The following is a 269,531-nucleotide window of genomic DNA, read 5'->3' as shown; positions in this document are numbered from 1 at the left end:
CCAGCTTTGGAAACTTCAACAGGGATGATAAGACATGACTTGAAATTTTGCGTGGTTTTAAACTAACTAGATAAAAATTGATATACCAAACGGATGTTTTTTGCTATAGAATAACTTTAATATATAAAAAACAAGTTAGCTTGAAGCTCAAAGAATCATCCACTTTTGTATTGTTTTCTCAGCCTTGGCCTTTACCAGTAAAATTTTACAACTAAATTTAAGCAACACTGTTTCTCCTCCTTTTCTCCTTTATGATTTATGATCTATGTCGACAGCAACGTGAGCAACCTGGGAAATCTTTTAAGGGTTACTTCTAGAGTGTTTTCTGGAAAGTTTACGTTCCTGTACGATCTCTTTCCGAAAAAAAAGTCCTGAACTTTTCTGGTATAAAATATGTAATTAGTTTATTTGAGGTTATAACTTTGTATTGATTGATTGGCATGCTACGAAATTGACACGCAAATTATTCAAACAGAAGAGTAATTTATTTTAATTTTTGTATTTTTCTTGCTCTCTTATCCTACTATCTCGCTTTCGCTTATCTTAATATATGTTAGTCGAATGACAATTTTAAAGTGATGTAAAAATCATTCTCCGCATGCTGAGAACCCCAATATTTGCGATATTTGGGATACCTCGCAGGTGCATGAGGGGAGTGCAATGCGTTGCACTCACGGTGAATTAATAGTCAGAGGCCCGAAAACCACCACCAGTCCTAAAATTCTCTCTAGTTACTTTCTTATCGCTTCTTCATTCACTATACGCATTTTTAAATTATTTCCAGTTAAAGTTGAATTCAGCTCAAGTGCAACCAGCCACCGAAACTATTTAAGTAGGATATTTCTCTAGAAATACTGGTATTTATATAACGTAAAAATTGTGACAACGTCGTCTGCGTCTGCATCGATTGGCATTATACCAACATAATTAAAATCTTTCATTCGATCTCCACCGACGCGGTTTGTGTCATAAAACACTGCCCAAAAATAATTAACAAAGGCAGTTTTAGTCCGGCAGGCATTGGAAATGACGGCGTCTCTCGGCGCAGTGCGAGTGTTGCCTCGAGTTAGGAGTATCGGCAAGGCCGTCAGTCGGGTCAAAATAATGAGATCAGCAGCCGGCCGCCGCGAGATGAATCCGGCCCTCGCTGTAACCGCAAAAAAAGCCTCCACCCACCGCAGGGGAAAGGCGGCTGGCTTAATATGCGAGAGGCACGCGTCGCAGCAGCCGCCGGTCCAGGCGCGCAGCTGCAACCCTTTGAGCAACCTGCCAGGTGCGGGCAGATTCCGAGAGGAAAGGTGTGCGACGGGCGCATCGGCGCAGCATCTGCGCGCAAGGTGTCGGCCGGTCGTTCGTTCCTTCGTTCGGTCCGTCCACTCGACCACTCGTCTGGATCGCTGGCTCCGTAAGCGGCGAACAAGTAAGAGCAGAGAATAGTTCCTTGACCTCAAATGGGTACAGAAGCGAGCGAGCGAGCGAGCGAGCGGTGCGCAGGAGGGATATGATCTGCTTGCTCCACAGAGAGCCTCCTACTACTATACGCCTGTGCCCGGCTGGCCGCGTCTACTCCTCCCTGCCGGGGGCCTCTACTTCGCGAGAGAGCGAGTTCGTTCAACGACCTTAGCTGCATGCGCGAAGACGAGGCCTCTACCTGCCGGTGACCGCGGGGAAAGTTGCCGAAGGTACCGACACACACATGCACGTAGGCAGGCAGCCTCCTGCTGACGTCACCAATGGCTAGAGATTCCTGCGAACATCCTCCTCGGCGCGCTCTGCTCCCCGCTGCGTGCAATTGCACTCGCGCAACCTGCCGCCTCTGCACTCGGTTCGGCGCGACCCTGACGTGAAAAAGCTGCGCGGCTCTTTCAATCGTGCATGTGTGACGCGCGCGCACCAGGCCTAGGGGAACAACTTCTCGTGTCTGCCGCACGCCGGCTGGACCTTTAAATTTTCGCTAATGATACGCTGTTGTGATAAGCTGGGAATAGCGTACATGAATGCAGGTCCCAGCGTGGGCAAGGTCACGCTTCTCGCGCGTTATCAGGCGATGTGTGTTGTCCACCTATTCGTGTATGTTTTCTGTATAAATTTATCCCGATAAATGTAATTCCAACTTTCAACTCAGAGCTTAAAACGATCCTTTTCAACTCATTTCTAGAATATGATATAGATTTTAACTGGATGGTTGATGTGAAGAAACCAATATAGGTTTAGGATAAGGCTATATCTTTACCTTGCTTTTGTTTTTAAGGTTTTTAAGAAGAAAGCAACAAAAAGAAACATATATTATTTTTTGTCATTTTTACAGACCTCAGAATTTCCACAATAATGAACAAATAAGTTATTGCTAAAAATCGCACAGACAAATAATCTCCCATAAATATTTTCACTGCTTCCCAAAAAAATTGCAGAGCAGAATTGCAATTCTATGTTAAATAATTTAATCGCTAGCTGTTGTTTATTTTGCATTATTTTTGTTGATTATTACGTAATTACAAATCAGGCAATCGAACAAATAAAAATTTAACTCTTACAGTCCTTCAAATTTTTAAATTTAGTCGAGAGAGATAATGAGTGCCTTTACTTAGTGCAGGCTGCAGTGGTGATAAGGTATGAACAATCAACGGCAGAGGCGAGTAAATAGCCTAAACAAACTTTCGAATCTAGCATAGCAGCGGCACAAGGCTACGGTTAAGAGAACGCCGCGGCCGCGTCACCGCGCCGCGATTCCCTCATGCGCAGTGGCTGCATTATAGCGGCACTGCGAGGCCGGCCAAGCACACCGCGCACTCGCTGTTTGTCCCCAAATCCACGCTCATCATCCATTTTTTATGCTCGTATTTTCCTGCTGGAATGCCCCTCCGCCGCCGCACTCGCGGCGTGCGAGCGAGCGATTTTGTTCCGTGGATCGGACCGACGACGGCCCGAGAGTGCAGTATCCTCCTACTTGTGTACACTGGCGTAAACGCTAACTCTGCGCTCTCGCTCTCGCGCGTGTGTTTCCCCGGCTCCTGATCGATAAATTTTTGTTATGAGGCTGGGGATGCCGGGTAATCTGCAGGACACCAGCGGCTTCGAGAAAGGCCGAAAGCTACGCGAAAAACGAAAATCACGGTCGGCCGGGGAACTCCCAAGGTTGTTTCCCAGCAGGTTGTAGCAGAACAAGATGCAATGGACGCGTGAACGACAAAGGTCATTCATCGCAATTCTGCTGGGTTTTGCCCTTATATGCCTTGATATAGGCAAAAGAAGTTAAAAAGATTTTCTAGTCGCCTTTGAAAAGAATGAAAAATAATTACAAAAATATAAATAAGAAAAATTGTGATGCTTTCCGTATTGAGTTTTGAACGCACTAAAAGTCATTGTCTCAGTTATAATTCCATCGAAAACCTGCTACTGTCTGTCATATGGACACAGTGATTTGGTTGTTTGAATTTTGCTTCTTAAATGTTTGTGGTTCTTTTGGGGAGAATTTACAAAGTAACACTTGGCTTTGCTGGATATACTGTGCCGAGAAAAGGGGTGGAAACATGGTCGGTTTCTAAACATATTGTCGCAGGCGGCCAGGCAGTCGAAGGTATTGTGAAATGTATCCCCCAACAAAGGCGCAGGTCACGTACATGGAATGCACTGAAAATCATGTAGGGGGAGTGAAAAAGGAACGTTAAGAAGTGAAGGAGGGATGTTACATGCATTTTGCAATCGTTACAACATTACAATGCGCCAGAAAGTGCAAGTTAGTCGCAAGTTTAATTTAAGTTTCAATTATGCATGCGTGCTGGCTATTAACCGTAGATAGATTTGCAGATAAGTGCCCAGACCACTGTTTAAGCGACAGGAAAGCTGTTAACGCTGCAAGCACTGCTTACAATAATTAAGATTTATGTTCCTCCTCTTATGCTCCAGAATGGTCTCGGAGAAATGAATTATGGAGCCCGGAAATGATAAATACCATAAATACGGCTATATTTTTAACTCGATCACATCGGTTTATCAACACAATGACTCTATAATAGTATATGCTCTGTGAAGATTTTACGGCTATGAGGGTTTTTTTCAAAACACGGATCCATAAAAGCAGAATTATCTGCAGTGGATTTAGTTTCACCGGCCGTTGAAAATAGAAAACGATTGACTGCACTCATATAGCCAAGCATAACCAAGAAGAGAGCAAGTGACGAAATTTGTTGAAACTCCCCTCTGGCACTTGGCCCCCCTGCGGCATAACGTCTTATTCTCTTACAAAAATACGCCAAACAATGAATTCGTCCTGGTCCCGGCAAAATTGCAAAACGTTCAACAAACACCCAAATTTTCATTGTCAAATTGATTGTTGACCTTTTCTTGCAACAAGGAAATTCGCGTTTGGTTGTTGAACGTTACGCAATTTTCCCGGGACCAGGACGAATTCTATCCTTCATCCTAAACTAAATCTAAGCGTGAGGTTCTGATTCCTTCATTTCACGAAAAATCTGGAGAAAATTTGTATTTTTCTTTTTGATGAAAACAAAAATCTAATTTTTAGTTTTGGACATTTTTTTTAAAAAGAGTTTCACATAAAAAATCAATTACAGTTTTTAAGAAATCGCTCGGAAGTTTGTGCGCATGAGTATCAGTGCATTTTTATGCTATTTAAATTATACTACATAATTATTTGTCTAGCTAATGTATATTATCACTCTTTGGATCTAAACCTCTCTTTAAATCCTTTTTTGCTGTTATAATTGATTGGCACTGCCTCAAATATGGTTGACCTGAAATAACTCTTCTTAAAACTGTAAAAAAACATATCTATTAGCAGATCCTTAAAGTAAGAGAGTAATTGATATTGAATATTTTTAAACGAAATCCATAAACACTAATCTAGTTTTAAGCAAATAAACCAGCTCTTTATTGATTAACTATTGTTTTTTTCTTTTCTAGAGACAGATCTATCGTTAAATAATATCCAGAGTCGCTCTCAGAGCAAAACAGTATTATCATTTCTCTCTCTCTCCCTCTCTCTGTGAAAAACAGATTCGGTGTATGCGCATAAATGTGCATTCTGGTGTGGTCGCGGTCGCGGCGCAAGCAAGCTCTTTAATGTAATCAATTGCACACACAGCGCTGCTCCGCTTCTGTGCTGCTCTTTTCATATAAGCACAAGGCCACACTCGAAGACTGAGTGCGCGCACGAAGAGAAAAATTATTTCAGCCGTCTGCACATATATATATATATTCATTATAATGTATGCGCACGCCATGCCCAGTCAGGGGAGTGTTACGCCAGCAATCGAAGACTGCAAGGAGCACAAGATGAGTGACGTCAAGCCTGATTTTATTACCTCGCGACAGATACGGCAGAGAAACCAATCAAGTGGTGTTTTCATTTGCTAAACGGCAGCTTGCTCCGAGCAAGCGAGCAATGGAAGCAAAAATAAAATAAGAAGTGCATGTTTGCGATTTTCGCCGCCGAGGTGGCAGCCACCGATGGCGTGGAGCGGTCGGCGGCATATTAATTTTAATAGCCGGAAAGAGACAGACTGCTGTGCGAATCGAGCAAAAGTGCATGGAGGTGGGAGCATTTTGCGTTTGAATAGAGTTGACAGCGCAAACGTATATATACCACACACGCCAGTCAAGTACACACTCGACAGGAAATTCCTGCTCTGCTTTTCTGCGAAGTGCCAGCACAACGAAAAATTCTGCTCGAATTATAGTCATTTACGATCCAATAGCATACCCTGCACAAAATTTATTAATTAATAGGATTTTTTCGTTTTCCTTGCAACAACATTGTTTTGAATCATAATATAAAAAGAAACAACAAAAGTAATTTTTATATTTATACAAATTAAATAAAATTGTTCTTTAATATAACATTATAAATGGATTGTCCTCACTTGCTGTAATGACTTGTTTCCTCCGTTAAACTATATTTATATATGTATGTTTAGCTGAAATATAAAAGAACAAACGATTGTTTAATTAAGCGATTATTAATTTTATGAGATTTGTTTCCCTATTCTGATTTATGGTTACTACAGTTACAAAATTTTAAGCACTTTCTTATCTGAGTAGATTGCTACTATGATTCTAATCATATTTTATTAAATTTACTGTTTCAACTGCATTTTTATGTTCAATTTCAGCGTGGGAATTTTAAGTACAACCAAACGTTCCATAAATAAGAATAGTTCTAATCAAATACTTTTTTGTAAGTTTCAAAAGAATATAGGAATTGCAATGAAATAAAACATGTAACAGGTCAGGTGAAGTTTTAAAAAGTAAAAGTTGAAGGAAAGTTTGTCTGATGAATATTCAAGATGATGCTATTTTTAGAGCAAGAAGCGGCAGTGACTGGTCCAGGATGATGTCTGTATTCGAAAATATTCCAATACGCACTCATCTCGTGCCCACAGACTTATTTTGAGAACAGGAAAGAGGGTTGGAACAAATACACACAAACATGCTGGTCGCCTTTATAACAGCAGCCGATCTCCCCTCACAAAAACTCACTCACGGAGTAGAGGACTCTTTCAAAATTTAAATTGCCAGAGAATTGAATAGACTCATAAAGTTTACACTTAAAATTAATTCTCTTTAATTTTTAACTCGTCCTTCGAGAATTTTTTCATTTTAAGAGTTACGCTTTTTCTACAGCCTCTGATGTGTCTGGAAGCTTTATAAGCAACTGCGTGGAAAAGCGGCGAAATAAAAATGCTCATTTGCGGCTTTTCAAAGTCCAATTTAGCGTTGCATCAGGCGGCGCGTTCACAACAAATCGTCTCTCGGGGAGAGAGCCGCCGCCGAAGAACAAAGCCGGGGCCTTCAGCTCCACTTTTCCTTGTCAATGGCACGCGTAATTAGTCCAATGTGCACCAAAACAAAGCAGTCCATCCGCGACCGAGGAGCAGTCTGGAGAGTTTCTCTTTTTGCAGACGCCTGTGAGAAAAGCCGACGCAACACGCACGGCGCGAGCGAAAGAAACCCAACATCCTGAAGGAACGGGGCTGCTGGTCACGTGATCGAAGACATTGGTGCATCTAGGCCGAGGAGTAGGTGTCAGGTTAATGGGTCATCCCCTCCACCTGGCGCGGCTGCGGCGCGCGCGGAGCTCGCACGTCGCCGCACTGCACCTTTCATTTTGCTGCTGCTCGGGCTTTTTGTTTGTTTCGACAGACGCTGCGATTTTTAATTAGCCGCAGCTACTATCGCGAATTCGCGACTAAATTCTTGCCCAACCTTCGCCGCGCGGCCCATCCTCCTCCGCTCTCGTTCCACGCTTTTCGGGCCCCTGCTCTGCGCTGCACACAAGCACATCGCCGCTCGCAACTCTGCTTCTGCTGTATAGCTGCGCATTATTGATTTCTGTGGAAGGCCAATGCGTTTATAAATCGAAGCGGAATAGCGAGAGCGCGAACAGCGAGCTTTGTTTTGTTAGCACTGGATTAGCTCTTAAACTGATTCCGCTGAGTTCAATGAAAATATGAACTTAAGCTGATTTTAAATTGTCTTATTATTAATTGAATATTCTTTTGGCTTGACTAAATTATCGTAAAATATCCAGAAGTGCTATAGAATTAGCAAAAAACAGTTTTTTAATCATGTGCAATTGACAGAAAATTTCAAACATGTTAATATTTACGCCTAAGGAATTTCTAAAGAGTTGGTGAAGTCGGTTCAAAAGAGTCCTCTAGGGTGGTTCGGAATTATAATCTTAATGCAGAAATTGAAATAAACTCATTTTTCAAATAAATTTCATTTTAATAGCGTGCAAAAACATACAAATATCATCGAAAAAGTTATTTGAAACCACCTACAATTTACAGTATCTTTGTTATATCAAAATTTAACATTCCGTTATAACGCTTGTTGGTATTGAAATAATAGGTGTTTTACATATTTTTACTAACACTTATTTTTTATCGTTTTGGTTTTGAAACCGATAGACAAACACTTTTTTCTCCTGGTAACTAGCTAAACAAATGAAATCCAACACTAAAAAAGGATAACAAACTCTCCAATAGTGAACAAATTACCGCGAAAATTCAGGTTGCATAATATACCTTTTGAATTTTATGACAAAAAAATTCAAAGCGTTGTCACTCATGGGAGAAAATCTTGAGAAACCTTAAAGGTTCTTTACCCTTAAAATTTTTGCTATTGCTATGTATATACAAAGCACTACCAAAATTTTCATTTTCTTGTTGTAGGGATTAGTCATATCATATTTATTTATAATCCATGTTTTAACAGATGAAAGTTAAAATTTACTAATGGCTAAACTCTGCGCGGAAATTATCCATTCGATAAATTTCAATTTCATAAATCTGATGTGTGTATATATATTTCTTTCTTTTCAGGATTTCAAGGATGTTGAAACATGCACATAAGCTACATCACGAACAAAGAAAAACATATATATTATTTTAATATAACATTATTCATACTTTCCATCGGCTTTTTTATTAGGATGTGAGAAGATATAGAGCAACGTTTCCTTGCAGATCCAAAATAAACGCATCTAATTGTAAATTATGAGCTGACCTTCAATGTTTCCTGTATTTTCAAAACGTATTCAGCTCGAAAATTTAATTTAACCTTTGCTCTTTACAAAGAATGACTGGGACTAGAATTTGTTCACACACAAATATTGCAACACGCAAAGAGCCGATCGGAGCACAAAGTTAGATATTCTTAGAAAACCTGATAATCGCACTCTTTTTCGTTTCCCATTAAAAGAGCTGCTTCAAGAAAAATTCGTACAACTGGAAATTGGGCTTGCAATATTACTTGTTGCCAAATTCCAAGCATCGGCGAAGAACCTTGGAGAAAACCCCAACAAACATTTGAGAAATGAAATCAAGCCGAGAAGTGAAGACGCGGCAGGCAGCATTGTTTGTGTGCCGCTAGAGCTGCTCGTCGTCACATCCGGCCCCTGCACAATCCTCTCGCAATGACACATCTTGCCGCGCGCAGAAAATACATACTCAACTCTTTCTCACAAATGTGTATCAAGAAAAAAACGTTTCAATGTGCAGGTGAGCAGTTTGAGCGCATCGTCAAATAGCAGCAAGAGAACGTGTGTGCCGGGTTTTCCTCCCTCTCCGCAGCGGCGGCGGCGGCGGCACAGGCGGCGCCCTGAATGTAGGACATCAGACGCTTTCTAAAATGCAGCGTAAGACTATAGCACTACAATGCAATGAGGACCATCGTGCGACGGGGGCTTTGAACTTTCTTTCATCCAGATTTTACTTTTCATTTCTCTAAACCAAAATAAGGCCTTCGGCCGACTGCGCAGTGCGCGGCGGCAGTCAACGCCTGTCATTCCAAATATTCTCGAATTCTATTATATTTTGGCCTGTTCATGAGTTCTGGGTATTATGAAAACTGCAGTTTCGTTTTGAGAGGCTGCTAGAGTTTTCGATTCCAATGCGTGACGGAACTCAAGTCTCCTTGAGAGTGTTTTGTTTAGGAGCAAGATACTAAAAACTTCAGCGGAAAAATATATAAGGAGCGTAAATCTTTCGATATCAACACTATACATCCTAAAATTTAACATTTCTTGGCAAACAGGATGTAACATAATTATTTGTTAGTTTCTTATTGTGATTAGATTTATCAAAAACTCATAATTAAACTCGATTGCATTTTATCTTTAGTGTCGAGCTTGATAAAAAAGTAATACCCACAGGAATGATTTTCAACAGAATATCAGAACATAAAGAAATTCAGAATCGATAGTTCACCGATAAATAATTCAGTAGTAGTTTCAGATGGAAAGTAAAAGCTGGCTTCAGATTTTAAAGTGGCTGCTGCTGAGCTCTGGATTATCTCTACTCATTGTCAGACGTGCATGGTCCTAGTCATCCTAGTGAAATGTGGAGATTAAAATATGGCATAATGATCTAAGCGTCGATTTTCCACTCGAGCCTGCGAGCAGGATTTATTTACTTTTTGGTTAGCAACAACCATTTGAAAAAATTACATTATTATTTATTCGGAAACAATAAATAATATTAAGAATAGATCTCAAAATTTACCGCAGAGTATATTTAGGTTGAAATGGAAAATGGTTTTTAAACGTTTACAACTATTCTTTAAAGTTTAAATTTGGTAATTTATTGTTCAACACACAAGGATTTCATAATATTTCAGTCAACATCAAATGCAACTTCCTTCGCGTGTAGCGAGCTGTTTTTTCCGTATTCCAACAGGAAGCTGCATTTAATTTCAGCTGAAAATTTGTATTAATTGATTTCATTGCTGTGATAAATACTGAGGGAAGAAAAGGCAGCAGCATTTAGCTCAAATTTTCATTGCTCCCGTGCCAATCAAGTTGGAGCAGAGAGCATTCATTTGAAATTTTTTAAGAAAACGTAAAGGCTGGATTATATCGTGAGTGCGCAGTGTGAGAAAGATACCGTTTGCATCGCGGCTGCAAGAGAGCCGAGCGAGCGGGTTTCGTTTCAACGGTTGAGCCTGGGACGGCGGCCTCGTCCTGCGACCAACAAGGCTATCGAATGTGACGTCACGGATCCTTCAGGTGGTTTTGTAACAAGCGGCGCGCGCCGCCGCTGCTTCATTTGTAAATGAACGTTCTAGCAATGCGAGGCCTGGCTTCAGCTTGGCACCTACCTATGTGTATTTTACACAGACCGGCAGCGCACTTTCACTAAAAAGCAGCAGCCTTTCTGCAGCCTGTCTGCTAGCTGCATTCGCCGCGATGAAGTAGATTTTTCATCCGACGGCGGAAACAAAGAGGATACGTCAGCACGAGAGGAAAACCGGGGAAGTGTCGCGCGCGCATCGCCGAGAGAAATTTGGGCTAAAATAAAATCCAGGGATTTCCATTCCGTCCGCCGGTCGTGAGAGGAGAAAGAGATTTGTGTGCACGCCGCGGATTTTGCAAGAAAAAAATCGTGCTGAAGAAATTGTGGCACACACGGCGTGGCTTGCGTCGAACTTGACTGCAATATAACCTGGATATTCGGCAATAAGTACTCATGCTACGGCCGACTCGAAAACGCCGATGAAAGTGAAATTGAAACTTGCGCCTTGAGCGAAAATGCCGAGCCAAGCGAGTAAAGATTAAATTCCCATCGCGAGCAGCTAAATTTCCAGTTGATTGCGTAAGAATGCAAAAAGGGTTCATCAGTCCAAACATATTTCTTCGATATAGACCTGTTTCGAGTAGAATGTTGCACCAGGCATTGAAACGAGCGATCTTTAATTTCCAAACCTGCTGTACCACGCCAACGAACGATCTCTCGCTCAGTACGTTTACCTGCGTCGCGCTGCTTGAAGAGCGAAAAGTGAGAGTTTAAATTGCACCCACGATCGCAATGAAATCTTTTTTCCTCCCACAGTGTCTGTCGCTTGGAAACTAGGCTGCAGCTCAACTTCATTCTGAGCCGAACCATAAACTTAAGTGAGCAGTGCACTTGATTTTTAAGAAGCCTGTTATTTGTATAGAAAAGCTGGTTTTCGACGAGGAAATGTGAACGTCCGGTTTATCTCTAAAACAAAAGTTCGTCTCTTTTCCTTTTAAAAGCGCTGCATTCGGAGAAGGCTTTGAGGCAAAGGCGTCGGGGAAAACATGGGCTGAGTGCGTGTGTAACGCCAGAGTGACACAAGACAGTCTCCTTTTCACGAGATTGCGTCACGCCACAATGGGGAACTTGTGTGTGTTTGTGTAATAACTGGTGTAAATTAAATTCAATTGCAAAGGCTGAAATAATAGTTGAAAATTAATGATCGATTTAATTCCAATAGAACTGGAGTAATTTAATTATTTTTGTGAGCTTTGATTTAATTTTTATATGGTTTGTTTTGGATGTGGGTAGGCTGGTTGTGGCATAGCTGCTATATTGGCCAATAAAAACAAACTTGAGCCTGAATCATTTTGTACACTACGCAAAAGATGAATTTTTACACGCGTTTGAGCCCTATAGTAAAGAAAAATTGGTCCAATAAAACAAATTATTTGTTTGGACTAAATAACTCTGCAAAATTTTAGGATAATAACCGTTTCACGCTAGTCATGATTTTATTTAATGACAATGATATAACTATATCGCTGAACAACCCGAAACAGAAACAATTCTGATTATAATTTTTTCCCGCGATATTTGCAGATAATGACGTCTGAAAAAGACGCGACTTTTTGCCGCCTTATCTTATTTCGCACATCGGCGAGGAAATCAACCGAAAAAGTGGCGAGAATGCCGGCGTGTGTGTTATGCGGATAGGCGGCGGCGGCGGTGGTGGCGGGCGGCGGCTCTCTCAAGGCCAAAAGGGGATCAAAAAGGTGCTACTGCGGGGCAGGTGTTGAGCCTGCTGGAGGGGGCAGCGCGCGCGCCGCGAATCGTATAGCCGTTTCGCCAGCCAGGCTCGGCTCACCTGTTCAAGGGCAAAAATAATTTTGCTGAAAAACTGCCCAATTGCTTTTCCTCCTCTCGCAGACTGCTCACTACTGAGGGAAGGGTGGTCAACTCAGCAGGGGGTTTTCCGGGAAAGGATTTGGGTGGCCCGGCCAGGCAGGCGCGGCAGAATGCTGTATGCGCTTCCTTTCAGTTCCGAGGGGAGGATGGAGCGGAAACAGTCGGCCGTCTGGGATTTTGGTTAAATACTCGCTTGCTCTCTATTGTGCTGAGGTGGAGGTGGATTCAAGATCGTCTCGCCTGGCCATCCTCTATGATTCACCGCTCAATTATGGAGAATTTAGCCTAAGCACCTCGTACCAGGCTAAAATTTACTTTTGAGTCTGAGAAATTAGGCGGGGAAAATTTGCTCTGAGCTCACACAGCACTCATTTCCTTCTAAACTCGCGTCAAGATATATTTTTATCGCAAAGATTTTTTTTTTAAATTTTACTGACGTTTTTGCCTTTCAACGCAGAGGGGAAACAAGCTAAACACGACAATGTTTATTTCCTGCCTAATATATTTTAAAAATTGGATCATTTTAGCTTAAAAAACGAGATTGATTCCAGTTAGTATGTAAAAAATAGAAACAACAACAGGTTTCCCCTCACACGCATTTTTGTTAAAAGTTGGTGTGTAAATAGGCTTTACAATCAATCTTTCTTCAATATTTAAATAATTCTCAGGCCAAACACCTAGTCAAATGAAATGCTCTTTCACGAACAAGATACTGTTTGGCTTCCTAATCCTAGGCCATCATCTTATATATATGGTATAATAGTTGTTGGTTTTGGTGGGAGGGGTTGGCTCAGTTAAAAATACATTGTTTAATAAATTCTAAATTTTCCGCAAATGAAATGGATATATACTCAATATCACAGTGTAAACATTTTCATATCGTGGTGGCGTATAGAAAGAGCGGTTTCCAAAATTTACAAGTTGTAAACACTAAGGAACAATATTAAATTGAAATACGTGAAATGAACGGGAGTAATTTTTGCTTGTTAAAAGTTGTTCTGGTAAAAGTAATCCTCATTCTTTTATCAAGTTTATCGTGATGTGAAATTGGCAAAACGACTCTCCCTTTCTTCCGTCTTGTCATACATATCCAGTCAGTGGCGATGAATGAAACTTGGCACTGAATCAAAAATTATCAGATGAGTAATCCCAGCATCGGCAGACGCAAAGACGACACACACAACCTGTTAGCTACTCGACGACCTGCATGTTGCAGATTTCAATCGCCTTTTTAAGACTTTATGATTTTATCAGCCGTGACTCATTTGGTCTATTTACAAACAACGCATCCTTCGTATTACGAGAGGTTGGTACACTACGTTATTCTGTCACACACATATACGCACACAGCATTTCCCTGGAAGTTGACGTGGTCGCCACCGCAAATATTTATGAAAATAACGTGTGACCTCGATTGTTACATCATGACTCTTGCTGCTCGTTACGATGATTTTTACAGTGTGCTATAAAACAAAAGCTTCCCCTTTGAATAAATCGGAAAAGCTTGGATATCAATCAAAATTGAAAATAATTAATAATTGTATTTATTTTTACTAACATCAATCCTATTGAAAATCTTAAATTTTCTTGTAAATTTAAAATTCCTTGTGGCTATACGTGCAATACGCGGCATTTTTCAACTGCAAGCCTCTATGCGCAAACCTTTCCTTGTTGACAATATGTAGTTTAAAAAACGGAGAGTTAAAATATTACAGCTCTGATTTTGAGCCCGGCATGAGAGCATCAACTTGTCTCACGATCTGAAAAAAAAATACAATTTGATCCGCAATTCGCACGTGCTGGGACTGAGAGCCTTTCAAAGGAGCTGGCAAAGCGACTTTTGTTGTAACTAGGCGCGATTATTTGGTGACGACGGCGCGAGATATGGTTAAGACGGCGGCGCGGCGAACGGATTCTTATCAAGTGCAAAGAGTCGGAACGTGACGTTGCTTTTGCATGGCCACACGAGAAACGTTATCTCTACTCGCCGCGAAGATTATTCAAACCAAGAGGGAAATCTGCTCGATTTAAACGAGTGAATTTTGCCTTTAATTTTGAATCCTCCCAAATAACAATAAAATCTTAAAACAACAGTTCTGTTGTTTGTGTTGTGTTTTATCAAATCAAAGTTATCAAACAGTATCTGAATCTGAAATGAGAAGAGTAATTTTACTTTTAGGTTTTTGTATGGTACAGCGACACATAAAATCTTTTGCCAGATTAGAATTGATTGTAATTGAATTTCAGAAAGTCAAAAATTTCAGTTGAATTGATGTTAATGTTCAAATTTTACCCGTTCTTGCCGGAGGTTTGGGAATTTTGCCTCCACCGTATAAGCAAATGGGAACCTTTTTCCACTCCCATCTTGGGAATTTTTCCAATTTTAAAATCTTTCATCAAAAATTTATATCAATTTATATCAATGAATGGATTATTTCACGCCTTTCAAGTGGTAGGTGGTTCTCTAAAATTCAAAATTATTAGTATTAAAAATTTACACAAAGTAGCTAGAAAAAAAGGATGCACCGTGACATCACAATAATATCTAGAACGACAAAAATCAATTGACCCCGACGTGACTCGAACACGCAGCCTTCGGAACTGGAGTCCGACGCGCTACCATTGCGCCACGGAGTCGCTGAAAACATTACAAGAACCAAAGCCGTTTTATACTCAAAGGCAGACGAGTTGAAAGACCCGTTGGTTCGATAGCGGGCTCGGAATAGAACGCAACGAGGGAAACGTCGAGAAATGAGAAAGTGAGCGCATCCAATGGATTGGATTGGAGCCACCGACCTGCATATATATACACTCAACTCGATTCCAAAGAGAAAATAAAACCATGCAGCCGCGAATGGCTATGAAATGAAGTTCATTGCCTTGAGCACAAACTTTGTTTCCCACAGGTTGAGGACAAAAATTATTCGAGGGTGAGTTTTACTCCGAAGAGGTGCTGAATAAATCAAACACATCAGGTTGTTAAAAAATGTTTTTTTAGTATGTTATAGAAATCAATTAATTTTCAAGAGGAACAATTTTTTAATTTAAAAATTCTACTTTTCTACAGGCACTTACAAAAATTTCACTGATTACGAAAGTTTAAACTTTTATTGAAATGCTGTTGTCTTTCACCTAATTTTTAAATTAGATTTAAAGGCTTTCCAAATTGTTGGTAGAAGAATCTGATTGCACCGTTGTTAGTCGAGACATAGAGATAAGATAACGAGCATAATACTGCGTATCTCGCGGTGTGTGTGGCGTTGGTTCAGAAAAATGTGGCGTGAAAGGAAATAATTAACGCGCGTGTGTAAAGCAAACCCTCCTAGCTTGGCGTATTTTCGCCCTCGGGTTGCGAGCGTGGCGGCGCGGCATCTTCTCTCTCTCTCTCTCTCTCTCTCTCTCTCTCTCTCTCTCTCTCTCTCTCGAATTATCGATTTACTGCAAGTGCCGGCGACCCTTTGCAAATAATATCATTCTATTATTACTTCCTCCGCCACCGCACACTCGGCATACAACACACGGAGCAAATCAATGCACATGACGCATCCGAATCGCGCACTAAACCCCATTGCTAAAGGGGTGCTGATGAGGCGGGTAGACAGAGCAAGAAAGCAAAAGCTAGGGGGTCCGCCAGGGGGCGAGCAACGCCGCGGAGCAGCGAGTGCACAAATTTCATTCACTCGATCGCGACAGCCTCTTTTCCACCCCTTATCCGGCAACGTCTGTTAATGTGCACTGTCTGACACCACTCCAAGTAATAATAATTATTGCTGTTTATTGACGCAGTAAAGCGACGATTTATCCCAAACGTATGGACTTGCTCAACGTTTTGCGTTCATAATCAATAATTTAAATATTTAAAATTTTATATCGAGAGTAAAACAATTTCTTTGATTTTAGTGACGATCTCCGAGGAACTAAAAACCTTTCTAAAAATTTCTTTTTGCTTCCCGGGTTTCCCACACGTTTTTTCCATTCTCTCTCTCTATCCCTCCCCCCTCTCTCAATTTTGTTGCATCATAATTTCATCAACAAGCTTTCTGGTTAGGAAACAAACATTTATTTGAGAATATGAAAAATTTCTCAGAATTGAAATATTAAAATGTCCCGATAGATTATTAATCCTGATTTTTTGCACTGCTGCAATGGTTGACCAGAACGAGCTCATTTTTCCACAACAGGCAGGATCACAATAATATCACACAGTTTCCTACATTTTAAATTTGTTCAGAAAGAAGAAAAGTTAGCGTCAAACGTTTGTAGCATTATTTTATTTCATCATTTTGCAAACTGTTGCAGTAAATATGTGAATTTAGATTCAAGTTCAGAAAAACAAAAAAGCGCTACTGGCCTAGCAAAAAATGGATTGGATTGGGAGCTAAACGGCGCGGTGTCGGCAGTCAAGTGGTTTCGGAAGGGTTGAACGGCGCTTGAAATAGCTTCAGCCAAGCGTCAGCAGCCAAGTTTAAAAGACTCAAAACAGAGTGTGATGCGCACCCACGTGGGTGTTTGGTGTGTAGGTTTGACGTCATCGCCGCGGAGAGAACGCGCGCGAGGTAGGACGCGGCTGTAAGGCTATATACACTACACACACCAAGTAGCCTACGACGCAAAAGCAGTTGCCGCGATTTGACGTCACTCTTAGGTCACAATCAACCCCATTCGTGGCGAAAAAAGAGCTCGACTCACGTCACAGCGGCTACCTCCGCGGAAAATGGCGAGCGAAAGGTTACGTTTGGCGGAACGCACGCGCCCACGCTCGAAAACTGCCAGCCCCAGCAGGCGGCATGAAGCGACAAGTGAATGGAGTTAATTTTTTATTGGGATGTTTCTGTTCAGTTAGGAAATTTGAAGCCCCGCAAAGGCACGCGAGATCGTCGTCGTCTGCCGAGGGAGGACGCAGGAAGCATAGAAGCACTGCTGCGCTTCATGCAGCCTTGGCAGTCTTATGTGACTCAAGGCTGCGATATTTATGCGGCCAAAGTGTTCAATTAAAGGGCCTTGTGCCCATTTGGAAATATGTGACAGATCAATACGAGACTGGAACAGCAAAATAAATTCGATATTGGTTTGAGTTTTACTCAAACACTTTATAATGCTAGATGGACTGGGAAGCAATTTTTTTAAATATATTTTTATTAAAATGTACTGCATTACTTATAAATCCTACACGGGAAATGCAATTTTTGCTAAATTTTCTCTTTGGAAAGAGGAATGATTGTAGATTGAATTGCAAATAGAAAAAAAACTTATTGTACGCAATTGTGAAATTAAAACATAAAATTACCCCCACCTTTACTACACTATGACATTTTTTGAAAATGTTTGAAATTTAATTTTTTGATGAATAAAGAAGTGTATATATTCCCTGAAAGTGCGTATAAAAGATAAATTTTTCCAGACTTTCCAGAATTATCCCAAATTTAAATTTAATTAAACAAATGTGGCTCTCAAAGTGTTCATGTTTTCCACATGGCCATTAAAGACAATTCAACTAACAATGAGCACTGTTCGTCTGTAGGTATTGCTGCAGGCAATTCAACATAATATAAATTTCATCATCAAAAATTTGATAATTTCAAGGAATAATTTTCATTTATGTTGTCTTGACTAGAATCTGGGTAGCATTAAAGAATGGTAGCAAAATTTAGCTGTTCCATAATATTTTTCTCTTAGTTGAACGAGTCTTGTTTAATTTAGAAATCGTTACTAAATGCGCCGTAGTCAGAGTCGAGTGATTTTTTGGGACACTCGACAAGGTCTTGAATATTATGCTACCCCACTCGAGAGCTCTCTGCGATATGCAAAAGTGATTGGAAATTAACGCATCGTCACAAGCGGGTATTTCGCGGGAGGGAAATCCCTCGGAGCCCACTTTCATTCCAGGCACCATCGCCTTCAGTCCGCGGCAGGTGATAACACACGCCAGCCATTCCCCATGAAAGTGATTGAGATTGATTAATGAGTGGAGGTCGTTTGATGGTTTTAATTGAAGGACCCAAAGTGCCGTGGAGTGGGTGTTAGAGTTGTATTTATGGAGCACATTGTAGGCCAACGAACTCTTCAGGGAACAAAGCACATGCAAGCGCCCCGACAGAGTCGCGCGCGCTTCCTGGTGTTCGGCTAACTGTCTCTTGAGAGTTTGGATTTCTCCTCCTACTGCTTGCTCGCGCTGCAGATCTAAATATTCCCACTCCACACCGCGGCGTATTTCAATGCTATTTGTGCCAAATGAGCAATGCTGCGTTTAATACCCATGGAAGTTTTTTCTCTGAATTTAAATAAAAATTAACTGTTTCTATGTGACAAATAACGAAGCAACTTTATTTTATAACACAATTAACTCAATTGGGCGGTGAAAATTATGATATTGGTCTCTTCATGATGTGCCATGTTTGGGTCTGAACAAAATGCAATCCTTGAAATCAGACGGGTCATGGCAATCTTGGTGGCATGCTACGAGGAGGTCCTCCTGGTCCCATTTTAAATTTGCTTTCCTTCAGCGACATGAGGGACCCAAAGAGAACGTGCTGAATGACAGGAAACTTAGCTAAAACCTGAAATGTATTTTATTTTCAAACCATAGTCAATCAAATGTTTTTATCCTACAATGAGCTATTTGATTATTCTTTAATGGGCTCATTCCATTTGCAACAAACAGAAAGTAGGCACGAGTCAATAGATTTGGATAAAACCTGTTGCCTAAACCTCCGAGTGTAGGTCCAAAATCCACCGCAGGTTAATATCTACCACCACAACCTTTGAAAAATCAAAGGGGATTAAGAACAATTATTTTTAGGGGAAAATCGGAAACTTTTAACAAATTTGAAGATAACTCCGTATAAAAAAGTGCAATTAGGGTTTGTCAATTTTTGCTGATAATGCTTAGTAGAATGGGGGAAAAGGAAAAGCAAATTTGCTTTATCAACGCGATAACAAATTGCGAACATTTTCCAAGTTAGTTCAAATGCGTAAAGTTATATGTATTTTGGGCTATCGCTGAAAGGCGGCGTTATTTAATTTTGATTCAAGTTTAGTGGCATTTCCGTGATTGCGGAATTTTTTCGCATCCCCGCATCAAAGCCTTTTATTGAAACATCAGACATTTATAAGGCCGCTGTAAAGGTGCTAAATCCAGCTAGTGGTGTTTTGGCGCAGGTACCCATCCCAGCCCATTGAGCTATTTAAGCATTTCAAGTTGCTTAATCTTTTATCACCTCTGACACTGGTCAGTGTGTATTCAACCCTTGAAACGCTTAAAAATCTCCCCTTTCCTTGACATTGCTAGCAAATTGATGTTGGTGTTATCTCATTTACACATCTTGAGGAGGAGATGTTTGATACATGAGATAGGCCATTTTTGGGGTCTCGAAAAATGAAATATTTAAGGCTGACCACCTAAAGAGGCTATGAACTTGCTAAGTGTCATCCAAATCCATTGACCCCTGATCCTGGTCATCTACCTGTTATTTACAAATGGGATGAGACTTGTTTCACCCAATTCACAAAAAATAAAACAGGCACGTTTTAGTGTTCAAGTGTACTGTATAGGGTTACATAAAATCATTTTTCTAGAGACTGTGAAAATTTTCTGAGACTGTGCAACTCTTCTTTCAAATTCATAGATCTCAAGAGTCCATAATAAAGTGAATATCAATTGCATTCAAGTCATTAAGATTAATATTTGATAATGAATATGCTTTAACTTCTCTGCATTGCAGATCACGCGTTCAATAAATGTTGGTGTGTTTCTACAGCAAGAAATAACTGGTTCAACTTACCTCCGCCTTGTACATTTTGATCAAGCCAGCATTCACTTTGCTCCAGGAACCAACTGCACTAATATTCCATAGTTGATTTGAATGCTCTGCAAACATTCCAGTTTTGACCTGAGGAAACAAATAAACATCGTAAGGTGACCATATGAATAAAAGTTATTTTCACACCTGCAAAATGAATTTGATGCATCCAAAAAACATATAATTGGTGTAATTATCGTCAACCACAGGCTCATTTGACAGAGCACTAGGCTCAATCCTTGGGTGACCTACAGTTTTTTTAATCAAAATAATTATTTTATGATCGTTCAACACTTGATATATCTTACCCATCAACTGAGAACTGCCCCAAATAAAGGGTACGAATTGGTAGTCATCTAGGCTCCACACACCATGACTTCCAGCAGGTTCCATTCTATAGGTGCGCTGCAACTTTCTAGAAATCTCCAAGTACCTAAAAAGTCAAAAAATTGAATCTTTGCTCCTAAGCTGATAAGACTTTTGAGCAATTAAATACCTTGAGAATATCTTACACGCTGCTGCTGCCTTGTCTGTCTGTTCAAGTGCTCCGATTTTGAATAGGCAGCACACAAAGAAGAGAAATGACATTTCATGACCTGTGCCATAGTCAATTCTGGTGTCATTTCCAAATCCTTCGATCAAGTATGGAGAAATTTCTACTATGGCATTGTGCTTGTTCTCAGGAAGCATAATTTTCAACTCCCGTTCAGCATTCTAGAAAAAATGCTTAAATTATTTTTTGCACTGATAAGACTGTCTGATTTTTTTAAATGATCACACTATAGAATTCTACAGAGTTTTTGTTTAATTTCAGCTAAGCTCACCTGCTTCAACTTTTGGTACCAAGTCTTATACGCTTTATTTCCAAACCGTTGAGGTTGATCAATCGGCGGAGTTTCATCGATCCATGTATTCAGAGTTTCCAAGAGCTCCAAGACTTTACCGACTTTGTCACTGCAAGGGTATTCAGATGTATTGCTTTTTCCTAAAAACGGTGATTTGGTTAATTTTTGGTAAAAAATATATTAGAAAAATAGTATGTATACCTTTGACGGAATCATTCAAGGCATAAATGAAACCCAAATATTCCTGCAACAATAAAAATATCATGTATGTTAAGAATTGAAGTTGCAGATAGTAATTAATGCGGTCTTATACATTATATGCCTCCGACTTGGTCCATGTTGCCATGTCACCGATGTTGAGTACCATCTTCTTTGGAGCAAAGTAAACATGATCGTCTGGAACTAGAATTAAAATAGCTTGAAGGTCTTACACTTTCCGACTATAAGTAGAACTCAAATTTCTGAGTTAGGGCAATAGCATTCATTCTTTCCATCAGACCGAGAATGAGTGTTAAGTGAGCGGAAAGCGTGAGTCCAGACAAAGACAAGCAAAAATACAAACAAAAGCTAAAAGCTGCTATATGTACATAATAGGGTGGGTCTGAGATAGGCTTGTCACCTCATAATTACCCCTCACTCTCATAAATATATATGTTCCAGCTTAAAATTGAACGGACAAACCTATCTGAGAAAGATAGACACCAATAGCAAATATGTATTTTAGTTTTTGACAGGATAAAACAGGGAAACTTTAAAGATGAAAGTACATAAATAGATAGATGCAAATCATACATACATAACTAAACAAAGTTTCTAAATTATGTATTTATAATATATTTCAATGTAGTTACTTGTCTCTCCCATTTCACCAGCAAGACCTCTCTCGGCAGTGGAAAATTCAGCAATTTGACTAAGACAAAACAATTTTCGTCAAGCTCTCGCTCGGCTGATTTCATAAAGTGCGCTCTTGCCGTCTAGCGCTCTCTCAGCTGACAAGTTAGCAATGTGACAACTTAACATAATAAAATTATACGAAAAAGCAATGATTTTTCATCGTTTATTATTATAAAAAAGATAAATTTATTAACCTATTTTTGAAATAGAGTAATAAAATATGATTTGTGTTAAAATTGTGTTGAATTTTCACAAACGCGATGAAGCGTAATATTACAACGTTGGTACTCTATGCAAACACTTAAAATGAAAACAAATCAAGCGAGCAGCAGCAGAGCAGCAGCCAGCAGCCAGGCATGGCCAGGCAGCAGCAGCAGTAGCACAAGCACAAGCAGACAATCACAAAACACACCAAACACCAAACATTGGCACTGACATCTGACAAACCGACATCGCTCGTCCTAAAATTGCTGCTCTTGTGCTTTTGGGTTTCACACTGAGTACATAACCAAGATTGCTAACGATTTTACCCTGCAAAATTCGAAAAATTGACAACATCAGAAGTACATAGATACATACAACTAACCAAAATATTGAAAAATGAGCCGTGGAACTGTGATTCATTGGTTTCGGAAAGGATTGCGACTTCACGATAACCCTGCGCTCCTGGAAGCTATTAGAGAGGTTTGATTTATGTTTTATATACATAAAAGAGTGAAAATCGTGGCCGAATCGATTTTTTTAATGATGTATCTAGATACCTGATGAACGTAATGATGAAATTGAAATTAAATTATCATTATCAAACATTGTGCACATGTTGTGCATGTCTACTCTTTTACCGATTCTTATATTACATACATGTACATACGTATACTACTATTATAAATCTATAAATTGTATCGTTTTTTATCCTCAAGTAGATTGTGGGTTACTCGGTTCGAGCCAAAAGGAAATGCATCTGGTTCCTTTGTAGACGTAGATTTAATCCATAATTAAGACTGTAAAGTTTTACATAATAAATATTCACAATAAAATCTCAAAGGAAAGTCAATATATAAACAATTAATTAACGCATCAATATGCGAGTCGAGAATAACAATAATTATCACAGTTAAATACAATGCTTACCCCGGTATTATCTTCGGGTCTATAAGTTATTACAAGCGTCATATATGCGCACGACATTATACTCCCGGCCGGAGAGGTAAATGCGACATGACCGTATGCGTGCGTAGGTGAGCGGTCAGTGAAGGTGTATTATACAGGGTAAATGAGAAAAGCTTATCATACAGTTACAAGTGACATCTAAAGGTTACAAACTAAGTTAACGCCAATAAGCGGGAACCGCTACAAGATAAACACATTAAAAATAAAGTGCCACATTTGTAAATTTTCATATTTTTATGATATCTAGTTAATATTTATTGAACTAAACCTGGGAGCTGAGAGGCGAGTGAGATTATTTGCTAATTTAATTTTGTATTTTGCATTTTACAGTGCGAGAAGCAACCAGAATTTATCAAGGAGCTCCGTCCCATTTTCATTCTCGACCCATTAATTTTGGATCATATGAGAGTTGGTCCCAACAGGTGGAGATTCCTCCAGCAAAGCTTGTCCAACCTCGATGACAGACTGAAAGCTCTGGGAAGTGCATTGCTAGTAATCAGAGGAAAGCCTGAAGAGGTGTTCCCCAAGTTGTTCAAAACTTGGAATGTGAAGTGTATCACGTTTGAAAATGACATCGAGCCTTACGCCAAGAAAAGAGATGAGCAGATCGAGGCTATGGCAAAAGACGCTGGCGTCAAAGTCATTCAGAAAGTGTCGCACACGCTGTACAGTCCAGCAAAGATTTTGAACGCTAACATGGGAAAGGTCCCACTTACTTACCAAAAGTTTGTTAGTGTTGCTGAAGGTCTGGGGCCACCTCCAGCTGCTGTTGATGCACCCAAAAAAGTGCCCCCAGGCTACAGCGAAATTCTGGAGAGTAGAGAGCTGAAAATCCCCAAAGAAGAAGACATTTTTGGAAATACAAATGTCCCCACCTTGGAGGAATTGGGGCTTGATGAAAGCAAGCTTGAGCCATGCCTCTATCCCGGTGGCGAAGCTGAGGCCCTGAAAAGAATGCAAATTTGTCTGGCAAAAAAGGTTTCTGTGGGCGTTAATATTGACTGCTTTTACTAATAATTTTGAATTGTTAGGCCTGGATTTGCGATTTTGAGAAGCCCAACACGTCACCAAATAGCTTGATACCTAGCACTACTGTACTCAGCCCTTATTTGAAATTTGGATGTCTCTCGCCAAGACTATTTTTCCATGAATTAAATAAGGTTCTCATCTCTCATCTACATAAAGAGTAACAAATAAACCAAAATATTTTTTTTTTCATTTCAGATCATTAAAGGGAGGAAGCACAGTAAACCTCCTGTATCCCTAGTAGGACAGATGTACTGGAGGGAATTTTACTATGTTGTTGGTTTTGCAACTCCTAACTATGACAGGATGGTTGGAAACTCGATTTGCTGTCAAATTCCTTGGGGGAACAACCAAGAGCACCTTAAAGCATGGACTGAGGTAAAGAGACTGTGTGAAAATTGAGTTTAAGCAGGTTCTTAATGCCAACACAGGGTCGCACTGGCTATCCTTTCATCGACGCAATCATGACGCAACTCAGAAAGGAGGGTTGGATCCACCACTTGGCCAGACACGCTGTTGCCTGCTTCCTCACAAGAGGCGACCTGTGGATATCTTGGGAAGAGGGCCAAAAGGTTCACCATTTAGGCATACCATAATTTTTGTCTCACTTTTGGATCAATGATGCCGTAATTTGGTATGTGTGCTGGCTTAGGAGAGGCTAATTGGCCAAATTTCATTCATATTTGTCTCAATTTGAATTTAGTTCTTGTTAAAATAGACTATCAAGCTTGATTTGTTATCCTGTCTGCAGGTATTCGAAGAGCTCCTTCTTGATGCTGATTGGGCCCTAAACGCAGGAAACTGGATGTGGTTGTCTGCATCAGCATTTTTCCATCAGTATTTCAGGGTTTACAGTCCTGTGGTGTTTGGAAAGAAAACAGACAAGTTTGGCGATTATATCAAGTAATTTAATAATCTTCTGGGTGATTCCTCTCATAACCATTATATTCGCAGGAAATATTTGCCAATTTTGAAGAAGTATCCGGTGGAGTACATATATGAGCCGTGGAACGCACCCTTGTCCGTGCAGAAGGCAGCTGGATGCATTATCGGAACTGACTATCCTCGACCAATAGTGAAGCATGAAGTGGTCTCAAAGGAAAATATTGCAAAAATGAACGCGGCCTACAAAGCCAATAAAGCCAAAAAAGGAGAAGCTGGTATGATATATAATATCATCACAAAATATGCGTTCATAATTATGTGTTCAAAGGAAAGAGCAAATCATCTGCAGCAGGTGGTGGGTCTTCAGCCAAACAAGCAAAAAAGAGGTGAACCCAATAGGGTTGGAAGATCTGTTATTAATTTGGGAACAATATTGTTCTCGTCAATTAACATTAAGTGGTACTTAAAATACGCTGCGCGCTCCTTTCAAGGCCCAAAGTGCCCAATTTCTTTATTTTATCCATTTTCTTTGTTGAGTCCTTGATGGACGTAAAAATCCTTAACAGTTTAACAGACATGCCTGCGTTCACTAATTTCATTTTCTTGCACTTTTGAATTATGTGATGTTAAAAGCAGGTCTTGAATAAATCTTTTTATTTTGAACTCAATGTGTGTTTAAGATGAGTATATTTATGTCTTCCTGAAAATATCGAATAAAAAATATTCCAAACAGTGGAATTTATCAATGAAAATAAAACTATTATTAGCTCATAATTAGGCGTCCAGAATCGTCTTGAATGGCTCATAGGTAGTGTAAGAGTAAGACCGATTTAAGAGTAAGCTTTAAATTAGCCTCTGTTTGAGTTTCCGCGCGCTTGCGACGCCCCCTCCGGACAAAATTGTTATTATTTCCGGTCTGCCATATTTAACTCGAAACCAGGGTATCGGGAGGTGTCATTAATTATTTGATATTTACACCCCTTTCCGCGGAGAAATCACCACGGGGCTCGTTTTGCAGCAGACCAAGTCATTGCCGAGTTGAACAACATATCATAAGAGGTAAATTCTATCTTCGGATTACAGGAATCGGGCCATCACTTGTCTTGTGTTTTTAATGACGTTTTAACAAGAAACTGTTTTGAGCAGAGGAATTTCGAGTGAATCATGCACACATGCATGCCCATATTTAATTGCCACTTGTGACGTGTTTATAGATTCAATAGACTTGTGTCACTAGCGTTTGATCCTGCCAAATTTTGGGTCAAATGGATTGAGAGCGGACTAATTAAATCATTGCTGCTTGAAGTCCGCGTTAGATAATTAGATCATATAAACATGTTTTGCTGTAGGAAAGCATCTGAAAAAAACAATCCACTTTATTGAAAACGCTATTTAAAATTAATACCCTCTTGCTAAAATCTGCTAGAGATTAACGCTTGTCTTCTTTTTTGCAGTTCAAGATGTCATCCGGGCCTTACAATTATTCTTATATTTTCAAATACATCATCATAGGAGACATGGGCGTAGGCAAGTCCTGCTTGCTGCACCAGTTCACCGAAAAGAAATGTGAGCAAATGAGCACTAAAAGATTATTTGAAATATTATGTTGAATGCCCTTCATCTGTTTTCAGTCATGGCAGACTGTCCACACACCATTGGTGTTGAGTTTGGCACGCGAATCATCGAGGTGTCAGGCCAGAAAATCAAGTTGCAGATCTGGGATACTGCAGGACAAGAGAGGTTTAGGGCTGTCACCAGATCGTATTACAGGGGCGCCGCTGGTGCTCTCATGGTCTATGACATCACTAGGCGGTCGACTTACAACCACCTCAGTAGTTGGCTCACGGATACTCGCAATCTCACAAATCCCAGTACTGTAAGTTCATTTCAGCGAAATAATTATAATTTAAAAAAAAAGTTGAAACTAGTGCACACTAAAAGCGCTTTACAATGTCGTCAGGGAAGCGTGAATTTTTATAACTGTTATCAATGGATCTAAAAATGATTTTTTTGCAGGTGATATTCCTGATTGGGAACAAGTGCGATCTTGATGCTCAGAGAGATGTCACATACGACGAGGCAAAGCAGTTTGCTGACGAAAATGGCCTCATGTTTGTTGAGGCTAGTGCAAAGACGTAAGTGATAAAACATCAGAAAATTTCCAATATCTGCAGGAATATGGCTTAATTAATGTTATTAATTTTCCAGTGGTGAAAATGTTGAGGAGGCCTTTTTAGAAACCGCAAAGAAAATTTTCCAGAGCATCCAAGATGGAAGGTATTGTTTTGAGTTTTATCTACCAAATGAGTTTCGGGACTAATTACTTTCAATTTTAAAGACTTGACTTGAACGCAGCTGAATCTGGAGTGCAACACAAACCCTCCCAGCCAGGCGGTCGCAACACCCTGGTTAACGATCAGCAGGCCCCTAAAGAAAACTGCTCATGCTAGGTGAGGATTATTTATATGCTACGAATTATCTCTTAAGTTAATATGTAATCATTCATTGCAATCTTATTAAGTAATCAATCAATCATGCATTATTTCGTCTAAAAATTATAATCCGAAGGAGAATGCTTCATTCTGAAAGATATATCAAAATAATGTGTTAATTATTTTCTATACAAGTCAAAATTATGCAGTTGAAAAAAAAACTAGAATATAATTAAGCCTTTAAACACAGTCATATAACAAAAATACTCAGGGAAATGTGGCAATAAAAGATTTCATAGCTATTTTTTAACGCTGTAATTATCAAAATTTAAGTAAAAATTAATTGAGTTATCTAAAGAACTGGCAAGTACATAATTATCTCGTCCTTGTTTAATCTGATGTAGTGATTGTTCTTATAATTCTGTCTTTTATTTAATGAGCAAATGGAAAACAAAATTCATTCAGCAATGCTGTGAAAAAATGCAATTAATTCCTGATTTGATTGTTTATACTTTATCATGGTCAATATTAATGTATAGTATAAAGACTCTCATTTCTCAGTCATTTCGTTTTTTCTTGGAACAAACTATTAATACTAAATTAGAGATATGTTCATCTCCATTCGGTTTATTTTGCCAAAGCAGATCATCATTAGATGCATATATATAAATTTTAATTTAAGTAAATCACGTTACAAGAAATTAGGCATTTGCTACTAGTGGCAAGTTATTATAAGATTTTCAAAAATACAAAATTTTAAAAACTGAATAAGAACATGCATATTTTAATAATTTTAACATAATTATACTAGACAGTGTGTTTTAAAGCTTGAGAGCTATGTTGAAGCCTCACGAGAGGAAAAGGTTTTCTTAATTATTCTATAGAGGCTATAGAGTAAGAAAATGCGAATAAAAATATACTATTTTAAGGACCTAAATTTTTTAGAAAGTGGAAATATCATCAGTTTAGCAATAAGGTCAATATTTTGTTCAAAATTGTGGATTTTTTCCGTTTTAAATAAAATTCATTTGAGAAATTAGAATTTCATTCAACAGAATGGCATTTTGTATGTTGCTGTTAACTTACCTTTGAAAAAATGGTTCATAGACTTTATCTACCCAGTCTTGCAATGATATTATGAAATGAGTTTCCATCAATAAGCAAAATCTTTTTTGTGTGTTCTCAGCAAATCAATATTACATTTTTGTTTTTGTCACATTTTTACATATAAAATGCAAACTGATGCCTTTTTAGTACTCTCCCTCATGACTTTACTTTTCTGTTTTGCAGGTAAACACGACAGACTTGCTCGCAACAATGACCAATACAAATTGTAAGAAGTGGAAGGGGGAGGCAACGCTACTGCTGGCCAGTTCACCTTCCTTGGATCTCAACCAAATCAGACACATCTAGCGCACCATTGAAAACGGCTGAAGAGGTCCACAGAAGCCAGGTTACTTTGTTAGCCGCCAAATTTGAACGCAACGCAAGACCAAAACTGAAGAATCTGTATGCAAGAGTCACTTCTGCATAAGCCTACTCCTATTGGCTGTACTTGATAACTAAGCGCGCAGGCTGTCCTAGCCTGCGGGCGACAGACTCAGTGAATTAGTGGAGTATTAATATTAACTGAATGCATCATTTTGTGGGAGAAGAGAGTTGTTTAAAAACCAATGCCTTTTGAGTGGTAAAAATATGTACACATATGTAAAACTCCTTTCCATTAGAGACTCAATTATGTATAATCCAGATCTTTTTGGGCTGGTGTCCATTAGGCGAGTTGATTGGTAGAAGCTTCACTTCTCTAGCATTTTAAAATTGTCTGGAGGTAATAATGTATTGTCGGTGTGAAGCCGCTCTATTAGTTTACAGTTTTGTAATGCCCCAACTTGAGCCAACTGAGAAAAAAAATCTCGAGAAGCCTTTGCAATCCTACTGTGCTTTTTCACATCAAACTGCAGCTTGGCATATTACTCCTCTCCTGTCTTTTTGTTGTGTTTTAAGGTGCATTCCATTGTAGACAATACTGAACTATTCATAATGCATGTTTCATCATTTCACTTAGAGCACTAAACTAACTTCTGTGGTGCTTCTTAAACTTTGTCTAATTCATCACACACATTCCACGTAGCTAAGGAGAAATTGTCCTTACCCATTTGTATCGGCAATTTGAGGCATGTTTGTCGAGTGAGTTTTGGTTATCGTCACACTGTAATTTATGATTTGTATAAAAGAGATCAAATAAAGGTAATATCGTGGTCACCGTGTTAACTACTGCTTTGTCACTTCTGATGCTGGTTGGAGGAAAAATGTCGGGTGACCGAAATGACCTGCTAGTAGCATTAAACATTGCTGTTTTAGACTGTACTATAGAAATATGTAATCTTCTATGTAATTTCATGGTCATTGGAAGCGAAAAAAATTTGTAACGCATATCTACTCTGCAAAAGTTTTATGTTGACATCTACTCTGCGAAGAAGATTTTATATTTGTTGATGCAATTTCTTCTGTGTGTTGTGTACATATTTGCAAGAGAATTTAATAATATATTAAATATGAAGTACCAAATAATATCGGAGGTCGTACACTGAGTTAGTTCAACGAGTCACTCCATTGATGAATTTTGAGATTTTTATTTGAAAGCGGTTGCTTTTCGTCAGATGCAAGTTAATCGAGGTGATGATCCCATCCAAAAACTTTGCTGTGAGATCCACAACATATTTGATTGCTCTTATTTTTCTCGGTTTTGCATTCTTTTAATTGTTAATCAATTGATAGACACTTCTTAATTATTAATGAAATAAACACTTGGAATATTCAAAAGCACGTCTCTTCCCTTGTTCAATATTCCCTCAGCCCTGGATTTTATTTCCGCCGGCAGAGCTGGGGCCGCTGGTTGATCGTGTGCTGATGCCACTCTGCCCGGGCCTTGAAACAAAAAATTGAACAAGCCCCAGGTGCTCTCACTCCCACGCAACAGAGATGAATCAATGCATTTGGTTATCTGTAGTGAATTATTTTACTAGCCCCCTCCCATTTTTTCCGTTGCAATTTAACTTGTCCTGGCATGATGCGTTATTCAATCCTGAAATATTCCTTTGTGATTTGTGCTCGCTCAAGGTATTTAAAAAAATCCCTAGAGTATAGGATGGTGTGGTTTATAATAGAAACTAACACCGGAAAAGCGTGGCAGTTTTTTAAGCAGACACATAAATTATATAGCTCTCTCGAAACCTTTTGTTGCGAATTAAAAGAAAAATAGCCACGTAAAGTGGAATGTTTATATGCACAGCAATATCCATTGTTTAATACAAATTGCCCAAATTGCATATTTATTGACCCTTGGAATTTTCGTCTGATCTGATAAATGTACTTGGGATAAAATGCTACTCAGATTTTCTGATGCTCGATTTGCTAACAAAAGCTCTTAGTGTCAGGTGACAGGTTGCGTTGTGCGTTGCAAATTCCAGCACTTACACACGGTGATATAGCAGGTATGGTGTGTGCGGTGAGTGGCAGGCATAAAGCAACGTGTACTTTTTGCAGGCGACATCTCATTAGGGGTAGAGACGAAGCAAAGTTCGCTCGGTGCGGGGGCTGCAATTATAAGCCATTTGAGCGCACGACTAGTCCGGCAGCAGCCAGCCAGTCAGCACCTCCTTCGCTACCCACACTGTTCATCGTGTTCACCTGCAGGGCTCCCCGGGCCGTAACCATGGCAACAAAAGCTGGAGCTCTCTCTCTTCTCGTTCTCTCTCTCATCTCTCTCTCTCCCTCTCTCTCTCTTGATTCCCTCGTCGTTTTCCCGGCTCGATATGCAACCTTGAACTCATCACGCCCGCCCGCCGACGTCGTTGCAACCCGCCGCCTCTGGTAGCAGCAAACGCTTCGTGTAATAATATCTCTGCCCACCCCAAAGGCCAATTTCTACTTTTTACGCGCGCCCATACTTTCCGAGTGAGTGGTCTTTAAATTTCGGTCTTCCCGGCCGTTTGTTTCGTCTCCGCAGCTCGTTAGGGTTGAATTAGGCCACGTGGCTGACTCTTGAACATGCTGATATTCGCACTTTCATCCCTTCTCTATTATAATGGCTAGAGATTATAGCAGGCGATTCTTTACCGAGAGGGATATTAAAAGTGCACGAGAAACAAGCAGGGTGCAAATATATCGACCACCTCCGTTTCTCCACGAGCGAAAACGTGCGGTGTGTGGCCAGAAAATGGATGGCTCATTAGGAGAGGATAATGGGAGAATCCTTCATGCCCCCTGCACCAATGATGGTTATGCAACTGTTTGGTCTCGCAGGTCACACGCGTTGCCTACACCGCTTCTCCTTGCAGGCGCTGTTGTTATTCTCGCTTATGTCATCCTAGCCACTACTGCTATCGTCACACGTTACGTGGGGGGAATTTATTTCAATATATACCGTTTTCCATTACCGACGACGTCCGACTCTCCTTCCATAAGAGGACATAATTTTTCATCTCGCTGGGAAAAGAAATGAAATATCAACTCCTTGCAGAGGGAGCAGATAGATACAGAGAGAGAGAGAGAGAGAGAGAGAGAGAGAGAGAGAGAGAGAGAGAGAGAGAGAGAGAGAGAGAGAGAGAGAGAGAGAGAGAGAGAGAGAGAGAGAGAGAGAGAGAGAGAGAGAAGGGGGGCGGAGGGAAAGAAAGATGAGAAAAGTTGCAAGAGCCTGTTTGAAGAGGCTTCCGCAGCAGTCCCATTGCTGGAGAGATTGGTCTCGAACCTCAAAAATGGACGAAGGACTCAATATATATGTTCGAGTTTTTGTTGAGAAATGTAATAATTTACCTTTTCTTAGAACTTTCCGCACGCAAGAAGAAACGGGTCTAGCGCATTATTTGCAGCCACGAATGCAATGATTTCTTCAGCATATGCCGCCGAGTTATTTCTGTAAAAATTCTTATTCTAGCTTTCTCTTCACAAAACTGAACAACATGACTGTGCATGGCAGGTGCGATAAGTTGGGTTTGCAATAATGGTCTGTAAGCGCAGTTCTGCTGATGAGTCCTGGAATTTTCCAAATAGCAAGACTGCACTGAATCTACAAAAATAAATCTGATCAGATTTATCTAAATCTAGTAGAGATAGTAACGAATTTTCCATTAATTCCAAATGTGTAGCAATGCCAACTTGCATACAATATCACAATTTGCTCATTCTCCCGTTATTCCCATCATTGTGGCAACTTCTTTCATTACTGCCTTTTCCTTTATAGTTTATATCCTTCAAGAAATTTCATATTAAAGAAATAAGATCAGTCATCTTGGATTATCTCTTTTAAATATGCATTTATGAAATTAATGATCGAGTTTCCTGACGGATTAAAGTGGATTTTAATGCCACGACATGTATATTGTTACTATTACATCTTTTTCAACTGCTGGAGGGTGGAGAAGACTTTCTGGTGTTGGAATATTTCCATTTCTGACCTTTTCAATTTGGCAAATCTGCAAGCACGCAGGAACTAGGAAGTTTAATTTATTTGCAACAACGAGAGAGAGAGAGAGAGAGAGAGAGAGAGAGAGAGAGAGAGAGAGAGAGAGAGAGACCGTCATCCTGCTGTAGAGTAATGCAAGATTCATTCGGGCAGTCCCGCGCAGTCTCCACCCCGTGTGGAGTGCTCCAGTGGCGGTAGCTGTATGTACATATCATCATCTTACACCACGCTTATTGCAGCATCCCAAAAAAGCTCCGGAGTGAGCCGCCATTTTGCCAATCGATGTTGTAGTACGCCATAAAAGTGGTCTCGTGGAGGAAAAACGCCGAGAGAGTGAGAGAGACCCCCGCCCGTCCGTCCACCACGGGCTCTTTCAGACCCTTTCTCTCCGTCCGTGCTCTCCGTTCCAAGAGAGCAGCTCTGCCCCCGAGAACAATGGCTATTTCGAGTCGTGTTTTGCCCCAGTTTGCAGTTCCTCTGGCCGATTTATGGTGCGCCTCCTCACGCTGGACACCCAATGAGCATAAAAAGGGCCGCTCCGGCGCGCTCATTGCGCCCCTTCCGCCCTTCCGCGCGCTACGGGGTTAACCCAGAAAGCAGGGCGCTGCGTACGCCCGGCCGGCGAGATTGCCTTGTTTTTGTTCGCGCGTCAGATTGTTTGGGCTGCTCGAATGATAGTCTTGTTTACTGTCTTTGCCTGAATTGTAGTCTCTATTTGCGCCAACTCAACTTCTAAGGGCCCAATATATCGGCGTGCTGGGCAAAAACCGTTTTCATTCCACCGCTCCACCACCAAAAAGACTGGGTGCAAATTGAAAATTGTATTATTCATAAAGCAAACTCTGTGATGTCGGCTGCTGCTCCTGAGAGTGAAAATCAATCAAACGCGCGGCAGGGGAGTCTGCAGCCTCCCTGCGCAAACGAGCAGATTAACTTTTATGCCGACAAATTTCACGTTTTGCTTTCTCTCTCTCTCTCTCTCTCTCTCTCTCTCTCTCTCTCTCTCTCTCTCTCTCTCTCTCTCTCTCTCTCTCTCTCTCTCTCTCTCTCTCTCTCTCTCTCTGCTCATTCCGCATTTGTTAATAAATAACGAGGCCTCGGTGATGGAAAGGAAAGAGAGAGAGGAGAGAGCTTTTAATTTCCAACCGCAGATGCATGCAGCTCACAATACTCGAGGAGGAGATGCTGCCGACTTCAATGAATTTTGTATAACAATAAGACGTGCGGGCGTCGAGAGCGAGCAAGATATGAAAATAGCGGCTGACGAGCTCTGAGAGTTACGAGAGACAGCGGGCGGACCTGATATTCGTCTGTCGAAACTCATCCGCAAATAATGCAAATTCGCGCTGCATATCAAAATACTCTGGTGGTTGTGGCCTTTGGCGTGAGTCGGAGAGCGCGTTGCTAATGAAACCGAGCAAGGGCAGAGAGAACTCGGCCGATATGCCGCCAGCAAATTTGATAAAACCAGTTTTTAATCCTATTTGCAATTCAAGTTGCGTGAACAGCGCTGAATAATTGAAGTTGAGAGAAAGAGCGTGGCAGTCGTGCCTAATTTCTGCTCCGCCGACAAAAGGGGTGCAGCGAAAGATTCGATTTCACTCCCTCAGCACCCCCGAGCGCTCAAAGAGTCGCTTTTTCATCAACCCTCGCTGCTGCTGCTGCTGCTGCTGCTGCACTTGTATTTAAATCCTAAAATGCATTGCAGTTACCCACACGTACATACACGAACCGCCGAGTTGCTCGGGTCCCTGCAGATCTCTCTCATTTCCCCGCGGAGATAAGAACGAGCTCAGCAGCAGCGGTGGCGGCAGCAGACACCCCCAGGCTCGCGAGGAACGCTCACGACAACCCCCTCGTCCAAAAGTTGCAGCGTCGCTCAGCTTGTCCTGGGATTTTTGGTGCAAAGCTCGGGCTTTGAGCGGCTCAAGTGATCTGCCTCGGCCCGCGCGCGATCCTTCTGTGGTCCTGACACTTTGCAAAAGGGTTTGCGTGTTTGAGCACAACTTTGACGAAAGTTAATTTTCGCTTTCAAGCTCCAATAATTCCACCCTGCACTAATCTAGAAGCTTGCTTGAGAGCACTGTTCAAATTAACTGGATCCTTCCTTGTACTTCTTTGTTTCTGCTCGAAATTAATCTAAAAGGTGACAGAATATTTACTCCGTGCTAGATCCAAACGAAAATTTTCCCAAATTTTATTCCGGCTTTGCGTATGATAACCCTTTTTTATGTATAAAATTCTTGCCAGAGTAATCAACAATTAATATTAAATTTATTTCAGGCACGCATTCAAATGTGCAGCGATGTGTATCGTCAATGCAATATGTTCATAAGAAATAGGGGAAAATATTTAAATGAGCTCCCTAGTAAAACTTGTATCTCAAATCTCTGCTACTGTCAAGTATATATTATTGTGCTACAAAAGTAGAGGGTGATTTTAATTTTTAATCTTTTATTTAAACATTGCGTTAAACACAACCATAGTTCTAATGTCTTGACAATCAGTCAAGTGCACTTTGTTTTTAATTATTAGCAAGATCAAAGCACTCTAGATTGGAAGGCGGAGGAGGACGCGAACAAACACAAGAGATACTGATCAAATGCACAAGAACTCGACATACTCTGTGGCTTGCGCTTTCGTTTTCCCAACATTAATTAAATTAATGAAAGGGGTGCGAGTGTCGCGAGCGTTCCTACCAGGATGCATTGTGCAACATTACGTACGCGGGGGGTGCATGTCATGTGTGTCCAGTTTTCATTATTAGCAACGGCGGTGCTGAGCCACGCGGAGGAGGGGGTGGTGGACGATCGGGGGGCCACGTCATCAGCAGAGATATTGTTGTATAACTAGACGGTATACGAAATGAGGTTCCACCCTCTCTTGCGATGATTATTTTGCGCTCTCGCCGGCTCTCTTTCTCTCTTGCAGCCAGCGGGGTCGTAAAATGCACGCAGTGGTGCGATAAAATGAAAAGTTATTAAAATACACCGCGCCGCTCACTTGTCATTAAACACACCGTGGCCGAGATCGCACATATGTCTACAAATTTTAATGGCATATTTATACGACATAAGCGGTGTGGCCCCGCATTTGTTTGCTCTTGTGCTGACGCCATGCTGTGCTCGTCGTGATTTATTTAATTGCACTGCTACCGCTGTGCACCGGAACAAAATAAAAAAGGCACGTTGGCGGTTTGCAGCGTGATTAAAAAGAAGAATGCGAGATGGTGGCCTGATGAAAAAGGTTTGCGTTTGTCATTTAGGAACACAGATTATAGTACGCGCTGACCGAAACCATTGCAAACAAATCAATGCAATTTCTTCCACAAGCAATACAATGTTTGTTTCCTGCGTTTTTCGGAAAGCCACTTTTCTAAAATATGTCCTAGAAAAGAAACGCACACAATTCGTTGTTATTGACGATCGAAACGGCGCTTGTTGAAATGATGGTGTCGAGGAAACAAAGGCAGTGGTTGTAAACAAAAAGAGGGAAATTTGGTGCAAACCGGCTCGTGCTGAATGTGGAGTGAGGGTGGCGCGAGAGTCCTTGCCAAAAACCTTCAGCTGTTAGCAATTTTACGTGACTTGAAGATCTGATGCGGCGGTAGAAATTGAGAGTTCTAAAAGACTCGTCAGCAGATCAATACAGTTTAAACGCAACAAGGCCGCGCGCTCTTTCATTTCAAAGAAAGAGAGAGCTATTTGGTTTGAACTTTTGCACGCGGAATTAATCTGCCAGCTCATGCAATTGGCCCTGGGAAACTTTTCCGAGTACTTTTATTTTTAAAGCTCTATCTGAAAAGATTAGCTTTAAAAAGAGAGCGGCGAAAGGCTTTTCAAACATGACAGAGAGCGCGGAAATTTTCATAAATCGGTCTGAAAAGTTCCTCCAGAAAGTTAGCAGGTTTAATTTTTCCAAATTGCGAGGATGTGAAAAAACCAAACCGACGTGGTTCTTTTGAATTTAAAACCGCAGGGGGGTGGAAATCATCCCGAAAAATAATCTAGAGCCCATAGCACTCAGCCAGAGTTCAAAAGGGGCGAAAGAAATTACAGCAGGCACTGCAGATTTTCCGCAGAGCAGAGCCGAAGAGGCGAGGAGCTGCTTTCCACGCACAAACGACGTCAAGGGTCTGATGGCCATTTTTTCTAAAGCATATTTAGCTAACGAGAACTTCTCAAAGGGCTGTTTTGCTTCTTTCAAAGGCCGGGCCGGAAGAAAGTGGGGTGCTGATGTTAATCTCGTGATGAGTTCATCTCCTTTCCAACTTTGATGCTCCTCAAACGACTGAAATTAAAATCGCCATCTATGCCACTGCTGCACGTTATTGTTGAGAGCTGACCTGGAAAAGCAAGCAACGTACGAAGGATGGGCTAAAATTTTCATTTTAGAACGTTCCACGAGAGCAGAGTGCCATACTCTCCTCGTGTGAGGACGTTAAACTTTTTAAGTTTTTAAGTGCGGCTGATAAGAAAGGCCATTTTTAGGTTATGGGGACATTTTTTCCTGCTAGAAGAATAACAGCCAATTTTGTGGAGGTAAACTATTCAATTTCTCCCATGCACAAGGAGATAAGAGTTGGTACGTTTCATGCAGACGCCTTTGAATACCAGATGGATTATATCAAAACTACAGAGTGGGCTATAAAATTTAAAGACGAAGCTCTGTAAAACTGGGGATGGAATTGTAAGACGGCGAAATTCCCCATGCAAAGCGTTTTAATCCTGCTTTTCGTAGCAACCGGAAGAAACAAAGGCGCTACGCCAGCGTTGACGCTCGACACGAGTTTTTCCCGCTTGTGTCATTTTGCATTGTTGCTAATAGTGTGTAGCTGCGCGAGTAAAGTGACGCAACAATAAAAATGATTGACGAGCCTCATAAAGCACGCGCGATGGAGCCTTGATGGTGGTGCGGTCGGGGGATGATGGCTCCTCATCACAGTGATCGTTTTATATTACTCTCAAGTAGGTGAGTCGCTGGTTGCCTAACTCGCACCGTTCCTCCTCGGTCGTCTGGTAGCCATGGTTACATCATGGAGCACTGAGAGCTAATGGGCTGGTCGATATTTCGGGTCTTTAACTTTGCAGTAGCTCAACGCACACACTCGCTACCCCCGTACGGAAAAAGAAGGAACGCTCTCTCTCTCTCTCTCTCTCTCTCTCTCTCTCTTGCTCCCTCTCTTTCTCTCCCATTCACTCAGCGACCAGTGCCAAAATGGAGGGAAGGCGACAGGGAAAAGGTAGGCTGACTGAGGTGACACGAACCCAATCTGGACCAGCTCATACGTCTCTCCTCCCTCGCGCCCTTTTAATGTTACTTTCTTATTTGCCCAGCTCTCTGCTCTTACCTGCCGTCGCATTTCCTCCTCCACTTTGTTGCTACGGACGTAAGTCGGGAAGGAAATTTGGCACGCCGCGCACTCATCTCGAAGATTGCCTCTGGGCGGTGCAATGAAGTGCCGGCCGAGGTTATTTTTCCCAACCTGTGCCATGAAATTTGTAAAATGGAATCGATGCCGCTGTTGCAAAGACACTGAGACTGTTGGTGACACCTGGAAAGTACTATTTTTCACCCTGGGTGGTCTGTTCGTGCGTGCTCCCATTTAGGTGCCTTTTTATTGCAGGGATAATGCAATGCCTTTCTCGTCTACTTTCCTCTACGTCAAATACAAAAATAAAACAAGATGCAGAGAAGGAGGCATTCCAGAACTTCGAATTACAAACAGGTGCGCTTCAAGTGAACAAACTATATGTCCGTGCTACTTTATTAGAAAAATTTAACAGTGGTACAAGCATAATATTCGATATATACATCACAAATCTCGTTCTTCTGATGAAAGTTAGCTCTCTCTTGGCATTCACCGCGTGCCTTATGTTTTGAATTGTGACACATGGCCAACAGTGAACACGAGGAGAAAAGCTCATCACGATGATCTGATAGGTTGCATGGCAGGGCGAGAGTCGGCTGACTGTTGATGAATCAATATCGCACGTCTTCATTGTACATATTTTTTCGGTGCGTCGCTCAGGCCGGTTATTGATGAGCATGGTGGATGGTGGTGACGCAATCGATTCCCATTATGCTCGGGGCAGGTGCCGACTTTCCTTTTCCCGCTTATTATATTTGTGGACTGCATCGTTACTATTTCTAGGGGGACATAAATTATTAATTGACAGGGGCAAACGCGTCACAATCACACGAATTAAAGACGCACAGCTCCACATAGTACTTTATATCTCGATCGTAAAAGTTGCCCGAGCAATGGCAAACATGTTAGCGAGCAGCAGGTGGTGCAGAAGTGTTCACAAGATTAAATTACCGGACAGACGGCTGCCGCGCCGAAATTGGAAAAGTTTGAAATGCAGGCTGATTAAGAAGGGCATTATTTGGGAAACAGTTTGTATTTTTAAGCTGGATCGATCGAACAAAAAGTCACTGAAGGGACGACGGGTATCAATCAAATGGCAGAATTTCCGTGGCTTGATTCTGCCTCACACGGAAGGGAGGCAAGCTTGCTAGTATACTGGCAAATCCCGTCACATGCACACACACACAACGAGACCGTGCGAAAAAACGGTAGATGCTAACAATACACACACACAACTCAGCCAGGCGAACACACACACACATACACACACATGAACTGCTTCTTGGTGACGTCACATGTGAGAGGGTCGCGTGCCTCAAAGGGAGCTGGTGCGGGGTATCGATCCCGAAACCACCACCCCCTTGTGAAGCCAGCTCCCTTGGAAAGATGAACACTCGTCGGTTTGTGCATGACAACTGCACTGTCAGTGCAAAACACAGAAAATATGTAATCCAGGCTCTGGATCGAGCGATTTTATCGCCGTATCGTTCGCCTCCACTGCATTTAATAGCCTGTCTGACATGCAATTAATTCATGCACGCTTGGAACACACCGTGCGTTGGATGGGAAATTTGCATCAAATGCGACGCGAATATGAAGGAGAAATAAAGGTGAATTAGCTGTTGGCCGGGCTGGCTAATTCGCGCTCGCCCGGTTTGCTTGCGGCGTTTAGCGGCGAAAATCGCATTTTCCCCCGTACCCCGACCGATCGGGTTGGCTAACCGGCTGAGAACTGTGCGGCCCCCGCTGGGTGCATCAATTTGGGTCAGACCAACTTTAGATTTTCCGCCTGTGCGAGTAATCTTGCCGGCTCTGTAGCAGCAAAAGAGCCATTAGGCCCGCAGGTGCACAGCAGCAGCAGCAGTTACGGCTTCCTAAGAATGCGTAGCCTTCGTGCCTTGTACGGTTTCAATTACGCCGGCGTAAATTGGACACCGCATTACAACAAACGAAAGCACTTTATCTCGCTAGCTCGCTCACTTAGCACGGCCGCGAATTCGCCCACGCGTTCGATCGGGCAAAAGGTCGAATCAAAATAATTTTGCTTGTTGCACTTTTTTAAGTCAAACAGCCGTCCGAAAGAGAAAGAGAGAGAGAGAGAGAGAGAGTCTCGGTCTGTTCGCTAAAGCTAGATTGTTCAACGCGACTCCTCTCGGCCGATAACAAGCTGGCGGATGAAAAATAGGGCAAAATAATTTATGGGCACGATAAAAAAAGCATTCAATTGGAGGGAAGAAGCGAATGCGACGAAACAACATTGTTTTCGGCCAGGCTAGCTGTCGTGATACAACCGCACCCATCGCTCGATAAAATACACTGCACTACAAAAGTCACGGCACTTATACATTTTTATTATTCCGCCCCACGGCAGCGCGCGCGCGGCTTCAACCACCTCCTTTCGGTTGCAACAATTGTGGAGGCGGAGGACGAAAACAGGACTGCGAGCGGCGGCGTCGCACTTTTCTTTTCAGGCCGTCAGCGAGAGAGAGAGAGAGAGAGAGAGAGAGAGAGAGAGAGAGAGAGAGAGAGAGAGAGAGAGAGAGAGAGAGAGAGAGAGAGAGAGAGAGAGTGTGTCATTAGCACGGGCCGCGAATTATTATTTAAGAGGCGGTGGGTGGAAAGATAGAGCACGCCTCACCTCCCCTCGCTTATTATTTTCTCACGGTCAGCGGGTGCATGCACGCGCGCGCGAGAGAGACTAGATTTGGCAGCTCGCCTCGGTGCAGAGCGAGCCAGCCAGACCGGATTTTGAATTAATAGCGTGGAAGATAATTCATCTGGTAAGTGGACTGGAATAAATTGATAGCGGCCTACCGAGCGCACCCCCGCCGGGCCAAAATGATTTAAAACTGCATCGGTCGTGTGTCTTTCTCTTAGCTCGTTTTTCAAATTAAATCTCCACGCGGCGTCGGTTTCATATTTACGAGTTATGTACGGGCCGAAATCAAGGTACGCAATTCGGTATGTGAACGAACGAAACAGCATCGATTGCGGCTTACTCATTAGCATCCAAATTGCCTTTCTTATCGTGGCGGCTGGCATGTGAGAAGCACTAGCCACTGTATGATGAATGCACTTCCTGCCGCTCGCCCCTGGCGTGTCACGTGCCTGCCTGCCTCTTCGGTTGCAGCCCAGGCGTGACTTTCTCTTACTTCTTTGCACTCGCGTGCGGAAACGGACGCGCGGCGGGGCCAGCGGCCGACGCCGGGGTTTGATATCGAATTCGAAAGGGGAAAGAAACGGAGAGCGAGCGAACGAGTAGAAAGAGAGAGAGAAAAGAAGTGACGCAACTTTTGAATATCCGCCATCGACATTATATCACACTGCATAATCTAATCACGTCTCTCGCCGGTGCCGCTATTATTATATATTATTTATTCGACCATGAGAAGAGATAAAATCGGAGTGTGTAACCTAGAGCCGCGTGGGCGAAGCTGCTCGGCGAGAGAAAAATTGTGTTTCGTAATTCCCGGCGGCAAAAGGTGGGAAACACACACACGACAAAAAGCAATTGCGGTGGGTGGGAAAAACTCAAGGGTACCAAGCGTGCGAGGCGCGGCAGCTGGAAAAGAAACAACAAACCATTAAAAGCACAAACAATAATGAGAACACCTCGGCCAACAATGAATGGAAGGGCCGATAAGGAGGGTGGTGTGCGTGTGCGAATGAAAGTCTCCTTAACGGGCCGCGCGCGAGAGCATTCGACGGTGCATTGCCCTTGTCGGCGCGAGTGAGTGTGCATTTAAAAGACCCTGGCCAACACACAAAGTAGCAAGGTCTTTGGGGAAGGCGCGGGGGTGGTGGGGCGACAAGGGGAGGCTATAATCACAGATCGATACGCCACTATCATCATCGGGAAGCAAGCCAGCCAGCGTCGCGGCTGGGTCCTTTTTAAATTTCGGCCCTTTTAAATGGCCGGACCGGCCTGCTGGCCACTCGCTCGCTAACTCGGCGACGCGTTTTGGGCAAACTACTGCGCAGTTGGAAGCGTGCCTGCTTTTCCGAGACGGGGCGAGGGTTCGCCGGAATAAATTGCTCTGGGATGTTACATTTGAATAAATCGATTTTCGTTGAGGATTTGAGCCAAAAGTGTTATGTGTGTGTTTCAGCGGGAAGAAAATGCACGAGGACCGGAATCTGGGAAAATTGAACGCGGAAAAATATAAATTTTCAAATGAGAACAACCGTGGAGTGAAAATGCAAAGCGTGGCCGTGGCGTTGGATATCCGAAAGAGCTCTCTCATCCCCCAGCGTCGACGAGCAACGGAAACCTGCAAGAGAAAGTTAAAGCCGGCGGGGGATGCAAAAATTTGCAAGCTGCAAAAAGATGCATCAGGTCTCACCAGTGGAGCTGCCTGACGCGGAGGCGACGGGTCGGAAGAGCGAGTGGCGGACGAGCGGCGGACACGCTAAAGAGTTGCATGAGACACGACGGCAGCAGGGGCACGTCCCATGGCTATTAGGTTCTGCAGCAGACTGAGTGAGGCCGAAACGAACCCCCGCTACATGGGGCTGGCGCTCAATCGATGCAGCAAACAGACAGGACGGAGCAGCAAGCGAGAGCAACCTTTCCGCGTACTAGGCAGGCGCGATGGCTGCCAGCCGGAATCCTAGCCTTTTGCACCCAGCTTTCGCCATGCAGGGGCTTTTTTAGTGTAAAAAAGCCGGCCCGGGGAGGAGGGGGTGGCGCATGCGAAGGTGGCTTCGCGGTGGTGGTGGTTGTGCTGCCGCCGCCGCCGCTGCTGCTGCTGCTGCCGCCGCCGCCGCTGCCGGAGAGTGAGTGAGCGAGCGAGCGTGCACGGGGCGCTCTCTTTGCCACCCTCTCCCGCCCGCCCCGGCCGCTCGCCTGCCTGCCTGCCTGCCCCGGCCGCCCACCCGACCAAAAACCGAAAACCTCCCCCCGCTGGCACGGCGCGCGTTTTGTATTTTGGATAATTTTTATTTCATTTCACCCTCTCGCTCGCTCGCTCTGTGATTCACAAATACATGACAGACAGCACATACCACCCCTGCCTGCGGTGCATGCATGCGTCCTCCCCCTCAGCCACCCCCTCCCACCTCTCGCACACAGTCAGAATGCGTGCATACATTTGAGTAATGCCACTCTCGAGAGTGTGTATGTGTGTGTGCACGAGTTTTTTCTCTCTTTTTCGACAACACACAAATACACACACTCTTCAGCGTGCTGTGGGGAAACGGTCGCGGGGCACACGTAACGTATTCGTACGTATTTGCACTTTCAGCTCCTTGCACAGGGATGGCGAGCGCAGGAGAGCAAGTGTTGCGAAAGGAGCAGCGTCTGCTTTGAATTGGAAATTGAGTGATGGCGCAATTTTTTCCTTTCAATTTTGATGTTTTCCGCGTTGGCGCGTTCGCAGGAGGGACGCGCTGAGTAAACGAAATAAAAATTTAGTAATATCAGCGTGAGAGGATTTCATTTCTGGCGTTACAACCTTTCCATAGATTTATCACGTACCACTAAACTCGTTGCAACATAAATCCTCGTTTAGGAAATGAAAAATGGGAGCGAGAGCGTTGGAGAGCATCTCTCGTCGAAAATCCCTCTGGCAAACAAGCAGTGTGTTTTTGCAGCAGTTTATGTATTTTGCATTCAGACGAGTAAACCGGCTCGCGCACTTATAATCGTGTAAAATATGGTGCATTAGTGGATTTGTCCGTCTCTGCTTGCCGCTATTGTTCGAATAAAAAACGGCCGCGTGTTCGAGTGGGTTAATAAATAAAGGAGGCTACGAGGTGCTTTCCCCGACTATATATATTATGTTGTCTTTGTGAAAATAAGAATAATGAGAAAAAACCGCTGGTGGAAATGCATTCAATGAGTGGCGTTTCTTGTTTGCAAAGAGGCCCAGGTAATTTTGTGAATGTAACAATGGCCCACCTTATGCCGGGCAGCCACTCGCTACCTGCTCCCCAGTTTTATTATTTAGAACGGGGAGCACAGTGGAAATACATATTGTAATTACGTGGCACCTGCTGACTTCTAAACGACACATTTCAAAAACGTGGTGTGTATTATGCCAGTTGAATTCCGCAAATAAAGTTCATGATATAATAGATATTATGTGTTCGGGACTCTATAAATGCAGGTTGTTTTAATCGATGTAACCAAAATCCAATAAAATAAATGCAAATCACGACAAAAATATTGACACAATATTTCATTTGAATAATTTGAAGAGAGGGAAAATCTAATCTAATCCTAAACTCTGCTGCAGTTTCGGCCTCTGACTAAACTTAAAATTAGAAAAATGAGCCAGGTTCAAATTCAATGATATATGCTATAGTGTTGAAAGTTCCAATAAAACAGTTAACTAAACATATTAACTTACAGTTTTCATGAGATGCAAGTGCAAGCTCCTAGAATTTTGAGTGCTCAAGATTTTACTCAGAAGTTTCTTTTTTGTTTAGCAATTTTGGTAATATACTCTTGAATAATTTATCACTTAATATTTTAAAAATTCGTTATAAACTTAACTCGTTTGGTATCTGAGTTATTTAATTACATTTTCAAAATCAAGGATATTACAATAATTTCCTCAAATTCCATTCTTATCCACAGGCTCTTTTCAATTTTCTAGATCTCCAACTGTATCCCAATGGAAACGAATGGTTGTGATATTGCGAGTGTTGTGCAAGTTTTGTCACGTTATCTAATATGTATTTTGTTCATTCAGTGTAATGTTTTATTGTTAAAATTTCACAAAAATAAATTTGAAATTATGTGTAGTTAAAATACCCATTGTTCGTGAAATAGTACCATGGCCAGCAGTCGAAACTGTGGTAATTCAATTAGAGATGACGTATTAAACGCTCTGAGTTTTCATATCTTCATGGCTAAAGCCGATTTTTCTTTCCAAAAAAAATTTGTTTTCAATGCAGAGGGAAAAAGCAACACAAGTCATCTTGGTCATTTTTAGATTTAAGGATGGTATATTCAAATAAGTAAAATTTAAACAAGTGTGAAAGAAGTAGCATTTTCCTCCTTGCGAGTCTCCGCTTAGAAAAAAACTGTCAGCTGTGCCGAGGTGAACACCTTTGGTTGACAAAAGAGCCCTATCTATCTCAGGCGATTTGACTGGAAGTAATGGCATCGTAAACCTCCATTTGCATACCCCTCGGCTCTCTCACCAGAGATAAATAGATTGGGATCTATTTCTCGCAAATGACTCTTTAGAAAAAGGGTCACGCTTGCCCAAGAAGAAGCTGCAGCTGGAAATTGAGCACACAGGCCGAGGCAGAGAGAATAATAATGGCTGGAAACGAAGCAAGCGTCGTTGTTACACAGTCACACGCCTCTACCCTTTCTGGTGAGCTATGTTCGAGGTTATGCAAGCCGTGCAACACATTTGCCCGGCGGACTGCATAACCGCTGTCGACGTGCTCGGCGCACGGTCGCCTCAAAAGGCGGGCGGACGGGCAAGACGAGCAAGATAATAATGTATACTGCATTATTGCACGCTGAAACGATGAAGGCGCGTTAATAATTTAGCACGGCCGCCCTCCAACTGAAAAATTAAACAGCTTTCGCTCTCTTTTTTCCATTGCAAATTAGACATGAAAGGAATCGCGCCCTCGCTCAAAAATCAATTTCACAGCCGCTGAACTTTTGGAAGAAAATTCGATTCTGTCATTGCCGCGAGTTGTTCAACCCCTGGCCGAACTTCCCCACAAAAAAATGAAATTGGCCTTTGACCCTGCGTCGGACGAGCTTTGTCAAGGGATGGCGGAGAGGAAGGGTTAAAATTTAATGACGAAATGGAATACACATTCCCCTTTGATGAGCGCACTTCACTCTCTACGCTCTCGCACGACTCGGTCAGAAAACAGAAAAGCACGAAATTGGCGTTTTGTTGTGAAAATTAAATTCAGTTTCTAGCAAAATTCAACAAAGGGGTCCGTTTCAGTCACCTGCGCTCGCGTGGAATTGAATTTTCGTATTTCAGAGGAACAAACGCCTTTGAAAGTGGAAATTAGCAAGGGAAAATAGCTTGGCGCACACGAAAACACTAGTTTCACATCCAACATTGCCAGGGATAAAAGAGAATAGCAACGAGGCCTGTTTAAAAAACACACCTCGACCGGTTGCAACGAGTTTTTCCCCACGTAGGCCGCATTAAAACTCTGCGCTCGCATTAATAAACATGCCGGACCGAAAAGTTTTCCCGGCCAGCGTAATTTGCGAACAGTCGGTCGTAATATATTCTAATAAGCCGCTTTTGTGAGCGCAGTGGCTGGAACAAAAGACTGCCCTGCTAATTTTGATGAATAGAAATTGTGAGATAAATTATCGCACGGAACGTTACGTTTGACGGAAGCGAACGATCATCCCTGCGTGTGCGTTCGCCGCCGTTCGCTCGAGCTCGCCTGGCCGCGCCGCGCCGCGTACAAACACACACATACACTCACTTGTCTAAATGGAGCCGCGCGCTCAAACAAAGGCAGCAAGCAGTCTGGTCGATGCGAGCGGATGCTGTGCTGCCCCTTGTTGCTAGGCTACCCCGACCAACAAAACTTTTCGCTCCCGCCCGCTCTTCTCGGCTGTGTAAATTTGTGATCCGCGAGCGGCCGCCGAAATAGCCGACTATGTTTGAATAGCTCAGGTCGGGCAGCTTATTTATTTAGCGCCCTGAGAGGCTGCTCTGTCTGCCCTCTGCGCACGGCACCTAGTTAGCCTCCGTTAAGATTCCACTTTCGCCCGTCTAATTAGGAAAAGTGTGCTGCGAATGATGATGACGCGCCGCCGGAACTGCGCCCGCTTCTTCGTGCCCCTTTGCCCGCGGTGAGAGAGGTCACGTCTCGAACCAGCAGGCCTTCAAGGGCAGCTGGAGCTGCAGCCAGCAGCCGAAGTGATTTCATTAAGGAGCTGAAAAGATGCTCGAGAACCTTGAAAGCTAATTGCGTTCCCGCCTGAAGCTTACTCAATCGGATAAAAACGGTGAGGAAATCATTTCAAGCAAAAAAAAGAGAGAATATTGCGATATTCTTGCTAGTAATTTTTTCTATTCATGGTTAAAGAGAATGAGTTTTGTCTGGATCACTCAACCAACATCGTTTAAAATAGATTTTGAAACTTCAGGGCTCCAACAGTTGGAAAATCAATCAACTCTCACACGATGAAATAATAATAATATATGTGGCCAAACAACCGCCACGCCACAGTGTGCCACGTTGATTGAAAATGGCTCATATTAATGATTATTGATGATGCTTAGATGTCATCATTCTCCATTGTACGCTTTACGAAATGAATTACGCTTGACAAACGTTATTATTTGACGAGAGGAAGAATATTTTTACTTTAATTCGTAATAAAATATAATTTTTATAAGAATAAAGGAATTTTCAATAAAACGCGCGTAGAAGATTCAAATTCCAGCCTGTGTACGTTTGGGTGATCTACGAACAATGCCAAGTCCCAGTCCCATCATCACACCCACCGCGAAATCACCTAGCGTTGTTGTGTGATGCAAACAATGCTAGTGGAGTGGCGCGCAGGTTTATTTGCCGCTCACCAGGATATGGAAATGGCAAAGGTGTAATTTATTTTTAATCCACCGCACGCCTGCATGCTTTGTGTACGTGTTTTGTTGGACCGTGATTATTATTATTTCATCATCATGCATTATAAAAGGAGCACGACGAGAATACTATCATCCGCCAAAGCTGCAAATCAATAGCGAAAAGAGTGACGTCATCTGGACCACGGGTAGTCGCCATGGCAACCAACGTGCTCTCTCTCTCTCTCTCTCTCTCTCTCTCTCTCTCTTCTCTCTCTCACTCACTTTTTATTTTTCTCTCCTTTCTATTACGCCAGCATCAGGTTCGAGTGCTGTTTCAAACAAAGTGAGAAAATTAATTTTTTTATGCCATCCGGCAGCAGAAATTCATGCAGATGAATCGCTCGTAAAACGCGAATCAGTTCTGTTCGCCCAACTGCTGTGAGTTTGAGGCGACACTGGGATGTCAGCCTCGTTAATACCACCAGAGTATTCCAACTTTTTTCAATAATGCAAAACAAGTGCTGCGTATTGGAATTCATTTTTCTATCGAAACATTAATTTGGCTGTTAATACACGCCGGTGCAGGCAGATATTTCAGTTATGCATTTAAAATTTTTTATTAATGACTTATTTACGTAAGTCAAAATTGCTTTAAATAAATGTTGAAATCAATAATTTTAAGCTAGGTATCAATTATTAAGTTCTCTTCATTAAAAATAGTATTTATGTCACTGAAAATTACTTGGTAATTTGTGGACAGGATATAAAAAAATCTGCCTTTAACATTAGTAACTAAAGACTATGTTTTTGTGAGCAGAAAAATTGAAAGAAAATATACACCCAGGAAATAACTGACCACCGCTAGCAATTAATAACTACACCCATATGCCGCCATCTGAATTGAATTTATTTATGTTCAAGTCTCTCTTTAACAAGAAACTCAAAGGTTAGGGAAGGGAACAAACCCCAGTCTTACGAAACGCTAATTAGATTTCCAAGTGTATTTGTATATTTGTCGGCAAGGACTAATAGATCTCGCCCTCAAGAGAAGAGGAGGAAGCAATGGAGTCCTCAGGGAGGTAGAAACAAAGAGAAGGCGAATCAAAAATTAATCACGCAGTTCGTAGCGCGCGCAAGAGCCCTTGCAGCTGCAAGCCGCGCGCGCGAATTAATGAAGTCTGCTAACGCTAATGAGCAAATTGGCACCATTCCCGCAATCCACTGCTGCAAAGACACTCTCAAAAGCGGCAAAAAGTCGGGCCAGCGCTGCAGCCAGGCCTGGATTGAATTACAAAATTAACATTTAATTAAACGATTTGCAGCAACCTGGGCCTGGGCGGCAATTTCCTGCTGCCTTTCCAAGAAATCCGCCTCGCAGGAATAACACACGGCCTGGCGAACCCGAGCGGCGGTCCAATTAAAATTCCCGCGAAGCCAGGCAAAAAGACGCGGCCCGTTGTGTCGTGATTGCCTCGTCATCACCGGCGTGTCGTGTGTTCGTACACCTTGCACGCGTGCGTTTCCATCTCGCAGCTTGGTCGGCGCGGCGGGTGCTGCTGCTGCTGCTGCCTCTGCTCCTGGCTGCCTCGGCCATGGTACATAACCGGGACTGATAATCGATAGAGCTACATAGCCGGCAATTATTACGTCTGTCGCTTGCATAATGACGGGACCTGAAATAACGGGCCGCTCTCACTGGCAGGCAGCGGCTATTTGTTGCCAATAAATTGATTCCTGCACGTTGCACGGCTCGCAATTAGCGCCGGTCGACCTCACCCGCCCGCCCGCCCGCCCGTTCTCGCAAATAATAATAACGCGGCCCGCTATCCGCTATGCATGCTTTACAACTCCCTGGCGGCGGAAGCGAATAATTTTTGATGTAATTTGATTATCAGGACACGGCAGGAAATGGAGTCTGGCAGCCCGGCCGACGGTGCGTGGCTTTTGCGGGCAGCCGGCGAAAGTTTTCGGTTTTTTTGAGACACCCCTGAGGCCATTTTCACTGCGGTTATGGCTCTGCAAAGCAGCGCTGTTTGTGCGTAATTGCCGTGAAATTTTCAATTTTCGCTCCGCCAACTGACGGACTTTGCTGCAGATGTATGCGAAATAAAGCTGTTGTGAGCACTGCGAAGGGTGCCGAATTTTAAAGAGCTCGATTACGTGTGAAAGTCGTGAACTGGAAATGTGGTATTCGTGGAATTAGATTGTGGAAAGGGGTGTCGAGTTAATCGCAAAAATTCCCAATCAAAGCCTCTAAAGCATGTAATGAAAACCTTTTCGAAAAACCACGCAGTCTTTTTCAAAGCAATAATTGTAATAAGACGGCTATTAAACTTATGCATTTCATTTTTTAAATCTAAGAACGGTCACTAAAATAAAATAATTGAAACTAATTATCTAAAGCGGGAATGCTATGTAGTCTGTAATTTTGTCAATTTTCTTGAAATATTTCAGTGCTTGATCATTTTTCATGCAGCGTTTCGATTCTTCTTAGCAAGATGGAGTTTGACAAGGAAACTTCTTTTGTTACAAAATAAATTGAAGCTCTAAAACTTTGCAGCCACCTGGGAATGTATTCGCTTTAACTCAAAACTCAAACTCCACGGTTTGGTTCGTGCAATGGTAACAAGGGTTTTTTCCGATCCTCTCAGTATAATTCGGCTCTGAATATTAACAAAAAAAGTTGACCACTAAACTTTGATGTCATACACGTGTAAATGTTACACCATCAAGAGACAACTTTTGTCTCGGAAAGTTGGTGCACGTTGTAAAAAAGCGGCGACCAATTTCGCCGTCTGCCGAATCGCCTTCCATTTGAGAAAAACGCACATTTATTGGAAAAGTGTAGCCATCCGGCTGGCATATTGTCTCGCGCTGTGTCAGAAATATCCACAAGTAAGTTCGCCGGCGGTGTCACAGCACAAGCAGGTCTCTCGCGTATTTATCTGGCTGTGTTGCATAAACAGCCACATGCCAATACCCAGGCGAGTATCATCTATCATCCTCAATTTAACACGCTATTGAATGTGGCCAAAGCAAAGTCGGGAAGTCGGCAGTGAGATATCGGGTCGAGGAAGCAGCCTCTTCACCAGCGTCTTGCTCTTTTAATGCAGACTTTTTATTTGTGCATGATAAAAAGCGCGTCCAGCAATTCCATCGGCTATAAAACGCAGAGCGTCTCGCTTGTTAACGGCTCTCAAAGTTTCATTTTTATCGCGTTGCTTTTTATTAAGGTTCACGGAGACGGGCTCCCGCAGGTTTAATTACGATTAAATTATTTTGCGGACGCACGAGCTCATTGAACTCTCTGGGCTCAAAGTTTAAAGGCGAAGCTTGTGAAACGGCACTCGCATTCGTTCGGTCGTAGACTCTGCCAACAAGTTTCCCGTTGACTATGCGTATGCTGAGCAGCCATAAATCATGCAAAAACGAGCGATTTCAACGCGCGCAATTACACGAGTCCCAGCCCGCCGGTGCTCATTCCGAATTCCACGCCCGGCAAAGCAGGCAAATCCCAGGCCGGGAACAAGGAAAGTTGAGGCGACTGCGACAATAAAAGCAACAAATCGAGGCAAAACCCGACGAAGCTCGACCCGGCGTGCGGCGAGCGGTGCAAGGACACCTCAAAGCATGCGAGTTTGGCGTAAGAAATTCAATATTTCTGTGTGTGACGGGCGGCAGGAATAAAGGGAGGAGAAAGAAAATCTCTCTCACTCGCTCGCTCGCTCGCCCGCGCGGCAGCAGTCTGCCTGCTTTATTTATACACATACATTATCTTGGCCTCGGCCAAGCTGAGAGCAAAAGCACCCCCGTTTTGTACGCTGAAATCGCTAGCCGGCCTGGCGAGAGCGGGCGGGCGGGCGGGTTGGAGGGCGGGCGGGCGGGCGGGCGAGTAAGACGGGTAGCTGCTGTGTGCCTGTATTGATCTTGCTCCATCCACGCAGCCTCCAGACCTCACCCCTGCCTGCCGGCTCCCCTCGCCTTCGCAGCCTCTCAACACTCGCTCGCTCGCTCTCTCGCACCACCCACCCCTTCATCCCCGTATGTAAGCCGCGAGTACATAAGTACGATGAACATATATATATGTGAATATGTATACTGTGTACGAGAGCGAATACGTGCATGGATCGGCTCTCTCGCGGGTGTCCTCCTAACCTTGTGTGTAGTGGCGGGCCTTCCTTGCAGAAGCTGCTGCCTGCCTCCTGGTGCGCCGTGTCCGGTCTACCGTGTAATCACCAGAATATTGCCAATAAAGCTTGCTGGCACCCAGCTGCAGCAACACCGATACACACTTAACCCCTTTTCAATCGCCCGCGCGCGCACCAGTCCTTATTATTTATGCCCCGAGGGGGTTTGCTTTGTCGGAATCCGATCGTTTTTTGGTGCTGCCTCTCTTTTTCTCTCCCTGTCCGCGGAAAAATGAAAAGTGCTATTTGTTCGAGCGACAAAATGGTACCAAGCGCCCCGGGATGCTCGGCTCGATACAACTTTTTCAGGACTCATCACAAGAAAAACGATTCCAATATGAGCTGGAAATAGAAAAAAGTCATTGTTTAAAAATTGAAAATATCGGCTGAATCGTGTAGCACCCAGAATAAATTCACAAGAGAAGCTGCGAATGTCATGTCTTGTTATGTAAATATGTTTATTCTTATGTATAATATCATGCCTTTCAAACGATATCATCATAAAATGATGACCCGTCGGAATGGCGGAAAAGTGAGGGAGGGCATCAAGTTCTGGAAAACAACGTGAAAATAGCTTACTCAAGTAAAGCAAAGGTGAAATGGGCCAAAATAGACACGTTAATAATGTTTTAAATTCCAACATTTTTAAAAATCATGAAATTCAAAATTATTTATTTAATCTGCACAGAATAAAGGTTACGAAATTCATGTTTATACTCTTTATAATAAAAAATTACTAATGAAAATCGTGCCTGCAAAAACATCACCTCTGACTCATAGAGTTCAAAAATTGAATTAATTAAATTCACTACTTTATTTGTGACTTATTTCAATGCAGAAGATTGATCAAATGTGTGACTTCTTTGGACAAAAACCAACTATCCTCCCCGCCCATAATGCCAACTGTATCACTGGCGCTTGCAGATATTTTTTTTTTTCGAATAAGTAGCATTCCAAGAGAGCTGACTTTTCCCAGCTCACTAGCGAATTTTGGCAAAGAACGACTAACATTCACGTCGAAAACAGAGCTGCCAGCAGATAGCTCTCCAGTGTCGGCTTGACCTGTGACATTTCGCCAAGCGCACACAACTTTATGTCCGAAAACAGCAGCGTTCGCAGATTTTTATTCGCTGCTCAAGCCCGGCAGCATGCATGCAGCTCAGCATATTGGTGCCTGGCCGCATACAACACGCACACATGATATAAAAAAGAGGGAATGCAGAAAATCATGAGCAGTGCGGCTCCAATCAAACTGGTGCAATTTTTGCGTGCGCTGCTGCTGCAGACTGGCCGGAGCAGACAGACAGCTCGGCGCGGCGCGGCCGAGAGCAGGCAGACGCAGATGGCTTTTATTAGTTTACCCGGCCGACGACTCTCGCGAATTATTGCTCGTGTGCAACTATTTTATTGCACGGCTTGCGGCCGATCTGTCAGACGTTAAAATTTCGTTGACTTGAGCTTACAGATTTTATGCGTGTCGGGCGGTGATCGTAAAGAGTGTACTCGCGGCGGTAGTGTATCAACTTTTTGTTCGCAAGCCAGCGAGGAATTCATTCTTTCGTCGAGCAAAACTTGTTTGACCCACAAGTTGCGATCGACGGTACGCGATAAAGTTTTATCTCGCTCCTACATGGAGTTCGGTGCTGCGATCGAGGTATAAATTCGCAGGAGCAGATTCGATTATCTTTGATTTATATGCACGGCCCGGATTTGCGTTTGTTTTTATCACTATTCAATGAGAGAGGGTGGTGCGGGGTTTAATGAAAGTTTAATTCAGTCTGCTCCGCAGGCGATTTGGCTCTCGTCCAGTTGTGGCACGTCTGTCCTTAATTATTTCCAGCGACTTTCATCGTGCCTTTTCGAATGGAGAATATTGTGCTTATTATCCAATATTAAACACACACATCTCTGCTGCAAATCGATTTTCCATTCTGCTTAATTAGCAGTCCGTCGAGGGCCTAAACTCGCGAATATACGCTTTTGCCGCAAGCCTGCAACCACGGCTGAAAAATTCGTCACGCCGGCGGTGGATTTTTCGGTGCGAGCAGAAATTGTGCATTGCGAGGGGGTCGATCGACATGAAATGGCGTCCCTCTCCATCACCAAGTGTTCATTAATTAGTGAGTTTTGGCATACAGCTTCCCCGCCTCCAACGGTCTCTCTCGCTCTCTGGCAGCATCAGAGGCAGCGAGCGGCGGCCGGGTTGAAATATGTACCCATACATAGTCGGCTGCTCATCATGCATATGCAAATACGAGAATGAAACACCCACAAGAATAATAATTCTCGTCGCAAACGCCAGATTTTCGGCGGACCGTTCGTCCATGTGCGTCCGCGGATACGCACATTTAAATTGCGCTCAGCCATGCGCTGCTTGCGTTGTGGAGAGAGCGAGCAGAAGAGGTCAAATATCGATTCAATCAAATGTCACGAGGGAATTTATCTAAATTTGGCATCCAGCGGACGGAGGCTGGAACCGTCATGCGGCGTGAATATGATTGAAATCAGCGAGTGGACCTTGAAACGGGTTGAGTGCTTTTTCGGCCATCCTGCGTTGTTTATGGCGAACGTGTTTGCATCACAATTACCATAGGCCATTCCAAATATATAGGACCTGTATGTTTGTTTAGCGACTTGTGCACGGATAAGTCAAATAATTGCACAAACCGTGCTTCGCAAGCAGCAGCATTTAATATTTATTTTTCATATTTGAACGTTGCTTGCTCACTCGCGCATCAGTGCTCCCTTTCGTTTTTTAAAACCCTTATCTCTGGCGTACGCGCTGCATCGGGGGGAGGGATTTAAAAGGGGGGTCTTTAATAATTATTTTAGCAGACGGCTTTTCCGAACACGGCGAGATTATGCACATATATATCCAAATGTGACGCGCCGAGAGCGAGCTGCACCCCTTGCAACCTCCCCCCGGCCAACTGTGGCCCCTTTGAAACGCGCTGCACCCCCCTGAGCCGCGTTCGCATCCCATCGCCACCCCATCTAACGAACCACCGACGCAACTCGGGTGCGAATACCGAGCATTTCGCACGTTTTCTTGAGACGCTGCACGCGTTCGCGACGAAATATTAACGAGGGAACGATCCAGAGTCGTGATTTGCCGCCAGCCGCGTGCTAACAAGTTGGCCGGGTCGAGGGTGGTTTACCCTCGCGCGGCACGGGGTCGGCCATCTAGCGGGATGCTGCGCAAGCCGCAGGAGCCATAGCTCGGCCGTCGACGCCGCTGATGCAGTGCTGAGGCTGTGATTTTGATAATCTCTGGGTAAGTTAATTAAATCACCGAGTCGCTAATTGATTTGCGAGCAGCGATCCGCACCCCAGGTAAAATGGGCCGATTGGCCAAAATCTTGATCGCGCTGCCGCTGACATTCCTAACATGCCGGCCGCGAGTGCGGTGAATTCCGGTGTGATTTGTGGCCAGGATCACTCTCGCATCTCTATTGATTATTATATTTTACGATCCTCTCGACGCGCTGCCGAGGGAGCGGGTAGGGAGAAAAACAATCATGGCTAATCCTCTGTGGTGGCTTTGCGGTTTTGCATAACGGGCCATTCCAACAAGCCACCTTGGTCGACGCTCGGTCCTCGCGCACTTCACTCTCGCTTTAATTTTTTAACAGTCCCACACGGTGCTTTGCGTGAAACACCGTCCGCCCGGTCGCCTGCGGTTTGCAGCGGTAGGCAATTTGCTGGGTAAGCTTGTCGTGCATGCTGCATACCTCGCGAATATTTTATGCTGCGCCAGTCGCGATCGCGACTGATGCGACGCTAAATCGGCATGACATGTCTCGCGGGAGTGCCGCAATCAACAGTTTTAAGTACTAATTCAATTATATAAATTAATCAGCCACACGTCAGTGATGTTTTCTAAAAAAATGGCAGCGCAAATTTGTAACTAGATTAAATATCGCGCGCATCAAGTCGTGAGAAACAAATCTACGGCCAAATTGAAACGAAAGTGCACTTTGCTGCCAAAGCCTGTATCTTTTATGCATGGTTGGTGGTTGGACAGCTGCCAAAACTACGAGAAATACGACCGATTTTGGCTGGCCTCAAGCGAAAATAATTTTTTTCGCGGTCTTATCTGCCTTTAAGGCACCTGAAAGTTAGTTTCTCTTCGCTGCGATCGACATTAATCAATTACCAACGGCAAAGTAGTTAATTAACTAAGGCTAATCGTATATTTCAGAATGCAAAATGGAGAACTTCCCCTTCCCTTCAAATGATCACTCGGCACTGCACCCCCCAAGCCACCTGCCCCCTGCCTCGCACGCAGATCCTGCTGCCGCCCAGCCAGGTCGCCGCACGCCCCTGAGCCCCGTGGGGTTCTTTTTCCCACCGGCCGGAGGCAGCTCTAGCCACCACCATGCCAACCCACAGCCGGCATCGGGCCTCCCGTACCACCTGGGGCCCAGCAGCAGCGGCACCTACCACCTGATGGCTGCCAGGCACCACGATGAGAACCACCAGCCGTCCTCAAACATTCCGTTCCGCCCAAACATGAACAACTCAAGCTCGTCGTCTTCATCACCCGCAAACTCGCCCCCACCCGTGCAAATGAGGAGAGGACCCCCGGGACCCGGGGGTGAGCCAAACAGTGAGTCACATTACTTTGCAATTAAATTTAAGCTAAATGATTTCATTTTACTTAATCTAGCAAAAACATTAAATTAAAAAAATTTAATATTTCAATAGAACAGCTTTAAAAAGAATCGTGTTTTTTAATTAACATTTTCACTTTTTCAGTGAAAAAGGGGCGCCAAGGTAAAGCCGTGCGCCTGAACATCAATGCCAGGGAAAGACGACGCATGCACGACCTGAACGACGCCCTGGATGAGCTCAGGGCAGTCATCCCTTACGCACACTCGCCAAGTGTCAGAAAGCTGTCCAAAATCGCCACCCTCCTACTCGCGAAAAACTACATATTGATGCAGGTGAGGTTTCATCCTAGTTTAAGTTTTGATTTTTGCTCTTAAAATTAGATTAGATAAATTTAAAAAGGGATGTTCTGATCAAAATAAACTTTGAGGCATTTTTCTCCTCAACTATGGCCAAAATTCCCACATCCTGACATTTTTAACCGGTGCAAAATGATTTCCAAAAGGGAAAATTTTTATTTCAGTGCAAAACACATTTAAAAAAATGTAAAATTGTGTATAAATTATTGGCATATTTTACGAGTGGCGTAAAAATTTATTTATTTTAATTCAAAATAATCAACCCGGATGATGAAAACTTATCCTTATAAAATTACAAAATATTTTGCAAATGATGCAGCACTTTCTGTTATCTTTTGTGCAAAAATTCGATTTGGTGCAAAATAATTTGGATAATTTGGACAGCCCATCACATCAGCCACGGGAATTCCCACAAATCCCGAATGAAAGTTAAAATCCACATAAATGTGTTTGACTTTTGAAGTATGGCCCTTAACCCTGTTTCAATAATTTTGGACATCAACATTTTCCTTTATTTGCAGGCGAACGCTCTTGAAGAGCTGCGCCGCCTGATCGCCTACCTTCAGCAGACGGCCACCCCTGCTCAAAGCTCCAGTTTCGAGTTGGCGGCTGCCGCCGCCATTGCTGCAGGCTTCGGCAATGCGGCCAGCAACACGTCCACTTCAGAAGCGCTGAGCCCGGCCGTCGACCCTCCACCCACCGAAGCCTCTCCGGCTCCCTCCGAGGAGCAGAGCCAGGCCGAGTGATTGTCTCTCTAGTCAGGGGAATAACTATACACATTTACGTAAATGGTTAGAAATTGTGTGAAGTTTATTGCCGAATTTGTGCATGTGAATTAATGATTTGCATTTTAGATTTAGTGAATCTATTAACATTACGTAAGCTAGGGGCGCTCTCAGTCGCTTCCTGTTTCAAAGGATAATATTTATTTCAAACCGTGCAAGTCCAAATATTGACTGATTATTCATAAAAAGCTGATTTTAGTATTTGAAAACTCATCGTCAGTCAACAGCAATATACTAGTCACGCCAGTAGAAAACAAAAATATTTGAAAACTGCAAATCAGCTTTTAAAATATTTGTTTGGTTCATCTAGTAAGGAAATTCTACCTCTCGAACACAAGCTGATAGCTTTTGCCTGTATTCTGCAGACTATCTTCATCTGAGCAGAGTATAAGTGGGTTTCTTGGATTTGTTTGAAGAGTTTTAGGATATTTACAACAGTTTGTATCTAGCCAATAACTAAGTTCAATTACACATTATACTACTGTATATGGCCTTACATGATATACCTATGAAAAACAAAAAAGCAACAGAAAATGATGTGATTGCCAGAAGAGGTAACAAATAAACAAAAAATTGCAAAAGAATAAAAATACTTGTTCTAAAATTTTATTCATCAGCTGAAATTTGTACGTTCTCTATTAATTCTTTTTGATGGCAATCTTCTTATTTCTGAATTTTGGAATCTCCACCTTGGTCTCTTTCTTGTACTTGAAGCTCGAATTGGGTTTCACCTCGTACTTGTTATCAGTGAGATCAACGTGCGGGTTGTCCATCAGCTTCCACATGGTGCCACCGCTGTGGTCAGGATTGATCCGGATGCCAAAACACTTGTTCGGGTCGTGTGGGGTGCCACTGCAATAAATTCGTATGAGTTCACTACCACTAGCAAGAGTTATTCATCAACAATCTAGAGAAGGCCCTGCCGAGCTCATGTTGGCTCTTTGGCTCCGTGCCCAGCCGCCCCTGCGAATCCAGAGTTTGTCCGGTCGTCCAGCCTGCAAAATTGAGGTTACGGAATGGAAGGCTGATATATTATATGTGTTTGCTTTCCTCACCTTTCCTGTACTTCATGCCAAAGGGCTGCTGGGAAGGCCAGGTCTCAGGTAAATGCGGTTCCTGCGCTCTACCCAGGAAATGCTTGTTGTTCTTAGGGCCCAAAACCATTTCGTCGCAGTAGCCATAAGGACCGTAAATAGTTTCTGACAGCTGGAAAAATTAAAAGTGCACATAGATCCGAGTTTAATTCAGTCTTGTCTCACCTCTGTCTTGTATCGGTTCACCCCGAGAGCGCACATTTCAGTTTTCTCCAGTTTCTTTTTCTGGTACGAGTCTTCGTAAGTGGAAAAGTCGCTTGTTGCCTGAGCATCAAGCAGTTTTTTCACGTTTAGAGGGTAGCTTGGGTAGGGCAGACCCGCCTGAGAAAGTATGTGAGGAAAAAGCGAGGTGAGTAAAGCAATTTAATAAATTTTCAATCAGACTTTTGCCAACACACGAAACTTGTGGCGTGCTTTTGAGCATGCAGGACGTGTGTGACAGAGATTAAATTAAAATATATAAGTTAAAATATAGGTTTTAAATATTTTGGATCAAGTGGAAAGAAAATAATAATACAGAAAATAAGCTGAATTTTTCAAAACAATGCGACAGCAGATCTTATTTTTTATGTTTTCTTGGATGGTTAGTTAATAGTGACATCATTTCTGTCAGTGTTAAAGATTGCAACTTACAGCGAGAAGATTAGGGTTTGCATCATGAAATTTGTCTGCGTTAGCCATTATTTCACTAACTAAATGAAGGAAAAGAGATGAAACTTGATATATGTGGACTTAAAAAGTAGATTTTGAGTAAACAATTGGTTATTCAACAATTGGAAAGTGTCTCCTACGATTATATTGTTTCAATAATTGACTAGAAAGGAATTTTCGATAATAAATAATAATAACTTTTTATAATACTGAATTAACTAGCTAATTGTTACTTTATAAATTCATACTACATACTCTACTTTTAATCGATTTAGCGAAATATTTACGGGGTGAAACATAGCACCAAAAACCTCAAATTCGTCATAAAAAACAAAACATATTAGTGACAAAAATAATCAAACTTGCCCCCGACTCGGAGCGCAAGTGTAAAGCATTTGTTATAAATGACAATTTCAAACAATTTTTTTTCGAAACAATTTTAACTACCTAAAAAAACTTTGTAATAAATGATGATGAGTGCTGCTAAATGTACAAAAAACTTACAAGCACAAATTTCAAATCAGCTTTCAAGATATTTTATTGATTTTAGCATAATATATTTTGCATTAATGTAGCACTGATCTGTATAAATTTATTTTGTACATTCTCTATTTTTTGGATTTTTTGATAAAACATTTTTTAATACACATAATATAATTCCTTTCGACAAATTTAATGAATTAATAGTTCATGATTTGACTAGGGTTAAAATGATATATTATGCTGCTGGTGCTGATAATTTTCACCCTCAACGCCCAAGCCACTCAACTCTTTTGAGTAGAAAAGAGCAGTAATATTTACGAGAGAAAAAAAGCAAGTTTAGTACATAAGTGACAATGACAATACCGCTGTGTGTATGAGCATGAGCATGTGGAATGGGGACAACGAGTGGCGCCGAACTGCGTTCGAAACAAAAGCACATCGTATATTTGCGGTGCGCGCGCACCGTGCGTAGACTGCATGCTCTGCGCTCCGCCTCCTTCGCGAGCGAGAATGTTTTGACGGATGACTTGTTTTGATTCTGCCGTCACCGTTCTTAATTGTCTAACTCAATTAGCGGGGGAAGCCTTTCGCGCGAACCGACGGCCGTGATGATGGACAGTGTGGCTGGCAGCAGGAGCACCCGCTTCATGATGGAGGGTGTCGGCGCCCGGGTGATCCGTGGCCCCGACTGGAAATGGGGCAAACAGGTTGGTTCCCTGCCGCTTCTCGGCGCAGTCCCGTCCAACGGACACCCGACACCCCTCGTGGACTCTTGCTAACCTTGCTCTTGACTCGCAGGACGGCGGCGAAGGTCACGTTGGCACTGTCCGCAATTTCGAATCTCCGGAGGAAGTGGTCGTCGTCTGGGACAATGGCACCGCCGCCAACTACCGCTGCTCCGGACCTTACGACCTCAGGGTGCTGGACAGCGCACCAACAGGTTGGTATTTGCACCGCACGTGAACTGGCAAGCACGTGGAAGACCTTTTCAGCATCTTTGTTATTGTGTGCAGAGACGAAAAAACAGAACCAGTCAAACCGCTGACCTTCCTCACTTTATATTTTAGTGCATCATTTTCCTATAATCAGAGTTTCCTTGTAATCATGTTATATTACTCTTAGAGACACAAAAGGTAATTTATTATATTTTTGAAGGTGTTAAACACGACGGGACGATGTGTGATACCTGTCGACAGCAACCAATTTTTGGCATTCGGCTCAAGTGCGCCGAGTGCAATAATTACGACCTGTGCTCAAACTGCTACCACAGCGATAAGCACAACTTGCGACACAGGTTTTACAGAATCTCTACCCCTGGAAGTGAAAGGTATTTCAAATCAAACTGCTAAAATATGAATAATTAATTAACTTATGAAATAATTATATAGAACATTTTTTTAACAGACGAAGAAATTATAATTAAAAAAATGTTTTGTACTGATTTGATGACATTACATGTTGAACTAAACTTGACCACATAGGACGCTATCATTTTCCAAAGCATAGCGCGGCATTGAAAACTTAATCCTTTAGCAGGCATTGCCTTGAGCTGTTCATGCAACAACATTCCTTTTCAATATAAGCATTTGAAAGGGTTTTCTGATAAATACACTCCCTATTGGTCCAGTCTGTGCGGAAAGCATTTCGGCTATTAATTTAAGTAAATTGTACTTGTGCGCGACTCTTTTTACAATTTAATGTGTCTGGAGCCATTCTTTTAATTATTATTAAATTATTTGTTGTAACTTATAGAAAAATGTTCTGGTTTTGCTGTACTATAACATTATATTTTTGTTAAGGGTCCTTCTTGACGCAAGACGCAAAAGCAAGAAAATCGCGGTGAGAGGAATATTCCCTGGTGCCAGAGTTGTGCGTGGTGTGGATTGGCAGTGGGAAGATCAGGATGGCGGTAACGGGCGCCGGGGAAAAGTTAATGATATTCAAGACTGGTCGGCAGCGAGCCCGAGATCCGCTGCCTACGTCGTTTGGGACAATGGTGCCAAAAACCTGTACCGGGTCGGATTTGAGGGAATGGTGAGACCTTTAAATCCGCTTCAGTGAATATTTGAGGCAAATTTGTTGCTTAGGCTGACCTCAAAGTTGTGAACGATGCCAAAGGCGGAACCGTGTACAGAGATCACCTGCCACTTTTGGGAGAACAGGGTGCTGGAAAGACTGGTCCACATGGACTTCAAATTGGTGATCAGGTAAGAAAGTGACCCAATGCACGCCCATTGGTATTAAAAAATTTAAATTTAGCTTTTAATGTAAAATATTACAAATATGTTTTTCTGGTGTTTGAATTTGAATGAATCAATGATGATCAACATTGTAAATTTAAAAATTGTCATGATTTATTTAAACTCTCACCTTTTTTAGTTTTTCAGTTATTGGAAAAATAAAAATGTAATTGGAAAAGAAATACTACTAGCTCACTATGTTCTTATTTAATTAACTTTGATGGTTTTGGTAACAAAATTTATACAAAAAAATGCACCCAAAATTTATAAATCTAGAATCTTTAAAACAAATAGGATTGATCGTTTATAATTTGGTTGTGCTTCTTTGTTATAGGTGAACGTCGATTTAGATCTGGAAATAGTGCAATCCCTTCAACACGGCCACGGAGGCTGGATTGATGGCATGTATGAGTGTCTCGGAACAACTGGCACAGTCATGGGCATCGATGAAGATCATGATATTGTAGTTTCGTATCCTAGTGGTCACCGGTAATCATGTTGATCTTGTATTCACAGCGGTTTAACTTTCCCTTTCACATTTAGATGGACATTCAATCCTGCGGTGTTGACTAAGGTCATAAATAAGCCGCCTGGACCATCTGCGTCCCACAGTGTCACAGAATCAACGACTCCTCAGTTTGTGGTTGGTGATCTGGTTCAAATATGCAATGACGTCGAGAGGATAAAAATTCTGCAAAGAGGTCACGGTGAATGGGCTGATGCTATGCTTCCTGTGAGTAAATCAAAGTTTTTAATTAGTCCCTTCATTAAAAATTGCATTTGGTTTTAGACGCTAGGAAAGGTTGGCCGCGTTCAGCAAATTTACCATGACAATGATCTGAAAGTGGAAGTGTGTGGTACTTCATGGACTTACAATCCACTGGCTGTTACCAAAGTAGCGTCTTCCGACACAAACATCCAAGGAGCAGCAAGTGGAGGTGAAAGACATAATTTTTATGCTTTCTAAAGAACGCTAACTGGAAAATGCAAGACTGGAGATGCTGCTTTTTTGTCAATTTCATCTCGTAGAGCTACATTATGATTTATTTTGTTAAAATAGTGACAGAAAATTGATGAGGCTATTGAGAAAAACCATATCAACTTTCAATATAAATATATAATAATTAATTTTTAGATAAGTTATTATTGATAACGCTCAGTGCGCTATTTATTTTGCGCTTTTCTATAACTTGATTAAAGTCAATTATGTGCTGCAAATTTCTGAAAAATGGTTTTTACTGTAACTTCTGAAAGCTCTCAACATGGCGAAACAGTCAAACGTTTCCCTGAGTGCTATCCAAGAAAATTGGATTACAATTTTGTATGAAAATCAAGTATCATGATTTTTCACTAGTAAGAAAATAAACCTCATCGTTACTGACAAGAAACCATATTTTTAAATGTATTGATCTAAATAAATTTCAACACCGCATAGCACAGTCAATTATGAAACAAAGTTAAAAGATTTGGTGCTCTCATCACATTGATAACAAAAGAAATTAAGTATGTATTATTTGTATTCTAAATAAGGACTGCAGTGCAATAAGCAAATTAGTTATTAAAAAAGTAAATATTTTGTATACAAAAGGGGTGCTGAAGTTCATCAAAAAAATTTGGTAATAATTTAATTTAGCAATGTAGGGTTGAAATTAATGTTAGATAGATTTTAAAATATATTTTTAACGCATCGCTTACTAGAGCAAGCAAATCAAAATTTAGTTCATTGTTGTCCAGTAAAGAATCTTATTTGATTGGAAAACAATAGAAAATTTCAGGCGAATAACAGCCAAATTGCAAATATGAACAAATGCTAACTATCCATATATCAGCATGCGTCAAGAATCTAGAACATCGCTTTCTGGCTGTTGGGTTTCTTGTTGGCTTCCTGTTGTTGCTCATGCTAGTTATATCAAACCATGGATCAATCAATCTCTTGTATTGGGTTAGCTGGAATACCATATAATTTTTTGGTTTCTACCATCCTTAATTTGAACTACTTTTAAAACTAATTGTTGCGATTTTACAGAACGTTTGAGTGCCCTTTTGAAGAAGTTGTTTGAAACACATGTGTCCGGAGATGTTAATGAGGAATTGGTCAAAATGGCTGCTAATGGAGATGCGCAAAAAGTGGAGGAGTGTCTAAAACGACCAGATGCGGATGTTAATGGAGTCTTTGCCAGCCATACTGCTTTGCAAGCAGCCAGCCAAAACGGCCACATTGAAGTTCTGAAAATCTTGCTTAGACACAATGCTGATGTTGAATTGGAGGTAAGAATACTTATACAAAGATTGGCTTTGTTAAAAAAAAACATTACTTCTGAATCTATCGATCAGAGAGCATTTGTTTTTATTCTCTTTAAATCGCAAAGAATGAGAGCCAAATGAAATAGATTAAAAAATGATTTCGATCAAATCAGCTTCCATGTTTATTTTAAGTGTGATACATTTTAATCAATAATTAAAAAAATAAATATAGCTCAGCATTTCATTCATGAAACTTGTAGGACAAAGATGGAGACCGAGCTGTCCACCATGCAGCTTTTGGAGACGAACCTGCTGTTGTTCAACTCTTGGCCCAAGCTGGGGCAGATTTGAATGCTCGAAATAGAAGGCGTCAAACAGCTCTACACATAGCTGTGAACAAAGACCACGTTGGAGTCGTCCGCTCTCTTCTAGAACTTGGATGCCATCCCAGCCTTCAGGTAGGGTTCTATATCTTCATACTCTACATTTATTCTAGTGGGATGGTAAATTTTGTAAAAGGATTGTTCAAATTTTGAAAAATATCATATATAGCGCCACTAAATTCTGCAGAAAAAATATATTCAAGGTGGGCACTCAAGGTTTTTTGCTGTGTAGATGGATATTGCTCTAGGCTTTTAACCATGAATTGATTCAAGTATAAACGTGTGATAACAAGATAAACTTATAATAAATCACTGCTGAAGTGATATAAAATCGTTTTACGCCATCACAATCAAATCTAAAATTTTGGAGGCGGTGCTTTTAAGTTCAAAGCAGAATTGCCTGTCCTCAAAAGCGTTGTGATTAATGGTGATGTTGTCATAGCAAAAGCAGGCGAGTTATAAATTATTATAAAATCAAACATGGCTCTGTATTTGTCTGCCCTCTCAGTGTGTGTGCAACACGGCCGACAAAAACAATCACGCTTAGAGCCACTATAGTTTGTTTAACATTAATACCGCTGTGTGTGCAAGAATTTGCGACAATTGATCCATCGGTAGTTGATTAATAGCTGATATTGCTGGGAGTGACTTTGATTGCACTGCGAGATGAATAGCAAGCAAGCAGAACAGCCGCGCTGCCCCCACTCCTGCATTACTATGAATGAACAAACAGATTCTTGTGTGCTAAGCGTGATTAAATCGATTAGACAAGCAGAAAATTAGTATGTAATGAAGATTGATTAAGTGAAATACACAGCTCGCGAGTCACATTGCGCTCATACTTCTTTCGCCAAGAGCGCTGATGAAAAGGACTGCGCTTCTTCTTTTTTACTGTACAGAAAAGGTTTTTTCCTTTTTACTGGCTCCTGATAATGGAGGCGATAAAATCAATATCGATTACTTTCTCCGCTACCGAACTTTGAAGTTGAAGCAGAAGCATTGAAAAAACAGGTCATGCGGGTTACAATGGTACTCGTCGCCGCCTTATTGTAACGGGGGAATTTCCGCTAGAGACACTCAAGACTGGAAATGAAAAGGTGGGAATTAGTTCGGTCTTCTAGATGAAGTACATATTGAAGTATAAGGTGAAAGTCACAAAATTTCTATTTAAATAAATTATTTTTATTTGCAATTGTAGCATAAGAGAGAGAAACTTGATAAACAATATTAATCAAATAGAGGGTTACAGACCCAAATTGTTACCAGCAAATATGTATTTTTTTAATAAATTCAGATGAACACAAGAACTCCTTACTGAGCTCTTTTTGTTAAAAAAAACTGACATTTTTCATATCGTGGTATGTTTTTTTACATTTTTATTTCGAATGCTTTCAACAACAAAGATTATTTTTAAGTATTTTTTTCATTCCCAATATTTTTACCACGATAGCATTCCGATATCCAGCTGATGCTGCTTCACAGGTAAAGTTTCGGAAGTTTTTTAACAGAGCTGCAGCAGTCGCTTGGCCAAGTATAATTAACGTGCCAGCCCGAGCCAGGACACAATTGCAAGTCACGTGGCCGGCTGGTGGCTCACGCTATCCCCCGCTCGTCGAGCTTGACGAGCGCCGAGATTTGAGGAGCCTCGCCCTTAGTCGGTCAATCGGGTGACAAAATTCAAGCGCGGCTCTCACACCTTGGTGCTTGATTTGCACCCGTTGGCCAAATTGAGACTTCTCCTTCGCCTACTCGACTGCTCGGATTTGTTGTCTCTTTTATGTACCTCGTCAGCAATATCTTGGCGGAAAAGGAGCGGGCGGGCGGTCTAGAAATAGAGAGAAGGGACAGAATCACGCAACTCACTCGGCCAAATTTAGCGGATTGAACGCAGGAAGGCGAATATAATACATCTCTAGGCCGCACTAAAAAGGGGCCAAAGCGTTTGCCAGTTTACTTTGCCCGCTCTCCGAGAAGCTTTGCGTTGTAAAATATGTTGCTGCAGACCTTTTTGTTGATTTGCTCTGGATGGACTGTTTCACTGTGTAGTGCTTACCAGCCAGCCAGAGATTTATGCCGCTACACGAGGCACTCATTGTTTTCCAATCTGATCGTTGGCAGAAGTTATCCCTTGTGGCACTGTTTGTACAATGTCAATGGAAGGATCTAAATCAAGTGACACCCCCCTTGGCAAGTGGTCTTCAGATTTTGATAAAATTCGGTGGAGATGTTGCCCTAGGGGACCTAAGTTGAACCCTAAAATATTAAGTGAAAATTCCAAAAATTGCCCATTTTACAGGGGTTTAAAATTTGAGATTTTTGAAAAAGGTGATGTTTTCGGCGATTTGTAACTTTGACTCTGTTTGTGGTAAACACAAAAATTTGGTATCCAAAATAATCTACGTTTAATGCCAAACAACTTCCCCACGACAACCAACTTCGTAGGTCAAAGGTCAAGGTCACTAAATTCGGGTCACATTTTTCAAAAAAATCCCACATACCCTAGTACATAAAATTTTGAAAATTCAAAATAGCCAAAATGTGCCTCATATTCATGGTAACAACATATAAAAAATTGGCGAGACTTATTTTTTTCTTTTTCGAGATATTTTGAATTGAGTGTTAAAAACCGGTGTTTTCCGGGTCTTCTGATCGCAAATAAAAACACGTTTTCCGCTTAATCTCAGCTTCTATGGGTCCGATTTAGAAAAACCGCACACCATTTGATACGTAATGACCTCCCCTAGGTAATGCAAGGGATCATAAGGGTGCCCACCCCCTTCGAACCCTTAACCACCCCCTGGAAATCCGAAAATTTTTTTTTCAAATATTTACTCTCTAACTCGATTAATTAAGCAAAATACTAATCAAAAATGTTTCAAAATAATTAAAATATAAAATATTTTCATTTACTTTGTACAAAAATAACTTTAAAAAAGTAAAATTGCTAATAATAGAATAATTCATGTTTATTTTAAATATATTATTATTTTGGGTTTTTGTTTATTCAAAATAGCTGATTTTTTATTTTTTTAAAGAATCTTAAAATATATTTTATATTTTACAGTGTTTCTTTATAAATATAAAGAAATGCAACCAATACCAATAATTTGTTCAACACACAATTTTTACCAAATGCTTATGGTTTAACAAATATTAATGGTTGCATTTATTTATAATAATAAAAGAACACTCTAGAATATAAAATATATTTTAAGATTCTTTAAAAAAATAAATAAATCAGCTATTTTGAATAAACAAAAACCGAAAATAATTATATATTAAAAATAAACATGAATTATTCTATTATTAGCAATTTTACTTTTTTAAAGTTATTTTTGTACAAAGTAAATGAAAATATTTTATATTTTAATTATTTTGAAACATTTTTGATTAGTATTTTGCTTAATTAATCGAGTTAAAGAGTAAATATTTGAAAAAAAATTTTTTTCGGATTTCCAGGGGGTGGTTAAGGGTTCGAAGGGGGTGGGCACCCTTATGATCCCTTGCATTACCTAGGGGAGGTCATTACGTATCAAATGGTGTGCGGTTTTTCTAAATCGGACCCATAGAAGCTGAGATTAAGCGGAAAACGTGTTTTTATTTGCGATCAGAAGACCCGGAAAACACCGGTTTTTAACACTCAATTCAAAATATCTCGAAAAAGAAAAAAATAAGTCTCGCCAATTTTTTATATGTTGTTACCATGAATATGAGGCACATTTTGGCTATTTTGAATTTTCAAAATTTTATGTACTAGGGTATGTGGGATTTTTTTGAAAAATGTGACCCGAATTTAGTGACCTTGACCTTTGACCTACGAAGTTGGTTGTCGTGGGGAAGTTGTTTGGCATTAAACGTAGATTATTTTGGATACCAAATTTTTGTGTTTACCACAAACAGAGTCAAAGTTACAAATCGCCGAAAACATCACCTTTTTCAAAAATCTCAAATTTTAAACCCCTGTAAAATGGGCAATTTTTGGAATTTTCACTTAATATTTTAGGGTTCAACTTAGGTCCCCTAGGGCAACATCTCCACCGAATTTTATCAAAATCTGAAGACCACTTGCCAAGGGGGGTGTCACTTGATTTAGATCCTTCCCAATAATCTAAGTATATAGAAATATGCAACTCTTTCCTGATTGTGAGTTTAATTCAGTTGAAAAAGCAGTAATTCAATACATCTGCAAAAATGTCTCAGATAGTTGAAAATACTTTGCTGCTTTCTAAGTAAGAGCTCGAACACGTTACGTTCAACAGTTTCATTTCCCATTCAAAACTGTTAAAATTCAGAACTTTATTCAAGCCCTCGCTATCGCATGGCTGAAAGCAAACTTTTGGTGATTAGCTTCGACGCACATTCTTTGTGCGCAGGCAGCGCACATTTACATCAGTGAATAATAATTTAAAATTCCGCTGCTTTGTTCTCGTCCAAAATTACCTCCATAAAAGCAATTAAAATGCATATTAGCGCAGGCAATAAAAGTGGCGGGCAAAACTGGGAACTGGGAAAGAAGAAGCAGCCGACACATATGCAAAACGACTTTTACAACTAGTTTAATCATGCAGCCGGGAGCACCACCCCTTTTTCCGGGGCGCAATAATAAAATGTAGAATTTCAATTATCCAAGTGACAAAGGCTGAGCAGAAAGGGTCGCATTAGAATCGCGCAGCATGTTTAAGCAGCGTCCCGCGCTGCCAAGAAGTGACGTTCTTGGAAGACGAGCTCAATGATATTCAGAGGAATGTTCAATTGTTCTTGATCATTTCACTTGAAGAGCTTCTGTTATTGCAATGCAGGAAATATATTTCTGAAAAACTGAAAATGTAACAAAATAGTTGACAAAATTATTAATTAACTTATTATAATTATTATTAATGATCAGTTCAATTCTGTTCACAGAAAAAATAAAATCCACATGATATTATCCAATTTTACATATTCACATTTTAGAAAATATTTACGACATATGTCAAACATACAAATTAAGTAGGTGGGTTGAGGAGCCGACTTTCCAGACTGCTTCTTCTGCACGATTAATTACATGGGAATTTTTAATGCACTAACTTTAGTCGCGTGTTTAAGCCTAACGTCGACGAAATATTTATGTCCCAGGAGGAGTGAACTTATTTGCTCGTTATTCACTTTTTATCTGCTCGCTTGTTAGTCCGCGGAGATATTCCGGGTGGCTAAAGGAAGGCGACGGCGGAGAAGCGTCTTTCTCCTACTTGCAGAGGCGAACCTTCTACCTTTTATTAAATTCTTTTGAACTGATGCCGCCCCAGCGAAGGAAATTCCCTCTCATGTGCCCAAAATACACAGGAAGATTAATTAGTGTGGCAAATTCCTCTTTGTGCCACTAGCAAAGAGAGAGGGAAGGCTTTGCGTTCGCTCGGCAGCAATTTGGATCCGCCGCCGCTGCCGCTCCATCTACATATGCATTGGCCTGTTTACCGCCGCGCGCGCTCAGCTCAAAGAAGGACCGTTTTAAATTATTTCCCAGGCAATTTGCCCAATCGGTTCAGGTGCGGCTAAGAAAGAGAGAAAGGATAAAGCCTCCAACCGTTTCATCGCGAAAGCACTTCGTTTGATATTGGTGGCTGCTCACGCTAGATTTTGTGCCGCGCGTGATAACGCTGCTTAAATTGGCAACTGGCTTTGCAAGGAGCAAAATTATTGTTAGGAGTGCAGTTAAATTTCACAACTTTGGTTGGAATCCGATTGAGATGGTCAGGAAATGTTAATTTTCTTATTATGCAGGTTTATTGAGTTAAAAAATGTAGCATATTAAACTAATTAATTATTGTGCCTTCGCTTGTTAAAAAGGCGCACTTTGTAATCCCTTTAGTCCTTTGAGGTAATTTAAATCCAGGAGCGAACGAAATCGGCTTCTCTTGTCCTACAAACTTTAAAATCCTCGTTGTATAGTATTACGGAAACGATTCGGATGTTGGCACAACTCTCCAGACAGAAAATACCCTTCCCAAAGCGTGTTGCAAAATTACCAGGCTGAGAATACTTGAGCTTGGCGATCAAAACGCCTCGACCTGAAAGTCTGAAGAGGCGCACCGGATTTGTTCTCTTGCGATTACGCACAACTGTCTTATTAATTTGGAGCTCAAGTTGCAAAAATCCTCGAGCCTTAACTTGCACACGCACACATGAGCGGGATAAGCGGCAGCAGCGCGGAGCAGGTCTTTGTCGCAGCGTTTCGCCCGTCTGCTGCTGGCTGGCTGCTTCAAGAGGGGCGTGTCGTCCTGGGCAAATATAAGCTTAAATCACCCTTTTGAATGAGGCAGGCAGTAAAAGGCAGTAAACCTGCTTTGCTCTTGCTCAAGACGTATTGTACGTAAGGGCGGCTTGCCCGTCCTCCCGCTCCAACGACGACGACGACAACGACGAGAGAGACACATAGCTTTGCTGTGCTGCGAGCACTTCTTGTCCCCGCTTTTTCCGTCTGTTGACCTCTGCGCTTGTACGACACGGAGATGGCGAATATAACACAATGTTAGCTCAAGATCGCTTTTTATTGTCGCCAGATCAAATGATATATACTACCAAGGACCCTTTTGCTCTCCGCTTGTTTCTCTCGGTATTTTGAATTTCTTTTGATTTTCCAGAAATTATGTAGCGACTTTACAAATTTTCATTTGATTACCTCGTTTTAATACCTTACTCTTGCAAAGGAATAAAATCGTATGATCATTGTATCCATGAAAAAGAAGAAAAATGTAAATAGCCAAGAAGTAACGGCGACACCTCAATTTGCAGCATCGCACCAGACGCAATTTATGAAATTTCGATTAGCACTATCTTCACGAGAACGGCCACCGGTGCCGTATAATGGAATGTGAAAGGTCCATGTGTGTGCGTATATATGTCGGTGCTTGGGACTTCTTTCTCGCTCGAGCCCGCCGTGCCTCTGCTGCAGTGCTGATTTTCCGGGATCAATACCCACAACTGACAACCGTTTTCGCCAAATTTGAATTTTGCAATACACGCGCCCTTGAAACAAATAAGGCGTCGGGCGGAATGGCAGCGAGGAAAAGAGCTCACGCCCGGCTGCTGCTCCATGCCCGCTAGCACGTTGTTAACCCAAAGCAGAGAATTATTGGAAAGCGCGCTGCTTCTTTTTCCCCCCGTTTCTCGCCCCGTCTCAAAGCCACGTCCTTCTGACGAGATTCATCAAAGTCACGAGCTTTGGCGCCAGTTAAATTACATTCGGCGCAAGTAGTTTATGGGAATCTCTTGCTCTTGTGTGGCTGTGGCTATCTCGGGCAAAGGGTAAATCCTTATTTGCATCTGAGGCTAACGGTCTGTCTATGCAAGTGTTCAAATTAATTGTAAATCATTTCGTAAAATATAAACATGGCTGCATTCGAACTAATTTTATTTTGTTCCGAAGAGCATGTTTTCTCAGTTTTTGCATTTCCAAATACCCCACAACTTCTCCCTTTAATTGACTACAATTCACAGCCATTCAGTAAGTGTTATCATAGGCATTGATTTAATACCCACCTCTGCGGCAGTAGCTCCCTTCGCAATATTTGCCTGGACTAACAACAACAGTAAGCTTGCAGCAATTCTGCAAACAAACACTGACAAAGCTTGCTCCGGCACCATCATTAATTTTGTGAATGAATCGTGAGTGCCTGGCTGGTTGCGGAAATTTATACCGAAACTACCGGGCTGAGAGCGACAGAGTGAAGGTGCTGTTTGAATGTTTAATGACAGGTTCGCGCTCGCATTGACTTGGCGCGTTAATTAAGCCAAGTGTGATGTAAGGCAATTTGGGGCTGCACGCAGACGCCCTCAACTTGAGCCGAGAGTCGTCGTCGTCGTCGTCGCTGACGTGAGACGGCTCGAGCGCGCGAAATCGGCTCCTGGCCGTATTTGCCATCCAGCTGCTGCTTATATTGTTTCCAGCGGCTGAACGGCTGCCGAGATACGGTTTTAATATCTGCAGCCGGCCAAGCACGTTTTTGTCCTTCTCCCTTTCTCGCTCACGCCCGCTCTCACATTATAATTGTTCTCACTTGATCCTTTACGGGCGCAGAGACACGTTTCCGCAAAAAGGGGATATTAGGGTCGCCACTTCTCTCCTCTGCGGCGAAAGGGCCGAGCGTTTCATTCGCACTTAGCGCAATAACAGTTAAAGGGCGGGCGCAAAGGGTTTCATTTTTACAGCGCCGCGTAATTTGCATGCTACATAATAAAGTAAATTATTATTATTGGAGATTGAATTTATGGCCAGTTGGAGCAGCACCACTCGTTTTTTACTGCCTGCTCCTTCCTCTCGCTCTCTCTCTCTCTCTCTCTCTCTCTCTCTCTCTCTCTCTCTCTCTCTCTCTCTCTCTCTCTCTCTCTCTCTCTCTCTCTCTCTCTCTCTTCTGCGAACCAGGCAGCCAGCGAGTCGGGCCGTAAAATATATATTTTTACTGGAGCTATTACTCTCTTTCAGGAAGAGGTCCCGCGCCGCACTCACTAATTTGGTGATAAAAAGGCGCGTTTTTCAAGGGAGAGGGCGACATCACCTGGGGAAATTGCGAGAGCTATGCGGCAAGTTTGTGGCGGGCGGGCGGGTTGCAAAGCGGCCAACTTCTGCGCCAAAAGTAGGCAAGCACCAACTCCGCCGGCGAGAATCCCTGAAATTTGTGGCGCCCGCGCGGCAAAATAATTTTCAAGCCAGCTTCGGAGATTGTGATGACAAAATTGATTCATCGCCTGCCGGCTTGTTTTTCTGCCTCGTTGCCAAAAGCTGTCATTTCGGGGCGATGTGATTTTTCGGCATGTTTGCTCTCGCTTTGGCAGCCGCGGCAGCAGTGGGTCAGCAGGTAACACACTTGTTTACCGCGAAGGCCTGCTCAGCTGGCCGAGTGGCCACTAGATCAGGTAGATTAGGCCAGTTCCGCCTTTGAAAAATGGCCTTTCAAGATTGAAAAATGTTAAGCTGCCACAAAAGAGCTCATTAGTCACTACAGGGGCGAAAACTTTCACCCTTTCAATTTCTCTAACCGTTTGGTATAATCGGGATCGGCACCAAGAGTGCCTAGGCTGAAAAAATATTGATATTCGCCGAATTAATTTTATCTGTGAAAATAAAAGGAAGCCTCGAAATTCCTCGGTGGTAAGCAATTTATTCGCCCAAGTAAACACGATTTGGCCTGTTATGGTGGCAGGGGAGGCAGCCGCCTCCGCCGCCGCCGGCATTCCGCAAATGCCATCGTCGCAATCAGCAGCCGTGTTCGCTCTCATTGTCTCCCAATCAGCGAGATTAGCGGAGGCACGCTGGAGCGGAGTGCGAAGACACTGGCGAAACAAGAGGCATTCATCTCCGGACCGCGCCAGCATTTATCCAGCTCGCAATCTTGACGCAGCTCGTCTGTCGTATACAACCCATTAGTGCCGAAAGCTGTCATTGGGCGGAGCCACCAGTCTCTTTGTGATTGAGTGCTGAAGCCAATGAACCATGGGAGGAAACTTTTTTATTATACAAGTTGTAATTTCGACCTGGAAATATCGAACCGCATGAAGTTCTTATATTTTTATGTCTGAAACGAAGAATGAAATATTTCATTACGCAAGGAATTTATGAGCAGATAACTTGCTGAATGTAAATAAAGAGTGAAAAAATCTCTTTGCAGAAATGCTGTATATAATTTCTGGTAAATGCGATATCTCAACAATAAGTAAAAATCCTCTTATTTTTTAATTTTACTGCACGTGCTGCATACTGTTTGTGGGCAAAATTTTCACTTTTGACAGGCAAGGGAACGGAATCTATGAAGAAAACAAAACAAGCAGATAAAGAGAAAGAGAGAGAGAGAGAGAGAGAGAGAGAGAGAGAGAGAGAGAGAGAATTACAAAGAAGGGAAGTGTGTGTTTGCTGAAAAAGTTTGGACGTTGACTTTGAATTTTGCAGCAAAAGAGCCTCTAATTAAATGTGCCCTATCTCTGTTTGTTGGTAAATCATTGTTTTCTTTTTATTTGCTGCTGCTATATGCTACTGCACTTTGTTGACAATTCTTTTGGAAACCATCTGAGTAGTGGCAATATTTGCGGTTAACGTCTGTTGAAACGCACGTCATAGAGCAAAACGCAAACAATCCTAGGAAGCGAGCGTCAATAGGGAAACACGGGAAATTTACGACATTCGTGACATTTCGCTGCGGCAACCAGTGCTATGTCCATTTTCTAAATGAACACCTCTTGCCTTCCGATTTCGACCGTGAGCTTTTCTACCTTTAGCTGCTTCCTTTCTATTTCTACGTGTGTGCGTGTGCATGCTGTCCATAGCCTCTTATTCTGGCGGTAAAGGGCGGGTCACCATCCCATTCAGTCGGCACTCCGCAGTTGTAAAATGGTCTCTCTCTCTCTCTCTCTCTCTCTCTCTCTCTCTCTCTCTCTCTCTCGCATATATGTATAAATGTTTGGCGTAATATCAATGTATGCGCGAGGCGCACGCTCAAGTGTAACACAAAAGAGGAATATAAATTTCGTTAACTCCTGGCCCGGATGGCCCCTGGATCCTCGGCGCACTCTGCACACACTCTTTCCTCTCCAAATAAATTTGGCCCCAATAAAAACAGGCCAGCCCAGTGGCCGGACCAACGTCCGTCCGGGTGGTGCTCATGAAGGCGCTCGAATTCCTCTGCCTTTCTTTCCCTCCTCTCTCCGTGTGCACCGTATTCCAGGGGTGTTTTTTTGCCTTTGAAAACATCCGTATAGCCAAGGAGGACTGCTGGGTGTGTGCCATTTGTCTCTCTGTAGTGCTTTTTGCCTTCAAAAACTGTAAATTTCCGCAGATATATTATAACCCAACCGCCTTTTGGTGATCTTGATGATTAATCAGAGGCTACTTATTATAAAACCAAATTCAAAGGAAAAATTACAAAAGAATTTGCAAGATGCGAGGATTTTTTTCTGCAATGCGCGGACTAATTTTGAATATAGCTATTGTTTTTTTATTATATTTTTTGTTTATTTTTCTATTTTGTCATCTTTCGGCCTTGTCATTTACAATTTTCCCCAAAATCCGGCTATTACAGATGACATAAACTTAAATTTAAATTGAACACAGACGATAACGGCGAGAATTCAAACCAAACAAAAGGGTATTGATAAAACTTTTGTTGTTTGCAGCTATATACTCTTAAAGATCAATAGTTAATTGGTAAATCGCATGCTCAAAGCTTCCATACACACTGAATAAAATTAATCGTTCGTTCATGAAGGTGGGTCATAAAATTTATGCCCCGCGAGGAACGCTTATAGAATGCTAGTCTGCTGGCGGAAATTAAACAATTAGTAAAAGTGTCTCGCGTGGATTAACTTTTACGCGTGCCGTCCTAATTGTTTTCCGCGCAGTAGCATATGATTATGATTTAATTGGTCGTCGGTTGTTAAGCGAGCAATTAATTTGACGGCCAAGCATCCCGGTGCCATTCTTTGGCCTCTCCGCCGCTCTTGGTCGTAATATCGAAATACGTTCGCACGTTTTACGCATCGGCGGGAATGTAGCGCCTCAAGGGGGGTTGGCTCTAATACGCGCTGCTCGCAGCCGATTGAAAAGACGGGTAGACGTCTTAGCAGTTTTATTATACGGGCCACGCCGCTGTGTGCGAAGGGCGGATAGAATTTCAAAGTTTGCTATAAAGAAAGTGTCACATCCACAAGGGCTCTGGCAAGCACAAGCACACGAGTAAAAAATTTTGCTGATTCGGAAGAAATAAAAGATGATACAGTCTATGAAGTTTCTGGCCCATATTATATAATGGAAAGAGTAGCAGCAGCAGCAGTAAGACGCCGCTGCTGAGTTTGTGCAGAAACTTTTTCTCTTTTCATTTCTCCCTATCTCTTTTATCAATTCGGTGCACCAGGGTGAGGCAAAAAGTTTGCCCAGCGTGCTCTGTGTGTTTGTTAGAGAGCGTTTTTACTCATTCTTTTGGATCACAGATCTGACCATTGTGGTAGAATTATCCCCTTCCATTCAACGGCTGGGGCTGCGCTTGGAATACATCTGAAAAGCGGCCCTTTTCAGCAGCGCACAAGGAGAAGTCTGCTGCCTTTATGGAAAAAGTTACGGCTCCAATTTAGATTTATTGTTGACCCGAATTCCAAAGGCTGGCAATATGCTCTCGGTTTTAAATGAAGGAGAGGGATGTCGAGGGATCTGTTGGGAAGAGACAGCACAAAATCGATGCTCCTTTCCCTGTTTCGATTCTATTAACTTGAGTGCCGACACTGTTGTTTGTCGAAAAATCATGCAAAGCTGCTGGCTAATCCAATTCGCAGGATGCTCGATTGTGTCAGTTAAATTCTGCTCGCTGCTGCTGAAAATAATATCGTTCCGTCTGTCACGATGAAAGGCTTGGAGGCTCGGTGGTGGCGGCGGAACTGGCTGTTTTGTCAAGCCCTCCGCTTTAATAAAAATCACTTCGCTCGCAGCGTCATCTCGCAAAGTGATGGGAGGACGGGTTGCCTGCCTACTTGGCTCGCTGGCTGGCTGGCTCGCCCCTGCGTGTTACACAGCGAAAAATCTCGCTGACAGCTACCAAATTAAAAAGAAACGCTGCTTTGAGCAAATTAGCTGCTTCTTGGAGAAGTTGAGGGTGAAATTTCCTTATGGCCGTGTCAGAGCTGACTGAGAGTGTGAGTAATTTGCGTGAACGCAAATCCTACGCTGAGGAGAAATTTTACAGTAAACACGAGCGTTTTGAAAATAAAGCATCAGCATATAGAACACAAATTTCTTGATTCCATTTAGAAAAATCAGTATCATGGGAGAAATAACTCGAATCATGATTATAAGCTTGAATTTTAAAGCACTATAAAATTGCTTCTGTATCATAACTGTTTTTGGAAATTTTAAACAATTTTTCTGCTTTTTGAAATATTTTACTATTGAAATCGAATTTTTTTTATAAGGTCTAAGAAGTTACGTTTTAATGCATGTTTAATTTTTAATGATAAATATTGAAAAGTATATAAATAATCAAACATTCTTGGGCTATATTGTAACATTATTGATTGATAAAATAATGGTAATGATAGTCACGTCTCAGCCAAGTTATACACGAGAATTTTTCAATATGTAAAGGATTTTTTACCTTTTCGTCTCAAGCATCCATTCACGCCGCGAATAAGCTACCATGCTCCAGAGCTCGTTCTCTCCCTTCACGCTCCTCGTGTATATTTAATAGTTCTCGACTTGTATTGGTTTTACAATGCCCGCTGCGCCGACGGCTGGTGTATAATATGCAAAATTAAATCATTTTGCTGCGGGTGATGCTGCTGCCGCCGCCGCTGCCGCGTGTGTACACACACTCTGCTGGCAGCGAGCGCAAGCAGAGAGTGAGCGAGAGGAAACATGCCTTCCACGTCAAGACTTTTCTCTCCAAGCGAACAATCTTTTCGACGTTCTTTTATTTATTTGTGACAGCTAGCACAAGAACACACGGAATATTCATGAGACAGCGAGAGGGTGCGGCAAGAAGAGCCGCAAAACGATAAAAAGTCTGTTCAGAGCTGTTTGAGACGTTTATCCACAATTTAAATCGCATTGTGATCCTGAAATTTGCCTGTGTTGCAAATTGGCCCTTTAGTTTGTTGGACATGCAATTTTTCTCTCTTCTGGGACGTCAAATAATTCGTTTCGAATTGGTCTTTATTGTGGTTTAGCAGGGCTATTTTGCTCCATACATTGTCAGATCCAAATATATGAATGCAAATAATTACTAAAAAGAAGATAATGGTTCTATAAATCTTGAAGAACCGTTCTTTTAAGACTTCTTGAAACGCACTTAAGTTTTCATTAGGACATATTTGGTGGGAGATTGTTCCAAAGGCGGTAACACTGAACTTGAAAGCAGTTTTTGGGCACTTCCACACCTACAAACGGGGCCAGCAGTTTTATTCTGTGCCCTCTCGTCCTGCCAAACAGGTTAACATCATGCATTGGGTTACTAAGGAGCTCAAATACGGTAGACTGTTTTTGTACCTAATTTTGTGTCTGCGCTGACACATGCTTATTTCTTCTATCCACCAATTCAATATATGACATTTTTTGTAAAGAGCAGAAAGTATTTATCCGCATTTAACATTATTGTAGATATAGCGGATCACTTTAATTAATATTGTCTTTGGTAACACGAGGCTGGGAAAATGCGGACAAAATAGTCGAGCATTACATTCCCTGAATTCGGAATTATCAGGACCGGGCCATTTGAACATTTTAACAAAATTAAAAACTGCCCTAGGAGTATTTTTCTTATGAATTTAATAAGCAATTTATTAATGTATTAGTTTCCATTGGAGAATATTATTTAGTAGACGATTCCAATGTCCAATGATCCTCCCAGTTCGTTTAAGTAAATATTTTATGAGAGAAACTCTTTCTCTGGTTTGTGCGCCATAAATCTTCCATTAGCAGGGACTAAATGCTCCACTTTTCTTTTCGTTTTTTCGCTCCGGCTGCTGCTGCTTCTACTGCGCGGTATCGGCCGGCTGTTGTGACTTCCGTTGATTAATTGCCAGCCGATATTTCATGCACTTGAAGCGATTTATCTCGACGCCGCGTCATAACTCATTCTCAAGATTCGCCATCGCTTTGTTGCTCATGCACACTTTCGAGAAGCGAATGATGCTCGCTGCTGCCGCGATTTTATCATCGAACGGAGTCTAGTTAGGTCATACGCCACTAAACTTTGATATGAAATTGCCCAATCCAGGGGCCTAATAGCCAAACAACCGTTATTCCATAGATTCTGAATGAGGTCATCGCGCAAAATGATGCAAATAGCTTAGAGGCAGATCAAACAGAAGTTGCGTCTTTATAAAAAAATGTGATGACCGTGAGAGGGTTAATTAAACGACCGCAGTCTGAGAGCTTTGCGAATTCCACACGCGTACGCCGATTCTGAGAGCGTATTATTATCCGGCTCAAATGGTGCATTCAAAGTGATTGCACAACAGAAGCCTTAAATATAAAGGAGAGCTCGCTTTCAGAATGAATAAGCAAGCCATCGCATTGAAAGGTCCGGCTTTAGGGCTGTTATCTTTTTGTATGTGTGTCGGCGGCTGTCGCCGGATCAGCCAAGCAGTTTGACTGCATTACAATGTATGTGTGTGCTGTTGACAGGACTCTGAAGGCGACACGCCCCTGCACGATGCCATCTCCAAGAAGCGAGATGACATGTTGACGCTGCTGCTGGACCACAACGCCGACATTATGTTGACAAACAACAACGGCTTCAACGCCCTGCACAATGCTGCCCTGCGTGGAAACCCAAGGTGAGTACAGCACCAGTTTCGTTTCTTCCCACAGGCTCCATTTATTGTGCGGCGCGCGCGTTGCGGACAAGCTGTAAGAAGGGAAAAGTCCACGAGCAGGGTTAAATGACTCCCAAGACCAAATATTTTGCCGCACACGTTTTTTTCTCGTTACGTCGGAGTGGCTTGTTAAGTCCCTCGCCGGCAAATTGTTATTCTTCTTTGTTGCCCGTGTGCGTGTGGTTGGCGACTGTCAATTTGACGTTTTTCTGGTCGGGCAGAATGCGACCAAATTGTGCTTCATCACGAGCCTTTGAAAAGGTTGCTTGACGTTTCGTTCGTTCTCTGCAGCAGCGACGCAGAGACAATTGGCAAATTGCTGTCGCCGCTTGCAGTCGATCTGTGAGTGGAAGTGGGAATTGTGCTCGCCGACGTGCTTTCAGGAGGAAAATCACGTTCTGCTCGTTGACTCCTTTTATAAATTTCTATCAAATACAAATTTATCAGAATACCCAGCCCTGAATCGTGCATATATTTATTATTTTACAATCCTTTATAGGGGTAGACTTTCGATTCATTTTATTTCCGACGCTAATGTATTAATTATATAGAAATTTAGAACGAGTTCTCTTCTCACTGATGCATATTAAGTGAAGAAATATTTTGCTTTTCAGTCGAAGTCATTTTTCACCTCGCCACCCTTATTTTCTAAATCCATCCCGCTTCCTCCCCGTCGTTGCCAGGCGGAAAAAGCGAAGCGCGGGCGTTGTTTATGCAGCGGCGTGCGAATTTTTTTTCTCGACTCGACAGGCAGCAATTAATTAGAGCGGAGCCAATTTCGCCGTGCCTACGCCGCGCCGTGCGCGCACGCCATTAATTGGGTAACCATAATTGATTGGCCGAATTTTTAATGCTGCCACCGTGACAAAGTACACGTGCGTATTCAATATTGATAGCTCATCAGCCGGCGTATCGCGCTAATTATGGAAAATGTGGCAGTGCGCGCGACCTCGCCGCCGGCCGTTGATTGCTCCGTCGACTCGCCACCGGCGCAATTAACAATTCGCACGCAGCTTGGCAATTGCGCGAAAGCTGATGTAGCGTGTGTGTCAGCTGATGTGAACGAAGGAGTCTTGCGGGAGCTGAAATATTTACGCCGGGGCGCGGGCAATTTCGCTTCGAGGCCGGCAGAAATTGCTCCAGCGCAATTCGCCGCGTCTAATTGAGCTGCAAGCGCTCGAAATATGCTGTAAAAGTCGGCGGCAGTCGAGTTATGCAACCTGCACGAGATATACGACGCGCGGGCTGCATACCGTAGTTCCGACAAATGCTCTCACGGGCGCACGCAACTGCTCCACCGCCACTGCTGGAGAGCTGTAAACCGTCATTCGCCGGCGTAAAAAGTTTGCGTCGTCGCGAGTGCTGTTGCAGAAGATTTAATTGCCTATTAAAGAGGACAAGGAAATTAAAAAAGGCTCTGCGAACAAATCACGCATTCCAGAAAACTCCTCTTTGTGCTTCGCAGGCCGTCTGCAGATTTTGAAGATTCGAGAAATCGTGAAATTCAATTACGCGCGTAGGAGAGAGTAAGAGAGAGAGAGAGAGAGAGAGAGAGAGAGAGAGAGAGAGAGAGAGAGAGAAAGAGTTAAACGCGCATGAGGCGTAAATCAAACTTTAAGCGGCGCATGAAAAATTAAAGGAGAGCCTGGTGGTACGTGAAGGCGGCTCGTAAACTCGACCAGCCCGGCGGTGCACTCTCGGCCGCCTTTTAAAATTTCATCGAGCCGCAGTAATAAAGATTTATTCGGCCGAATTTGCCCTGGCCGTCAGCACTGGAGCACCCAGCAAGCAGAGAGGCCTCCGGGGTCGTGCTCGGCAAGATTGAAATTCCTCCGCAGGATGCACAGTCCGCCGGCGTCATTTTCACGATTACACGAAGTTGTTGCGATTGACTTTGGGCGTCGCACACGTGTGAACACGTGGCATGCTCGGCCACCGGGTCCCCGGCGGACGTGGCCATGTACCGGTACACGGTCGCTGAGGGTGTGTGTGTATGTACCGACCGCGTGCGCATAATGCATGCAAATGCCGGTTCATAGACGACTACTATTCACTTTGCAGCGGCGGCGGTGGTAGAGTGCATGCGTTACGTGACGCTGCAGAGACGCCATTATGTCAGACGAGCGGCCCCACGGCGCGTGACAAATTTCCGTGTGGGGATCGGAAAATGGGGTTTGGGAAATGCCATCTTTTCTTACTATTTTCCAGGGAGCGGCTGCGATGGGCGTAGAAATTTTGATGAGCCTCTCCGCGATGCTTCACCATGCATTGCAAAGTAGCTGGTGTTGACAACTGTCGAAAATGGGAATGGAAGCGAAGGAGAAAGGGGGAAATGCTTTTTGTTCGGGGATATTGGTTTCCCTTCGATATTGTATATGTACTACAGTCGCGTATTGTGTTGTTCCGAACTATTTCGGACGTGGAATTTTGTATTTATTTCAAATCGACCGGAACGGACTCGTAACTTGTTGAGAAAAATGGAAAGAAAAACTGCCGCGTTCTGGAAACTTGAGCGAACTCTGTTCAGCTGACGCCCATTGGGTCCTTTTTATCTTTGCCGACTTCATCCTGTGTTTTTTTCGCCGGAGGAAAAGGTTTCGGTGTTTCACAGGCAACAAACTCCCCGGAGATTCGTGTGCAATCGTGAAAAAAGTACTGTCCGAATAAAAATGATAACCACTCTGTTAAATCCCGTCGTAAAAATAAACATTCCTTTCTCTCTTGTCTTGCGCACTTTAGCGGATAAAAAGAGATTTTCTTTATCATTTGCCGCTCAACTGCCGGACTTTGGGGTAGAGGGTGAGGGCCGCGCTCTGAGTGTAATTTATTTTTGGAGCACCGTGCTCGACCGAACGACATAAATCCGTGTCATATTAAAGTCGCATCTTCGTTGGGCCGCGTGATGCGCGAAAGTACAATAAATTAAGAGAGCGGCGCGGCAAAGGGAGAGGAGGAGAGAGCAGGCTTGTGTTTTTTGCAAAAGTTTTGATGCCCATGGCCGGCCGAGCGAACGGGGAAGAAGGAAAGAAAGAAGTAAGTTAGACCGGCACGAAAAGAAGGAAAGAAAAGGGGATTAGCCTCATTGGCAATTGAGCGGCTCGACGGCATCAGCGGATAACTTTTGACGTTAAATCAATTTACCTTCTCCACACACACGCACAAACTGCAGATGTTGCTGCTACTGCTTTTCCGACCCGAATCCAGAGAACTCTCGAGACAGCCTTTGCAGGAGGAAAGGAATGAAGGGCGGCCTCTTTGATTTTTCGTCCCCAGGATTTGTTCTACATTTTATTACATCCTGATGGAATTTTGCTCCTTCTGTTTGTGAATATTCTCAGTCTGTTTGCGAGCAGCGGCGACGGCCCCCAAAGGTTGCTTTTTCGCCGCAGCCAGCAGCAAGCAATTTTCGGCTGAAAAACGCACTCGCGCGCGCCGCATAACTCAATTATTAACAGAACCTTTGGCATTAAAATTCAAGCCTGGAGGCGTGTGTGCGCGCACAGGCGAACGCTCGCCTGCGTTATGCGCGGCCCACCGCATTAAATTCGGCAGGCGAGACCGCCCGGCTGCTTTGTGCTCAGCTGATAATAATAGTACATTCATTCACTTATCATGACGATCGGTGGGCTTGCGAGAAATTAGCCTTGATGTCGGGGGTTTTTATCATGCTTCACGGTTGGTCGCGCGCCCGCCCGCTCAGCACCCGCGAGCTGCAAATATAGCATTCACACGAATCGTTCTCCTTTTACTTTGTGCCGCGTCTTGGGTGTTAATTGGCTCGGCGGCTTATTTTCGGGCTTGCTGATTATTTGCATTTCAGCCGAGATCTTGTTGTGCCAGATTTTTCATCTTGCGCTTGAGCTCGGCTCGAGTCAGCCCTCCTGCCTCGTTATCGTCGGCCGACTCATGAATATGCATGCGACTCCGCGGGGAATTTTTTTATTTTTGTGGGGCTCGACGCTAAACGTAATTAATGCGTGACAAGTCGTTGAGATCTGATAAAATTTTTACACCGTGTTTTTGTGCTGCAGTAAGTCGGCTGGTTTGTTTGCTGCGCTTTTACACTCCCGCGGAGAGTGTGATTTTGATGAATGAGAGATGCTAAATAGTAAAAAAGCAACAAACTCTGAAAGCAGTGCCGCTGCTTTTTCCGCGAGTATAATGGAATCCTTTCAGCTTATTACAAATTTAGGAACAAAAAACCACAACCCAGCGGATTTGCTTCTAAAGCTCTCTCCTTGTTGCTACGTAAACTAATTGTACGTCTGGTAATCTTAATTAAGCACCCGTTCACCTACAGCACCAGCAACAGCAGCGGTGTACGCGGCTCAAAGCGTATTGTATCAGTGTCTGAGCAAGACAAGCCTGCAAACAGCCTTCCTGCGGACAGGACGAGATAAAATCCAACAGCGAATGCACTGCTGCAGAGAACAAGCTGTTCCGACCGGCGGATATGATCTCATTGTTCGGCAGTCAATTAGCCAAATATTGCGTATTCAAGCCGTTTGCGCGTATTGTTTGCCCAGGCACGAGGGGCCTATATACTCGTCTCATCAGCGAGAGCAAATGAATTTGCCGCTGCCGACGCAGGTAATGTGTAATGTAATCTACTCGTTCGCCGTGATTAGAAATGCAAATTCGCCGCGCCGAGATTCTCGTCGCCTCACCCACCCATCCACCAACTCAACCTTCCGCGTTGTTCGCAACTGACGATTGTTCCTGCGCGGCGGCGAATGCATCCAAGGCGCGCGAGATAATTTATTTAGATTGAAATTCACACCTCACCAGGTCGGCGTGAGCAAGGAACTCATTCGGCTGAGCCGACGCATCCAGCACAGCCGGCTGTTAAGATTTTAATAATTACTGCTCATATACGCGCTGCTGAGAGCGAGTTTTACATACACACGAATTTGAGCACATGCTCTCAAGGAGTTGAGGCTTGGATATGCACGGCTGCTGCTGCGGCTTTGCTTTGAATCTTGTGTATGCTGCAATATCGAGTTTGCTGCCGCCGCCACCGGCTCTCTCTCTCTCTCTCTCTCTCTCTCTCTCTCTCTCTCTCTCTCTCTCTCTCTCTCTCCCTCTCTAACGCACCGGGTGCCATCTTTACGGCCACAGAATCCGCCTCGGATGCTGTGAAATCCAATTAAAATTAGCACTAGTCACGCGAGATCGCAAACTTAGTTAGGATCGCGCGGTAGAATCCAAACCAAGTTAGCGGCGCAAAGTTGACTTTTAATCCCATTTGAAATTTATGCTATATTTAAGTCTGGAGGGAATTTATTTCGTAGCCTGTAGCTAACATTCCATGGAGACGTGGAGGAGCATTACTGAAGAAGTTATTGAAGATTCAACTCTGCCTACTGCATGAAAAAATAGGATCAACTTGTAAGCTGCAGCGTGTTTTCATCAGAGCATAATCGTTTGAAGGAGATCCTTGGAGAGGCGTTTATAATGAGGATAATCGGAGTTTTACTCGTTGAGAAGTTAAAGTAAAAAGGAGAAGTTGCCTCTCGTTAGCGCTCAGCATCTCTCTTGGCACTCTTCAGATTTGTTGATCCTCCAAGGAAAGTTATTTAAAAATATCTTTGCAATTTCACTCTCGTTGATGAGAGGAAAGAAATAAAAAGAAGAGCTTCATTTTCTGCTGTCATATTTCAAAGTCAACTTGCACACCTTTGCTCAAAAATTAGATTACCAAGGTCAAACACCTTGCTGGAAATTTGCAGCCGCTCTTCGCAGCCCCCTTGCCTGCACACAATGTTGGCAAATTAACATTTACATACGAAATTACCTTTTAGGCCGAAATGTGTGCGAGTTTTCTCCCCCCAGAAAAAGGAATGTCGAAATTTCATTAAGGCGACGACGCCGGCTAAAAAGGCGGCGACCTTAAATCAAGGAGGGAAGAAATCTGCCGTCTCCATCGTTGCAATTCCACATAATAAGGGGCAAAAAAATTCGTCCGCCGACATTGTTATGCACGCGCGCGCCTGAGAACGCTCCACGGACGGTAATGGTAACGTGAAGAGGAAATTACAGGCGACAGTGTGAAGAGAATCATCACAAGCGGTAGGCAATCTCGTAAAAAAGTCGTACTCGCGCGAGCGCCTTTATCAAGGCATGCACGCCCGCCGCTTTTTCTGCGCGAAAAAGGCAGCCTAACGAAAAAGCGCGCTCTGCTGCTGCTACTGCTGCTTGGCATATATACGGCAATAATTCTCGGCGCTCTCCGTGAAATAGGGGTCGTCGCGTAGGGAAAGAGAAGCCGCGCACTGTTGGTGCTATTGTTGTCCCAACAGCGGCCGCCCGCCCACGGCGTGTGTATGTGTGTGATACCTTGCCGCCGCGTTGCGAATGTGTTTTATTTTGTGACATTATCTGTCACGCTCTGCTTAATTTATGGCATGCCCGCCAAAATGCTGCGCCAAAGTGCAATTTTTCGCCCGACGCCACTGTGCATAAATTACGCTTTTTAATTATATCCACCGGTGCGGCAGTAATTAATTCTCGGCCCTAGTTACTTTGAGTCGTCGCCGACACTAATTGATGATAATTCCGGCCGTTCGCGCCGATTGCTCTGAAAACGCTCTTAATTTCCCTTGAGCTTCATCTGAGCTCGAGTGCTCCGGCGTCAGGCACAGGTAGCGGCCGGCCTCGCTCTGCTGAAGAGTCCTCGGCATAAATTTTTCGGGCCGATCAGGCAAAGTATGGGCAATTTCGTCGGTGATCACCCCATTCCGGCCAGGCGAATTGGCCGTCCAAATCCTAGATGATAAGGGTTGCAAAATTGGAACTGCATCAGTCCTATAGGCGGTAGGCCCTCAAGCCCTCTCCTATTTATTGATATTCGAGGCATGTAATATTGAGCAGGCACCATTGTGTGCTCCTGCGCCCGCACTAAATCTTGCCAGCTTCGCAGATGCAGAGGTCGATACTCTCAAATACGAATCAGCAATGGTTTTTCAACCGCGAAATCACGTTACGCCCGCTGCAATGGCGTAGTTTACTCTCCGTTATGCCGCCACCTATACATCTATACATGCACACATATATCGATCTTCGATTTGGCCCGATGGAGAAATACATACGCGATCAACTTGCCCCGCCGCGCGCATTCGATGCTACGAAAATTGACGTCGGCAAGAAAGGCGCTTGATTGAATATCCTTTTTCATCCTGCCGTATAAAAAATACATCCACCGCCTGCAGAGGTGCACACAGCTAGTCTAGTACCGCATTCGACTGAGCCTCGGGTGAAAACTTTGGCTGGAAATTGGAATTTCCTGTTTGAAGGTTGACGGATTCGAAGATGAGCTTCGTTTCTGGCTTGTAAGACAGCAGCGAAGAACTGAGCAACTTGTTATGGATGGATGTGCACTGTTCTGCGAGATGGATGCAAAAGTTTGGGAGATGTTCCCAAGTGTTTCTGAGTAGCGCACGAGGCTTGCACTAATAGGGCCATTCACGAGTCTTTGCTTATATACTAGTCATAGCTACAAAATTCGATTATTGCAATTATCACAATGTATTTGTCAAGTTCTAAAATAAAATTCGTTTCAATCTGTAAAAATCTCACTCATTTCTGTTTACGCTGCTGTACATGAAATGAAAACAAAATCTCAATAGGAATAAACAACCAAGGAAAATTATCGAGGCTTTTAAATATTATTTTACAGATTTAAAATAAAACACGCCAAACGTTCAAGAAAATGTTTCTTAAAATTTTCTAAAAATAAACCACACAATGTTTGGGTTTTGAAAAATTTCAGCATAACAGTATTCTCTCCAAAAATTATTTGTTCCTGATAACGATGAGATGCAGCAAATATTATTCCAATGTCAGCTTCCGCTGATCTGCCGGAGCCAATCGATTCCTCTTCTTGAACAAACATTATGCAAATTTTATCTCTCATCGACGCGTTTTAATTAAATCAATCAAACCCTGTGCAAGGAGCGAGCCAGTTAATTCGCGTTAAGCGCGAAATTTTGCTCTAGCTGCCGAGAGTGTGAGCAAGAATTGCACCGCCTGCGGGAAGGGAGACGGCCTGAAAATGGAGTCGTTTGTTACCGAGCGCGTAACAAATTTGTACCAGGAAAATTTTGACGTGTACGAAGAGAAAGGCAGCGCGCGAAATTAGGTAGGCAGCTGGCTCAACGGGTAAAATAACGCGAGACGCCAGAACCTGGGATGAAATTCAGACGGACAGAGCGCTGGCTCTGCCAAATTTCACATAATTTTGTTACTAATTATTCTCCGCCCGGATTAAAAGCTTTTAGTGTTTGCGCAAATAATGAAGTGAATGAAAATCACGGACGCGGAATGCAATATTCCGGCAGCAGCAGCCGTCATTCATCCATCCGCAGACTCTCTATGCACACAAAGAGAGCTCGCTGGTAATGAGAGTGAGTTATCTCAATTATTACAGCAGGCAGCCGGAGCCAGATTAAAGGCCCGCCGATGCACTCTTTCAAATTAAAGCCAGGCTTTCGGTTGATGGCTTATTGAAGCTGCTCCTCGGCTAATATCAAATCCCAGCGCCGCCGCTGCCGCCGCCGCCGCCGCAGCACCAGCAGTACATATAGCAAAAATCCCTCAAGGAGAGGCTGCTGTATCTTTCACTGGCTCTTACGCCGCTGCGAAAATTAATAGAGCGTGGATTTATTGTAATTTTGTCGGAATCCCTCGCCAGTGGAATGAGATGCTGCACCAGCAGCAGACTCCAGCTGTGCTGCAATAATCCCGCCGTGGAGTGCACTTTGATGCAAATTTCCGCAGCGGAGGATAACTTCCGCTGCTATGAATAGCATTTGCGCCCATTAGTTTTGTTAATGCAACTACCCTGACGTTCAAAGGGCGGTACTTTGCATTAACGAGCTATCGTCATGCAAATTCGAAAATGCTTTTGTCAACTTCCGAGCCAATTACTCGCAAACCAAATAAACTATAGCGTTATTGATGGCATGTGCCCGCAGTAGCTTAAAATAGAATCAATTTATATTTTGCTGAACTGGCAAAGGACTTCAATTGGAAGTTCCGTCGTCATTAATCAATTGACGCATTGGCAAAAATTGTCGTGTACCATCTCTTTGTTCTGCTGCTCGCTGCGATCGCTTTGATCAAGTCCCGTGTGCTCGGACAAAAGTCCGTAATCCAGCGGCGGCTGGCTATCGTCAATAAGCCGTGATAAATCCCAAGTTTCGCGCTCGCCGGCAGCCGTCGCTTGATGATAAAAACAGCAAAAAGCGCGCGAAATTGCCATTCCGGTCGTGGGGGACGACGAGTCGCAATTTTTCCTGCACACCCGACGGAGAATTCGCGCGCCGGCAGCACTTGATGCCCGCGATCAATTTGTCATAGGGTGAACGAGATTTTTCTTATTCTCATCGGGTGGTCGCTGGGGACGTGAAAAGTTGGTATTTTCACCAGATTCTGCATTCAAAGTTAGATTATTAAAACAGAGCTGATATTTGTCAAAGCGACCTCGAATCGATCTTGAAGAACTGGTAATGAATTGAAAAAAAGTTCACATTCGATGATTGTTCTGTTCAGAGACCAAAATGACACCCCTAGATCTCATGGCTAATGTTAATTCGGAAATCTCTGAAATATATATTTAAATTCAGAATACTAAGTTGACCAACGTTGAGCTGAATCAGGAGAAATTTTCCTAATGAAAACCGATACGCGTCTATCAAAGACAAACTAGAGGAAACAAATATGCCAAACGATATTGGCCTTGATTGTTTTGGAAGAAATCACAGCAAAAATCGCCTATTGACTGTTTTTCACAGCCCCAGTGGCCTCCGCTGCCACCCAGAGGGGTTTATTCGAATGTGCGGCTTACACACGCACATCAGCACGCAAGCGGGCGACGGAAGTTGGCGAGAAATAGATGGAAAAACTTTCGGATCACGTGAGTCCGCGAGCAGGCAGAGAGGCAGGCGATGAAATATTGAAAATTGAGCAGCAGCCAAGCGAGCAGGCAGCCCGCGGGCCTGCCGCCGCATGCGAAACGTTGTGTGCCTGCCCTCTCGCCGCCGCTGCCGTAATATGAATATCAGCCGACATTCCTTCGCAGTCACCTGAAACCCCTAATAAAAGCGGGCGGCCTCATCTCCGGGGGTGATGGCTGTCAAATGAGCTGATAAATTGTGTTTATCGCCTGGCCCGCGCGCACTTGCTGTAATTCATTTCGGCGGCGGCAGCGGCGGAGGCAGCAGGCCCAACGTCTTATAAATCACGTCGGCACCTGCTGACATTATGAATTTTTGGCCCGGACATGGAGCACAAAGGAATCTCGCGCGAGCGTTGTGTGCGTTCCGCGGGTGATGTGCGTGGAGCGATGATGACAGGGCATTTAAATGTCACTGTGTGCTAATGAATCAAAGGTCACCGCGCGACGTTGTCGGCGAAACAAAGAGTCGCGGCTGGCTGCTGGAGAGCGCCAATTCCGCTGGCCCCAAGCCCACTCGGCACAATCAGCACATTTATTGCGGAATAATTCGCTTTTTGATTGCGGCTTTTCCCGCCTCTGCGTCCAGCTCGTAAAAATCGTAATTGCTCAAAGGCCGGGCGCAAATATCCGCTCATCTTTTTTAGCCGACCGCCCAATGAGGTGGAAATTTTTGCCAAGCTGTGAATGCATGGCCCTTGGCTCCATCCAAAATGAAAAGCGATTTCCCCCTTCCTAAATTATTACCAATTATTTTAATGGAAATCAACCTCCATGTTCGACTGTTAAAACCGCACTAAAAGGCAATTTGGATTGTTTCCTATCTCGTGCTGCTTGATGTAAAGCAGTAAAAATAAAAATTTCACACAATACAAAATTGATTCCAAATCAAAAGTGCACATTTGTGCTCTTCATAATTCGTACCGGAACACGAATTCAATTCAACACTTACCGTAATTATTAGTCTACTCTAATTGACTCATGAAGGCATTCATTCGTCCAACGTGTGAATCAACACGATTGTCATAGAAATTAATTAATACAAACTGACGGCACAGCGACGAGTTTATGGATTGTTTTCGATTTGCGCCACCGGGTATGTGCGAACGTATTTTGCGCATAAATCGGCATTCCAAATATAAATTGAAAGATGTGCATGCGTGATTTACGAGTCCGTTCTGCCGTGTTTTAAACGCATGAATTATTTATAGGAGGCACAGGCACAGTCCTGCTTTCGGTAAAATTGATGCAGCACAAAAGGTCGCGTTGCTGCTGCTGAATGCAAATTTCTATCAAACGAGCCGCGCCAATTAATGTTCAATAATTCATAAAGCGAGCGGAAGATGGGAGTCAAAAAATTAGTGCTGCCGCCTCATTCATCGTCGATCGACAGCTTTTAAACAAAACCTATTTCCATTCATTTGGTTGATAGCTAATTTACCTGCGTTAGCACAAAAGATCGGAGCACACACACACACACGTGCGAGCGCGCGCGCGTGTGGACGTCTGGCGAGAGCCAACTTTTGTATTTGCCCGCGCAATTATGCAATTATATGATAATGGAAATTTAATATTCGGCGCACATCCACAATATGTTGTCACAGCAGCCTCGCGAAATGTGTGCCATGAATTTCAAGTGTTATCCACCTCATCGATTTGCCGGCGCCGTCGCCTCCTCTGGTGCTTACAGAGCGAGACTGAGGTGCCTGCTGTTTTCGGGGGCGCAAATTCGCAATATATATCTCACTCAAGCTGGGCTCGTTCACGCTACTGCTGATTTGATATTAAATTCAGTTTGTAGAGTTGGGTCTTGTGTGACGCGATATTGGCTGTGTTTTGCAATACTGATTGAACCATTTGTTACGTACGAGTGTAATTTCTGCTTCATTTGCGGAATTCGTTGTTGGAGTTGTTCTCGCTCAGCTGTAGAAATTTACACCGACTCTGCTGTTTGTCTTTTCAGTTCTCCAAACAAGGTTTAATCCTGTGGCGACATGAAATATTAATTTTCTTCTTATCCAAAGCAACGTTCACACAAATTGAAATTTACAGACCTATGTATAAATGAATTAATCTTCAAAGCAAGAAAATAAATTATAATGAATATTACTAACAAATTAACAATATAAAATGCTGTTCACACAAAAGAAAATTTTTCATTTCAGTCGTAAAATCGGCAAACGAGCTGCATTGCCCAAGCATTAATTTTCACATATGTATTACAAGGTCCCATTCATGCTGCTACCCGATCCAATCAATCAACAAATCATAATGGAATGCGATGTGTTCGATATCTGTTGCAATTATTCTGTCCGTGCGTGGCCGTTGGTGCGAGCAATTAAACAAATCGGATTATCGTAGACAAAAGCCCACTATAAATTCAAGCAGGCGCGGCGGAAAAATTCGAAATGGGCTCTAAACAAGCGCGTGCCGAGCTCAATTTAAATCGGCGAGGCCATAAATCTCAGATTCAATTTCGCGGCGCGACTCAACAATGAAGCTCCCTCCGATCCAAGTCCATAAATTGCAAATACGGTCGCTCAGGCACGTCGTTGCAGAGTGAAATTCAAGCGACTGCTGAAATTTCGATCGTCTCGAGCCGCGCCGTTGCTGCGGACGAGAGCCTGGAGTGTGCACTACTAGTAACAAAGTAAGTATCGCCGCGTCGGTGTAATTGTCTGCCGGCCGGCCGGCCGGGCTGGCGAATTCGGGGGCCAAATAAAAATTTCCTGTCGGGTTATAAAGACTGGAAATAACAGCGTGTGCAACACGAGTGTGCATGACAGCAGAAGTAATGGTATTATTCACAGCACAGCACTGCGAGTGATAATATTCGGCCGTTATTGCCGCGCATGCAAGCGGCGGAGCGAGTGCCTCGGCGCCGCTCGATGGAACAAATAATCCAAACGCATGCATGTACGAACGTGCGCACGACACAATTGGCCAAATTTCGCGCGACGCCGATTTCCGTACGCGCTCTTTATGACCTGCTTAAGCAACCAGCGCTTTTAAAAGCTGATTTGCTGAGCCGATTTTGCTCGGCATGTTTGCCAAGTCTCTGTAATTGAGCGGAATTAATGACAGTTTAGCGCTGTACCCACAAATCAAAACACATACACACATGAGTTAAAACCAGGCTTTTAAGCAAAACTTGGTGCCTGCTGATTTATCCGTTTATTCGACTTGCGCTTACGAAGTCAGGAATGTTTCCTGAAGTTTGTGAATCTATCTTGTCAGCTAAACTTTTACCGCCTAGTTTAGTTTTGAAAATCGTAGTATAAAAACGGCATTGTACAAATTAAGGCAGCAATGATACTGTCCACATTGTCTTTGATTTGATATTTTTTTTTTATTTTCAAGAAAAAAATCATCAATATCAATTTGTTGTTATGATGGAAACGGAGCACTGTTTTTTGGCTTTTTAAAACAGGTAGACATGCGTTGTGAAACGACACTTTAATAAACCGTCTGAACTTCTGCCGTGCAATTGGATTCGCTTTCCTGCCGTCGTGTCGTTTTTCCGCAGCAACTCCCGCTGGTGTCACTCGGGCCAAATTCAATTCATGATACACCTTGTCGGCGAAAAATAAAATATATAAAAACCACGCTTGCCGGTTGACGCACCCGCTGGTGGCGGAACTAAACTTTTGATCCGTCATAGCAAGCCGCTTTTCCCCAAACGATCTAATAATGATGATTGTCGTCAGCCGTGCCTTTCTGTCATTTCGGGGAGACAATGTCGGGCGCAATTCATCCCGCGCGCTTTTTTGCCCACCGCCGAGCGGAGAGAGAGAGAGAGAGAGAGAGAGAGAACGAGAGGCGGGCAAGCAGGCAAAAAAGCGGAGCAAAAAGGCTGCTGGCTGCTCGGCTTGCTGCTGCCGCCGGCGTTTTGTTTCAAACTCTGCGGCACAGATGGGAATGGTGCAGCTTTTTAGCCGTCGGCTGGTCATCTATTCCTAGCACGTAACTCTGGTGTTTCTGGAGAACCGCACGCTTTATAAAGGCACCGACTAAACTTGCCACCCGCTCCGGCTCTGTAATCGAACAAACGGCGGCGCAGAGCCGAGTAAACCACGCCATTGCTGATGTTGTACGCGCACTCGCTTCCCGGCAACTCTCGGCCGAATCCGTTTTATTGTATAAATTAGAGGGCCTTTTCTATTCATTGCGAGATATATTGAAAAAGCCATTGTGGCAGCGCGCGGTTCAGCCATCCAATTTCGCTCGCCCGGCCCTGCTCGCTTCAAACGATTCCCTTTCTCTTTCTGCTGTGCAATCTCCTTTCTCGTCGTCTCGCCCAATCTGTTGTGGCAAATATGCTTATTTATCCGTGGGACAACGTCGTTATCGTGCCGAATTTATCAGCAGCCGCGCGCCAGATCCGGAGCCGCACACGCAGCAAGGTGATTGATGCCCGGCTGGCCGGACGCCTAATGGACACAAACACACGCCGACCGCCGTGCGAAGGAAAAGTCATTAAGTGTAATATATCACGAAATTGCGGGAACCAAGTGTGGTCGGCGCTCTTTTGTTTAAATTGGCCAGAGGCGAAACGCAGTGAATGGAATTTTCGCAAGGGCTGCTCCCCGCTCTTGGTGGAATTCGTCGCCGGATAAATTGGCGGAGGGCAATGGAGAGTTAAATAAAACCGCTTTTAAGCAGCCTTTAGGGAATTTTGCCAGAGGGGTGGCGCCCGGCCTTCTTTGCGGGGCATTCCTTTTTTTCGTTGCTTCCTTTTCAGCCATTATTTGTGGAATTTTGTACAACTTTCCTCGTTTACAAAAGCAAAGTGTGTTTGTTTTAAATGGCATCTAAATGAAAAGACAAATTTTTGCCCCAGGCGCTTAGTATCATATTATTATATTCAAATTCTACACACGGTATTTTTGTATTTTGCAAAGCATCGCGCATCGATGCGCTTATATTCTCAAGCAAAAAATTCCTGGAGAGTTTGTAGGGAAAAATGAAATAAAAAAGCCTTTGTCTGTTTGTAATGGCGTCTGTTATCATGGCATGCATGATATGATTTGTATACAAAGAAAAAAATACTGGCCAACAAACTTCTAAATATTCTGCAAAAGAAATAGCATTATTTGTTTATTCCCAAGTACCATCTCTACAGCTCTAATTACGTATATCGATGGTGCAGAGCAGAAACTCAGCGGTCTGGAAAGCGAATAAAGGGTGCTCTATTGAGAAAAACTCCTTAACTACAGTTGGTGGATTTTTGCAAATTGAAATGAATCGTGCCTGTTCTGCTCAAGAGCAAGGTGCACCGCAGTTGGGTGGCGGAAATTAAATCCGAACGTGGCGCGGTGCAGCACAAAAGGTCGGCCGGGGCAGAGAGAGAGAGAGAGAGAGAGAGAGAGAGAGAGAGAGAGAGAGAGAGAGAGAGAGAGAGAGAGAGAGAGAGAGAGAGAGAGCCAGTCAGCCCTACTACATTCGCACCGTCGAGCGGCCGCTGTTTGCATAGAAGATAAATTAGGCTAATTTACTATGGAAAACCGCGAAAGTTGCCGAGTAAATATAAGTGAGTGAGAGAGGCTAAGTGGGTGCGACTGGCTGCCTAGCTATCTGACTAAGCTCAGCTCGCCCAGCTCTCTCCTCGCTCTGAGGTCAATCTTAATGAAGCTAATTTAATTCATCCAGAATGAATAATTAATTAGGTCGTTTCACCAAGCAAGCGCTGTTTGCTCTCGCGAAATTACCCGCATTCTTTCGCCACGCACACCGCCATCTTTGTTTTGTTTCTGCTTTCCCTGCAGATGGGAAAGACGGCGTTGTCGGAAGTCAGAAAAGTTAGTACTTTCAAAATACAACAAAGTTATTGAGAACTTCTCCCCCGAAACTGGAATTTTGAAGTGTAGATCGATGGTTACAGACGAAGGAGGGGGGGCTAGCCTAGGTTTATAGATGCAGAAGCTCTATTAAAGTCCGTAAATAAATTTCGTGACACACGAAAGAAGGCCAAGATTGATAAGACAGCTTTCTTCTCAGCCTTTTTCCACGTCTCTCTCTCTCTCTCTCTCTCTCTCTCTCTCTCTCTCTCTCTCTCTCTCTCTCTCTCTCTCTCTCTCTCTTTCCCTCCCCGGAAAAGTCTAGACAAATTTGCTGGATTATTTCGCGATCGTGGTGCGCTCGGTGCTCGACTCTTTTTGCCCGGCGGCAGCTGAAACGGCCCCAGGGCGACAAAACTTGCTCTTGCTTTGTCTTATTTACGCGCGCGGCATTCGCAGCGCTCAATGGCCCTCTGTGTGAGTAACAACAACTTTTATCAGCGCGTCATCCTCGTTGGCTAGTGGCCCTGCCGGCTCCTTATTTCGATACAACGCCTGCTTGGGTGCAACTTTCCAGATCGTAAAATATGTCTGGCAGCATACTTTTCCTCACGTGCCCCTCGCCGGCAAGGTGCGCCCCGGAATTTTCGCAGTCACTTAGCCACCCTTACATAAAATATATATGTACGCGTGTATCTGTCGGACGACGAGAAACTTTGTCTCGGGACGAGTTTTTCCGCCGGTTTACGGCGGAAATCAACAGTTTTATTGGCCGATTCACCGTGGAAGTTGCCCGCGCATGTACCTCGTAATGAAACACGCTGCGATAACAAAATTTGTGCCGGCTCCCTCGGGGGATGCAAACAAGATAATGGCGGCAAATATCGCATTAAAGATGCGCGTATTATTTCCCGGACGCACGCGTCTTGCAGTTATATGTATTCGTGCGCGGGCGCGATTCGAGAGGCAAGAGGTGCCTTTTTATACAATATATAAACATATATATACATATATATATATGATATCAGCGACGTGTATCAGGCGCAGCTAGGCTCGTTATTATGCGTGTGTGCGCTGCGTTCGCGCGCTTTATTCCCTTGATTCTGGCCATAAAACTTACTGCGCGCGTTATGGTGCCAGTAAAGAAGAAAGAGCTGCGAGAAAAAGAGTGGTGTTAAGGCGCGCAGCTTTGCCATCACGATAATGTATGAGCCTGGCATTACACCTTTACTCTTCCAGCCCGCCGTCTTTGCACTGGTGCACAACATTATGGTACAAAGCGCCGCAGTACCCATTTCGTGACGTCTGCAGCTGCTAGCGTGAAAAATACTTTACTCCCTCGGACTGGCGTAAAGAGAATTTTCTGCACACTCGCCCACTCACTGAGCACCGTTGATGGAATCTGCAGTTCGCGAATTTGCATTTCTCAGAGTGTTACTGTGTGCGTCAGTATGTACGGGCGGCGAAACATGAGCATTGGCATGTCAACCATGCACCACAAAGAGGGTTTATACGCTTTGTACGCTCACGTGAAGAGCTCCGTTTCTCGTTTCTGCAATAATACAGTAATATATATCAAAACAGCCTTTGGATGCCGTCCAAGATGAATTAGAATTTCCATTTAAAAGAACTAAACTTAGCATATCGTTGAAGTGCAATGAATGTTACAGTTATTTTGACCCAGTACAAGAATCGAACTTTTCAAGGAAAAAAACATGTGTCACTTTGAGCTATATATTTCACCTCCCAATGTGAATATTTTTTTCAATAATTCCTCTTCATATATATATAGGGAAAATTCAAAATGTTCCTCAATCCAAGTGAAGAAAATTTGAACTTATCGTTAGGCAAACATACACTTTTTATACAGAACTACACTGTATGACCCTGGCTCAGGGTTGTCGCGTGAATTAACCTCCTAAGAAAAATAATAGTTCAATTGCAAACTAAGAATGAAATCCTCAAGCAGATCCTAGAAAATTGAGTGAAAAGGACGCATATCTCGTGCCGTCAAGTGTCGGGAAACGCTCGGAATATGCAATTTGGCCGAGGTTATTGCGTAAAACGGTGAAAAATTGGCGAGATGCCTTCCAGCCAGAGTCCATTATTTACTCGCACACACTGCGACCCTGATAAATTGGGCCTCTATTTCGGCCAGCCAGCAGCACTTCCGTCAATATTATTCGTGCAGCAGCGCCAACGACCGTCTCCGCTGCTCAAGATAGATCTTCTTTGTGCAAAACTGGGCCGGCGAAAGAGAGCCATTTTCGGGGAGCACCCTTCGATCATTTGGACGGCAGATGCCTGCAAAGGAGTGCAGGAATCCCCGAAAATGGGCTCGGCCTACTGATACGCCAGTCGGCCGGCCGTCCGTCCGTCCGACCGACCGACTTTTTTCCAGGCCACTTGTTATTTTACTTATATCGCAATTCATTTTGCTCTCTGGCGCGCACATAAAAAAAGGTGGCGTGTCCGTCGCTGCTGCTGCTGCTAGTGGAATTCGTTCGCGCCACGCGCAGGCGGTGTCCTTTTTTCAATTTGTAAGCTTGTCAACTTTTTTCTGAACGCATTAAGCCCGCGCCGCGCTCGAAAGGGTCATTTTATTTCGTTAGTTTGAAAAGAGGCGGCGGTGCAAAGTGACGGAGCAGCCAGGCTGGAGTGGCGCGAAAAAAGCTGTTGGAACAGAAAGAGCCCCGCTGGCGCCATCATCGCGAATATATCACGCGCATGAGACTTTTCATTGCAGCCCCGGCTGGTAATCACCGCGCGATGCATAACAATATAATATTTCACGCTATAAAAAGGGGCTGAATCCTCGCACCGTCGCGTAAACCTGCCTGCCGGGGTGGAGGGTTCGAGCGGAGGCCGTGCTCGGCTAGATTGGAACGTTGCGGTTTTCTGCTGAATCCAGGATCACACCCGGGCACGCCCCAGCGACACACAGTCATACGGCTCCAAGATTTTGTTCAAAATTAATTGATTGATTGTGTCAAAGGAGTTTGGGTTGACCATTTGAATAAATGTGGACTCTGAACGTGCAAGAAGTTCAGTTTATCGCATCTGAAGTTTAATTAACTAGTTTGATTGATTAGTAGCACGAAAGGGCAACTTAAGCAGGATCAAGGGGACGCCAAGGCGAGGGGGGGGGGACACCAGGCCTTTTTTCTCGAAATACATGAAGTCCAGACTCGCTTACGAATTTTCCGACACAAATTATTTTTTTGATCATCTTGCAGCGATATTTTCGTTAATTGAGTTTTTAAACCACAATAAATTTATTCAAAACCAGCTTTTCAATATTTCTCACATCAAGCTGGAATTCTATGACACGCCGGCGATTGTTGACCAAAAATGTTGGCCACGTTGGGCCCAAGCTCCTTTGCAGCTACTCGGGCTCCATGTTATCCGTTCGGCGGTGTTATTGGGACCCGGTGAGCTCATAGCCCACTGGTTGTGCTGAGCTGAGGTTGAAAAAGTGTATTTTATGTTTTGTGTCAAAGTAGTTATTTTTGTGGGGAGGGGATTGCATGTACCAGCCACAATTTCAATTTTCACGTTTCCATTTTATAGTAATGTGCAACAAGAAGATAGCACGCCCAGTTATTATCTTTTGTTCATTACAAATGAAAATCGACTGTCAAGCTAAACTTTGAGCCATGACATCACATTCAAACAGACTGCTGTGCCACAATTAAACCCATAAAGGTACGGAAGACAAATGGTCTGGTTGCGACCTCTGGGTGACGTTTTAAAAATTATAATTTGGCGCGTCCAACCAGCCTGTGTGATGGGACCGCCACCACACTCTGACGCGGCTTTGGCGTGCCGAGTGATTTATCGAGAGCTCGCCTTTGTTATGATAAATTATTTTAATAAAAAGCTGCTTGCACCGCTGCCGCGGCTGGACGAATTTGATCGATACCGACACACTCACACGAAGACATCTGCAGAACCGACTCACTGAATATTAGATGATGTGCAGCTCTCTGTGCAAACGGCCTGGTGGTGAAAAGGCCTCTCGATCACTGACCCTGCTCCCCTCTTTGCGCGAGAAAAAAAGGAAGATTCGTCTGTCGCTTCTGGAGTGAGTGTGTGTGTGTGTGTGAGAGAGAGAGAGAGAGAGAGAGAGAGAGAGAGAGAGAGAGAGAGAGAGAGAGAGAGGAACGTGCCGAGTGATTTTTTGCCATGCATGCGAGCGAGGGATTTGCAAAAGTGGATTTGTAATGTCTGGTGCGCGCTCTTGTATGTGCGCCTACACGAAAACGCTGACCGACCGCTTGTAGGATCATTGTCCTGGTATCTCTATGATAATTTTTTCAAAAGACGACCAACCCTGCGTCCTTCCTGAATGTAGACCCTCGTTGTCTACGGACCAGAAATTCTGGAAAATAGCAATGCTCCCAAACATTGCCCTAGCTCAAGTCTGCGATGCTTTTTTATTGCACTCTGCGAAGCCTCCAGAATTTTGAACAAACAAAATACATTGAAGCTGTACGAAAAATAATAACGTACCTGCTATAGTGCCATCCAATATTTCGTCATGGACGCGTCTTTTAACTTATGGAATTTTATTTTGAAACTAGGATGTGTTTTGAAGTGGCCGTGAGCTGTGATTCGTGTGGACAATATTTTTAAAAATAAATTGTAGGAAAGCAATGATCAAATTCCACAAGGATTGATTTTGCTGAAATTAATTACTTCTGCAACCAATTTTCAAGAAAACACACACGCGCTGACCAACGGTTTGGAAAATTTGCAAAAAATTCTGCAGAGCAAATATTTTCCATGGTAATTTTTCTGCTCTAAAAGCTGTTCTCTTGATGTTGGCCGACAATCAGTCCATTTGATGAAAAAAGTTGTTCAAAGGCGCAACTTGGCTGCCGCTCGCGCTTCAAAGTTCCACCGTCCCAAAAGCTTTTGGGTGCTCATCGCACATGCGGCTGCCGCCACCGCCTTTTTTAATTATTAAATTCATCAACTCAGTGAATCCATTAACAAGCCCGGTGCTCTTTCATTCCGCATAATTGGGTATACTGCAGGGTAGGAAAAGAAAGCACCATTAATTTAAACTGTTAACGAGCTACCCGGTTTGGAAAATAATCCTAGCTCTTGATTTAAATTCACTAAAAAACAAGGCCGAAAATTGGGTCTCTCTCAGCAGCCAGAGACGCACATGTTTGCCATTGGGGCTTATTTATTTCCTTGGCCGTGTTCGCGATGAATTTCATCATACACTCGCGCAAATTGAATCCGCATGCATCCATTGGCAGCGTGTGTTAGTGTGCGCCAGAGCAGAGCCGCAATATTTCTCGAGCAAGAGCGAGCGAGCGAGAGAGGTCTTTCGCCTCCACCGGCTGCGAAGTAGGAAATTGTTTATGCAACCCGGCGAACAATGCTCTTTCCGAGCACGACGGGCGTGTGTATCTCTCCGGCAGATGTATTAAAGGTGCCGTTATGGGAGCGCAAGCGTCGCCCTAATGGCCTCAGCCGGCGGTATTTCGCACTGCGCGCCGCCCTTTAATTCGCCCGCTCGGCGCGGCGAACGGAATCAAAACTGCTGATGCGTTCGCACTGCCGGTTGCTCCGTCGGAAAATAATGTGATCGTAAAATCGCAACTTTTAATGGGATTTGCTCTCGACGGCTGCCGCTGAATAACTGGCCTTCGGGATCAATTTAGGTTCTAATGAAAATTTTCCGCCCGCCGAAAAGTAAGCCGCAATTTAAATGGAAAAAATGAGCTGGTTAGTCGGGAAACGCATAATTTGGATGGTCGTGTTTTTCATCGACTCGTTTTCGCCATTTATGAGCACTTATCCGGTTTATCAATATTACTTTTACACGGATCTACCGCCATAAAATGTTTTGTGAAAAACCAGGCTGTTGGCGGTATCTTTGGCATTCGAGGGCCAATGAAAATATTTTACTAAAAATTGTTTTTGCATTGAATGAATTCGACCATTCGTTGGGTGATGCGAGAAATATCTTCAAGATTGTAATCTTACGAGGATAGCGAGTCCTCGAAATGCATCTAGTATGTTAACTTATGATATTGTAAAAGATGATTAAAAAGATAGGACTGGTGTTCACAGACGTAAATAAGATTTATTTGCATAGAGAGACTTCCATTCAAAGTGGGTCCTCTTCATTTAATTTTTTTGGGTTGGACCAAAAGGTTAAGCCTTGTCGGTCCGTGCCCTTTAGCAGTGCAGAAGGAACTGCTCCAAAATATTTAAAAAAAGGTTGTATATATGTAGAAAAGAAAATCTCTATTGTTTTGTCTACGTTTTGTATCAAGTTTCTGTGTCTTACAGCTGCAAACAAATTTATGAGGCACAAGAGTACAAATCAATATTTTGAAATTCAAAAGATACCACATTCTTGAATACTATTATGATTAAAATGCCTTGAACCTAAGACTGGGAATTCCAATTTCAGCCGTATATTTTATTGCTCTGAAATGTGCCACACAGCCGTCGTAAAGGACAAGGAGTCGGTCTTTAATATATTCACTCCGAAAGTGCAACGTTTTCAATAATGCCGTCGTCTTGGCCTTAGAGATGGAAACTCATTTCGTGTCGAAAGTGCAGCTCTCATGACAGCAGACATGAGTGGTGGTCGGTCGGTGAGTGCAGCGTGGACCGCCGCTGCTACCGCCAACAAATATATACGTGCTGATAATAAAAGCAGGAGAGTCCGGATTTGAGCTTGGCAGCAATAAAAATTGCGCAGAATTGCCCTTGCAGGTAATAAAATTAAACAGGGCTGGCGGGAAAGGCCGATAAAAATTAATCGCGCTCAAGGGCGGAAATGAAAAATCGGCGCTAACAGCAAAACTTTTGCACAAGCACCAAAACAACCGGTGCTGGTGACGAGTGAAATGAAAAATATTCAACTTGCCTGCCAGGGGGCGGCTCGGCGAGATGTTCGAGTTTCTTTTTTATTCGCCGTGGCAATATTGGAAAAGGGATTTGGCAATTGAGGTGTGAGATGAAATCTTTTTCGCATCTGCTGCGACGGAGCACGCGACACTGACGCGTGTAAGCAGATCCAAATGAAATTTCCAAAGCAATCGAGGCACATGTAAATTCGCACGCGCACGAGGTGAAAATAATGCTGTGCGCACAACGTGCTCCATTGCCGATTTTCCGGGCCAATGTTTGCCAAGCACTTGAATTTTTGCGTGAGAACCTCTTGTGTCGCTCTCCTTTTCCACGCGCGCGCACGATTCATTTGTAAATCTTTTAAAAGCTCTTTGTTATTACGAAGGACGGGAGAGAGTGAAAGGGAGAAAAAAATGTTTTGCCAGCCTAATCCTCTTTTGTGGAATTATCAACTGCCTCCTCGCTTTCATTTTCTTCAACAAGAGTGGCGTCTGCAACCGCACAATAAACTAAAGCTGTCTTTCTCTTTTGGCAATGATAAAAATACTCCTCTGGCGACGCTGTAAATAGATGACGCCACCAATGAAGTTGAAATATTATACCTTTTACTGTTTTAAGAACACAATGCGCGCAAGATTGCCTTTCGAACTTGCTTGTTTGACAATCTTGTAGGAATAACATTTGTTTACCTTAATCGCATAAGAATTTCTGTAGAGCTTTGTTTTCGTTGGCCTATCGATTTCTGTACCTCCATCCAAGAAACCACACACACAGCCAAAATTCAAATTGGATACGAGTTCGATTGAATTTAAAACAGCTATGTATTGCCTAATTGAAAGTCACGGTCTTGAAACATTATGCACCTCCCCTCTTTTTGAAAATCCACTCTCGGGTATTCACGCCAATTAATCGCAGCATGAAAACAAGAGAGCGTACCCCTCAATCCGCTATGATCTGCTATAAATTCGAATGCCCGCGAGGAAAGTACTTTAATGAGGGTTTTGTGTTAAAAAAATCGCTTTGTCCACGACCGCACGCAGTCGAGCGTAATTAATATTCATCGCGCATATCCGCGGACCCGGTCGAACGGACCGATTGAAACCTGGACGATTGGCGAATCAAAAAAACGCGAGCGATCACACTCTGTGGCTGGCAGAAACCCCCGACGAGAATGTGCCGCCTGTGTGGAGTCATCAATGTTTTATTCGGGCAAATCACGTTCGCCCCGTATCAGGCAGAAATTGCACTCGCAACACATTCAGCGCGGTGCTATCCGTGAAAGAGCTTTTTATACCCGTTGGCAAATAAATAACAAATTTATTGATTGTCTTTCTTTCTCCCCAAGTGGCTTCGAGTGCCTGTAACGGTCTGAATCGCAATTGATCTTACTGGCTAAAGAAATAGTACGGCTTAAATCACAAAAAAATCCGTGAAATGTCCGTGAAATGTTACTTGCCATAAAGAAATTAATTCATATATTCACAATATATTTTGAGCCAAACTACCTCTAGAATATAACTTCCTAATAATGCGGTAAAATGATAATTAATCGAGTACGGTGGTTTTATTCAACCAGAGGCAGAATTCGTGATAGCAGCAGCAGCGTCATCAAATAAAAGTCTGTCTGCCAGCCTGCCTGCCTGCCTGCAGAGAAATGTGCTGATTGAAGCACTCCACCTCTGGTGTAACTCGCTCGTGCAATTAACAAGTGAAATTTTGCCGCGCTCCGTCGGGCCTGGCAGTTGAAACTTGGCTGATGGCTGCATTTCTGGCTCATTTGTATCTCTCGCTCCATGCCCACTGAGCTTGCGAATATCGAGACGGGCACGTGCGCAATAATTGCCGCTGGATGGGCTGCAGGTCGACGCGCAAGACGATGATGATGTTGTTGATGATCAGCCAGGGACTCGTAAAGCGCTTAATATTAGTGCCGTCGTCCTGCCGTCGTACTGCCGCCTGCCGCCGACGACACTTGACAGAATAATGCAGTAAGGAGAGCCACTTAATTGCCAGCTCCTCTTGATTTCTAGCTAGAGCTGCCGGAAAGTGGAGGAGAGCAATTCGTTTCGCTCGGCTGCCGAACTGGGCTGCGGTTTCCAAACGTCGCATCACTCTCTCCCAATGACCACTTTTGATTCGCCTTTAGCCCCAATTGGTGGCACTTCTTATTGACATTTTGTGTTAAATTTTGTTGTTCAGAAACCCACATGAAATTTTTCGTGTTTTTCAAAACCTTGCCAAAGTTTTTTTATCCCACTCATCTCACTTTAGGATCTTTTCAAACGGTGTCATTGGAATTGGATTGATATTGCGTGGTTCAGGAAAATCATTTGGCACGTTAACAAAAAAAAATTCTCAGAATATTGAGTGCAAGCTTAATTATACTCAAGCTACTGTGCAAATTACCACGTAAATCGGCTTCGAATTTTCCAATTGTGAGCACAGATTGCCTACTGAAAATCGTTATTTATTTTTCCAAGTGGGAAGTTCTCCACTTCGCGGGGAGAAGATGAAAATCAAGTGAAAAATCATGGCCAATTCATGGATTTTTTATTCAATAAATTCAAATAAACTTTAGCAAGGTTTGGGAAGCATTGCTACATATTTCTGTCACTGTAGCTGCCGAACAAAAAAGGTTTCGTACCGGTTTCCGCTAGAACAAATTGCCTTTTTTCTCTATTAGCAAAAGCCGCAATTTAACGGCTAAGTAAATCTGTTAACAGCGGCCAAAGCAAGCAAGCAAGCCCTTCACCAGTGGCAATTTGCTGGCTGGCCTATTCCGCAGCGCCAAGCGAAAAAGCTGCCACCGCCAACAGATTCAGCCAGCTAGTAAGCGGAATTCTAGTTTTTCCCATTCCGGATGCACACACACTGCTGTTGAAGTCATATACGCGCTCGTCGTTATTATCTACCATCAGCCGTCATTTCAAATGTGCCTCGGTGGCTGCGTGCTGGTGGGTGGTTGGGCGGCGTTGTTATTTATGATCTGCAATTGACAGCTCGGCGAAAATTCGGCGCCGTTTTCCTATGAATACAATTTTCTCGAGCAGCAGGCAAGCAGCCAGCAGCAACAACACAGCATGCGCCCAGGTTTGTGCGGCATTTTCCCGCAACTAATTTTTCCTCCAGCAGCATATTATTTCTTGTTTCAATTTGTTTGCAAACAACGATCCGGCCAACACACGTATATATTACATATCGCCGCAAACAAACTGACGCTGAGCTCACTCTCACTGAGTTTTTATCGCGGCCAGCCTGAATTATGGCGTCGCTGCGTGTGCCAAAAATGTGTAATAAGTGCGAGCAATTTCTTCTACGAACGTTGGTCGCACTGTTTTTGCCAGCGTTGAGAGCCGGTCTCGTCGGTTTTGCGGTTCGTTTTTGGAAACCGTGCCCCTGGCTGGCAGAGGCAAATCTTTTTTGCTCCTACTTTGAATAATGAACTCCCGCTCCGCTGAAATTCGCCCGCTTTTTGCGCACAACTGTTTTCAGAGCGTGAAACTTGGCCTGCTGGGAGTTTGCAGCTTTGCATGCGCCCTGTAAACTGATTTTATGTGAAAGCTTTGTCGTGAGAGAAATATGTGAAAACCAAAGAGTACAATTAAAATGCTTGGGACTTTAAACTAATTTAATTTCGTTCCAACCACACTATTTTTAGAAACAGGTAAAAGGTATCAAAGTAATATATTCCCTGTCAAATTAACACCTCCTTTTATCCACTCAAATTCCTCACATTTCACCTTGTCAAACTAACAGTATTTGACAATAAAACATTGGCCATTGTATGCGGCGCAAGCACACGCTCATTTCAAGCCGCCTGAGCATATTTACGAGCACAAAAAGGCGAAGGCAATTCAGGTTCAGCTGGCGTAAAGTGCGGCGGCGCAATTTTCAAAGGGCTCTTTTTTACTGAGATCACAGGAGAAAAAATAAAATGGAAGGCATTGCTTTTCAAACTAGCAATCATGCATACAGCACGCCTCATATCGATACATATGCACACAAATGCACGCGCACACACATAAACACAAGCTTGCCATCAGCCGTTGTATTAAGCAAGGCAAAATTTCTATCCAATGCTTTGTACTCACCACAGTGTTCCCAAGCACCACCAACGCCTTGCACTGCTTTATTTGTTGCGAACCGAACGCATTGTGTGGTAGTAAAATATGCATTCTACAGATTTTGCCGAAGAAATATATTATTTTTAATAATTTTTAAAGTACAAGATGCCCACACTTGCTGCTGTTCTGAAAATTAATTATTATAGCAATAGCTAACGTGGCCTGTATGTTAATGCAAATATGAATAGATCAGAATAATTATCAACGACACAACGTAGAGAACTGGGTTTGTTTTATTACTGCCGAAAAGTGATGGTTGTTACTATATCCACATTAAAAATATCAGACATTGGTTGGATCAAACGTTCATCTTGGCAGCGGCTAAATCTGTTGGACTTTTACATCTCGGGTCGACAATGTTTTATTGGTTTTGTTTTACGAACGAGAAGCTCTACATCCTCGTAAGAGACGTTGGGTCAAGCTTATAAATTTTACCTCGAGAAAGGAGCTGGAGGCAAAATGCGACCGGAAGTGAGCCGAGCCCTAGCCCCTTGAAATTTGAGGGCTTAGACAACGCGTTTGGCTCTCAACAAACACGTACACACTAGTCCGCTGCTGGAGAAGCATGAACATGCACCGCCGATATAGATTCTATTCAACTTGTGTACGGTGCGCCGGCATTCATTCCGGACCGGAGTCGAGGCGTGGCCCACCAGGGATAATGTATGTGCCGGGACATAAAGGGATGCCGAGGCGTTTTGTTTTTGCTCGTGCACCGCCGTGATGAGTTATGACCCAGAGAGTATTTGGAAATAAGAGGCCTCGCAAGTACACTCTCTGCTCTGGCGCGACTATTTGCTCCTGTTCGCTCTGGCGCATTGTAATTAAACAATCTGGGGGTCACGCACTAGATGTGCACCGCGCTCTTTGTCTCTCAAAGGTGAATTAGCAGCAAAGGCTCGTCCGAGATAAGACGGTTCGGACGGACACAAAGCCGCTAATAAACACGGCGCGTGCTGCACTTGTACATGCCGAGTTCGACGTGCGAGATGCGCGGCTTCGTGTCGGTCGGGACGCTTGCCAATTCGCCTCCACTCGCTGCTTATTACGCGTGTGCTATGTTATGTATGTATATTCGCAGTGTGTGTTTGTGCTCGCTCTCGCAAAGTGTTTGTTGTGCGGGACAACATTGCTGTTGTGTGATTAGCGGCAGAAATTTGTTTGCCAACACAGCGCTGGGCCGGGCGAACGCATGGCCCATCACTACCATATAGCCAGCCGACCGACGGTGAAAAGCTACACGCCGGATTTTTGTTGCCAGCCTTAATCAAATTTTGCGCTTTGCCGCAGCCGTATCTTTTAAGCCCGAAACCCGATCAAATGGGATGTGGTTTGTGTACGCTCGACATGCGAAAGCAAACCCACTTTGTTCTTTGTACCGTGCAAGAGAGAGCAAACCCAAATTGATCGTCTGGCCGGGTTCCTATTTGCATTTGCCATGAGGGTTGTAACATTACGAGGGAAAATAAAATAATTCAAAACTCGGATCATGAGTTTTGCTGCTTTTATTATCAAACTAATCCAATCCCTAATTTGTTTAAACGGGAAGTAAAAGGAAAAAAATCAAAGTTACTAATAGAAAATTCATGCAAGAATGGGTAAAAACAGAACTAAATTACGTAAAACGATAAATTTAAATTGGCATTCTGTCGCCCCACTGAGGCAGACTATGAAGGCACATGCTGAAGGATATTCATCATTATTTAAATATATATTCTTGAAAAGTCAGCATGGGTATTTTTTCTGTTGTCGAGAATTTATTGGTTTTTTATTAAAAAGGCCAAGGTACGAAAACCTAACTAAGATTAGAGGGGTTCAGAGTCTTGAGCAGCCATCCTTGATATGAGGGAACGAGTGTTGAAGTTTTAATCGCACCCCGAAACGGAATTAAACTGAACGGCCGTTGCTCGAGACGCATATTAAGTTTTATCATCGAGGAACGATGGTCTCTAACGAGCAAAGAAAAACAGGCCGAAGAAAAAGCGCTAGCTGGTTAGCCAGTTAGTTAATCGCAATCCATTTTCAAATCTAAATGTAAATGCGTGCGCTCGGTTGGTGTTGTGTGCGTCTCAAAAAGTTGCGGAGCTCGGAAATTATTCTGGGATTTTCAATTCGACTTGATTATCCTTTCCTTTCTGGGCGTGCGTGTTTATTAAAAGCAAAGTTGCGAACGCTCGCTAATCCCGAGTGGCCTTCTTTCACAAACGCGCCCATTATCCGCCGCACACACCAGCATCTCTTCCGAATACATTACGCGCGAGCAGGCCGGAAAGCCAGCGGCCGTCTTGCGTCGCCTGAATGCGAACCGGGGCCAAAAAGCTCTCTCGGAATACGTGAACGGATTTCGCAGACGAGTCAAGGAGAGCTGGAACGGGCGAGGTGGCTCGCTCTCCTCGCTGCTGATGAAAGGCCTGCCTTGCCTGCAACGCGCACTGCCGCAGCATTCAAAGGCCTCTATTTACTTAACTTATCTCGCTTTCGCGCGTAATTGCGGTTCAAGTCAAATTTGAACCCCGTATTCATACATATGTGAGCGTATACACGAACAAGGCATTATGAATGCGTTGCCCGTCTTTTGAATCGCGTGCTGCTTTCAGTAATTAAAACCGCGTTCTCGTCTTGAGCATTCAAACCCTTTTCTCGCTTACATAACAAATTTTAATTCATTTAATTGGAGCTGTTTTCCACAGCTTGGAGTGACAGTTATTCCAAGTTTTATTTTTAGAAACAACCCTGTAATTGCTACTCTCGAGCCAGGAAACGCACCGCGCGTTAATTGAGCACCAGACCAGACAATATTCGACCCACACCATGCACATGCCATCGTCGCAGCTGACTGAGAAATAGCCAGCCTCCGACACATAAAAGGCCGAAATTGCGAGTGGATAAAAAAAGTTAAAGTGCTTGCTGCAGTGTGCAAAAGTTTTCCCGCCGTGCAGGCAGCCAGCCGCATCATCAAAGAGGAAGCCCGGATACAAAAACGGCTGTTGCAAGTGGCTGATCTGCACGTCATCCTTGTGCATAATTAACGAGACCAACAAGCGCCACGGAAGAGCAGATTATGCCATCAGCGACGGCGACGTCGACGACGAGGGGCGCCGACGGGACTCGCTTCTTTTTCTTGCATTTTATTACAATATACTTTGCTGAGAGCTAAGATGAATGGCACTTTATTGTTCTGGGCGCCGGCATGTATCACCACCTCACCAGATATACACGATCGCATTCTGCCTATGTACAGGTACAGGTCGATCCGTTAGGAAAGTTCAGGAAATAAAAACTCGTGTCATCAGTCACAGTTCTACGTGTTGAATTAAGAGAACTTTGAACCAGGACCTAATTGGTGATTATGTAATAACCGTTGAATCCGGACTGTGAAACTGGGTTACAAAATTAATTCAACTGTAACGAAAAGAACAATAAATAATTACACCTCTAAAATAAATATTATGTAGATTTTTTTGTTTGAAACTCTTTGTCAGCTATCATAAATTGTCGTTAGCCAAATTGTTTGAATTATTTGAACGACCGGTTTTGCAGAATATTTATGGTCCCACCTGTATATGTGGCTGGCTATGCTCGCCGCTTGCCTGCCGAATCAGTGCCGGTCTTTCGCCTTTGTCAGACGCGTTGCATTCAACGGCGGCGACATTAATCTTGCTCAAAGGGGTAAAAGTGCGTCGGCAGTATTAGCACCGATATCGGCTCATTGTCCACGCGCCATTACGCCCGCTCTAGCACTGTTATTGGACGTGCCGGTGTGCGTAAATGCCTCGTTTGGATGGCCGGTGCCCGCTATTTGCACGAGGACCGTTTCGTGCGTCCGTGCTCGATCGTTTTGGTTCTCTCTCTCTCTCTCCGACTCTCCTATCTGTCGCTAGCCGCGGGTGCGTCGATACAGTTATTATTGCTGATGCTGCTGACCAAGCCGGCCGACTCTTTTGTGTGCAGCGAGCGCGCGCGTCTCCAGAGTTACGAAGTTTGCAGATTTCGCCGCCCGATTGTGGTTTCCGACTGTTTTGCTTTATTTGGTCGGAAAACGCTTACTCATCGGGCCGTGATTTGATCAGCCTGCTTCGGCCTAGATGACTGGACGGGACACAGATACAGATGTTTACATATAACCATCAAATGATGATTATATGTAGCTAAACTCAAGTCACCGTTCAATCACTGGCTCTGACAATTAATTATTGTTATTCATTTATTGGACAGGACACTATCAGCATCGGCGTACGACTTAGCTACAATTTTGTTTCTTATAACGGGCAGCTTGGGATAATGTTAAAGGTTTTTTTATAGAGCCAAGTAACTGATACTTGCTAGTAAGCGAAGAATCACAATATATACAATTACAATGTAAAGTAACTTCAAGATGAAAACTTATATATAAGATCAGACAAGGAAATGATAGCCAGGAAAGGAATATCTTGTTAACATAGCCCTATCTGTACAACTTTTATTAGTCCAATCAAATTTAGACTTAGCAGGGGTTTCATAAATATTGGGGTCAATGGTATGGTGGCTGCCACAGGGTGGCGCTCTCTCCTTCCTTGGCTACCTGAATATATTAGTTGTTGCAACCTGAGATAGTTATTCTAAGCTCAAAAATTGACGTGTGCGGTAGCAGCAAGCATGGCTCCCTCGGCCGCACACCAAGGCGTTCGTTAATTCTTAGGAAACGACGGCCGCGGCTGCGGTCGTCACGCTGCTTCTTCCTACCGCGCTGCACTTGCCGCTTCCACGCACGTTTTACTCAGATGTGAGCAACGTGCGTCTCTCACACCGCTGTATTGAATAACTATCTCAGGTTGCAACTAATATTTATTCAGCAAGTAGCCAATGAAGGAGAGAGCGCCACCCTGTGGCAGCCACCATAAAATGGATTGTCGTTTAATGATCAAAATGTTTTGTTTAACAAATTTTCGTAAATATTTGTAGAAGGGAGTGAGTATTTAGACAGGTCGTTTACAAAAAAAATCGGTCTGAACTAATTCTAAGACGAATCTAGATTAAAATTAAGGGAGACATTTTATATTTTCATGTAAACCGCTAAATTGGTCAGAGCTTTTATTTCGTGACATTGTTTTGGCCATTTGACTTATACATTGTTGTTTATTTTATAGAAATTGTGTTTGTCAAAGGTTAAATTAAATGAATAAGAGTTGTCTGTGAGAATGGCCGGTGAATTTTCCAGCAATATTGTTGCAAAAACTCTGCACGTGTTGATTGTTTGACTGGTGGTCGGAAGTGATTGTTAAAAATTGATATGATTCAGCAGATGCGGCTTCATTAAGCTGAAAACACCACTCCTCGGCCATCACTGGCGCAATTATTGCATTACGAGCGATTACCGAGCACTGTAAAGTACGCGATTTAGCGCTGAGTTAAATTCGCAAAATGAGAAGTTAGTGCGCCAGGCCGGTTATTGCCGCAGCACGACAACTAGCCAGCGAACGTATTATAATGGCAAAGTGCGGATGGCGTATTTACATAATGCCGGTGAGTGTGGATTAATTGGGCCAGAGCAGCGAGCGAGCGAGCGGGCGGTCGCGCGCTGCCTGTGCGAACGAAGGCGACGTGAACACTGCGTTTCCGAGGGCAGCAGCTGCGTGCGAAAATCAGCCTGAATTATTCCGTCGGGGCTCGACGCTTTTTAACCGGCATGAGCACAAACACGCGCTCAGCAATAATTGAAACGACGACAGCCAACGAACGAGTGAGAGGGAAAGCGAGGGTGTCACGGAAAATCTGCCGCTTTCGCCGATATCATGAGGCCGCAGTGTATGGGTGCACGCGCTCTGATGGCGCCGAGAGGATAAATGAGCCGTTCCTGTCTGTGAGAAGAATGAAGTCTGCATACCATTATGGTAATACACATGCTCCTCCCCTGCCATACAGACAATCCACTCGCCGTGGATCCTTAAATGAAAAATTGCAATTTCATCTCTACTCCTCGAAGACGTATCGCGACGAAGTCGCTTCCTGTTTCCATCTGTTAGAAATAATACGTTCGTTTCATTTTTAATATATATTCTTTGGACTGCTATGTCTCCGGGAATGTCGCTCTCCTGGGATAAGCGCTATTGCAAAATTGTCATAAGCTGGAACGTTATTGTAATCGATTTTTAAGTCGTTTGTTTTTTATCAGTTCAGCAGGTACAACTTTTTGATTATTTACTGCCGCCGAATCGAAATGATAAATCACGTAGCAGAGAAATAAGAAATCGGTTAGCCTAGGCTTATTTTGCGTGCGTGCTCGCCCCCCAATTTACTTTTCAACCGTATAGATTTTCGCCCAGTTTGTGTTTCGTATTCTCTGCATTATCTCTTTCTTGTCTTTTCGTTTGTGCGACTCGAATTTCCACGTTTGTTGGCACCGACCCCGTTTGATCTCGGTTCGCAGATAGATCCATCGCGAGCGGCAGTTGCAGCAGATATCTCAGTGCCGCTTTTCTTTTTATCTGCTCCGGCTCCGTCTTGGCCCTTTGCATCCGTGATCTGCTCGCTAGACTGTTTTTTCCCTCTATTCCGCACTGCTATAAATTTATAAGGTATCTGCTGGAATGCGACAACCCTCGACATAGGTCCTCTATCCTTCTTTTTCTCTCCTTCTCCGCCACACCTACTTTGGCCCGAGAAAAGCATTTTGTATTCGATTGTGTGCAAACTTTCCGCTTCAAATTGAACCGGACCGCGTGGAAGGGCGGTCGGCCGTAAATTATAAGTCTGCGTGCAATAATTTACGAGGCCAGTAACGCATCGCAACTTTTTCCGCACTGGCGCTGAATGAAATTTCATCTGTCAGCAGGCAGGCGGCGGCGACAATAAAAATTAAGGGCCGCTCGCTTGCTCTTTTAGTCCTCTGCTCTCATGCAATATTTTTCTCATCGCGAAACTTTGGCCGCTGGCTGCTCCACCCGCCATGCAGCCACCCTCCTAATCTCTTCTTAATCCTTACATTTCTTTGCTCCCTCGCGAGCGAGCGAGCTAGCGAGCGGCAATTTTTCCTTCCTCTCGGCCGCCCAAGCAAGTTGCTCTCTCCCTCGCTCGACGGCGTGTTTAAGCAGGACCGGGCGAACAAAAGACGGCGGGCTAGTAGTACATTCATTGCGAATGTCTTTGTTTATTCAAAGTCTTAATAAGATTCCGCCTTGCTGCTTAAGCGCCGGAAAAAAGCGGGCCAGCGAGCGACCCAAAGTGCATTAAACTGTCGCTCTGCTTAAAGCCGAGCTGCTTACATTGTTATTGGAGTCGTCGTCTTTATTGCGCCATTTAAGCGCCGAGGCAAAAAATGATAATAAAAGCGCACGCTGCGATTAATGCTGCGAGTGCGAAATAAAGCGACCGGCCTCTCAGAAACACCGTCATTGTTTTCAGGCTCTTGCCCCGGGCGTCTGCTCTGCTGCGCTTGTTCTTGTCGCATATAAAACGAACACAAACACACGGTAGCAGTTCCGTGCCTCGCGCGTGCACGGCGGAGGAAAAATGAGAAGAAATGGAATTGGAAGCGAAGCGAGAACGCTGCCGGGGAAGCGAAAATGTGTATGAATGTGGACGGGGCCGAGAAGAACAAACGCTTTTTGCCGCGCTGCATGCCGGATGTATGTGCTCGCTGAAATCATCCTGAATCGTCTTTTTGCGCTCGGTGCGGTGGTCCCCGGGCGGAAACCAGCGTTTTCTGCCCGACGGTGCCGAGTAAGGAAGCTTGCTCACTCGCCTTGCTCGCCGTCACAGCCACGAGATTCGCTTTTGCGGCGATCAAATTTGCGCAGCCGTGAATTATTAAAAGTCACGCAGTGAGAGAGAAGAGCGGCATCTCGGCGGTAGCGACCGACGCCGGCGTTATTAAACGTGAAGGGCGAGCGAATTTTTAATAAAAGCCGGAAGATGAAATATTATGCATTCGATTTCAATATCCGCCGCCAATCTCGCTTCTCGTCCCCCGGCCACCCTCCTGCTCCAGCATTCCCCGACGCTACTCTCCAGATAGGCTATTTACAGATCAATAAACTTTGACCCCTCACTGGTGGATATTCTCTCTCTCGCGTTCTCTCTCACTCTCAGAGCGCTGTTAGTGTTTTCGGCCGCTCCCTGTTCCTTGAATTAATACACTTATAATACCGCACACTTTGGCTTTGCATCCATTTCGCGTCCACTTGCACCGGCTGATGAGGAGTCTCGTCGGTCCCCACTCTAGTGCCGGGAGAACTCAGAGGGTCGACCATTAGGATCGGTGGATAGATAATTTATATGTTGTGCTCTCCTCGGTCCCGGTCCATCCCACGGATCACTTCTCGCGCGCGTAAGATAATGATAAACACCGGGCGCCGCGTCGGGAACACAAGCGCAAACAAATTGATATCTTAATCAAACCGCCGGCAAATTAATTACTCAGCTCGCTTGGCGATATTGGAGAGTGCGGAGAGTGTATGTACGTGCTGACGGTGAAGGAGGTTGCTTGCCTGGCAAAGAGGCGCCGGGAGACAGCGGCCGCCAAATTGATTCGCGCACCAGCCCGCCTCTCGGCCGATTATGCAGTGTGTTGGCTTTAATCAGCCGATCTATTGTTACACGCACCTCCAAACTTCTTCATCAAAATTCTAATCCAAACGGCCGGGAAGCTGTGCCGTCGAGCAGCGCGTCGAGTGGGCCTTGCAGCCTCGAGATTGAATCCGCCGCTGCGAGTTTCGAGTGAGTGCTCGGAATGTGTTCCTCGCAAGTTGATTTTTATCCCCCCGGTTATTATGCTCGGAATATGAGCTCGCGATTTTTACGATCCTGGCGAGGATGGAGTTTGCGAAAGACTAATTTTCACATTCTTTCGCGATCAAATTTTGGCTGGAAAGGTCATTTATCTGTTTTAACACTTGGTCTGAATATTGTAACTCAATTATTAATGGGAGCTATGAAAAAATTGAAATATTTACTGTCAAAAATAATTTGCGGCAGACTGTCGACCATTTAAAGCATTATACATATTACTGCAGAACCGGGATGAATGTGTAGTGGTTGCGGAGCCGAGCTCCCACTCCTTTTTCATTTTTAGCCTAGGGTATTGTTATTCATGAGATTGTTAGAAATTCGTTAATGCAACAGAGAGAGATTTTGAATTTAAAATTAGTTTTCGCCGGACACTGAAGCCAACAAGTCGCATCTAAATTGTTCCGAGCGTTTAATTGTGAAGGACCCGGCTCAATCGGGTAAATTCTTTTCTAATTTAAATTGTTGTTCAAGTCGATTCTCTTAAATTGTCAATTCTAAGTCGTGTATCAATTTTGTTTAAAGGTCCTTGTAAACTGTTAGACCAAGTCGCCAAGTGACTGACGTTTATAAACAGAAGAATTTGTTGAAAATCCCGCAAGGTTTAATTTCCACCTCCTACCCCCCAAAAATGCATCTTACGTGAGCAAGAATTGAATCGAACGAATATCACAATTTCGCTTTCCAACAAAGGCATCGAAATTTATTGGGTGCGTTTTGTTCCAGATGGGTGGTGTACTTGATTGTCGTTCGAATATTGGCGCCTCTCTCTTTCCTAAGAGTCTCGCCTGTCATGTCTGATTACAATACAAACAGCAATGCAACAACTGCGCCCGCTGTGTGAGAGGGTGTGTGCTTTTGTGCGCCGCTAATTCAATACACATTGTGTGGCGGCGAGCACTCTCGGACGCTCAGCCAGAGAGTGCGAGAGAGAGAGAGAGAGAGAGAGAGAGAGAGAGAGAGACGCATTGTGGTCTGTCCCTGGCGTCGGATAACACCGCCGACATCGCGCTGTGATAACAGAATTTGCATGTTACACGCAGAAATAAAATATGCATTTGCTATTACGGGGCCGGTGGAAGAGCGAACGGCTCATCTTTATGGCCCTGCAGCGCGAATCGATAGCTGGGTGAGTGGAGAGAGTGCAAGCAGCAGTTGCCGTTGCTGCTAATCCGCTCGCTAATTTTTCCTCGACTCTTCACTCACGCCCTCGCGAGCAAATGGACATTCTGCTAGTGCACTTTAATTTGAACCAGCAGCCAAGGTTCAAAGATTTCCATACAAATTAGGGATTTGCATCGACGAGGGTTAAGTCTAGTCCTGCTCTTTTTGTCCCTCTTAAATTGAATCGAATACTCGTTCCAATGACCGTTCCAAGTATTGATTTTATTAAGGGAAGTGAAAAGTAGTGGGAGGTTTTTGCAGGCCTCTTTAACGTTAAAAAATTGTCTTTTGTAACTCAAAACTGATATTTGCATGAATTCACCATCGAATCGAGAATTCTTTAAAAATTATCTCATTAGTTTTAGCTGAAATATTATATTTTGATTAGCGTCAGACTAGTTTCCACGTCCCTTATTGATCTGACTCGCTTCTTTCAATGGCCTCTCGTTCTGCATCAACACACACTTAATCCCTGGAGCAAACAGTCGGCCGACTAATCAGCCTGTAAATTTTGAATTACAAACGAAACGATGCCGTGTGATTAATCCTGATTTATGGGGGAGACTGCGGCCTAGTCCCAGCTAAAGGACTTATTCTGGCGTAGCTGAATAAAGTGTCCCATTTGTACGAAAGAAAGGGCATTTAATTTACACATGATATAATAAGTTTTTTGCTTTGAAAAATCCTGCACAATCTACACGAGTATTTTTCCTTGACAAATGGCGTACAAAATCATTCTTTTTCGCTGATATGGTGAGGGTGGGAAAATTAATAATGCAGTACGAAGAAGGAATGATGCTGAGTGTTTCCTGGATGTAAGAGTGCACCGTGAAATCCAGAAATTGCTTTCCAGGCCAAAGCCCCGCTTTCAATTAAACCGCAACGCGCACGCACTATTTCCACGCGTTGGGCATTATGGGGTTTCAGAACTCGCGTGGGAAGTCTGGCTTCAGATACAGGCACGCCCCAACAAGGAAAAATCTTTAACTCGTGCGCGGTAATATTTTGCTAACATTATTTACTTGTGGAAAAGCCGAAAGCCCTCTTGACGCGCCGACAAACACCTCTCTACGTCTCTCCAAACTATATGGCCACAAAAGCCTTTTTTTCTTTCCACGAAAAAGTTGGTGAAATATTATCCAAGAGGTCTCGAAAGGTGATAATTTTTATTCTAGATTTATAGTCGCTTCCCAAGTAAAAAATAATGTTTAACCTCGTTTCCAATATTCAATTTCACGGATTGTTCGCAAAAAGCGCAAAAATCTGCTGCGTGAAAATATTCTCAAAAAGAAAAACCTAAAACTTATTTAGTAATTATTTAAACTTGCTGTTTAATAATACACGAATCACGAGACGGAATTGAAATAAATATTTGATGAATACCTTTGATTGAATTAACAATAAGAAAAGTTGTGCTTTAGGAAGCGCATTGCCCTTTTTGATGAGCATAAATGGCATTGAGTTATTTGATCTCGCCAAGGAAATTCTCAAATTGTACCCTTTTGGAATAAATAGTACGTCGAGACAAGCAGGCGGCGAGTTTTAAAATGACGAGAGTAGAAAGAATGGTGGGCCACTTTTTGCAGCGAAAACTTTGGCCAACGCCGGGTTGGACCGACATCTAGCTTGTAAAACTGTTTCCTCGGCCATCATCCTTCATCCGCTGCTATTTATACCACTCAAAACGGCTCTATTTACTCTGCCTCGTGGGAAGATAAATATTTGTGAGCATATTGTTCTCAATCAGAGCGCGCGCGTGCCTTATAAATTCGGTCTGACTGACTGAGCCAGTGTGCAAAGAAAAGAATGAATGGTCGAGTTCCTTTTTCCGTTGCCCATCTCTACTTTCGCAGGAAATAAACTTCCAAAAGCGACGCGCTGTGAAGAGGCTGCGGCGGCGGCATCCCTTTTCGGGACTTTGTCTTTGGCACTCTCGCACTTTTTTGCAGACAAACTTAAAGCACGAGAGAGAAAGAGGGAACTGGTGAGATCGATGAAATGAAACGGCAAAAAGACGAATTAAGAACTTTTTCTGGCGCGTGGGTAATAAATTTTACTTCTTGCACGAGCTCATTAGCAACTCCTTCTTTGCGCCGGTGAATTCGATCAGCTGCTAGAAAAAGTTTTTCAGCAGCCCGATCGAGATGCTGACTGCAGAGAAAGAGAGAGAGAGAGAGAGAGAGAGAGAGAGAGAGGCGAAAAGAGTTTTGCAGCTAGTTGGTAGCTAGCTAGCTAGCTTGCACGTGACAAGTCTCGCGACGCTATTATAATGTTTTGGCGGCACCATTTCTACGCTGCTCTCTGGGGATGTACGTAATAATAAATTATCTCTCTCTCTCTCTCTCTCTCTCTCTCTCTCTCTCTCTCTCTCTCTCTCTCTCTCTCTCTCTCTCTCTCTCCCTCTTGCTGGTACGAGTGAACCGCTATGCATCTCTCTCTCTCACTGCTCGTGTCACCAAGTCTATCTCGAGCCATTATCCGCATGTGCCGCCGCAGGAATAATTCGGCCCGCAAATCTCAATACACAATCCTTTATGCGCGCGCTAATGTATTCGTCGTGCAAACAAACACCTGGAGCTGTGTGTCAACTGCAAGATGGCGTACTAGCATTGCTGTAAGCAAGCACACTCGAGCTCCAATTCAGAGTCGAGGACGTACATCGAGTTGTTGAGCAAAATAAGCAGATGCTCGCTACAATTAATCAGCCGCGCTGCGATATCTTGCAAACGAGACTTTTTGCTGAGCCAGCAGACAGTGGAACACATTACGAGGAGTTAGCACATTGAGCCAGTCACGGCAGGATTTGGATGACACATACACAGACCGTTGCACCTGACAAAAACGACAGGCGGAATGTGTTAGACATATTTTCGCGTTTTCCGATGTTTGCCATTTTCATCTTCCAAGCTTTAACAGCTTTTTTCCAAATACCGAATTTCCATTTTGCAAATAGCATGCCTGGTTTACATTTTTTGTGCAGTTTTCTGTGGTGTAATCCCTGAAATCGCGGGTATTTTTTCTGGTTATGCATATATTTGAAATTAAAATATGTATCGACTCATAATTTTACATTAGAACTACAAGTTTATCGATTTGCTGGTGGTGACAGAGTGACCCCCCAAATTCCAGATAAATTACGTCCAACCAATTTTATTTACTATACTTAATTCTAAATATCTGCATAAGACAGAATAACGGAGAAATTGATTAAAAGCAGATATGCTCAGGGAAAATAACTTTAACACTCACTATTCTCTTCCGTCCAGCTTGTTTTGGTGTTTTGTCTTATTCTTCTTGAGAGGAGCGTAGCGTAAATTGCATTCTGCATCGCTTTCACATGAACTCTTCTAAGATTCGAGCGCTAAGAACATCCTTTTACCTTGATCTGCACTATTAGTTAACTCTGCAGGTTGTAGAGCAAGCTCGGGATCAGAGAGAACTTTTCCAATTATGCTGTGCTCGCCATCAATTGTTACAATTGCCGCAGCCTCTTAAGTTTCTTTCGCAGTTAAAACTGCCGCGCGAAGGGAATGAATTAAGCCTGTGTTCGTGGCGGCTTCCTCAGCAGCATCCGGTTGCTTTTTAAAAAGCCGAGGGAGGTAGCTGGAAAGAGAGTGGTAGGAAAAGCTAACATAAAAAGAGTGTGCGCTCGTCGGGTTTTTTTAACTTCCTTATTAATTTCCTTAGTCTGATGGCACTCGGCACAATATCAGCCCGAGGAAAACTAATTTCTGCGTGGGTGGTTAAATCTTCCAGAATTAATTTATCATTGTACCAAAAGATAAATATCCGCAAATTAAAATCTCATTTCACAAAAGCGACGGAGAGAAAATTAGCGTGAGCGGTAGCCGTGCCTGCAAGTTGAGCGCACGCCAGAGATGCTCGGCTGTTATTAATATTATTGTGATGCTAATAGGTCCCAAGTCTCTTTTCATCTGAATTCCCGGCGCCCCGTCGCAGTTACGCGATTAATTACAGCAGCGGGCTTGAAGTATGACGGCGAAAACAAAGGGTACCTGCTGAAACCGGAGCAGAGCAGCACTGCGTGTGCATCCGAGCCGAGCTCGCAGTTTCTGCATCTCATCTTTGTTTCAAAAGTTGGCTGAGAGTGAGTGTGCGCTCTTCGAGAAAATTTGACTCGCTCGTGAAAGCCTTTTCAGGTTTACTTAAGATAATTACCTAATAGCCAGTTAATCGAATAAAGGAGGCTCCCAGGCATGGGCGGAGACGCCCACGAGTCCTCGGGAAGAGGGACCGGGGAATATCAACCTCGCTTTGAACGAGTTTTCTGCTGGATTTATAAGAGAAGGTGCGAAACAAGAAAAGAAGTTCCGGCAATTTCGCTTAAGTTACCAAACTTGAAGCAAACTCTTTAAGTAATTTGCTGTTTTTATTTTTTATGATTAACATCACATTTTCCAGTCATTTGATATGTTATAAATTATGAAGGGTCGAAACCATTTATTGCAGTTAACGTTCCAATTAATGAATTGAAAGATAAACTTTTTATCAATTTGAAACATGAGAACAGAAAAGAAAAATATTAAACGCAGGTAATTATCTGTGTGGATTTTATTAAGCAAGGGCTTTTCATTAAAGCCCAAGCAATAAAAGTGAAATTTTGAAGATAAAATTATCTCTCACGTTCTAGTACTATGCACCGGCTGTTTCGGCCCCTCAGACCTCATCAGCAGTTTTTTTTTTACTTGCAAAGATTAGAATCACCGACCATTGAAAACGATTGACCGAGTTCATTGCTGAGCGCACTAAAAAAAGACGTTTCGGTGACGAAATTTCGTGAGACCCTCGCATGGTTTACATTGTAATTAGCTAGTTTGATATAATTGTGTCACCAAGATCTGAGCTTGACTCAAAGGCTCCACAATTCAACTATTGCGCGGAGAGATACCAAAAACGATTTTCACCGGCGCGATTGACTTGACACGAAAGGAATTATTATCCGCACTTCACTAGAAATATCTACCGTTCAGTTCAGTCGGGGGTGCGAGTTGGCACAATTCAAGCTGATTACGTGATGGTTGGTGGTGCTCGATTCCACACCCTCGCGCGCACACACCGATAGGGCGTTCTTCGCCTGCGTTTCGCAGGCTGCAGCCAACTAATTCAAAACGGGCGTTTTTGATTCACCGCGGTGGCGGCTCAACCGCACCGCAACTCTTCACACGCAAAGTCATTCCGGCTAATCCGACATTTCGAGATAGTATCTGCGAGATTTATGTTGTTTGTACTCACACCTATACGCTACCTAACCGCCCGCATTCGGCGGCCGTGAAATAAAAATGGGTTGCCTCTCGCCGGCAGTGGATTCGATCTAATTACTTTCGCCACCGCTCACATCTCATCATGATTCATGCAAGCGGGCGTGTTTTCTTCCATACCTCGTCCTCCGACGCCGCAGCCACCGCCGCGAATTTTATCCGAAAGAATTAGTCGCCGCCGTGAAAATTAATGACCAATTACAACTAATCCTGAGTTATTGTCTAAGAAAGAGCTAGTCGCCGTCGTGGATTACTTTTGACTAATAGCCGCAATTTGCCCGGGAAAAAGTGCACATTCCGCCTTGCCGCTGCCGGAATTTATTTATGCATGCAGGCAAATTTGCGAGCGTATTTTTTGCTCGGGACGGCGAGCAGACGCCGTGCACGCCGGAGCCGAGCGGTTGCATGCTGAGGTTTTCAGTGATTAGCAAACCAACAAGTCGGCACACAGCAGCAGCCAGCCGGCCGGCCAGCTAGTTTACGGCAGATAATATTTTGTATGTGTGTGCGGTTTGCGCCCGGTGCCGCTGCCGACGGCCGCCACTTTTCGATTCAATTCGCCCGCTGCTGGAGAACAGATGTGCGTCGGCGGCCGCCGACAGGCGAGGGGAAACATTTTGCCCGATGCCGAGAGCAGCTTTGCCAGCACTTTTAATGAAGAGCTCACTCTCATTATACACGGCACGAATCAGCTTTTTCGCATTCATTCCCTTTCCCTCTGTCTCGCCCGCGCGCTGGCAACGATGAAACTTTTTGATGAAACGCGAACAGATGCGCGAGCTGCAATTTTACGCCGCGCACATCCTTTCCCGGCTGCTTTGCAGAAGTCTCACGTGCCGCCTCGGTCTAAACAAATTTGTGAAAACAAACGAACTGAGGGCGAAATAAAAAGCTTTTAGCTGCAAGTACCTGCCGGGAATTAGTCTCCGCGCACGAACAAAGGCGCGCACGCCATTAAATGTTCATGCCGGGCTCGATTGTCAGAGTTGAATAACTAGCCTGCAATGCAAACAGCCACGCTGGAGAGTCGCTCCTCATACAAATACGATTTCGAACAAAGTAAAAAGAGGTGCATCGTAAAAAGGGTCACGTTGTGAATTGTCTTCCTCCCCGTCTGCCCGCCACTCGTTCGCCGCCTTTCATCTTTAATAGAATTGGAGTGCCGTGCATTTCATTTGCAATACCTTTCTGCATACGTTTATATGCTGTGTACGCCGGCGATCCGCCTCAAAGAGGGCCTGTAAAGTTTCAATCAGAGTCTGCCTCAACAGCGCTAACCATAATTGAAATTGGAGCTGTGGTTTGACGTAAATGAAAAAGAGAGACTATCCCGTCTTTAAAAAGACCCTTTCACGCAATTTGCAAATTAAGTTTACCTTTTCAATGATGAGTAATCTCAAACTAAACTGGTCTCATCTCATTTCTTGAATGTTAAGTCTGAAGACGCATCGTGGTGGCACAGTTTGCTCTAGTGCACGTCGTCCAGAGCCACGAGTCACGTTTGTTTCATCGTGCTGCTGATGGGGTAGTTGTGTATGCACTCTGTGAATAAGATTTTTTACATGCGTCGACCAACGCTTGATGTCTGCTAGGTCATTCGCATGCAGGTCGTGTTTTACTGCTCCGTAGGTGATTTTACATGGGCGCAAACACAATCAATAAGGGAGGAAGGAACGTCGGCGGCGGCGCTGGCGGCAACGGTGGCTGCTGTCTCTCCTGCCAGGAGCTGCCAACGTGGCAAGAATGCGGGGGCCAAATTAAATTTCATTAATTGCCGTCGAGGCAGCTAGCCAGCCGGTGTCCTCGTGCCCCGGGCGTCGGCAAACATTCTAATGCGGCGTGGTCGGCTTTGAAGTTAGGCAACCGGTTGGACAGACGTGCCGAGCAAAAAGCCTAGCCGCGTTTCGTTTAGCTCCCGAGTCGAATCGTTCATTTCCTCACCGTGTTTGTGTTTTGCTTTGCTCGTCCGAGTCTCACTTTGCTTTTCTTTGTTTCAGGTAAGAGCACTTACACGGTCCTCCTCTTGCGTCATATGTGACTTTCGCCCGCGGGTGAGCTCTTTTCACGGACGAAATTTCTGAGTTTCCGCCTCGTGAATATGCGATGATTTTTGCTTCACGCCTCGACATTTGCCGTTGTTGTTATCCTCGCTCCGAGTGGAGGCTCAAAAGCGGCCTTTGTGTTTCGCTTCGGCGGCGGAGCAGTAAATTATTCATAGATGAAGATTTCCAGCCACGATTGCCTGCGCGAAGAATTGTTTTTGCATTAAAAGCGAACATCATCTGTGCCGGATTGACAAACCAACCACTGCCGCCTCAATATTGTTTTGCAGGATTTAATCTTTTTCTCTGAAAAACATTTTACATGATGGAAAGAAGTATGACATGGGCAAACTTGAGAGCAGATCAAAATTTAAAAAATAAATGCGAAGTCTTGGAAAACCCTACCCTCAATAACAATAATCCATAAGCAGAGTTGGTAGAAGCACATTTTTATTTCTCCCACCGATATGGGAAAATCCAAGACAATCATGAACAATTACGAGCAGTCAGTCGGACGTCAGGAAATATTTTTCGTTTGCGACTCGCGAGGCTACCACTCGCCGGCCGGGGCTTGGTGGGCTGGTGCAGAGGAATCCCCGTGCGGCGGTGGCGGACAATTCATCCGGCCGTGCGTCAGAGCGAGTGTGTGCCGCCACCGCGCGCGGAAGGCGTTGTAATAATAACATCAAGAAAGGCCCGTGTAAAATAGGACCTCTCGCAGATTTCATTAAGGGTCGCGCGTAAGGCTGTCACTTTGGTTAATACTGGTGTTGGCTCATAAATTACCTCTTCTCCCATTACACCGCCGCCGTTACTATATCACCGGCAGCGGCGTCGTCGTCGCCAGCGCTTTCAACGCGCCTGCAGATTAAGAAGAGAGGGAGGATGTGATTATTTCGCGCCGCGCAAAAAGAAGCTTTATTTGTAATCAAATGAATTCCCTCTCGTTTTTCATTCCTTTTATTCTGCACTCTCTCGACGCGAACGAGTGGATTTTTTTACACGTTATCTGCTGCGGGTGGCGCTATTGATTTTAACGACCCTGCCGGTGCTCACTTATTCCATTCAAGGACTGCTCTTTCCAGAACGTGAGAATTCGCAACTTTTCCTGTCACTGTCGTCGTTTGTTATCTGCAGGCATCTCGAACCGGGTGGCAAAAAGTTTCGAAATGCTGGACAGTAAAAAACTGGCGATTAAACGCAGGCTAATGTTTAGAGTGTAAAAAAACGTCAGCGCACACAACCCCGGCTCCGGTCAGTTCGTTAGCTGTTTTGTTTGATAAGTCACGATTTATTTCCTGTCTGAATATTTATAAATACGGCCGGCCAGCCCGCTCATTCGGTCGAGTGGTGTGTGACGCGCGCGAAAGCCCGATTCGAGTGGATTAATCGAGGAAAGTGTGTGCGCCCAGCTAGATTATGTGGAGAGGACGACTGCAAATGAGTTTCATCTCTCTTCGTTGATGAGTGTAGCCGGAGGTTGAATTGATACAGAAAAAATTACCATCATCGCGTCCTGATCGATTCCTAGAGATCTAATTTGAAAGTTGCTCGCAAACAAATTTTAATGGAAAATATTTTGAGTCGATGCAGATCGACGTCAGGTTGGATTAATTTTGCTTCACGACGAGTGACTTTATGACATTCTAATCAAACGTAGACTCGAGGTGGCTTCTTGGTTTCGCAGCCGCAATCACACGCTTGAGTGCCGAGATTTGGCGCAGACCTGCCAGAAATTCCCAAGTTCACCATCTCATGCCTGCATTTTATTGGCAGAATTCGCCGTATCGATTCAATTTTATTTCATCTGGTTTATTTAACAACGGCAATTCGTCTCGAGATAGAACTCTTTCCGACTTTGCAATCGCTTAGAGGCGCCTTGTAAAATGCAAATCAAATCCTTGTTTTTCTCAGCGGCCCTTTTCAAGACAAAAAGTCGTCCCGAGACTTTGTCTCTCATGCCAACATCGTACATAAGAACTTTTGTTCTAGATGACAGGTGCAAACGCAGGCGCGCGCGCGCGTTCTCGAGGTGAATTGTGACTTTTATTGATACACCTCCAATATATTATTTTGAAATTCCGGCTCGTCGGCGGATGTTTTGATATTTTTACGAGGGGCCGCAGAGCTGCTGTGGAAACTGGTAGAAAGACGCGGAAACAAAACAATATTTTACGACACGACACGAATTTCGCATGCATAAAAAATGAGTTGCGTATATGCACGCGCGCGGCGTGTATGTGTTGGAAATTTAGTTATTTCTCCCTCTGCTCTTGTATGTTGATACGCATAACCAGCGTAATAAAAAGACGCGTTCCCCGCGCTCTTCACGTGCGCTCCATTCATGCAATATTTCATCAAAGAATAAAGAGCAGCGAATTTATCCATTTCGCGAGGGCACCGTGTGCGGTGTGTGTGCGCGCGGGCGGGCGGGCGGCGAACACACGCACGCTGCGAAACAATATCGCCGGCACGACCTCTCCAAACAGCCCGCCTTGGCATTTCCGCGCGCGAGCTGAATTACCCGGCTCCGACAAAACCTACAAGCCCATTTCCCTACATAGTCCATGCGAATACACGCGCTCTCTTTTTCAGCACAGGAAAGCCGCGTTTCTTTTTTCTCTTTTTCTTCCTCCCTCTCTCCGGCTCCTCTGGAAAAAAGCAAAGGGGAGAAAAAGAAAATGACTTTTGTGCGCTTATTGCCGAGCAGAAAAAGCGGCGCGGCAGTTCCCCGGAACGAAATTTATCACATTCAATTCCATTAATTAACTCCATGGTGTGTGCACGAGCAAAGTCGTCTTGTGTCGGTTGCGCCTCTGCCCTCCCGGCCGAATTCTTTTGTGCGCTCGCCGCCTGGGCGCCTTGTTTTCATCTCTCTCTCTCTCTCCAAGCTGGAACATTACGAGCAAGTGGGATTCTCATATTTCTATGTCGTCATCGCAGGCCCCTTTGCATAACAGCTCGACGGATGTACACATGCAGCTGGAGAAGTTGCCGCGCCCGCCTGCTCAAATGGAGTTGCTTGCTTGCTCGCGACTTCGCCTGCCGTCTTGAGCGAACCGACTCGAAATTAAACAACACCGCCTCTGTTTACACTAAGATGCTCTCGAAATCTAATACTACCAGACGGATTTCCAACTAAAGACAGAGTTTTACTCTTCTTTTCTTGCCAATACTCCCACGCAGCTCTTTTATAAACTCCTGGTGAGTGCCTTGCCCCATAGGCATTGAGTAATTATTGAAGATTACAAGCCATCACCTAAGATTTGTTACACTCATTGGTTTCCATCAGCTGGAAAAGGCTCTAACATATGGGAATAATTTATTTTTCAATTTTTTTGGCCACCAATTTTTTTATCTAGACCAAAAATATTGCCAAGCTTTTAATTTCCAATATTCATTGTGTACTAAAATTTAAAATTTCATTCGTAATACATTGGAGAGCTCCACAAATATCACTAAATTAGGAAAATAAAATTAAAAATATTGTTTCCTCAGTTAGTGTTTTTTTACGATTCCCAGCAGAATCAACCAATAAAAAACAGTTATATCTAGTAAGCAAATATATCAGCAGGCAATATTCACAGTGTTCATATCAGCTTTTTTGTTTGTACACATATGCTAAAACGGCTTAAACCTTAGTTCATGCATGAGTTGTTTTCATGGTTGAAAAATCTTACATTTAAGATCAATTTACTCACAGTGTAGAAGCAGGTGGATCTTCAAAAGCTTCAGCTTCTGTACGGTCTAATAATTACAGTTTGCGGTTTCAACTTCTACCGAAAATTGTTTTGATATTATTTATTACTTTTGATGGAACGCACCAATATGCGCAATAGGATGTTGGCTCAAAGGGATTATTAAATACCACATTGCTTGATAGCAGAAACAATAACCGGCAATAATTTGCGGAATAATTTGATTAGCAAATAACAGCGCAGAGGAGCTGCTATCCGATTTACCTGTTCCCTGAACTGTTCGTAATTCTGTCTAACTAGTAGTTGCTGCCGGAAGGTACAAATTGAGCGCGACGAACCTGAGTGAAAGTTGCGGAGGATCCCTGAGCGCGTGAAATTCGCTGCGCAGTCAGGCAAGCGGCAAAGCGAACAGATTCGGATGCACATACGCGCCCGTTTGATTACAGCGAGTGCGAATTGCCGGTTGCTGGAGGCAATCACTCGAAATGCTTTTCATTAACAATCACCTCAATCGACGCGAGCGAGAGAACAAGCGTCACACTGGATGGATGTTAATAAGTTAATTAACATCGACGCGAGCGAGCTAGCGCGGAGCCGAGCGCGGAGAGGCAGGCATTTCTGCCAATTCAGCAGACTTTGTAGTTTCTAATTAAAAGCGTGCATGCACAATCACAGAGCTATGCTGGTAGCAATAATCATCTCGGCGGCAACAACGCGGCGTCGACCGAAGCTTACTTTGCAGCGAGAGCAGCAGCAGCCAGTGCATGTGACAATTGTGCCACTCGGCGACTCAGCTCGCTCGCTGTCGCTACGAAAAGTTTGCAGCGAAGATGACTTCTTGATATTTGGAGCTGCAGAGAGATCTAGGCCGGGCTCGCTAGCTCGCATTTCTCTCTCACTCCCTATAATGGTCTAAAGTTCCGTGATAAATCTTAACTCGGGCGAGACACAGAGCGAGAGAGCGAGGAAACACATACGCACACATCCAGTGCTGCTGCTCCTCCCCTTCTTCTAATGCCTTCTCTGTTTCTTCTCTTTTTTCAATTTTGGCTGAAAAAGCGGCTTGCTATCGCGCCATGTGTCATCAGTTAGAGGCCACTTTGCTCCTCTTGCTCATGGCGCACGAAAGCCAAGTTTTTCGCGGCCAAGTGCACACAAAACAGCCCACTGGCCCTAATTTGTGGACTTTTCAGCAAAGTGCGTGTTTGTTTTAACCAGATGCCACCGCTGTTGTAAAGATTATACTCTTTTTTTCCAGACTTTTAAAGGATTTTAATGAATGTTTATTTGAGTAGGATCGAAGCTGTTAATTTTGTTACCGGCCTCTTCATTTAATTAATTAAAAAATACGGAAAGAATAACATTTTCGGACATTTTCACATATTCGAGCCCAGATTAATGCTTTTTTGAAGGCTTTTTTTAAGGAACTGTTTGAAGTTCCAAAATATTATCCTCCTCAATCATCACTAATGGCCATGATATTCAATTCAGTAGTTTTCTCCATAACAAGTCTTGATTATCGTGAAGAAAGTTTGTTGCTCATACTACCTTAGCTGTGAATTGGCAAAATATTTCCCCCTCAAAATATTGAAAGCAGGCTCTTTCTTCGCTTATACATTTTCATATCGGATCAGTTGTGCTGGATTAACAATCTTCTGACGGGAAAACTGCCTATCTGCCCTGCAGAATCAAAACGTATTTCGCACTCAGGCACAAGGCACACACATAAAGGCGTCGTAAAACCATTGACCCCCCATCAAAAGGCAGTGAATCCCAACCGCAGCGCATAAAAAGAAATAAGCTTCGCCTGCAAAATGCACTCTGGCGCGGGAAGCTGAGGTCGGCGGCTTCGCAACTGATGCTGCAGTCTGGGTCGTCTCGACTCCCGGCGATAATTTTTCGCAACCGCGGACGGCTTAAGTTGGGCCATTTTCACGCGCAGACGGCAATTTAATTTGCGAACCCGTCTCTTTTGGGCCAAATTTAGGGTGTCTGACCGCAACGGCAAGCGGGTTGCATACTCATAACGCCGGCCGGGCAATCCGCTCGCTTTTCACTACGACGACGACGACGCAGCTCTTGAGGGCGGAGCGCGCGTGTGTCGTTGTCGTTTACGGCGGCCGCGTTTATAAACCTTCTTGACTTTCTACATACGTACACTTGGCCCCGCCAGTGGATTTAACTTTAGGAAACCGCATGCACCAAACAATCCCACGCGCGCCAGTATTCGCCCGGGACGCTCGCTGTCAGCCATTTTGGTCGTCAGAGCGGGAAGAAATTTTCTCTTTTTAAAATTTGTTGAAAGCAAACGCTAAGAAAATACATATTTCAATTTAATTTCCACGAATACACTTGAACGCAGAATTTTCTTGCTTTGCAATTGCTTCAGAATGTAATTTTGGACTTGTGAGTTTTTCTTAGGAAGGGTTAAATTATAGGGAGGTCGAGTGGCGGGGTCGACAAGATATCCTCAAACTTCTCGTTGTTCCTTTTTTCGTTTGTGCTGAGCTATGAGTGCTCAGATGATTTCAACTATTATTGATTTTGATTTCTCTGCAGTTAATGCTGCGTTTGAATTTTTGTTTTGAGTAGTACTGCTGATGAGGTCTGCGGGGCCGAAACAGGAAGCTATTAAATATATGGAAACGTGTGATTTAATTTTTAGGAAAGATGAGGACCGCGCTCCTGTACCACTACAAAATGTTTCTCATAAAAATCCACTTATAGCCTCCTTCCTAATTCAGATCAGTGGAGAATTATATAGCTATTTCATAATTCATGAGTTCAGAAAATATAATGCACGTCTTTAACCAATTTTGTTCACGAACAAACATTTTTGAATAATTTTCAAACTGATAACCTAATTTTCTGTCCAGATGACATATTTATCTTATTTACGATGCAGAGCCCATCCGAGTAAAAATATCGAGCAAGGTGAAGATTCAACACTTTGCGTCTGACTCTCATCAAAACGCAGCCCTAAAAGCTCTCTTCTCTCTTGCGGGCGGACCCATCAAGCGCTTGCTAAATACACCTTTCAAGAAGGTGTCAGTTTCCAGCACGAGGGTCCAAAAGGGTAACTCCTGCGGCTCATACAGATGGATTTATTGATCTAAACGAACCGCCGGCCGCCTAATGGATATATTTCGGAGCGCTGGGATTAGTAAGTTGGTGTGTAACCTCTGGTGTATTGCTGAAGCTGGCGTACGCAAAAGGCGCCGCCCGCCCGCACGCACACACACACGCTGCCCTTATTGAGAGATTAATTATGCATTTGGAGATTACTCTCGACAAAAGCGGCCCGCTGCAGATTTCTATTGTGCGTGAACGGGGTGTTCCGGAACGGTCTCCCACTCTGCGGAGGGGCCGCCGTTGAATAAATTATCGCGCCGCGCGCGCGACTACTTTTGTGCTGATGGAATTTCGGCGTGTACGACTTTTTGTTTGCCGAAATCTGCGGAGAAAAGAAAGGAATCCGGGAGTGCACTAAAATTGCCGCTCGCTCGGTCTCGCGCGCGCGCGAGAGAGCTGATAAATCACCTGCCCGGCTGCAATTAATTTCGGAAAGTGCTCGCGCCGACAAAATTTTACTACTACTGCGCTCCTTCCGGCAATAAAGCGCTTCCTTCGCCGCAGGCAAATAATGACACGTGAAATTTCGCATTACACCAATGCCGTTACGTCCTTTTTCACTCGGCGGCAAAAATTGATGCCGGCAATAATTCGACGCTCTCCGCGGTAATAAATAGCCGCGAGGAGAACGCTCCCTGCCCCACCGCATTCCATCTCTTTCTAGGCAATAAAAGTACGATAACTTTTGATTAATTGCGCGTTTAGTGTTAATTAAAGTGCGCGACGTAAATTGAATACCTGTTCCGTATCATCGCCTCACACGTGTGCTCCGGAATCCTCGCCCTCCAGGTGTGTTTTATACGTTTCCTCGGAGGATTCGCCGCACGTTAATCTGACCGGCCGTTACAACCCTCTCAGCACCGGACTCCGGTCAATTCGATTAAGGTGCGATTCTTCGAGGGGTCCGGGGAGGAAAGAATCTAACGCATCGAGGAGTAGGGGATACGTTAGCTTGCACAACAGATCAAAAGTCCAAGTCGCCTCGCTTCCACTCCCCCGTCTACTCTGAAGTGATGAATTTCTAAACGACTTATGTGGCACCGCCACCTTATTAAAGCCATTCGTCACGACGCGAGAGGAAGTAATCCGGCATCGATTTTTTTGCCAATAGCAGCATCTTGACGGGCGAAAGCGAGTAATAATGCTGCTCCCTCGGGACGCGGTGTCAGGCCCACGTGGTAGATGGCCCTGACAAGTGGCTGTGTATCAATCAGCGCACTTAAGAGTTAAAGCGACGTGTAAGATATCAAAGCAAGATACAGGCGGATGGAATTGGAGTGAGGGCGGGCTAAAATACAGGCGGCATGCAGTAATTCGACCATCACACTCGCACACAAGTTCTCCTTGGAGCGTTGCGCGCTCGGCCTCCCCTGCCAGGTGTAATGTATAGCCGGGTAATGTGAGTAAGGGGTAGATTTATTTGCTTGCAAATCAAGAGGTATAACAAACCAACGGTGTAGAAAAGAGAGCTTTTCACTCGGAAAACACACTCGCACACCGTGAGCCCGCTCGTACGTTCGTTCGCCCGTCGCCTGCAAGTTTGAAGAAGCGAGCAAACACCCGATAATTATGAACCACACGCGCCTCTCGTGCCCGTATTCCGAGCCGCTTTAGTTTTTGCTGACGAAGAGACAGATTTGTTTCAGCCGCTCGAAAAAATCGAATCATTTTTGTTTTTTAGTTATCAGTATTGTTTGCGATTTAATTGGTCATTTATGCTGTTTACCCAAACAAAGTGATTGATCTGGCTTTTCATTGGCAAGCCGAGTAATTTCTTTTAGCCGGAAAGTTCACAGTCATTGACGTCAAAGCACTGTCCAAATATTGGCCTCCGACTGTATGTCAAAGTGTGTTGCTGGAAAATGTTTCAAAACCCACGTTGATTGAATCGTCACCACGTTCCTGAAAACAATCACTTTGAGATTGGATTACCCCGGAGCATGGAGCAGACTGCGCGGTGTTTGCGTGCGTGCTTAGGGACGTTTATGCAAATATAACGCGCGCCGTTAATGAAAACGATCAAAAGCAGCACAACGGCTTTTTACGCAAATGCTCGCCATTTTTGCTACTTTGAAAGCGGCGAAAATAACCGTCAGCGGCGTGGATTACGACTCTCTTTATTAATGAATGGCGGAGCCGCAGTGGTGGTGGGCCCATCATTATAATTTTACTCGCTCATTACCCCTGCGTCGGTGCACATCGCGCTAGAATCCACCTTGCCTCATGAAGTGATCTCGCTTTACAGCTGCTAACAAACATGTAAACACGAACTTAATATATAACCACTCGTAATAGCCGTCGTTCACCTACTTATTATACGCAGCGTGGATCAACAGTCGTGGCCCGCCCTCACACTGCGTTTTCATTCGCACACAGCCGCCCGTCCGCCCGAATTTGAACCGCATTTTATTATCGGGGCGTGCGTTTTCCGCTAATATTAATCAAGCCGCGCTCGGCGCTCACAAAGGCGAGACCACAATGCTTATGTGTGTGTCCCAATTGAAAAAGGACGCCGGATTAGTTTTTGATTTATTGTCGCTCGCAACTGTAGGACTGAAGATTATTAAATGAATTGTACCACGTTGCAATCGCTTCTGCGTCCGATGCATCACCACAGCTGTTGACGGACGGCTGGGGCTAATTTATTTTGTCTGGCTTTGACCAGAATACAGACCTTTTGTTAAAATGTTAATTGAATGGAACGATTTGACCACCTTTGATCTAGTCCACCAGATTTAGACCGAATTAACTAGAAATCAGTGAAAACTTTTCCTTCAACCATACAGCATGGCTTCTTGGTATGCAAGGCATTGAAATCAGTCCTGAGGGAAGGCGCAGAATCCATTACGAGATTATTTATTTCGCTTGCATGACGTTTGATATAGATTCCGCTTCATCCCACAGGACCGATTTGCCGTAGTTTAGCATATCAAATTTCTGCCTTGACATACTTACTAATTAAAGCTAGAATGCAAAAAGTCCTAGAATATCTACTAATGCCAAATTAATGAGACTAGTTAATTTTTTATTTACAAAAGCCTTGGAAATTTGATTTGCTGGGGGAAGCTTTCATTTATTTTATTTTTTTAAATTTTCCCTACTAAAATATAGCAGAGTTGGGAAAATTTGGAATTGCAATACTATGCAGGATTTTAGGATTTTAATTTAATTCTTATTCAAGAAACGCCACTTAACTGCATCGCACACACACAACACGAAAAGTTGGGCAGTCAAAACAATTTACTCAACATGACAAAAAGGCCAATTTTTCTAAAGTACAACACTTTTTACCCGAAAAAAGGTCGACAAACCTCTGTTGCGGTGCATTGGACCGATTAATTTTTTCCCAGTCGTTGTAAAGTCAATCTGATTCAGGCCGCATGACTGTGTGCCACTTGCGTTGATAGCGGTTTGCGAACGGACGAGCGAGCGGCTTGTCGTTATTACTTGGCCCGTCACTAATCCAGCGATAATTCATGTCGTTAAATGCAGTGCAGGCGCTCGCTCTCCATTATTGCCTGCCAACAATGATAATTCGACTGTGGGATATGGCATCATACGCGCGCACACATACATTCACCCTCTACTCGTCGCGCACTGTGCCTGCATATTTATATATACGTACGCGTTTGCTGGCTGTACGGACGTGTGCATGGCAGGGGTTCGTTTCTGGCCAGTTACTTCTGCACCATTTGCCCAAGCACACAGCGCAAGCCAGCGAAATGGCGATGCCATTGTTGGCCTCGACTTAATTCAATAAACACGCAGAGAGCGTTTTCCAGCGGACATGAACTGCTAATTTACGGAGTATGTTAATTGCTCGAGTTTATTTTTAAACAGAAAGATAAACGCCCTCAAGAGTTCTAAACTATGCTAAATTTTGAGTTAAAGTAAAACTCGCATTTCCAGCTTCATGAATTAATTGAATTTAGTTTCTTAGATACTGTTAAAGTTAGAGTGCATTTCCTACTTGAAGGAAGCTCATGATTATTCCTCCTTACTAGTTATTTCTTTTGTCATGAGAGTAGCCGTTTCTAAACCACATACTTTCTCAACAAGAAACTCACTAAAGAAGAAAAGAATTTGAGTATTTGATTAAGCTTAATTAATTAATAAAAATGATCTAAAATCTTTTAACTACTTTAAAGCAAGGACTTTCCTTCCTCCTCCTTGTATGTCCTGTGCCTCTCAAGAGGCACAAAGATAGAACTTCAGCCTTTGTAAATGCAAACCTCCACTCTAGCAGGTCGATGGTAATTTTATTCTGGAAAGATAAGCATCCTTTGCGACGCGTAGCTACGTGCTCGTCGAATTCCACGGCCGCTGAAAATTCAAATCATTACCAACTCTAATTCAGTCAACGGAGCCTGGATAGAGTTCCGCGCGACTTGGCATTGTTTCTAGCTGTTTAGGACTCGGCTCTCTCTCTCTCTCTCTCTCTCTCTCTCTCTCTCTCTCTCTCTCGCGCGCGCGTGTATGTGAGGTTAAGCTTCTCGTTTACAAAATTAAGCCCCTCTCGAAAAGTTGAGAGCTAGAGGCGTTGTTCACCTCGATCCGGCGGCTACAGTTTCAAAGAGGAGTAAGTGTCGTCGCAACTGCGAGAGCTGCGAAACTTCTTTCTACTTAATTTCGGCAAAGCTCATTTGGAACAAAGCGCCCAATAACTTTGGCCGGGCTGCAGCCCTTTCGCACGCCAGCCGCAGCAGCAGCAGCAGCAGCAGATTTTCCACCTTCGGTGTCAGCACTATTCGAAATTTATTATTTCTCTGCGGCGGCGGTGGAGGCAATGTCTCTAGTCGTGCAGTGGAAACCGCCGCCGCCGAGCCACCTTCGGCCGTGTTCTTTCTGGCCCGCGCCGTGAAATATGGTAGGCGTGTATTCGATGACAATAGCAACACACAATGTATGATTTACTATGTTAATATCCTTTATTTCCACCTGCGCTGCGACTCGGTCTGAATCTTAACGTCCTTGTTGTCATTTCGTATAAATTAGAGTGTTCTGTATTGTGCGTCTTAAAGTGGGCACGTCAGAAAATGGATCTTTGTTTCGTAGATTTGTTGTCAGGAAAGCACATTTTTGGGATGCTCTGGAAAATCACTCCAACGAGATTTTCAGATCTGTTTGTTGATGCGAAAAATCTACGAAGTCATTACAAATTTATGAAACTAAGATTTGTTAAATTTAATTAATACAAAGCTGGAATTCATTCTCGTTTTGGTAATTTAGGAAAATTTTCACCATTTTTTTTTTTTAATAAAGTGGCTGTGTATACGGTGAAACTAACTGAGGACATATATACTGTCGAAGATTTATACAATGGAGAAACAAATCTCGAGCGACAGTAAATAGAAATTTCAACAATCCAAAAACCACACAAATATTCAGGTAATGTGAATTAATTTGATTTGCCATGTTAAAACAACACTGTCGTCAATTTTCCTCTTTTTTCCCTGGAGTAGATGTGCGGTTAGTGATACCCATAGAATAGCACGTAACGAGATTTTTTTTTGTCAAAGGCAGTCGTTTTTACTCTGATTATCGTTATTGCACAGAGGCACTTATCGCATAGAAATTCCTTTTAGCGCGGTGTGCCGTAAACCTCAATCAATTTCCTTTTATATAGAGTACGCGAATCAGGCGCAATTTCTGCGCAGCTGCGAGAAAAAACATAAATCGAGTTTGTTCGCTGTGCCGGGGTTATAATACAAACAAATGGTCTGTAACAAAACAACTTTCAGCGAGTTTATCGCAGTTGTTCGCCCATAATGCGTTCGTTATGACACATTTTCTGCGGGAGTAAATGAACTCGCGGCTATCAAGTCAGACATATGGTCACAATTAAAACAAACTTTCGGCCACTGCTGCCGCACTTGGGAAAGAAAAGCGTCCGGCCGGTGCACGTTCTTTCTGCAGGCGAATAGATAAATCTGCAAGGTAATTAAAAACAAACGCGCGGCGTGAAGAGAGCGGCGGGCACGAAAAAAGTTTCGACAAGCCTGGAGAAAGAGAGAGAGAGAGAGAGAGAGACGCGTGCACCAGCAGCGTTCGGAAAAGGTGTTAACCTAGTCCAGTCACGGAGTCGCCCGTCCCGTCCATTTTCATTCCTCATCCGCAACCCTTAATCCCGCGCGCCATCCAACATGGCGGCGGGCCGCACGCTTCCCAGCTTAATCACGGACACCACCGCGCTTTATTTCTCGGAATTAATGAGGTCTATTTTTCGGATGCCGCGATATCAATCACTGCGGCTGACGCCAAGGTGTGCGCTCCTTTGTTCGATTGTTTGCCGATTTTCCATCTTGCACGCAGAGAGTGGGTGATTTATGGCCGACGCGCCCCGCGTAGGTGATGCACACCGAGCTGGCAGAGAGATCAATCCGATCGGTCGCCATGCCATGTGTGCCGTCGGTACGCGCGAATGAATCTGCCGACGGCCAGATCATCTGTTTATGCAGCGTGTACGTGTCAGCTCAATCACAGGTGTTGCAAACATTGGATTCCGCTGCCGCAATAATTGCCTCTGTTTACGGGCTCATTTACCCTTTGTCGACATAGAATGGGGTAAACTGGGTTGCTTTCGATAACGTAGCAAAACATTTGAAATTTTACTTCTGTAAAAAGTTTGGAATTGATGACATTTTAAATAGCCTAACTCGATTTGAGGAATAAATAAGACGAATTTCTCTTTTATTGACAACTAGGATGAAGCCTGGTTTTAATTATATTCAACATGAAAACAACCTCGAGTGATCGCATTTTTCAAATATAATATAAACAAACAATCACCGTCTGAAATTCGCAAACCAAAACGCCAATTTAATATTGATACAGTTGTGTAATTTATTTCATATCCTCTGCTAATCTCTAGAGAGCAAAAGCTCGACTATTTTAATTGGCTTTGCAACTCTCTTCGGATACTAAATAAAAAAGCTTAACTTGCAAATATTTGTGCGCAGAGCTCACTTTGAAACATTTATAACTGCGCTCATTGGAATTCTACGGGCAAAAAGTGGCTGCTAGGAGTTGGGAGGGAAGTTGTTTGAAGAGAGATCGAGTTAGGCAAGTAAATCTCGGCCATGTATCCGTCTGTGTGTGTGTATGTGTGTGTGCTCGGCTAACGAGCTGCTTTATGCAGACCATAAAACAGGATCCCGCTGCTCGAGTGATAGGAAAGCCAGCGACATCGAGGCCAAGCGTGGAGGAGATGGCAATCGCAGCGCCAGTCGCCGCCCAGGCTGCAATTGCAGTCGGCGACTACAATTGATTTGTTTCCAGCGCGGATTCAATTCGATTGCTGTGCGCGCAAAGAAGCAGCCAACCAGGTCCATCAATTTACTGCAGGAAAACTGCCGTCCTGGCGGCAGATAAAAAGCGATGGAAAAGAAAAGCACCTCGGTGCCTGACAAAGCAAACTGCATTAAGCCGGGCTAAACGTTTTCCCTTCCTCGGCACACATTTTCTCGCGGTGTGGGCTGACCAATCCGGATAAAAGGCGACCACCAGATAAAGTCTTTTAAAAAGTTTTGGAGTAATTTGGTCTTCATCTGGAATTGAATCTTGTTGCTCCCAAAAGGGCTCGCAATATGCCGCTGGAGGGTAGAGCCCTGAGTCGCCGCCCAACGAGCTCGTCTCTCTCTTATTTCCGTATCATCCAATTTAACTGGAAATGCACTGCATAACTGCACAATTCCGAAGGGTTACTTAAAATATTCGGGGAAAACCCAGTATAAATTACTTACAAACATCGTGCTGTTTAAATTTCTGAGAAATTTTGATTATATGCTAATCAAGCGGTAATAACTGTCTTATCTTTTTAAAAACTATAAGTTATATCATCAGGAAGAATATTTGCCATATAAACCACCACACACCCTATGCTACATCGCAATCGCAGGGGAAGAGCAGAGCCGTTTCTAGAAATTTGAAAAAAATCTTGATTTGAGTAGCTTGAAGATAAGTTGTAGCTCGATTACTTAAAACAATTGATTCGATGGATCAGTTATAGCCAAATGAAATTAAATCTTTACGGAATTTTCAATCATTAATAGCCTTCATTGTTTGTTTTGAAAAAATTATCTCTAAATTTCTGGCACAGCGTGCAATATCCAAGGAGTTGATAAAGAATGTCTATTTAGACAGAGAACAACGTGGGACTTTCGACCTCTGTGCCTTAAAAAAAGGATCAATACAAAGTTGCAGCTTTGACTCGGGAGCAAAAAAGAAGACGTGTGGTCATAAACTTCTCATATTAAGTTAAATTTGACAAGGCGGAGACTTTCTCCTGGCCTGATATATATACGTGCGCCGAACAGGCAGTTGGCTGAGGAGTCTAGGCCTGACTCCGGGGTGAGGAGAAAAAAGCGGCTAAGTCAGACGGTTGCTTAATCCCGGCCATGTACACTGCTAAAACTGTGTGTTCGCGCGCGAGCGAGCGAGCGGTCGGCTGGCGGACGGACGGACGAACGAACGAACGGACTGGGCGGGCGAATGAGTGAGATGTGCTATCGTACACGGCTCGGCGGCCTTTGTTGCTTATCCTGCTAGGGCAAGGCGGCCAAGAAAAGCAATCAGAACGGCAGAAGGCCACTATAATCAGGTTTAAGTTTATCTTTCTCAAGATACCGCGCTGGCTGCCTAGCCGGATGGTCTAATGTATAGCCTTGCCCGGCTGACTCAATAAGATCGCAACCGGGCGTCTAATGAAAATAGCAACGCCCCCGAGGACTCGTCTTTGCCCTCGTCTTATGTTAATGGCACTCTGGTGGGATTTGCTCAGCATTTGACTGCTGCATAATGCGCGCAGCGGCAGTGTAACGTGGGAAGTTTGCAGAGTTGCTCTCAGCGAAAACAATATTTGAACGCGGAAGCTATTATTGCGTCAAATATTTCCAAGGGTTGAATTTCAATAAGGAAAATTGCTTGTGTAAACAAAGCATCTTTACTCAAACTTAGAAGTTGGGTAAATTTTGCTGCGTGATGAAAGGTCAAGTTTCTTCTATTTAAGCGATGAAATGGTCAACTCCAATCAACGCTTCGGATCGATTACCCCGAAATTTATTTCTTGTCGATATCATTGTATTGTAAAGTTTCTTTTCAAATTTAATCAGTTTCAATACATAATTTGAAATGGATTTATCGACACAGCATTTGCGTTAACACAATCTGCAAAAAATCCATTAATTCAAAATTGTCTTTTTCCGGCTATTTAGAAATTATTAACTCAGATATATTAGCATCTAAATATTACAATTTGGTATCTAATTTCGTGGTTCTAGAAACTCCATTAAACTTTATAGGGAGTCGAAAACCAACAACATGGATTTGCTGGCATCATGCAGAATGAGCTATTTTGCCGTCGTTCAATTACGATGAGCACATACTCACAATGCCACAGAAAACAATATCACCATTTCCAAGGAGATCAATCGTTAGCAGTGGCAGACATACAAAAAACGGGAGAGCGTGATTAGAGCGTCGCGCAAAGTCTTGTTCGTTGCGAGCATAGTAGCACACATTTTTCCAGCCTGCCGCCTTTTCCGCGGCGTTAGAGTCGATTTGGGCCAACCAGCTGGCGTGCTCCATTCCGTACATATGCTCAAAACCCGACATAAAAACGCCGTGTTGCTTTTGATGTTGGAATAAAACTGCAGAATCATTTCACAAAACGCAAGCCGCTTTAATAAAAACCCACGCAGCGGCACACAAAACACAGAGGACTCGGTTGCGTAAATGCGCGTGCCATAATCCTCGCACGGCGGCGGTGGTGGCAGCGGTTCTTTGATTAATTATTAACCGCGAGCCTACGGCGTCGAGTGCACTGGAAATAAAAGCACACTCTGTGCACCAGCGTGCATTTAAAAGTGTCTCGCGCATATCACCGGCTAATTGGCTAATTGCAACCCGCCGGCTGCCTCACCCTAATTTCCAGGGCGCAACTGCCACTGGCGCTAGCTCTTCATTCCAAAATGCTGTCATTTTTTGTTGCTTTGTGGAGAGGCCATCCGCGGTTTTGCTGTAGCTTGTTCACCAAAATTTAAAATTTCATTTTAGTAATTATATTTCTGGTATAAAAATGTCGTTAAATATATTAAAAAAAGCTTTGTTTCAATATTCATTGATTGTGATTGATAAATAACTGTAATGCTTATCATTAGGAAAACGTTTCAATCTTAAAAATATATGTATGTATACATAGGTCGCATAAAATGTATGATAAAGAGCACAAATTTGCTTGCTTAAGAGTTTTGAAAGCATTGAATAATTTTCCCTTTTTTTTTAATTCACGATTGGAGAGAAGACTTTCGATAACCAATTTTCAGTTTTCTTGTTTTTTTTTCGAAACAAAATAATTCAAAAATGAAGTTTCAAATTAAAATCCATTCGTAATTTATGGTAATTTAAAAAATCCTTCTAAGCTTTGAAGATCTTCTATTTTCACGAACAATAGTAACTGAAAATCGGAAAATATCTGGAATATAAAGTGGCCATTAGCATTCATCAACCAACACTCGCAGGGTGGTCAGGTTTGGCGGACAGCTGGCTGAGTGGGTGGGTGGATGGCGGGCGTGCGGGGGTGTTTGGTTGTTGGTCGGCATTATTTAAACAGGGCAGAAGCTGCTTTTCACACTCGAGCGGGTATGCAACGCGCCGGTCGCATGTGTACGACAGCTAGCATACACCGTACTTTTACAGCAGGCAAGGCCCGTTCAAGTTGCTCTCTCGGCTTTTTGTGCGGAGCGAACGTACGAGCGTGGCGTGGCGGCTCCGTGGCTCGTGCCGGCGGCAGCAGCGGTGGCGGAGCATAAAAAGTAAGCCAGACTCGCCCACCGCCTGCAAAACAACAAAAGTTTAAAATTACTTGGTTATTACATTTTAGAGCAAAACCGTATTATAACCGCCGGGCCGACGTTTTTCGCATAAATTACGTTAATTGTGCGCCGCGGAAAATGAGTTTCGGTCCTGATGATGGTCATTATTAAACGCGAGCGAGAGAACTTTTTGCGCTCGTCGGACTAATTGAAATTTTATGGAGTGCAAGATTGCGTTTTATTGCCGCCGATATTCGTTTACAAATTGCTCCGGAGATTTGGATACGGCTCCGAGGGTTATCGATCAAACTCGACTGCGGTAGCTCGTCCGCCTGCAAAATCGTGTTGTCGCGAAGAATTTAGTGTGCCAATTAAAGAGATATTTACCCGACGGAAAGTTTTGCGGCGCTTGTAGAAGAAGAAATAACATTGACGTGATATCCGAGCACGATGGTTTGTGTGAAAAAAACGTTATTCCGGTCCGATTCGCACAACTTTTATCACTTCTCCCGACAAAGTGGTCGCCTCTTTCCGAATTCAGATGATCGTCGGGGAGGAGTAAGATGAAAGTGGCCGTTTGTAAATAATATCGCTTACAAAGGAATAAGATATTGCTTTTTTAAGAGACCGCCGACGACTGAGCCGCAGCCAGCGACCTTTTTCTCCGCTCGTGTAGACCACGGCTACACACACATCCTCATCAAAGTCCGCAGAGAATTTCCTCTCTCCGTCGCTCTGCTTCTCGCCCTGCAAGCCTTCAATTGAATGCCGCGTTGTTGACTTAAGGGAAGGTGATTGGCGAGCGGAAAAGAAACTTTTCTGGTGACAAACGAGTGGCCGCCTTTATACGCGCGCTGAACGCTGCAAACATACACAGCAGCACAAGCAGTAGTAGCGACGGGTGACAGGAAAGGGTCTCAAGTCTCATTACCACCGTGTAACGTGCCACCCCCGACCACCCCCCGAACCTTCTCAATTAGGTCCCGCACGTCTTGTTCCGCAGCCAATTTCGCCTCTGCTTTTTTGCTTTTAAGCCCATCCAATTAGGTATGCATCCCGACGCCCACCCCTCCGGTCTGACGGCCTATAATCGATTTGAAATGTGAATTTCCACCCTTACCTCCCGACAATTGATATATATGCAACTCCATTGGAGAATAGTAACCGGTAGCAATTTCATGAAATCTAAACGCGGATGTAAAATACTGATTATTGTTGAACTCCGTTTTAATACAGTACTCATTTAATTAAAAGTAAAATGATTTTTTACCTGAATTTCTTGATGTTGTATTGCAAATTCTATTAAATAGTTCAAATCTTATAAAGTCGTTAGGGCTTTGTGAATTTCCTCTTACTCAATTCTGGTTTTGAATATAAGGCAAAATATAAATGAGTTTTGCCTGCTAGCAGAAAATTAAAATAATTGGCCTCTTTGCATAAAAGCAATTCGAAAGGAGATTAAAACCCTCTCCCGCCGACACTAGACATTATTTTATTTTACGACTACACAGCTGCGTGCAAATAATGCTCATATGAAAGTCAAAACGAATTTCAGCTTTCTGGCCCATGTGACAGAAGGCCGCTGAGCTGGGTCCTGGCAGCCGTGCACTGCCCCTTTGGCGTCGCTGCAGCTTTATTTGCGCCGGCCTTTTGTCTTTCGGCATGACGAATCTCTCATTAAAATTGCAGAATCATGTCGGTGGCGAATTCATTCCTGCACCCGAGCACACAGATACACGCGGCAGTTGATTCGTCTGCTTTAAAGCTAATTATCGCGCCACTTGCGCAGCTCCACCCGCATGAAGAGTGGGCCTTTATTCGATTCTCGCGCGCACGGTCGTCCTTTATGCTCTAATTCGATCCTTGTACCACCAACGCGCGCGCGCGTGTGTGTGTGTGTGTGTGTGTGTGTGTGTGTGTGTGTGTGTGTGTGTGTGTGTGTGTGTGTGTGTGTGTGTGTGCCGCCTCAGAGCCAAAATCAACCTTCGAAGCTAACGGAACGGGTCATCAAAGAATCTAAGGGCGTGGTTCTATAAATCACGCGGCATTATCGCACTCTCCGCATCTCTCTCGCTACGTATACACACGCAGCGTATCTCTCACTCCTTAACTCTATTACTGCTGAGTTCGGCAAAAAATTTATACCTCTTTTGTACACGAGCCGAAAACAAATGGACGGCGCGCGCACCGAAACGCTCTTTCAAGCGGCGAGAACTAGCCGTTTGATCATTGAATTACCAGCTGGAATGTACACAACATATTAATGGGTGTTTGTTTTTATTGATTGTGTGAGCTCCGCCTGAGAGCGCGGTCGCATTTGGAGACACTAATTGATATCTTGGACGGGGGCAATTAAAAGACGGGTGAGACGTGCTGGCTTTTATCGCGCCAAACTTTCAATCAGCAAAAACACTCCCGAAGTGTATTTTTACCAATTCGCGCCAGCAGGCATTGTGTTGATAAAATGGGCTTGGCAGTCGTCATCGAACTCGGTAAAATTATTTCTCTGGTGTATTTTTGGTGTTTTTATTTGTTGCCGGGAAGTGAGACGTGCGGGCCTGTTTGTGACCTGAAAAGGTGTCGGCAGGAAATTTCCACTCGTTGAAAATTGCGGTCGAAAAAGCAGCAAGCGTTTTGTCTGGTAAGAGAGACTGTAGCAAAGGAAGACGATTCAAGCACTCTTCCTTCTCCTCACAACACTTTTATAATTTCCACACTCCATTTTATCCCTCGAGAGCGCCCTCTACAATATCTCAAGCGTCTTCCAAAAGGAATATCGCCTGCTTTGTTGCAACTACCTGACACGACAGGCCAACTCACCCGCGCAGCTCGGCAACAAAAAGAAGGAACGACCACTAGCTTTGTACGGGAGCGCGAAAAATCACGAAACTCTTTATGCCACGGTTTGAGCAAACTTTTGATGAAGCTCGTTGAACTTCTCCGCCCGCCAAGCCGTTGGAGAAGTTAGCTCGCTCGCTCGAGTTAAGTGATTGCGCTGACTCGACAGTAATTTGCCCATTGCGCGATTTGAAGCGCCGGCACTCCCCTCCTGGCGCCGAGGCCGACGGCCGGTCGGCCGAAACGATAATTCGGCCGCCGCGGCGCCGACAGCGGCTTTTGTGAGGCGGCCCGGGCGGGAGAAACAGTCGAGCTGGCACAATGCTGTGTGCTGCCGGGCGTCGAGAATCGATCGTCAGCTCTTTTGCTCATCCCCCAACAGCCCAAAAAACCCCTCCCGATCTAACCCGCCCTCGACTTCTTCGTCTTCTTCAGCATTTCGCCGCTCACCGCGTGTACCAACGAGTAGTTTGGTGTCGGTGGTGCAAAAAACACCTACACACGCACCACCTTCCTTACGGGCCGGGCGTGTGTGTGTCAGTGTTTGTTTGTTCGGCCAAGTCGTCACACAATGCACACACACGCGCGCGCCGTCTTTTCCGCCAAACTTGGCGCATGGTAATCAAGATCTATGGTCGACTTTGTCTCCGCCGCGAATTTATGCCAAACCGCAGACAGATGATGAAATTATTTACGAAAGTCAGCCTGCGAGGACTGGCGTGTCGTGCCTAATGCGTTAAATTGGGAAATATTGGGGGAGAAGAAAAACAAGAGCGCTTCTCTACTGGCAGCCACCTTTGGGGGTGGCGTGTTTAACGAGAAATTTCGCTCGGGGCGCCTGGAGAACGAGACCGTCAGATGAAAGCAATATTGTCAAGCAAATTTTGCTCTTTCTCCTTCTAGCATGGGGGAAGACATTCGTGCGTCACTGTCTCGCGGATGCTGTTTGCCACAACATGTCGATTGCGAGTCGGGTAATCAAAGGCAAGGGTGAAGCCTGCCAGGTATAACGAATATCGAACTCGATTGTTTGACGCCAGCGAGCGTAATTTCAAATTTGCCATCGGCAGCCGCAGCAGCAGCTTTGAGCGAATACGCAACCGGGTCCAGTGTTGCGATATGAAGCCATTTATTCCGCGGCAAATCGATTGCACGCCCAGACAAATGTGCACAAGACTGCCAAAGTAAATGGCATTTCCTGGGAGCGCGTGACGGCCGTTTTTCACTCAGACGCTGCGGAGTATGCCTTCAATTCGCATCCCCCAATTTGTGAATACAAATCGGAACGACTCTGCTGACCTCGTATTTCAAACTCTAACCGGCCGGCCCTGCGGCGAACTGTCGGAAAATATAAAAAGCCAAGCAATAATCAAGATGAAAGGAAAGTGTGCACTGGAGGCGGGCGGGCGGGCGGGCACCGGGTTGAATGTGTACCGCACTCGCACACACACATACACACACACACATACACTGCAGCAGCAGCAGACGGGCTGATGGCAAAAAGAAATAGGGTCTGCTCTCCCTGTGCCGCCCGGCGGGCCGTGTGCATGATGCGCAGCAAGTAGTCAGTCAGGCAGGTAGAGGCAACTGATTCGGGGTGAAAAGTTGGTCGGCACCGAGGCGGATAAAAAAGGTAGAAGTAACACACCGCAGCAGAAGCAGCAGCAGCAACGGTAATGCAAAGGCGGCGAGTTAATGAACTTGACACGCCCACTACATCAATGATGCCGTCGCGGCAAATTGACTCGAAACGATTGCGACTGCAATTTAAATTGTTAATGAACAACAAAGGTGGCGGAGGAAGAGAAAGAGATGAAAAAAGTAAAATGGCGTGGTGCGAGAGCCTGTGTATTATTATTATTTTATGCAAAGCAGGCGGCGAGCAGAAGGAGCGGTAAGAGGAAAAAGAACAACTTGGCGATTGCGGAAAGTTGAGGAAACGCAAAGTTTCGGGTGTGTGCGTGGGCATGCTCTTAATGAGTATGCAAAGTGCCCAGGCGAAATACACTCGTCTCTCGCACCCTCACCGCGGCCACCTCGTCCCTTTGGCGACTTACCGCACGGCTGAAATTATAATTTTGACAAAGACAGCGTCGACGACAATGGTTCGCGCGTACAAAAAAAATGAGAGCGGTGCACTTCACTTCTGGAACGGTGTCGGCGGCGGCAGCGGACGATCGGGGAGCGTGTTGAAGCGACCAAAAACCAACCACAGCTGGTTGAAGGGGACCAAATGGGTCAAGATCCTTCAATTCGGCCCGGTTTCAACCAGCTAAACTTGGCATTTTGGAGCGACGGAAACTGTTTGTTCACTTTCTTCTGGGAGGCACTGCCGCGAGTCTCACTTCTTTCTTCTTTCTTGTCTGCGCGCGGAAACAATAACATTTGTTCTGCCCTTTGTTGCTTATAATTAGAGCCGCGCCGCGAGGAGAGACATGTGAGAAAATACACAAACAACGGGCACACGGCACAGCGCGCGAAAGGGGGAGTGGGCGAGCACCACTTTTTTGCGCAATGCGTTACACTGGGTCGAGTGAGTTGCGTGGGTGCCCGCCCGCCAGGTCCATTTGCCGAGGACGAGTCCCGCCGAAATTCGTGAAGGAAAACGTGCAGGAAACCGGGCCAGCGGGTCAAACGGCTCGAGTAGCGCGGTGGTCTATTTTTAAGTCGGCCGGCGCTAATTCGCGGACGCACACTATTCATGCTATTTCGATGCGGCCGGCGCATGAGTTATCGCCATTATTCGCTGTGCAGGCAGCAGTCAGTGTAACAGGCACGCGGTGACATTGTGTGTCACCGGCACACAAAGCATGCACTGCAGGATTTCCAATCGGAAACACGCCTCTTTCACACAGGGCCAAGTTGTTCGACATGCGGACAGTGTGTTACTCTCCTTTGAGGCTCGTATGGCTCGTTATCAAAGAGAAAGAGATCGGAGAGGCGGCAGATAAAAGAGGAGGGGTTAAGAGATTATCTCTGTGCTCGTGGGTGTGGGTGTGTTTTCTCGTGTCGCACTTACGGCCTGAGAGTGAGAGAGGTGCTCGAACGACCACTCGCACAACCATTTCTCGGTCTTTCGCAGCAGCATCAGCATCGTCAGCGGCAACACAATTAATACTTGTATATATGTACACACACACGCGCTGTCGGACGAGCCAGTCGAGTGGCACACACGCACGCACGTAGAAAGTGAGAAGCGGCGCGGGTTAGAAATAGCGTGCGTGGCCGCGAGATTGAGAGAGAGAGAGAGAAAGAGAGAGAGACTCGACCGTCCGCCCGTTTACAGTCAACCTCGCGCGGCCGACTGAATTTATAAATAGCAGGCTTCTGTTTCACTGCGTGGATAAGCGGGCGATCGGGCGGGCGAGTGAGCGAGACAGGACACTCGCGCCGAAAAAGGCTAGTCGGTGGCCGCAGGGCTGGCCGCCTTGGCCGGCCGCGGAGGCGGCCGCGCCGGGCGAGGGTCGGCCGGCCGGCCGTCAAGGGCCGGAGGCAGGAGCGACGCCACCTCCGGGATGGTGCACCGAGGGCAGTGGCCGGGTGACTACCAAGACTCGCAGCTCTACCATCATGGTCCCGGCTCCACGTCGTCGCAATGGGCCGCCGCCGCCGCCGCCGCCGCCGCTGCTACATTTTTGAACCCAGCGCCACATTACGGTTTCCTTGGGAAAGCTGCTGCTGCCGTCGCCCGCGCGCAGTGCCGATCGCTCGCGCGCCGCAGCCAGTTTTTCCAGCCCCGCTGCTGCTGCTGCTGCCGCCGCCGCCGCCGCTGATTGCGAGCCTAATGATCGCTGCCTGCTGCTTGCCAAAGGGATGCACAATTGCTCTCGTTACAACGCGTGATTTGCGACACACCATCCGCACGCACACACAAACACACTTTTCCACTGAGACGACTGATTCGCCTGACACGCCGCAGCGCACCAAAATGAATGATGAAAACGGATGATCCTGTCAATGTGCATTAAAGATAGCTTTTTCTGTCTGTTCCATCTTTTCCTGTGCGAAAAATGTTCAGAAAAAAACTCTTGACTGTTGGCAGCTTTAATATTTAAAGCTTTACCCACAACAGGGAGAGTCGTTTAATTTGGATGTTATTTCCAGACAAATATTTTTTAATAACTCCCAAAAACTATGTGTTGCTAAATCATAAAATAATTCTCTTATTAACAATGAAGTGCAGATAAAATTTCTCATTTTTCCTTTGGAAACCACCTCTAAACGCATTTACACTTAAAGCTGCATTTTGCAACGTGGAGTGATTTGTATCCATTTATTTCTCTTTAGGATGCACACATCCCGGCGCTCCGCCACTGTTTTCGCCAAAAGACGTATTTTGCTCCTGCAGCAGCAGCCTGAACTCTCTTTCTTTGATTTATGAATTCTCTTAATGATGCCTTCTCGCGGTTTTTTTCTTTCCCCTTCGCCCGTACTCCTTGCTGAAGTGCATAATTTATTGTGTGCGCAAATTTCGTGAAAAAAAGGAGATACCGTAAAAGTTCCTCGTCGGCTCAACGTAATTTGTTATTCACCTCTCAAGCGGATAGACTTTTTTCTCTCGCGTGCGAAACTTGCCTCCTTCATTCAATTTCTTTATCACTTCTCAGCAACTAATTTGTCCTAATCATGCTCGCATTGTTTGTTTCAGGTAAGACACATAAGCCCCGTAGCGTTTTGCACCCAAACGGCGGTGAGTTGACACACATTCATTCCGCAAGGAATCTCGGAGGCGTACGTTCTGAAAAAGACTGTTGGCCTCCTGTGACGTTGACAGCGTGCTCCTCTCGGCCTGATGAACTAACCTCGCAATTAGTCAGGCACAGCAGCTTTTTGTTTATGAATTATAATTAGAAGCCGGCAGAGAGAACAGAGAAACCCAATCCTCGCACATCGTGCTGCAGCTTTTTCAGCCGCGCTGATTCACCAGGGAGGCTTTCAGCAGCGGAATATAAAACATTTCGCCGCCGCCTTGTTATTAGCGCAGTTCTGGCCCAATTAAACGCCTGTTTACGGCGCCGCACGTAAATACACGTATGGCACAACAACACATTACAAATGCAAAATAATTCGTCTGCGTGCTCATGACAACGTTAAACTATCGCGGGACGCGTATTTAAAATTAATAGTTTTAGAGGTAATTGAAATTATAAATGAGTGATTTAAACTTCATCAAAAAACAGTATAACGATTAAGCCCTTTTTCAAAAAGAATTTAATTTGGCACTCTCGCAGTGGAGTAAATCGATATTTCAATTTTTTGTTGATGATCTGGCAACCTTCACAGAACTTTCGTTGATGGTGTGTTTAATGTTATTGGAAACTGTAGTGAACAAATCGTTTTAAGAGATCAGTCGAGTTTTTCCTTTTCCCTTTGATACTTATTGGCAGCGCAACAATTGTAGGCGTTTTCTTTGAGTCAATTTTCCTTCATGGGTTCTTCCAAAGCGTTTGACTTTTGACTGGAGAATTCAGCAGTTTGCAGGTCCCCCACGGAACGGGAAGCTGCACGAACAATGGTAAGGGTTTCGCAAGGGGAATGCCGAATCTAAATCCAACGCATTTCGCTGAAAAAACACCGCTAAGTCGTTGTGCCATAAAAAAAGGTGGAAAACGAGTAGTTGGCGCGCTCTCGACGGCAGCAAGCGCATCCAGCACTGGGATTTAACGTGACAAACACACACTGCTCTTCATAATCCTATGTCACAATAATGAAGACGACGCGCGCGCAAAACAACTGCGAAACGTGTTTTTCCACTCCTATTGTACGAGCGAAAATCCGCGTAAAAAGCTGCCGCCGGATTTTTGTGCCGCAAAACGAGCGAGCAAGGAAAACACACACCGGAGAGCGAGCGCATACGGTGCGGTGCACTCACTCGTCTGAACTTGTTGCTAAATCATTACACGCGCTGCACACGCGCCGGCGGAAGCAATTTACACGGCGCGCAATTTAATCTTTCCCTTGTCATGCATAAAGGGGGCAAATCCGCTCCGGCGTCTTTAACGCAATTTTTGCCGGCGCGCGTAATGGCCAGATCGGGCCGTGCTGATTTCATTTTCATTACTACCGCCCCATTTAACCGCCTTTCTGCGAATCGATCGGCGATATTTAGGGCCTGGGTACCATCAGGATACATAAATAATCGCGCGACCGCCCCTTTTATACCCCGTGCCGCACCGCCTGATACCGTAATCACCGCCGCGCTGTCTGCGGGCGAGTGTTTTGCACACCGACCGACCCCCTTCGCTTGCACACTACACACGTATGTACACGACTGGATCGCCCTGGAATTAATGGTGACCATCGCAATGCCTTTTCCGATGCTCGCGCCTCATGCGGATTATCCTATTTGGAAAAGCGGATTATGAGTTTGATCTCGTAGCTGTGCGCTTGTTGGAAATCTTCACACAGCTTGACTTAATATCTGGCACACTTCACTCGACAAAGCAGTCAGATTAAAATTTTCCTCCATCTGGAAAGGGGGGAGTGTTATTACTTATTTCGTAATGCTGCTCCAAATTGATTGTTCAAAGTTGGGGGCTTAAGAAGCGTGGATAAATCGTTTGTTTTGACAGTATACCATGTATTTCCTCTCTTAAAACTAATTTCGGGACTGAATTGAATTAAAGATGAGATTATTTGATAATCATATATTTTTGGTCTTATCGGGTATTATCCAACTTTTTGATTGAGTGCAGGGTTTCAATTAACCTTTAAGTACAAAATGAAGCGAAACAGCTACACAGATGAAACAAGAAAATATGCATTTCCTCATTTTTCTCCCAAAGAGCTACTTCATTATTTGATTAGTGGAAGAATGCTTGAAATCTTAACTTTTGGTTGTCCAAATTATTGTTCTATAGTATCATGAAACGCCGATGGAGTTTTACCAACCTCTACGGTATAGTGGCAGCACTCACAATCTCTCCAGGGCGTTGCTCGGGGTGACTGGCTTTTGGTTCCGGGCAAGGTCTCGCAGCATAACTAAGAGAAAAGAGCAGGAAAAGACGCGTGCAGAGGTGTGCAGCATTAGACATGTTATTTGATCGGCGTCGCTCGACTTCCGGTCACGCGATACTTTGATGGGCATCGCGCGTCACTCACTCGTCGCCGTCGCCAGCCTTATTACGGAAAGGTGTAGTGTGTGTTATTAGCCGGCCTTGGCTGCACGACTTGTGGAGCGTGATGAATGGCCTGCCTCGGATTTCATCAACAACCTGACGGCATCTCGGAGCGAGCCAACACTTGTTTTGATTAAGATTTCACTCGGCACAATTGTGACTTCATTGCGCCGAGGATGGAAATTTTTCACAACTCGCTCGGAAAAATAGTTTGCGCGAGTTCGCTCTTCTTGGGCTTTATGGATTAAAAAGTTTGGCTTGGCAGAGAGCTAGCTCGCGAGAGGAGCGTTGCCGGTGATTAATTGTTGGCACTCGTGTTGCCATGGAAATGAAAAAGCAGCCTTTTAATCTTGCACCGCGAGCACGGCCCTCCTCGCTCTGATAATGAAATGGACGCAATCTGTTTTCTTTCTCTCTTTCTTTTCTCCTCCCGGAGCACAACAAATAATCCACTCGTTTCATACGCCATATCAGCCCACTGAAGCAGTCAATTAATTCGCTTTTGATGTGTACCGAAAAGCCATTTTTACAAATGGTCCGCGACGGTTGGCTCTTGCGACGACGACGACGACTCTCCGCTCCGCAACATCTTTTACCGTCGCTTTAACAAATTCCAAAAGTTGCTCGTCGACTATTATCAAGTTGGCCAGGAAAAATCGTGTGTGGGTGAGTCGAGCGGGCGGGCGAGCGAGCTCCCTTCCTGGCACCACACTTTTTATATTGACCTATAATATCAAAGAAGATGTTCTTTTCGGGCTCTCACAAAAGCTTCTATGGCCCACTACGCAGCTTTTCTGGCATCGTCAGTGCAAGTGCGCGCGCGAGCACACAGCCATCGCAATGTTAATAACTGCGAGCATAAAACGTACCTCTCACTTTTAGCTTCTTTTGCTTGGGCTGTAAAATTGCACCATTCATTTGTGATGACATTTGGGAAATGGAGAGGTTGGTGTGGCGGTGTTCTCTGCCAACGCTACGCACGCACAACCCGTCGACGTGGCCATATTGGCGACATTGTGGTTTATGCTCCGGGCAGAATTAAATTTTCCAAGATTCATGGCGGCCGCCGAGGTAAAGCGTTAACAGTTTCCGTTTCGCTGGCGCCCCGCATTCCTCAGGCCTCGAGTCAACTCGTTATGAAAGGGAAAAATGACTGCTCTTAACGAGACTGAAACGCCTCCTTTAAACTATAAATTTATGCAGGAACTCTTCAAGAAATTATTCTTCCCACTAACGTTTTAATGGTTTTTTGAAGAGATACTGTTGAAAAGTTTCACTAAAAAACTTTGGACTGGTTTTTTTACCATCTACGATATGATTTAAAAATTAAACTGTTATATAATTAGCTTCATCAAAATTAAAAATTTTGATTTTGTTTCTATATCACGGCTTTTGTGGCGTATTTATGTTGTTTGCACCTACTAACCATTAAAACTAGGCTCACCAATTTATACTCACACAACAATGCAGCCAACCTCTCGTAATTTGACAAAATATAATCAAAAATAAAATAAAAAACTCAAGCTTTAATACATCTACATATGTTTAAAATGTCAGTTACAGCTAATTGAAAAAATGTATCGCTGACAACTTGTCTCTTTGCGTCAAACTTCAACCTTAAATTAGTAAGAACTAAATTTTTATTTAGACTCAGAATGATTTATCCCAGATATATTTAATTTTAAGTTGCAGTTTAGTGTTTTGATTTGCATAATGTGTTCTAATTTCATCAGATATCTAGCGCAGAAACTCCTATTTGATTTTTTTTCTTTTAATAAGAAAATAATTAACGAATTACCAAAAATTTAAGCAAGAGCAGCGCGTTTGCTGTCGGATGCAAAAGCGAAAGTTGTGCCGAGTTTTCGCATACCAGCGGCTAATGAGAACATTCGGAGCGAGCCGAGCGTCGGGGTTTGCAGATAAGGAAACAAGGCTCACCGGCAGGTAGACTCCCGTGAGAGCGACCCTCTCTCATTTCCTATGCAAATTCACGTGGTTAAAAAAGCCCAATCCTGCTGGCTGGCTGCGGCGGCGGCATCGAGTGCGCTCCGCCAAAGCCGCCACATTAACCGAAATTATATTTTCCGCTCGTGTTTTCTCATGTGTGGATATCAGCGCGGACGATAAGGCGCGCCGGCCGCGTAATTTAATGTGGCACAACTTTTAAGTTTCTCATTATCTCGAGCGAGGCCTTCAACTTGGTCGTCCAAGACGGCGTATTACAACCCGGCTCTCGTCGCGTTATATATGTGCCAGGCAAAGAATGCGTGCGTGTGCAGGGGCGGAATCTGAGCAGCAAAATTCGGGCTAATCGAGGCTTCCCGCACTAGTCCTCGTCTTCAAGTAGGACGCTTTCACTGGCCGCCGCGGAACAATTTGCCCGAGACCCAGTTCCGCCACTGCGAATGTGCGTATTCATGCATGGCGCGATCTTTTCTCATTTTCCGCGTTCTCGGCTTCCACTTAAAGTTTCGGCTGTGAATGCGTGTGAGAGCGCTGAATGTGTAACTAACTAAGGAAGTTTTTGGTTGATGTAACACAAGATTTAGCGCCTCGCTTGCCTATCCAAAAAAGTGGCTGCGAATGAGGCCTTTTTGTCCAGCCGCTATTAAAGGGGGGCGGCATGTCAAAGAGTGGCATTAAAAGTGTCACCGCCAGAACTGTTAAGGATAAATTGTGAAGTTGCACGATGATGGTCGCATGCTAGCTTCTTGCACGCCCGCCGCCACCCTTGGGTGCAGCAGGCAAAATTACAACTTCATCGTTAACTTTTTATTGTTCTATCCCTCTCTCACATACACACAAACACTGGCTGACTGCGGGGGAAAAGTGACCCAGCACCTCCATCGGTTACGCGTCCGCGCCACAAGACGGACGGGTGCGTGCGAATTAAAGCACCATAAAAGCGAGTGTGCTGACTTATTTCATCTTTATTAGCGCGAGTTAGGAGTTTGCGGCCCCGGAGCGGAAGTTTTTCGCCGCCTTCAAAGGACGTCATCTCGGAAAGTCAGTGCAAAGTTTGCGCCGGGTGCGAAATTTTGCCGAATTTCTCTAACCTCATCATTTCAAGTGCAGAAGGACCAAATTAAAGCGCTGTGAAACTGATTAAAACAATTCTCGGCGCGCCGGCAGCAGGGTGTTCAGGGCAGATGACGAGCGACGTGGCGTTTGTTGAAATCGGGCGGCGCTTAATTAAAATTATCACGCATGCAGCGGCGATAAAGCTGCAGACAGAGTCGGGAAATTTATTGCACGAGACGCGCCTTCTAATGGTACGTGCCGCGAGCGCACTTTATGCAACCGACCATCGCACAGAGAGAGTGCCACCAGGATAAGGATGAGAGCAGGGCGAAACGCAGTTATTTGCTTGGCGGCGTGCAGGAAAGCGGATTTAGCCGACTTTCGCCCCCGTTGCCAACTTTAAACTCGCGCACACTTAGCTTTTACAGCGCTCTTACATGAGAGCAGAAGGTAAACTAAACGGCCAACTGTTTGTCCTGCAAGATCTCGTGATTTCCAGCCTCGCCCCCGGCCCAAGACGCTTCCGCCTATTGACTCTCGATTCTAATCGGACGCTGCTGCTGCTGCTGCTGCTGCTGCTGCTACTGCTACTGCTATTTGCCAGTTTTATATATGACCTAGCGTTAAATTTGCTCTGGAGCGAACGTTATTATCCGCTCGAGAGGTGCTGTCTAGACTGGGGATTACGACTGGATTTGAACGGGGAATTATCGAAAGCAGACAAATTTTCGTGTTAATCAAATTGTAGCCGTTGCACAAAAATCTGATGGCTGCAGCAATTAACGTTTTTCCAGTGGGACAGTAAAGTAGATGAGGTGGAAAAACAACCTTTAAATTCAATCGCATAATCGGTATTCCAACTGAAGGAAACATTGATAAAAACTAAATTCAGAACTTTTTAAACCGTTCCCATCTGGATAGTGTCATTAACTTCTAGAATGTTATGACATTTGCAGAGCATGATGACTGACTTTTCATCAAACAATTTTAATTTTGGAGTTTATTCTGGCCTTGCACCAAATAATGTACTATTTTTGTCTTTTGCTTTGGAATCGATCCCCTTTACCTCCGTACTAAAAAACATAAGCATATTTTTGAACAGCTTAGAATCTAGAAATCCATGTTTGGAGTCTTCGCTCTAATTTTGCATTCTCTAGGTGGCAACAGCGGGCTCGGTAGAAGCAGGGCACTCCTTCGCCCCCGAGCGAGTGAAACAATCGAGCGCGCTGAGCAAATTTGAATACAACAAATTCCACATCAAGTGGATATCACTTTCGGCCCATTGGGACGCGAGAGCGTAGGTGCAGCATTGGCGCGCGCAAGAACAGCATCATCGTCACGAGTGGGCCCTATTTTTAGCGCAGCGGATTGAACACATAACAGCAGACCCTTTGCAGTTATTTCGGTCGAGCCGCGCCAGTGAGAGAAATATAGAGGAGGCTGCGAGTGTGTGTCAGTAGTGAAAGTATGCGTGCGACACACAATGCCGGGCAGCCCGGCCCATTTTGCGGCACGGCAGGCCACTGTTCAGCCGCCGATTAATTGGCATTAACGACCGGAAGCACTGTGTTGATGTATCTCTCTCTCTCTCTCTCTCTCTCTCTCTCTCTCTCGCTCTCTCGCTCTCTCAAAGTGCAAACAAAGTCGCAGACCACCAGGGCCAATATTAATTCAGCCACACCACTCTCTAGCCGCTGGCGTGTGTTCATTTGCATTGCAGAATCTCATTTCACAGACGCTGATTACGACATTGATTCGCACACTTAATCAGTCTCTTATTTGGCTGGTGCATAAATTATGCAACTCTTCCGTTGCTACTTTGTTTGTTTTGTTCGCAGCTCGTACGCGAGATGTTGCACGTTTGGCTGCGTTGTCGAGTGGTGACGTGAATTATTTAGCGTATATGCGGGCAACTTGCAGAATATAGAGCGAGAGGAAATTAATTCCGCGGTAGTAGAAAGTTCAGAGCGTGATCAAATATGTGGTGATGAGAGAAAGAGAAATCTGAAAAGCGGAATAAAGAGAAGCGAAACACCCGCGAGGCACGCAGCGGAAGTTTCTTGTTTACCGTCGGTCTATTTGCGCTCGTCCTCCATGCTTACAGTGATTGGAAATTGTCACTTTGTTTGCCAAGTGGAAGTATCAAAACTTGCTTTGATAAGACGCTGAGCCACGTTCGGACTCGACTGCTCGTCATAATTCGTGCCTTTCGCGTCTGCTGTGCATTTCCCGAAACGTGACCGCCACGCGTGAATTTTAAATCTCGATTTTCCAACATAGTGTGACGCTAGTGGAAATTGAATGTGATAAATTTGGCGGGCGAAGCGGCCGTGTACAGAGGCAAAACGCGGCCATTAAAGGCCGCCCGCCCGCTTTGCTGTGTCCGACATTTGCATACAAACTTTGCTACTTTGCGACTTCTTGTGCTGCATATATTCCTCCGCTGCCACCGCCGCCGTGTGATATATGTATATTCTCGAGAGCGGGCGAGAGTGGATGGTGCACAAGTTTCGGCTGCAGTCGCCCTGAGTCTCTGGAGATGGACTCGCTCGCTCCACTTCATGATTTGATAAGACCCCCAGCTCGTGTTGTGAATAGGCCTGGCAAAGCTCTGCGCCCAAATCACAGCAGCAGCCGCCTCTTTCTTTCCTCCACTAATGAACCAATTTTTGCCCTGAATAGCACCGACTTGAACGCATTTTGGAACGCCCCTGAGACCTCCAACGTGTATCTTTTAATTTTAAATCATCACAAAACGACGTTGGGATTAATTGCCTTCCAAATGGAATTTTCAGATAATCCTGCTTTTATATCTGTACCAATCGTTATCTAGCTCGTTAATTAGCCAAATTCTTGGAATTTAAACCCCATTACTGTATTCAAATAAATTATATCCGCCAAGCGACAGTTATTAGCATTAGCTAAACATGAATGAATCGCAGTTTCCTAGGTAATTTGTGTAGTTTGTGGGGTATTCATTTTCCCTCAATTATTTCAGTCGAGTCCCCTACATTACGTTAAAAAAATTAATGAAGTCAATATATTTTTGGCATTTAAAGGGAGGCCTTCGCACTCTCCTTCGTCTTTTCTCCTTGGCTCATTAAAACAAAGAGGGTCTGTATTATCGCTCGTCGGCCTGTTATTATTGGCGATGTTTGTGACGGCATGCGTTGTGTTTTTTCTGTAAAAAAGTTTCCCAATGGATTACGTAGTCCTGCAAGCAAAGAGAGAGAGCAGGAGCAGTAGGAGGGGGCGACGTCGGCCACCCCATTATATTTTAACCCCGTCCACGAGAACGATAACGTTTTGGCACACATTCAAACGTAATCCCGGTTTGGTTTCTGATGTTTGTTATTGGTGAGCGTGAGCGCGCGGGAAGCGGCAAGCGAGCCGAGCGAGGAAAAATCCATACCAAGGCGGGTGTTTTGCGTGAATTTATTCCTGCCCGCGGCGAGCAGCGGAAAAGAGAGCATGCAGCTTTTGGCCCTTTGTTGTCTTTGTTTATCCCTGTCAAGCTCAAATGCTCTCTGTGCTGTTTTTTAGCGCCCGCGAGTGGGAGAGATTCTTTCACAGATATTGAACGGTCCTTCAATACTCTCGCGCAATGGGCTTTGTGCGTACAAATGAAATGGAATTTTCTCATTACTGACGCATATTATAGCTTCCTGGAAAGTTTTTTCCGAATTAACCTATTTTTCCAATTAGGAGGTGAAACCAATTTATTTGGAAAAATATTTTAAGCCTGGTAAAATAAATAAAGTGGGTATTTCAAACGGAAAATTCAATTAAAATCAGAATGCTCCACATCAGAACCAATAACTACATTTTCCTCGTAATTATAATTTTTTAATTTATAGGCACCAATTCCGTCAATTCTTCCCAGCTTTTTTGTTTGATTTATTTTCAAACAAATAAATATGAAAAAACATATAGACTTTTAATTAGCTAATACAACCTTTATAATGGATTATTTCTTTTTTGTACATAAATCAGAACTTTCTCTTTATATTATAATATGCTCTTGCATTTATCTGAAGTTTTATTACTATCACTGATGATACTTTCAAATATCAGTCACCATAGAAAAATCGATTGATAATCCTAAAAAATCCGGAAAACTCGATGAAATATTTGATTATATCTCGGGCAGTTAAATTCGATAATTTTGCTCCGAAATCGCACGTCAATGCAGACGAAATTTTTTCCTTCCTAAAACATGAATGATGGAGTTTTAATGCCAAGCCCCGGATGAAAAAGCGACGAACGAACGGTCTGCGAGCGCCGTCCCAAATGTCAAACGTCGACTCATAAATTCGCTACGTTTTCGCGGTCCATTTATCCGCCTGGAGCCCAAGAGAGGTGCAGTTAGGCAAACATTGCGGCGCGGACGTTATGCAGGTCACATAACCACTCCATGCAGAGAGCCGTCTGGAGGAGAATGCTCTCGAGAGCGGGTGGGTGGTCGGTCAGTCGGCCGATTCTCCACTGCAGCAGATGGAACTGTGTGTGTGTTCTAGCTCGTTGGAAACTAATTTCGGGCTGGCATTATTCAAACTGGCCGCCGCTTGCTTTGCGAGAGTGGAATTATTGCCAGCGGCGGGTCTGTTTAATGAAATGAGCTGCGGCGGCATCTTGCGATGATGCCGCACCAAAGAAACCGCCTGCCGAAAACTCTCTCTTTCCTCTTGAGCAATTTTCGTAGGATTCTCATCTCGGGCGAGCTTTGCCTCGGCCGCACCGGATCAGCGCAGCCTCCGACTCATATCCCGCAGCGTCAGACGTCGGTGCCGCGCGCGCTTTTCAATATGATTGAATGCCGCGCCCGCTTGTGACATTTCGCAGAGCCGGTGCGCGCGTGTCATTTTTACTTCATACCCGCCTCTTTTATTCATTCCAGCTGCTGCAGCTGCTGTAACCTGCCAGCCATGAAAGGAGAGCATGTTTTTATTCAAATTATGCCGCTTGCACTTCTTGCCTTGCGGCTTTTACATTTTGCTCAAAGGCATTTTTTAATACAATTTGTACATCATATGGAATATTATATTCCTTTGTAACGTTGTTCAAGGGTAATTTGGAAATGATAAATTTGAGCACAGCAAAATGACAAAAATCGCTACACAAAGAACGCGTGCCTTACACCAAACCGCCAAATTTTGCGCAATATCTGTTTAATTAAGTCTCGGACTTAATCTGATCGAATCTTGATTACATGACACCTCCACTGCTGTCCGTCTTTGTGAAATTGTTTGCGGGTCTCGGCGACGTTGTGTCCCCATCTGCAAGACCCAGCCGCACTTTATTTGCAGCTTTGCGTAGCTCGCTGGGGCAATTATTATTGCTCGACACATTCGGTTTACCGCACGACCATCAAATATGGGGAGTAAAAGTAAAATAAAATCGGTTCTCTTTTTGTCGCGATTTGAGTCATTTTGCTATGTTCAAAATTAGCACATTCAAATTACCATTTTTTCTAACGTTTCAACTTTGTCGAGCAATATTAGTAATTTCTCCTGCAAAATATTTTATTTCAACGTAAAAACGGACGAAAAGCAAAATCAACCATGCTAATCAACAGTTTAGTTTAATTAGATAGGATTGCAATAATTATTTTACATCGATTGAACTCAAATTTATGTGTCAAATTTGCATCGATAGAAGCTACTATTTTCGGATATTTCATGGAAAGTACCACTGAGCACGACAGTCGTGATAAAATTGTGATATATGCCCAAGATCGCACAACAGTTTGAAAAACGAGAGTTAAGCAAAGTAGCTCTGCGCTTATCTCCAATCTCGGTCCCCGCGGATTTGAATTTACGGTGCTTTGGACAGGCTGCACCCCAATTAGGCACCGCCTTGTGAAACCTTGTTAAATATAATTTTAATAATTCCGTCACATCCTCGGGCGCAAAAAATTATCAGCTACTTGAAATTCAGCGTGCACCCAGCTACCCTGGCGGCCTTTTTTAAATTTATGGCTGTATCGGAGCCAGGGCGAGATGAATCGGGCGCGGAATATCAATGACCCCAAGAGGATGACACGCCGCCATCTTTCGCCTCTGCGTGCTAATTAGATTCGCAATTAATTCGGCGATATTTCTACGCGCTTTGTTCCTGCCTCCTCGAGCGAAATAATAACCGCCTCCTTTGCGCGCTCTCCAACTTCTTTGCGCACAAACGAAATACATAAGCTCTCGATGCAGCCGCTTCATCAACTTTTTGCCGCCGTCGCCGCCGCCGAGAGATGAGGCGAATATAGGCGCGGCAGCTATTCCGCCTCGCTTTCTTCTTTAAAAGAATATTATTTCGCGTAGTTTCAGGCTCTCGGCCGTCGTCACTTGCCGAATAAATTTGGCATTAAACACATACGCACGCAGCTGTAGAGCGAACAACACAGAAGCTCGCTTGCTCGTTGGAGAGAGAAAGAAATCTAATATGGAGAGACAGGCGCTTTTGACTCTTTTTTGGCACACAAAACGAAGGCGAGTTATATTTTATATCATAGCCATTTACGAGAGGAGGGGAAAATTCCCTCCACCTCTTAAAAGTGGAACCTCCAATTATTTCTACTTGAAAACGGCCCAGACAAATCAATCCGGAAAATTATTTTTATAAATGTTCTTAAGTATAATATATATGTATTATGTAACCATCATAGTCTTCTACAGTTGTTCATACACCATATAAAAACAATTTACAAAGGGAACCAGCGAGCAACTTTTAAATACATAGTAAATCTCTGACAAAGTTAGAGCCCTTTTTCTCTTCTAATGTTTCTGCTGCTCACTTTGTATTTTAATGAGCTGGCAGTTGTCACAGCGTAATTGTTGTCCGCAGAAACAAAAATAACCAGCAGTGCAGACAAATACACGCCACATACAGAGCTTAATTAAGTGCCTTCGTTATAATTAGTCTGATTTTCACTCCAGTTCGCTCGTCGTGCTTTCAGCGAGCCAAAATTTGTTTCGAGCACAGCTGCCCCTTTTTCTAGTCCATCTCTGCTGCAAACTAGCACTATCCATTCAGTCCGAGATTATGCAAAAATGTCGCGCAAGAAAAGCGCAAGCTCGGGTCTTTTCAGCCGGCGAGGGTCTTAGTGAGTTGTTCATTTCGCAAAAGCGGCTGCCGGCTCAAGAGGCAAAGACAAGATCAAGCGAACTGCAAAAAAGAAGGAGTACAGTGTGCTGCTACTAGTGCTTTGCGCGGGTACAAATTTTCAACCCAAACCCGCACCGAACCCGCTTATTTCGTACCGCACCCAAACCGCACCCATATTTTTTTCAAAATTTGAACCCGCACCCGCACCAAACCGCACAACACCAACCCGCACCCGCAATCCGCCATATTGGATTTGCAAAATCTGGACCCGCACCCGCGGGTTTGGTGCGGGTTTTGCGGGTTCAACCCTCAAACCCGCGACCCGCGCAAAACAGTTGAGAAAACACCGACTTTCCAATTTTTGCGGGTTTTGCGGGAAAAAATTTCAATATATTCATTTTCAAATTTGAGTTTAAAATCTAAAAATTAATTTTTTTTACCTTGACCTTTGACCTACCACTTTGAGGTCGCGATAAAAGTTGTTTGTCTTGTTAAGACGAGTTTACGGGGTTTTTAATTTTTGTTCTAGGACCACCCTGAGCAAAGTTATGAAATACTCAAAATTCCCAGATTTTGATCTTTGAACGCTCGCAAAACCCGCAAAAATTGAAAAGTCGGGTTTTTCTCAACTAATTTTTAGTTCAATTAGGGCAAATTTAAAGCAAAAAAATTCATCAAAATCCATCGACCCCTGGACAACAATTTGTTGAGTTCAGAGATTTGGCTCAATTCACCAGTTGCATAAACCCTAAGTGTTTGAAGCCACCAATAGATGGCGCCACCGTAGACTTTCGATTTTAAGGCACTTCCACTGCGATTTCAGACTCAATATCTAGCTACCGTGCATTCTTCAGTTAATTTGCTTTTTTTTGACGTGCTGAAAACCAAAATCAGTTCAGCCAATCGCCGTAGAATCGTGAAAAACTATTATTTGAAATACAAAAATATGTTTCAACGTTTCTACGGCGAATGGCTGAACTGATTTTGGTTTTCAGCACGTCAAAAAAAGCAAATAATTTAAAAAAGCAAAATAGCTAGATTGTGTCTGAACTCGCAGCAAAAAAATGCCTTAAACCCGCTTATAACAAAATTTTTTTAAAAAAAGTCTGTGGTTGCGCCATCTGTTGGCGGCTTCAATAACTAAAGGTTTATGCAACTGGTCAATTACATAAAAGTTGCGGGTTTGCCGAGTCAACCCGCACCCGCACCAAACCGCACTACGCCAACCCGCACCCGCAATCCGCCATATTGGATTTGCAAAATCTGGACCCGCACCCGCGGGTTTGGTGCGGGTTTTGCGGGTTCAACCCTCAAACCCGCGACCCGCGCAAAGCACTAGCTGCTACAATGCCCGTTCTGCTGTATGCAAATTCAATCGAAGCGTAAGCCGTAATTAAATTTAATTTAAAGCGAGCGAGCGAGTTGCTCATCAGCAAAAAGATCACCCGCCGACGTGAAGAGCGAGAGAAAGAGCGAATAATTGCCTCTTGGTTTGAGATTGCGAGCCATCGTCGACACTCTTTGATTAATGTCTCGAGCATGCAGAACGTCAGTCGCCAGTCACTCATTCGGACGATCCGGGACGATCCTTTTTTATTTATGACCTGCGCCTCACGAGCGCTGCCTCTTGATATTCTGCCCGATATGCACTTTTGCTTGCGCCAGGCACGCTCCAATGTACATAAAATTGTTTCCCCTCGCTGCGTCGTTAGCCTCGGCTGCTGCAGAGAAAAGGCAATTTGCGAGCTCTTTTCGGCTGGATCTTTGCAAGAAAAGATGCTTGAATTATGTGAGACGTAATGTGAGGTTTCTTTGAGCTTGAGAGAACATTTTTGGTACGTATCCAACTCAATCAAAATTGACATACACTACAGGATAATTAATTTTCGACTAAATTATGCATTTATTGTTTATTCTCATGACAATTTATTAAATAAACCAATATTGGTTTATGGTACAAGTGCGTTAGAAATTTCTTTTTTACATTTTTGGTCGCAAGGAAGAGTTCACCAAATAATAATTCTTCTTTTAAACACAGACTTGTTTAATCACCAACAGGACTGTAATACATTCAATCAATTACAATTACAATAATATTTTATCACTAATGGCACTTACCCCAAATTCTTGGGTCCGCGAATTACTAAACGTCCGTTACAATGAACTGCCAAATGAAGAATGATACAATTTGAATATTCGCGTTAACAATTAGAAAACAACAATGACAATTTGCAATTCTTACACGGCAACAATGAAATAATACAGACCAAATACAACAATCAAATCAACAATACGCTATACATTCAACCTTGTTCAATTCATCGTTAATGATGTGTAAATTTTCCTATGCCTTTGCGGTAATTACTCATGTTTTTCATTGTCAACGAAAATCGAGCGAAATTTATGCTCAGTCGATTTTTTAACAATAAGTATCTTTCACATCTCTCTCAAACAAAATTATTTCCCTTTTTTCGCCCGACACTCAAAGGCTACTTTTTCGGCCGATTTAGATATTTTTTTTGTTACAGAATTCCGCAGCCCTCGTTGGTAGCAGCTTAATTTTCGCCAACTTTAATTGGCTTTGCAAGTAAATGGGGGTACAAAAGGCTTGCGCAGCGAGGCCGAAAAGTTGGCGTAGAATTCCAAACGTGCTCGTATCCATTTAATTTAACTCGCAGAGTGAGTAAGAAGTGGCCCGTGCAAACTCCGCGAGATTAAAGAGTGGAATTAGCCTCGATTCTTACTCCTTACCTCTGGGCACCTGGTACTCGCACACGTGCACTCGCTCTCCCTTACAGGAGGCAATTTTTATACATACAAAAGAAAGAAAGAAAGAAAGTTTCAGCTGCCGGAAAGTTTAGACATTATGAAAATTTCCTTAATATGACTAGCCGTAGGAGAAAAGGAGTGCGAGAGATCAATTTAGTAGATTCGTGCAATCTGGCAGTTCGAATGAAACGCGCGTCTGGAAATTCCCGCGGCGTTGCAATAAATTTCCATAACATTAAGGCGCGTGTAGATTCAGCGGCTGCTTTTTGCCAACACGCACAAACTACTTTATTCCTCTTTTGTTTAAACAAGACAAATATAATGCCGGTCCGCAGAGTAATTAAATTCGCTTTCCCCGGCGTGATAACTTCACGATTATATCATGATAATTGCCGCGCTTGCTCCCTGAAGGCTGCAAACACGCTGCGGAAAAATCCTTTCCCGCGCGCGACGGAATAAGTTATGTTCTTGGTCCGCAAAACTTTGTGCGCGCGGAATATTTTTCTGGTGCGTCGAGCTTAATCAAAATTTGCGCTCACCCTCCGTACTTTGCTCGTAATTCACCCTTAAATCTCGTGTTTCCGCCGCCGAAATCTTTCACATGAGAAATCTACATTAGGAATACACCATTCCTCTTTTATGCTAAATTTACATACCAAGCCTTCAGCAAAATGTAAGATTGTCCTTTTAAGCCTCAGGAATAATCTACGTCTTTAAAACCACTCAAGGTGTAACATTACCGTGTTTAAAGATAAAATTGTTTTAAATCACTATCAAATGAGCATAAAACGCGATTTGTCATGTTCAATTTGGAATGAAACGTCTCCACTTGATAATACATCTAAAAGGACCGCTTTTTAATCCGCCCGAAAAATTTTCATTTCTATACAAAAATAAACAGTTGAAACGGCGTTAAAATCATCCAGTTTGCGTAAGTCCTGTCTGCAGTGCGAGTTTCCACAAAAAGTTAGACATTTTTGCTTTCCCGGAGCTAAAACTGCGCATAATAAAATCCAGTGAGCTGTCGGGTCCCTAATGATTCGCAGCAGTTAAATCCTCTCTCTTTCCTGAATAATGAGACGGGCGTGGTGTCACCTCGGTGATGATTTTTTCCTGCCTGCGTTGTTATTTTCCCAACGCGGCCTGAATTTCAACTAGCCGCGCAGTCGGAGGCGCCGTTTCATTTCCTGCCTGCTGAGACGAATGTGCGTGCGTATGTGTACATCCACAGCTGAAACATTTTGCCACACGCTGGCCGGCTGAACCGGGCGGCCAGCTGCACCAGTTATTAAATTTTTGCTACTTGCGGCCCCACGGCGCTTGGGCTGCCACACACACACACACACACACACACACACACACACACACACACACACACACACACACACACACACACACACACACACACACACACACACACACACACACACACACGCCTCGGCCGCCAGGGACGGACTGCTGCAAATTTAATATTTCGCGCCGGAGGCGAACGTTCATGTAGGCTGGATTTTGACCAGAAAAGTTGCTCTCATTAAAGGCCAAGGAGGAAATCGAGAATAATAGCATTATAATATGAAGTTTGGAGAGATTCCTGTGCGAAAAATGACCGTTTTTCATTCATTTATTTAGGTTCAACTTTGTTTATTGTTATTTGAGCCTGTTCGCAATCTCCAAGGGCCTACTTAAGTCGTTTGGTCGGTTCGTCTTCGGCAGTTTGGAGATTATTTGACAGTGTGCGTGTGTTGCAAACCGAGTTTTGCGGTCTCGCGCAACAAACACAAGAAGCTTGAGTCGCCTTCTGCGGGAGGGAGCGGGGCCCGGTCTACTCGCCGACGCCGCTGCCGGCGATGAAAACTTTAAAGAGAGCTCGAATTCAACGAGAAAACGCGTGTGCTCAGCACACACCGACTCATATTAAATGTATGATAACTCGGCCAAGTTGGCAGCAGTGCCGAGGGTCTTGGGTGCCTGCCCGCAATGCACCATCCCGACAAACTAACTCGCAGCTCCACACAGCACACTTTTAGTCTTGTGGAAAACATTTTTTCCTTAATTCGGAATGCCATCGCTGTGCCGTGGCAGGGAGAACGGGTCCGGCTCTTCGCTGTCTTTTTTCTGCTGCCTCTCTCTTCTCTCGCTCTCTGTCCGCCTCAGCACTGTGTTTGCTCACTCGATTTAATCTTATTTTCACCTTCTGGGATAACGCCTAACGGGGTTTTCACCCTCGGATTCACGTGTGGTGCCAGCAAGCAGGTTTTACGCCCTGATTTATTTTCTTGCTTTTATCGCTGAGATATCCGTTGCATAATCTCCTGTTTGAAAGTGACGCGTGCAAAATTGGGTTTCTTTTTGTTGAATATTTTAACAAGAAAAGTGTTTTGAGCTGAAAATTTTACCAGTTATAATCTTTTAACAAGTGTGCATCACAGAAAGTTTCAAGAACCGTTTGTCAAAGATAGCTGGAAAACCCATAATATGGACGAAATTTCTGCAAATTTGAGACGTATTCTGCTATCAGATCTGCGTTTCTCCCTCTGCAACTCGCTGAAGTTGGGAGCCTGGATGCTGATTAAAAATTAGCCGAAATCGTCTCGATGGGTCGTGTAGGGAGCACGCATTGGGAGATGTAGTCGGTCGATGATGAGCGGAGGGCTGCGTCCGCCTGCACTCTCTTTACAGGCCAAAGAGTCGCTCAAGTGTATGAAGCAGGGCGAATCAATAAAACGCAGTCGAGTAGAAATTTGTTATCTTCATAAGAGATATAACAAGAAAGAGAAGCAATAATGTTACCATAAAATTTGGAGGCTGAAAAGCAGGATGAAGAAGCTGGCTGGCGATGCGGCACAGCAGAAATTTCGCCGCTTTTTTCAATTATCTTTGATCTAGCCCGCCGCCCCGTACTGGGGAAACGGCTTTGGCGGACCCAATCAATACTCCAATCAGATGAATTGCTAAAACCCCGGAAGGTTGAAGCCACTATTTTGTTTAAATCGAACAGCAGTTAGAGAGAAAACATTGTGGTCATTCATGAATGATGGAACGTGTCGGCTGTTTGTATTTACATCTCCAGTTGAATGCGCAAAATAAATAAAGTAGAAATCTAATTTGCAAAATTTAGCCCGGAGTGCTTTATCCAAAAACGGTTCCTGTGAAACGTGGCACGTCGACTCTGTGTATGTGTATTTGCGCGCGACATTTATATCTAATTACTCGGGCTTTGTTGGCTTACGACTATGATTGCAAAAAGTGATGCGTGCGCTGTTTGAGCCCAAAATTGCCAAAGCCAGCGGTCTGTCGACACACAAGCCGATGAAATCGATGCGCAAAGCCCTGCGGCAGAAAGACGGACGCTGCTATCAACGCTGCTAACTCTTAATTTGACGTTACAAATCGAACAGGGCCGTCTGTTTGTGTCGAAAACGGCAATTTGCCGCTGGATCGTTTTAAAAAGCGACCCGCCGACCGCAGAGGTAGCACCCTTGGCCGAGATTGTGCGAAAGCGAGCTCCGGCCGGCCGGCCTGGCGGACAGGAGGCATTAGTCGGGCGAGAGGTGTGTGTGATTGATCGGAGTTTGCGACCGCAGCAGAAGGTCGGTGAGTCGGCCGGCACCTCGTCCCGTCGTGTCACCTGTCGGCCGGGCGATACATAAGCGGATCAGCGCGGATCCTTCGCTGCACACGCAAACAGCAAACACTCATTAAAGTATGATGTACAATGCGAGAACGGTCGCGCTGGAGCGGGCCCACTGCACCCGCGGGGGCCACAACCATCGATTAATTAATTAATGCCTGTGGCGGTGCAGACAAGTTTATTTATTCACAGCACTCCTGTAATCGACGCCCGGTTTTAATTCAGATTTGGTACTACTCTGCTTTGTCAAATTAAGGACGATCATCACTGCATTAACTGACTTCTCCTGCATTATATTTCATGTGATTTGTTGCGCTGCCAGATGGCACCGCTATTAGATTCGAGTTCGATTCACTCTAATTTCATTATCTGGAAGCCAAATTTGATTCTGTACTTCAACGATAAATATTGATTTTTACGAGTGTATATTTTAATTTAGAACAACAAAATTGGTTTTTTGTGCTTTCATCCAAAATTAATCTCGCGTTGAACAATTTTGTGATCCAGTCTATTAGGGATAATGCGAATATGCTAGTTTGAAAATTGTTACTTCCCTGTCATTTTTATGAATAGTAATTTTTTAATGCGTATAGCGCACTTAGTTTGGCCAAGCAACACTCTCGGGTAAGAGAGGAAAGTTTTGATATTTTTGTGTTTATTATTTTTTTCAACACACAAGAAAATATGCATATTTTGACAGTAAATTGTCGTAAATGCCTTCTCCAGTAGGTGGTTAATAGTCACACGAATTTTCAATCATGAATTCCCAAGGGAATTGCATGATAGATACAAATCCAGAAATCCAGCAAAATTCTCAATATGCTTAGACGTCAAAATTTCCTCGGAAATAAGGGTGGACGTGCGATTATGAAGGAGGGTCCTGACTCTTTAAAATATGACAAATTCGCCTTTAGTTCAATTTCGTTCGCTTGTGCCGGCTAAGGATGTGTCTTTCCGCATTTTCACACCATAGCAGAAAAGTTGTAGGACGGAAAATCAGATTCCATTTGACCAAAATTATTCATCTCGCGCGAAGCGCGCTGCGGAAATTTATATGAAAATATATTTGCCTTTCTCGTGCACAAAGCTGCGCGTCCCACAACTTCGTCGGCCGGCGGTGGTTGGGTGGTTGCAGAATGCCAGTAGAGAGCTGGCGCTGCTGCTTTTGCGATAAAGAGGCTGGGGCAAGAACCCTTGTCGCGCAGATCCGCGTCGAAATTCAATTAAGAACTCCGTCGTCATCACTGCGGCCCGTCTTTTGAGCAAATGACGTTTATTTGTATGAGAGATGTCAGCGAAATCAAGAAGTGTTAGTATCTGCGTACGATTTAAAAGCTTGCTGCCAGGACATCACAGGGTAGGAGAGGCTAGGCGGAGGCGTAAAATAAACGGGCCACCTTTGCCCACGTCTAAAAACGCCACAAATTGCCTTTTACAAGTGCAAAAAGTTCAGGTCGGGGAGCCGTTGCTGCTGTTTAGTATTAAAAAGTTGTTTGGCCTAGCCGAGAGCTGTGCTCCTTGGTCCGCTGGAGCGACTAGGGCAGCCTGCTGCGAGTCTCAAATGAGAGAGGAGGTTCGCAATTAAGGTAAAGTTTGAGTTTTGTCCTTTTTCGTGCTGCTTGCTGCCGCCTCCACCGCACATTGCCCCACCGCTATCGGCATACTAACAACAACAAAAACAACCACGGTGAATATAAAGATAACAGCAGCAGCAGCAGCACGGCAACTCCTTCCTTTTAATTTAAAACCCGGTCGCACCGTTCCGCTCCCTCCCTCCCGGTTGTTGTTTACTGCACCTGCCGTGTTTCTACTTTTAATTTTCTGCCACGATAAAATAACCTCTCGAGCGAGTTTCTTACCAGCTTTCTTCTCGCGAGAGCAGCGAGCTCCCTTTTCTCTCCTCCTGCTTTTTTATTTGTTCTGCCGGCGCAGTAAAAATTGTCTTTATGGTGCCGGCTGACTAAGACGGTTTGCGTCAAAACAATGTGACTGCACCAGCACCGCCACCCCCGCCTTTCGCGTGACATTAATTATACCTGGAAGGAGTCTCCGTAAGGAGCACAAATTGGGTAGAAGACTGTGTTATGCTCTTTCATCAAAGCTGCAAGATAATTTGCACTGCTCAAGTGAGATTTTTCATCGCGGGTATGAGTGTAACGTTTTATACTGCTCTCTTTACATCCGAGCTCGAGACACAGTGCAAAGTGCCGTCTTTCCGCTTAAGGAAACGTTGTGTAATAAATGTTCATGAAGCATCAACTAACTTGTAAGAAGTGCTTAATAGAAAATAAGTCAAAGTTATAAAGTAAATTTATAAAACATTTTTTGCTAGAATCCAAACTTTTTGCACGATTCATTCTGGTGAAACAGGTTAGTTGAAATGGGGAAAACGATGCAACAACTTTAATACCGACGGTAATTAATCTGTAATGAAGTTAAATATCAGCTTAGTGACTGAAAATTAAGTATCAAATTGATCTTTATTTTGTTTTTGCATGGCTATTTTGCCTTATACATTGTCATATTCAGAATAAGTGCCAATATCGACATATATTAAAAAGAGGGTGAGATGATGGTTTAATAACTCTCGAAGAACTGTTATTTTAAGACATTTTGAAATGCACTTAAATTTTTGCTCAGACGCAGATTTTGTGAGAGATTGTTCCACAGGCGGAAGCACTGAACTTGAAAACAGTTTTCGGGCACTTCCACACTTACAAACGGAGCCAGCAGTTTCATTCTGTGCCCTTTCATATCCTGCAAACAAGTTAACATTGTGGATACTAAGTAGCTCAAAAAAGGTAGACTGTTTTTGTACATGATTTTGCATCTGCGCTAACACGTCATGCAGATTTCTTCTATCCGATACATTCAATATCTGAAGTTTTTTAAAAAGAGCAGGAAGCTATTTTTCCACGTTTAACATTGTAAATATAGCGAACTACATTATTCTGCAACAGTTGAAGCTTAAATTAAAACTTTTCTCGTTCGCTAACTCAATCAGCAACTCAAACTAGGTACGCAGAAAACGGAAGACTGACAATTTGATATTTCAGCACCGTTTTCATCAGTCAACGCTCATCAGGGTGAACACACATGTTAACCAGTCTTCTGTTCGCAATGTATTCTAGCTTCTAACAGTCTGAAACAATTTAAATCTGGAAACCCTTAATAAACCCCTTTAAAAAAGCGACGCAAACAAGTTGGAAAATCTGCATCTGGCGGATGCTCGAATTCCCATCGCCGCTGCTTTTCCATCCGACTTGGCGCGTGTGAATTTTCCAGTCCATTGTCTCTTCGTTTGAATTGTAAATTCTTGCCTCAGCAAAAGGATGTAGCGAAGGCGCCAATTTAAAATAATTTGAAAAATATTGATTTAACGGTGGCGACGTCGGCGGCGGCGGTACCCTTTGCGCGTCTAAAATTGGCTCTGGCTGCTGGAGAGGCGGGTGGGCGGGAGGACGGGTGGGCTCTTGATGCAGCGCGCGGCTCGGGCTCTTTTATTCCATCCAGCACTTCAAGTGTCACTCTAATACTAGTGCCACTTACTTTACTTACTACCTTTTACCTCTGGCGCTGAAATAATATTTCGCCTGAGAACCCTTTAAGCTCTCGTCAACTGCACACGACTTCGCACTCGGCTGCCGCTCCTCTGCTTTGCACGCGGCGCTGCGCTGCACTCGTGCCGCCTGCATACACTCGAGGGGCCGAGGGGTTTTTATTAAAAAACGCGCAGCAAAACTTTTGGCAGCTCTTTAATACGATTCTAGCGCTTGGTCGTTAGTCAGCCGAGCCGAGTGCCGTGCGGCGAAATTAATTGAGAAGCTCAATGAAGACCGCTTTCAAAAGGAATGAGTTTTTGATTCATTAATTTTGAAATTTGGAGAACGAAATGATGATGACGCATAAGTGTTATTAAAATGGTGGCGCATCATTAAAGCGGAAATTTTGATTCGGGCGTCGGATGCAATGCCTACACAAATTGATTTAGCATTCAACTTTCATTCAACTTTGCTTTCGGCCCAAGTAGCAAACGCATCGCGTCATATATAATCCTGAAATAATTTCATAACTCCTCTCTTGTTACGTGATAGTTTGTGAAAGTTTGTCTCACACGCGAATTCGCTGGCGGGGCGGGAAGTAATTTTTCCAGAGTTTGATCGTGATTTAGCGCCGCCGAGGAAAATCAATTCGGCCTGCAGCGCCAAGGTACATAACATATACACGCGCGCCCGTATTTGCATAGCCGGCGCATAATTCACGTTGGAGGCGACGACGATTCCTGCTCGCACGACGCTCAGCCCCATCATAAAGTCGCGCAGTCTGCACACACAATAAGCGGACAGAGGGGTCTGTTTACTTGGCTGAACACTTTTTCATTTGCAACCTTTTGTGCAGCCGAGGCAAAAAGGCCATTCCTCGGGCCTGTGCACCAGCAGGGAAGCAGCAGCCACGAAAAAAAAAACAAGTCGAACCCCGTTAAAAGTCCGAAAAGAAGCACGCGGAATGACGCCGAGGTGATAGGATCAAATGGCCAACCTGGTCCCAGTTTGCAACTTTCGCTGTGTTTTAGTATTGATTACTCACGTTAGTGACACGTGCGGCGTTGAAGTTCGAAAACCGTAACTCTGAAGAAAGTTGTACACAATTCAATGCAGAGCTTTACAAGTCACGCTCACAGTGAAAGTTGCGGTTCTTGCCGTTTCAGCTAATCAAAACTCAAAATATCCCTGTTGTTTCCTTCATTCTTTCGCACTCCCTAGAAAATATACAGAAAAGAGTTAATTTTTCCTCCAAAACTAGTTCAGAGAGTGTCATAGTTTTCGCCCATCTTGTTGCTCTATAATATAACACAATTTTCACTCCAAATCAAGAATAACGCTTTCTATTCGGACCTATTGAGGCACTCCCCTGCTTGTCGCTGGAGCCAAGCCGGGAAGAGCGTCCACATGGAAGTTTGCCCAGCAAAATAGAAAATCGATGTCATCGCGTATATTTCATTCGCAAGTACCAGTATGCCGCTGTTTCTTTAGCAGTGCGTCCGCATTCGGCGCGAGGAAACACTCTTGCGGTGGGAAAGAAAAAAAACAAAGTTTCACGCAATCTCGGAGGAATTGTCAGGCCGCGCGCGCATAACTCACTTAGGTAAATCAGGTGGCGCGAATCGAATCTGCGCCACTCTGGCTGCGGCTCTCCATAAAAGTGTAAATTTTACGACTCGTTCTACACGGTCCATATTTATGGTAATAAATAAACAAAGCAATGATGCCGATAAAAATCTATCGCCAAACACACATTGTTTCACTGACATTCCGCCGCGATTTTATGTGCCTCCATTTTCGCGGAGCTCGATCAACACGCTGTATGTGATGCTCGTTCGCTCGCTCGACAGCGGTTATGCGTGAATTCGCAGTTCACCGGCACTCATACACCAGCTTCCCCCTTTTTTGTTTTATATCATGCGTGCGGTGGGTGCTCTCTGCCCCGCGGTGCGTATTTTTTCTCAATGGAAACGCATCCAACGAGGACACTTTCGGTTTCCGCTGAGTGCTGTTGGCTGTTTTGGTTTTGACGACCGGCTTTTTATTAAAATGGACAGTGGACATGCAATATGCTCCTGTTGAAAGTTTGCGCGGAATGAAATACGCTTTTATCAAATGAGTCTAATTAAGTTTATACACTTGTATTGTGGTTTACATAGTGTTTAAAATCTAGAGGATTGGTCTCGAGGGAACGAATTTAGGACATTTTGATAAATTAAGGACCAACTGCAGACAAATTTCCATTTTAGAACATTTTGAGTGTTAAATCCTACTACTGTATTTTCCGTGTAATCAAAGAGTTATCTTCCTAATCCTATTTATTAAATTTGTGGTCACCATGATCCTCAAGTGGATTTCAGCTTTTAACTTATTTATGCAATACCTTCGTATTTCCGGTCTTGTGCATATCCTAGCACCTTATATGTTATATTTTCTATAAGTACCGCCGCGTTTATTAAATTAACTTTCTACTCGGAGGCACGTCTGCTGAATTTTAATTGGGAACAGCCGGCACAATACAAGAATCTCTCTCACTCTCAAAGCCATTTCACCCAAAGCCAGAAATTGAGTTGGTTGAACGCGAGTGCTTGAGGAAAGAAGCTCCCTCTCGCGCGCGAGCACATTACGCTTATTTTGAATCGCAAATTTGCACGCACTCTGCGACCAAACAGCAGCACAAGGTTTTGCTTTCCACTGCGTTGAGTGTGTTTGCTGGAAGACGGAGATGCAGAGCGAAGCCCAATCACTCCGCAAAAATCACGGCCCGTATTGACACAAAGGTTATTTTTATTGTGCAAAAGTGGCATAGCATCCCAAAAGGAGCTGCGGTGGAGCGAGCGGTGCAGATGGAATTACAAAATCAACAGAGTTAATATTAAACTCTGTACCTCTCTCTCTCTCTCTCTCTCTCTCTCTCTCTCTTCTGTGTCGGCTGGCTGGCTGGCTCCTTGTGCTAGGGTGCACATAAAAGGTCAATATTTGCCATCTAGACATCTTACACGAGAGATGAAAACTTTATACACGCGCTGGCGACCGCCGATGCTGTTTCGTGCATTTGGACCGGTCTACAGTTCATAATTAGATAAGAAAACTCTGGCAAAAGAGAGAGAACGGGCAAGGGGAAAAAGGAAAGTTCCGGCCGGCCGGCTGCAACTTTTTGCTGCGAGAAAAATTCGTGGAGTACGCGAGGAAATGAAATTTGCGTCAGGCCTCGGTATTAGGCCTGTGCGAGGCACAATGAGATGATTTAATTTATGCTCAGCTTCCGAATAGTTACTCTGGTCCACGGGAAAAGGCTGAAATGTTGCTTTTTGTGGCTAAAAACAACCATGCTTGTTGTATTTTTAATGGGTATTTTCGACACTCAACTTTAATAAAACAAGCCAAAGTGCTACAGGGAGAGCAGAACGAATTTGATCTCTCACTCTCAATTTGTTTTATTTCTCGTTGACATTAGATATATTAACTAATTATGTTTTGGATCGAGTTCCTTGTTACCCGTCAACTAGATCGGGAACGGATGAAATCATTTTGAAAGAGGATAAAAAATGCAATTCTTTCAAAATGGCCTGCTTCACTCTGAGTAGTGTAGTTCTTCCCTTACATCTGAAACGGAAAGGCATACTGAATACTTGCATCATTAGAGGAGAGACGCAGTGCGGTACCGATACAATTTGAAATTAAAATGCGCGAGCAGCCGCCTCGCTTTTTCATCATTGGCTCTCGTTGAAAGCGAAGGAAATGCAGCAGCAGCAGCAGCCATTCATTCATCTGCAAAAACGTGACGATGCGCCAGGAGACCGGTGCAGCGTTCCCAATAAATCAGAGGCGCGCAGTCTTAAAGGATTCACGCGGTGCATTTCGCGCAAAAACCACTCCGCCGATTGGCTGTTGCGAAATGAAGCGAGCATGTCGTCGCGGTGCTGTTGCGTTTTTTGCTCGCCGGCATTAATAGAGTCGACGAAATCACCGCCTAACTATCGTCATACATCAAGCAGCGGCGACGGCGGCAGCACGAAACATAAAAGAGCCATAACTGCCGGTCCAACGGGCGCTTATGCAGTCTGCAATGCAGTCATGTAGGTGAAGTTATCTATCTGCCGGCGGCCGGGCCGACGCCCGATGCCATTCACTCGTCGCCCACCCGCCCGCCCGCCCGCTCGCTCACAAACACACAGCCAGCGCCTCTTTTTATTTTACTGCCGCGCCCTCGCTCGCTGCTGTTAAATCTCGAGTTCCGTGCACAATGCACCAGGCATTATTACTTAATTAAGTACCTGAGCAAATGCTGCTGTGCCGCATGCAGTTTTTACGCCGCTCTCGACTAATGCTTTTTTACTTTCGAAGCTATCAAACGCTCCTCCGACCTTTCCATTCAATCGAGGAATCAATGTTGCACAAGAGCAGCGGCACGGTGCTGCCGACGCTAACCCTCTCATTTTATGCTCTTCATTTATAGTTTCAATTAGAATCAATACATGTGCCAGCTATATATTAGCAATTACTTTCAATTGATGGATAGATCTGCTTGGAAAATTTGCAGACTGCAAATCATTAAATCTCCAGGTCGATACTTTTTTATTTATACGTGTGTATGTATATATATACATATATATTTATATATAAATGCTGGAAATAGTTGTACGCCGTTGGCGTTTAATAAATATTCTATTTCTATTTACATATTTTGGCTTCAAGTAAAAACCATCACAGAATGAAACATGAAGGCATCTACCTGATGATTACATATAAAATAATTGCAATTTAAGTGTAAACACTGATTAAAAAACATTGTACATAATCATCCAACATGCCTGTAATTTATGCGAATGAAATTAAAGTTTCAAGAGATTTTAAATGAACTTAAAGCGGTGAAATGTCCAGCCGCCGCCTTAAATCTCGCGGCTGAGACCTCTATAAATATTCTTATTCTAGAGGTTTTAGATTTTTAATTGTGAAGCTATATCTCCATATTCTTCAATGACATCCTAAAACAAAATAATTAAAAAATAAAGACTCGTACACGATGGTTTTAACAGATTCAACGAGGCTAAAATTTATATAAGCTCAACTAATTGTGCTCTGGAACCAGACGCCGACTAGTCGGTACTGGTTTAGTGGCGTGGCGAACTTAAATTCAATTAAGCGTTAACGCGAAATTTAGCATAAGCTCTCGGCCGGGCGTGCGGCTGGACCGCGGAGCTGGCCATCCGGTGCTGCATCCGAGCAGAAAATTCATAAATCACGCGGCAAACGGGCGCACAGCTTTTAAAAACTGAAACACTCAGTGTAGCGAGTGCCGGGCTGCTGCATTCGAGTGAAACGCTTTTTTAATTACACTTCTATAAATCGTGTCGTCCAGCGCGTGCATTTCTGTGCTGGCAAAAAGAGGCCGACGCGCGCGTTGCGGTCGGCCAGTCGGTTGCTTGGTCGGCAGGCCGAATTTATTGCCCACAGGCCCATTCCAAGAGATGGCAAAATGCGATTATTTTGCGCGCGGCCAACAATAAAGAGCGAGAGAGAGAGAGAGAGAGAGAGAGAGAGAGCAGCGGGCGCGTCGTGGTGCTATTGGCAAAATGTTTTATTGATTTGGCATCGATATGAGTTGGGTATGTGTGTGTAGAGTGCTGAGGCGACGGCGGCTGCTGCGAACGCAAATTTGTCGCCCATTGTTTGCTTTGAATTTATACAGCGCGCAGTAGAACGCCCGTATTTTATTGGCTCAGCCCCATCGAAAGTGTTGAATGGACAATTTTCGGATTTTTGCATCGCGCACCGTTGCTTTCCAGCTCGTCACTCAAGCATCAGAAGCCTTTCATCTCGTGCCCTCAGACATTTTCTAGCCCAGCGATTCCTTGATAGGCACAATATAACTCTTGGATTGCTTTGTTACCGTGCGGGCGGGCAAACACAGGCCCATTTCACTCGCTCGTTGTGCTGGATTAAAGAGATCCATCATCAGTCTGGGGCAGTGAAAGTTGGTTACACTGCCTCAGAAAATTAATCCTGTGTGTGCTTTTTTATCTCTTTTGAGAAATTCTAATTTATGGAATTCCTTGAATCGCCGCCAGTCTCCTTGGCTTTTGCCCAAAAGCAAACTTTGCAGCTAAAAGTGACGTGTAATTTTAGACAGAAATAATTCATTTTAAAACTCTACTTGAACTGCTTTGAAAACCTCTTCCCGATCGAAACCGTTTCTTCCGGAACAATTCAATCTTCTCTGTGAACACTTAAAGGCTTTCGGCATCAGACGCTGTTGGAAATAAATTAACGTACAACTTGGATTCAATTCTAAAGCCTTTGATCCCGGCTCCATGCTTTTTGCGCCCGTTTCATCAACTCTTTGTCGCGCACATATCAATTCACAAGAGACGTACGCATTCTTCCTCTCGTCTCTCGGCGATAATCAAAACTGTGAGCTCATGTGTGTATGTGTGACACAGAGAATATTTGCCCATCGCGTCTCGTGAGTTAGCACTTTTGAACTCGGCCTGGCTGGGCGGAAGATGCCGGCGGTGCACCCAATTTTACGGTAGAATATTTGCACCAGCGCGGAGGAGAGGAGCGCAGATTCTCATTCTGGCGGATTGTCGATCAATTCTGTCTCTTTTCTCTCCTTGGGTTGACGCTTTTCTGCTGGCTGCCGCTCGCTTGCTGCCTCTGGATGTGTCGCTCTGCCGGCTGGCTGCACGCGAGCCACGATGAAAAAGCCGCCGCCGCACGCACATACTCACCTCTTTTAGCCCTCATCGCCTCATTGTTTGCCTCAGTTAGCTGATTCAGATGACGGTATCGAGTAATGAAAATTCTTCGCAACCAGATACGCAGCGCACGACGAGAGGGAAGTACCCGCGCGCGCTTTGATCGCACCAGAAAGGCTGCTGATCTTGGCGCCTTCTTCAAAGCTCGCTCGCCCGCCCTCTGCTGCGTTTGCTCGTTTTAATCCATCACGCCTGCTGGCCACGAGGCGAGAACGCACCTTCCATTCATCTTTAGCTCGATTGTTTCGTAACGAGGAGCTGACACAAACCCTCTTTTCTTTATTAGGGAGGAATTAGCGTCTGCGAATTTACTCAAAATAGAATTTTATGATTCTAAATTTACATGAACAATAATAATTGCCTCGTCAGCAGTTAACGTGCAAAACCAAATCCATTATTAACTGCTGATGAAAATTCTATTTATCAATTGCCGTTGAAAGCGCTTGACTGTACACATTGCTTGCTGAGCACAATCAAAAAGAGGGCTAGTGAAAAAACTTTGTAAAACTCCCAGTGACAAAAACTCTATCTTACAAAAAATCAGAAGCTCATAATTCCATCCGCTATTTAAAAGCGTGGAATTCCGCTTCGTATAAATAAATACCAAAAAAACGTATGATGAAAATTTCCGCACCCGTAATAAAAAAGATTTTGACGCAAAGTGCCTTGGAATATTCCCCATTTAAAAATTTAATTTTTCTATTCTTAATTTTTCGCCTTCTCTTCAACACGCTAGTTTTCAACACTGAAGGCTGCTCCGTTCATTGCAATCGATTATTCCAAATTTGATTCCACTTGAGAGGTAAACATAATTCATAAATATCTTTCTTTAATTGAATTTCACGTTACAAAAGAATAATTTAATCGTAAAAATGATTTTCTACGTATTTTATTTAGATTGCTTAATTATATTTGTTAAAAATCAGAAGTTCTTGTTATTAATTTGAAAGCCTAAATAGCTGAGTATAAAAATCTTTTATTTTCAAGAATGAAATCGATGAGAAAATACACTTGGATCCATTTTTCTAGTACTCAACATTCCAATTAAGAAACAAGTTCGTGTTTAAATATATTTATTTCCACTGTTAAAACTTTAGAGCAAGGATAATAAATTAAACTAGTTGACCCTGAAACGGTTGGCCTCCCGTGATGACCGCAAGTTTTCCGCTGGACCACCGCGAGAGTTGTAGAGTAGAGAGCGGTGCGGTGAGTGAAAACTTCTCAAGAGCTGACATCTCTCGTCCGCCCTTGCAGCACTAGTTTGGTATAGAGCGCGAGCGGCCGACGTTGCAAGAGACCCCTGCGGATCTTTTTCAAGACTGCTCGGCTGCCTCTCTTTTAAAATTAGACCCACTTTGACTTTGATACGTCCTCCCGAGGCCGACGACTCGCGTTATAAATATATGAAAACAGAGCCACTCGCGCCTGAAAGCGCCGAAATTTAATATCTCTCGCTGTGACGGGTGACACAGGGCCGGCAAATAAATCGAGTTGTCCAAACATTACGCCGTGATTAATAATTTATTGCTAATGCCATTCATGAATATTGAATAATCCACAGACAAGCAGGGCTAATTCAATTGGCGGTGGCACCGCTGGCGGCGCACACCCGGCCATTTGGCCCTGTTTGCCGTGCAAATGCATTTATGGCTCTGCCTCTGACCAACGCACCAAACGCAATTATGCACCATAATCGGAGCTCAAATTAGCACCGACAAAGAGGCACATCGGTTTGTGTGCGCCCCCGGTATGTCCGCGGTGCAAAGCAAAGATCTTGTTTGTTTTGATCAACAGCCTATTTATTTTCGCTGAGCAGGAAATGTTGAACAAAATGCTACGAATTTTCGTTGCTTTTATTGCGAGCTCAGGGAATGCATGCAAACACGTTTTAAAAGGGCTCTTACTAAAAATTTCATTCTGCGCCAATAATATCGTGTGTGCGGCCGGAAACACAGAGACAAAAATGCACGCCTGGCTAGCCGGCTCCAGCGCGGATGACGGCAAAACACGCTTGCTCGCTCTTGCTCTCTCTTTTTCGGCAGACGCACATGTGTATATGTATGCTTTTCACATTTGATGCTACACAGTTGCCAAACAAATGTTTGTGTCGCATTGGGCCTGATATTGCAGCGTGTTCGCACACTCTCGCAGCTTTTTCGCCACTGCACCGGCCAGGTTGATCGAATTATTATATAAAATGGCGTGGCAGCGGCACGCTATCAAATTATCGGCGCAATATTTCAAACTTACATGATCGCGCATACACAGCAGGATCGCAGTACCGCAAATATTTGTGACAATTGTGCTCGCATTCCGCTCGATCAGATAGTTACAAATCATCACCAAGCCAGATGGAAAGAGAGACAAAATTGAATAGGCGCTCGAACAGACAATTTTTACAGCTCGTTTGAGCGGCACGCGCGCAATCCAGGGTCCAAATTGAAAAATGATGGCTCCGTGCCGTTTTGTTTTACAACAAAATATGAACGGCGGGTTAATTAACAGAGTTGGAGCACCGAAACAAGGGAGAATTCGAATATCCATCCACTCAACGCCGCACGTCGGAGCAGGGGATTTCTGCGTGACATGTTGCGATACGTTACAAAAATTGCGATTGGAAATCGGGAGTTCAGGGCAGCACACGATTTTTGTTGACTGGCCTCAGAGTGCTCCATACTTCTTTACATTCCATATCTTTAAAAGGCAGTATGGGAAGTAAATAAGTACGGTGTACAAAGTAGGCAGCTGGCGAAGGTCCACTCGACGGTCTCACTCTCACAGGAATGTCGAAATGCACTCGAAAGTCAGTCAGGCAGGCAGGCAGGCAGTGTCTGCGCGGGCACACAACCAAAAATCTGCATGTTGATGGCCAGATGGTCTTGAGATGACTATGGCCAGCGAGCAAGAGAGCCGGCGAGGCGGAGGAGCGGCTCCTTCCACCCTTAAAAAATAAATCCCCCTCCCCTGCGGCTTTCTGGCCAGAAGGAAGAGGTTGCATGTGTGGCACTTGCACGTGAAAACTAGGCGCGCGATGGATGCACCGAGTAAAAAATCTCGCCTCCCCGCCCGCCCGCTCGCCCGCCCGCCCGTCAGCAATCATCCCTCCACCGCGGGTTTCTAAAAATGATCACACGCCGAGGAATGAGTCCAAACTTAGACCTCGTGACGCTCATTGGCTTAAAAATCTCACAGCAGCTCTGGCCAAATTTGTCATAGCCCGAAATACACACGCCGCTCTCGAGTTGCGAGGCGGGCAAGGCAGCCCCCGCTGGGCCGCCCCACGCCGAGGCCCTTTTTGCGGGCCCCCGACTCGCACCTGTGCCGAGCGCCGACGGACGCAACCGCCGCCGCGTCTAGACCAAGGGCAGACCAGCGTCACTCCGATTTCGGCCCGCTCCTCGCGCCCTCAGCAGTCTCGTCGGATCATTTTGATGAGCAAATCTCTCTCTCTCTCTCTCTCTCTCTCTCTCTTTCGTCATTCATTGCGGCCGCAAAGCCGCTTTTCGCCGATTTGATCGACACATGCACACCGAGGCGTCTTCCTGCTTGGCCCGCACCGCGCTGACTTTTGCGCCAAAACTTTCTTTCGCCCAAGTTAAACGGGGAAATAAGGCGGAAATTGCTCTGTGAAGAAGAGCTCGAAAATTGCTTCGCAAAAGACGTCAGTCGCGCTGCGGAACAAGGATACGTTTCGAACTAAAATAAACTTTTATCCATACTTGCGCTCCCTTGGCAATGCCGCCTCTCGCTCAGTTGACTCCCAAGTTGGTTCGGTCACAAGAATGGAAGCTGAAACTGAATCGGCGGGAACAAATTATTCGCCATCCTATTTACGATAAAAAGTTGCACAGCTTCTTTGACGAGCTCCTGCGGAGTCGCTGCGATATCCATCCAATTTGAAGAAGAGCTCCGATCCATCTCCCTAATTTATGACCAACTGTAAAGACAGATAATTTATAAAAGGACAGATAAAATTCTTAACTTTGAAAGAAGCAAGAAAAAATACATCTCTCTGTCGGGCCTTTTACCTGTGCTCCTGATTTCACTCAGGTAAGCATTATGGCGTGCACATGTGACCAGCGCGTTGCCTACCTGCAAGGATCCGTCAAATAAGCAAGGTATCAAGGTTTAAATCGATTAATCAAAAAGATAAAAATTAAATTTAAGAAGGAACAAATTAATATTGATTTATTGGGTGCATGGAATCCTTTACAAAGCTATTTGAAAGATGCGAATTTAAGCTTTCACAAAAGAATATATGAAGTGGAAAGAGGAAAATTTGTTAGCACTTCTGCACACAGTATAACTTATCAGTATAGGACTGAGCGAAGCAGCAATATCCTTTGTTTTTACTGCTCATATGCTCCTTTGTTCTATTGGATTGTTTTCACTTTTTTAATCCAAAATGTTGGTTAACTTTCGGAGGATTTTTCTTTAACGCAAGTGAACGTGAAGAAAATAGGCTTTCTTTTTTGGCCATGCCCATCGAGCAAATTAGGCACGAAGACTATTAGATGAACAGCTCGAGGTCAAACGCATTTCCAAACACCAGCCAGGCAGCATTGAGCTCTCGACTAATCAAAATCTGGAATTGATACAGCTGATGCCATTAGCGCAGCATTATTTCATCATCGGGCGGGCAGCCACAGCTGAAATTACGTTTGATGTGGTGCAGGAATCGAACGCGCTGCAATTCGTGTGCGCATTCGTTTCGGCGTGACAGGCAGGTAATGGAAGCGCGCTGATCCCTCTAATCCTAATTACTGGAACACTTTGCCCGCGTTAATAATGCGCCCTATATGCATCCATTTGTCGGACAAATGCGCCTGACACACTCGCTCTCTTGTCAGCGGCGATGCACATGTGCGCGCCGGCGACTAGGTTGCATTCGCAGACGAGAGGTCATTACCGCGGCTAATTATAAACGCGGAAAAATGCCCGCGGCCGCCCACCATAACTCTCCAGAGTCGAAAAATGCAGTCACCGTCACTAATTCGAACACCGCTTTTTCGCTGCAATATGCGCGAAAAACATTTTCTGTACCATGCAATGCTGTGCAGTGGCGCAGGAAAACAAATTGTTTCGCCTCACCATGAAATTTAGTTCACAATCAGCTGAAGGCAAAATGGCTTTTACCTACAGTTCCTAATTCCCCTTAAATACTTGATTTTTTCATTCCAGTAAACGCCAAAACATTTTTTAACTTCGTTAAGTTACTACTTGTGGAATCGCGACTGGAAAAATTCTTCTTTCAAGTGTAAAATATACACTTCAAGTCACATGTTAAATGGTAATTTACCATTGAAATTAATTGCAGCTTCCCCAGTGAATAGCGAGCTGTTTATTTACTTATTGAAATAGGTTGCAACCAGCAGTCGGAGCTAGTTGAGTAGGAAATTTTTGTAGAAATGCGGAAAAATAAACAGCTTGTACCGAGAAAGCTTCCTTCAGTTTCAATGGAAAAGTTATAACACCCTTGTGTGCTTCTTTCCTTCGTTGGCATCTATACCTACAAACAAAAAATGATAATTTAAATTCTTGGTAAAAAGGTCATGGAGTTAACCTGGCCGTAGGGCTCACAATTAAATTTCACTTGATTTTGTCTAATTATTACAAATTGACGGATTTCTTATTTCCAAAATTTGGTGGCTTGGAAAATACAATTTCCAATGTGATATCGGGGGGTGCAGACTGTACATTTTCCAGGAGCCGGCAGCTTCATGCGGCCTGGAGCAGTAGTACGCGAGATACTCATATGGTCCGCATCAGGCACACAGTTGCCAAGTTTTTCACTCTCCTCACACTATGATCTTATCATTCAAGCATTTCATTAATGCGTGCAGCCGCCTGTGTACTAAGTGATGCTCGGCAAGTTGGCGCGATTACGAGCGATTTGAAAACTGAATAACTACCCTTTAGTACATAAAAAAAGAATTTTGCCGAAAACTCGGACTAAATGCAAAATGCCCACTTACTTCGCGTCGTCCGTAAATCGAACATGAATTACCGCCCGCAACGCAGGCCGCGAATGTGTCATTTTCACATCTCCGTGAGGCGCGCGCGGTGGAAAGCGCTGCAGGCGGCGAATGTATTTTCGAAGAAAAAAGCCGAGAGCATACCCTCGGGCAGGCAAAGCAGGCAGGCAGGCACTCTCTCAGCAGCTGTAATGTAAGTTAGCAGCCCCTGGTCTGAGTTAATTTTAGGCCCGAGTCAGATGCAGGGGTAAATTTAGAGCCAAGCACTGCTGTAAAATGTCCTCTGGCTCGCGCTCGCACGGCCCAACGCAAGCAGGCAAGGTACATGAAATATCACTGTCAAGCGGACCAACCGACTCTCTTCTCGCATCTGCCGGCCGCTGTCGCGGCCACCATGCAAATGAAACTAAATAAACGGCCCCTCCGAGCGAGTTGCTGCGCGCTGCTCTCGCCTGCCTGCATCGGGAGGATGTAATAATTCCTTAAGCGATAAGATGTGGAGCGGTTTCATTCGATCTCATTAGATTTGAATGGGTGCATTGTGTGTGAATTGTATGCCGGCAGTAATAAGCTGCTGCGATTTGTCTCTCGGTCACGCTTATTGTGCTGTTAGACGATTGTCGGTGGGTTGGCCGGCCGCACTCGCCCACGGCCTCAAAAATTGATTTCTTCGTCTTTCTTATTTTTTTATATAATAAAGAGCTTATTGATTTCTTCCTTGGATTTCTCCGATTTCTAGTAAAAAGGAAATGCTTCTGACGGTGGAATTTTCGAATCTGGCCAAGATTCTCATGATAGCTCAAGAAGGGCTAATAGGAAAACAACTAAAATTTAGTCAAGGAAGAGGTTTTTCCACATGATTCGATCTGAAAAGTATCAATTATATAGGTTTTAATTTTTTTGCGTAAGCTGTGACTAGAGAATTTTTAATTTAGATTGAAACTGCCCAGGTTGTAATCTTTATTCTCAATAATTGTGTAGACGAACTTTAAGATAATGCTAAAGACACAATTATTACCAGATTTTAATCATTGATCAGAGTTGCGGGTTTTTTCTTACCGGCTTTTTAATCCATTTTCTATAGCTTCGTGCACCCTTACAAACTGTTTTTTTTTTGCGTTGAGTTTATGTTAGAAGCAATTTTTAAGTCAAGAACAATAACCCTTGCGAATGCTGTGTTTCTTCATATGAGCACAGTATGTGGAAATCCACACATTTTGCTAAATTGTAGATATCTCATTATGCAACAATTTCAAATCCCCAGTTAATGAGAGCTCCTGGTGTGTTGCAAACAAAAGCAATCATGGTTTACAGCGGTGTGTTGTGCAGTGGAAGTTTCCAGCGAGTAAATGACCCCACGGTGTCGGCGAGGGTGTTACAGGCAAATTATTTGCACTAACGTTCGCCACAGTACAGCATTAAAACAGTGCGCGCGCTGCAAGAAGGAGGTTTGAGAGCGCAAAAATGCCGCTGCTGGAAACAATTTGCACTTTAATCGCACACCGGCAATAATTGCCCCTTGCCGATGTGGCTGTATTTTGTATATCGAAATGGATTCGAAACGAGCCCTCTCGAGCGCTGCTTGCATCCACTTACGGATTTGCGGCAGGGAAGGCCGCAATTCCGCCGGTGCTTTTCATTGCGCAGCCAATCGTAGGTTAACAACCCTTTTTGGACGCAAATTGAATTAATCCCAGGCATTAATCTGAATGGCCGCCCCGCAGCTTCTTTCGCGTCACTTGCGCCCAAGATAGCTCCATTCACGTGCCCTCGCTCGCTCTCTCTCTCTCTCCGTTTGCTCTGTACTTGATGGCGGAAACTCACTTAATGTTGATGAGATATATGGAAACGCTCCTGCAGCAAAATGCTACTGAACTCTACTTTGAACTTACAATATTGCTACGAGTCATTTTTCAAAATATCGGTATTTTAATCTATGAGCCACTTAAGTGTGAGATTAGTTGCAAAATTTATGAATGTTTTTTTTTAAATAGAAATTTTTATAAGCTTAGTAAATTAAGTTTTATAAAATCCCAAGATGGCGGAAAGGTTTCGATAAAAATACAGCACAAACCTAGAAAGGAATAGGTTTGATAGGATTATGTGTACTCTTTCTATTTTTAAAATAAACCCCTTATGCAAGCTAGGGATTTTTATATGGTAAAAACTATAGTTTCGCCTGAGTTAAACCTCTCGCAAATTCTAATAAGAATGACATAGTAAGGGGGGCAAAAACTATACAAGTTGCAGCAAAAAGAGTAATTTTTCAATAACTCAGTTTGCAGAGTTAATAAAACTTTCCAAATTAGAATTTATGTTAGATCAGCAGGGTAATTTTACCCCATACATCCCCACTTCTAAAAGAAATAACCAACTAACAAAAATATCATTAGGGCACAGAGGGAGAAATTATATAATATAATATGTAACAAAAATTGCATTTATTCTTGTATCATATATTATTGTGTTTTTACACGTACGATTTATTGCAGATGTGAAGAAATCTGTTTGATAAACTGCGCCACTTTTTTACGATTTCGCAGTTGAAATAACCATTTTTTTCACATGAAATCGTGTCTGTTAAATTTGATCCAATTTCATTAATTTTCAATTTGATTTTTTGCAATGCTGTGCTTGGATTTTATGAGATAAACTCTGATTCAGCTCAAATCACTGCGGATGACTACCATCTACCCCATAATTTGTACCATTATTTGCAACCTCGTGTGTTTCCCTAAACTTTGACATTATTTCTCAATGTTTCACTCATTGCTTTTTTTATTTTTCTCCTCTCCAAATCCGACTTTCTTTTCAATTTCACTGCTCTGTCGGAAACCTCTGAAGCAGGCGGCGTACTGGAAACAATTCGCCTCATGCAACGCGAAAGATCAACGGCAGGGTGAATGAAAAGTGGAAGAAACCAGCAATTTCATGCTCGGGCAAAATATCTTATTGTTAGGTACGGAGCGCGCGCGAGTGAGTCGTTTGCACAATCGCGTGAGCCATGCTAGACTTGTCAGCTGAAGGAAGGCAGGAAGGAAGGAAAGGAATGTTTTGGACGCAAAGGCGTGATTTAGAGCCGGCGGCTGGAGGAAGTCTCATTTTAAAAATCCAGCAGCCGCGCAGCCAGAAAATAATGCGGTGCGAATGCCCCAGTGGTGGTGCGCCGCATGTGTGTCGGGCTGCGTGCACATGTGTGCGCTGGCCCCGCGGGTGATGGGCACACAGCTGCATGCGTCTCCTCCAGAGAGTGCAAAAAACATCATGAATTCTTATCCCCCACTAGCGCGCGGATCAAATTAATTGGCGCGAGCACAGGAAATTGGAGATGAAAGCGAGAGAGAGAAAAATGTGCGCGCAAACAGCGTTTTACCTCCGACCGAGACATTTTTTCAGCTTTTTCGCCAAAGGAGGAGGTGAATGGCTGCCTCTTGTGAATCATCTGTTTGCTCGGCGAAAGCACTCCATTAATGGCGGCTTTTATCCGTTTGAAGAAGCGAATCATTCTGTTCGCAAATGAATTAGGAGGATCCTATCCGGCACAATCTCCAATCAAATTAAACTGCTCATTCCGATAATGAAAAAGAAAATTGAATTGATTAAATTCACCATTGCCAGAAAAGACTTGTTTGTCTTATTTTCGTAGAAAAATGCGGAGGAGGAAATTGCTTTCATAGCTCAGTTTGGCTTGGTTTGTTTCGATAATTATCAATTAATTATATTTAAGAGATGGTATAGAGAAGTCTTTTACCTAATCAGCAATCGCATTAACCAGATTACTTTTTCAACCCTCGTAGGTGCCAATAAACGAAATATTCTGGCCTTAAAGATTATTTTTTGCTAAATTGCTGGTCTCATATTTTTGGTCATGTTAGGTCAAACCAAACAATTAAACTAACAATCGATGCTAACCATTGGAGTAGGCGGTATGACGTTTCCTATTCTACTGTTGCTTTATCTTCTAGTTTGGAATATCGCTGCAGCAGCACATTTTTTAGTAACTTCTCACAATGAAACACAAATTTGAGTGTTGCAAAAATCAAAATCCAATCCTTTGTAGAAGGGTGGCTGGATTATGTACTTCAAAAGCGATATATCATTATGTCATATGTTTAGTAAAACTTTTAAATGAAATGCTAAAAAACTTCATGAAATATTCGGTCTCATTTGCATTTTAAACTTGATCAGGTTATAGCATTTAGTCACATTTACTGTTAAATCTACAATGTTTATTAAATAACCGTCAAAACAAATTGGTCAGATATTTTTGAAATCTATTGAACGAATAAACATGACTGCTCGAAATTTCCCTCCTCCTTATTGTGATCCAAATTTAAATTATCACCATTTCAACCCATCTGCTGAAGTGCTTCCAGTTCTAAAATTCATTGGGGCTGGAAAAAAAATCAATCAATGCGAGAGGCAGCTTTCAACACAAACCATTCTCTATCACCTCTTCTGCTCGAGAATAGATTTTAAAAATCACCTCCTCTTTGAACTCGGACGCTTTTGCCCGGAGGCAGTTGGCCCGCCTTATATAGTCATGTGCGTCTAAATTTACCAGCTTTGAAAAAACCAACGCCCTTCTAGGAATGTATTTATTTATAAATTGTCGAGTCCCTTGTTCGATCAGCCCTGCCCGTTAGTGGGATACCTCTGGTTCTGGCTCTGCGCGCTGCAGCCTCTTGTTCTCCATCCTGTCTGCGGAGACGCACATGCACGGCGGCGACGGCGCCTAATTTACGAGCCGCGCCGAGACACGCGTGCTGCGGGAGGGACACTCTTGCGCCTAACGACCGCACCTTCCGATTTCCCCGCGGAGTCTTGCTGCTCAGTTAGAGAAATTGATTTCCGAATATCCAAACGAGGCACGCACCAACACCGCGCTGGATGTTTGAGTAATTGCACACGAATCACCCGCATCGCGCTCTTGAAGCCGTGTTTTGTTAATTGTGCGCCTTGTCGGCTCGGGCAGCTCCAAAAGTAACTGACGAGCAACTGCTGTGATGAGTGCATCTTCGTGGAGCGAGCTGCCCGCAATGACGTCACCCTAGCGTCGCCCCTGACCCCCATTCATGGCCATGAATTGGCCCCTTAGTTTGCTAGCCAGTGCGTGCACTTTTTCGCCGGCCGAACGCGAACGCACGAGCATGGAGGGAGAGCAGAGAATTGCGCTCGGATAATTGGATGACTTCAGTTTGAAACAACGCTGAAATAGCTCCACTGGTAGAAGACTTTCGAGCCACACTTGAAATCATCTAAAACTGCATGCCAATAATGTTGCGAAGCCTTCCAAACACAAAATGGTGTATAAATAATGATAGTTCGTAAAATTCTCCCGATGATTTTTGAAATGGTTAATATATAGTTTATTTTCCAAACCTGATAATCTTAAAAAGAGAAATGTTGAAAATAGTTTATTTTAGTGGTTTTAATGCAAATTATACCAAAACAGCGAAACCACAGCTTTGTTTTGGATCGCACATTTTCTTTATTTCGTTGAATGTTCGATATAACTGTTGATAAGATTTTATTAGATATAAACATTTGGCTCGGTATATTTTAATAATTTACTTTTTGAAAGATTTTAATGATCACATTGAACAATAGCAAGGTATTGAATATTTTCATAAAAAGGGAAAAGTTGATGCACCAATTTTCATAGGTGTAAATTTTCGTTTAAGTTGTTTTTATTTAAGACTAATAATTGACATATATATTATGCTACGTCTAAAAATGATATTTTATCGGTGAGCAAATTTACAAGCTGATACAAGCATCCTATACTGGAATCCAAAACCAACTAAAAATAATCGTGTCAGTTTTGCATAAATGTCAAAATTTTCGCAATCGTTCCCAACCTGTCTGTTAAAAAGAGCGTATTGTACATATTATGTTATCAGTAACTTATGGAAGAATTTTAAATGATCCTAGATGATGTTTTTGCCTGAAATAATAATTATTATTGTGACAGAAAATAAGTGTGAGCTATAATGCTGAAATTAAGTGAAGCAATTATTTTTTTCTTATAACCATTTTTCTTTTTGCAATTTGACCTTGGGCTTTATAATTACCCTGCAAATTTAACTTTGCAAAATGCTAAAATACCTTCAGAACCAAGATATCAATAATGAAGTCCATATAACCTTTTTTGAAGATTTTATATGATAAGAAACTGTTGAAACGTATATAACATTAGACACTGCGCATAAATTAAGCGCCTTATGAGAATCCTGCAGCCACAAATAAAATGTATTTTACCTCCAGTTGCATTGAGCAACTCAAATAAAGTGCAAGATTCAGTTTTCCCTTATAAACAGAAATCTTATTGGATTGTGCAAGCGTCAAGACAAGCTAAGTGCGTGTGTGTGTGTTCATAAGTCGAGGGCTGCCAAGAGGCTTGTCAGCCGTATTAAAATATGAATGCAGAGCGAAAATGCGCGCTGACTGCGTGTACTAATGACTGGCGCGGCATTGCCGAGTGAATTGATGCCTCTCGTTTTTTTGTTTCGCGCTCTTAAAACAAGAGCTTAATGATGGCGGGCGTTTATTGAGGCAAAAGCGAGGATGACTGCACGTGTGCTGCTTTTTTTGTGCACGCCTGCTGCGACAGGCTAAAAATGTCACACGCGCAGCGCTGCTTAATAGTAGGAATTCGATATTAATGATCGCTTCCAGCGAGGCAGCCACGATGATTGAAACTCGTCTTTTCGAGATTAAAAATTCGCTTTATCTGCTTGTTTTGCAGTGCTATGAAAATTCTGCTGATGAAGCTGCCTCGCCCGTGGATCGTGGACGAGAAGAAGGACGACGGCTACACCGCGCTTCACTTGGCCGCCCTCAACAACCACGTCGAGGTCGCTGAACTGCTGGTCCTGGTGGGCAAAGCGGACCCCGACCTGCAGAACGTGAACCTCCAGACGGCCCTGCACCTCGCCGTCGAAAGACAACACACGCAGATCGTCAGGGTAAATTCAATCATGAATATGGAATTTGGAAGCTCTCTTTTTAGAAGCAAGCGTTTTTTTACGTAAATTTTGAAATTTTTGTATAGCAAGAATCCGCAAAATTGATGTGATAAAAACTCACGTTTGTTTGAGTTTTTATTATTTTTAGTAATTTTGAAATTTGTTTAAGCATGTTTAATTTTGAATTAAAATTATTATAATTAATTTTTTATTGATATAGTTCGAATTGCAAGATTTTAGAGTATGATGAAACATATTTTCTGTCGTAACCACATCTCCCTAGCGTCAATATAACTTGAGTTTCTGTCGATTTTCGTTTTTGGGAGGTTAATTTTCAAAACTAAACATCTCCGAAAGAATGATAATGGTCGGAATTCCATTGCATATAGCTCACCTCATACCACCCTTAAAAAACTACGTGAGTTTCGAAATGATAGCAAATTTACTCAGGCCAAAATAGCAAAAATATAATTTTCTTGGAAATCCTTTTTCACTTTATTCTAAACTCTTTTCATTTTCTTCCATACTTAATTAAAAATCTTTATTGAAACCATTAAAAAAACCTATAATGAACTATGAATCAAAAATTAGAATTTTAATACTGGGCGAAATTTTGTTGGGCTGCACAGAACAAGAGTAAAAATTGAATTTCAAATTAATTGAAACTTTTATAATTGTAAGTGAGCAACTCAATTCTTTTGACCATCTCCAATAGTTGTACTTAAACAGAACATGGATAGTAAAAAAATCAAATTCCAAAACAGCTTCTTGTGCGCGAGGGTGCAAATCTGAACATCCCCGACAAAGACGGAGACACGCCGCTCCACGAGGCACTGCGCCACCACACTCTGTCTCAGCTGCGACAACTACAGGACGTGCAGGATGTTGGAAAGGTATTTTGTATTAATTCGGCTGCTATACTCATGCACACTTTTCTAATGTTACTCTTACTTTTCCAGCTCCTCATGGGACTCGGCAGCCAAGGAGCAGATAAGAAATCGTCTGCCTCCATCGCTTGTTTCCTGGCTGCCAACGGGGCCGATCTCACCATCAAAAATAAAAAGGGCCAAACACCACTGGACCTTTGTCCGGATCCCAACCTTTGCCGCGCCCTAGCAAGGTGCCACAGGGAGAGGATGGTGCAGAACTCGGTCGGAGATGAGTTGTGGTCAGTTATTCTGTTAAAAAAATTTAACTTTGTCTATGTTCTTGCCTGCCTGTTATTTATAAGATTTAATGAAATCAAAAGAAGATATTTTCTGTCTTATTTTAGTGATGTAAGAATTTAAATTTTAAACAAAGTTGTAATTATTTTTCATGTCTTTTAATTTAAATATGTATTTATTTTGCAAGACTTGAAATTAAATTTCAGGGACTCTAGTGAAGGAGGAATGGAATCTTCAAACGCTGGTGAGCAGTTGGACGAGTGTCTTGTGTGCTCCGACATGAAGAGGGACTCCCTTTTCACGCCGTGCGGCCACGTCGCCTGCTGCACAGCCTGCTCTCCCAGGGTGAAAAAGTGTCTTGTGTGCAGAGAACCTGTCGTGACCAGGGTCAAGGTAGAAACTATCTCATTTTTCCCTTGCCAATCACGCTGAAAGATTTGTTAACACAACAGATTGAAGAGTGCGTCGTCTGCTCGGACAAGAAGGCTTCTGTGCTGTTCAGACCGTGCGGACACATGTGCGCTTGTGACTGTTGCGCTTCTTTGATGAAGAAGTGCGTGCAATGCAGATCTCAAATCGACCAAATGGTGCCCTTCATCGTTTGCTGCGGAGGAATCGGTAATATTTCTTTTAGACACGCGTAAATTTGTAGCTTAACAATCAGCTTTGATTTTATCGATTTTATTTTGAAACAGTTATTTTTCATCCTTCAACTCCATTAAAACCATTTTTTCCAATTTAGGATCAATATGTGACGTCATCAATGACCCAGAGGAAGAGATTCCTACGACGACTTGTAAGAAAAATACAAATCTAAAAATCCATTGCTCTCTTTCATTATTTTACTCCTTATTTCAGCTACAAGCGAAGTGGCACCCAACAACAACGCCACTAATAGCAACATTAATAGTAACATCAACAGCGTGAATTACCAGCCGCCTCTGATGAACAACGGCTCCCGCGACACAACCTCGAGCGCGGACATCCAAAAGCTGCAGCAGCAGCTGCAAGATATCAAAGAACAGGTGAGCCAATATCAGTTTGAATTATATCTGTGCGTGCTAATTGAGCGGATTTTGCAGACTATGTGTCCCGTGTGCCTGGACCGGTTGAAAAACATGATCTTCCTCTGCGGCCACGGAACCTGCCAAATGTGCGGAGACAAAATTGGAGAGTGCCCCATATGCAGAAAGACCGTGGAGAAAAGAATCTTGCTTTACTAGAGAACTCTATACATTTGCCTAAAGTAGAACATAAAGTAATTAATCTTGGCCACTGTGCCGAATCGGTTTGAAATTCCATTTATTAGCGCGTAGAACCAGATGTTTACCCTTTCATCAATATTATTAATAATGAAGAGCTGAAATCTCTCAAAATCTTCGCTTTTACAAACTCATTTCAATTATTGCTGCTTTATATACATGCGCAAAATTAGATTTTGGAATATATTATTCCTTGCGTGCCTCTGAATAGTGACAACTTGAGATATTAGAAAAATGAGACTATGCCTTTGTGTAACAGAAAGCACCCGATTATGAGCACTGACAACGTGTTGTTAAAGCCAAGCAGCAAGACTAGAAATTATTACTTAATATGCTATATCTTTATTACTTTTCGATTAGACAAAAATACGTGACACGCTTTTAAATATTGAATAGATTCAAACGATTGTTGCCTGATAATATACATATATATCATTTTCTTTTTTAAAAATCAATTTCACAATCAGAAATAAAAGCTAAATAGTCAAATGAACGTTTGTTATTGTCCACCCTTCTCAAGCTTCTTAAGCGCAATTCTGTCCAGTTTGTTCCCCTTGCTCTCAGGTAATTTATCCACAAACACCACTCCGCCGTGCAATTGTTTGCGTTCGATGAGACGATCGGCGACAAATTTGATGAGTTCTTCAGCAGTGCACGTGGCGTTCGGCTTCTTTCGCACAAAAGCTTTCGCCACGTTCGAGTTTGCTAAGTCAGGAATATCAATGACTCCAACTTCCAGCACGCCAGGGTGTTGTTTAATTACTGACTCAATTTCAGTTGGGGAGACCTATGACAAAGATTTCCTATTATTTTCAAAAATATTTTTTCTGTAAAATTTTTAGCTGGTTTAAAAAATGTAAATATTACCGCGAGTTTGACTTCAAAAATTGTCACGGTAGTTTTATTAGCAAGATGTTGAAATTAAAATACATATAATTTCACTCCATCTTTTGAGATTTAACTTTTCCACGACTTGGAAAGTTTTAAATTTGATTGCATGATCAGTATTGAAAGAATGAGCACAGAGATCCAACAAATCAGTGCTCAATCAACGATTTTATTTCTTTTGCTCAATTTCCTGATATTTTCAATAATTTCTGAATAAGACAATTTCCAATTCCATCTAGAATCGAGTATTTTCTTTTGTTTCAACATTTTTTAAATGCATTTAAAAATAATAAAGAATTACACACACACACAGGCTATTTACTGAATTTAAATTTAACAAATGGTTGCGCTCTGCGCGGAAATTAATTCAGGATGACCAGCTAATATTGAAAATAATTGAGGAAAAATTAAATAATGCGTTTTTGTACTGAACAGCGGTTATTTCGGCCTCGCAAGCCTCATCAGCAGTTAACCTCCAAAACAATATTCATGTCCACAATTTTAGCTGCAGACAATTCTGAATCTGCGATTGTCGAAAATATGCGGCCTTAAGCAGATTCAGAATTCTCTGCAGCCTAATACTGTGGTTATTGATTATATGAATTTTATTTTGGAAGCAAAGTACAGTTCAGGACAAGAACATGTTATTTAATGTTTTCCTCTTAGAATTTTCACTTCTTCTATTAGCAGAGCCATTCCTTCAATTTGATAAGAAATGCTGATTCAGAACGTTTAACAGCGATTTAATCTTTTATAGACAAAATCAAGGTCAATTCGTGATACAGTTTCTCATTTGCCACAGTCAACCCCAATCAAATGGACTTACCGACCACACTTGGTACTTGAAAAGGAATTTGGTTCTCTCCACAACGTAGATGTTGGAGTCTTCGTCAAAAAATCCGATGTCTCCAGTTTTGTAATAACCATCGTCGGTGAAATCATCCATCACAGGCTATAAATCAGATTTTCAAGCATGAGCCAATTAATTGGTGCAGAATAGGCCATTGTTATAACCTCGTTGCAGCCTTCGCGAAGGTAACCTTTCATCGTCATTGGAGATTTGACGCATATCTCGCCCCTCTTATTGGGCCCCTGAAATTCCCCGGTATCAACGTCGACAACTCGGGCAACCACATATGGCACCAGTTTTCCAGAAGAGACGCACATTTCTCCTATTTTTTTCTCTCCAATGAAATCGAATTAAATTTTCGCGCAAACAAACCTTGGTTCTCTCTCATGATTATTTTCTCTTTCGACAGCTTATTATTTGGAGTTTCGATTCTTGTGTTGGTAACGTTTATCAACTCTGTCATGCCGTACAGTTGGATTATCTCGACGTGCGGCAGTCTTTTGGCCATCAGCTCTGTGGTGGTTGCGTCCAGGACAGCTCCAGCTATAGTAATGCTTTCCAGGAAACTCAGATCGTACTGATCCAATTCATCACAACGCGCAAACCAGTTGCAAACGAACGGGTACATCAGCGTGTTAGCAGGCTGGAAATTTCCCAGTTGAAAATAAACTTTTGATCCAGACTTCAAACTACGAAATCTCTTTACTCTGTGTTCGGTCAATAAATCGAGGAATTTTTCCTTTTGGAATTTTCCAAGTTGGAAGATCGTGGTGCCGTAGGAGATGGAGCAGCAGGTGGCCATATAGCTGCCAATGGCGTAGTTGCTAGCCGGGGTCATGAAAGACAATCTGAACACGTCGATGGCCTCTGGATCAAATGCCAAGGATGTCAAGCTAAAGTGAGTGTGGCAAACGCCCTTTGGCAGGCCGGTGCTGGCGCTAGTGTTCGGTGCGCAAATTACGTCCTCCTTTGGCTTGATGTCTACTTTCTCAGGCATTGCTTTGATAGTAATAGCAACATGGAGATTAAAAAATAGCTCGAATAGGATAAAAACCATTGTACTTTGAACAATATATATATATTGCACAATTGGATTTCGAAAAAGGTACAAAGGTATATTGGCATCTTAAAACTTGAGAGTGATAAAAAGTCGTAAAAATTACTTCACATCGTTCACTCCTGAGATAACGCCACTCACCAGATCCATCATCCTCCAAAAGTGAATTTACGAGTGTTACGTCTGCTTCGCCAACGTCGTCGAAGGAAATCAGCTTTACTTCCCATGTTAGCAGTTGAATCGTTTTCTTAATGACAGGAAACGTTTCCTTGTCCACCAAAATGAACCGAGCTTGCGTCTCCCTCAACTGGCGAGCAAACTCCTCTTATAATTTAAATAAAAAAATTAATTACGAAAAACAAATCTAAATTACCAGTTTAATAAATACCTGGAGTCTCCGTTTGGAAACTGCCGCGCACGCCTCCACCAAGTCTCCACACGCCAAGTTGGACCAAATATAGGACGGCTGTCTCATAAGTCACGAAATACAGAAAATCTCTGTGTCCAAATCCCAGTCGCGTCAAGGCGCTTGCAACTCGCTTCGAGTCCGTTTCTATGTCCTTGAAGTAGACCTTCGCACCTGTGGTGGTGTCCACCTGACATTTAAAAGCAATAGCCTTAGCAGTGAAAGGGAAGCGAAATTAAAAATGTGCACAAACCACCCAAGGCCGGTTCGTTTTGTCGACTCCTTGGTCCTTTATTCGTTTTAGCAAAAAGTCGAAAATTGGGCATTCCGGTAAATTGCTAGGATCTCGCTCCAAAGGAGATTTGAAGATTATAGGCTCCGATGTCACTAGATAGCATTGAAAATAATCAAAATTGAAATAGATTTTTAACTATTTATTTATACAGCCGTAAAGAGAAAATATTATTTATCGGTTTGATGTTGATAGTGGTATTCACTTTTGAGATTAATTGTGTGGTTTTCAATCGCAAACCCGTAACACAGTGGCTGGCAGAACCGTCTAAATTTTGTTTTGCGTCGAGTGATTGGGTTGAAAGCAAAGTTTGAAACCGCTGTTTGGTCTTTATAAGGCCTCTGGTCCATTTTGACCTCATCCTGTAGAATTATTTTTTTTTACTTTCTAAGCAGCCACTGATCAATTGTACTGCTGACTGGCTAAAATCTTTAGGCTAATAATAAGTTAAAACTACTTTAACAAATATCGTCACAATTAATATTAGACAAAAAATATATTTTTTGTAACGAAAATTCTTTTTCCAAAAACTTTCAAGATATGATTATCGTCATTACATCACCTAAAACGCCTATCGTAACGAAGAACACAAAAGGATTGCTTACTGATTGTCTCTTTGTTAAAGCTAAGTTAATTTTGGTGTTATTAGCAGAAAAATTCTCTAATTTTAAAATACTATTTAAATTTTTTCAGAAAAAAATATAAACCTGGATAAATGAAATACTAACTTTTGAGATGGCTGAATATCGCTGCAAAATGTGCGCTTGGATTCACAATTGACAAACAAGAGCCATATTTTGCCAATGATGTTCTTTAAATATATAATTTTTGCGATAAGAAAAGGCCAACCCACTCTCACGTGATATCAAGTATCAAATTTGAAGCTAACATAATAATGCAGTAAGAATAGCAGAGAATTTCAGTGTTTGAAAAATTAAACTTTTGACTGTTTTAATTGGATATAATAATTATCAATTTACGTTTTACTTAGCTCTAAAAAATTCTTGAACATACATATGCGTTAAATTTTAATTGATGATTTATTAATTTTAACTATTATCAATATCAATGAACCCCATCTGCACAATTTAATTACGTAACATACATGTCTCGAGTTAAAATGGTTTTTTAATTTTTTTTTTTGTAAAAACTGGTTCCCACAAGATAACAACTGTACTATAGCACTTAATACAGCTATATAACAGCTAATTGAATCGATAAGGGAGACGATCACACAAACACAATCATAAACGATATTTTTTATTAGTTATTGAATTGATTTTTCATCCTTTATAGTACAGAAATTTTTTTAATCAGCGTTGAAAAATATAATTGCAATTTTTTCCAAATCATGAAGCATGCGGTGAAAAACAATTCACTTATCAAGTGCCATTTTCTTGAGTGCAATTCTATCCAGCTTGTTTCCCTTGCTTTCTGGTAATTTGTCTACAAACTGCACCCCGCCGTGCAATTGTTTGTGCTCAGGCAGTCGGTCAGCAACAAACTTGACGAGATCCGCTTCCGTGCACTTAGAGTTGGGCTTTTTGCGGATGAAGGCCCTGGCTACGCTTGTGCACTCAGGGTTAGGGATGTCGACCACCCCTACTTCCAGCACGTCGGGGTGTTGTTTGATACATGTCTCTATTTCGGTCGGTGATACCTGAAACGCACAGTCATGGACAATTTCATTTTATTTATTATTGACCAAATTCCATTTACGTACAATGAACATGTAATACTTGAACAAGAAACTGGTCCTTTCCAAGATGTAAATGTTCGAGTTTTCGTCAAAGAAGGCGATGTCTCCGGTTTTGAAAAATCCATCCTCAGTTACATTCTCGATTACAGGCTGAAGCAAAATTAATAATGAAAATCTGCATTTTCTTACATATCCCGAAACACAATTTACCATTTCATGTCCCTCTCTGAGATAGCCTTTCATGAGCATTGGCGATTTGACGTAAAGTTCGCCTCTTTCGTTCGGCCCCAGGGTGTTGCCTGTGTTCACGTCCAAAATTTTAGCCACAACATATGGCACTAGTTTCCCTGAAGTAACGCACAGTTCCCCTAAAAAAGGCAAACCCGGAAAAATCAGCAATTGCTAAGAATATTTTTTTCAAGTTCTAAAATTGTTTTTCCATTTTTTTTGTATTCTGTTAAAACTATAGCGAAATGAAAGATATATAATAACACTGATTATAATTAATAGCGATTAGAATTTCACATAACCAAACTAACCTTGATTCTCCTTGGTTGCAATTTTGTCATGAGCAATCTCATTTTCCAAAGTGTCCAATTGGGTGTTACTAATGTTTATCATTTCGCTCATGCCATAGAATAGGACAATCTTTGCGCCTGGCAATTTCTGATTGATCAACTGCGCAGTTGTTGGGTCCAGCACAGATCCCACGATGGAGATAAGTTTGAGAAAACTCAAATCATACTTTCCTATATCATCACAGCGCGCAAACCAATTGGCAACAAACGGGTACATCAGGACGTTGCCGGGCTGTTTGCGTATAATTGATCGTTTTATTGAGTAAATTTCTTCTGGTGCTAATATAATTAAATTGCCTTGTTTTTGACCATTAGTTCAAAGTAGTTTTCCTTTTGGAATCTCCCCAGGTGGAAGACCGTGCTGCCGTAATAGAGCGAGCTTGTGGTGACCATAAAGCTGCCAACAGCATAGTTGCTCATAGGAGTCATGAAGGGCAGTTTAAACACATCTATAGCCCTCGGATCGAAGTTGAGGGTTGTGAAACCAAAGTGCGTGTGGCAAACGCCTTTTGGCAGGCCGGTGCTACCGCTGGTATTTGGGATGCAAATGACGTCTTCCTTTGGTTTTATATTCACTTTCTCTGGCAAGGCTAAAAGATCACATATTTCAGCTTTTTCATTCAAATAACATCTATATTATTAAATACATTTCTTGGATCAGACGTGCAAGTAAAGTTAAAAACACAATTTAAATTAAATAATTTTCAACATCTTCGTCAGTCTCTTCATTTATTTGAAAAATAATTTTTGTGCGTGAAACTTAGTCTTTGAACGCAAAATAGCAAATAGATTGATATGCTTTTCACTTACCGGTGCCATCGTCCTCGATCAGTGACTTTACCAAGACCACATCTGGATTGCCAACATCATCAAATGATATGATAGAAACCGGCCAAGATAGCAGTTTGACTGCCTCCAACATCTTGGGATATGTCTCCTTGTCCACGAGCACAAACCGTGCTTTCGCTTCTATCATTTGACGGGCAAATTCCTCTGATAGTTTAAAATTTTTAAAACAAAATATACTCCCTTAAAAATAGATTACCAGGAGCTTCGCCTTGAAATCCCCCACGTGCTCCTCCACCGATCCTCCAAACCCCTAACTGGATGAGGTAGAGTACGGATGTTTCATAGGTGACAAAGTAAAGGATGTCCCTGTGTTTAAATCCTAGGCGTGTCAGAGCGCTTCCAACGTTCCTTGAGTGAGGGTCGATGTCCTTGAAGTAGACAGTAGTCCCAGTGGAAGTGTCCACCTGGTGAAAACAGTAAATGTGCGCAATTTGTTTGTTGAAAATTTAGCATTCTGACCACCCAGGGCTTGTCGGTTTTGTCCATTCCTCGCTCTATTATTTTCTGGCGCAGAAAGTCGTAAATCGGACATTCTGGCAGCTTGCTGATATCCCTGTCCAACGGACTCTTGAAGATGCCGGGCTCCGCGGGCACTGAAATTAATTGTTATGACTGAGACGAAATGGACAATTTTTAGAGACAAATATACTTCTGAACGATTAGCCAGTGTCTCCTTTTGCAACAAAGAGTGAGGTTCCCTCTTCAGTTGCGCTGCTTTTTATTGTGTGTAAGTGTTGATAAGAGAGGACAAAGATTAGAACCGAATTTTCAAAATCCAGAAACTAAAACATACCGATTGAGAATAGCTTGTGCAATATAATACAATCGATTATAGTTTAATTCTTTCTGTAATTAATATGTGGGTCATAATATATGCAAAAACATTTCATGTGATGAAATAATTCATATTTTAGCACTTATGTGTGTGACTTGTGTCCATTTATTTTATAAAATGATCACCATTCTCAATACAATCTAATCCCAAAAATATTAATGGCTCTATCACACTATCATTTTATATCGTGAAAGAGATAATGAGTTATGTACATACCAGACAGTCTTCAAAATTTGATCTTGTATTATTTGATTTCAAAATATTGCAATAAATGATTAGATAAGGGAATTTCTCAATTCTGACAAGTTCTTTAATTCTGTCAGTTGAGCGTATCTAGCCTCGTATGAAAAAAAATATATATATGAGCCCTCTGCAGTGGGTTGTTATAATTCTGTGTTTATTTAGTTTTTGATAAAAAAAGAGGCGTTGGTTAGTTAAATGAGCGGCGCTGCTCTGATCTTTTATTTTAAAGGTCATTCAGCGTGCAGCACAATATTGACATTGCACAGTAAAACAATTCCAAAAAAAATCAGAGATCAAATAAAAAATTTCCCTGAGAGAGGACGTCAGGGCTTGATTATTCTGACTAAAAGTATAATGGAAACGAATTTAGATTTTCAGAATTTCTGCTTTTAATAGAGGCCCAAAATACGCCAATATCATGATCAGCCATTGAACCGTAGATGGCGCGGTGTCTGCAATTAAAATGAATTCATGTACGACTTCGATTATAAGTGGCTTTAATAAAAAATGCTCTTTGAACTTTAATCACTCCATGAGAGAAATATTTGTTGACCCGAGAAAAGCTCCAGTAACAAACAAGCCAAAATAAGCCAGACAAGACTAAAAAATATCCTTAAATAATGTTTCTGTTATAGATATTTTTTCATCCGAAATATTTATTAATAATTATAGAATAACATTTTCCATATTAAATTAAATAAATCAGGAATATTTTCCATTTCTATGATGAAATTGACACACTGAAAATTGTTCAACACGAGCACAAGTGGTTTTTTTGCGGTTTTTGTAAGCATTCCGATAACGGTGCATGCAGTTTTGCTGTGAGTAAATATTTGCAGTGAGATGCAAAATTTGATAATATATGAAATTCTTTTTCCTTAACAAGCATAATTTATTTCTCAAACGATATCAATTTGCCATCTCGATTAATCAAGTATAGACCATTAGGGAAGTTATAGACTTAATTTAAAAAAATACGAACAGGAAATGCACGCTAAACAAAAACATTTGAAATTTGAATAATACTTAAAAGTGGATTTCTTGGCAGCAGATCTTCGTAAGCAGACTGTTGGAGAAAACGTTCGGTTTATTGCTGAGTGCGTTGCCGTGAGTTTCGTGTTAACTTGATTTGACACTGAGATATAAGAGCAAATATGTGCTAAATCGTATTTCTTGAATGCGTGTGTGAGGTCCGATGAGGCGTGTCTTTCACAACTTGCCCTCTCTCCCAGCAAGAAAGACACTAAATTTAGATTTGTGGCCCTCAAAATTCTACAAAAACAAACACAGGCGAAATCTTTTGGCCTAATGCAGGACCTTTAAGACATCATTTAAAAACGACAAAAGAACAGAAAAAATCCAATTTTTACGCTACATTGTGTATAGTTTTGTTAATTGTTTATTTGCATGAAGTTATTTAATTATATTATAAATAGCAGTCATTATTATCAACATAAATTTTAATTGATCGAAATATCGGAATATAGAATTCAGGGTTGCTGATTTGTTTTTCTAAATGGGTTGATGGTTCTGGGAAGCTAGAAGCCAAATATGGATATTTGGGGTCTCCATTTCTGTTGTCAGTGTCTCGGAAGTGGTCAAATTACACTTTTCCGCACAAAATGAATACAAAAATAAACGCGCTTGGGATGGGGTGTGTATTAGGGGTTGCACCCTTTAATCCCGAAAGGGATGTCAGGGAAAGTTGAGTGGTGTGCTGTTTATTTTATAATTGCGACGAGATTTTTAGTGCAGCAATCGAGATTTGGTGCTCATCCAGAATTTTATTGCATCGCGATTAGAATAAAAATCTTTGTGCACCCGAATCTCGGATTGTAGTGGTACTATTAACAAAAATTAAGTACCGTTTGACTCGATTTGAAGTGAACTAAGTAACTGAATTGGTTTGAAGAAGACAATTACTCGTCGACGTCGTGCTAAGGTGTTGAAACGGACAAAAAATGCTAAATTTCCCGTTATTGTAGGGGGTTAAAAGGGGGTAGGGGGTTGGTGGGTCTCATACCCCTTTAGTACACTTGGGGTTGTCAAGACGAGTCTAACGGTATGCGGTTTTCAAAATCAGGTGATTAGAAGTCGAGATTTGGTCAATCATCGTTTTTTCCCAACCTCAAAAACAAGGGGTTTCGAAGTTTTCATTTTTTATAAAAAAAAAATGAGGAAAAATGCCATTCCAAATTTTAACGTTATTAACTTAATTTTTTGTTCTCTACAAAATTGCTATGAAAAAAATAAAAATTTCAATATGTTCATTTTCAAATTTGAGTTTAAAATCCAAAATATTATTTTTATGACCTTGACCTTTGACCTACCATCTGAGATCAATATATATAAGTTGTTTGCCTTGTTGAGACGAGTTTACTGTTTTTGTTTTAATTTTTGTTCTAGGACCACCCTGAGCAAAGTTATGAAGTACTAAAAATTCCCAGATTTTGGCCTTTGAACGCCCGCAAAACATTCGAAATTCGGAGTTTTCTCGACTGTTTTGTCGGTCAATTAGGGCAAAGATAACGCAAAAAATTTCATCAAAATCCATCGACTCCTGGACAAAAATTTGTTGCTTTGAGAGATTGTGGCTCAAATATTTTAATATAGAAAGCTGAAGTGGTGCTGAGTAATGCGCATTCGACCTTCTCACATTTGACAAATAAGAGTCCTCTTTTGCTAAAATATTAAATTGTTCTCTATTTATTTCAAAAATTTTCAACAAGAAAGGGCCAATCAACTCCTCGGTAAAACAACATTAAAAACGTTTATTATTTGATTCCTAAAATTGTATTATTATGATAATTATTGATCACCATAGTTATTGCAACAATATTTTACATAATATTATATCTCGTGCATTTCCTAATAAAATTGGGGACTAATTTTAAGTCTTGAATAATATGTGTTTGATCAGAAGCCTTTAATTGCCAGACCACGCGAGTCAGACAGTTATCAATATTTTGTATTACATTAAGATTAGCTCCATTATTACTTTCGTAATTAATATATATTATGTCTAGAGTATACACACTTATAGTTCAAACTATAGTTCCCACCAGATAATAACCAGCACTTTGTACAACAATGATATTATATTGAAACGGCAAGAGTAATGATAAGCACAATCAGGCAAAAGGAATTTTTGATTGTTTTGTTAGATGAAACGATTCTTAACGTCAGATAAATACTCGATTTTGTTGATCACTTAAGTAAGATATTAATGTCTCTGTCGTATGTCATACCTTCTGAACCGAAAATTGGATTTTTTTTATTTTTCTCATTTTATTATTTCAGTTGCAACTCTCTCTTCTGCATAAAAAATGAATCTCTCTAGGACACTAGATCAAAACTTTGTTGGAATTTTTTGTGAAATATGGCTATTCAACATTTTATGAGGTAAGTGCCATTTTCTTGAGCGCATTTCTATCCAGTTTGTTTCCCTTGCTTTCAGGTAATTTGTCTACAAACTGCACCCCGCCGTGCAATTGTTTGTGCTCAGGCAGCCGGTCAGCAACAAACTTGACGAGATCCGCTTCCGTGCACTTAGAGTTGGGCTTTTTGCGGATGAAGGCCCTGGCTACGCTTGTGCACTCAGGGTTAGGGATGTCGACCACCCCTACTTCCAGCACGTCGGGGTGTTGTTTGATACATGTCTCTATTTCGGTCGGTGATACCTGAAACGCACAGTCATAGACAATTTTATTTTATTTATTATAGAAAAAAATCAATTTACTTACAATGAACATGTAATACTTGAACAGGAAACTGGTCCTTTCCAAGATGTAAATGTTCGAGTTTTCGTCAAAGAAGGCGATGTCTCCGGTTTTGAAAAATCCATCCTCAGTTACATCCTCTAGAACAGGCTGAAGCACAAGTAATATTTAAAATCTGCATTTTCTTAAATATCCCGAAACACAATTTACCATTTCATGTCCCTCTCTGAGATAGCCTTTCATGAGCATTGGCGTTTTGACGTAGAGTTCGCCTCTTTCGTTCGGCCCCAGGGTGTTACCTGTGTTCACGTCCAAAATTTTAGCCTCCACATATGGCACTAGTTTCCCTGAAGTAACGCACAGCTCTCCTAAAAAATTCGTAAATGTATAGAAAAACAAAAAACTTGTTGAAAGTTTTTATAATCCCCAATCTCGAATCGAATATGCGCGACATATAAAGGCAAAAGATGTTATTAGTTTTTCTCAGCTAACTTGTCTCTATTACTAACCCATATTCTCCTTGGAAGCGAGGTTTTTATTTATAAACTCGTTTTCTGGGTCGTCCACTTGGGTGTTAGAAACGTTGATCACTTCTGTCATGCCATAGAACTGGACAATCTTTGCGCCTGGCAATTTCTGATTGATCAACTTCGCAGTGGTTGGATCCAGCACCGATCCCACGATGGTGATGAGTTTGAGAAAACTCAAATCATATTTTTCGAAATCGTCACAGCGCGCAAACCAGTTGGCAACAAACGGGTACATCAGGACGTTGCCGGGCTGCGCAAAAATTAATAGTGACATGAGCAAATCCAATTTTGTAACTATAATTTTTTTAATTACTTTATACTTGGCCATCACATCAAAGTAGCTTTCCTTTTGGAATTTCCCAAGGTGGAAGACTGTACTGCCGTAATAGATCGAGCTGCAGGTGACCATGTAGCTGCCATTGGCGTAATTGCTCATTGGAGTCATGAAAGGTCCACTGAACACATCAACCGCTTTTGGATCAAAGTTAAGGGTGGTGAAACTAAAGTGCGTGTGGCAAACGCCTTTTGGCAGCCCGGTGCTACCACTGGTGTTAGGAATGCAAATAATGTTTTCCTTTGGCTTGATGTCCACTTTCTCCGGCAAGGCTGAAAGTGCAATTTTTGGTAATTTTCTTTCCTTTTTTATGTTTTACTAGGCGAGTGAGTGAAAACAAATATTCTTTTCATGAAAAGTTTCAAAATTTTCAGAATAAAACAACCTGCGGTTCATATTTCCTCATTTTCCGGAAAATCTTCTTGAGAGTCTTTCATATATTTCGGCATAATGAAACTTCCCCCAAACGTAATAAAATTTAACTTAATTGCACCAAACGTACCAGTGCCGTCGTCCTCGATCAGTGACGTTACCAAGACCACATCTGGATTGCCAACATCATCAAAGGAGATAACAGTAACCGGCCAAGATAGCAGTTTGACTGCCTCCAACATCTTGGAATATGTCTCCTTGTCCACGAGCACAAACCGAGATTTCGACTCCCTCATTTGCCGAGCAAATTCCTCTGATAATTTGATATTTTTTAAAACAAATTATACTCCCTTAAAAATAGATTACCAGGAGCTTCGCCTTGAAATCCTCCACGCGCTCCTCCACCGATCCTCCAAATTCCTAACTGGATGAGGTAGAGTACGGATGTTTCATAGGTGACAAAGTAAAGGATGTCCCTGTTTTTAAATCCCAGGCGGGTCAGGGCGCTTCCAACGTTCCTTGAGTGAGGGTCGATGTCCTTGAAGTAGACAGTAGTCCCAGTGGAAGTGTCCACCTGGTGAAAACAGTAAATGTGCGCAATTTGTTTGTTGAAAATTTAGCATTCTGACCACCCAAGGCTTGTCGGTTTTATCCATTCCTCGCTCTATTATCTTTTGATACAGAAAGTCGTAGATCGGACATTCTGGCAGCTTACTAATGTCCCTGTCCAACGGACTCTTGAAGATGCAGGGTTCCGTGGGCACTGTAATTGAATTTGTTTACCTCCGAAGAAAAGAGGACCAAATTGATTTGGGCGAGACTTACTTTTTCACGATAAGCGACGGCCTCCTTTTACAACGAAAAAAGAGCCTCTCAACCTGGTACCTCTTTTTATAACGTTTTAAATTGTTGATAAGAGGGCAACGATTAACAACGTCATGTTAAACATTCAATAAATTAAATTCGTCTTTATTATTTAAAAAAATAATGTTGTCTCTGAAATAAATTTATGCTATACAAATAAATCATTGGTTACGTACGTTTTAGATTTTATTATGTAATGTTGATTTCAATGAAATTTTTGTACTCGTGCGCCATTTTTAGTACAATCTAATCTGTAATAATCTAGATACTACAATTATGAAAGACTATATTTGGTTTCTTCTGCTTGCACAAGATATGGTTGTTCAAGAAAAGTGAACAAAAATTGTTATCTTGTTTTAATCGGATTAGAACAGAGTGGTCCAAAAGTTGTAATATCACTTTTAGCAATAAGGTACCGCGTGACTTATGGTGATTAATAAAACACATTTAAAAATTAAAAGGTGACGATCGCTCTTCCTTTGGATTTCCTGACTAAAATAGACATTACACTAATAGAACCGGCTTTCCTAACGCAATTTACCCGCTGATATTTAATGTCTTGCTTATTTGTTTGAATTTGTCTGAATAAATTTAATATAAAACAAATGTGAATTAGATATATAGATGCTATACCGAACGAAAATAAGTTAAAACAATTGATAAAAGCTAACCGAATATTATTTTAAGTTATTATTATTATTTCCAGCATGCGTCAGTTAATTTCACGGGAGAAACATAAAAAAATATAAGTGTTTCCATTAAAAAAGACCCAGGTGCGGTGGTCCCGGGTTTGAAGAAGCCCAATGAAGCCTCATGTTTTATTAGGATATACGATTTCATTTTAGATTAGATGAACAGAGATCAAATACGATACCCTTGAAAATGTACTTAAAGTAAAAAAATGTTTCCACATAATTATTTAAATGTTGAGAAGTATTCAATGACCAAGAAATGCTGATTAGTGCAAAATCTCCCAACTAATCTGCATCTGACTAAAAGAAAACGTTGTGGGGAATTTAATTATTATCATTATATACAAAGTGATTAACAAATTTATTCTTATTTTGTTCAATTTAATTTAATGAAAAATAATAATAAATAATTCTTTCACATACAAGATTTTTTAGAACAAATAAGCATGCAGTTTCAGGGGTGTGGGAGTATTGGAAGAACTTAAGCTCTTTGAAAACAAGAATAAATGCATGCATAATATTACTTGCTTTGAGCGCTATGATAATCAATTTACTTTGACTGTATGTAAATTAGTTGCTCTGCTGATCCGCAATAAAATCACTTTGAATCTAAATTAAAGGACAAAAAACAGTGATAAAAATATAGAGATAACATTATAAACCAAATCATAATTGAATACATACTTTGAGATTCTTGGCAGCACATTTTAGCGAATAATCGATGAAAATGTTTGGTTCACTCGGTTCACTGAGTATGCTGTTGAAAGTTTGGTATTACGGCGACCTCACACTGAGATAACATTGTGTGCCAAAGCTCGCTTCTCTTGATTGCGTGTGCGAGGTCGTCAGTAAGAAGCGTTTTACAAGCACTCTCTCCCGCCAGGTTTTAGGACTAAATTTAGATTTGTGGCCTACAACATAAGCAAAAACATGAGCGAAATCTTTTTGCCTAATGCAGGAATTTGAAGTATAATTGAAAAATCGTAAAGCCATAATTTGCCATTTTTTAACTTTTATTAAATTTGTTAATGATTTCAATAAACATTTGGATCACATTTTTAATTTCATGTAATTAACATATATTGTGTTGGATACAATTTAAAATAGAGGACTCATTTGATCAGTCTTGCAAAACAATATTTTATCACTAAACAGCCTATACAGTATACTCTATTACGGTTGCTGCTTGTCTTTCTCACTCTCCTCTATCAGCTCCTTTGCTAGCGCGTAAGGAAAACTGACTTTGCATTGCGGCAGTGCTGATTGCAAATCTTGTGCAACCTCATCTTTGTTGTTAATTTCAGGGAGGTCATACAGTAATAGGCTTTGCAATTTGCTGCAATGTTAATTGAAAATTATTTTTATCTTAAATTTAACAACAACAAATAATATAACACTTTACCTTAATTGCTTGATTGGTTGCAATCCTTCTACAGTGATGTTTCCGCAACTGGAAATCTGCAAGTGCTTCAGTGAGGCTTTCAAAATTGGCAGGTACAGAATTGCACTGTCCGTCAGATATCCACACTTGTGGAAAACAATTTTCTCCACGTCGGTAAGCCCCTCTATGGGAAAGACAATGAGGTGAACATATTTTTAGAAAGTATTAAATTTGTAACATTAACAGATAATTAGGAGCGACAAAAAGGTGAAATTGAAAGCCTGAATATGAAAAGGATAAAAAGTGACAGCTTCAGAGAAAACATTTTAATGGGCTTATTTAGAACGGTATAATGGCCTAAGTTGTGGATGATTGTAGGTACGTAACATTAAATACACAATTCAAATATTTACAGATCGATCTCATAAAATAATAATTAAAATGAAGCAAAATTGAGATTAATTAATGATATATTAAATTAAAGGAATTAAGGTAATAACGACAATAACTACATTTTTTATTTTGCATAATATCTTACTGAAATGAGGAAAGCCGCAATCCATAATTGCCGCGTCAGTTGCGTTAATTTCGACAATTTTTTGGCCTCCAGTGATTGGTAGCGAGTTGTAATCCGTCAGTAAAGTCTTTGAATTCTTCCATTTGAGCCCAGCACCGCACCTGAGCAGCCACTCAGCACACGCCCTATCTGGACCAACATCTTTGACCCGACTTGGATCAAACCTGCAACATGAGAAAAAAAATAAATTAAATTATTATCAATTTTAAACCAATCTAAAAGAAAATATTTTGCTGTGATGGAGAAAGTATAAACTTTAATATATGTTCAAAGACACAGACCTGTTAAAAACGGTATTCAACCACCCCCAAATATTCCTTTTGCTGAGATGATTCATCTTTAAGAGCAATTTAAAAAGTTGAAAACAATACGACGCAGCCGATGTATCTAGTATAGTACCGTCCTTACTAGTTAGTGACAGAAATAGGGGAGTGTGACGAGTGTTTGTTGTTTACAAAATCCAAATTTTCGCGCGCATGACGGAAGGTTGCTGCCAGTTAATATTCGAAACGCTACGCAGCAGCACTTGTTGATAGTTTCTGGTTTCGGAAGTTGGGAATAAGGAGAGTAAAGGTACCTTTACTCTCCTTACAATTAGTTGGGAAGCATAAATTAGAGTTTATGGGTATGAGTAGAACTAATAATGATAAGCTGCAGATAAGCAGAGCCGCAAAAGGAAATTTAATATTCATTGTCAGCTGAGCACTTGACGTGAGCAGCGGTCCGCAGATTCCCATCATGAGATCAAAAATAAAATTCGATTAAATAATCAAGAATCCATTACATATACAATACAAAAATAATAATGTATGAAATTATGTAAAATATATATTTAGAATTAAAATCTTCAAAAGGGCAAAAATAATTATTGTAATTAAATAATATTTATCGTACTTTTATTCCTTTTGATCTAATTTACCTATTATATTTTATTGAGTCTAGATTTGTCGCTTTATACTCTTTTTTTTCTTTTTTGCTCTTTTTATCCCTGTCCGAGGACCGGGAAGGGCGCGCACTGCACTAGCACGAATGCTGAAACCCGGGTCCCAATAACACCGCGAACGGATAACATGGGCGCACCAGGCCACACAGGGACCCAGCCCACTCAAGGGCCACTTGCCTCCGCACCGAGGACTGCATTGAAACGCTAGACATTTGTCCCGTGAAGCCAAATCACGCATGCTGGAAAGGTGCAAACCAGCAAGTTGCGAGTAAAAATATTATTATTATATATTCTTTGAATTTTTTGTTTTAATTAAATCTCATTGTTTATTGCAGAACTCAATGTTTGCTAACTATTCAAGCATGAGTAATAATAATTTCACTGCATTTTGCCATTTAAATCCTCTTGATTGGGCGGCAATAGCAGCCTTCAAGAAGGTACACGAAGTTTTATATTTTCCATTCTAGCTTTTTCGCGATGTTACAAGCAACTAAATGGATAATATAACCTTTTTACTCTTGGAATTTAGCTCACATATATAAGAAAGTATGGGATTTTTAGCTTGTTGAATTTTCATAAGAGGAATGTAATTTCTATATAATAGAGAGATTGTAGTTGCGGGTCGTCGTCAATTTCGTTGCTTATTATCCGCTCTTCATCCGCTACAAATATGTTATCATATGAATAATTTCGCATTCTCCATTAATTCTTTGCAAATGAAAACATGGGTAGAATGGTAGCCCATAGTTTAATTTAGAATCTGATCATAGTAAAATATTCAAATTAATATTTTTTTAGTACAAAAATTTTTAAATCTCAAAATTCACAATATAATATTTATGTCTTTCCTAAAAATGTGTTATTTAAGTAAGATATTTGGTATCAAAAGTAAATCATAAAAAGAAAAAAATTAGTAACGTTATTTTGCTTGTTAATAATTTCTTTTTGTTTTGTTTCCTCCTTTTGAAAAATTGTCACTTCTACCGCTTACCTTAATTAAATATCAAATATAGAGAAGAGCATATTTTATAAATTTTAATTCTTAGAGTTGATTTAAATGATCCTTTGAGTATGATATTTATATTTTTCTGATTTCCACAAAATGTGCCTATTGAATAGTTTTTGTCAGACAAACTGCCAAAAGCCACGAAAAAGTTCCGGTGAAAATTGTTGCTTTCTCCGCAGGCAGTCGCGAGTAATAATTGGAAATGAACACAAAGGGAAATAGGAAGACAGGCGTGAAACGAAAATTAATTCTCGCAGTCGCGAACGCGTCGGCTGCGAGGGCTTTTCACATTTCGCGAGTGCGCTTTGAGTGCAGTAACTTGAGCAGAAAGGCAGTCTTTTGTGCCGCCGCCTTGGAGCTGTGAATATAATATTCCGACGGGATAAGCATGTGTGTGTGTTCCATTTCTTTTCTGCAGGCGATCATGTGCGCCGCGCACACAACTCAGCCACTCTTGTAAGTTTAAATTAATACATCCGCTTTGCAAATATTGCGCGGAAAAGCAGCTTAGACTGCGTCATCCGACGGCTGCTTTCCACTTCAGCCAGTTATTTACAGCTGAAATTTGATGCATAAAAGAGCTGGATTTGAGAATTTTGGATGCGGCTGTCCAAAAGCCAGTGTAAAATGGTAATTATTAATCAATTTATGGCTGGCTTCGACTTGATAGTCTTCATTCGATTAAAACGTCAAAAATTGAGTGATTGATTTTCAATCAATCTCTAAAGCATTTTTGAGTGAATTTAAAACAATCAAAGTGAAAATTTCTCTGTACACCATCATTTGAGATATCATTCGAGATATCTTAAATCAAAACGTTCTTATTCCTCCACAAAAAAACTACAGTGTCGTTTACACTTTAATTACCTCGCTTAACTTGAAAAGGCACAAATCAAATTGTTTTTATGGGTTTTATTCAAGAAAAAGCTGCTGATGAAATAAAGTGAATATTTCTTCTGTCATCGCTTTAGTCTCGCTTGCTCTTTTAATTTTGAAATAAAATGGAATGAAAACTTCATTGAATAAAAAGAAGTCGAATCGAAAGTTCTATAGGCAAAAGAGTTTGATGTTCGAATCATTAGCTTTGAAACTCTGCGAGCTGGTTTTAGAAGAAAATCAATCACCGAGAGGAAACTTAGTGAAAATTTTCCAACTGGATGGAGTCATAAACTGCGCACAGGCGCCGCCGCACTTTTCATCAAAGGGGTTTTATGTATAGAATACTCTTAATGTATATAATACGAAAAGCTAATACCGGAAATTCCATTAAATACATTTGCTAACAGAGTGGTTACCTTGTGCCAGCAGGGCCTGCTTTTCTTTTTGATCGTGCAAATTTTTATGTAAAATTGTAGCCCGGTACGCATAAGCAGCGATCAGTCTCCAAAAGAGGTATCCAAACCTACTCAAAGCTTGATTCGGTCCTGAAAGGATTTCCTTCCCTCTTCACTCACCAGGAAAGTTTAAACTTTTAACAAAATATCTGAGATAACTGTATTTTTTTCACTCTCCATTCCAAATAAAAGCTACATAAACAAGAGGACTTTCACAAAATTTACTATCAAATTTATAACACTTCAAGAATACCTTCTGTACAACTACTAAGTTAAAATTTATGCTCACAAATTTAAAATTATTTTGATCACAAATAATGCTTTTTCACGAAACTGGTTCAACTCCCAGCGAAGAAAAATTTCTAAGCTGTATCAATGTATGAATACAAAATTTAATTAAGATTGAATTATAAACAAATCAATTTTTTAAATATGTAGATCATGTAAAAATGATGTTAAAATTCCAAGATATTACCTTATTACCCGCTAGGGAATATACATAAAATATAAGCCAAGCGCGGCTGGGCAGCGTCATTTTTAAAAAGTCAATTGGGAATATAATCTTACGAAGATATATATTTTTCTACTAATACACTGACAGGAATTGGAAAAAATATCATGAAAAAGTCAATTGGAGATTCGAATATTTCAATACTGTCCGAAAATTATTTTAATCGACAAATTGCAAATCTCTAAGTGCGCTTGTTTGTTATTTACTTTTCCATTAATATGAAATAAACTTGGGCTATTTAATGTACCGTGTTGCTACAGCTATTTTCCGCATAGCTTGATCTTAATTTTGATTAAATTTTGGAAGCAATGCGGAAAAGGACGTGATGAAAAATTTGAAACTCGTACTTACATTTGAGCAAAAGGAATTCAAAACTTAAAAAACCAGGCCGAAAATCCACTAGACATTTGTTGTATTAAGTTTAAAATCCTTTGACAATATGCAGCAGAAAGGGCAGCTGACTTTCCGTGTTTAATTTGATCGCAATTAACGAAATTTTTATTTATTTTCCTTTCTCACCTGCCATAACCCAAAAAGCATATTTTATGTTCAGACTTCCAGAAGGTCAATTATGCATTTTATTGCTAGCTTCACTCAGCTCCTTTTCGTTCCTGCTCCACTCCAGCAACATGTTCACTCTGATTCAGCAGAGTAACTTTTGCCAACTACGCTTCAAATAAAAAAAGTAGAGCGAAAAGCTATTAAATGCACAGCCGTGGGTGATGAAGGCAGAGCCGTGAGAGTGCATTTGAGTGCATCGAAGAGCACTTCGTCGCTAAAGAGCGTTTATGAGCCCTTTGCGAAATGTAGCCAGACAAGTGCTGTCGGATTTAACTTGCATTCCGCCACTCACAGGCTAATAATTCGTTGATATAACATCGTATGCCGAGAGCTGATCCCGATCCGCGTGCTTGCGGCTTTCTCGTTCCCCGAGCTGCCACCGCTTTAATAATTCTGAACGAGAGGTAAAAACTGCCTCTCTTCCTTTCAATAAAAGTTGGCTCCGCACCGAGAACGTATGAATATATATGGGTCCTCTCTACCCAGAGTGTTATTACGGCTCCACAGAGGAAATTTATTGCCGATTTGTTTACACTCTGCCGCTGTCTATGGCAACGTTTGTCATCCTAGCAACATAAAAATCTCTCTCTTTTCTCTCAAGATATATTTATTTATAGGATTCCCAGAACCAGCACTTTCTAAAAGGAGTCCGTTGCCTATAGTGGAATTAATTTTTCAACTGAGCAATAAATCTTTGTCGAATAATGATAGGGAAGAAAGCATATTTCAGGAAGGAAAACAGAATATCAAACAGGAAAGTGGTTTCTAGTTTCAAAATGATTTTTTTTACTCAATAAAGTTTTCGTTCACGCTCCAAACGAATTTTCCTCCTTGCTGATTAGGTAAGCAGAATTATATGTATTCGGAGGACGAGTAAATCAAGTAATTCGTATTCGTGAGCACGGTTTCTCCTGATTGAAAAATCCATTTACGCGTAGCCTCAAACCTTAGCCCGTATTCTCGAGGCTTTTTGCACACCAACTTTTCCTTTAACAAGATTGTGCAAAATCGATGACACTTGTGATGATGAGGCGCATTTTTCGCGTTCTAGAGCCCAAAGGAAGCAGACGCGGAGAGTGGGAAAAGATCGACAGCCACACTTATTTCCGATTTGCTCCAATGTGTCGTTCGTGGGAATAGACCGTACATTCCCTGAGCTTTTAGCGCCAAATCATCTTTGTTCCGGCATTAGCGAAACGTCAATTTTCCCACTGCATCCCTCACGAGAACAGAATATCGATTTTCTCCAATAAACATACTTCTGTCCGAAAGGACAAATTCCGATGATATTCAAGGGAATTCGGCAATGCCTGTTTAAATTCGGAATATCACTCACAAAGGGTTTTTACGGGAGCCGCAATTCAAAAGGGCTGTTGCTGGGGAGCAAAATTCGGCACACTGATCGAAGCCTCCTGCGCAGCCCCTGGCTGTATGAATAATGAGCTTTTGTTGACAGACTGCCCAAGCAAGCATCCCTAAACTTCACAAGAACAAAAAACAGAAAACTGATCCAGGATAGGGTTCACTTGAAAGCTAAATTAGCTGTCAAAGAAGTTGATTAACAACTTAAATTATTAATTCAAAGCCCGAATTTATATTTTAGCGTGGTTTGATTCACTTGTTCTCGCACTAGTTTGTCCAAAAACCTTTCCAATGATAAACGTTGACAAAAGTGGACCGCTGTACGATGATGAGTTCTAAAACACGCCTGACACGAGAGATGATTGTTAACTACAACCGCTCTATGAAGCGAGAGAAATATTCTGTCGCTTTGCAATTCATGGTTTTAACAGACAAATTTGTAAATCTAGCGAAGAACAAAACTCGTTCTTCAAGACGAAGGGATTCATGTTCGTTTGAGCGTATGATTGCCAGCATCGGATACACGATCCATCAATAATTATGCATCCACATATTCCATATCAGTCAAAACGTTGAAAATGTTCTTAAACTTGCTACATGCCATAATTTGTGATCATTTCCCACAAATAAGTTTTTTCTTTGTAGCACAGGCATAATATACCCGTGCATTCATTTTACTTATTTCTCAATTTATTATTATATTAATTTCAGTTTAATTTGCCTTTGTTTATTTATTAAATTAATATTGAAATTAAATTTTATTAAATATATGAAATTAATGTTAAAACAACATAACTAATTACGACGCAAAGCACATGCAGGTTCCTCGTGTATATAATGAAATGTGAGAGCTTTTCTCTGCTTTCGTACCACCCACACAAGACGGTTCTTTTATTTCCCTCGCCCGGTTCCGTCTGGCACGGTGGAGGCCAACCCTTTGGCCAACGCTGACTTTCTCAGTTGCTCGTCAGCCGCGGCCATCAATTTGGCCCGGCCGCCTTTCGCACTCTTCTTTCCCTCCTGTTAACAAAATCGGTCGGCCCACCTTGGGATGTCCATCTAGGCTTTTGGATGTACTCTCGAATCAGTTTATCCTTAGACGCCGTTTCAAATATTACCTATTAGGTGCTACTTTTTATTTTAATTCTACGTTGAAAATTCAGTGCCTGTATTATCTTCATTGAGAAATAAACACATAATCTGTGCTCTTTTTCTCTCAAAAAATCATGATCTTGAAAGAAATGAAATTGTGATTCTCATCAATGGCAAGTAAAACTACTTTCAACTAAGTGAACTACATTATTGTCAGTTCCATTTGTAATTTTACCATATGATCAATAAAACTAATATCAGCATAATTTCTTTTTATTTTAATCGTTTTGCCTGTCTTGTTGAAGCAATCATAAACTAAGCCATCGATTCTACGAAACAAATTTCATGACAATGTATTCCTAAAAAAACTAATTCCACAGCTTCCTCTGAAGCAAGCTAGGTTGTTTGGGCATACGATGATTATAAACCTTTGTCTCTCGCACTACCTAGTACCTAAAATCAATCCTTAAGTTTAAACAAACAAACCAGGAAACTGGAAAGCACAGAAACCTCGCAAGGAAATGCTTAAAGGAAACAATTAAAACAGCGCACAATGTTACAGAGAGCAACATATCACAAGAAAAGTTAATACCTTCGCGGATTTGCTTTCGAGATTGTGCGAGTTGGCAAAGTCAATGAGAAGCCTTTGATGATCATTAAGGTGGAAAATTCTTTAGCTAAAATGTCCTGATTTGTAAGGATTTTGAATGATTTCAACTCGAATATTCCTGTTAATAGAATACACTAAAATAGCTCCTTTGACTTTGATGATCGAATTTATCTTTAGAGTTTACGCATCCGTCGTGACACGATGTTTGCATACATCTCAAATACGAGCGAGTGATTTCATTTAGCTGCATGCGTGCTTGAAAAGAAATGGTGAAATATGCGCGATATTCCCTCACAGTATATAACAGTCATATATAGAAAGTTATTTCCTTGGTGCTCGGTTGGCTGAGACGAATTCACTGCTCAGGAGAGAGCGGTGGTAAATCAATCTCTCGCAACAAAATTGAGCAGCGCCGAGATAAATCAAATATGCAGTACACACAGTGCCCGTAAAAATGCCGAGTTGCAGACGGAAAGAAAAAGAAATCCATCACGAGCGAATCATAAGCCCAATTTTTTGCCCAAGTCAAGATATTAAACGTTCATTTGTAACCGTCATTTTCGAGATCAATCCATTTTTCCTTGTGTTTCGTTGTGCAGGGAAAAATACCCCAGCGCTATTATTCCCAAAAAAGATATATTAGTTAGGAGAGAGGCACACACACACACACACACACACAAACACAACTATCGCTGAAGTTTCAGCGAGTGAAAAGTTAGGCAACCTGCTTGACGTGCGCGATGGGCGCGTTGCCTAAAACTTCTGTCTGCCAGCAAACTCCGACAATCAACTTTCCACTGGAGAAATGATATTTTCCCCGCAACGTCTCGTCGGAAGCAGTTCAAGATTTCAGCCTAATATTGTTATAATCGCAACTTTTGCTTAAAGAAGTTTAACTCCCCATTTCAATGCCGTTCCGAGTCCTTATAAACTTAATTGAAGAGGTAACATGTTGCCAAGGTGATTGCAAAATTAAGGATGGAAAAGTGGGACTATTCTATGAAAAGAATATCATATTTTAATGACGCGACGGAACACTTCAAAATTTAAATTTGGAAGCTATACAAGTGCTCTCATGCTCGAAAGGGGAACAATTTCTGAAACATAATAAAGCTCAAACTCTAAGTGCCTTAATTAAATGAAATCACTGATCTGATTCTTTCTTATTTTTCAAGGGGCTTAATAATGATCTTGAATGACTGCACTTTGCCTCGTTAACAAATCAATTCTTTTTACAAGAGAAATGTAGAATGATTCAGCAGTTAACTGAGATCCCTACCTTTCATTAAGATGCGTTATAAGATATCAATAGACTTGAGGCGAGATAAAGAGAAAATAATTTTAGATGAAAAAATAAGCATTAATAAACTTATGGCTCATAATCAACAATAAAATTGATAATATCTAACACTCGCTTAAAAAGTTTTTGAAGATTCGCTTGACATTTGTTTTTGATGATTTCTCAAAATGGTCTACGTTGCATTGAGTAGCATCCCTTAGTGTATAGTGCGAGCATCTTTTAATTGTGATTAATAAACTTAATATTTTATTTCCTAATTCAGCTAGCTTTCATATTCAAAGAATCCAACCATAGCTCAAAGCGAATAACAAATAATTGCTGTACGAAATTCAAAACATGAAATATCCTAAGAAGCCTAATTTCAAAAGACCAATAAAATCCTCTGTGTGTTAATTTAAACTTTCGGCATTCGTTTGTGTCAAATAATACTTTTGAAGTGTTTCACTCTTTTGATGAGAAGACCAAACCACCGCTTATTGTAAGTATCTTACTAATTATCTTGTTTGTACCCTAATTGCACCAAACTTTTAAGCCTTTCTGATCCTGCTTCATTGTGGTAAATTCATACAGAAGGGAAAGAGTTTGTTTACAATTCAGCTATAGATAATTCACTTAAAGAGTTCATAGCCTCCGTTGATGAAACAACTTCTCAAGTGCAATATAATTGTTAAGTTATAGAGAATGATGATGAAAGCTACACAGTCAGCCAAATTCAATTATTTTAGCGCACTAGGACTTTCAAGACAATGATTTCACCTAGGTTGGACCAAAGTTTCATATCCAATTACTCCAAGCCATTCGATAAGCATCGGCAGTGAATCTCAACACAGCATAGAGAGAGAGTGCTGGCAGCCAACTCGGGTCAGACTTAGTTTGCAGCACAGACCGCTGGATGTGTGACAGACGCGCGATGTTCTGGGATAGTAATCCTCACTGTGCTTAATAATTGCCACAAATGCTGTTTGGGCGGCACAAACGATTGCATGAATGCCGTTTAATTAGCAACTGCGTTTGCCAACACTCACTGTGAAATGACAGCAGGGGTGGCAACTTTTAATTAAGCCACGCGCTGCTGGCGTGCCTGGTGTACGACATTATAATGAAAGGCTGAACTTTACTCGGCTAAGTAATTAACCCCAATGTAAATATCGCGTCCGATGAAGGTGATGCGCGGCCTCAATGCTACTAAGATTCCGTCGAGGCGGATATTGGATCACTGTGAAATTCACGACGCTTTCATGCTAATGTGTGCTAAGGACCGACTAATGTACGCGCCAGACCCCCGAGGTATAGTTCATCTTGCTGTGCTGGCGGCAACAGTCGCTTTTGTTCCGGTTCGTGGTGCTGGCGTGGAAAGCATTTTAGCACTTTTAGCAACTTGTTCTTTCATAAAGTTGTTTAAGAGGCTGAGCGTGAAAAATACTTAATCAAGTTCCATTATTTAAGAGAACTCTTGAGTATTCTATATACATAAAGGAATAAAGGAGGAGACAATCCTAGGAAATTTAAATATGCAAATTAAATTAGTTAATAGCATCTGCTGAACACGTTAGTATTGTAATTCAAATACAAAATATTTAATGTATTACAAATGGGTTGCCTATAGCGATGTTTGAAAAAATATTATTCTTTTAGAAATTAAAATAAAATCTTACGGTTATTTTAACACATTGTTAATTATTCGGCCGATTTATTTAACAAGTAAATATGCGTAACATCCCCCTAGTCCACCGACCAGAACTATATTGTGTTAATTTCCAAAAAGCCGATTCTATTTAGGCTAGCGTATATTTTTAACACGCCTTTGTAAGCTTTCGCAGCATCATGACTTTTGAAGAGTTAAAATGCGTAAATATTTTTCTCTCCCACCCCCGGGCTGATAAAATGCAAATTAGGAAAGTTGGGTAGAAAGCTGCCGCTCTACTAATTGCTTGCGCAATATTGAATGGCGTGTGAGACTGTCTCCCTGCGATAATGGAGCGTTGAGTAACTTTGTTTATTCTATGTGTCGGGTATCTGCTTTTTCTTCAGAGAATGCTGTGCATACTAATGAAGTAGGAGATTCATTGCTTTTGCACTGCACATCAACTTCCTTCCCGTCGATAAATTAATTATTTTACACGAATACCCGAGAAAAAATGAAGGGGAAGAGAATTTGAATATTCTCACTTTGGCAGCCACGCGGTTCAATTAATTTTTGTTTCCTTCAAAAATAAATCAATCTTTTTTCATGTTTAATTGAAATTCCGGACATTTTCCTCGAAGCTAACTTCTTTATTAAGCTCAACCAGTTTCGGCTTCTACTCGAAGCCCTATATTTCATGAGCGATCAGTTCTTGGACTCTCAAAAATGAAAGATAATTCTAGGAAAACTGCGCATCATCTCTCATTTGTGTTTCTTTCCCTTTAAAAAAAAACAAGTTTGTGATTATGAAGCAGAGAGTTAGTTTAAAAAAATTCATCAATCCTTATGTAAATATTTTGCCTATTGGCATAGCAAACAAATTCCAACGAGAAAAATATTCGTTTTTTTATTTTGCTGACTTTTCCGTGAGTATGACAGGCCCGATCTCTTTATGATTTTGATAATGCGGGGTCCTGTGGTATTCATAAAGGCTTTCACTAGTGCAGATCATAACTACGAACTCTAAATTCAGCTCCAATAAACGAAAATATTCAAATTTATCACTGGCAACGAATCTCGCTATTGTTAAAACCGATTTTGGCGACACACACACACCAAATGGAGAAACAACGTGAAATCAATCCCACTGGTCTGAGCGTTCTTACAGATCAGCCGGAAAAATTTCCGGAGTGAATTGGGCAAGTACCGACCATTTTTTCCTCGACTGCCTTGACGGCGGAAAAGCGGAGTCATTTTTCACAGTTGGCTGAACGAGATGTGAAAACTCAGGCAGTTGAGCACTATTTAAACTGCGGAATTCAGCTCTTATTGACGTTAAATTTGTTCATCCACTCTTTGTGGAAGTGGAACCCATTTTTATTCAAACATTTTCTTGTAAGAACACAATTCCAACTTTTTTGTGATCATTATAATATTATGCTTTTAAGTACAATTATTTGAAAAAATTTATTTATAGAAATGAAATGGCTGACAAATAATTATTAATTGATTGCCTCATTGGCTACTGTGAACTATCACCCTATTTCAAGAGATATTAAAATTTGGCAGTTAGAATTTGAAGTTTTATTGCTACGATAAACCCCTCAAATTAAAAATATTGCTATAAGACAAATTTATTTTTTGGCTTCAATTTTTCAATTAAATTACAACATTAAATGCTTTAAAATTATGATAGATCAATCTGAATATGTTCATGAGATGTGAAAGATATAATTAAATCGCTTTTTTGTCAAGGTCAGCCATGTGGAAACTGAAAATTTGTAAAAAGCAAATCCATTTGGGCCCACGACCTTTTAAGCCGACACCTTCGTAATTTTGAGCTCCTTGAAATACGGCTTCAGCAGCTACGCTGGCACTTTAGAGTTAATATCTTTTCTAGCAATAAGTTGTTGGCTCTGATATTGATTGAGAGAAACGACTGAATGACCGTCCACCCATAGTTCCAATAATAGATCTTTCCAGCTTTTTTCATCGGCGTGGAATATCAACGTTCCACCTCCGTGCTTTTACACCCAGATTTAATCACCGATGCGAGTGGTACTTTTAATTATTTTCATGCACGTGTCTCACTTAAAGTGAAAAAGCTCTCCCTTGCTAATCCTCTTCCGCTGTCGCAAAGCGAAAATATTGCTGTACTCCCATCAAACCTCGTAATCCGTTTTAATATGTCCATTTCTCATTGTCTAAACTTGGCTGCAATCCGGCTTGACGAATTAAACCGGGTCACAAGGGTGCGTCGTGGCAATTTCGTACAACAGCGGATGAGCGAGTTTCGCTTTCGTCTCCACCCGCGCTGAAAAACTATTTCAAATAGAGAGCACGCAAACAGACAGTGCCGGAAAACTTCACGAGCATTTATAACAGGCAAGAAAAGCGAGTTGGCTTTGTATCTGTTTCAGCGGTGCGAATGCGAGAGCAAACAATTCCTAGCATTGTTAATATTTGCTCCATTCAGCTCCCCTAGGCTGCATTGTTATTCGCGTGAGTGACACTCATTCGGCACAGGTAATTCACTGCCAGAGTTCTGAGTTGCTCAAGTTGCCTCTCGCCAGCTCCGTGAGTTTAGAAAAAGGTTCCTGCCCAACAGGGACAACGCGCAGCAGGAGCAGCCATACTTGTTTAATCATAAAAAACCTTTTCAACCCCTCCTGGAAAATCAACCAACAAGATCTCTCTTTGCTGAGCCCTCGCTAAAATAGAAAGTGTCACGAGTTGTCAGCAAAATCCGCACACGAAATGTTTCAGATTAAATGAAGGTATGTTTAGTTTTCTCGTCCGTTCTGGTGCTCGGCTTATGAGCTACCCACAAAAAGGATTTTTCCATTTGAAATTAATATCCTAAGCTGATTGGGATTTTTGATAAGCATAAAACTAATTATGAGGCACCATACTCAATCATTCGTTGCCAGCTGGCAGTTGGGTTTACATTCCAACATTGCTAAAAACTAAATTGTAAGGCACAAAAACGTAATTGAAAAAGTTTCCTCAATGGCTCAAAGTTTTTTATCTCCCTAGCCCCTCTGTTACATTGGATTTCTTAATTAAGGGTTGAAACGAAAGCTCTAAAACCTCAGGTGGGTTAAGTTCTACTGAAAGGAAAATTAATTCATTCCTCGTGAGTTAAAATAAAACTAAATGATATCGACAAAAGTTTTTTGGTTATTTTATTTTTTCAGGATGAGATAGGAAAATTATACAACCAATTCCAAGTGTAAATCTTTAAAATTAATTTTAAGAGCATAATATTCTGTATTTTTGCTTTATGAAAAATTCCTTCAAATTAGGCACCGCATTTGATATTGAATATTAAAACATCAATGAAATGTCTATAATGGAAAATTCCGCACTTACCCCCTGGCTCCACTAATGTTGAGCATACTTTGATCTTAAAAATTAAAAAAAGTATTTCCGTTTACAAAATTATCTTGGGTATGCAAGCGTGCAAATCATTTGGTCCCCCTTTCGCATCAAAGAACAATAATGAGTTGTCAAAGAGGGAAAGAGGGGCACACGCGATCAAACAAGAGGCGCGCAGTCATTTTCAATTAACAGTTGTTTGCTGTCTCCTATACTGCCTAGACGGTTAAATGTAGAGAACTACATCATATCCCTTGGTCGATGTGCGTGAATGAGCGCGATTCTGGGAAATGAAAATTAAATTGCTTTTGCCTCCATTGCGATACGTTAAAGCTCAAAGTTACGTGAGTGCCCAAATATTATTTTTCGGTTAAAAATGGTTAACGGTGTCATTATTTGTGCGTTAGTTATTCCCATTTCTCGATGGAAGAGATACAATCGATATATTCATTCGTGCTGACAATGAGTGAAAAGTGTATGGAAAATACAATACGCATCATGCTCTTTTGCTTTACTATCACACAACGAAATTTTAAATGCGTAAAAAAATGGTTCGATTGTTCATCTCATTTCCTAGACATAATCAAACATCATAAAATGTCACCTAAACACCACAAACCATGTTAATGAACGTAAAAGAAGATCTGAATATGTCGTTGGCGTGAGTCATCAACCTTTGTAAGTAAAACGCTTTATCAAAGTTCAGCTGAGAGTTTATTTAGTGAAGCTTAAATAAAACGATCGATTTATGTTCGTTTTTAGTGAATTTCTGCAAACACATAAAAAAATATATGTTGGCTGCTATTGACGACATGAGATGACAACGCTGGTATGCCTCCATTCGCTCTGTCTCACAAGGCATTATATTCTGTATGACATCTTTTGAGTAGGACATTTGCCCCTATTCAACCGAAGAGGAACAGACAAAATCCACGTGAATAAGGAATATATGTCATTTTCAGAGGGCTCTTTGTTGCACTAGATATTGGTAACTGATTTTTTTCTTCATTTCTGTTGGCTTCTTTTCTTTGGTGCACCTTCTTTATGATCTTTCCCTAAAATAGCTTGCGTTTTTCCTCGTTTCCAAGACTTATTGTAATGCTGATATTGCATAGCAACGGTCGTGTTTTTAATATTTTATTTCCTCCTAAACAATTGGACTTGGTATCAACCAGCGGCTCTTTTATTTCTTTCCGCGCTTTTTTATTGGCATTGATTTTCTGTCTTGTTTTGTGTTTCAAAAGTCAACACTCAACAGCTTGAAATTTCATTTTTTTTTAACATTTTAGAAACGTCATTAGCATTTATCAATTTAAAGTAGTTTCGAGTGGTTTGGATTAGCTTGAATTCCACTCTACTGAAAAATGTTGTCTAATTGCATTATGATTTTCATAATCCTCCTGGTCAAAAAATGAAATTACGAATCACAGGAACTCTAGAATGATATATAGCTAGGGTTGGGAAATTCAGACGGTTTTTTACTTTACAATGTTTATACCAATTTTTCAAGCAATTTTTGTTTCTTACGAATAATCTCAAATTTTGAGAGACTTGTCATTCCTTTTAAATGATAGCTTTTTAAAGGATCAATTTCAGATGGCTTCACTGCCGATATTTGATTAATTATAGGCCGAAAAAATTTCTGATTGGGAAATTTTCTTAGTCCGAAAATTTTTAAAAGCTCGTAAAAATTCAGAACAAAAGAGGATTAAAATGCTAAGAAAACTGTTATTTGAATTCATGTTTAAAATGTATTTACCAAATTTGACATGTATTATCTGGTTCCAAATTTACGGTTTGAAAGCCAATTCCAGTGAACTATAAAAAAATTTGCGGCTCAAAAGGTCAGATATCGGTTTTTCTTTTTTCCAACCAACAAATTCCAAAAAAACGATAAATTTATTTATTTTAATAAATTCAAATTTTATTCATTTATAGAATTTGATATTTTTTATTTTTAAGGATTTTCGGAGTGCCAAACACAGTGTCTATCCGGCTTAACAAGCGATTAGACTGATAGGCCCCATATACGATTAACTAATTGACTTGTGTAAAGAAATATATATGAGAGGCACAGAAAAAGTAGTCGCGAGATCGGGTTAAATTCCCAACCCTGTATATAGCTCAAGAATAATTACTTTGGTTCCATCTGAAAACAGTAACCTGCCCCCTCCCCCAACCCTAGCAATTGAGAACTGACCAAAGCAAAAGTCGCAAGCAAGCAGAGTGGCAGCAATCAAGGTAATGTATCGACAGGGAAAAATGAAGGCGGTAGTGGTAGTGGCCAGTGGCCACTTTAACAGGAAATGTCACAAATTAGCGATCACTCGTTTGCAGCAATCAAGAGGACCTCTCCACTTCCTGCTGGTCCAGGAATAACTTCCGTTGAATCAATAAGTAAAATAATTGGGCCATCTGCACGTTTTGAGAGGGCATCGGAAAGGATGGATGTAAGGTGGTCCGCACCTTAGTAATGATGCCAATAACGAGCAGCAGCAGCAGCAAGGTGGTCGGACGCGCGCGAACGGGGCTGCGGTGGCAGGCGCACGCTCCGCCGCCCGCCGCTCATTTCTCAGGCTGTCGGCCCGCATCTTCACTCGTCCTCCGGCCGCCGGAGCTGCAGCACCATGTGCAGTCTCAACGGCAGCCTCGGCAACATCACCAACTGCAGCCATGTGGACGAGCCACTCTTCCACGACATCATCCAGAACAGATCGGTGCAGGCCGTCTTCTGCATGCTCTACACCGTCATCTTTGTGCTTGGCATCTTCGGCAACGTGCTCGTCTGCTACGTGGTCGGCAGGAACAAGGCCATGCAGACCGTCACCAACTTCTTCATCACCAACCTCGCGCTCTCTGACATCTTGCTCTGCACTCTGGCGGTCCCTTTCACTCCTCTCTACTCCTTCGTAGTAAGTCTCACGCTGAACTACATATTAATTCTTTGTATTTCGTTTATGCTTGAATGTAATCTTTTCATGAGAACTTCGTTTTTCGCCTCTTCTAAAATTACAAAGTTTTATTTGCAAAAATAAGGTATCAAAAATTAACTTCTTTTTAAGCTTGACTTGGAAAAACGATATGTTCCTTTTTTAACTGTCAATCCATCAATACTCTATTTAATTAAAAACAGATTATTAAATTTTGACTATGCAATTAAATTAAATAGTATGGGAAACACTGAAGTCAAGTTTTTCTTCCGACTTCATGAATCAACTTTAAAAAGAGTGACAATATAATTTACAGCGATCCTATAAAATTTAACTGAAATTTTGAAATCAAAAGATAAAAGCATATAATTTAAATTATAGCCAAAATATATGAATTTTCATACAACTTGGAATTTACTCAACGATCCAACATCGTAATTTTAAACACGATCGATGGTCGAATTGCTATTTCGTTCTTAATTGATCACTGACTGTAATATTCGTTTGATTTCCCTTGGTGATTGTAATTAATTCAGACAGAGCAAACTGTATCAAATCATTGATAATATTAATTTATCAACTTGTTTTCCTTCTTTAATTTCCTTCCTCCTACGTTTATTTTAACTGGAAACCTTAACCTAGCGGTTTCTGTCTACCCAAAAAGGGTGTGTTACACTCATTAACAATGGAATATTTTTGCTCACCATTTTCCTCGTTTTTTTATACTTTTTTGTAGTCTCCTGGATCTAACTCTTGTTTCGCCAAGTATATATTTCTAAATTAGAATCACTGATTTTTTCAATTTCAAATAGCTATAGACGTCTCTCCGCCGGAAATATTTTGAACCAGCGGCAGGCTGGTGCGGCTTCTGTGGCATATGATTGAAATTTGTTTTGATAATAATTATTTATTTAAATTAAAAAATACAGCTTGCTTTGGCTTGACTTTTTCTCTTGGAATTTTGTCTGGCAGGGGACCAAACAACTCAAAAATAATTAATTTGCTTTTAAAGGCAAAATCAGTTTGTCTAATAGTGAAGGGAAATCATCATTTGATTTATAGAAGCACATTCGACACAATTAATGTCATAAATCATATAATATTTTTTCCTAAAACTTACTGAATTACTCCATTTGAAAGAAATGGTAAAATGCAATAGACAAATCGCAGTTATACAAATAAAACGTAGCCATTCGTTTCAGCAATGCGTTGTGTATAATACTTTTTGTTTTTACAACCTAAAAAGTTGAAGCCATTTTAGGCGTGTCGCGTAAACACATCATCTTTATTTAACCATGCTCACCGGGTTCCAATAACACCGTTGAACGGATAACAAGTGGCCCGAGTGACCGCAGAGGAGCTCGGGCCCAATTTGGCCATCTTGTTCCCTCCCCGCACCTAAGTCTTTGATTGAAACGCCAGAAAGTTGTCTCTAAAGCCGCTGGAAAGATGCGAAAAACAGCAAGTGGCGAGTCAGCGCCGGTGCGCCTCCCAGCCCGTTGAGCTATTTGTAAATTTCGAGTAACTTAACTAACCACCTTTTGCTATTGGGTAGCCAGTATTAGATCCCCGAACTGCTCAAATGTTTCCCACTGTTTTAACTCTCCTGAGAATGCGTTAACAATGCGAGCCAACGGACTAGTTTGTGAAAATTGCCGACAGCCAGTTCTGATCAAAACCATTGCTGGACTGTCCAAAAAATTATAAGCTGTTTTGGGTAGTTTTAAAAAGCTGGCCCGGGCCTGAATAAATTTTGAATTCATAATTTTGTTTCCAAGAGGGAAAATCTAGTTTGAAGATCCGAAGCTCGACCCAGCTAGCTTGTATGACAGAATTTAGACAGAAAAAAATCTAGATTTTACTGATTCTATATGTAACAGCAAGATTATCAACATATATGTATCTAACTGTTTCATTTACAGTAAAATTTTGTGAATGAAGAAATTAATTAACTGTTCGTAGCATCAAACCACTTTCAAAAGTGAAAAGAAATGTTTCTGTTTTGCGTGCTTTATAAATTAAATAAATTTAATATTAAACACAGAGATGACACCTTGAATTCAAATATTTGCTCCACGCGAAGAAAATTACTTTAAATGTGTCTCTGCCCGCCGGAATTGCAGAAATGCAATCGTGTAAAACTTGTAAGGCTTTTAACTTAATTAACTATCATATCTTGTACAGCATATCAGTGGCTCATTTCAATAATCATCTTTATTTTAATACGCTAAAATCAAATTAAAATTAAGCGTGTTTAAACTTGTAATTGAATTCAGTAAAGTAATTTGAAACAACGTAAATTAAAAATGCTCCTGCTCTTATATTTGCTTTGTAAATGGTTGAACTTGTTTAATGAAAAGACGAGGTTGACTAATTTGTTCAACTAACTTTTGCTGCAAATAAAACGAAAACAAATGAACATTCTCTGAGAAGAAAGTCTTTCTTCAGGAAACCATTTGCAAGTGATGTGCTGAGAGCGAAATTAGAATGAACACTTGCCAGGAGCTGAAGTTTATCTTTTCTGCTCAAGCACGCCCAGATGTTGTTTTCCAATGGCGTGTAGCGTAAATTAATATTTAAGCAGGTTTGAGAGGATCTCGCATAATGGAGCTAGAGAAAAGGATCACTCTTTGACACAGCCAAGGCAATGTTTCCAAAGACTTCAATGTATTAGTAGATAAAAATTAAAACTGCATTATTCCAAGTAGGACGCAACAAAAAGAATAATTCTAACTGAGCTGAAGCGGAAGTTTTTTATATCACTTCTCTTTCTTTGCCTTGATGCACTCGTGAAAAATTCAAATAGGCTCTTTTTAATTGCCTAAAGAGACTGAATAACTTACGAAAACCGTTCGTTTTCACACTCTCACTTGATTTTTCAATTCGCGCTTCTTTGCGCACTTCAGAAAAAACATATCAGTAGTTAAACTAACGCTGGAATGTTGAGAATCGAATTAAACCGATCGTTTACCTTTTTTACGATAGAAATATATTGCTTCAAATAATGAAAACTCGAGACGCACGTACACAATTAATCGTACTATGTGCGCATTCCAGTGAAAATTAAAAAAAACAATTATTCAATTGAAATAAATATAGATGGAACTGTTAATTAAACAAGAAACTTTTTTTAAGTGTATTATTTTTTCAATCCCTCAGGGCCAGTGGATCTTCGGGCCAGTTCTGTGTCACCTGGTTGCCTACGCGCAGGGCACAAGCGTGTACATTTCCACACTGACTCTGACCTCGATCGCCGTGGACCGCTTCTTCGTCATCATCTACCCTTTCCAGCCGCGCATGAGGATGTCCACGTGTACGGCGATCATTGTCTTCATCTGGCTTTTTTCTTTGCTTGCAACCCTGCCGTATGGTATCTTTATGTCGCACAATAACAAAGGCATCGACTCGGATTTCTTCTACTGTGAAGAAGACTGGACGGAGAACTACCGCAAGGCGTTCGGCGCCTTCACGGCCATGGCGCAATTCGTCCTCCCCTTCTTCATCATCACATTTTGCTACGTCAGAGTTTCGCTCAAGCTGAATGACAGAGCCAAGTGCAAACCAGGTTAGTTCGTTGAACTATTAAAAAACAGAGGAGTAATCAATTGAGCACTGGAATTCAAAATTAAATAAAAAATTCAGATTAACCGACTGAATTTTATTAAATCATAGAAACCATAATGATTCTCTTTCCTTTTAATTTAAATATAGATAAGTTTAAATGATGAGATACGTAAATTTGGTAAATTTGAAAAAAAATAGTTCCCTTAAATCAATTATTTTACAAACCTATTTATTGTAAGTTCGTGATTATAAAATCACTCATTCAGCTTAAACTTGTTTCTTGTACAGAGTGACAAAAATTTCTATCAGAAATAGGTTGCATTTCTATCATTACATTATAACAAGGATTTATTCTACCTCAGGTTCTGTTAGCAACTTTAAAAATTATAAATCTTAATCATCTGTTAAGGAAAATTCACACGCATTGCACTGGCCTGTCGTAGCAATTTCTCAAAGAAATACAGTCTTCACGATTTTTTCCATTGCTGAGAGGAATACAATGAAATTTAATTTTTCAAAGCGAGTGGCATACACAAAGGATGTTGAAATCTCAGGCAGAAAAACTTTCTATAAATACAGAGATGATGCGTCTTCCTTTGATCAAAACTTGCAAGATTGAGTTCTGAGAAGAGTTCCGTAAATAGGCGAGCTTGCTTTTGACTGGCAAACGCCCTCGAAGAATAAAACAAAGACCAAATATTAATTTTTGTCGTCAATTTGGAGTAGGTTTGATTTTTTTTTGTTCTTTCTTGAAACGCTCCAAATAACAGCTGCAGGCCAAACAGGAACATAAATATCTTTCTCATTTCATACAATCTTAAATATTCTACCTCTGTATTTTATGCTTGAAACTGCAGAAAGACATTTATAATCTAAATTTTTATAAGACTTTAGATAATAAATGTTGTGCGTTTTCATCAAAGCTATATGGGAGAAAAGCTGACCCCCGGATATGCTAGTAAAAAAAACTTTATTTTATGCCGCACGTGGTATCCTGTTGATTACATGTTTCCAGAGATGTGAGCTGCATCAAGTTTTACTGCTGATCTCTTGTTTTGTCGCCGGCTAATTATTTTGCAGCGGCGTCGTTTGTGCCATTAGTGTGTCAGTGCGCATGACCAATTTAAAGCCAGATAATGTTCGCGGTCTAGACTCACGTAATTGATGTGTTCGTCGTTGTCTGTGTGATTCGCATTCAAACGCGAAAATTGCGACATTTAATGCTTAAAACGACGAGACACTGTTTTGGCTTCATGCTCGATCATCGCAGTTAAATATAGCTGATATCTTATTTGTAGACATAGACTCATTGATCGATTCAACTCAATGCAATTTGGCTGATATTTCACGTAGACATTTTTATTAAATTTAATTAAATTAAGATTGAAAAACAACTTCCATTTTAAAATTCAAATTAAATTTGAACGGAAAAATCAAGTTGATACATATATATGCTGCTTTTATTTTATTTCTCATGGATCTTTCAAGATGTTAATCTTTTCTTACAAAAAAGTGCTTAAATACACTACAGGAAATTAAAATCGAGGCGGAATTTAGTTTCTCAATTAAATGCAAAGCAACTTTTCTATTCCGCTTTCTCAGTTTAATAACGTTGAGAATGCACAGTTTTATCATTGCTCTTTGAGCTGGACGCAGAGTTTAAATTGCTCTTTTAGGCTGTAATATAGACCCGGAAAAGATTGAAAAAGTTGGTCCTCGTCAGTAATATAATTTATATACCAAGTCAAATTACATTCTGGAAAGAATAATTTACCATTAACGCTTTAATTGCATCAGTCGGTGAAAGTGTCAGTTTTTTGCAGGTGCTAAAAATTCTCGTCGCGAGGAGATCGATCGAGAGCGAAAGCGGCGAACAAATCGCATGCTAATCGCGATGGTGACCGTTTTTGGAGTGTCCTGGCTCCCGCTGAACATGGTCAACCTGATCAACGACGTGAACGAGTCGACTGGCGACTGGCCTTACTACAACCTGTGCTTTTTCATGGTGCACGCCATTGCCATGAGCTCGACGTGCTACAACCCTTTCCTCTATGCTTGGTTGAACGAGAATTTCCGCAAGGAGTTCAAGCAGGTTGGTGCTCTCGTTTTCTCAGATTCCATTTAGAAAATATGCCTCTCGCATAAAGTTCACGAGTGCGTGCGAGTGACTGTTATAGTATAGTTCACGTACACAAACGTCATCCGGCCGCATTGCTTTTTCCGTAAATGTAGAATTTTGCTTGCGTGTAAACACTCCCTTGAGCCGTGAACTTTTGGAATGCTTATTTATGCAAAATGCTGTCTCTAGAATGTCAAAATTCTTGTTGGATACGGACTTCATGCGAAATTTATGTTTCCATTAGTGGTAGTGCGCGAACAGAGTTGAATTTGTAAATATATTGAATGAGCAGATTTTAATTAGCCATTGCTTTGACAAATTTTGAATATGAAGCAACGTTTTATACGCGTTAATCAGGATCAAAAGGACTGTTTTATCTGGTGGGCCACAAAATGAGGAAATAAAAAATTGTGCTTCCAAAATTATTTTCAAAACTAATGAGCATTTACATCAAATCAATAAAATTCATTCGCATTTACACATTTGGAAAAATTGGATGCTGCACCTTATGGAAAATATTTGTGTTTTTCGTCACCTTGATTAATGTTGCAATATTTTCTCATATATTTTTTCTTATTATTTCATTCGTAATAATTTGTCAAATTTTATCCCTCTTTGAGGTATACTAATCACTCGAATAAAAAATGCACTCGAGCTATGCTTGGGTTTTTTGTATCTTGAAAAATATCCTATTTAAGCCGCCACACTATCAAAAACGTCGTTTGAGGAGTTCAAGCCAAGTGCTTAATTATTTTGTTTTTGATTGATGAAGCTGTTAAATTTTTGCTGTTCATGGGCCAGAAAATTTTCAAATAATTATAGAATCACTAAGTTACGTAACAAACTACTTGCGCTGGGCTCGTTTTCATCCCGCCGGATTTTCAGACTAGACTTTCTATTCTGAAGTCCGCATACATTCAAGAATTGACCAACGTATCGCATTTATCGCAAAGAAGGTGACACTCTGCGACGGGTATTGCAGGTTTTGCCGTGTTTTGAGCGTCCAACGCCCGTGAACGGCAACCAGTGTGGTCCGAACACGGCGTCGATGGCGTTGACGAGCGGCCACCGCAAGTCCCTGGGCGGCAGCCAGAAGAAGAACCGTGGCACCACCAACACGATGACCACGGATGCCAAGGAGGAGCAGGTGGCGTGCAATGGCGATTCCTCTGTGCAGGAGGAGGTGCCCTTCAAGGCCTCGTACAGCAAGACGGACGACCAGGTGTGTCTGCATCTCGAGGAGGGCGAGGAGGAGCGTCTGGCGGCCAACGGCCACGACACACCCGTCGACCTGGAGCAGCTGCGGCTGCCGGTGGACGCGCACCTGCTGGACAGAGAGGTTCAGAACTTGCAGAAGTCCGGGGATTTCATTTAAGGTAAGGATCAATTTGCCAAAATTAATGTTGAAATGAAAAATGAGAGAGAAAAAAGAGAGTTTCGGAGCGTGCGTGTTTGGATTGGCTTTGAATGGAAGTCCTCCAATTAGCATTTGACCGACGCCCTCTGGCAATAATGATATTGCGTTTGGAAAAATTGCAAAGCAGAATAGCATGAATATTAAAAATCCGGCCATGTCGCTTTCCGTGAATTTCAAACAAAACAAAACCCAGTTTTTACATAAAACGAGAAACCCGCAAACAAAATTTCCCTTCATTACGCGATATTGGAGATGGGTGCCATCATGCCGCGACAATAGTGCTTCACGTAATGAAAAGATAGTATGGGTTTCATTTTGTGCGAGTGACATTATTTTGAGTCTCTGGAACATTTCACACGTTGAAAGTGACAACTGAGTTGCCGAATTATGTTATTCCCAGTAACAGTATGACTCCCGCGAATTAGCAGAGACGGAATTTTACTTAATCTTTGCTTCTTCAATTTGGGCGAGGCGGGTCGTGGAGGAAATGTGCGCATGCAAATGGAATTGTAAGATTAAAAATAGTTAAGTATAACTGACAAATTAAATTGATTTAATACGCTATTTCTGATGTGCGTCAGCAATGTGCAAATATGCTCGTGAATAATAAAAAAGGGTAGTTGGAACGCTGCTAGTTTTGAGTGATTGCAACTTTCGTTGACAGCGAAGCTTGAAATAGTAGAATAAATCTTGGAAAAGTTGAATTGGGAAACATCAGAGACAGTCTCTTTGAGAATAATCCGTCATCTCCATCATAGGAGTCAACCAATTTGCGATGCGCTCTCTCCTCGAGAAATATGCGTCACTTGGCAGGCCTCTTAACAATTTTACACAGCATCCGCACCCGCGAGAATTCATTCGAAAGTCGGCTCGTAGGGCAGCAGAGGCAGGCTGAATAAAATCAGGAACACGTTTTGTCACATTCAGCGAGACATGCGCGCTCCGCCAACGTTTGTTTGTACATTTTTTGTATGATCGAGCTCGACGGACTAAATTGCAAATTTTGAGCTCCAATTTCGCCTGCCAGGAGACTTGACTCAAGCACTCTTCACGTCAGTTCTTGGGAACATGCTCAAGCAACTTAAAAGCTTCTGATACGTAGCGGTGTTTAAGAAAGGATGACTTTTTTAAGTTTCGCTGCTGATGAGCAAACTACGTTGACATGCTGATCGTGTTTCCCAAGATCCAGGATATACCGTTACAGATTAAATAGCAATTTCCCTCCCGGAGGCTGGAGCAACGCAGGAAAAGGAAGGATAAAAGTTCTTCTCAGGGTGATTTATTTTTTCCCGCACAAAAATTTTGTATCAGTAGACACTTCATATTCGCCTGCGTGGCTAAAAGTAAGAAAGAAATAAAAGGTTGAAATTTTCTCGGAATACCGCATTATTTTTCGCTCCATTTGTTGCACGAAGAAAATTAAATATGCTTGGAATACCAGGAAAATCCTGTCGACAGAGAGCAACTGGGCGCGGAGAGCAAGTTAATCGTGCTGAAATAATAGCTACCCTACCGTAAAATATTATCATTTATTTTTAGAACAAATGCCCGATGAGAGGAAATTAAGCTAACGACAAAAGGACCTTATGAATAGGCATCCTTGAAAGTCGCGCGACACTTTAATTAAAAATCCCCACCCGGAAAGGCCGCTTTTAATTTTGTGCGAGAGGGAGGCGAAGCATTTAGTAGGTTCGCCTGCGGCTGCCTCGGGAGAGCCGCATACTTTATTAATAAAAATAAATCAAAAATTAATAGCTGAGCGCAAAAGATGAGTCACACAGCCGGGCGAGGGATGAAAGAGCGCACAGACATGATGGATCTGAGCTGATAAAAACGCTCTCGCCATATCAGCCCCCCTTTCAGAGCAGCGTCCAGCTCCAAAACAACAAATAAAACGTCACTACTATCACCGGCCTTTTTATCAGGCGGCCCGGCGCTGGGTGAACGACGAGTGGGTGGGTGAGCAGGACGGCCTCTCTCTCGGAGCCAGACTTTTTGACCGCCACTTTTTTCTCTCGTGGAAAATAGAGACGTTGCGCTTCTGGGCATTGGAATAGTGGTGGCAGTCCTTGCTTTTCTACTGCTGCTGTGTCAACATAAATATATTCTACTATGAAGGTTTAAGGTTGCCAATTCCGTGAATTGCGCCGTGCAATAATAGTGGATCAAAATAATGCATTCTTTAAAATTCTGTTTGAGCAGATTAAAAATCATATGGCCGGGTATGTTATAATAAATATAACCACATGAAAAAGGGTGAAACTGGAATCAAACTACTGCTAAATCTTAGCTGCCGTTAAATAAATTTTTGTGTGCAATTCAATTTTTAGACAAATCAGGTGAACCACAGAAATAATCTCATTGATTAGAATCAAGTTACAAAACGAGAAAACAAACCTCATCAATGTTGATATACATCCCTTTGGCAACCTTACAAGTAGCTATGAACCTCCTATATTGGGTCCCGGAACAGGGAAATGATAGATCGTTGGGATTGAACTGTAAGATGAATAAAGGAAAAGCCCTCGGGGTGTTCCTTCGCATCCAGTAAAACGGATAAGTAAATATTAATATAGTCTTGATCAATTATTTGATCTGGTGGGATTAAATTGTTCACATTAAGCCTGCTTGTGCTGTCGAAAGTAATTTTCCGTCATACACTGCCAAAAGTTTTCGTGCGTTCATTGTCTTGACAGCCTTAATCAAATTTTGCCAAGTAAATTGATGTAAACAATTTAACGTACATTGTGTATATTGTTAAGCTTACAACAAGGAAGTCTGCTGTTTATTTCTATTGGTCCAAGCCCTATTCTGCAGGAGTTTAAGCAAAACAATGAACAAGCTAGGTTGCCTCAACAATCAAAGTATAAAAAGCCTATTCAGAGGATTAACAATTTAGCAACGCTTTGCTATAAGAGAAGCCATGAAAGAGATTTATCGTCTAAAGAAATGCATTGTTCTAAAATTATCTAGTTAGGCAAAGTCTGGAGCAAAATTTTTCTCCAGTCTCAGCTCATTGCGCGTGGAATTTCTTTTGTTTTATGGATTTCTGAAGCCGCTATGCTGACTTTCCTAACCGTTAAAATATTATTATCATTGTGTTGCAGAATATTACTAAGCGTCGTAAAGTCTAAATGTGGGATGCCGTTCTTGCTAAGGGCAAGAAACCTATTCTCAAAAATTACTACAAGAAATCTCTAAATCAACGAAATAATCAAATCAAACAGAGGATCAGGGTTCTCTTGTGCTATAAGATTTTCAGGCTTGTCTCTCACAAAATTAAATTATTCAGCTCAGAAGATATTATCTCACGAAGGACGAAAAGCAAAATCAAAGGCGATAATTATTGACAACGAATATTCGACAAGGTTTATTTTTTAAATTAATTTGAGTAATAGAATATTGGTATATGTATGTGCGATAATAAATGTCGAATGTCAATAAAAATATTTTTCAAACAAAAATGGAAAATGTTAGTGGGAACAAAAGAAATTAATTGAAATAGGAAAAATACAAAGTAAGCGCTTCACAAAATAAGGTACTCAACACTGTGCTTGAGAGTCCTTTTCTTCAGATGTTGTGGTGCAAATCGATGTGTCTTCGCGAAGCCTCCCGTCGAAGGTTCGCTAGCTTGGTTTTACCGCCGGAGACCAAAAGAGTTGCTAAGGTCTAGGCGCGCCAGGGATCTGGGCGCGGCCTGCCACTATGACGCTGTGGCCAGCTCCGAGCGGGCTGCCTGGGTGTCGCAGGGAAACAAAACAGCCCACCTGATGGGTGTGGAAAGAGAATCTGGAACAGTGAATCTGGCCCTGAGGGGTTGGGGATCTGTAGAAAGAGATCGGGCTTGGCCCATAAAGGGAATGGAACGTCAACTCACGTTTAGTTCCTCGACAAGTCGGTCGGATAAAATAATAAAAAATTTCGAATTATTTTCTGATTTTACGTGTGACCTAACATCTATTACTCAAATCAACTATAACTTGTTACAGCGTAGTAATCGAGTCAATTAATTGTGCAACTGAAACTTCATATTAATTCTCTGGCACTCGTGCTACAACTAGACCTAAAAATCCCAACAAAAATGGGTGTAAATTATAAAGGTAATAAATATGCTAAAAACTCTGTGCATATTCAACAAAAACACTGGAGCAGCGATAACATGTGTGCGTGCACTTTTTAGATAGAAGAAGTCTTATGGGATTCACATACGCAAAACTCTAGATCTAATTGTAAGCAAAAAATACATCATAAAGCTACAACATTGTAGCTTGCATTTTTTCTACAAAGAAACAAATCGGAGTGAACAAATCATGCGAGTAATGTGTGTAATGATAAAAATACATATATACCAAACCACTGTCTCTGGAATCAACTGTATTAGCAAACAAAGCCAAACGTGAAGTGTATTTGAAGCAGGGCTGGATGCTAATCAAAGGTTTCGCGTGCACCGGCAGAGGAATGCAAATCGTGCCCAAACAATAAGGTCACAAGTTCGGCACTCAAACCACGAGGCCTTTGTGCCGCCCTAAAGCCGCTTATGTCGAACACATGAAGCTGCCTGCTGCAAAGGAAAGTCCTCTCACTCGACGGACATTTTCGCGCTGCTGCTTAATTTGCCGGGCATAAAAATTCATCAGTGAAGAGTCGGGTGCGGGTGCCGACCAAATGAAGTCTCTCAAGCGAAAACAACCAGGGTCCAGAAACTCATTTCGGGCTACAGATAACTCTCAAAGTCTGTCTCGTTTCAACTCCAGCAAACAAAAACAACATTGCAATTATCCACTTGTTGTTTTAACTTGCTCTCTTGGGTCTGGTTTATTTGCAATTTTTACCTCTCAAATTTCCACTAGCCATATCATAGAGATGCAGAAAGATAATGGCTGGAAAAAAGTTTCACTATCTTAAAATTTTTGTCTGACAGAAGAAACCTAATCCTAAATAAATTTCATGAAAATAATGAGATGCACCTGAAAAACAAATGAGTTTGAGCAAATACAATAGTTTTATCGAGTCTGAAGATGATTAAGGGAAGGGTAATGCATATTTCAACACAACATTGTAAGACTGTTTGTTGAATGATTCTTGGAATTTTTGATTGAACGGGTGTTTAATTATATCAATTTATGCAGGTTGTTTGTATCAATTATTCCTGGCAAATTTCCATTTTCATAACATTTAATTAAGACATGTAAGATTTGTATTCAAGTACATATTTCCTTTTTGTTTAACTTACGAAACACTGGCACAGATAATTCTTATTTTAAAATACTTTTCTTCCAAGATTAAACAATAAACATCGAAAGTACACAACACGCTCAAGTCTGATTTGTCATTCAATCATAATGAATGTGAAAAATGATGAGAAAATGTCATTGTAAGTAGCTGGAACTCGTTATTTTTATTTTGTGTAAATAAATGCAAATTGGTTGATTGTAATCAAATATTTTCCCTAAATCTGAAAGGATATAAACAGGCAAAGTAAAATGTAGTTTCCGGTGTTGTGTAACCGTTTAACGTCGAACATAGAACGTAACACATTTTCCAAAGTTAATTCAACGTAATGAAAATATTAGCACTAACTGGCTCCTACAAAAACAATCTTAAATTAGCAACCAATGAAGAGAACTTGGTTGCGCCCACGCGCTGGAAGTTGAAACTTCTTCGACGGACCCCTGCTGAAATTAATTTCATGCTGACAAGTGAGCGACGGACGATGGAAAAAGCGGGCACGTTATATATGTATGAATGTTGAAGTGCTCTGCTCGGCTCGCTTTTCTTGCGCAGGAAACAAACTTGGCGCCGACGAATGCAATTAAGCCGCGGCATTTCCATGACCGGTCTTTCGTCTACCCACAGGGCGCAATTCTTGCAGAGTGCAGTCTAGCATGTTGTAAAACACGGGATTCTCTCCGCAGCAAGCTGTGTCTGCAGATATTTGTCGCGCTTTTTCCTCCGCACGTACAATACTCGCGAAGTGTCTTTCGCGGAGAATAATTGGCACGCGCGAGCTTAAAGCTGACGCTCTCAACACTTTGGCGGAGAGCGAGCAGTGTTTGCGAATTGCAGCATAATTTGTTTGTTTTCGATCGGAGCGCGAGTGCAGTAGAGGTGCGGTGAATTATGGTCGTATAGCAGAGTAGCAGTTAGCTGGTTGCTATCTTCGTGCTCTCACATATCAGACAGTAATAAATTTTTTCCTTCATCTGACTTCTGGAGTTGCGAAAACTACATAAATCTGCTTCCGTTTCCGTTCTGACACTGTGCGCAACAAAAGTGGTGGGCTTATTTGTTCCGACATAACTGGTTGCACGAAGCTTTCATCATTCAATGTCATGGAAATTGAAAAATTTGGAAATATCGCAGACTGCATTAAATTATGCAATATTAATATACATTCACAAAGCTACTTCGCCATTCTCCTCACCGAGCTATAGCAACTTTTATAGTATATTTTTTGCGTCGGCAAAAATACATACCTCTTAAATATAATTTACAAACTAAAAAAATAAGGCTGCATTTTTTTCACTGTAAGCACTGTTTTCATTACGATTTCTTTTTAGTTTTCCAATCAAGCTTTCAAACAAAAGCTGAACCTGGAGTAGAAAAATGAACGTAGCCAAATTTCAGCTATATTTTACAATTTTATGATTTTACACCTTTGCACTTATGAGGTATGGCAAGTGCTTGGATTTTTATGTGATTTATTTTTTTGTGTTTTGAATTATCATGTTTTCGTGTAAAATCAGCACTCTGCTCAAGTATTACGTTTCTCCCGTGTTCTATGCCATGCAAAAAACACCTTCATCAAATATCAGCTTCCTTGAGATATTTAAAAAAGATGGAAAACGCCTGTTTGAGCGACAGGCCCAAAGTTTCTTGCCAGCGAGCAAGATACTGTAAATTATAAATCAAGCAGAGTGCGTGTTGCGCAGATTCCCCTTCTCATTAAGAAATTGATGCTATGAGTATCCAATTTTCCTCGTGAAAAATTTCTGGCACATTTAAGCATCGCAGAATGAGCCCCTGTAGGGTTATTTATAAATATGAAAAAGGCAAATGAGGACAGATAAATAAGTGCTTCGATCGTCTTTTGGTTCTTACCCTCTCCTTCGTTAAACATGTTTTTCTGAAAATGCGATGAAAGAGAAGAAGAGAATTTTGGATCTTCTTCACCTAAGTTGGGTCTAAGGTGCAAGTTTCAAAGAAAATGCTATTTTATGAAGGCACAAAGATATTTAACACTTAACAATTTTAATTGGCGTGAAGTGTAAATATTGTTATAAAAAAATATTGCACTCAAAAACAGGTTTCCAAACAAATTTTCTTATCAACGCGCACACAGTGGCATCGGATTGAAAAAACTCTCGCTTTTTTGGAATGGTGAAAGCTGCGAAAATAAGAATGACCTATTTAATTGGGATACAGGCGAGAAGGCGCGATAAAACTTAATTTGCGTGCTCTGCTCTGCGTCACAGACAATTATCCGACTCGTTGAGTGCAGGAAAATGCTAATGGATTAATTGGTGGATGGAACAAACAGGCAGCCAGAGCAACCACATGTTGGTTCTCTGCTTTTGCTCTTTGGATGCGAGATACCCAAACGCTGTGGCACTTTAATAGAATCACAAATACATATACGGACACCAATCGCGTGGTTACGTTACAGACACATCGCACTCAACATTTTGGGTGTTTAGGCTGATTGTTTATTTTTCCGTCGTACCGCTGGCCTTAAATTAACTCTAATGTGAATCGTCAATATCATCGAGTTTGAATTTCACCAGGGTTACATGCCACTCTCTAGTTTTGGCACCGAGTTGCGCTGATTTGTAAAACAATCGACGCCCACATGTGTGGTACATTACTGAGAGTGCTTCATGTCAACCATTCCGTTTGTCAGTGCCCGAAAATTGGCTGAGGCATGCCATCGGACCCAATTTTGAGTTATGACAGACATCGTTTGGACAGCAATTCAATGGTTAATTTTCATTGTATCCAACATCAGTACAATTAAATTTAAAAAAGTATCTATTTTATTTGACGACTGAAATACTCGTCCCTGCTCGTGTGAAATGAAGCCTACTTTGTATTGATTGCTGTTGAAAACAGGTGAACGAATAACGAAAAAGTTTCTATCCGAACAAATTACCGCAAAAGCGAAAGCCCTGTCAAAAACAAATAGCATGCTCTAATGCCCTGATATTGTTAAGTTTGGTTGTTCTCTTTATCATTGGTCGATCTACTGTCATGGTGGCTTTTATCTGAAACGTGACAGTTATTTGTTGATCCTTTCATCTCCTGCTGGCAAAACAGCTTTTAAAGTTTTTAACAAAATTTGCATTTGAGTTTGATCATTCCTGTGGAACATTTTCGAATTTTATGCCCTAAAATTTTATGGCAGACCGACAAGCCTTTAAAATGAAACACCGCAATTTTCCCAGCAAAAATCTGAGCTTAATGGCTATAAAAATTCCTCATTGAAGTTTGTCTACAGCACGTTGCTATTCATAAAATGCTGCGAACTCTACAAATAGTTTTTTTTGCGTTACACGCGCTATTAATTCTGATAGCAACACTCTGATGTCTGGCTTTTTGTCTGGCTGGCAGAGAGTTCTTATCAGCTGCTTAAAGGCGCATGTACTTCTACCGAGGTTTAATGACGTATTTTGATTAGTTTCTGACGAAAAGAGACCTTGCGAATCAGCTCTAAAAAAGACGAGTTCCATCTGCCGTCGAAAAGATTCTCATTATACACCATCATTATTGAAAGTTGCCCAAAAACTTTTATCGCTCAGAAGAGACAAATCAAAAGACGCTGCCGCATCGGGAAATTAATTTTGGCGGGCGATATTTGAGGCGAAAATAACCCGCTCGCATAAAAAGACTGCACTAGAGGCAAGTCGATAATCCGCAGATAAACACACAGTAGTGGCGTCGGCTGCCGCCATTGGTAATCAATTAATAACCTTGCTTGGCACAAACACAGCCGACGAGGCACACCCTCCGACTCCGGCCAGAGTGATCCAAATTAAATTTGATGCTGGCGGCAAGATACAACACGCCGTCAAATTGGTTTTGTTATTATTTTGCTGCGCGTGTGTCATCCAGCAGAAATTAATCGCGCTGCTGAATGCGAGATTTAGCATTCTTGAGTGGCAATTTCATTAATCTACACATCAAAGGATGAAAATTCACTAGGATTGTTTTGAAAACGCCTCTCCTCTTGATTTTCGCAGTGGCACGTGCCAATAAGGTGCACTTTCAAAGAGGAGGTCACCCGCTGCCTTATTTATTTTATGAAGAATAGAAAATAATCTGCTGTTCGCGTCATGTCATTACAGCTTACTGCGCGGATGCGCCCGCAGTTCACCTTCTCAAAGGAATTTTATATAAAGAAACACGAGAAGGCCACGCTCGCAGTGTGCCCCTGTCATGCAAGTGGAATGAAAAATCTCCACCCCGCTGTACAAAAAGCCCCAGCTCCTTCTTCGTTGCATTACATTTGCCGACAAATAAATGACCGCCCGCAATAGATAGTGTTTCATGCCTGTGAGTCAAGGGCATGGCGCACATACGCGCCGATTGTTGTTTTTGCGGCGCCAACACACAATCGCGAATCCTTGCAGCGTCTGGTTTAAGCATTTTCGCTTACACAGCATGTCTATTAATGGAAGGGTACGCAAAAACCCGCATTTTACCGGAAAAACCCCACTGCATTGCAAAAAACTGGGTTTTTGCGTTTTTTTTTTTGCAATTTTGCGCATTTACATGCACATGCATTTTTATAGAATATCAAAAATTCTCTTGATGGATGACCAAAAATATTGATTTTAAAATATCATTATAAAAGCCACTGGTTTCACCAAAAGACCGAAAATTCTACCACTAGTCGTAATTTTCCAAAAATGTTTATTTTTTTTGGGAGCGAAATGTGACTTTTTCGGGGTTAAATTTGGGAAAATGCGGAAAAATCAATACTGGTGGCCATTGATATTGGCGAACCCTTATTAATGGCATATCAAAAGCGCCGTTTTGGTGCTTAGAATCATAGAGAAAATATTAGCTGCCATGAAGCTATTTCCTCTGTTATACTCGCTGTTGAATACCAGCGTGTGTTCATAAAAACTTTCCTTCTTTATATTTAGTTTTTAATATCATAATAACTTTTCATCAAACTGAAAACGATTTGAATTTGTGTTGGTTAATTGTATTTTACTTTCGTGGAAGTGGAAAGCTAATTTGTTGGTGGTTAAACAAATTCGTTGACAAGGACATCAATGCGTAATTTTTCTTTACTATTTATTCACTGCCGAGGGTTGAGGTTACAGTTCATCCTCTAGTTGAAACCTTCCTTTTCCAGAAATAGTTAAGACACTATTATCAACCTGAACTTTCATCTAACTTAATTATTAAGATTAAGAGCTAGTAAAAAGTTTCTTAGCTATATGTTTAAATTCCCTATGATTAATTTTTAATCTCATAACTTAAATGAAAGTATGAAAAGTATCACGGCAAGATCCCCTAAGAAAAGTTACTCGCACGAGACCGAGATATTGCTGCGTGTAGTCTTCCAACTTGATTACGAAACGAGGCAAGCAATTCCTAGGCTCTAATTGGCTCATTAGCACTCAAGATTACAATTGCAGCGCACAGTTTGCTCTAGCACTTGCTTCCTCGTTGACTGTGTGTTTGCGTTATGAGTCTGCACCAGGCAGCACTTGTGCGTGAAATAAATACCTGCAAATGTTTACTCTCTCTCGAGTTGTGGGGACGAATATTCATGTCAGCCGCTATTTGCACGCAAACATTCACGTTTCGCACTTAATTATGATGATGCTGTAGGACATCAAGGGTTCTGTTGACGTGTTTTGCTTTCAAAGTAGGCCACAGGATAAAAATATGGGAAACTTGGCGTTGATTTGAAATTAAATTTCTTCCAAGAATATTTGGTTGATAAATAAACTATTATCGAATTCCAAAGGAGAGACTTACGATACAGCAGAAAATCGAATAATTAATAAATTGTGACTCCCTTTTCAGCCCTTCAAGATTTCAGAGATCAAGAAATTTTCATGTCATTTTGTTATCTCAAAAACATATTGTAACAAGCAATTAATTATTCTCGTGTTTCAATGGATTTTATGGTTCACATATTACCACATAACTTGGTAAAACTGCCATTTAATTGTTTTACTCTCGGCAAATAAGGCAATAATTATTGCTTTTATGCACGTTGATGAAAAATCAATTGGTGCTTGGGTGTACAAATATTCACAAATACAAGTGGATCGATATGGACAACAACTGAAATAAGACGATTTATAACATTATTTTTTGTTGATTTTGGACAAATTACTTTCGCAATAATACCTTTTTGACAAATTCCTTTCGGACAACTTCCGTTTCGGACAGATTCCGTTCTACCTTTTTCGGATAACTTCCACTCATCTCTGAAATAGGTCGAGGGTGAAAAACTTTGCTTTTGGGGAAAAAAATTAGCATCGAGTTGAATGTAAGATTAAAAAGAGAAGAAAAAATCCTGAACCATTTTAAAATTTAATATTCAATTCAACTCAGTTTATTTCTCTAAAACAGATAATTAAATATAAAAAATTAAAAAAATAGCAAATAATCCCATTTGACTTACTTAGGTTGCGCTGATGTATGGTGTAGAATAAAATTATTTTTCCCATTTTTCCTTAAAGTCGGTTTATCCCAGCGTCAGTCGTATGCTGGATATGTTTTAACATTGCTAATTAGAAGGCAAAGAATTTTCAGTAGTTTGCTAGAGTTTAATTACGTGCCAGAGAGCCAATTAATTAGTTGGCCTTTGGCCCACTTGTCTTATTTGTAAAATTAATAAATTTTGAACTCGCGTACCTGGAGGCTAATTTTAGCCAAATTTGATGTCACCATTTGTTCCAGGAAATCTGTCATTCCAAGTAGCCCATCAATTGATTAAATTTCACTGGTTTTCCGCTTGGCGAAGCAAATTCCTGCGATGCCAATATATTTAATTAATTGACGATGAGATGACATGGATATTTTAGGCGAACAAAGGCTAGATTATTTACGCCTGGGATTTCCACAGTAGTAACCCTTGCAAAGCTTGAACCAACACAGTTACTCACGCTTCGACAGTCGCACAAATTGAATGCGATCCCTGTGTCGTGGAAAAGCGACGTGCGCGTTTTACAATTTCACGCGTGTGGGCTGTCAGTCGCAAAGTTCACCCTTATGAAATGGACGAAAGCGTGGTGGAAATTCGGTGTCGTTTCCATGACGCTACGACCTACGCTGGCTGTCGTGAAAAAGTCCACACCAAACGCAACGGCTGTTTGTAAAATGCGCTTTAAATTCTCATTTCAATTGGAAAACAAGGGGAAAAAGGAGAAAATCTCGTCTTTCCCGAGAATATTTCCACCATTATAGTGAAAACAGGCAGTCAGTCAGTTCCCTTAGCAGTGCTTTTGTTTGTGAGTGACTGAAAGCGCCCTTTGCTCTTTCTATAGCAGCAACAACAGCTGGAATTCAGCTCAGATTCAGAGAATGGTGTTTCAACGAATTCTGCCTTTTTTTCTTTTAATGGCTACTGGTCATTCCAGACTCTTTTGTCGTAACAAATGCTTGATTTTTTTCTATGCTCTCATTATTTTTATTCCACTAGATCGATCATTAATTTGATTGCATGACGTTTTGTAAAATTAAATTGTGAAACAGCTCTCAAAATAGACCCGTAAATTTGAACCAGGTTTAAACTCTAAAAATTGATAGTTTTCAGCTGTACGTCCTTCTTGTTCTATTAAATAATAATCTGATGCATTGAAAGTAAAAAAACAAATTTGTTTTTCCTTCTGAAATATAATTTTGGTACATGTATAATATTTTTCCTCATTTAAGCACATCAAATGCTCTTATAATACGTCATTTACGCGATTAATTCTGTCGCTCTCTGTGCTATCTTAATTGGAAATCGACATGCGTGAGGGAGTAGACGAGTTAATCTGCGCTCTACTCCAGACTGATTGTGAATTTCGTAGGAGAAACTGATTTCAAGCGTTAATTTTCGTATAATTTAATTATTTCAATTCAAGTCTGAAAGGAGCAATAAGGAAGTTTCGCTGAGGCGAGACGAATGTGTTGCAGCCTGAAATCCCTTTTCTATTAATAAATCTCAGTTATAGAAACATCAAATCGCGTGTATGCGTAGATTCAATTAATTTCATCTGAAGCGACAAAATAAACTAATGTGCAGGCATAAACATTAATAGCACACACAATCTAATCGGGAATACCAAAATGTATAGCATAATATTATCCACTTCGCAACGTTTCGACAGAATTGCGAGATACACAACAAAGCTGTTGCTACATATAACAAGAGCGGCTTATTTTGATAATCGTGATAATCCAGCACAGCAAACAAGCTGCCTGCGGAGTTCATTATCGCACCACGGGGCGTTTGGCTGCACTCTAATACCACTAAGGCTGCTAATTTAAGCAATTTTCCTGATCCCAGATTCACAGGGAACACTTGATTGTGTTTTCTTCGCCCTTTGTAAATTTGGAAATAATAATGGAAATTTTGACAGAGCTGCTCATTCCTTTTGAAGTGAAGGATGCCATGCAAAAATTGACCCTACTTAGATTACAATAGTCATCTCTCGGGCCTTTCAAAGACGACGACAGACCCTTTGAAATATTTTCATTTGTAAGATCAAAGTAAAGATGCTGATTTGTCTTAAGTGAGCTGGAAGCCCTTTGGTGGAAAATATAAATAATTCTCGCCGGGAGTAACGTTACCACTTTGCAGGTGCTCAGTATTCCCAGGTCATCCAAGGAGATGAAGTTCAAAAAACCATTTCCTAGGTTTGCTTGAGTTGCTCCGAGTTCAATATCGTTATTGTAGGAGGTTTTCATTTCTTTCAGATGCTACATTTTCGAACTGCTGAAAATAGCCCCGCATAGGATGTGCATAGGAGGGTGTGGGTAAACGCAATAAAGGGCGATATTTTGTGTACATAAATAGCAATTTTGAGCAGAGGGGCTCGTAATTGACTGACACATAGGTGCTTAAACACGAGGCACACTGCTACTTCGCTAGCATACACTCGAGCCAATTTAATTGAAGAGCTAAAGGGCAGTGACGGTGGAATTTTTGGAATTTCCTCATCACCCTTTGGAGGTCATGTGTATCATTATTAAACTGGGGAAACCTTGTTAAAGGCAGATTAATTAAAATTAATTAAAATTGAATCTGGTGATTTCCACTTGAGCTCTCATCACTTTATCAGCATTCAAAATTATTTCCTTATAACCTTGCTGACGTCAAGGTAATATTCAGTATGTATTTTCAGCAACAGTGCATAAAATTTATGTGCGTGTTTTTACAGAGTTGATACTTTTTATGATATTTGTTTTTTGACAGTTTGAAAATTGTTTGGACGCATAATCTCGTTTATCCCTATATTTGCCAAATAAATAATTTACGAGATCTTATTGAGAACTGCAAGGATATACCAACAAGTCAAAATAAAAACTCATTGCTATAGTAGCCCATCATACGGAATGACCATCACCCTCCAACAGTCCAGCATTTGACAAATGCGCGGAGAAAGCAAATTATCGACTCGCCGCTCTTTATTGCGACCGAGTTCTTACATATTCATGCGTGATGTTGATTCACTTGACGCAAGGTTTGGAGTAGGCAAGGGGCTTATTTTGGTAGGCCTCAGGAGCCATCGAAGCCCGCACAATGCGTCCGCCATGCTGTTGTGCGACACTCAAGTTTCGGCAAATCTCATTCTTAGCTTTTCGAGATAAATATACTAACGTCGCCGATAAAGAATTAAAAATATTGACAAAGTTGGGGCGATGCAAAACGCCAAATATGAAAATTTCCACACAGGTGAAAGGTGTAACTCTGTAACTCGTCAGCCACATCGACAACTTTTCATGTGGGGAGTGCTGATGGCGCTGATGCTGAGATAATGACTCACCATAATTAGACACTGCTGGCAGAAAAGCTAACACGCAGTCAGTGAGCTTTGCGAGAGAGAGAGAGAGAGAAAGAGAGGAAGAGCGTCTCTCCGCGTAATGAAAGTCGCGAGTGCTTCCCGGTGCACGCGCCAGGTCTGAAAGATCGATAGCTCCAATTTTGAGCTCGATCACCATGCTGGAAAATCCCGTGAAACATGAATTTCCACGTGACATTTTGCGAGCTAATGCGGTTGTGTCTGAATTTGCTCGATTTATTGTTGGAAATAATATCATGATTATATTTGTGCTAAACATAAATGACTAAACAGCATTCAATAAAGAAACATTACGCAGTAATAGCTTGGAAAGAAATGATAAATTTGGTTTTTATGATTCCTTTGCTTTATATAGGACCAGTAACTACTGAGCCATGATATGAAAGAGTCACTTGACGGAAAGTTGCTGGTTGTTTCTGACGTAAAACAACTGAACACCAAACAAAAGAATAATGATTTCTCAAAAGTGATTAAGCTTTCACCCTCTCATAAGTCTCACATTCAGGACAGCTCTTTGATTGGATCGATGTTGTACTAATTATTGTTGGTTAGTCAAATAGAAGTGGGATGGAAATACGTTATCATATATTACGAGTATATCATGATTCATGAGGAAAGACATACTACACTTCTAAACTGGATTATATTCCTTGTCTGCGATTAGATCACTTATGGTAATTTGGTGCCAGGTGCTTTTCAATGGATTCCGCAAGCTAAATTCTCTTTGAAATAGGATTTCCCAATATCATGCCTCAAAAAACAGTTGATATGAAGATGTATGATCAAAGCGAACGAAAAAGCCACTCATCAGTAGCGAGAGGAAATTCTGTGCCTATCCTTCAGCAGCTGCGCCACTAGTTACTCTTTTTGCTTGTCGATTGCATTCTCCTTTGTCGCGCATTATTCATGGCATGCGCAACGTTTGCACAAGCACAACATCCAGGCGAGCTGGCGGAGTAAAAAATTTGTATATGGTACACAAGTGTGCGCGCGGTGAGCCGCGAGGAACGATTCGCATCTCTCTTGGTGTTTTCGCAATAAAAGAAAATGCGAACTAAAATACAAATACATCCAACATAAATTTTGTTTTCTGTTCCAGACCATTCCACCTCAAGAACAGCCCAAGGAGAGGCGAGCAGGAGAGGAAACCTGGCCTAGCCACTTTGATGTTAATAAAAGCTTTCGTCGAGAATGTGTGTATATTTACAACTTGTATGCTCTCCATTCGTTCCGATGTGTTCTTTCCGCTTCTCTGAGAGTACGGGCATGCCATCGCGCTTTTCCTCTTGTGCGAATTTCACCTCTCGCTTGTACACTATACAGTATAAACGACTTCAATGTTGAATAATGTTATTCACCTTCAAGAAAAACAGCTAGCTCATCATGCTTTCTGGTGCAGAGAACCATTTTAATTCATCCATCATGTTCTGTTAAATTTTCACTCATTGTAGCCGTGCATGAAACTTAAATTGCTGTGATAAATGATTGGTATCATAGAAATATGGACTGTACAAAGGTATTATTTTACAGAACAACTAATAAATAATATAATTTGAATAAAACTCTGGAAAGTGGATTTTCTGATAAACATATGATCTAGCTAGCTAAAATTAATTTATCTATATAGCCTATATAGTTGTTATTATTATATGATAATAAGCTTCTCATGTGCAATATTAAAATCTATGTACTATAACCCGGTTCGTTTACTCAATATAGTGTTAGAACCGCTCCTTAAGTAAATGTGCGCCATGACATGCTAGCATTTTATTGCATTTATGGTGATTTTATGCAACACATTTCATGTGTCCTAGATCAAAACACGTGCATGAAAATGATTTTTTGTACTCTTCTTGTGGCGTGTAGATTCGTAGGCGTTGTCAAATTCGATCCTTTCCCTTGCGCTTAAAGAAATAAACGCTTCGGGAGACGATGGAAAGACTAAATTATTTCTTTTTGAGCCTAAGGAATAATTTAGGATATACTGCATGTCTGCATCAAAGGTTACCTAATCAGGATTGTCACGTAAAAGGCATCAAGCAAACGTGCATTGGTGACTGTCCAAAGCGACCTGATTTGAGAATCCTTTGATTTATATGTTCACACTTGTACAGATCTTGTAAAAAATGAACTTAAAATATATGGAATTTATGGCTGTGTTTCATTGTTTTCCTGGAATATGTAAAACAATTGATGTCTAGCAAGTTTTGCAGTTTTATTCAGTATTTGATGTGTATGTAAATAAAAAAGTGTGATAAAATCCCAAGTCAACTTAAAAAAGTATATCGAGTGTTAATTTAATTATATTATTGAATAAACAATTTTACAAAGTTGAAGTTGATCAAATCAAGAATAAAGTCCAGTATGTGTTAATGTACGCCTGTTGAGTTTAAATTATTTACATTTCTGTACCTCTACTGTTTGCCTCCTCGAGCGATCACTTCTTTCTCTTCTTGAGAGACTCTCAAAAACAGCAGTCAAATAATATTAGTCTGTTTTCAGTGAAATCGTTTCAAATGTTCGTGGAAAAGAAACTGATTACTTGTACTTGAACCCATGGACATATAAGGGACTGCAATTTCTTACCTACCAAAATTGGATAGCAGGAGAGTCGGGAGACGCGCGCACGTTGCGTATATGTTGCGTCTCGCGAGCTATTCAAATTAATGAGATCAACGTTTGTGTCAGAGACGGGCAGGTATTGAGCAGGTTTTGTCAGCGGAAAAAGAGCGAACTCTCTGCCAGTGCGTGAAAGACTTGTTGGAGGGAGATGAAAAGGCGCATTGAGCAATTAGTTTTAATGATAAGAGCAGACGCCATTAGCTCCATCGCGTTTTATTCGAGAAAACAGGAATTTTACAATCCTGGAGGTTGCGTGTTCCAAATGAAGCTGTGAAAACCGTCGCTGTCGTCGCCAAATGAAAGGAAATCTCTTTTCATAGCCCTGGAGTCTTGTGACGGCAACGGAACACAAAAATGGTCGTATTTTTAATTCTGTGAAAAAGGGGTATGAAAGGGGTAAAGCAAAAATATAGCCTCGCACGCATTTTGCCTCGCTTTCCAACTCGGATATGTTCTACAAACACTCATTCTGCTGACTATTTATAATGTTTCCGCGCCGGCAATCAATATAAAAAAGCGCCACGGCCATAAAACAACTCTGACGGTTCAATGCATGTACGGAAGTGGAAATTTCGGGATAGGAAAGGGGTCGAATAAAAACCTCTGCAGCAATGAAAAGGCCTCTGTGTCGGTCTTTTCATGAGATGCGGACAAATCTCCTCTAGTCTCTTGCACTCCACGCAAAGAGAGTTCATGGCGATAAAGACTTATATAGTAGGACTTCACTTTTGATTTTGGCGTGCAAATAAAGATCCTTCGACATAAAATTATCAAGTCGATAGTACTTAAATCGTCGGTTGCGCTGCGATTTAGCGCCAACGCACCAAAGCGGGTTTGAACTTTGTAAAAAGCACGACTTGAGAGGCGAGCTGGCTGCGTTGCGGCTCTGTGACGCACAAGAGCACACGCACGCTGCCACCGGCAGTCCGTTCAGAGAGGTGTACGTTTCTCTATGTGAGGCGCCAGTCGTTTCTCCTCCGTGCGTGCGGTGAGCAAACACAGGCAAGTAGCGGAGAATTGCACTAACGCAGCTCACTTGCACAGCGAAACGCAACCGAGCACCTCTCTGAACGGCCGTCCAGTGAAGGCGTGCGTCAAACCGCCACACAACGCAGCCAGCCCGCCTCTAAAATGGTGCTTTCCACAAATTACAAACCCGCTTTTGCTAAATTGCGTTTCCGCGGTACACGCAGCGCGACCGACGGCTAAAATATTACTATTGTGTCGATGAATCATTTTTGCACGCCACATCAAAAGTGAAGTCTTACTTTAATCCGCACATAAATGTATGGGATAAATCGCACATGCACTTCTAACATAAAATAAGCAGCGCTCTGTGCTCTTTGAAATATCATTGTCAGCAGTTTTAAAGCTGTAAACAAATGGCATTGCTTTGAAAATAATATTTACATCACGTACGCCTGCTTTTACCGATGTTATGCAAGCCCGCCGCACATACGTGACAAGCCGGTCACCTAAACTGTGAAAAGCAGGCGAAGGCGGAGCAAAATGAATCGCAACGTCGACTGTTTGTAGCAGCGAACACGTTTTGTGCCACTTGCGCTCAACTTGATACGCTTTAAAATGCATATATACGCTGCTTATTATACTTGTGTATGTATCTCAGCTCCACACGTACGTCCATGCTATTTTTTCATATTCTTGTTCAAGTAGAGAGCCTGAAAACAAACAATGGTGTGTTCTTATGTATCTGTTGGGTAGTGTTCTCTTATTATAAACTTTTTGAAACAATTTGGAATTAGCACTAAAGCATTACTTCCTGAAATTGGTTTAATTTGGAACTTTGACTCATGGACTTTGAGGGAATGCATTTAAAATACCAGAATAATTTTTTATGAACCTCTGCACATAGCACTTCCCGTGGGCAATGGGCTCACCGGGTCCCAGGTCCCAATAACACCGCCGAATGGATAACATGGAACAAAAGTGACCCGAGTGGCTGCTGAGGAGCTTGGGCCCAATGTGGCCATATTTTCGCCTCCCCGCACCGAGATCTTTTATTGAAACGCCTGCAGACATTTGTCCTTAAAGCCACTGGAAAGGTGTGGAAACCAGCAATGGTGAGTCAAGTTATTAATAAATATCAAAATTAATAATTATTATATTGAGAGCTGAAAATGTTAATGCTACCTTTTTATCGACGTATCTGAGAAGACCTGTTTCTCATATTCAACCGTCATCATCATCTAAACGTTGGTGCGGATTTTTTCGTATACCTTCCCTGCTTGCTGGAAAAATAGTCTATTGTAATATTATCAAGTTACGTTTGCGATTTCCCAAAAAGATTGCATTGCCTGGAGAAATTCGTGTTTAAAAATAATTGCTTGGGTAAAAACAGAAAAAGTTAATCAAACAGATAGTAAAAGCAATTTAATTCACTGAGAGTGAGAGTATTCCATTTAAAACAGTCTACTTATTTGATTATGCGTATTTAATTTGATTTGAGACCTTTGAAATTTGAATCTTACATCCTTGAAGAAATACATCGAATCGATTGGAATTCGCTGTTTCGCTGATTACACTTGCGCTCCAATCCATCAGTAATTTACCCTTCTGGCGGGTGCCGAAAAAACCAGTTTGCCGTAAAATTTGATTAATGCTGCAGCAAATGTTTTGAGCACGCGGCGGCACTTAGCGGGCTGAAGCAGGGTAAATGAAGCGTGTGCGGCAAGATATATATTGAATTTAACATTAGGTAAACAGGACGGCGTAATTATGTTATCCCCCAAAAGATATGCCTTGAGCGCGCCCAGAATACACGCCGCGCATTGCTTTCAGCGCGCTGCTTTCTGGCTTCTTTGGAGCAAATAACCCCCTGAAGAGACTCTTGTTGTGTCAAAGAGTATGCCCTGCTTTGTGCGGAAAATTTGCAACCAAATTTTCAGTTGCTAGGCTCTGCTCTGCATACGATCAAAATTTTAGAGCCTATTTCTGAAGCCGTGTTGGGATGCTTTCAGTCTCCTCTCGAACCTCATATATACTTACACCCTACAGTTTTAGAACTAATTGAAAACTAATTCCTCAACCTTCTTCCATGCTCACGCACCCCCTTTTTAATTCTAAAAAAAACTCCTGAAATACCTCAGTTGCAAAATCTGTGGTGTTACAATCTTTCCTGGAATCAGTTATTGTTAATTGCTTCTCGTAAAAGTTTCCCTGTATACATACGTTTAGAGTTGAAATGTTCACGATTTTCTCGTGCATATGGAATCGTCAGAGTAAATATGTGTATATTTTTGTACACATGTGTACTGACTGTGGCATCGACTTTGCTTTTATTTTCCCGATGGAAAGTTTTTGATTCTGGAATGGTCATTTCCGATGCTTTTTGAGCAGTGGAATTTATTCGGCGAAAAGTTGGACGTGTAAGCCTGCTCTTGAAAGCAAACCGCACAGCACGCTATCATTTTGCAAGTAACAACAAAATGCGACATGTGCCGTATATTCGCACAAAAGGCCAGTTGAGTGGCGGGTCCCAGCTGCAGACAGCTCCCCTTTCAAAAGCCTTTCTGGCTTTATTTCCATTGCCTCTCAAATAGGATTTTGGATGAATATTTTTCCATTCCTGGGCCCCACGCTGTTGTTCTCCAATTTCATAAGCGTATTTCAAGGAACAGAAATTCCGAGCATATTAATATCATATTAAACCACGCAGGGACACCAGAACAGAATTTGGCCAACCGCACGAGGTCTGCCATTTATGCACAGCCGCGTGCGCCAGGTCTTTTCAACGCCGAGCTTATTTGTTCTCACAGTGGCGTGCCTGGATGCCCAACGTACCATTAATGAACCTGCCCCTGATGCGAATTTTTTTATTACAAATTCCTCTCCCAATTTAATTTTTAGAGCTATGTGACGAGGTATTTCATGAAAATGAGGAAAGTTCGGTTCAAGAATTTACTATTTAGCAGCCAAGTTGAATATTTCATAGTCAGCTTTGCTCCAATCATAAACGAATTTCCCCGTCACGAATTTGCTCCTGGCACTTAACCAATTGATTTTCTGCTCCAACAATTCTATTCCCGTGACGCCCCTAACTCGGTGGCGGTACCATTTCCTTTGCTGATCTGGGAGGCTTGTGACGTCACAGCCGACTAGGTAATAGGGTTATGTAAATGCCAAAATTGGAATGTTTGCCTGACAGATATTTATTGAAAAAGTAATCATCCAGCAGGCGGAGCCCTGCTTGTGCTCGCTCATGTGTACACACATGTAAATTTATCTTCCAGACTTGCTCATCACATTGGACAACAACAAAAACAAGCAGAGGGAATCATATTTTAACGCAAAACTTTTTATCTCTTTGATCCTAAATCTCCATACCTATACTGACAATAAGTAAAAAATGAACAAATAAGGAACACGCCCGACTGGGCTACAACTTGGCTGAGCTATTGTGGTGTCTCTTGAGCCAAACTTTGATAAGGTCGTGAGCAATAGCTCCAGGGGGTGGAAGCCAAATTTCTCCCTCAGGGGGTGGCTTCAAAGCCGCTGCTCTGTTAATTGCTTTGCGCAATCGAGTGGGTGTGAACCACGCTGCGTCCTCCAGTTCATCTTTGTCGATATCAACCTAATTAACGTGATGGGGCAAGTAACTCAATTACAGTGCTGACAACACGAGTAAAAAATTGTTGCTGCTTACCACGCCTGGTAGAACAGTTGCTATGCAACCAAGCATCAGCCGACCTGCTGGGTATGGCCAGTATTGCGAGGCTATATATTCCACTTTGCTGGTGGATAGACTCACTTCTTCAGCGACCTCCCTACTAACGTTTTCCTCCAGGGACTCACCTATAGCATCATATTAAAATTGCTGTTTATATTTTTCATCTATATTGCTTGAAACATTAAAATGAAAGGCAACTCAAAGCCAACAATAATGAAGAATATTACAAATTTAATGCTGATCTAAATTTAAAATAATAAATCCAAATAATTAACGCTAGTATTTAAATTTTATTTTATCCTAAAACAAAATTTATATGTCTGACATCCAGATTTAAAACGCGGAGCTGCTGTGAATTAAAAAAAATATGCTGTACCTGCATCAACAAATCCAGCCAAACAGGAAAACATGCCTGGAGGATGCCTAGGCTGTCGTACAAGCAGAACCTGTGAGTGGTCCTCATTTTCGACCAGCGCAATGCCAACGGGCGCCGTGTAAGGATACTGGGGAGTATCGCAGTTGGTGCAGACTTTGTGACTGTGCCCAGCCGCCGGTTTGACTGCACTGCCGCATTCTGGACAGAAATTTCTTCTTCGTCTCCAAGTGAAAAGGGCGCGGCTCTGTGGAATTAAATCAGTTTATAAACTTAGCGTTGATTTACTGAATGACCACAGAAATTTAATCTAAAGAGTGCAAAGTTTCATGATCACACGTACTTGTGAAACTAGGGCGGACTGCTCTGAGGACAATAGGAATAATGATTGCCTCAAGTGCACAAACTTGCCGTGCAACTTTTCTTCCCACTGGCTCTGCTCCTCTGGGGATAAACTGGGAACTTCAATGGCGAATCTGCACTTGTCACTCCCTCTGGCAACGTCCACAAATACAGCGTTGTCTTTAACGTCGTTTTGTAAAACTTCCACATCTGCAAGATTAATTATTTAATGTAAGTATTACAACATAATCCGTAAAATATTGGAATAAAATAAAATATAATATTTCTTTCAAACCTTGGAAATTAATTTCGGCAAGACTTCCTCTTTGTGCTTTGGAAATTAAAACTTTCCCCTCTTTGCGTACAAAAATAAAATATTTTGCTTCGTGCAGCTGCTCGTCGCTAAATTTGTCAACTTGCTTTAACTTTTGTTGCAACCTCAGTCTTTGGACATCAGACAGTCCTCGTTTTGGTGTCGACATGATAATTACAGCACTTTTAACGGATGACACGCGAAAACCTCCTGATTTCTGATAAGTCCTAAAGCAGCCGATTGCTACTTGACGCAACATACCTGTCAGACCTTGAGCGTAATCAAATTTAGTCAACTAATTTAAATATGTGAAAAATCGACGACTAAAGACTAATCTCTTCCCTCCGGTCTGATAAATGTGTGGCACCACGCCCCCTTTTTCATCAGCTGCATGTCGATAGTGCTGCCACCTTCAAATCTCGATTTTCTTGACGTAATTTCCGGTCTTTTACGGTGTGCCCTCTGCACGAGCCCTGTCTTGACGCCGACTTCAGCCGCTTTTGGGGTGAATATCTTGTAACCGGGTTCGATTGTCAAGATGCTGTTCACACTTTTCGAAGCTGCGAAGAACAGCCCATTCAAGGGACCCTTAACCGTGGCGAAATGCGACTCGCCGGCTCCTGCTGATGCCGGTAAGAATTTGGATCTGGATGGAAAATTTGTAAAACGGCTGTTGGAATAGATCTATGTATCATACTGCTAATTTTTTCAGTTGGTGTGTGTCAAGTCCATTAGCTTAGTTTAAATGAGACGTTTTTTGCATGTTTTTTCATCTCAGCAGGTTAATCATATTTTTTATCAATCTTTTAAAACGATCGTTTGATCCGTTTGATGTCGGATTTTTAAAAGCAATAACATTTTTTTTTTGTGAAATTTGAGAAACGTAGCTTACAAGCAACTGTTATATTTAATTACACATTTTCAGCCACCGATTACAGCTGCGAGTTCGGCTCCAACAAATACTATGCCCTTTGCGGTCTTGGAGGTATTCTGTCCTGCGGAATCACTCACACAGCTGTCGTTCCCTTGGATTTGGTGAAGTGCCGTATCCAGGTCAACCCCGACAAATACAAGTCCGTTTTCAATGGATTCAGGGTAACTTAAAGTCGGTACTGCAAAAGTTGATGGACTAACAATTATGATGTCCAAAGGTTACCATCAAAGAGGATGGAGTGCGAGGTTTGGGCAAAGGTTGGGCCCCCACCTTCATCGGTTACTCGATGCAAGGCCTTTGCAAGTTTGGCTTCTATGAAGTGTTCAAGAACATGTACTCTGGCATCCTTGGTGAGGAGAACACCTATCTGTGGAGAACATCCCTTTACTTGGCAGCCTCGGCCTCTGCTGAATTCTTTGCTGACATCGCCCTCAGCCCCATGGAGGCCGTCAAGGTAAATACTTGCGTGCACCCTCAACCTCAACATCATCTATCTAAAAATATTTTCACCTTTTTGAGCTTATTTTTTACTTTTCTTAATTCTTAATTACTCTGTTTTTTGTTTTGTAACAGTCTCTTAAATTATAAGTTTAAATCATATTGTGTTCTATCCACAGATTATTTTCTCCCTGATAGATTAAACCCTAGAATTTTACATTAATTTTCAGAGAAATAAAGAATTTATGGAGCAATATAATATTTCTGGTTAAAACCTTTCAGGTGAGAATCCAAACTCAGCCTGGTTTTGTGAGCACGTTGCGAGAGGCCGTGCCTCTGATGTACAAAGATGAAGGTCTTGGTGGGTTCTACAAGAGTTTAGTGCCATTGTGGATGAGGCAAATTCCCTACACCATGATGAAGTTTGCCTGCTTCGAGAGAACTGTCGAACTTCTTTACAAGTAAATTCCTATTCTGGCCTAGATGCAACTTTCTAATTATGTCAAATTCTATCTTTCAGGCATGTTGTGCCCAAGCCCCGCGCTGACTGCACCAAGGGAGAACAGCTTGTTGTCACCTTCGCTGCTGGCTACATTGCTGGCGTCTTCTGCGCTATTGTTTCTCATCCTGCCGACACTGTTGTGTCCAAGCTGAACCAGGAGAAGGGATCCACTGCAATGGAGGCTGCCAAGAAGCTTGGCATGGCTGGTAATGACCCAGTTAGATTTTTATTCTGCAAAATTAACTTATCTTAATTTTTCTTTAGGATTGTGGAAGGGTCTGACGCCTCGTATCATTATGATCGGTACCCTGACCGCATTGCAGTGGTTCATCTATGACGCTGTGAAGGTCACCCTCCGCCTTCCTCGTCCTCCCCCACCAGAGATGCCCGAGAGCCTGAAGAAGAAGTTGGCTGAGGCTCAGGAATAGATTTTGGATAGTTGACCGCCTGGAAGCACTTCTTCTCGATTTGCAATTTTCTCTGTTGATTCTGTTCATGTGTCTCTTGCCCCAGTCTTTTAATTCTTAATCTGCCCATCCATGATTTTAAATTCTTGCCGAAGGACTTCTATTTTCCATCTCAGTGCTTCCAGGTCTAGTAAAAATTGAAATGTTACAATGTAGCTGCAAGTCCATAGAAAATTCCAGCTCTGTATTCTAATACTCTGCATTCCAAAAGCATGTTGGCAATAATTTATTCTCTTCTTTGCATTCCAAATGCATTTTTAACTCTTCTTTACAATTAACGCAGGAAGATTTGTTTGAACGCAGTTACGTGTTAAATAAAAAAATAATAAATTGTAAATTGAAATGCTATTTTATTCTTCTCTACAGCAATGGTTAGTTATCACAACTGGAACTCTCAGCAGGGCTACTTCACCAGCTGATAAAAGCAACCAGACTCGGTTGGGGGCATATCCGTTGGGGTCTTGTCACCAGCATTGGTGAATTTTTCCTCATAGTATTTAACATAAACATCACAGTGTTCACCTACAGTCAATGCATTAGTGCTGCTCAGCTGATAAGCTTTTGTTTGACATGTCACCTTTGGTGAAATTTGGGTTTCCCCTCAGTTGCTCGTTTCTCTGCTCAAAAAATTTAAACACCGAGTAGAAAATATTGTCATCGCCTGTATTTCTCGCAGCTTCTAAAAATTTTCTAGCAGACGCTTGCTCAACGGTTCCATTTCCTCTGATAAACCTGAAATTTGATAAATTATAGAGAAATATTAAACAAATTTTAGTGATCACCTAAGAGCGTCAAGAATCTGCTTTTTGGATAAGAGGACTTCGACAATTTCTTCGTTAGCAGTTCCTAATCTCTTTAACATGTCCAAGGCAAGTTGGTGAGCAGCAGGATAAATGTTTTCCAGAGACAGCAGTAAACAAGCCTAAAAATGAAATATAACTTAATTGCAGTAAAATAAATGAGCACAATTTAGGTTTCCCACCATTTCTAAAAGGCAAAAGAGAAACAACAGTTGGGAGTTGGGAAATTTTAGACTAGATTAAAAAATAAGATAGCAAACGAAATTCGTTTTTGAAAAGCAAATTGACTGGATGAGCTCTATTAAATAAATGGGCTTTGTAGTTCTACTACTTACTAGAGGCTTCGAGTCTGATACAACATGATATTGCAACAGCTGATGCAGTTGGAAGAATGCTTTGCGGTGAACCATGGTATTGATCAACAATTCATAAAGGTAATGCTGAACAGGAATCCTGTTGTCCCCAAGTGACCGTACATATTCGATCAAGACTGCCACAACAAACTTTCCAGCAGCACCTTCCGCTTTCTCAGCGATTGGCACAAAGACGCTTGTGTACATATCGGACTGGTCAATCACCACTGCTGCTCGAGGACTGGTAGTCACCGGCCCAGAAGGTGGCCTTGAGAATGGGGACGTTGAAGCTGGAGTGGCCATCTGCAAAAACAGCACCAATGAGCCGTGAAATCTCTTTGGGGTAATCGATTTATGTACTTGGCTCTGCATTTCAATCTCCAGGAAGGTCCTGTAGACTTCATTCAAGTGGTCAAACACCTCAGCCACAATTCCCAAGTTGGTTCCTATCAAGGGATCCAGTAAGCGGCGTAAGACGTTCAGCAAAACCAATTTGCCAGCCACCCTTTGCACCAAGCAGTCTACCAGTCTGCACTTGTCGACTAAAACAGTGGCGAGGTTTCCCAAACACAGCTCTACACGCCAGAGGCAACCAAGTTTAGCGTCAATCACAATGTCTGGCTGGAACACTACCCAGTTGGGCGAATCTGATTGGCACCTGTTAGTTGATGGAATGCAATTTTTGTGGCATGCTCTTACATAGTTCACAGCTGACTTCAGCCATGTCACTTGACACTTGCACTGAAGGGACTCTGAGCGTGAATGGCTTGATGGGCAGGGGAATTGTCACAGGCTGATGAAAAGTTACATAGCCATCTGTCTCTCCAGGTAAATTGATATCAAATATCATGGACGTCTAAAAACAGAAAGAACAGCACATATAAAATTATAGTAAAACCAAATCTTTTTCTCAAGGGAAGGGAATAGAGGGCATGATTGAATTGCTGATGGGGATGGGAGAATTCTACATATTTTTTTAATGGTTCCACAAAAGTCAGTTAAATTTGGAGCTTGCGGCCAGTCGCTAGCTGCTGTGACTCTTTATAAGCTGCGCCAGGCCACCAGCAAAAAGTATAAAATTAGAAAAGTAACGGATACAAAATGTTCTTGGTTCCTTCAGGCTATTAAGCACTTTCAAACTTCAATTTGAAAATTTTGTTAGCTGAGCTTATTAGCCAAAAAAATTACGCAGCTGAGACCTCTAATAACAATCCAAAAATATATATTTCTCTTTATATTCGAACATCAGCCTCTAAGGACACTGTTAAATTAAAAAACGATGTGGGTTTCAAAGTATATATGTTTAAGATATTTCAATAGTTTTATCACTCTAGTAAAATGTTGCAGATAAATACCTTTGAGGCCTGGTGATGAACAATAATCAGATTATCAACCACGTTGACAGCAAACCGTCCTGTCTTGTCAAGAGCTAACAAATGACTCTTCTTAGCCGTGAGCATTCTGGAATTGATTGATAGAAATCCTACTGGTTTTCATATGTTTTAACTTTACTTTTCCATAGTGTAGATAAGAACCTCTGCACCAGGTCCTCGGTCTACCCTAGGGGGAATGTGTCGGAGCACAATGACGCAAGCTTGTCCATACACCATGGCGAGGGTAACGTCCCTCTCAAGCAAACAAAGTTTGGGTGGCGTCTTAGGAACTGCTGGTAGCTCAACTGAACCACAAAAAAATTCAAGTCAAATTATTTAAACGTTTGAAAGCATTGGTAACGCACTTTCAAATTTGTTGAGTTTGAGAAATCCTCCTTTCTTGAATAAAAGTGGCTGGATACTGTTTCCATAGGCACCAGAAGAGAGCAATAAAAGCTTGCTATTGTTGCAGTAAACAAACCAATTGATACTGATGGTAAGATTTTTCAATGGTTTCAAGGATCTTCTTTCAGGGATGACCTATAAATCATAAGTTGATTGAAGAGGATGATTGAAAATAATTAAAAAAATTAATACTTGAAAGAGTTCAATTCCATGATCGGTCACAAACACTATTTCATTAGGGCTAGTCCAAATAAATCCAATAATTGTATTATTTTTTCCCTTGCAACTTTGCGAGTACTCTAGGCAATCAATTCCATTTAAGAAGTTCAGGAACTCCTGTCAAAAAATAGAATCACTTTAATTTATTTTCAACAATATGTGATTCTAAAATTATAAAGCATTAAATTCATGAAATGTAATAGAATATGGAATTTTTAGAGCAACCATTACCACAGACGTCTTTGATCTCTGTATTGCCAAAACTCTCTGGTCCTGTGAGAATTTGATAGAGATGACTGGACCTTTGTCTTCCATTCGGAAACTAGTTGACAGCTCTTCCGTAGGACCTTTCACCACAACCCCTGTAACTCCACCAGATCTCACAGCAAATACCTAGAAGAAAATATGAAAATAAATATAAATATAGAGGACAATAATTTTTTACGGTCAATTTATCTCTAGAAACATCAATAAAGGACAGAATTTTGAATTTTGTCAACTTGCCTGTTTGTTGGACTCGTCAAAAAAGACATTCGTAACCTGACTGACGGCTTCAAACTTAATGGGATTACTGGAAAGCTCCAAGTAATAATCACTAGCCATTCCAATACGGTGAAAAGCACGTAAATTGAAAAGTTGGAAAATTCCAAGACGCACTAAGAGCCGTGACACTTGATTTTGAGTAGGATAGATTTAAATATGTTTTGTAACAAAAGAAGACTATTGAGAGGTTGGGACAGTGTAATATCTCATTGGTTCCTATCAAACTTTGTGTATTAGAGAGTCAAGGACATAGTGTAAAAGACCAGCACACATTTAAATTGCTAAATATTTGTAGTTCTTCTGTCTGTTGTGTTTGAAGCAGGTTTGAAGTGATGAAGTCAACCTTGTTGGTTCTGGTTGTTGGTAAATAAGGCCCACGCCCACTTTGTCATGCGATTTGTTTTATTTGTGGCCTCTGATTGGTTGACGATTCTGGCGCTCTCTTAATTCGATCCATTTGATTTTTATCTCTGGCGCTCAGCAGTGCAGAACTTCTGCAGAGATTCTGAGTGCGAGTGCAGAATACATAGATGACTGCTGAGGCTGACTTTCTATTGAAATCCTTACCTTTTTTAACTGCATTTGAGTAAAACTTCAAAATATTTTTTCATTTTACTTTTGCTAGATAAAAAAATATGAAAAATTACAAAAATGAATTATTTTGATCTAATAATCCCAGAAATATATAATCCAAAGTTTGGTACAGCTGCAAAATGCACACATCATGGGGGTTTTGACACTATTGAAGTGTTTCAGAAAATATTCACTCAATCTCAATTTCATTAAATTATTTGATGGTACTCACGATTATGTAGAGATGAAATTAATTACCATATATATTCCGACCCTTTTTAAAAATTAGTCAAGGATTATCCTGTAACTCTACGATAGTTACAAATTTACAGCTCACAACCTACTAGAAGTGACTTGGATGCTGTGCTCTAGTAACTTAAGCATTTCTTTTTTGTTTTATTTAAGGCAAATGATTCTTAAAGAATGAAGAAGTATTATATTTTGTTATCATGAAACTTGATTTTATTGATCATAATATATTACAATGTCGCCCTTCATTGAACATAATTTGAGTCAAACAAATTAGCCTTTCAAGTTGTCCGTGTTCGAAGAACCCAATGAGGCAATGAGGATAATTTACCTCCTCTTCCTACCTCCTCCAACACCAGCCTTGCCCTTCTTTGTATTGACCTTCCCTACTCTAGGCTTGCTGATTTTTCCACCTTTCCTTGCCTTGCTTGGAATGCTGGTTTTCCTCCTCTTCTTCCCTCCCTTTGACTTTTGGGTCTTCTTTTCCTCAGACCTCCTACATTTCCAAATTAATTTTATTAAAAATATTTCCTAAAAATGGTAATCTTACTCATTTTGATCCTGAAAAACTTGTCTGTTGACAGCTTTCTCAATGTCCAGCTTTGGCTTCTTTCCAAGGATGCTGTCGATTATCTTCAGGTGAGAAGATTTTTCATCATTAGAGCTAATTTTAGAGTGATCCCTCTTGACTCTTTTGGGTGCGATGACATTCTCTTTGAGAGTTTTTTCCTTAGGCAACTTAGGTTGGAATTTTCCTAATGAAGCAGTAGAAACCCGAGCTACTTTTGCTGCTGTGTTCAGCTATAAAGTACAACAGAAGTTTGAGCAATTTAGGCACAAATAAGTGTAAAATACATCTTACGAGGTCAGAACTCGGATTCGCAATAGTGGGAAGTCCTTCTTTCGGGACTTTGATCTTTTTGGCCTTGGCAATATTCCTAAGCCTCTGGAATTCGTTCTTTGAGACCTTCTCCTTCTTCTTCTCAGCCTTTTTGGCAAACTGGTCCTCCATAGGATCAGCATTTCCAGGTACTTCAAGGACCCAGTCTTTCTGCCTCTCCAACTCAGCTTTTTTGTAGCCAAATCGTGGTATCCATTTCTATACAAAGTTAGATTTATAAAAAAATTCCAAACCTTTAATCTCAGTTAAATGCAAACCTGAACAATATCATCCCAGACAGCATTGGTCTTCTTCTTTTTCTTGATGCCCTTTTCCAGAGCGTATTCTTGCCACTTGGTCAAGGGTTTTGGTTTTGGACAAGGTTTTTCCCTTGGCAGCCTAAGGGTGCCCGCAGGCAATTTTGCGACAACAATTTCCTCGCGTCTTTCACTCGGCAGATCCCAAAGTTTATTCAGCAGCAGCTGAGTGTTGTCTCGGGCCAGATTTAACAAATACTTCTCTTTGTGTGATCTATAACGACAAAATACTAGTCATATCCCAGGCGAACTTCAACCGCTTCAACACTCACTTTAGTTCCTGCAGGTTCAGGTCATTTGTATCCAAAGCGAGTAGATTACCAAGGTCCAACTCAAGTTCAACATTTTTTTCCACATCTGTAGTTTTATATTTCTCGCTCTTTTTTGCCTCTTTCTGAAGAATGTCTTCTAAAATGTCCATTTTTACAGCAATGTTGCTTTGACCGGTCAGTGTGTCTAAAAAGACACGAGCTACACGACCACGTGAAGAAACAATGATGGCTGACTTTTCGGTTGTTCGCTTTGGCTGATATTCATTTTCAGCTCTCAATCTTCGCACGTAGTTTGTAAAGCTGATAACAGGTGGCGCATAGAGCCTCAACCTGAAATCTAGTTTTAGAAAAAGAAGCAAGACATCTCTGCCTGTATCGGATATTATTAGCAATAATAACACTACTCATATTTAAATTTCAGTTCTTTGTCGGGTCCAGCTCTTAATTTATAAATTCAGTTTATTAGTCAGTTAATGACTGCTGTCCAAGCTCTAATGCCTCTAATGAGTAAGGTTTTCCCTTGCCAAATTTCTAATGTAGATTTTGTTACGACGCGACGATTAATATGTACGGATTTCTCTTGGACAGAGGGTTCTCCGAAGGGTAAGTACAATTTTTTTACCTTTTTTCCAATTTTGCTAGCTTTTTTCCATTTTATCGCATTGAGGAGCGATATTGAAATATGATAATATAAGTACGCGTAAATCGTGTCATTGAATAACTTGATTGGAACACTGAACACGGCTTTTACATATTATGCGACGTGTATGATACATATCAACATATTATGTATCTTATCTAAGATGAAATGACTTAATCATAAATTATTTATGCTATTTGTGTGATTAATCCTATTCTTTTTGGTTATGCAAACTTTTGAACTAAATGAATTGAATCAATCGATCAAATGCTACGAACTCTTTCTTTTTTAATTAAATTATTAGAAATTTTTAATTTGAAATTTGTGTAAAAATATTCCAGATACAAAAAATATTTAGAGATGTAACAAAACATAAAAAATAGCAATAAATGTTAAATATTAAATGAAAACCAAAGTATATACATACATATATTAAATTTGTCTATAATTCAAACATTCATACATGATAGTAATAAATTGTTGCATTATATTGATTTGAATCAATTTAATATGGAACAGCGAACAGCTAAGTAAGAGGTGCGCGTCGAGAAATCCGAGATATTCTTTGGAAATGGTTAAACGCACTGCGAACATTCTTGGTTCCAACGGGAGAGAGTTAAAATGCTGCCTAGCCTCAGACTTTGATCGGCCCACCCTGAATCACCTCGTCGCCTCTCATTAGACCACCCAGTCGCGAAAAATCAATAAGACACGCGGACTTGGACGAGACTTGGTAAATTTAAACACAAGTTTAGTGCCCGCCTAGACTCGCACTCCTTTAATAAATTATTGATGGCTTTTCGAGGAAAAATTCCGCGCCTGCTAATCTCGCTCTCGTCATCTTTGACGGCCTGAGATGGTTTCATTTTTAGCACAATGTAAATCCTTAGAGAGTACATAGCTCATCCTTTTTTTATAATTTAAATTTGTAAAAATGGTAAAAAACCAATCGGCTTGCTGATATTGAAATTTTTAGCCAATGTCAGTGTGAAAGAAAAATCCATGAGGTGTGGAACTCAATCGTTTTTCAACACTCAATTATGGGTTAGAGTATAATTATTGCTTCCCATTGCACTTGGCAGCCTTAAGAGGATTAGGGTTAAAAATTTTGACCGTTTGTGTAACTCGAGCAAAAACCACTGCGTCGTCGCTGCAGCGGGCAATAAAATTCAATTACTGCATGCGTGTCTTGAGTAAGATCTAGAGTTGTTTTCGTCTCCCTCATTATTCCGAATTAGCATTATATGCGGGCCTGATTACAGCATTCCACCGAGGGCGGCTCATTTTTTTATTCAAATTACACACAAAGCAGGACTAAATTCTCATCGCTTTTCAAGTCCGTGGCAGCCTCCTTACTAATACAGTGCACATTCATGGCGGCGGACAATATCACACTGGTAGCAAGAAGAAAAGCGTGCGTGTGGCGCGTTCATCAAGCGAGACAAAAAACAAAATAATTATGAATGATGAACTGATGGATTTTCATGCGATCAAAAGGAATCCTAGGGATTTTGTAATTAATACGTTACGAGTGCGCGCAGCCTTCATCGCATGAAAGGGGGTTGCTGTGAGAGAAATTGCATTTCGGTCATTAAAATAGCGGCAGGATGATTTATTATTATTCTGCTGTGAGAACAGGAACGGAGCGCAACAGGTGTTTGCCTCTATTGGCTGGACAGCCGACTGCTTTATTTTACTCAAAACACTAAAAACCAATGTATCACTTTGTTTTGAATTCTAATTTTATTCATTATTTTCAAACTATATATATATATATATATATATATATTTTGGGCCCTCATCTCTAACAGAACACAACACACGACCGATAAAATCAGGCTGAATGAAAACCCCAGTCAAGTGGAAATCTAGATCAACTCAATTCCGAGATGGAAATAAAAGTAAGTTGGCAGCACGAGCCTGGCCGAACAATAATGTCATTGGGCAAGACGATCGAGTAACCGCAAATCTAAATTCATGGCAAACATGGTCCGAATCCTTCTGCGCTCGTTTCCTGCTCGACACAAGTGCGCCGCGCTGAGCGGAGACTAAAAGTCTGGCTGAGCCCGTGAGACGACAAAATTTGATTCAGAACTGGGTGATGTTTAAATTTAATGTAGCTGCTGACATTGTCACTTAACCTCGCGTTAGTTTGCTGCGAGTTACTCCAAAGCAGGGGAACGATCACCGCGCGACAAATGACCCAGTTAGCGCGCCGAGAAAGATAGAAGTCGCTCTTTCTCCCATAAAGTGTGAATGGTTGGTTGCTGACTCTCGTGCGTGTGTGGTATTGTGTACTGCACGCACGACGCTAGATTGATTTATAAATAGACACTCCGCGAGTGTCATTGTGGCTAGCGATGAATGCTGACTGTGGAGATGATAAAAAAAATCAAGGCGAAGCTCTGAGAATTCGACCGACGGATGCCCCCTGGCTAGGAAACTTTTAAAACTGTCTCTCCCGAGCTGTGGTTTGTGCGAAATAGGATGCAATGCAATTTCCTCGGCAGCTTGTGTCTTTCTTATTTGTATACCGGCTTGATTACTTATTCTCGTATGCAGACAGCTTGACTCTGCGCGCTCGCATTTGCAATTCAGAGCAGAGATCTTTCCCGATTGTTTGCCTCCTAAGTAAGCTTATTAAATGCTTATTCTGTACAAGCACACAAGGCTTTCATTACAAATACAAATAATACTTTGTTGCGTTAAATTATTTGCATATTCCTGCCGGCACTCACTTACTATAAAAGAAAACTAAAAGTCAATTATACAATACCATGTTGAGGGTTGCTTTCAGCAGATAAATGCTATTTGCCAATAGCAGGTCAATATGGTTTGGTTTGGGGTTAATGTTTTAGTGCTATTAGCTTCAAGCACCTGTAAAACGATTCAGTGAAATGTACACGTCTGACTAAAACTTACTAAGCCAGCTCAGCTGGAAGAAAGGACTATAAGCACTTTAACAGGTGGCGTGGTACAGTGAAGAATTAAATAATGAAACAACTTTCCTTCAGCTATATTATCTTGGTTTCAATCCTTTACCATGAAAGACATTCTTGTGGAATCTCACACTGCCTTTATATTTCCAGAAAGCTAAAAATAGTTGGCAATCTAGGAATATCGAATCTCTGACAAGATTGCACTTCTTCTTATTTATGTGTTAGCCTATCTATTTTCGTTAAAATTGTTTCCAAAAATATTTAACTATGATTGAAAGACTAAAAGAGGTATTGAAAGTAAATGAAATATCACCGAAATTTCAATTTCACTCCAGTACAAATTTTAAAAACTGAAACGCAATAATT

At 42.2% G+C, this 269,531-nt stretch overlaps 15 protein-coding genes and 1 non-coding gene across 22 annotated transcripts; 6 read left to right on the top strand and 10 right to left on the bottom strand.

Moving 5' to 3' along the window:
• Positions 1–14,990: 14,990 nt before the first annotated feature.
• TRNAW-CCA (transfer RNA tryptophan (anticodon CCA)) lies at positions 14,991–15,062 on the bottom strand. Its single transcript has one exon. It is a non-coding gene; the product is annotated as a tRNA-Trp (tRNA).
• Positions 15,063–18,720: 3,658 nt separating this feature from the next.
• Positions 18,721–22,069, bottom strand: Ptpa (Phosphotyrosyl phosphatase activator). 2 transcript variants are annotated; one of them, XM_065493933.1, is made up of 9 exons: positions 21,921–22,069; positions 21,383–21,471; positions 21,271–21,313; positions 21,049–21,209; positions 20,721–20,938; positions 20,533–20,657; positions 20,372–20,472; positions 20,207–20,314; positions 18,721–18,982 (listed from the first exon to the last, which is right to left on the bottom strand). In XM_065493933.1, the coding sequence occupies exons 1-9, from the start codon at positions 21,931–21,933 to the stop codon at positions 18,860–18,862; spliced, it is 981 nt and encodes a 326-aa protein (XP_065350005.1). In that variant the 5' UTR covers positions 21,934–22,069; the 3' UTR covers positions 18,721–18,859. The 2 variants fall into 2 exon arrangements, with proteins under 2 accessions (XP_065350005.1, XP_065349995.1); XM_065493923.1 differs by having other exon boundaries at positions 20,372–20,657.
• Positions 22,070–22,319: 250 nt separating this feature from the next.
• Positions 22,320–25,707, top strand: phr6-4 ((6-4)-photolyase). The gene is made up of 8 exons (XM_065493911.1): positions 22,320–22,647; positions 23,464–24,111; positions 24,165–24,293; positions 24,358–24,537; positions 24,591–24,731; positions 24,911–25,062; positions 25,114–25,319; positions 25,373–25,707. Exons 1-8 carry the CDS (start codon positions 22,564–22,566, stop codon positions 25,432–25,434), a joined length of 1,602 nt encoding a protein of 533 aa, XP_065349983.1. The 5' UTR covers positions 22,320–22,563; the 3' UTR covers positions 25,435–25,707.
• Positions 25,708–25,935: 228 nt separating this feature from the next.
• On the top strand, positions 25,936–29,747 carry Rab14 (RAS oncogene family member Rab14). The gene is made up of 7 exons (XM_065494733.1): positions 25,936–26,103; positions 26,499–26,610; positions 26,676–26,920; positions 27,061–27,179; positions 27,253–27,321; positions 27,383–27,494; positions 28,767–29,747. The coding sequence occupies exons 2-6, from the start codon at positions 26,505–26,507 to the stop codon at positions 27,492–27,494; spliced, it is 651 nt and encodes a 216-aa protein (XP_065350805.1). The 5' UTR covers positions 25,936–26,103; positions 26,499–26,504; the 3' UTR covers positions 28,767–29,747.
• Positions 29,748–54,919: 25,172 nt separating this feature from the next.
• Oli (Olig family) lies at positions 54,920–58,333 on the top strand. Of its 4 annotated transcripts, none has more exons than XM_065497555.1 (4): positions 54,920–55,293; positions 56,221–56,628; positions 56,778–56,965; positions 57,511–58,332. In XM_065497555.1, exons 2-4 carry the CDS (start codon positions 56,229–56,231, stop codon positions 57,733–57,735), a joined length of 813 nt encoding a protein of 270 aa, XP_065353627.1. In that variant the 5' UTR covers positions 54,920–55,293; positions 56,221–56,228; the 3' UTR covers positions 57,736–58,332. The 4 variants fall into 4 exon arrangements, with proteins under 4 accessions (XP_065353627.1, XP_065353630.1, XP_065353629.1 ...); XM_065497558.1 differs by lacking the exon at positions 54,920–55,293 and adding an exon at positions 55,331–55,352 and having other exon boundaries at positions 57,511–58,333; XM_065497557.1 differs by lacking the exon at positions 54,920–55,293 and adding an exon at positions 55,426–55,708 and having other exon boundaries at positions 57,511–58,333.
• Positions 58,334–58,358: 25 nt separating this feature from the next.
• LOC135948335 (uncharacterized) lies at positions 58,359–59,643 on the bottom strand. Its single transcript, XM_065497559.1, has 5 exons — positions 59,502–59,643; positions 59,034–59,189; positions 58,830–58,980; positions 58,679–58,769; positions 58,359–58,626 (listed from the first exon to the last, which is right to left on the bottom strand). The coding sequence occupies exons 1-5, from the start codon at positions 59,547–59,549 to the stop codon at positions 58,413–58,415; spliced, it is 660 nt and encodes a 219-aa protein (XP_065353631.1). The 5' UTR covers positions 59,550–59,643; the 3' UTR covers positions 58,359–58,412.
• An 839-nt stretch (positions 59,644–60,482) lies between these two features.
• mib1 (mind bomb 1) lies at positions 60,483–194,461 on the top strand. Its single transcript, XM_065475884.1, has 19 exons — positions 60,483–60,709; positions 60,801–60,942; positions 61,158–61,329; positions 61,802–62,036; positions 62,090–62,209; positions 62,577–62,731; positions 62,786–62,975; positions 63,033–63,180; positions 64,269–64,510; positions 64,747–64,944; positions 80,009–80,160; positions 191,325–191,544; positions 192,309–192,437; positions 192,504–192,712; positions 192,917–193,103; positions 193,163–193,328; positions 193,453–193,506; positions 193,569–193,735; positions 193,793–194,461. Exons 1-19 carry the CDS (start codon positions 60,611–60,613, stop codon positions 193,931–193,933), a joined length of 3,126 nt encoding a protein of 1,041 aa, XP_065331956.1. The 5' UTR covers positions 60,483–60,610; the 3' UTR covers positions 193,934–194,461.
• On the bottom strand, positions 194,292–198,568 carry LOC135934272 (luciferin 4-monooxygenase-like). The gene is made up of 9 exons (XM_065475887.1): positions 198,194–198,568; positions 197,427–197,560; positions 197,156–197,363; positions 196,909–197,091; positions 196,417–196,709; positions 196,083–196,353; positions 195,875–196,032; positions 195,687–195,812; positions 194,292–194,759 (listed from the first exon to the last, which is right to left on the bottom strand). Coding segments are annotated over exons 1-9 (1,662 nt in total). The 5' UTR covers positions 198,195–198,568; the 3' UTR covers positions 194,292–194,471.
• Positions 198,569–198,712: 144 nt separating this feature from the next.
• LOC135934273 (uncharacterized) lies at positions 198,713–204,194 on the bottom strand. Of its 3 annotated transcripts, none has more exons than XM_065475889.1 (10): positions 202,696–204,194; positions 201,241–201,305; positions 201,051–201,184; positions 200,788–200,995; positions 200,553–200,735; positions 200,040–200,332; positions 199,704–199,974; positions 199,375–199,532; positions 199,189–199,314; positions 198,713–199,125 (listed from the first exon to the last, which is right to left on the bottom strand). In XM_065475889.1, coding segments are annotated over exons 2-10 (1,659 nt in total). In that variant the 5' UTR covers positions 201,242–201,305; positions 202,696–204,194; the 3' UTR covers positions 198,713–198,840. The 3 variants fall into 3 exon arrangements, with proteins under 3 accessions (XP_065331961.1, XP_065331962.1, XP_065331960.1); XM_065475890.1 differs by having other exon boundaries at positions 201,241–201,302; XM_065475888.1 differs by having other exon boundaries at positions 201,241–204,194.
• Positions 204,195–204,346: 152 nt separating this feature from the next.
• On the bottom strand, positions 204,347–209,021 carry LOC135934271 (uncharacterized). The gene is made up of 9 exons (XM_065475886.1): positions 208,865–209,021; positions 207,254–207,387; positions 206,991–207,198; positions 206,755–206,937; positions 206,232–206,524; positions 205,898–206,168; positions 205,599–205,756; positions 205,413–205,538; positions 204,347–205,349 (listed from the first exon to the last, which is right to left on the bottom strand). The coding sequence occupies exons 1-9, from the start codon at positions 208,884–208,886 to the stop codon at positions 205,065–205,067; spliced, it is 1,680 nt and encodes a 559-aa protein (XP_065331958.1). The 5' UTR covers positions 208,887–209,021; the 3' UTR covers positions 204,347–205,064.
• Positions 209,022–209,172: 151 nt separating this feature from the next.
• Positions 209,173–210,578, bottom strand: LOC135934274 (ATP synthase subunit s, mitochondrial). Its single transcript, XM_065475891.1, has 4 exons — positions 210,420–210,578; positions 210,100–210,302; positions 209,583–209,745; positions 209,173–209,516 (listed from the first exon to the last, which is right to left on the bottom strand). The coding sequence occupies exons 1-4, from the start codon at positions 210,473–210,475 to the stop codon at positions 209,354–209,356; spliced, it is 585 nt and encodes a 194-aa protein (XP_065331963.1). The 5' UTR covers positions 210,476–210,578; the 3' UTR covers positions 209,173–209,353.
• A 15,865-nt stretch (positions 210,579–226,443) lies between these two features.
• Positions 226,444–251,195, top strand: sNPF-R (short neuropeptide F receptor). The gene is made up of 5 exons (XM_065497615.1): positions 226,444–226,771; positions 229,949–230,354; positions 232,177–232,445; positions 233,455–233,848; positions 250,024–251,195. The coding sequence occupies exons 1-4, from the start codon at positions 226,487–226,489 to the stop codon at positions 233,845–233,847; spliced, it is 1,353 nt and encodes a 450-aa protein (XP_065353687.1). The 5' UTR covers positions 226,444–226,486; the 3' UTR covers position 233,848; positions 250,024–251,195.
• A 4,496-nt stretch (positions 251,196–255,691) lies between these two features.
• LOC135948556 (NAD(P)H pyrophosphatase NUDT13, mitochondrial-like) lies at positions 255,692–257,614 on the bottom strand. Its single transcript, XM_065497898.1, has 5 exons — positions 257,244–257,614; positions 256,950–257,158; positions 256,610–256,853; positions 256,210–256,358; positions 255,692–256,137 (listed from the first exon to the last, which is right to left on the bottom strand). The coding sequence occupies exons 1-5, from the start codon at positions 257,518–257,520 to the stop codon at positions 255,943–255,945; spliced, it is 1,074 nt and encodes a 357-aa protein (XP_065353970.1). The 5' UTR covers positions 257,521–257,614; the 3' UTR covers positions 255,692–255,942.
• Positions 257,615–257,692: 78 nt separating this feature from the next.
• On the top strand, positions 257,693–259,939 carry LOC135948558 (solute carrier family 25 member 3-like). The gene is made up of 6 exons (XM_065497900.1): positions 257,693–257,893; positions 258,187–258,356; positions 258,413–258,649; positions 258,916–259,094; positions 259,154–259,341; positions 259,400–259,939. The coding sequence occupies exons 1-6, from the start codon at positions 257,800–257,802 to the stop codon at positions 259,561–259,563; spliced, it is 1,032 nt and encodes a 343-aa protein (XP_065353972.1). The 5' UTR covers positions 257,693–257,799; the 3' UTR covers positions 259,564–259,939.
• Positions 259,933–263,611, bottom strand: Bulli (regulator of MON1-CCZ1 complex protein bulli). Its single transcript, XM_065497894.1, has 12 exons — positions 263,257–263,611; positions 262,984–263,145; positions 262,726–262,869; positions 262,494–262,668; positions 262,268–262,433; positions 262,111–262,216; positions 261,455–261,611; positions 261,116–261,402; positions 260,738–261,058; positions 260,385–260,524; positions 260,180–260,334; positions 259,933–260,124 (listed from the first exon to the last, which is right to left on the bottom strand). Exons 1-12 carry the CDS (start codon positions 263,353–263,355, stop codon positions 260,006–260,008), a joined length of 2,031 nt encoding a protein of 676 aa, XP_065353966.1. The 5' UTR covers positions 263,356–263,611; the 3' UTR covers positions 259,933–260,005.
• Positions 263,612–264,302: 691 nt separating this feature from the next.
• LOC135948557 (ribosome biogenesis regulatory protein homolog) lies at positions 264,303–265,826 on the bottom strand. The gene is made up of 5 exons (XM_065497899.1): positions 265,587–265,826; positions 265,276–265,528; positions 264,980–265,216; positions 264,668–264,918; positions 264,303–264,613 (listed from the first exon to the last, which is right to left on the bottom strand). Exons 1-5 carry the CDS (start codon positions 265,733–265,735, stop codon positions 264,445–264,447), a joined length of 1,059 nt encoding a protein of 352 aa, XP_065353971.1. The 5' UTR covers positions 265,736–265,826; the 3' UTR covers positions 264,303–264,444.
• Positions 265,827–269,531: the final 3,705 nt, after the last annotated feature.

This window comes from Cloeon dipterum, chromosome 1 (assembly GCF_949628265.1).
Source record: "Cloeon dipterum chromosome 1, ieCloDipt1.1, whole genome shotgun sequence".
Classification (NCBI taxonomy): Eukaryota; Metazoa; Arthropoda; class Insecta; order Ephemeroptera; family Baetidae; genus Cloeon; species Cloeon dipterum.
Note: the sequence above shows the minus strand (reverse complement) of the source record. Positions and strands in the feature narration are given on the sequence as shown.

Excerpts from the sequence above, each read along its gene's own strand:
- sNPF-R (XM_065497615.1), top strand. The coding sequence starts at position 226,487 with ATGTGCAGTCTCAACGGCAGCCTCGGCAACATCACCAACTGCAGCCAT. Across the intron at positions 230,355-232,176 it reads CAGAGCCAAGTGCAAACCAG|GTGCTAAAAATTCTCGTCGC; the intron begins GTTAGTTCGTTG and ends AGTTTTTTGCAG. Across the intron at positions 232,446-233,454 it reads TCCGCAAGGAGTTCAAGCAG|GTTTTGCCGTGTTTTGAGCG; the intron begins GTTGGTGCTCTC and ends CGGGTATTGCAG.
- phr6-4 (XM_065493911.1), top strand. The coding sequence starts at position 22,564 with ATGAGCCGTGGAACTGTGATTCATTGGTTTCGGAAAGGATTGCGACTT. Across the intron at positions 24,112-24,164 it reads AAATTTGTCTGGCAAAAAAG|GCCTGGATTTGCGATTTTGA; the intron begins GTTTCTGTGGGC and ends TTGAATTGTTAG. Across the intron at positions 25,063-25,113 it reads AAGTTTGGCGATTATATCAA|GAAATATTTGCCAATTTTGA; the intron begins GTAATTTAATAA and ends TTATATTCGCAG.
- Rab14 (XM_065494733.1), top strand. The coding sequence starts at position 26,505 with ATGTCATCCGGGCCTTACAATTATTCTTATATTTTCAAATACATCATC. Across the intron at positions 26,611-26,675 it reads CCAGTTCACCGAAAAGAAAT|TCATGGCAGACTGTCCACAC; the intron begins GTGAGCAAATGA and ends ATCTGTTTTCAG. Across the intron at positions 27,322-27,382 it reads CAGAGCATCCAAGATGGAAG|ACTTGACTTGAACGCAGCTG; the intron begins GTATTGTTTTGA and ends TCAATTTTAAAG.
- Ptpa (XM_065493923.1), bottom strand. Across the intron at positions 21,210-21,270 it reads CTTGAATGATTCCGTCAAAG|GAAAAAGCAATACATCTGAA; the intron begins GTATACATACTA and ends CACCGTTTTTAG. Across the intron at positions 20,658-20,720 it reads GCGTGTAAGATATTCTCAAG|GTACTTGGAGATTTCTAGAA; the intron begins GTATTTAATTGC and ends TTGACTTTTTAG.
- LOC135934273 (XM_065475888.1), bottom strand. Across the intron at positions 199,315-199,374 it reads TCAGAGAGGGACATGAAATG|CCTGTAATCGAGAATGTAAC; the intron begins GTAAATTGTGTT and ends ATTTTGCTTCAG. Across the intron at positions 199,126-199,188 it reads TCAAGTATTACATGTTCATT|GTATCACCGACCGAAATAGA; the intron begins GTACGTAAATGG and ends TGTGCGTTTCAG.
- LOC135934271 (XM_065475886.1), bottom strand. The coding sequence starts at position 208,886 with ATGTGCTGCCAAGAATCTCAAA. Across the intron at positions 206,938-206,990 it reads ATTTCAAGGCGAAGCTCCTG|AGGAATTTGCTCGGCAAATG; the intron begins GTAATCTATTTT and ends TCAAATTATCAG. Across the intron at positions 206,525-206,754 it reads GATCGAGGACGACGGCACTG|CCTTGCCGGAGAAAGTGGAC; the intron begins GTACGTTTGGTG and ends TTGCACTTTCAG.
- LOC135948558 (XM_065497900.1), top strand. The coding sequence starts at position 257,800 with ATGCTGTTCACACTTTTCGAAGCTGCGAAGAACAGCCCATTCAAGGGA. Across the intron at positions 258,357-258,412 it reads CCGTTTTCAATGGATTCAGG|GTTACCATCAAAGAGGATGG; the intron begins GTAACTTAAAGT and ends TGATGTCCAAAG. Across the intron at positions 259,095-259,153 it reads ACTGTCGAACTTCTTTACAA|GCATGTTGTGCCCAAGCCCC; the intron begins GTAAATTCCTAT and ends TCTATCTTTCAG.
- Oli (XM_065497558.1), top strand. The coding sequence starts at position 56,229 with ATGGAGAACTTCCCCTTCCCTTCAAATGATCACTCGGCACTGCACCCC. Across the intron at positions 56,629-56,777 it reads ACCCGGGGGTGAGCCAAACA|TGAAAAAGGGGCGCCAAGGT; the intron begins GTGAGTCACATT and ends TCACTTTTTCAG. Across the intron at positions 56,966-57,510 it reads AAAACTACATATTGATGCAG|GCGAACGCTCTTGAAGAGCT; the intron begins GTGAGGTTTCAT and ends CTTTATTTGCAG.
- LOC135934272 (XM_065475887.1), bottom strand. Across the intron at positions 196,710-196,908 it reads TTTGGAGGATGATGGATCTG|CAATGCCTGAGAAAGTAGAC; the intron begins GTGAGTGGCGTT and ends TTACTATCAAAG. Across the intron at positions 195,813-195,874 it reads TTCGCGAAGGCTGCAACGAG|CCTGTGATGGATGATTTCAC; the intron begins GTTATAACAATG and ends TCTGATTTATAG.
- LOC135934274 (XM_065475891.1), bottom strand. The coding sequence starts at position 210,475 with ATGAATCATCTCAGCAAAAGGAATATTTGGGGGTGGTTGAATACCGTT. Across the intron at positions 209,746-210,099 it reads TTGCGGCTTTCCTCATTTCA|AGGGGCTTACCGACGTGGAG; the intron begins GTAAGATATTAT and ends TCTTTCCCATAG. Across the intron at positions 209,517-209,582 it reads CAACCAATCAAGCAATTAAG|CAAATTGCAAAGCCTATTAC; the intron begins GTAAAGTGTTAT and ends TTAACATTGCAG.
- LOC135948335 (XM_065497559.1), bottom strand. The coding sequence starts at position 59,549 with ATGGCTAACGCAGACAAATTTCATGATGCAAACCCTAATCTTCTCGCT. Across the intron at positions 59,190-59,501 it reads CAAACCCTAATCTTCTCGCT|GCGGGTCTGCCCTACCCAAG; the intron begins GTAAGTTGCAAT and ends ATACTTTCTCAG. Across the intron at positions 58,981-59,033 it reads TGAACCGATACAAGACAGAG|CTGTCAGAAACTATTTACGG; the intron begins GTGAGACAAGAC and ends TAATTTTTCCAG.
- Bulli (XM_065497894.1), bottom strand. The coding sequence starts at position 263,355 with ATGGCTAGTGATTATTACTTGGAGCTTTCCAGTAATCCCATTAAGTTT. Across the intron at positions 262,434-262,493 it reads CAAACTCAACAAATTTGAAA|TTGAGCTACCAGCAGTTCCT; the intron begins GTGCGTTACCAA and ends TTTGTGGTTCAG. Across the intron at positions 262,217-262,267 it reads CTTATCTACACTATGGAAAA|AATGCTCACGGCTAAGAAGA; the intron begins GTAAAGTTAAAA and ends AATCAATTCCAG.
- LOC135948556 (XM_065497898.1), bottom strand. The coding sequence starts at position 257,520 with ATGTTGCGTCAAGTAGCAATCGGCTGCTTTAGGACTTATCAGAAATCA. Across the intron at positions 257,159-257,243 it reads TGCCGAAATTAATTTCCAAG|ATGTGGAAGTTTTACAAAAC; the intron begins GTTTGAAAGAAA and ends TTAATCTTGCAG. Across the intron at positions 256,854-256,949 it reads AGTCCGCCCTAGTTTCACAA|AGCCGCGCCCTTTTCACTTG; the intron begins GTACGTGTGATC and ends TTAATTCCACAG.
- mib1 (XM_065475884.1), top strand. The coding sequence starts at position 60,611 with ATGATGGACAGTGTGGCTGGCAGCAGGAGCACCCGCTTCATGATGGAG. Across the intron at positions 61,330-61,801 it reads TCTACCCCTGGAAGTGAAAG|GGTCCTTCTTGACGCAAGAC; the intron begins GTATTTCAAATC and ends ATTTTTGTTAAG. Across the intron at positions 192,713-192,916 it reads TCGGTCGGAGATGAGTTGTG|GGACTCTAGTGAAGGAGGAA; the intron begins GTCAGTTATTCT and ends ATTAAATTTCAG.
- LOC135948557 (XM_065497899.1), bottom strand. The coding sequence starts at position 265,735 with ATGGACATTTTAGAAGACATTCTTCAGAAAGAGGCAAAAAAGAGCGAG. Across the intron at positions 265,217-265,275 it reads TCTGGGATGATATTGTTCAG|AAATGGATACCACGATTTGG; the intron begins GTTTGCATTTAA and ends AACTTTGTATAG. Across the intron at positions 264,919-264,979 it reads CGAATCCGAGTTCTGACCTC|CTGAACACAGCAGCAAAAGT; the intron begins GTAAGATGTATT and ends TGTACTTTATAG.